Genomic DNA, 278,417 nt, shown 5'->3' with positions numbered 1-278,417 from the left:
CACGGTTGCTTTAGGATTGATCCTGTTGGTGGGCCCATTGGGCTATTTCTCGCTCCAGCCAGTGCACCACGACTGGTATATCAACGGCCGTGGTATGTGCTATCCTTTCTGTGGGATGGTGCATATAAAAGATCCTTTGCTGCTAATCGAAAAGAGTAGCCTATGAAGTGGCGACAGCAGGTTTCCTCTCTCAATATCTGTGTGGTCCTCAACCATATGTTCGATGCCATATAACCGTAAATAAAATGTGTTGAGTGCATTGTTAAATAAAACATTTCCTTGCTTCCTTCTCTGAGAAAGTGCATATAAAAGAGCTCTTGCTACTAAAATGGTGGGTTTCCTCTAAGACTATATGTAGTAATTATCAACCTTTTGACATCCAGTAGATAAAGATTCATAAACCGATGTGCTCTAGTGATGTTGCTTAAACAAAACAAACCGTTTATGTCCTGTTATATTCCACACCTACATTCTTATATACTTGTATTTCTAATGTTATTTTTCTTTTATTGTACTTACTTCTGTTTGCTTAACCTTTTTTGTTTTCAGACAATAAAAGAGCGCTATATGTGGGTTTGCAACTTCTCAGGGAAGCATTCTGTGGAGTTTGTGATAATGTTGCAGAACCCATCGCCACATAAACACTTTGAAATCTCCACCATCAAGTTATGGAATTACAACAAAAGTCTCAATGTAAGTCGATTTGATTTCACACTTTCTGCTCACCATTCTTGCTTGTGTGTTCAAATTAGCAGAATTATAATAACAATGAACATTCATATTTGGTACACGTAATTGTAAACTTGGTTTGTATTACTTAAAGTGGCAGATTGCTTATTCGATCTATGGTTGTAACTAGTAGATTACTTTATCAGATTTGTATTTGAATAAATTCATGAATGAATGAATGAATGAATAAATTAACTAATTAATTAATTAATTAATTAAAAATTAATTAATGTTTATTGACACCCCAATCAATCAATCAATAAAATATTTACATGCTCCTATACCACGAAGGTTTCGAGCATGTCTATCCCAGGTTCGGCCACCGGATGCCAGTAGTCCAACCTGGGACAGAACAATTACTGGGGCAATTTTGATATTTAACCAAACAGGGAAAAAGGACTTTACAATAAATAATTTTGTGCGTTATTTTCCCAAACAATATTTAATATACAGCAAACAACTAACAATTTGTAACGCAAATTTAGATCGGGCAGTCCTAAATATAAATATATTTTAAAATAATTTTTTAAATATATTAATTAGCCCTCAAAATAGAGGTGGCAGGTGACTAAGAGGTTAGGCTTCAGCCACAAAAAAAGGTTTTTTTTAATAGGAAATATGTTTTACTTAAGGGCACCCATCGTATTGGGGACTTCGGTGTGGCCGAAACCGGGGAAGGCTCCGGGGGGGGGGGGGGCAGTCCCCCGGACAAACCTAACACCCCTTACGGCCAAAACCGCCTACGCCTACCGCCCTAACCATCTTCCGGTGGAGTATCCCCCACCCACCCAGCACCCCCCCCCGGCCAACCCAACCGTCGTGCCCTCCAGTCTCGGTGCCCCCATCCTTAGGGGCACCCATCGTATTGGGGACTTCGGTGTGGCCGAAACCGGGGAAGGTTCCGGGGGGGGGGGGGCAGTCCCCCGGACAAACCTAACAACTCTTACGACCAAAACCGCCTACGCCTACCGCCCTAACCATCTTCCGGTGGAGTATCCCCCACCCACCCAGCACCCCCGCCGGCCAACCCAACCGTCGTGCCCTCCAGTCTCGGTGCCCCCCATCAAAATTAGGCCCAAGGGCCAACGATTCTACCAGAGAAGGAAAAAACAAAAATAATAATAATAATAATAATAATAATAATAAAAAAAACAAAAATAATAATAATAATAATAAATAAAAATAAATTTAAAAAAAAAAGTATTTAAATAGGGAAAATTAAGCGTCTGGTGAGTCTGGCAATATAAAAACGTATCCTGGCGATTCCAAGTCCAGGGGCGCCTCTCCATAATCCTGGAGAAACAGAACGTTATGCCATTCATCAGACGCTGGCACCACTTTAATTTAGAAACCTAGCGCATACAAGTATGGTATAGAACCATGTTGCATACCCTAGGATAGGAGCAGCGACCGCCCTATTAAATTCCTATTTCCTATTATAAAAAGAGGTTAAAAACATAAATAACTTATCATAAAAAAACACATATTTAAAAGAGCACGCTGGTAACCTATTTAATTTAAAAAATAAACACCAAAATAAAAATTGAAACGATTTATACAATATATTTGACCGGCGAGAAGGGGGGTTGTTACTACCAGATAACGCACCCCCAACTATCAGCTCGGAGTAATAAAACATTCATCCATCACCAACCATACATAATAATATAGACATTATAAAAATAGTTATATATAAATGTATATACAGTTTAAAATTCGGTACATGTTTAAAATAAAATGAAACGCCTACTCCAAAGCCTGCCAGGCGCGACAAAGACACGGAGGATTCCGAGAAGTGGAGAGAAGGGGCGGTCAACGTCCTTCGAAATCCCTAAGGGAGAAGAGGCAACTAAAGTTTAAAGAGCAGTACTGACACGCCCAAGAGCAACCATCGAAAGGAAAAGAGCAGCACCATACACGTCCAGCATGGCAGCAGGCGGCCGTCTTCGCACCAATCTAACAATGCCTTAGCGGCGGCCGCCCCCCACCCCTACCAGCGATAGGCGCTGCCCAATCTATATTAAACATTTATATATATATTTTAGTTTGATAAACAAAGGCGACCACTAACCTGTCGATTGTCATTTTATGTTCTTTAGATGGGTTTAATACATTAAATGCATTAAACTTTATATTGTTTACATTAAAGAAATTTACCAATTTACTTCTGAATTTAGTATATTTAGACACCCCAGCATGAAAAATACATTGACTAAATTGGTATTTGATTCAGTTTTGCATTAATAGTTATGTAATTACTAGTAGATAAATTACATGAATGTCGTTTGGATTACATTCTCATGATAAATTAGAAATATATAAAATAATAAAATATTTTCAACTTTTAAATTTAAAATGCTCAACATTTCACTGACAGTGCAGGCTTCTTATGGAGTAAGGGTGGAGCGTAGCCCAGTGGTAAAGTGCTCCTCTGATACACAGTCGATCTAGGATCGATCCTCGGCGGTGGGCCGATTCGGCTATTTCTTGTTCCTGCAAGTGCACCGTGACTGTAGTATGTGCTATCCTATCTGTGGGATGGTTCATATAAAAGATCCCTTGCTATTAATGCAGGGTTTTTTTTCTAAGACTTTATGTCAAAATTACAACATGTGCTCTAGAGGGAACATTAAACGAAACAAACTTTAACACTATTGTATTAAATAAAATACTGCATATGGATACCCCCAAATATATATATATATATATATATATATACAACTGCTGTAAAGTAGCTGATACAAGATTTATCTTCTGTTGATAAATTACGTTGTGATTTTTACAGGAACTTGATATTGGTGCCAAACATGTTCGGATATTTGTCGGAGGTGAGCTTGTGTTTGATGGAGACATTGAGAAAGGTTGTGGAAATCAAGTGTTTGACTACTGTTCTGTGATAAACGTCTCAGGGAAAGACCGGAGAACTCTGTCAAAGGGACACCACTCTAGTGACATGTCTCCTACAAACGGTCCGGACAGTGCGCGCAGTATGAGTCGCTCGTCCCAGTCGTCGGCATCATCATCGGGCTCGCACCCGTCGTCGGCCCGACAGAGACGGCGCCAGGAGAAGGGCGGCCACATTAGAAGTGAAACCAGGACGATGGATCATTCGACTAATGGAAATACGCCGCGACCGACGCATGGGTCCGACCGATCAGAATCTAGTCCAGAGAATCAAGAGTATCAAGGTGAGTTGGCTTTAATATATGTCTCATCTTAACGATGTTCAAAGATGAGGTATTAGTACAGTGAAACCCCTCTATACCAGACATCCGAGGGATCACGAAAAATGTCCGGTTTTAAGAGGTATCAGGTTTAAAGAGGTTAAGTTCTTTACTGATTATTAAAAAGGGTTTTGAGGGAGTTCCGGTTTACAGAGGGTCCGGTTTTGAGAGGTTTCACTGTATTTACATTTGTGATGATGGTGGCATTGACATTTAGTTTTATTTCTCACAGACTTTAACTAAAGTGTAAACCACATTGTTAACAAATATAATAAATTACTGTTAGATCCCCCCCCCCCCCCCCCCTCCCCACATTTTGTCCAGACAGAAATGGTAAAGAAACCATTACAGTGACATAGATTCCACATACTAGAACGTAACCATGTCACCTACTTCTTTGAGATCTCCTAGGACAAAAAGCATGTACTTTTTTGCCATTTGTTTTTTTATGAAATACTCTTAAAGAGGGGTGGAAGCCGCCGATGTATGTGATGTAATTAATATGGTGTCATGTTGATTGCTTTATACCATAATGCATATCATGACATTGTTAGATTATATCACATCCTTCCACCCCCTTGAAAATGAAACGAATGAACGAAATTTTAATGACATTTTAACACAAAAATACACATCATCTAAGTTAACTTTTCTGTCTAGGAGACTAGGAGCCAGATGGTACCTATAGCAATTTTTTTATATAGTAACTGTTAGTATGAAATATTTTAGTTGCCAAATGAACAAAATAGTGGTATATGCCAATTGGTTGCAACGCAGAAGGCTGCCTATTGGATGTTAAACAAAGGTAACTATAGAAGTATTGACTCAGACTTCCGATGAGTTCATATTGCACTGCTCTTTGGTTTTCAAACCCATAACTCATGATATTGCACTTTCCCAGTGGAAATCGGGGAATCCCCTTAGCATTGACCAATAGGTTTGCTCAGCAGCTTTTGGAAATTGTAGCATTTTACAAATGACATTGTTTCATATATATGAATTAATAGTGCAGTTATGCTTGTGCTTACTAATTTCATAGTGCTCAGTTGCTGCTAAATAGGCCTTGTTTTGTAATTATGTTCTTTATTATTAAATTATTCAAGTAATAAAACAATTATAGCACAGTGTTGAGCCCAATATGATGTTTTATGTAGCTTCGGTTAATATATATATTGTTTTGCTGCATAAAACATCATAATCAGTCGCATCACAGTGCCATAAGTGCTTAATATTATTACCATCCCTCCTCCAGTGAAAAATTACATGTTTTTTGTCCTTTTTAGTCCTCTACTGGTCCAACCAGAGGGGACTATAATTTTCATGTCCGTCCGTCTGTCCCACATAGGTTTTTCCAAATGTGTTTTGCAGAAGGCTTTGAGATATTCAGCTGAAATTGTGTGTATAGTTTCACCATGTACTGTTACAGATCAGGTTTGACTTTCATGACGATTTACCCATTTTTGATGGAGTTATGACCCTTGAACTTAGGAGATGTGAAAATGTGTTTTCCAGACTTTTTTTTAGAAGACCTTTAGATATTGAGCTGAAATTTTGTGTATAGGTTTATCGCGTACTGTTACAGATCATGTTTAACTTTCATGGCGATTTACCCATTTTTAACAAAGTTATGGGGCTTGAACTTTAGAGATGTGAAAATTAGTTTTTCGGATTTTTGCAATGCCTGGAGATATCAATATAGTTATGGCCCTTGAATTTAGAAGATACGAAAAATTGTTGGGCCCGGTAGGATACATGTAATGCTTTAGCAGTATTCTCAAAATGCTTGTTGAAACTTGAGAGTAACACAAATAAAAGCTTATGCTTTGTCTTAACTGAAATGTTGATCTTGCTTGAGTCTTCTTCTTCTTCTTCTGCGATCCCGGCCATGTTAGATGGGTAGTCCGGTATTGTGGACGAAGTCCACAGTCAGCCTTAGCGACGTCGCCGGTCCCCACAGCTTCTCCCTTAGGTTCACTGCACTGGGCCACATTTGCTGTCGCAGAGTGTCGAAGGTGGGACAGGATTGGATAATGTGGACTGGTGTCTGTGGACCAGTGCCGCATGGGCACTCGCTGTGTGAGAGATTTTCAGCCTGAAGAGATGCAAGAGGAGCTGACAATGTCCTGTTCTCAGCCTGAAGATGGTGACCTGTTGTGACCTGTTCAGCTGGTACATGCCATTCCCTTCAGGCCCTATCTGCAGACGCTGCCTCCACATGTTTTTTTAGAAGGGTCTTGACTTCACCATATGACATCTGGTGGGCAGTTTGCTCCTGTTTGCTGCCCAGCTTGGAGAGAGTGTCAGCTTTTTCATTTTCCATAATACCACAGTGGGAGGGGATCCACTGTAACACCAGTTTTGTTTTGGAGCCCAGTGTTTGGAGTTCCCTTCTGGTATCCTGGAGGATCTGGTCTATCTGTGTGGACTGAAGACTATGGAGAAGGGCTCGGCAATCAGTGAAGAAGACTGTATGAGAAAACAGGTCATCTCTTCCATTCAGGATCTGAGCAGTATGAAGTACGGCACAGGTTTCAGCTCTGAAGTTGGTGGAGAACTGACCAGTGGCGACAGACTTGGTGTCAGAGCTGCCATCAGGACTGTATGTAGACATCACCTCCCCCATTTCGCACAGCATTTTCTGCAGAGCCATCTGTATAGTCTCGAGTCCAGGTGGTGGGTGGGTAGTCCCTGTCCAGCATTTCAAGGGACAGGGATTTCAGTTCTACTGCTGCGTGGTCTTCTTTTGCTCCAACTCATGAACATCAAGGATGACAGGTGGGATATCGACTGACCATTCCTCATAGTCTTGGAGCACTTCCTGTTGTTGGTTTTTGAGCGGGAGATGTTCACCATGTTTTTTCTGAAGAGCCTTAATCAGGTGATTTGGACTGCCATTTGATGCGGTTCTTGGTCAGAGACTGGAGCTTGGAGTGCAGTGGGTGAGATGGAAGCCTCTTAATCTTTTCACTTTGTCTCAGGAGCTTCTCGTCTCTTCTCACTTTGAGTGAGAGTAGGCCCGCCATCTTCTTCATTGTAGCTATGGGGGTAGTCTTCATGCCACCTGTGATGAATCGGAAGCTGGCATTCTGCGACTTGTCCAAATGGTCTGTGTTGCTTCAGTCAATATAGGGCAATTCCACTAAAAATTATACCTCTGGAGTCAAAAAATTTCCCTCTGTTATGCTTTTATTTTTCACATAGAATTATTTGTTAATAATCAATAAACCATAAAATACTCAGGTTTTCATCCAAAACTATGTCATGTGATCTGGTGGCCATCTTTAATTTATGCTATTTCCTCCTAAGAATAGAACCCAAATTGCACTGAAATCTTTTTTCAAAAATGTCATTAAAATTTGATGAATATGATAAAGTTGTGCCATGGTTACACAACATTGCCACATAATAATCTAAGTGGGCACACCAAGAATTAAAATTCATTGGTAACTGACATAACTTCTCCAGTCAGTAACTGACACAACACATTGACACATACATTATTTTCCACTGTTACATTTCTTGGAGTCATAATGTAAGATTGTGAAATGTGTTAATTCCAAAACTAGAGCGAGTGCTATAAAAAAATTTAACAATAAGTTTCAGAATTTTCGTGACATCTGTGTAAAACTATAGAAAAAATAGTTTTCAAGAACTGCAAATACTGTCACTCCTTAGAAGTTAATCTAAAGATGTCTATTTCACTAAAATAAAATAATCATGACTCATTTAACACTGTTTTTAAATAGATACATGTATGTAGATGATAGCAGTTTCACAAGCATCAATGCATATACCCTTATACTTCAAGATATATATTGTATAGCTTTTGACATCAGATGCACATAGAATTTGTTTCATTAGATATATTGTGTTGCTTGTGATGTCAGAGGTAGACATTGTTTTATTAGCTTAGATTAATATATGTACAGCACCGTTTATTGTAAACAGTATCTATAATGTTCAATAATAATTACCGGTAACACAAATTTAGAATTGCAGCTTCATACATGTAGTGGCAAGACACTTATTTTGCTATTTTTACATTTGTTTATGACAAATAGCTACACATTAGATGATTTCATACATAATCTTTCATAATTAACTCAGAAAAATCAATCAATTTTACTCCGTACAGCCACAGTGGTTTCCCATGAATTCTTGGCTAAAATTGTAAAGTACATAAACAGTTTGCATCAGTTATTCAACAAAACAGCCAATCCTTTATCATTATGGGATTGCAACTCAAATTCAAAATGTGATTTCATGCAATTAACTGTTGGTCACCTTAAATTAATTTTGTAATGATGTAATTATTTTTTACCTGTAAATGAAGTTATTTGGTTGTAATATTTCATGGGCATGCAATTTAATTCAAGAATAATCTTTATATTTCAAAAGATAAATAAAATAATAATAATAATTTTTGGAAATGTATTATGCAATGAGATTTCCCCTTTAATAGTTCTAAATAGCAAATGTCCTTTCATTTGATAAATTGGTTACTACTCCTGAAAATATCTCAAGTTGCTGATGTTTTTAGTAGAATATCTCCCAAGACAATGAAGGAGAATCAAGCAAATTTGAACGAAGACAAAAAGAGGTTGGAGAGGGAAAAGAACAGAGAATAGTGAAAAATTTAGCAAGATAAAGTGAAATCAAACAAGAAAAAAAATGAGACAGTACAGCATGCTGAGAATAAAACCCCCCCAGATTTTAAAGAAAGTTTATGGATTATTTACAATATCTGCCTTATTCCCATCGATTTCTTACGAAACATTTGGTTCGGTTCAGTCATTTGGTAATGTCATAAGAAAGTGAATGCAGTATATATACTTGAAAATTGCCCCCAAAAAATAAATCATTACACTTTCAATCATAAGCTGTTGTCTCATTGATGAGGCATGTGTGCAGAATGCAGAAAATTTTGAAGGGAGTAGGGGTTTAGACTGGCTGGCATCGAGGGTGCAACTGCCCAAGTTACTGGTGGGGAGGGTGGGGGGGGAATTGTGAGAACTTGATGTCCTAAAATGCAATTTCTTGCATTCTACGAGTAAAATTCATCATGACAAATGCATGTATATGCATATTAAAATAATAATAATAATTTGCTTTATGCAGGGATAGGGTTGGGAAATGGGGGGGGGGGGGGGTTGACCCTGAACATGCCCCTATTGTAAGTTTATTTAATTCCCTTTTCAGATTTACATATTTCTTACAATTTAGATGAACCAGTTGCCAAAGACAAATGTTTTATTTTCAAAAAATATTTTTATTAGTTTTTATGCTTCGCAAATGTTGCATCAGTTACTTTTAGTGTTACGTCGGTTACCCATTAATAAAAAAGTTAATAAAAAATTCACTGTAGAAAACTTATTTCTCTTAATTATCTTGATCATAGATTACCTGTGCACTACACATTTCTGTATATACTTGAAAACTTGATGTTTCAGATTCAGAGAATTTTAGCAAGTTTGAAGACATGTCAAATACAAGTTACTTTTTTTGTTGCGTCAGTTACCCACACTTCCTTTGTGATTATAGTTGCACTGAGATTGTATGCAATGAAATTTTCTTTTGACATGTCTTTGTCACAACATATTTATTTCATTCAAAAACGCTCTTAAGAATTTTATTGAATACTTTAAAAAAAAATAAAAATAATCAAGACGTTAAAAAATGTCTGAATGTTGCGTCAGTTACCGTGGAATTGCCCTATATTGTTTGTTCAATGTGACTGACTGGTCCTAGCCAAATTATCATGATTTTTATCTCGGTTGAGTTGATATGATTGGGTCGATATTATGTTTGTATCAATATCATATTTTAGGGTCCAACTTAAACTTTTATTTGGAAAAATGTCTGTATATGTCAGTATTAATAATATTTGTTTAAAATATTTTTGCCGTAACGTAATGGTAACTAACCATAAAAACGATTGAAGTTATTTAAAACATTGAACAAGGTATTAAATAATCTGATTGAACTTAAAAGAATATGCTAGAATAATTGATGTCTGGTAAAAGTAAAAAAAAGTTTGTTTAAAAGTTTAATTTTTAATTTTGTTTTTAAATGTTTGAAATCCAATAGCCGATGATTAATTAATCAATGTCCTCTAGTGGTGTCGTTAAACAAAATAAACTTTTCTTTATTAAGCAGTGTAAGACAGTACCTACACACACTACATGTAGCCTTAAATCATGACCATGTTTACTGCACCACTGGAAAAGAAAAGAAAGAAATATTTGTTTAAATGACACCCCGTCACATTTTAAAGTATATGGCTATACTATAGTACATGTACTGTATATCTAACATACAGAGGGACGAGACGTAGCCCAGTGGTAACATGCTCGCCTGGTGCGCTGTCAGTCTAGGATCCATGCCCATTGGGCTATTTCTCAATGTTCCAGCCAGTGCACCATGACTGGTATATCCACAGGCCATGGTATGTGCTATCCTGTCTGTGGGATGGTGCATATAAAAGATCCCATGCTACTCAACCCTTGCAAATAAGAAAATATCCACGGAAAAATAAACATGTCATTAAAAAAACTACCTGAAAATAGTCCCACGGTAAAAAGTTGCCATGGAGAATTAAAATCTCCACGGCATTGCTGATTGCTGTGAGCAATTGCAGGACTTGCTACTAATGGAAAAATGAAGTGGGTTTCCTCTCTAAGACTGTATGTCAAAATTGCCAAATGTTTGATATCCAATATAGATGATGATTAATAAATCAGTGTGCTCTAGTGGTGTTTCTTGGTGCCTGATTTTGACAGAGCTCTCTTAAGCTTCCTTAAAGTTAAACAACATTGCATTGTCCGTGCAAGTCTGTTTGCATTGCACTGCGAGGTTACAAACTTGTGAGAGTTTATTCAATTAGGTCTTTGGTCAAGAGTTAGAGAAGAAACCTGCTGCCACCACATAGGCTACTCATAGGTAAAAGAGCTCCAAGCACATATGTCCAGGGCACAAACTGTTACAGGTACATTTGCACCATAATATATTCTTTAGATTTCCTGGCAAGCGGTCAAAGTGTGCTTCTATAGGTAAGGTATACGAAAGGAGAGAGATTGAAAAAAAAGAGAAGCATTGAATCTTTAATCTGTGGTTTATCATACATGCACCCTATTATATATACACAGGCTTTTGTGTGTTATTCAACTCTCGAGACTGGGGTCAACTTTCTTTTTGCCACTAATGCCAGCACATTACTCTGATACAATGACAGCGTATTCCATACAATTACTGTTACACTGCACATGTGCATACCCTGGGCTGTAGTTACAGACATGCTGGTTGTAACTTTCATTCATTTCGTTTAGTATCACTCTTTTAATAGCTGCTGTAATGTGTTGTTTGCATGTCATTACACACACAGGCAGCACTCGGCTGTTTGTTTACACTGCACTTCCATGGTGATCTGTTTTGGGGTCAGATGGGAAAATCAATACAAGAGCAGTAAAACATTTTGTTCTTTTTTCCGTTCGGAAGTGGAACTTACTTTTGTGTCTGTGAAGACAGTGGAAGCTGGAATTACTGGTGCAGAGTCAGATGATGCATTCTTAAATATCATTATGGTCATGGCATAGCTTGTGGTGGTTGTTACGCATGGCTGCATTCATTCATTATTAAAGCATGGAATACTGGAGACTTGATGTGATCTATTTTCATACACAACACCTGAATGGTTGTTTTGTTCCTGTTCCTAAACATCTTCCAGGTGTTTTGTTTTGTTTACCTTGACCTGGCCAGAGGAAGTCTATGAGTTGAAATGGATTTATGGGATAAGTTAACTATTGTTTTGAAATTGAATTCATTAATATGGTGCTATACTTTGCAAGTGGTCTTGCTGGATAGCCCGATTTACTTTGAAGGAAGATATATCTGATACCAGTATTTGACAGTTGAATGCTTAGTGGTGCAACCTAAGGTAAACAATACATATTTATTTTCATCCCACTTACATGGAATGTTAATTTTTGCATTGGTCATATTAAACATGAATTGGTCATATTAAACTGATATATTTTACTATCTGTACATGGCTGGGCTCACTGTAGCTTTTGTTTTAAATTTAAGACATTTTGGCTAAAAAGTTCAAACTTTTTTTAGCCAAACTAAAAATGTTTTAGCCACAATGATCGCAACAAATACTGAATACTATTATTTAAAGTGTGCTTATAAAAGGAAGTTAAAGGTACAAATATTATTTACCAGGCTTCAAAAAAACACATGGAATTATTTGGGGGTGTCACAGAAAGTCTGTGCAAAGAACATTTGTTGAATGTTGTTTTTGGTCCCCTTACTTTTCCCCACAACCTTTTTTATTTTTAATTAGCAGCTTACTGTTACATAAGACCTCGACTGGTACATCAAAGGCCGTGGTATGTGCTATCCTGTCTGTGGGATGGTGCATATAAAAGTTCCCTTGCTGCTAATCAAAAAGAGTAGCCCATGAAGTGGCGACATCAGGTTTCCTCCCTCAGTATCTGTGTGGTCCATATGGCGTCAACCATATGGTTGACGACCATACAGATATAACCGTAAATAAAATGTGTTGAGTGCATCATTAAATAAACCATTTCCTTCCTTCCATAGGCCTAACATATTACGTATTTTGAAGGATATTAATTTTTAACAACTTAAAGTCCTTCCCACTATGGAATTTATTATAGGTTATTTATTTCTGAGCCAATTGTTTTCTAAATGGCACATATCAGTCTGGTCAGAAGTCAAATCATAGTGCTGTTAGTAACCTGTTGATTGGTGAAAATTTCAGACGGATGGATGACTACTGGTAGTACCCAGTAAATGTGCTTTGTGTTATTGAGTGGCAATTCAAATTTGTGTTGGTTAGTTGTTGTAGCCGCACTCGCAGTACCAGGACAAACAGTCTGATTATCACATGACAGATAGGTGCATTCAGTTCCGTGTTTCATTTATGGATTAGTTACTCCAGGTCTTTTAAGGTTTGGCAGTAATGACTGTACTTTATGTAAATTGTACATTTTATTGTTGTTGTTTTTTGTTACCAGTTGTTAGTTTTATTTAAAACATGTCATCTTGTTGACATTCAGCAACTTCAAACAAAATATGTTTGGAATTAAACCCAAGGCACCATACCGCCAATTCATTATAACGCTAAAATTACATTGGTACATTAGTGGGCGTTAAATCAAGGTTATACTCTAGTTAACCCTTATTCCTTTTTCATTTCAGCCAAAAAGCGATTTTAATGCACAGTTTTCAATAATTTGTATAAAACTAAATTTGCCTTTATTGGAAATGAAAATATATGTCATGTCATTTTCTGGTATTTGACTACAACTTGGCAAACAAAGATTTGTGTTGTCTGGTTTTAACTATACTTTATTCTAACGTTAGCTTTTAAGTAAATATTTTCTCTCTTACTCTTACAGATAATTTTAAAATGCCAGAGAAAGAGAGGGTTCAAAGACTCCAAGGAAAGCAAATCGCTTGGCTGCCCGTCTGCATGCAGGAACCTCAGAAACTGATACCTCCAAGAGGTAAATATCTTCTATAGCACAGAATCATATCAGTTGTTATTTTATTTAAGAACCTGTACAAGTTTAGTAAAAATACTTGGGAGAATGTTAATGAAAGCACTGACAAGCCTTACTTATTTTATTAATCTCGTACCAGTCTAACCAAACGAGACAATGGGCTGAATTTACGGAGCCTGGTTTTTAAAAAAAGCAGGTTTTTAAGTATTGTAAATGTTTGTAGTCACACGTGTCTTAGACATAAACAGGCTTTGTGAATCTGTCCATTTGAGGACAGGCAGTGTATCCATAAAAGAGAAAACACCTCAATTTTTTCTAGTTTTGTCTGCATAGATTTACAGATCAAGTTTGACTTTCACTAGAGTTGTTCGCCCTTGGTGGACTCTTGTTTTCCTCCAGTCCCAAAAAGTCTTCAACGACAAGTAGTACATCAAAGGCCATGGTATGTACTGTCCTGTCTGGGAAAGTGCATATAAAAGATACCTTTTTGTTAGTAGTTTTTGTGGCAGTGGGCTTCCTCTCCTTGATCAAGATTCAAAATAACCACATGTATGTTAACACTCCAAATAGCTGGAGTTTAAAATGTTTTGAGGTGTCATTAATAAACAAATATTCCTTTCCTTGCTGTTTTAGCTCAGAGATTAAGACTTCAGTGTCCCAAGAAAAGACCCCCATGAAGTCTCCAAGGATGCCGACCAATCAAACACCTGTCAAGTCAAACCGTGAGAAAGCTGATACAGCCGTGAGCAGCTCGCCATCATTAGCCAGAAACTCGCCATCGCTCGCCAGAGACTCGCCTCTTCACGACAATCAGGAGCAAGATGACAAGTCCATGATGCAAAAGCTGAAAGATATGAAACAAAAGTAAGAGTTGAACATTATTTTAACGTAATTAGCCCGTTTTATGAAGCATTCTTAGCGCTAAGATCACCTTAAGTGCATACCTACCTTATACACTTACGGTGATCTTAGAGCTAAGAATTGCTTCGAAAAAATGGGGCCCTGCTGATTGTTTTTCTGCATTCATTATGTTGATGTTTTACACACATTATTTCTGTATTCAGGCCTCTGACGGGCGACACGTAGCCCAGTGGTAAAGGGCTTGCTTGATGCGTGATTGTTTTGGGATCAATCCCGTCAGTGGGCCCATTGGGCTATTTCTCGCTCCAGCCACTGCACCACGACTGGTACATCAAATGCTGTGGTATGTGCTATCCTGTCTATGGGATGGTGCATATAAAGGATCCCTTGCTGCTAATTGAAAAGAGTAGCCCATGAAGTGGCGACAGTGGGTTTCCTCTCTCAATATCTGTGGTCTTTATCCATATGTCCAACGCAATATAACCGTAAATAAAATGTGTTGAGTGAATCGTTAAATAACCCATTTCCTTCCTTCAGGCCTTTGAGAATTGAAAATCCGTGTAACTCATTCATGGGTTATGCAAAAAACATTTCAGGTAACCCATTTCATTTAGCACATGACCCATATTCTAAATTTAACGTGTAAATAAAAAGTGAGCTACACAGAACTACACATGCATGGGAAATGTGCAGTGTTTGAATGAAATGATCGTTCACACAATTTTCAGAGGCCTGTTATATTAAAGTCTTACTGAAATGTGTTTTCTCAATTAATCATGTTTATTTGAACTTTATTTAAGGTAGTATGTGCTTTTGAAGCTATTTATCATTTAAAGGGACATTCCTGAGTTTGCTGCAATTTTTTAAGATGTTATCGACTAACAGACTTTTTAACGATTGTAATTACATAACAAATATATTTTTCTGCATAAAATATTAGTGACTGTATATTAAACATGTTTCTGATCGTTCTAATATTTGTACTAGGTTAAATTTATTTTATTTCCTAAAAATGTTTTAAAAATTTACGTACGAAATTATTTGAAGACAAAATCCAATTCATACAAATATTGAGATGACCAGAAACACATTGAATATACAGACACTGATATTTTAAACAAGAAAATATATTTAATATGTAAGTTTAATCGTAGAAATATTTTATTAGTCAGAAATATCTTACAATGCAGCAATCTCAGGAATGTCCTTTTAAATGAGTTTTATCTCTGTGTTAAAATGTTGCCGCAGACTTAATGTTCATTTTATAGAAAACAAAATAAAAAATATTAGATTTTTATATTTTATATTGATTTCAATGATAAAAATAACAGTAAATGATATTTATTTTATTGCAGAGAACCTCAAAGAAAGAAAGATATTCCAACATGGCTGAAATCAGTTGAAATCTCAGGTAATAAACATAATATAGATCTGTTCTGAAAAACATTCTGCTTGGCATAAAGTATTTTATTCTTAGTTTACAGTGGTATGTTCTAGATAGATGAGCGAGCATATTGTAATTTGTAGTTAATTCTTGTTCTTTTTTTCTTTTCTTTGTTTGGGGCGGAGTTGTTATACACATACACAAAAAGATGTACTGTCTATAAAATAAATAAATAACTAAAAGACTGAATCAAATTTACACCATTTAAAAAAAAGAAAAAAAGAAAATTACTATACAATCATACAAAAATAAATGAATTGTTAATTAATATCTAAATGTAAATAACTGACTTAATACCAGCTTGTTTGGAAAATAATGATTAAAAAAAAAGAAGAAGATTTTTTATAGTTTATAATTAAATTGATTAATTAAATCATCAAGTGTATATATTATGTAACATATTGACTGGCTTTATCATCAAGTGTATATAACATTTTGACTGGCTTGTTTGTTGTTGTTTTTTTGTTTTCATACAGACAATATTTCACAGTCCAGAAGTGTTGTGTCATCATCACCAGACTCTAGCCGTACTGACAGCCGTGGCAAGAGCAGGCAAGATGATCTTGACCTTGCTAATATGGTAGTTGAGGAGCTGGAAGCATGGCCTCAGGCTGGGTAGATTGTCTGTTTAACCTAGAGTGGTGTGATGTCTTAGATTGAATTCCCCAACTCACGTACCCTGCACTCCCCTCCATAGAGTGCCTTCTTGTGGCAGGCATCCTGCTGAAATGTTGCTTTATGTCTTGCAGTAGCCACTGTTATTCGTTAATATAATATGTTTCTTAGAATCAACCATCTTTCGTGTACACCATATTTAATACATTGAATGGTTAAAGACGGCCCAACATAAATCAGATCTAGGTCTCAGTTTTAAAGTGAATCCTCCCAAATTAACTGCCCAGTTTCTCTTTCAAATATGTTGTTGGTAGGTTTTGTTATGGGGTTTTTTAGGGGTTTTTGTTTACACAATTATACAATGTGATGTATTTTCATTAAAAGAATAAAGACCAAACTCAAAAATATTTTAATAATAATCATAATCGATTCTCATACAAAAAAGAAAAGAAAAGAGAAACAGCTAAAAATATTTTGTTTGATATTGAAGTTTAAATTTCCAAAGTTTATGCCATGGACTTCATCAGGGCTTCTAGATTATGGTAGCCCCACTCCCATGGCTAGTGATATTCAATGTTGGGCTAGTAAATAACTACTATTGTCATGCCCAACTTTTAGTGAATTTTTTAGTCAAATGTTGCAGTTAAGTCTGTTTTGTAGATATGAATATCCTGACCCCACCCTCAATGTTATTGTTTTTAAGCTCTATCTCCCTCTTTAGGTAACATCCAATTATTACTATTATTTTGTAAAATTGTACTAACTTAAAGTAAAGTAGGGCTAGTCAATTTTTAATTGTGGCTTGTAAATTTTTAAAATCACTGATCCCATGTTCCAATGATTGATTATAAAAAACAGTTGATCAGTTCGGCTCTACTGATGTGATGATTGAATATAAAAAATCTGTTGGTGATTGTCGCGGAAAATGTTATCTGTAAATGTTTTTACAGTTTACGTGATTGAATTGCTGTAATACACTATATGCAGATACTGAATAGGTATAAAAGGTAAATAAAGTATTTATACGGTCTCTCCTGGTTAACGTGACAATATTTAAAGTTTGTTTTGTTTAACAACACCACTAGAGCACATTGATTTATTAATCATCAGCTAGTTTTGACATGTAGTCTTAGAGAGGAAGCCTGCTATACTTTTCCGTTAGTAGCAAGGGATCTTTTATATGCACCATCCCACAGTCAGGATAGCATGTACTGTAATGGCCTTTGATATACCAGTTGTGGTGCACTGGTTAGAACAAGAAATGGGGCCCACCGACACTGGGATACGTCCCACTATCTACTTGACAATAGGTATATGGTTCTAATAATACAAATCCTTATTAAGTTCATGTAATTCTAACTGACTGTATAATCGAAAGTCAATTGGTTGGTGCAAACTGATTGTAACCAATGGATGATGATGAAATTCCCACCGATTCCCAACACTAGTAACAACCTGGGGCCTAATTCACAAAGGTCATTTAGGCTCTGCTAGACAACAAAGCATCCTCTTTGTAAGTCTTTTAGCATTGCACTACGAGATCGCAAAGTTGCGACAGTTTAGTAAATTAGGCCCCTGGTACATAAAGCAGTCAAACCTTTGTTATTTAGACGTTACTACAAATATATTTATTGCTTGACTCCTTTGAAATTATTTTGTAATAGGCCATTATAGCATAATAATCTTACAATCTCATTATTCTTGGAGTGTGACCAACAGTCAAGTTCTTGGGGTGAGCTTTATCTCTGAACTTTAACATAACAAGACATTTAAAAGTGTGATCTAAAATTTCTAATGACTTAAGATTTGAAAAACATATATGCATTTTTTGGTGTTATATCAAAGGTAAGAATTAATTAATGACAGTGCCCCCACCCCCACCAACCCATGAAAACACATCACCACCATTAACATTTTGTTGTTTGATGTTAGTGCATAATTAACCGAGTTTCACGAAATGTGTCATGGTCACAGGATTGGTTTGAATTGCATGCTTCCAGCTCACTGTAATATGTTACTAACCATAATGTTTGTCATCAAAGGGCTTTTCATGGATTTGTGTTCTTTTTGTATATCAGGTGGATACAGTTACGTTCAGTCAAGTATATTACATTAAATTTTATCTTTTTAAAACTGTTATTTTCTCTATTAACCCAATTACTTACAAAAATTTATTACGTTCACATTTGTGTGTCACATTTTTCTCGTTTTATTTTGTTTTAAAACTACAATTTATGCAAAATAATATTTTGACTGTTAATAATGTTTCCATGTTGCTGAGCATTGAATACATCATAATCATAATAAAGGAGAAACTGTGCTGATAGCCTTCAGATAAAACTTGGTTTAAGCTAAACAAATTAATTTAAAATGTGTAGCAAAATTGAGTTTGTCAGAGCCATATCTGGGGAAAAAGCTAAAAAAAAAAAAAAAATTGTAGTTTTTTAAAGTTAAGCTTTCAGTTGGATTAATTTAAAAAAAAATTTAAGCCAAATTCTACTTTATTTTATATTTAGTGTTTGAATAAGTTGAAGTTTTTTTAGCTCTAGATAACATGTTTTATAGTTGAATGAATATTCTTGACTCTTTATAAACATATTAGAAATTTATATCTATTTGTAGTACTTGATATTTATTAAAGTAATGTAAATATTACAGAATGTTTTGACTTTATTTTTTATTTTTAGAATGAATAATGATCTACTTGAACCAAGTCCAAGATCTGATATGGGTAATGTTTATTAAATTGTCTTTTTCTAAATGTTGAAGTTATATCAAATTTACCTACCATATATTTTGACCTTTTAGTTGACCATTACTGAAAGTTGAGTCCCTAATTTCAAGCCTTGAAAAGATTTTTTTTATTAGCCCATTTAGAAGCTGACCCATTGAAAATGGTGTATAAAAATTAATTAAAACTACTTCTTGTTTTCAAAAATGAGCATCTTGATTGGCTGTGTGAAATTTTTTCTACCCAAACTGATTTAATGCAAAAAAAGAAAAGATAAAGAAAAAGTGAAGTTACTGTAGTAAAAATAACATTTGAGCATAGATGTTGGACACAGTTCAACAAGAAATACTCACACTGTTATTTCTAAAAAATACTAATAGTTTTTATATAATTTACTGATCCCCTCCTCCAATGACCAGATATTAAATACTATTTGGATTAAAATATTCGTCTTAAAGCAAAGATATACAGTTAAAATAAAAGTGATTATTAAATTAATTTCTCTTGTAACCATTTCAAAAGTTCATTTATTATGAATATATTCTTTCCATTTTAGTTTAATGTTTATGCATGTTAAGAGTTTTAAATAGCGCTAAGCACTATTAGTAAAACATGTTTGTAAAAGCCATCTTGGCGAATTGAAAAAAAAGTAGTATTTAAATGTAGGTTGACTTCAGTTAATTTTCTTAAACAGCCATTGGATAGAACACTGAGTGAGGTTTGTGGTATCATACAGCAATATCCTAAGTATGTTGGAGATTGATTGAGACATCCGATTGGCTGCTCCATAGCCATGACCTAGAGACTAAAGCCAAACTGTCCAATGAAATTAATATAACTGAAACTGATTACTGTCTATGACATATAAGATGACTGTAAGTTTATACATATATGTTTAGCCTTTCTCTCATTACATATGTTTTGAAACAACTTGATGATATCTAATGGCCAGTCATGTGGCTTTCTCTATATCTGGAAAACATATGTCAATTGTTAGATTTATTTTTTCTCACAGGAGAAGAGTTGGATGAGATAACTCCAATGCAGAAGATTCAGAAGAAGCGCTCACAGTGGAAGAAGACTCACGAGAATCTCGAAGAAGAGTGGGGTGGTCTGAACTACTTCAACAAACAGCAGAAGGGCAGGTTGTCTGTCGACATGGAAGGTTAGCGTCACTACTTTTCTCAAACTTTTCTTTTCTCACTACTGTCCTGAGTTTGCTGTCATTGTAAAACATTTCTGTCTAACAAAGAAAGAAAGAAAGAAAGAAATGTTTTATTTAACGACACACTCAACACATTTTATTTACAGTTATATGACGTCAGTTCTGTCTGATGGGGCCATTTTAACAAGTAAAATTTGACATGAATTTTTTTTTTCTTGTTTAGAGTACCACCGTCTGTATATTCGGTGTGTTTCTAGTTGTTCTAATGTTTGTAGTAACTCAAACTTCATTTTACTTCCAAATGTATATTTTGTTTTGTACGTACAAAATTATTAGGAGGTAAAATCTCTGCTTCTAGAAATATTGAGGCGATGAAAAACACTTTGTATATACAAATACTGATATTCTTAACATGAAAATGCATTTCATATTATGTAATTTTAGTCATTAGAAATGGAATGATTGTTAGAAATATGTTACAGTATCAGCAAACTCAGTAGTTTGAAATGCGCTATGGTGTTGTGAAAATATTCAGTTTCTTTTTTTCCATTCTTTACAGATAGCATTTGTTTTGAGCTGCCAAAAAAAATATAGACTACCAGAAACACACTTTATCTTCCAAAATTGATATTCTAAACCAAATATAGTATATATTTTTATCTATTAAAACAACTTTAGTATGCAGAAATATATTTCAGTAATTTAGAACTCAGACCAGTGATTTTAATGCAGGAAACCCTGTTAATATTGCAGATTGCGACTTTGATGAATATCTTAAAGACATGGAGACACCAGTGGATCCATCAGAGCCTGATGTAAAAGATGATCGTTGGACTGATGAGTGAGTAACATACACAGTCTTTTTTTTTTTTACCTTCATTCTTGTGCATCGGCCTCAGTGGCGCAGTGGTTAAGCCATCGGACTACAGGCTGGTAGGTACAGGGTTCGCAGCCCGGTACAGGCTCCAACCCAGAGCGAGTTCTTAAGGGCTCATTGGGTAGGTTTAAGACCATCACACCCTCTTCTCTCTCACTAACCACTAACATCTAACTCACTGGCCTGGACAAACAACCCAGATAGCTGAGGTGTATGCCCAGGACAGCGTGCTTGAACCTAAATTGGATATAAGCACGAAAATAAGTTGAAATGAAAATCATTCTTGTGCTTATATCCAATTAACACTATCATGCACACTATCATAGACTCACATTTCATCTCTCAAGTCAGTGGGTAAATGTTAAGTTGTTAATTGGTGTATTGGTCTAACACCTGCCATTGTGCAATTAAAACTCACTCTGGGTGGGAGCAAATACAGGGATGTGAACCCAGTATCTACCAGCATTAATCACTACACCACCAAGGCTGGTAATAACACAGTTTAGAAATATATTGTATTTGCCGAAAGGCATGTGGTTCAAAATATCTTCGTACTTTCTAATAATTTCACAATGGGACAAAAATGGAAACTTGTGAATATGCTATGTCTACTTATAACACCAATGTAGATTTATTCTTATATAAGTACTAGAGTCTGACTTATGATTAACTTGAACTTTTTCAACCAGTCTGTTTAGTCTGTCTGTCTATGTTTGTTTGTCTCTCTGTCTGTTGACCGGCCTCGGTGGTGGTAGGCCATCGGTCTACAGGCTGGTAGGTACTGGGTTCGGATCCCAGTCAAGGCATGGAATTTTTAATCCAGATACCGACTCCAAACCCTGAGTGAGTGCTCCGCAAGGCTCAATGGGTAGGTGTAAACCACTTGCACCGACCAGTGATCCATAACTGGTTCAACAAAGGCCATGGTTTGTGCTATCCTGCCTGTGGGAAGCGCAAATAAAAGATCCCTTGCTGCTAATCGGAAGAGTAGCCCATGTAATGGCGACAGCGGGTTTCCTCTCAAAATCTGTGTGGTCCATAACCATATGTCTGACGCCATATAACTGTAAATAAAATGTGTAGAGTGCATCGTTAAATAAAACATTTCTTTCTTTCTTTTTCTCTGTCTGTTGGTTCCTCATATAAATAGGAATCACAATTAGGAACTTGTTTTGTAAATGGGTGTGTCGCCTGTCCCATATATTGTTCAAATCGTGAATGTTTTCAGTGATGATGAGTTTGTGATACCGGAGCTGCCCAGTGGTAAGGAGTTAGTAATCAACATCGTGACGACGTGGGGAGACCGTCACTACGTCGGCCTCACAGGAGTCGATATCTTCTCCAGCTCCGGAGAGGCCGTTCCCGTCAAAAAGGTTAGAGTTTAATTTAATGTTGTTGTTTTAAAAAAAAAATATTGGTGTAGTCATAGAGGATACTCCCCTCGTGTCTTGTGATATCATAATTTATCTTACGAGTTGATAAAAGTATGAAATCCGAGGCTTGCTGAGGATTTTTTTTACTTTTGTCAACGAGTGCTGATAAATTATGTTATCACAAGACACGAGGGGGATATTCTTTTTATCGTCCATTATCATTCTTTTCATTAGCGACAATTGTAAACAATGTCAGTAATGTGGGTTGAATGTCACTATGTTGGGCAGCAGTAGACTCGTCAACTAGCAGAACGACAGTGGCATGATGTCACTACTGATATGTTTAGCGCTGAAACATACACAGTGACGTAACAAAAGCAGGAGATATCGCAAATTATAGTGCCAGCAATATCTCCTACAAAAGCCTTTAATGGATGATAAATACATGTACATGGTGATAGGTTTTCTGTTTTAGCACACTGGATAACAGTTCCATTGATTCAAAATCAGTTCAAGTTTTTAATAATGTTGATATTGTCAAATAAATTGGGGCCTAATTTAGAAAGTCCTCCTAGAGCCCTCCTTAAGCAATAACACACAGTCTTTACAAGTCTTTTTGCATTGCACTACAAGATCACAAAGTTGTGAAAGTTTAGTGAATTAAAGTAAAGTTTGTTTTATTTAACGACGCCACTAGAGCACATTGATTTTTTTATCTTATCATCGGCTATTGGACGTCAAACATATGGTCATTCTGACACTTTTTTTTAGAGGAAATCCGCTGTCACCACATAGGCTACTCTTTTACGACAGGCAGCAAGGGATCTTTTATTTGCGCTTCCCACAGGCAGGATAGCACAAACCATGGCCTTTGTTGAACCAGTTATGGATCACTGATTGGTGTAAGTGGTTTACACTTACCCATTGAGCCTTGCGGAGCACTCACTCAGGGTTTGGAGTCGGTATCTGGATTAAAAATCCCATGCCTCGACTGGGATCCGAACCCAGTACCTACCAGCCTGTAGACCAATGGCCTAACCACGACAACACTGAGGCCGGTCCATTTAGTGAATTAGGTCTGGTATAAGCAGATGATTTAATAGGATCTATTTCTAAATGTACTTACAGAAATTGACTTACTACACATATGGTTAAAAATATGTTGATCTAATATTAACAAGTTATGCCCCACTAGAATGTTAAGTGGGATATAATACTTCAACAGCAGATGACTTGACCATTACAACCTTACTGCAGTGTCAGTCAAACTAGTTCTGTGATAAAAATAAAAATCGATTATGGGCAATAAATAGGATATTAAACTCACTACCATTTCATATTATGTTTAAGTCCAATGTGAAATAATTTTCATTGTCCCTTGCTAAAGCTCGTGACAATTGAAAATTATTTCATGCAGGACATTTAATATCCTATAAATCCTAAGCAAGAAATTAAGCATTTATTAATGTTAAAATTTTATAAAGCAAAGCTCTGCACCAAAGAAAGAAAAAGAAAAAAAAAATCATGTTAAGACCATGCATACATCAGAACTGTCTTCCCTTACCAACAAGAACCGTCACTTCCATGCTGTCTATTTTGTCCTCCGAACTTCGTCAAATATACGTCCCAGAATGCAAGTTTCAAGCAGAAGTTCTGCACACAGTGTATTTAGAGGACTACGTATCTATCAGACCTCGTTGTGAAAACAAATTGAGGAGAGTGATTAATTGCTCCCCTAACTTATGGGGATCAGTTTCAGATGTTACCATATTGATACCATTATATAAAAGAGTATGTTAAAAATTACTCTCCTTGAACTAGTCTCAGGGGATTGATTGGGAGCGAGAGAGATATCTCCTCTTAAATGTCGAGGTCTGATCTATGCACACATGGTTGACCAATAGGTATTTTATGTTTATTTTCTGCAGATAATAGCAAAGCCTTTGGACATCAACGAGCTGCCAGAGTACAACAAGGATCCGCGAGTGGTATCGAACATCATAGACGGTGTGAACCGGACGCGCGACGATGTTCACATGTGGCTGGCCCCATTCACGCCCGGAGGCAACCACTACGTCTTCATGTCGTTTGACAAACCTCACAAGATAGCCATGATCAGGTTTTGGGTAGGGCACAGTTTCTTTTACGTGTTTAATCATTGTAGATATATATATAGTTTTCACATTTATGTGTAAGGCAGAAACAGGCTTTGTTAAATTCAGCATTGAAAGTTCAAAACTTTAGCAAAGTGTTTAGTCTTCAGCTACATGCTGTTTGAAATGGCAAGTCTTTATTAAAGTTTAATAAGCATAGGGCTTGTTCTGAATTGCCAAATCTTTTTCATCCAGTAGCCAAAGATTGATTTAATCAGTGCGATTTAATAGTGTTGTTTAACAACATAAACTTTGTTCTTGCTTGAGCTGTTAGTTCGTTAAGACAGTATCCAGACATTACTGTGGGAACAGTCAAGTAAGGGAGGTAACTCTAAGTTTGTCAATAAAATTAAAGTGGCAAATAAGTAGGAAATCTGTACATATTTTTGTCTCTTTTTTAGTTTTTGGAGGTCTTGATTTTTAAAAATGCTATTTATTAAAAAAAAGTTATTCATGTAATTATTTAATCTGTTGTGCTAGAATTACAACAAGTCTCGTATCCACTCATACCGCGGTGCCAAAGATGTGGTGGTCACTTTGGACGGCAAACAGATCTTCAAAGGAGAGATAGCCAGAGCCTGTGGAGGGATTGAAGGGGGAACAGAGGCTTTTGGAGATGTGAGTGCTTGTCTTAAAAATAGTTTTAATTTACGCCATCCATTTAAAAAATAAATTGTTTTCTGTACATTCTAGTAAAAGATGTATCCATCAGCTTAGGAACAGTTACAAATGTGGTACAGAATTGGCTATTAGCAGTACATACGTTTTTGTTTACACATCAGCACAGTGAACATTTTAATTGTTATTATGACAGTAATACATAAATAATAGATTATTTGGAAAAGTTAATATAGAAAAGCACCTGTTAGTAATCATAAAGATGAGTTAACTGAAGGAAGTAGTTTCTGTTTTCATACTGTAAAAAAGGATTAATTTTCCAACGTGTTTTTTTTGTGTGTGAATTCATACGTACCTTAGAGCATATTAACAACTTGGAACTTTCACAAATAACAAACATTGCCGTAAGCACACTCCAACCTGGAAAATAATACATACATATACATTTTGTGATGTCTTGAGCGCAAATGACATGACATTTATAAGCACCCACTTTGCCCCGGTTTACACTAAACTGAACTATACTGAACAAAAAAAGAAACTTCCGATTTGTACATATAGTATTTGTTGTGTTAAAGAATTCATTGTGTGATGAAATTATATAGGTAGTATTAGCCTTGAGCTGTATTATCAGGATTCATGAATTTTATCGATTATTTTTGCACTGTTAATCGTCGACAACATGAAAGTCAGTTTGCACATCATGCATGGTTCGACACGCATTTGCGCAATCGATTCCAAACTGCCACTGCTACTGCTGCTAACACACCTGGACATCATAATAACCGAATCAGTGGGCAAACTGTTTGTAATCGTCTGCGGGAGAATGGTTTACATGCACGACTTCCTTACGTCGGATGTGTTTTAACGCAACGTCATCGTCTAAATCGTCTTAATTGGCACGTGATGCTGGAATACCGTTCTTTTTTCGGATGAATCCAGATTTTCTTTACAACGTGGTGATGGCAGGGTACGCGTCTACCGTAGGAGAAATGAACGCTATGCTGACTGTTGTCTTCTTGAACGAGATCGTTTCGGGGGTGGGGGTTCTGTCATGGTCTGGGCAGCCATTGCCCATGGTTATCGTTCACCACTAGTCGTCATTGATGGCAATTTAAATGCTCAACGTTACCGCGATGACATTCTCGCTCATCACGTCATTCCTCTGTTCCATAACAACGCCAACATCTCGATTTTTCAGCATGATAATGCCACCTCTCATACAGCTAGAGACATTGTAAATTTTCTAAGGACAAATAACATTGATTTCATTGATGACTGGCCCGCTAAAAGTCCTGATCTCAACCCCATCGAGCATGTCTGGGATAGTCTGGACAGACGATTGAGGCATCGTCCCAACCCACCCGCTAACGTCAACGAACTTCGTGAAGCGCTCATTCAGGAATGGAACAATATTCCACAGGCAGAAATCAACACTTTAGTCAATTCTATGCGCCTGCAATGCACTGCAGTGGTCGATTCAAGAGGTGGTCATACCCGTTATTAAGTGTGTGTGTGTATGTTTTTTGTAACCCCTACCACACTTGGTCAAAATTTCTCCCAGTTTCTATTAACCTATGGCCATGATTTTTGCACCAAACGATGCATCATGGAACACTCTTTAAATGCATATATAACAATTATTCCCCCGGTTTGTTTTCATCAAGTTATGTTCAAGCAAAGTTAGCGGAAGTTTCTTATTTTGTTCAGTATATATCTTTCGGTTATTTGTTATTTTTACTTACAAGTCATTTAATAAATTATGTCCTGTGTGTGTAATGTATGTTTGTTTTTCAGACCATCTTGTTTACAATGGATGAAAACATCTTGGAGCTGGTGTCTAAAAATGATGAGGCGTTTGAAGGAGACCTCTTTAGCAGTGAAGAGGAAGACATTGAGAGACCCAGCACAGCCGACAATGACAGCGATGTTCGTAGCTTTAATAATTATACGTCAATGAATGAATTAATTAATGTTTAGCATGAATAATACATCGGCTATTGCATGACACCAACAAAACTTTTAATTGTTGTTTGTCTTTAATTCCTGTTTGCCTTGAAGTAAAAAAAAATAATAAAAGAAATAATTTAAAGTGTTTCGCAAAGCACAAAAATTAGCTATATTTATGTGAAATATTAACAAACATTGGTCAGTATGTAAATAAAACAACAAGTGATATTAACCAATAGTAAAGAATGTCATCTGCTCATGTAGCTTCAAATTATATTTTCTTGATTAGTTTTTCTTTACTAACCTCTAAATTTGATTATTATTTGGAGATCCACTGCACATATAAATACGATAAAAAAATATATTAAGAAAATATACTTTCAAACTCCATGAGCAGATGACATCCTGTTCTGTACTTGATTATTTTTATTTTATGACCAATTTTTGTGCAAATTACAAATAAAACTTAAACATTTTTGTTATTTTCGAAACATTTTCCTTTTATTTTTACATCAAGCCAGATTGGAATTATTGACAAAAAACGCTTTAAAAATGTGCAGGTTTGAGGTATAGCAAAACTGTGTGCTTGATTACTTCAGGCATCTGGGTAGGATGTATCCCAGTGGTAAAGCCTTCACTTGGCGCACACTCGGTCTGGGATCGATCCCCATCAGTGGTTATTTCTTGTTTCAGCCAGTGCACCACGACTGGTATATCAAAGGCTGTGGTATCTGCTATTCTGTCTGCGGGATGGTGAATATAAAAGATCCCTTGCTACTAACGGAAAAATATAGTGTTTCCTCTCTTAGACTATATGTCAATATTATCAAATATTTGATATCCAGTAGCTGATGTTTAATAAATCAGTGTGCTCTAGTGGTGTTGTTAAACAAAACAAACTTCATCTTCAGCCATGTTCACATGATACCGAAACAATTTTATATTTTTATTTTTATTTCTTGAAGGATGTCATTGTTTCAAGGGATGTGATTTTACAGCCATTTATTATTAATTTGTGTACAAGTACTTTTTATTGTATTGTTACATTTCGCATAAACATTACATACATCTGATTCAGCATTAACAGGCTTTAGTTGTTGTTTTTTTAACCTTGAAAAATTGTCTTGCAGGACCGACCCTTCACTAGAGCAGCTGGGGTTCCTCAGAAACCGGTTCCAGTCACGCCACGGCCTGGAACAAGTATCACAACATACGCTGGTGATGTTCTTGTTTACAAAGCAAGATGTAAGTTAAAATCACAGTACAGCCAGGATGCTATATAACCGTAATTAAAATATGTTGAGTGTGTTGTTAAATAAACATTCCTTCCTTCAGTATACCCAGACAGAGTAATTACAATATTCATAGTGGATGTTCTTGTTTATAAAGCAGTGAAACCCCATCAACGGACCCATTGGTTTTTTCCCATGCCAGTCCCATGACTGATACATCAAAGGTTGTGGTATGTTTGTTCCTGTGAGAACGTGTTTTCAAAAGATCCTTTAGTACTAATGGGAAAATGTTGCATGTTTTCCCTCTAGTCAGAATTACCAAATGTTTGACATCAAATAGCTGATGATTAATTAATCAGTGTACACAAGTGATGTTATTAAACAAACTGTTTTGGTTTTGTTTACTAGGCATGGGGTAAGTTACAACGATGAGGTACAAATGCTATGACATTTGCTGAAGCGATGTTTGTACATGAAACAAAATCATTTACAACCAGACCGTGACCTAGTACGAGTATTACAACATATGCAGGATATGTTGTAAAGAATATTTTAAGTGAGGTTAGCTAATGATAGATTATCGATTAAAAATGGAGAAGCAAATAAGATGGAAACAGCACTGAGTTTGCAGCAGTTTGACTGAAGAGTTAATATAAAGATCTGTACTTTCCTTGGAGAATTTCTCTCCTTTTAGAGTTGGTAAAAGATACATGTATTTTTTATTTTAATGTTAATGTATTTTATTTTCTTAATCACCAGTGTTGTGTGTATTTCCACAGCAATAGAGTTGAACTTCACTGCGACATGGGGAGATCTTCACTACCTTGGTTTGACAGGGCTTGAGATTGTAGGCAAGGATGGCGACGCACTACCGCTCAACATGAAAATGATCTCGGCCAAACCACGCGACCTGCACAGTTTACCTGGTCATGAGAAGGATGACAGAACACTTGACAAGTAAGTTAAAACAAAAATTACAGGGTTCTAGGTAGCTCATTAGTCGAGGACTTGCCTGAGCAGTGGTTTCTGCAGGATGTTTCTAGGCAGTGAGTGCAGTGTTGAACAAGGGCATCCACAGTACTCCAAAGTAAACTAGCATGCGTTATATAGCTGATAAATTTTTATACGCCCATTTTTGGTGGGTCATATTATGGTATGGTGTTGTCCTGATGTCTGTCTGTTAACTTTTTCTTGTCCGGACCATATCTTGCATACAGATGCATACAGGACCATCAAACTTCACATGTAGGAACAACTTGGGATGGCGGTGTGTTGCGTACTTTTCACGGTCTACTGCACATAACAGTAAATCCTTATCCAGATCATATCTTGCATACAGATGCATACAGACCATCAAGCTTCACATGTAGGAACAATTTTATGGTGGTTGGTCCAAATCAAACTGTTTATCCATCCCATTACAAACATTTCACATAATTAGACTTGAATCATTCCTGTAGCATATTCATTAATATAGATATGGTTTTCCATCAAACTCCTGATGGGCGTATCATGGACCTCAATGGTACTCTTGTTATTTATGCTGGGATGTCATTAAAAAAAAAATCATGTATTATATAAAAGCAGTCTTCTTCCAGAAACACCCAGCTAACCAAGATATTATATCTTCCCAACTAAAAATAAATAAATCAACATTTTTAAGAGTGTAATTGTATGAAATCCAGGTCAGTCTCTTTAGTGAACTGTGTCTTGTTATTTCTTGTAGGTTGATAAATGGCAGAAGTGATTATTCTCTCTTCTGTGTTTAAAAAAAGAGAAACATTTGCAGTCACTTCAAATTCAGAACAATTTCTTTTGTGCACCGTGTCTTGTTGTGTCCTGTAGGTTGATAGATGGGACGAACATCATGAACTCTGATGAGCACATGTTGCTGTTTCCGTTCACCACAATCTCTATAATGAACTGTGTCTTGTTGTGTCCTGTAGGTTGATAGATGGGACAAACATCACAAACTCTGACGAGCACATGTGGCTGGTTCCGTTCACCACAATCTCTATAATGAACTGTGCCTTGTTGTTTCCTGTAGGTTGATAGATGGGACAAACATCACAAACGCTGACGAGCACATGTGGCTGGTTCCGTTCACCACAATCTCTGTAATGAACTGTCTCTTGTGTCCTGTAGGTTGATAGATGGGACAAACATCACAAATGCTGACGAGCACATGTGGCTGGTTCCGTTCACCACAATCTCTGTAATGAACTGTGTCTTGTTGTGTCCTGTAGGTTGATAGATGGGACGAACATCACAAACGCTGACGAGCACATGTGGCTGGTTCCGTTCACCACAATCTCTGTAATGAACTGTGTCTTGTTGTGTCCTGTAGGTTGATAGATGGGACGAACATCACAAACGCTGACGAGCACATGTGGCTGGTTCCGTTCAACGAGGGAAACGACCACACGGTCACTGTGAGCTTCACCCAGCAGGTCCTGCTGTCCGGACTCAGAGTCTGGAACTACAACAAGAGTCCAGAAGACACTTACAGAGGGGTGAGATTCAAATACTGTCAGACTGGCAGAAAATATGTACACGGGGGTGAGATTGAATTAATATTAAAATTAGAAGAAAAAAAGAAAAGTGTAGCAGAAAATACTTAAGGGTATGAGTTTAAAAACAGTCATAAGTGCTTGACATACTGTCAAAAGTGGCATAAACTACAGAGGGGTGACCTTGAAATGTTGTCAGAATGTGCAGGCCTTGACCTTAACGTTTTTCAGTGGTAGCCCACCGGGATACCATGTTTTAAAATCTGGTAGCCCTCAGTAAAAATTGGTAGCCCCACAATTTTAATAAATTTGAAAAAGAGTTAAAAAAAGGCAAAATCATTTACTTTTATTTAAACATTGTTTTAGGTGGGGTTTTTTTAGATGTTTAAGCATCTTGTTCATTGCTGAGTAACTGGATGAGCAAAACAAATCTAGTAGCCCAGCGGACTACTGGGTTTAGACATCTGGTAACCCGAGCAACAAATGGATAGCCAAAACACCCTGGGGTACCGCTATGGTCGAGCTCTGAAATGGCACAAAAATAGTTACATAGGGGTGAGGATGAAATTCTATAATAACATGGTACAAGATATTTACATGGGGTGAAGTTGAAATTTTGTCAAAACATGGCAGAATATACAGAGGGATTAGCTTGAATTATTGCATATTGTCGGAACTGTACTATATTAATGAGGGAACATTTCAACAAAATTGTTCATTCTTGACATTTGTTTATGGAGCATTTAATAATATTAATGAAATGTTTTTTTGGAGAACAAAGGGGGAGGGGTTGAATTTGAATTAGCAGAAAATACTTATGGGTGAGCTTGAAATATTGAAAAATTTTCAAATATACTATTTTTATTCTGGCATGTTTTAATAAAAAAAATTATGGAACTTTTAATAAATTAAAAATAATAATAAACATTGTAAAAAAGAGAGGTATCTGTGTGAAGGTTGTAAACAAAAAATATGTTTTTCATTGATAACCACATTTTATTATTTTCTTTCAGGCTCGAATACTTCATGTTAAGATTGATGGCCGCCAAGTGTCTCCATCAGAAGGATATCTTGTGAGGAAGGGTACCGGAAACTGTCATTTTGATTTTGCACAAGAAATCAACTTCCAGACATACCAGGCTCCCCAGAATAGTTACCCAGTTTCGTAAGTATTTTTATTATCCACATAGTTCAAGATATTCAGGGAAATATAACCAGTATGACCCACGTGTGTCATAATGATTTCACGTGCACATCGAATGATGTAATTTTGTGAAGCAACGTCATAACTTAATGTGGCTTCGCCAGCGTAAACGCTTATCAAAATGACGTCGTTTCATTGTTTCTTTTTAGTTACATTTGTCACGTTTTGACATGGTCCTAGCTTGTTATTCATGAAAATAATATTTTGGATAATGTGGATAATAAAGAAATTAAAACATGTGTAAATCGTACTGATTTTACAAAACTCGTGTCAGGATTCATGTATTAGCCTCGCTCTCGCTGACACTTATTTCATAAAATCAGTATGACACACACGCGAGTGTAATAATCTCTATGAAGTTGAAGTCTAAGGAAACGTGTAACCTAAATTCTTCAAGATTTAAAATTTTTAAAAATGTTTTTTAAAGTATTGAGTTAAAATTTAGTATAAACACATTGCTCAGAATAGTTTATTCAGCTTTGTTAGTAACCAAAATCCAAAATTGAATAATTTTTTTACTAGATGTGTTAAAGATTTCTGAATGAATTGTAATGTTGTTGGTTTTTTATATGGTAAAATAAAATGTTGAATGTGGTAATGTTTCTGTTACAGTAATCTTGATTTCGGATCAGTATTGTAGGTTCTGCTTTTGTTTTCAGTATGCCTGGTGAGGCTGGGTTAGAATACGAAGTCGTACAGATGCCATGTGGATGTATCCTTTGTAACATACCATAGTTAGTAGTGAATGAATAGCAGTTTGTTTGTTAACACTACAGCTATTTGTGGCTATCACATGATTTTTCTGACCCTTTGGTCCAGTGAATGAGTGAAAATCTTACTACAATCACACAGGCTTCTCACAATACAGCAGCAAGTTATTTTTTTGTACGTACTTTCCCATAGACAGGACAGTACATACCGAATGTGGGTTACTGGTTGGAACGGGGAAGAACCCAACTATCAATGATGATTAATCCTACAACCCATAGTAGGGCTAGCTCTAGCACTCGCCAAATTCACAACTGCGAATTTCAAAAACAATTGGCGAAATAATTTTATTAAATAATTGATATTTTGTTAGAAAATAACTAGGTATCTGCAGTTTTTGAAGTTTGATTGATAATTTGGCTAACTTTTCTGTGGACTCGGAGAGCTAGCCCTGCATAGCACCTTGGGTGAACTTGGCTACATCCCATCTCTGAAGTTTAATGGATTAAAACAAAAACAGTGTTTAATTAGTAAGTGAGTGACTTCTTAACCATTGTATTTTATACCCAGCCTGTAAATTTAATTGTCTTTCTTCCTTAACATTTAAGTCATTTATCAGCTACAGTTATTTTCCACGTGGGGAGACCAGTATTATATTGGTTTGAATGGACTGGAGTTTTACGATTCATGTTTCAATCGTATTCAGTTAATGGACAATAGTAAGTCTCTATTGTACTTTTAGAACTTTCACAGTTTCTTTCTGATGTTTGTTATTTTGGGTATAATATCCCTAACTCTTTTCTTTTTTGCTATCTGGTTGAACGAATATGCTTACGACAAATTTAGCTTGGGTATATTTAATTCTGAGTTGAACTCATTTCACTTAAATAAACCACACTATGCAAATGCAACATGACTAAGGGAAAAATATCTTTTATGAATTCAGCCCTATATTTTATTACAAACATATAAATGTAACTGATAGTCCTTCCCACAGGGAACGCCTTTTTTCATACTATGGAATTTATTTATTTATATTTTTTATTTATTTTTTAAGCCAATTGTTTTCTAAATTGCACACAAGAATAGTATTTTTTTTGTTCTTTCCAAAACATATTTACTTTTCTTCTTATGTCAAAACAAACTTAAATTATTTACAAAAAACATTTTCGTAGGAGGGTGGGATGAACTATAGAACTGTCAATTGTTGCACTAGAAAAAAAATTCTGTTAACATTTCATCTAGTTATTTTTATTATGGATATTTATTTTTTCTTAGATATCACTGCATATCCTGACAGTGTGAATGTGTTGGAAAATGTGCAGAATGACGTGCGAACTCCGGATAAACTAATTGACGGAGAGAACAGTACGATGGATGGAAGACACATGTGGCTGGCTCCAATCTTACCAGGAATAGTGAGTTACTCTACCTAAACACTCCTATATTAGCAGCATTTTTAAAATTTCATTTTAACTTATTTTCGTGTTTATATCTAATTACTGGTTCAAGCACGCTGTCCCGGGCACACACCTCAGCTATCTGGGCTGTCTGTCCAAGACAGTTTGTTAGTTGTTAATTGTTAGTGAAAGAGAAGATGATGTAGTGGTCAACCCATTGAGTTGTTAAAACTCACTCTGGGTGCGATTCCGTCTCGGGCTGTGAACCATGTACCTACCAGACGTATGTCAGATGGCTTAACCACAACACCACTGAGGCCGGTATTAGCAGCAATAGCTAACTTCTGTTCATATATGTGTAGTTGAGGTGGGCAGGGCAGATAGCTCAGTTTTAGTTTTATGCATTCTGGGTGGATCTTGATGGTTCTTGTACACAAACCATTTATACCAGCTTAGCCTTTTAAAATTATAACAAATGTCAAGAAAAATATTTGTTGCAAAGTAAACAATTTGATGACTTCTTATACATAATATTATTAATCATTGTAAATAATTCCTTAAGATGTGTTCTGTTTAAATATTTCTTTTATTGAATTGATGTAATTTGTGACAATCAGTGACTTCTTTTCACAGATGAATCGTGTATATGTAATATTTGACCAGCCAACCAGCATTTCAATGATAAAAGTGTGGAACTACAGCAAATCACCAGCTCGGGGGACTAAAGATTTTGCAGTAAGTTGTCAATTCTACACATTGTTAAATTATATTTGATGGGTTTTTTTCATTAGTGCTTCGTTTTCAAAATATAGATTTTTTGGAGGTTTTATAAAAAGTACAATTGTAATCAAGATATTTTGTTTTTGTTTTTTGGGGCTTTTTCAAAAAAATGTTTTTGTCCCAGATCACAAATCATAGCAATGTTAAATCTCAAGAAATTATTTACTGGTTATTCATAAACACTATGAGATGATTTGCACAATGATAGAAAATCAAACATGTCCATCAAGTAAAAGACAAATGTTCTGCCAAATAAAATATTTTGTTTTTAATTAGGGTAATATTTTCCGTGCAAGAATCTTATCAAGGTTTTTTTATATTTTAACACGAACCAAAGGAACAACACTCATTTTTATGTGTTAAAATTTGAATAATATAGTTTTATGTCACATAGATTAGACAGTAAGCTAAAGGATATCGAAGAATCACTTGCAACAGTAAGAAAATTACTACCTTTTTTTTCTTTTTTTTAAATTTAAATTGTAAACCTTTCTTGAATATTGTTTTGTTTTACTGTTAATGATCAACATGTATTCTATTTGGTTAAATAATTTCTAAAACATGCTTGAGACTGCAGTTTCAATGTTTGGCATTTGTTATCGATGTCTTTTTTTTCTCCAACAGTTATTGGTTGATGACCTACTCATATATAATGGCTGCCTCAAAATGGTGACCCAAGGGGCGCGAGGAATCTTGCCCACCTGCGAGGGATCCCAACCATACCATACTGTGCTGTTCACAAACAACAAGGAAATACTCAAGAGAGAGAAAACTACCATCATCAGGTATTTCACAGGCATACAATTCGGACTGGATTTCAATCTGGGTATTAACAGTAAACCATAAACTTTTAAATTAATGGGGCTGTATCAGGGTTGTATAATGACAAAAATTAGTTCTTAAATTTTGTTTTGAAAGGTTTAGATTATTACTTGAAAAAAATGTCTTTCAAACAAAATAAAACTCTTTTATTTAATAGCAGAAATAAATAATTATAGGATGACTGACAATATGTCTTTGATGTCAGCTATTACATACGTTTTCCACCCTTAAATCCTTGATGTTGAAGAACCAAGTGCTGTTTGATAGATTTTTGTTTCTTTCTTTTTTTTTGTTACTCAGAATTCTCGAGGAACCCACTGTTGACGCCATGTAACAGCACATTACAATTTCGAAATTCATGAGTTAATTATGCAAAGGTTATGTAGAGGATAGATTATTTTGTAGTTATTTATCACTAAACTGACAAAGTTATTACTCTACTTAGTCAGTGCAGAAACATACATTTTTCATTTTTGCAAAACCAGTTGCCTCTGAATCATAATTTTAAAATAACACCACACATTGCAATATGTTGAAAGCATTATTTCATTCTGAACAATATCTGATTAAACAAATACAACTTTATTTAAAACTTTGTTTTGATACCCGACAATATGAAAAATTTAGTGGATGTATAAATTGTATTTTTAAATAATGATCATAGTATGTATACTCGTTTAGTAGATGCATGTATTGTTATTGTTTTACGTCTGTTTTTGCAGTAACCAACCACAGGACCAGGATGTACAGCTGTTAAATGACAAGAAGATTGTCACAAAATACTCCGATCCCAAAACAGCTCAGTCGGGGAAACCTGCCAATCAGGGTACGTACTGCAAGTTATTTATCTCACTTATATTGAAGTTTCAACTTTATTTGTTTAACGACACTGCTAGAGCACATTAATTTATTAATCATCAGCTATTGGATGTCAAGCATTTGGTAATTTTTACATATAGTCTTAGAGAGGAAACCCGCTACATTTTTTCATCAGTAGTAAGGGATGCAGTGGCAGTGGCAATGAAGGTTACAGCTTTTACGTTTAGTACAATGTTCCAAGTTTAGCGTTTAACTATATTGCTGACAAACTACAAGTCCTGGATTAATGAAACTTGGTTTATGGATGTTCATCACAATGCATTTGTAAAAATAAAAAATAAAAAATTTAATGGAATATCTTTTACTTGAATTTTTCTTTAAAATAAATTTTATATTTGTTAAAAATAAATTATATGCAACTATCAGTGGAAATCTGTAATCATTTGGTAAGTTCCTGATTAAGTTCATATTAAAAGTAACATGAATTAAATAATATTATGTATTTCTTTTGCAGCTCTTCGTCCCAAAACCAGTGTTTCTGTGAAGAAAAGATGATCCATGCATCCTGGTTTATGATCCATGCATCCTGGTTTCCAATCCATTCATCTCATCACGCAGCATTCAATTGAAATCCATTGTTAAAAAAATCATTTTAAAGTTGCTTTGCTACTTTGATTACAGATAATGATAAAGCAAAAATAATATGTTGCCAGTCACAAATATCGGTCAGTGTTAAGTGGCCGGTTTACATGGCCATACCTAGCCTAAAGTGAAAAAGGAAGACAGTATTCAACAGAAATCAGTTACAGTATAGAGGATCTTCTTGATCTACAGAAAAAGATAACCTTTTTGTATTTTGTGTGTGAGAGCAACTGTCCTCCCTCTTGCCCCCTCCCCACTAGGTACGGCCTGGGTTTATTCAGTCTAGGATGATGGTGAATACAAAATATCCTTGTAATGTGTTGTGAAATATGCCAGTAGCAATGGTGAAAACATAACATTTTAAATTCCAGTGATGTTTGTAAGTTTTGCATCTATCAAGTAAAACCATTCGTGAAGTACAGTCATACCAGCTCAGGTTGTTTTCTTTATGAATTTTGGAAATCTGTGGTTTCTTATCTAAATTAAAATAAGCATTCTGTTTAACCATTGTGCCATTACAATTCATCAGATGAAGACTTGCTGTGCTAGCACTGCATACCAGCTGTGTGGTGGCAGCGTGTTGACCGTATAATGTTGATAACGTAAAACCACCACACTGACTTCTCTCTGACCAGACAGATGTGTGCCCAGGACAGCATGCTTGAACTATAAAAATGAAAATAAATTAAAATGAAATGGAGTGAGGTTTTACTTCACTAGCTTAAATGTGTAATGGTTAAGCTATCTGACTAAAGACTGGAAAGTACTGGGTATGCACCCCAGTACTGGCTCCCACCCAGAGTGAGTTAACAATTAGTGGACAGATGTAAGGCCACTACACTGACTTCTCTTTCAATAACCATTAACAAGTAACCATTAACCACTGTTCTGGACAGACAGCCCAGATAGCTGAGGTGTGTGGTCATGACAGCCTCCTTGAATTTTAATTGAACATAAGCACAAAAAAAAGAAATATGAAGAAACCTGAAAAAGTACTAAAACTGGCTTTGTTATATCTACTGATGGCACGACTTCAGATCCAGATCAGGATCTTCACCATCACCATCCGTCTGACGAGGACTACGATGATGATGATGACGTCTCATGTTAAAATGAAATTGGAGTGAAAACAAATTTACTGTTGACACACTGCTTTTGTGTGTCATGGATATGCACGTTTCTCTAGAATGTGACTAATTGTGGTCTCTGTACAATCTGGTTAAAGATGGATCTTAAACTACCGGTAATAAAGAGAAAGCATTGTGGATTTCAAGATCTGGTTAGGGATTTTCGAAGTTATCTTAGCGTTATCATAAAACCATTGTAGGCTATGACATCAATACAGTAGACACAATAGTGACGTCATAGTTTACAATTGTTTTACGATTTTGTAGTGCTAATGTAGCTTCAACATATGGACCCTGGGCCTGTGCTTATTAAACTTTATAAGAGTCCAGACTCAATCTCTAATGACGTCACACACATACAATTTGTATGGAGTTGTCATGACATTAGTGTCTCAGACTCCGTTAGAGTCTCGTGTCTAGACCCTAAAACGTTTTATAAGCACCAGGCCTGGTGTCTAATTAAGAAAGCTGTTTGAAGTAACATCGCATTATCCTTACAAGTCTTTTTGCATTGCGCTATGGGATCGCAAAGTTGCTACAGTTGAGTGAATTAGGTACTGGTTTTAATGAGGTTTGTTGTTTGAGTTGTTGAAAATGTGAACTATATCAATTGTCAGTAATGTTATTTTGTGATGAGAAGTTGTACATTGTATATAGCTAGACTGTGATACGTTGGAGTAACAAAAGTTTATTGTGGCTATATCATAATACATGGACAAAATTATGGTCTCAACTGTTTTGGATTTTTTTCTAAAATAATAGAAGAAATGTTATTTTGTGTGCACAAAATAAAACCCACATTAATGTATTGTGTTCAAATGGATTAAAGTCATAATAGCTATTTTTAGCACATTAAAAAAAGGGACTGAAGCTGAAAGTAATTTATATACAATGAATATAATTATGTTGTATATCAAGTGTTATTTTTTTATGTCAGCAGTATATGTGGATGTTTAAATGAATACTGGGACGGAGACAAAAGAATATTCTTTTGGACAGAAGGATATTCTAATTGTTATAATTAAGACTATTCCATAAATTATTACATGAAGTGAAGGTTGGGGGGAGGGGGTGGCGTGAAAGGTACCACAGTTGTACAAAATATATTATACAGTCGGCCTCTGGTCAGACCAAAGTTACAAAATTGATGCAGCAATTCGAGGTTGGATTTGGGGTTTTTTCTTCTCATTTCTGTCTTTTTTCTTTTTTTTCTAATGTCCTCCTCATTTGCCTTGATCCCTCCTCATTGGCCATGGTGTCCCTCCATTGACCTTGGTACCTTAAATGTTTTCCATCACATTTTCCATATAGCAAAGGTAACTTTAATGACTGACCCAAATGACCTCGTTTGGAACCAAAATGTGTATCAGCATTATTTCTGGTATAGATGGCGCTATTGTAGCTACCGTGGAAATTTGAATTTTTTTTTAGATGTTGATGTGTAGGATTAAAATCGACACACGCACTGACCTCCGACCAGCAATGTATTTTGTGTGGCCTTACTGTAAATTGGGGAAAAAAATAAAGACATAAATTTACTGTTGTTCATAACCACCCTCACGTCATGAAATGTATATGCATGCATTACAGATACATTTGTACCAATGGTTGTGTAAATTATGGTTGTGAAATTTACACGTGAACATGCAATAAGGTGCTTTTCTTTTCATTTTTTGATTCAAATAGAATCATATATTGTGAGCGATGAGTATATTTTTTAAAATTACCTTTCCCCGGATGACTATAAGTCGGAATAACCACGTTTGACATCCAATGGTCTATAATAATCAATATGCTCCAGTGGTGTCATTAAATAAAACAAACTTTTTGACCAGTTGTGGTGCACTGGTTGGAACAAGAAACCCAAAAAACAATTAGCCGAATGGATCCACCGAGGTGGTTTGATCCTGTAACACAAGCACCTAAAGCGAGCACTCAACCGACTTGAGATAAATCCCGACACACACACGTCTCGAGAGCAAACTTGCCACATTTTCTATTATATCTTTTGTATGCCCAGTGGTAATGTGCTTGCTTGATGTGTAGTCAGTTTGGGATTGATCTCCTTCGGTGGGCCCATTGGGCTATTTCTTGTTCCAGCCAGTGCAACACGACTGGAAAATCAAAGGCTGAGTATGTGCTATCCTGTCTAGGATGGTACATATAAAAGATCCCTTTCATTTTTTGATTCAAATAGAATCATATATTGTGAGCGATGAGTATATTTTTTAAAATTACCTTTCCCCTTGTGATCAATTCTGGAATAGTAGTCCTACTTATTATTTTACTGTTATGAGGTCACTAATTTTTTCGGGTTAGTGAAAAACTTGGTGAGACTTTTTCATGGTTACAGCTCTATAGTCTGAAGGTTCAACACTAACCATAACCCTAACCCTAGGTTCAGTAGTCTGAAGGTTCAGTAGTCCAAAAGTCCAAAATTAAAATGGATGTGTATATTTGTAGGCTATATGAGACAGTAAATAAAATAATATAAATCCTTTGCCTCCTTTATTAGGCCAACATTTATCTACATTTTGTTACTTGTAGTAAGCCCCACCAAAACAAACCAAAATATCATACTCTTGGCACCAATATTGATGGTTATATATATATATATATATATATATATATATATATATATATATATATATATATATATATATTATAAAAAAAGTAGTTTTAATGTCCAGCTTTTATATTTTATGTACCATTGTGTCTTTTTAAAGTTTATGTTGTTAATATTCTGTTAATCATGTATTTACAACAAAACAAAAAAACACTGACAAAAATCCAGGGGCCTAATTCACAAAGCTCTCTTAGGCTCTGCTAGACAACAAAGCATCCTCTTTGCAAGTCTTTTAGCATTGCACTGCGAGATCGCAAAGTTGCAAGAGTTTAGTGAATTAGGCCCCTGATCCATACATGTAGATCATCCAGATTATATTTTTTACTTAACTTCACTGATTAATTCAATCCTTATTTATTCATTTAATATGTTCCTGCTAGGAAATCCCAGTCAGATAACTTTACATTCATGTTAAAATTTGAAATTTGTTTTCATGATACAATGTACATAAATTACCAAAATACAGGGCTTCTAGATTATGGTAGCCCCCACTCCCATGGCTAGTGACATTCAATTTTGGGCTAGTAAATAACTACTTTTTCCATGCCCGACGGCTAGTGCATATTTTTTTGGTTAAATGTTGCAGTTAAGATTTTATAAATATGAATATCCTGCTCCCACCCCAACCCCCTAATGTTAGTGTTTTTAAGCTCTGTCTCCCTCTTTAGGTGACATATCTGATCATTACTATTATTTAGTACAATTGTATTAACTTGGAAGTAAAGTAGGGCTGGTGACTTTTTAATCATTGGCTAGTAAATGTTTTAAATCGCTGATCCCATGGCTAGTGGATTTTATAAAAATCCTAGAAGCCCTGCAAAATATGTGTAAGTAATATGCATAATAAACAATGCTTATCATTTTGTCAGATTTTCAGCATGGTTCAATAACTGTTGAGTTAAATGGAGAGTTACTAGCTGTCTAAAAAGTTTTGTCTAGTGAATTATGTATGATAGTTGCTGTGATAAAACAGTCATTTCTACAAGATAAGCTAAAAAAATCCAGGGCTGGTAGATTTGGTAAAACCTGCAAAAATCCGAGCCATATAAATGTGCATTTAATTTAAAGATTGAACCCTGTCTTGGATAGAACTCTCTGTCAAAGGCAGATGTTGTGTCCATAACAGGCGTGCTTGAACAATTCTCTGATGAAAGCATGCCAAAAATTACCCACATCCACCAAGATTGAACTAATATTTTGTGCCCATTAGAACCAAATTATATATTACACAGACTGAATGAGGTTATAGTAATGGTGTATTTAATATGAAATAGAAACATACGTGTATGAATGTTATTTAGGCGGGAGGAGGGCTTATATTTATTGTATATTATGGATGATATATTATTGATATTACACAGCTGTATGTATGACAAACCCTTTCACTTAAGTGAGTAAATATAACATATCAGCATTTATTATTATTATATCAAGGGGCTTCACAAATTAAATATGTTAGTGAATACCACCTCCTCCCCCCCCCCCCATCCCAATTTGAACCTGTTTGGAACAGCCCATTGACTGAATGTAAATGATATATTTTATGTATGTTAGATGAATAGACATCAAAACTTGAAGATTATAACACTATTACGTAATGTTTCTTTTTTGTTGTATTATACATTTGTGTAATATAGCTAACAATGCTGGGCTGAATCATGTTCGCCCAATAGATCGTTAAATAATCAATCAAAAGAATTGTTGACAGTAAGCATTTAAAGATCTGTTTCTATTATCATTCATTATAATCGTATTTATTCAAATTCATATCACTGCATTATATAAATGTCATGACGAAATCCATTTTATTTATTGACAGCCCATTTATAAAATAGCCGTATTTGTGTTTTTGAAAGATCCAATAGTGACTGAGTTCAAATGCATGGAAATTCATGTATGACATTGACACAGTGGCCGTTAGATACCCCAGTATCATTTATCTCTAGTTATTAAGTTGTATTTAATGCAAGGATCAGACTGCCTGTCATGACTTCTACAATGGTCCAATTGCTAGTCTGAGCGATCTTACAACTTCTTCGATGGCCGTCGTATCTGATTAAAAATTTAAAATGAATAGGGCTAGACGTTTGCTGTTAGTTAGTCTGAGTACACATTACAGTTAAATACGACACCCAGTTGTTAGTCCGAGTGCATTCACAACTCAAGTGGACCATCGTAGAAGTCATAACATCAGAAAGTTGGTAAAGTGTCTGCAGGCAGTTGGCAGTTTGAGCCTAACATAACAAGCAAAATAAAAGTGAATATGTTTTAAAATAAGTTTCAAGGTAAATGGTTTTTTCTAACGGACATCGAGTACAATAATCCATTTCTTAGTGAAGTTTTATGTATCTTCAAAAACAAGGTTTTGCAAAAAAAGAAATGTCTTTTTCTGTTATTTACGGTACTTATCATGTTAATGTGAATCACCATTAGACATGTGCATTTAGTGTTAATTTTACTGAACATTTCAGATTTGACATGTAGGTCATCGCCATGAAGCAGCCAATCGGATGTCTATAAAACTATCTTATGTGTTAAAATAAATGGGTGTTTAAGATAACAAGATATTACTATGTACCAAGAAATTTTGATGTTTCATATTTAAACTATTTTGTTGTAAAGACACTTTAAGTTTACAATTACATCCAGTATGGGTAGGATACTTGTTTTTAGCCAATTATTTGGAAGTATTGTCAAATATCGGCATGGTTTTATCTTCCCCGACTGCTTATTTTTCTTAAATCATGCATTTCCTTTTGGAAACACTACACTTTTACACAGAGTATCAACCAAAAACTCATATCTGATCCGTCCCTATTGCTGTAGAAATTATTAGGATATAATAATAAAGAAAACCACTTGTAAGTTTGCCTTTTTAATCATTGCTCTACGTGTCATCTCAACCATATGTTCTTTGCTGAAAGCTATAGATCTAATTTTGTTTTAAATTAAAAAAAATTAAGCTGTAAAATTAAAACAAGTTATTTACGTTTTAGTTTTTATAAGTATAATTATAGTTTTCGGAAGTAAATAAAATCCTTACGTGCAGTATACTTTGTTTAATCAAATTTTATTAATCAGTATATTTAAAAATGCTTGCATTATTTTAGCTATTTTAGTTTTAATTAAAAAAAATTGTTACTTGTTACACTTGTATGAAGTGAATAATGTGCTTATGCATGGCTGAAAATGTAATTTGTCTTTCCATACACTGATAAATCAAAATTTAAGTAGTAGTCAGATATATATAGATTAGTATAAAAACACTTGATAAAGTAATGAACTTAATAAATAAATAAAAATTGCAGACAGTAGTTATACCAATAACATTACATTTTGGGGGGTGAATAAATTGGGTACAATAAACCATAATTATTTTTTTTTAAATTCAAAAATTTATGTGTGAGAAATAGTAGCCTTCTTGTATGGTTTTTAGCTGCTGTGCCTTGATTAAATGTACAAGTAGCACATGGCTCAAATATAGTGAAACAAGTCTCACATGTTGGCCTTTATAGAACACACATGATCTAAAGCTCAGCACTACTTGCTTTTGTAACAATGCTTATTGTTGATGCATACTATCATTTGTGATATGTATCAAAGTATGAAATATAATAAAAACTTTTTATACTACACACTTTTATTATTATTATTTTTAATCTGTTCTTTCATATTTTGTTTACTATTATTTTCAAGTTGCGCTGCATGTTCACAGCATTATTAAATTGATGACGTGTCGCATGCCATCATGTTACGAAAGTGTTAACGTTACCACTAGTACATTACTTAATTTATCAATTACCAGCTACTGGATGTCAAACATTTGACAGTTCTGACACGTCTTGAGTTTGTTTTATTCAACAACACCACTAGAGCACATTGATTGATTGATTAATTAATCATCAGATATTGGATGTGAAACATAGTCATCAGGGGAAACCCGCTACATATTTTCTTGTGCAGCAAGAGATCTTTTTATATGCATTTTCCCAGACAGGAAAGCACATACTATGGCCTTTGACCAGACAGGAAAGCACATACTATGGCCTTTGACCAGTTGTGCTCGCTTGAGGTCCTCGTGTTGTAGGATCAAACCACCTCGGTGGACCCATTCAACTGATTGGGGGTTTTCTCGTTCCAACCAGTGCATCACAACTGGACAAAGGCTGTGGTATGTGCTTTCCTGTCTGTGGGAAAGTGCATAAAAAGATTCCTTTATGCATTAAGAAAAATGTAGCAGGTTTCCCCGGATGACTATAAGTCGGAATAACCACGTTTGACATCCAATGGTCTATAATAATCAATATGCTCCAGTGGTGTCATTAAATAAAACAAACTTTTTGACCAGTTGTGGTGCACTGGTTGGAACAAGAAACCAAAAAAACAATTAGCCGAATGGATCCACCGAGGTGGTTTGATCCTGTAACACAAGCACCTAAAGCGAGCACTCAACCGACTTGAGATAAATCCCGACACACACACGTCTCAAGAGCAAACTTGCCACATTTTCTATTATATCTTTTGTATGCCCAGTGGTAATGTGCTTGCTTGATGTGTAGTCAGTTTGGGATTGATCTCCTTCGGTGGGCCCATTGGGCTATTTCTTGTTCCAGCCAGTGCAACACGACTGGAATATCAAAGGCTGAGTATGTGCTATCCTGTCTAGGATGGTACATATAAAAGATCCCTTGCTGCTAATCGAAAAGAGTAGACTATATGTCAAATTACCAAATGTTTGACATCCAATAGCTGACAATTACTTAATCAATGCGCTCTACTGGTGTCGTTAAATAAAACAAACTTTAACATAGCCATAAATCTGAAGAAAAAAACAGCACTGTTCATGTTTTTCCAATGCTAGCTTTTTAAAATGTGTGACTGCCTCAACTACATGTAGGTCAAATGCTGTGGAACCCTGCCATTTAATATTTAGTCTTTGTCATGGGCGATAACAAGTCCCAAGTTCAGCCAGTTCGCAAACTATTTGATTGGTTCCCGATGTGATCATTTTGTTTAAGGTGAAGCGCATAAACCAGTCTAGTGGACGTTTTTCCACTAGGTCTGGCTGAGGGGCAGGACGTAGTTTGATGTGCGGTCAGTCTAGGACCGGTCCTCGTTGAATTATTTCTCGTTCCAACAGTGCTGTAACAAAGGCTGTGGTATGTACTATCAAATCTGGGATGGTGCATATAAAAGATGCCTTGCTGCTAATCGAAAAAGAGAAGCCCATGAAGTAACGACAGCGGGTTTCCTCTCTCAATGTGTGTGGTCCTTAACCATATAACCGTAAATGAAATGTGTTGAGCGAGTCATTAAATAAATTTCCTTAATTTCCATGGGTCTGGCTAAACGCACCGAAGGTTAGCTGTAGATCACGCTCCTGAAATAATGCAAGGCAATCAATTTTCCATTCTTGTAAAGCTTTCCAGGCGAGTGTGGAGAGTGGGAGTGATCACTCACCTTTCCTGTGCAGAAAAAAACTGAAGTTACGAGCAAGTGGAGGGTGGAGAAGAAACCCAGATGAAAATTATTTTCACTTTCATGGTTAGCAGAAAATTTCACCAAATTATCTATTAAACTTAAAAAATAACAAAAACCCAGTTATTAGTCCCCCTACCAGTTCATTCAGAGGGGACTATAGGTTTCATCTGTCCTTCTGTCAGTCTGTCCCACATAGTTTCTGGATCATTTCTTTAGAATGCCTAGAGATACTTATCTGAAATTTTGTGTACAACTTTATCATGTACTGTTACAGATCAAGTTTGAATTTCATGACAATTTATCAATTTGGTACAGAGTTATGGCCCTTGAACTTATGAGATATGAAAATTTATTTTCCACTTTTGTTTTGCAATGCCTAAAAATTGAGATGAAATTTTGTATATAGTTTTATCATGTACGGTTACAGATTTAACTTTCATGTTGATTTACCAACTTTTCACAGAGGTATAGCCCATATATTTAGGAGATAAGAAAACTTCGAGCCCGGTAGGGGACATGTATTGCTTTAGTAGTACTCTCAAAATGCTTGTTTGCTTACAAAATATCAATCGTTACATGAAATTTGTTTTCCAGATTAAAATAAAATTTTCCAGTTCTTTAAAATTGGTGAGTAGCAGAAATATGTCCTCTACTGCCCTTCACACCGAGATAAAAACAACATTGGACAAAACACCGATGAATCTTGAAAACTAGGGCTTTACCGAGTTTTTCCTTCAAAGAACAGAAAACGTTTGTTTTGTTTAATGACACAACTAAAGCACATTGGTTAATCATCGGCTATTGCATGTTAAACATTTAACGCAAGGGATCACAGACAGGGAAGCACATAACATGGCCTTGGACCAGTTGTGGTGCACTGGTTATAACGAGAAAACCCCCAATCAGTTCAAGGGATCCATCGAGGTGGTTCGATCCTGCAACACAATCACCTCAATCAAGCTTCAAAGAACAGAGATGGAACCGTTTCAGAGTTTCATAAAAATTCTAGAAAACTTAAGTGTGTGTGTGTGTGTAATATCTGTATAATAGCAAAAATGAATCCATAAAAAAAGTGGACCTAATACGGTGGTATTTTTACCATGGGGTATATACACCAGCCACTCATTCAAACCCTTTTCCCCATGAATATAAACAACTAAACACAAAATTCTTGATGTATTCGCCTCATTTAATTTAATGACTTTTCAGAATATAGTGTGGCAACAAACACACTGCAACACGCCAGAATATTTACATGTGATTTCTTCAGTAACGCTAAAATAATGAGCAAAGCTGGAATTTGCTTTCAATTTGTACATCTGCAGTCTAAATATCTGATTTTAAAACTCTGCACAAAGCTACCATTATGTTCATGAAGGTTTTTTGCACACAACATGAATAAAACTAAAATGAAGAATCATATTTTCCCAGGAAAGATGCCGTTTTCCCTCTGTTCGTCCCAATGTTCAATCTGTCAAGAAAAAAAGAAGAAAAACAATTCCAGTGATTTTAAACAAAGCATGCTATTAGCAAAATGATGTGAGGCTGTTTAATTGATGACTACTAGGTATCGCAAACATTTGGTCCAGAGAAAAAAACCAGAAAGTAACTTTCACCGCTCCAGTGGGCCACGAAGACTGGTATGGAATAATTCTTAGTGACCCTAGTTTATAAAATGTATGACATATTTTTTCACTATTAAAGCCATTTTTTATTCATTTAAATTATAAGTACTTACATTTTAGTATTTAGAATATAAATTTTCATATCCACCCTAACGCTGCCATCCACTCAGCGTTCACTGTGCATGATTTTGGCAGAAGGTGTTTGGAAAAGCCATACCAGGAGTGCACAAATCGGTTGTCCGGGTGCCCGGGACAACCAAAATATGTTGCAGGCAACCATTCTTTGTCAAACCATAAAACCATAAAACAAATAAAATGAAAAACAAAACTTCATGACACTCGGACAGTCACGGGCAATTCAAAAGTATCAGCACTGACAACTTGACTGACAGGCGATATAAATATCCACCTAATGCTGCCATCCACTCAGCGTCCACTGTGCATGATTTTGGCAGGTGGTATTTGGAAAAGCCATATGCCAGATACTTCATCCCCAAACTAGCTGGTTCCTACCAATTCTCGGTACAAAATATTTCCTATTTACCCTAAAAACCTTGCTCACACATCCCAATACCGACGACTTGTGCCTACCGAGTGTGAATCTTTTAGACATCATCTGGCAAGCTTTACTTCAAAACAAGTTCTGCATTTTGTAAAACGTGTTTTTCATGTTTTAAGTTCTTTGTATTATCATGAATTAAATTGTATTTTTGTTAAATGGTTTAGTAATATCGTCAATATAAAATTTGTATTTAAATTTTGATGGCAAAATAATCCAGATAGAGACAAACTAGTAGTACTAAGTAGAGTCGTTTACATGAGACAAAATGTTTGGCATCACTGAAAATATGGATCAGGCCTGCTACTCGTGATTGTCACGTGTACACTGTTTTACAGAGTATTCCCACGCTTTCTCACTCTAAGGAGCCATTCAACAATTAAGCAATTCCTGCGACATTTTGCGTCACTGGAATTTTATGCGTTATTGAATGGTGGTGTTTGTTTGTTAAGAATTATGTGTCCTTTTAAACACAATATTTTGTAATATTACTTGTTTAATTTGTTCAATCTCATACACAGAGGTTAAGCAGTCGTTAAAAATTTGCGCTGAATAATGTTGGCTAAAGTACGTCACAATCTTTGGGAATGGATGATGCAGCCGTTGAAACGAGTATTACATAATTTTAGAGTTTGTTTGCGCCCTTTTTTGGCGGGGGTGAAGTCTTAAGTAATAATATTTTAAATTTCAATTTCATTTTAATTATAGTTCAAAAATTATTTTCATAAAACTTTTGTGAAATATCTGTGCACCCCTGTTCATATCAATGAATTATTCCGTAATTTAAACTATTTTTTTTTTCAATTTGATTTTTTATATTTGGTCCACGGTTCAATTTATACACAATACTTTCCACAAGTATGCCAACTATCACGCATGCATCACACCCTAAATTTAAGCAAAACCTTTGTCATTTAGTTTTTTTGCTTTTTCGTAACCTACAGTTATGGCATGGCAACACTGAGGCAAATTGGTTAAGGTAGGTAGGTAGGCATTGTATAAACTTTTTTAAAGACAAATATCTTATATTAAGATATATGTAGCATGAAAGCAAGGTTTTTTCAAAAGTTTAGTTATATTTAATATAATATTACAAAATATATATACATGATGTTAAATATGGCCGTGAGATTAATAATATATCTATGTGATTTAAGGCAAAATAATGACACCATGAAAAACAGTATTTAAATGGAAAATTTTTATATCTATGTCCAACTTGAATCAACAATAAAATAAAGTTTAAACCAGTTAACGTTACAATACACACCAAGAAAACAGATTGTTATATGAATAAGCAATGTTTTCAACTGTAGGTCCTACAAAATTTGCCAAATATTTTTTTTTTTACAAAAAATCATAGTGACGTTTGTTTGTATTATTTTTATCATGAACGCGAAATGATAAACATGAAAAATATTTTTTATCATATCAGTGGAAACCCCCCCCACCCAAATTGTATATATTTTACATAATGAAATAAATAATATTAAAAAAGAGAGAAAAGTTATGAATTTTAATTCCCATATATGTATAAAAAGTACGAGTATTTAGTACTGTGTCCTGAAAATTAATTTAAAAAAATGGCACCGTTGAAGCATTTGACAGTCTGAGGTAGCACATGTTTATACAAAGAGATTAATAATGTCATCGCTGACTGGATGAAATTTGACCTATACTGGCTCTTGAGATAACCAGTACATGTAGCTGTTTTGCTCACTCCTACTTGTTAACAAAAAAGGTGGAAACCTTTTGTTAATTTTAAAATCCTTTATAATTATTGGATACACTATATTGAACAGTGAACAATAAATACATTAATAGATTATTTCAGTATATTTTATGCTATTTCAAGCAGTCTGTATTGCTTCGGACTAGGACACTCAACCCGACAGAGCTCCGTACATAGGCGTGACATGTGTTGATTGTAAGCAGTTGCAAACCCTGGGTCCTTTGTTTTAATTAAGAGTGTAATACTGTGATGGCTCTCTCACCAAGAGTGGTGTTATTGTTAACGTCCGTTTTATCTCTTGACCGGCTCAGCGACTTTGACAAATGTCTAGCCTAGTGGCAGTGGATCGACACTACTGCATACCTGTCAACTCTTGCATGAGTCTCACGCATTTGTAACAAACATCACGCTTTCACGCAACATTACTATAATCTCATGCTTTTTCTAAAAATAAACATTTTATAATCGTGGTTTATATTTTAGAGCTGAATGGAATTATATGCTGATTATGCAGGGTCTCTGAATTCGTTACTATATTAATAATAATACAGTATATCGACAGTTATACTCGTGGGTTACCAATTTTAAACCGTATTAATTAGCCTAGTAAAACTTGCATTTCGCTCGATTTCCATGTTGGATTACTTTTCAGAAGTCCCTGGAATAATTTCTACCTAAGAATTACCAATGACAGCTCTGCTACTGTAATTTCAGTGACTGGCGAGATATACTTAGGCAGATATAGATGAAAACACCATATAATGACCATATGTTACTATTTATTTATTATTTTAATCATGCACGAGATACCGATATCTGGGCAGGCTGGTCCACTTGACGGATAGGCTTGTTTAGAAATGGAGAGGTGTCTTGAACCGACACGAATGACAAAAGTGGGCTCGTTTTAAAAATCATTTTGGTCTCAGAGATCAAGATCGGTAGCAAAAAAAGGGCTTTTTAATGCTACGAACATATTCTTTGTATAAATTTCTACTTAATAAATCAATCAGTTTTACTAGGCCAATCAGCAACATCAGGGCTGTTCGGAAGACCGATTGGTAGACTGGTTTATTCCAGATCGCCACACTATTCGGAATCCATACCTTTAGAGAAAAAGGCAGAAAACCAATCTACGATTGTTGACGGTGAAGAGGGAAAAAGTTCTATTTCTCTGGTGTTAACAACATTTGTGCCTTCCAAAATACGATCTGACACCAAATACGCGAAATTACGCTTTTCTTTCGGAATTTCGAACAAGACAATCGTAAATTCGTAATGATTGGCATCTCTGCATGAGTCAAAGGTTACTACTTTTTTTTTCATTATTTCAGAAAATAATAAGAAATAGGTAAAAAAAATATATATATATATATATATATATATATATATATCGTTAAAAGTGTATGTTTATCTCTACATGACAGGCTTGTTTCGTGAGAGAGTTGGATTGCTCTCACTCATCAGATGTAGATTTAATTACACCGTCAACGTATATATATATATATATATATAAATGAACCTGGAAGCTTACCCAAGCATTTGGACAAAGCGATTTGTAAACTCGCTTGAAGTAATCACATGGAGTGTAATCTTCACCCTTTATTTTATGACACCTATGGAAATCCACATAATTCTGCCAACAATTCCTGAAAGACAGGAAAAACTAAAATCAAGGACAAACTAATCTAAAATATAATGAATCTAAGAATGTAAAGAGGAGACTACTTAATAATGACCTTTTAGCACCAAGGCTAGATCTGACACTCACCAAAAACCAAATATGAATATTAAAAATAATTGGCAAATTTTATTTTAATGTGGCAAAACTATTTTATGCAATAATTTTGACAGTTGAACATTAAAAAATAACTGTGTTTGCATTTTTAAAACACATTTCTTATTAGCAACACTCATTCTTCAATGGAAATCCAATTCCCATAAATTTTCTGTAAATGAAAATAATGCTTTCCTGCCATTTTCAAACGGAGGAGCTTGGGGCACCATAAAATGGGAAACTGGTTATCCTTGTTTAGCTGTAAATATAGTGGTTTTCTTACTACCTTGGACTCTTTATCCAAAAAATTAACATCATTTCTGTAAGTACATTGTACATGCATCTATGTACATGTTTGAATCCACAGCAACAAAATGAGTTGAAAACACTACTTACCTCGTTTGGTTCTGGTTGGGAAATCGAGCATCAAAGGGGGCAGTCTTCAGCTCCATTTCTTTGTCAGACATAATAGCTGCTGACATAGTACCACTGAAAAACAAAAAAATAATATAATTATATGCAGACCTGTAGGAATGATATGTGAAGTATTGGGTGTTGAGGGGCAAATTGGGCATGTCCACTGAGGGGCAAATGTAGATCCTGAAATTGCGATATGAAATATTTGAAATAGCAAGCCATATAAAGCCCTAATAACACATGTCTGTGTACCTATTCGGTTACTGATCCGAGTTAAAGGCATCTTAGAATGAGATCAACTCACTAACATGCGTCTGTCTTGTACATACCCACTTAAACCTGGTTAGTCCCTCAAATACTGTTTTTAATTGCGAGATCAAATATTTGACATATTACTTTTTGCGGCAATCATTACAGAGTAACAGGCATCTTGACTGAGATCAAACATTAGAATACACCTGGTTAGTGAGATTACAACTGTATTTGCCAACTAAAAGTTGCAGGGAACTTGAACAGTGAAGACAAAGAAACAGTTGACCGCAATATTTGAGTGCTAAAACCCATCCATGTGCGATGGTTTGTGTAGGCTTTTGACATGGTGGCCAAAGAACCTGCGATCGTCACACGTGGCTGGCAGCTTGCTGGACTATTGGACAATTAATCTGTCTCGTCCTACAGTTGTGCTCCAGTTCTGTTTTATAAATATATTAGAATTTTAATATATTTTTGGTTTTTTTAATAACACAAATTTGTATTAATATTATGATTGCATTAATTTCAGGATCTACAGTAGTTTGTGAACTTTTACTGGCTGAACTTCGGGTAGCTATCCCCCCCCCCCCACCCCAAGTAGTTACTGCCAATAGTATCATTACATACATGTACAAACACAAAACAAGCATTTATTTGCAATGAATGAGCCAAAGTAGCAAGTGCTGTAAAATATTGTAGGATGTGGAAAAATAAAGCAGAGCAGCAAAACTTAATACAGGCATCGAAATAAGCATTGTGTCTGGCAACCCATTTACAGCAGTGTGCTCGCTGCTCCATTTAAGGAGGGCGGCCCGCCCTGCTATTCCATTTTGCCGCCCTCCTTTATTTTTGTGTGCCTCTCTTTATTTTCCGGCACCTATCTCCGCTATTTCCAAATGCACACTTTTTCCACACAAAAAACAACGATCAGTCTGCACACTGGACATCAAAGGAAACAAGCTGCGATGTGTACGAAAAAGCAACTGACGACGCATTTACGATAGTTACCGTAACGTAATTTTAACAGCCTCTATTTTGTCCCATATTTGTATGCTTAATAGACACAATAAAAGTTATATATTTTATTTGAGCAATGAATTTTTTTTTTACGGATTCGACAATCTCCGATTGAAATAATCTCACTTATTTGGCGCCAAATTTGTCACGTGATCAGAACGGTCATTCTGTCTTTTGTTTCCACTAACTATCGTCTGATATTTTGTCCTTAGTTACAGATATAATTCGTTGTAACTGATGATTTTTACTTTCTGTCATTTCTGTCATTCTGTTTATTCAGCAGTTCTTTATAAAATATTGTAAACTTTTCATTTTGGGGAGATAAAAACAACAGAAGTGGTAGTGTTTATCATTAAAATAATTTATCTTGAGTACCAAATAATATATACACCGCCTTTACAAAAACGAAACTACTTTTTATCAGATGGCGATAATATTTTATCACAGCGACCGATTCATTCGATGAAGATGGAAATCAACATAAAATGTATCCGACATAAAGGGATCACTTCACAAACATCTTTATTGTTTTTTCGTATATCTTGAAATCTTTATTAAAAATAATATTAAAACTTTCATCAATTCAGCAAAACCGGAACTGCCTGTGAATGTCAGACCGATATCATCTTCGGTTCAATTAAAAGACGAGTCTGCTTGTATTTCGTATTTATAAACTTTTTGTAGGCAAAATAAGGAATATGTCTTTTCACAGTCTACCAACACACAACAATATGGTAACCAAACGACACCCCCACCCTTTTTTTTTCCTTTCGTTTATTGGTTGTTTTTGTTTTTGAAGGGTGTGGTGCCGAGCGGCCACCCATCTTTAATTTTCACCCAGCGAGAACACTGTACAGGTTACCATAAAATATAGCCGAGTAACCCATAGGTTACCACAACTATATGAAAGTTAGAATTGAATTCCTGTTATCGGTACGACTTAACGAAATCTGGAAGTAAATTTATCTAGTGGGCACTGCTTAAACGCAGATTGCTGAAATTGCTTTGCAATTGCACAAGTACGCACAAACATCGGTGCAATTTCGTACTAGAAAATGAAATGCGGAAGTAAATTCTTCTAGTGGATGCTGCATAAATACGGAATGACTATTATTGATGCAATTCCTTACCAGAAAATGAAACGCAGAAGTCCGGAATGCATTGCCTGGTTTACATTCGGAAACTAAACTACCGTTGTTCACATTTTTGTCGAGAACGAAAGACTGTTCTCAACTTTTCTTACATGTGGTAACCTCCCGGTAACCTGAACGACCATTCTCGACTTATTTCAATGCCTGTTAATAGTGGAGTGGAGCAGCCCATCCCGCTTAAATGAGGCAGAATGAAAACTGACAACAGTAATAAAATTCACAACTTTAATAAATAATCTAATAACTTTTACATATATCAAGACTATACCATTATCAATAGCATTTCTGGAAGTAGAGACAAATATTTTTTAAACGCGGCTTTGTGACAAACAGTTGGTTGTATTTGACAAAAGGTCAAGAAGCACTGTTTATTGGAAATTTGATAGCCGGCAATTTTTTGCTGAGTTCCGCTAATTAATGACATCCCTGATCACACTATGAAACAGGCGATATTTGGTTCATCTCAGCTCATAAAAGAAGGAATTACATTATATTTGCTGCCCCCTTTTACGCTCTGCTCTCTTAATTTTTCCAATCCTTATTAAATTTTATGTATTTGCCAACTGTTCAAGTCTTTAAATACTATAGTGGGATTTACAGTGGTCAACCAAAAATGACCAATAAAATACAATAGCAGCATGTATGGAAACACAACACTGACAAAAGCTTGTTGATTATACCTGGATTCAAAAGCTTATTGCTACATAATTTAACCAGTACAGTGCTGTCCGGTGTATCGGCGCACCTAAGCATTCAAGGACCATTTTCTATGTGAACACTGTGAAATACTTAATAAAATGTGTCTCTCACCAATGAAGCTGTGCATAATCTGAAATACACTACAAATTGGTTTATGTCTGTAGTAAATAAACATTTTAAAATGGTGCATAAATATAGGCACCCCCTTGTATCCGAAACGATTTGTATGTCCGGTGATTCAGCGCAGTAGATGTGGATTGTTGACCCTGCAATTTATAGACCGCCCATGACCTCACTTTTAGCCCTAAACGCTACACTATTGTCCCAGAATTATTTTAGTACTTTTTGTTTTGTCTTGTTAAAAATATTACTATGAAAATGAACGATTACACATGACCCATCTCATGATCAGTTTCGGAATTATTTTCTTGAGTGGCACAATACTTCAGATGCATAAATGCTCATTATCATGCATGGCTAAGATGCCTACATGGATTTTATTTTTCTCGGGTAGATTGTGCACACACTGGATCTTATTTCGCTTTTATTTTTTATAACAATGTGACAATTGTGAACTGAAATGACTGTCAATTAAGGTGTAAAACTTTCGTTTTATTTGCATTTGTCTGTGTTTTCCTTTTCAATTTAAATAAAAATAACCGAACAAAAATAATTACATAATTTATACTGTTTACTATAATTTTAAAAATGCGGGAAAGGTGTTTTAGACTGGTTTTAACGTTCTTAATATCAATAAGGCTGACCTACTTCGCGTTTATATACACGAAAACAGGTGAATGATTTATTTTTAAATTATGATATAATTATTGATAATTCTAATATTTTTTTTAATTGCACCCTTAAAGGAAACATGACACGAGACCATATTATAGCTCATTTTAAAAGAAAAATGATATAAAAATAATATACAAATAACTTTATAACAATAAAATACGTGTAGTTAACTTAAAATGAAGAAATTGCGCTAACCAGTATCAAAGTACGATTTATGCATATTTCTTCGTGAGCGTTCGGAAAAAAAGGGAAGTGACGTCAGAGCCGCTGTACTCTTCCATTGTTGTTAACTGTTTATATATGGAGTAAGGGGCTTACGATCTTTTCAGTCCAACAGTGCCGTACTGCGCGGCCTTCGGGTGTAAAAATAAACAGTTTAAACGATCGGGATTGTCTTTTTATGGTTTTCCAAAGGATTGTATCCGAAGAAAGACGCGTGTATTTTATCGCAAAAGAAAAGATTGGACACCAACACCGCATAGTACTTTGGTGTCCGCCTAATTACAGCCCGGAGCCCGAACGTTACCCGGAGACAAAAACAGTACTCGGTTGCGAATGCTGAGGTGTACATTGTACATATTTGGCACAAAGATACACCTCAGCATGATGTATTTATATATGTTAAAACAAAAATGTAGAATTTTTTATTTATTTATTTTTTTGGAAAAAAAAAAGATTTTTCATGTTAGGGCTGTAGGCCTACATAACAAAATCTGTATTCACCGTCCGAAGAAGGAAACGTCAATAAGTAATTAAATATGGCATATACAAACATGGGATTTGGCATGAGGATACATCTCAGTACGATGTATTTAAATATGTTTTTAAAAAACGTGTAGAAAACAATAATAATTTTAAATAATGTTTTTAATCTTCGGGCAGAATACGTTACAAAAACGTTCCTCATCGCCCGAAGCCCCAAAGCAACACGAAGTTCACTACAAAAAACCCCACTACTGTCGGTGTCGAAATAACTATTATGTTTCATCCACGGGCTGACTTGAGAATCGGAGTGTTGTTTTAGTTAATTGATCCTTTCTTTCCGTGGTTCCTGATTGCCAGGTGTATATTGCAGGGTATCGACCAGGTAAGTGATTACCACGGTCTAGACATGCGTACAAAATACGTGCCAGTTTTTTTAAGATTACAGGGTATTGTGGCGTAACCTGTCGCGACTATAGTACAATGTTAATGGACATTATTAGCCGCCCTGCTTCATTACTGTAAATAATGCTGTAAAACCCTTGATTAAGTAGACTTTCCCATCTAAAATTACAAAACTGACCAATTACGTAGTACCAAAGAAAAGAAAATTATCACTTGGGTATCGTGAGTGGTCGTTTTTACTCTAACGCACCCTACCAATAGGCCTAATAATATGCTACTTTTTTTTTATGAGAGAAAAATACTATAACCCCATTTCGTTCTATTGATGCAAATAGAAATATATTTAGTTTAAAAGTTGATTATACTCTCAAGTCATTTATGTTGTTTTACAAGCCAGGTTAATGAAAGTAAAGCGCCTTGTCGTAAATTAGAGCGTTTGTTTACACTGTGCATACAGATTTCATTATGTACAGCCCGAACATAAAAAATGCGATATTTTCTAAAAAAAAAAAAAACCAAATTTTTTTGTCCTACATTTATATTTTTTACATATTTAAATACATCATATCGAGGTGTATCTTTATGCTAAATATGAACAGTATACACCTCGGCATTAGCATCCGAGTTTTGGTTTTGTCTCCGGGTTACTTTCGGGCTCCGGGCTGTAAATTGGTCGACCGGTCTGGTCTGGCACCATCAGTTTCTCCACCCTCCGACTCGCTATCCGTTTTTTCTTCAGTATCACTGTTGTAAGTAAATGTGTGTCTTTCTTCATTTACTAACAGCTCATATTGATACGGCAAAACGTTTTGCGAACGAACACTCATTGTTTTGGTAAGCTGTGCAAGTCTTAGATTCTTTATGAGTGGTACGGACTAATGCTTTTAAGTGTAAGGCTTCAGATCAAGCGACGCGTCTCTGACGTCAGGGACCTCGTGATTGCCCTGCTCATTAAAGATCGGCAATTTCCGCTAAGAGCTCGTATCTGGGGTTCTTTTATGGAGATATTTTAAGTAATTAATTTTTTATATTTGTTTTTTTTTAGGTGATTCAATTTATAATTAATTGTACATGGTTGGTGCCAAATATGGTTTACGTGACATGTTTCCTTTAACAAATATATTGATACTTGATTAACCATTTAAAAAAGGAATTGAACTTTAATTCGTTAAAAACACAGAGAAGATGACAACTCCTAAGCGTACATAAGCAAAATACCAAGTGCGCCGAATCACTGCACGCGCCGATACACCGGACACGGTAGCCCGAGTACTCTGACTGTAAGAGAGCTAGACGGACATTTGGACATAAAACACGCTCTCATTACAGTCAGAGACCAACCTATGTCTTTTTTTGGCAATTCCTGACTACCAAACGGTAGGCAACGAGTCCCGCTCTAATACCACAACAATCCTATGTTTGACGTCAAATACCTTTACATCAATCATTTTCGAGTTAAGTGATACAAAAAAATCCACATATTAATCACTAATACACATACTACAGAAAGAAACCCGACAGCACCCACATTCAGCTACGCTTCGTGACACTCTGTCGCAACAATTACAAAGCTCGGCGATCTATTTCGAGACTGGGCGATTCCGCCTTGTGCAGCAGTTACAGGGGTCGTCTCATAAGAGGAGGCAGTATGTAGCACATACTTTTGCCGTATCCTGTCGATAACACCCCAAATGTATCCTTCAAATTCAAAATGGAATCAATAATGTGTAATTGTTTTGGTTTAATGACGTAATGAAATCCAAATTCATCCAAAACGGCATTAGCCAACTCTTCCATGTTGTAACTTCGCTTGATATGAGACGGCCCCTGTAACTGCTGCACAAGGCGGAATCGCCCAGTGCGCGATCACGTGGTCTACCTCTCGAAATAGATCGCCGAGCTTTGCAATTGTTGCGACGGAGTGTCACGAAGCGTAGCTAAATGTGGGTGCTGTCGGGTTTCTTTCTGTAGTAAGTGTATTAGTGATTAATATGTGGATTTTTTTGTATCACTTAACTCGAAAATGATTGATGTAAAGGTATTTGATGTCAAACATAGGATTGTTGTGGTATTAGAGCGGGACTCGTTGCCTACCGTTTGGTAGTCAGGAATTGCCAAAAAAAGACATAGGCTGGTCTCTGACTGTAATGAGAGCGTATTTATGTCCAAATGTCCGTCTAGCTCTCTTACAGTCAGAGTACTCGGGCTACGGACACGGTTGTATCTTTGCTAACTTCTATTATGGCATACAGAGTTTGTTTGATACAGACAATACAAATTATATTTTATTTTAGAAATGAAAACATATTTTGTTATTTATTTAGGTCCCAAGATCATTGATTTAATGATTGTGTAAATATGAAGGTGAGTGCAATAAAAGATGAGTGCAATAAAACGTGAAAGGGCAACGGACTACCAAGTTGACTACGAAGTGCTGGTAAATGCCAATATGTTTTGATCCAGAATTATAAAGCCATCCCACCCCCTCCCTACTCCACCGTGCCTAATTAGTGATTACAATTAATTGATGCATCATGCTACGATCGTTTAATAAAAGGGTCTCTGTACCAGTTTTCGGCAATATTTGTACCGAATGTGCAATCATTGAAGTACGTGCACAATGGCACGTTCTTAAGTTACTTAAAAATAAAAGCAGAAAACGATTTTAATCAATTAAATGACAACGATTAATGAAAGACCAAGTAAAAAATTCGGAGGGGAAATCGAACATGTCATTGTGCAAACCACAAATACTTACAAAACAAATGACCTTCACAAACAACTTACTGCAAAAATATGTACCCCAGCAAGACGGAAGTTGACTACAAAGAGAAGATAACTCTAGTGTAAAGGTTATGTTGGACCTGAGGGGGGTTAATTGTTCTATTATTATTATTTATTTGTTTTTAATTGATTTTGTTTTACATTTCTGCAACTGAGAGGTTTAAATGTAAATATATATCAAGTAATGGAACGGTTTGATTTATAACTGTTTAAAAAAAAGAAAAAAAGAAAAGAAATGCCGTTTTAATAACTGCAAATATCTGCCTAGGTTATACCTCCCTTGTTTCATACAATTCATAAATAAATAAAAAAATAAATTGATTATACAGTTTACTCTTCTTTTGTAGACATGTGTTAATATTTCGTGGCATTCCTTTTGTGTCATTGCCTTAAGTGTTCTTTTGACATGGCAGAAGGGGCTGCTCGTAAGTTATATCGCTAGTTGGGACGTTCCTATTCTAAATAACTTTGTAAGCACCGATTTCATTTCGGATTATACACAGCTTGTAGCTTGCATTAAAGTTTTAATTTAGACTAAAGTTTAACTGTTTAAATAGGAAAATTCACATTTAGTAGGTTTCTTCTCTAAGACTATATATATAGGCCCTATGTCAGCCGATGATGAATAAATCAGTGTGCTCTAGTGTTGTTGTTAAACAAAACAAACTAAGCTAATTACAAAAAATCCTGATACTCGTTTCGTAAAGTCAGTACGACACACAAGCTCATACAATAATCTTTCCATACTTTTGGCTGCTGTACAACCAATACTGTTTGAGGCATCATAGTTGGTCTTACATTTTATTTTAAAGGGACATTCCTGAGTTTGGTGCAATTTTTAAGATGTTATCGACTAACAGAGAATTTTTTAACGATTTTAATTACATATCAACTATATTTTTCTGCATAAAATATTAGTGGCTGTATATTAAACGTATTTCTGATCGTTCTAATATTTGTACCAGGTTAAATTTCATTTTATTTCCTAAAATATTGGTTTTTTGTACGTACAAAATTATTTGAAGACAAAATTCAGTTTGGGCTTCTTATAAATATGAAGACAACGAGAAACACATTGAATATTTATTCTATTTCCGACACTACTTTTAGAGCACATTGCTTTTTTATCTTATCATCGGCTATTGGACGTCCGACATATGGTCATTCTGACAGGTTTTTTTTTTTAGAGGAAACCCACTGTCGCCATATAGGCTACTCTTTTACGACAGGCAGCAAAGGATCTTTTATTTGCGCTTCCCACAGACAGGATAGCACAAACCATGGCCTTTGTTGAACCAATTATGGATCACTGGTCGGTGCAAGTAGTTTACACCTACCCATTGAGCCTTGCGGAGCACTCACTCAGGGTTTGGAGTCGGTATCTGGATTAAAAATCCCATGCCTCGACTGGGATCCGAACCCAGTACCTACCAGCCTGTAGACCGATGGCCTAACCATGATGCCACTGAGGCCGGTAGGGTTAAGAAGATCATACAGTAATGATAAGAGTAATTAATTTTGTCAAAACATTTGGGTATATGGGAGCCATACCTGTTTTACCCTCTGGCAGAAACCCTGACATTTGGGGTAAATTAAGCATAGAAATCCCAGAAACAATTTGAATTTCATCACTTCAAAATCCAGCCTGGAATCATAGGAATTATTATGCAATGTCTTGCCCCCTATTAACTTCGCTTGTCACAGTCTAGATGGGCCCCATCCCCAGTTACATGCGCCTACGAGTTGTGGGGGTTTAGTTTTATAATTGCAGTTTTGGAAATTGTAACATTATAAAGTTTAGTGAATTAGAGTTGGAAATCAGAATTTCATCATCGATTATCGGTTATAATTGGTTTGCACCAACTGATTAACATTTAATTGCACAATAGGTTAGAATTTTATGAACATGTAACAAGGATTTATATAATAAGTACCTTTTGCTGTGTTCACCATTATTTAGACTAGGGGCCTAATTCACTAAACTCTTGCAACTTTGCGATCTCACAGTGCAATGCTAAAAGACTTGCAAAGAGGATGCTTTGTTGTCTAACAGAGCCTAAGAGACTTTTGTGAATTAGGCCCCAGGACTACAAATGAATAACTTTAATATCCTTTATCCTTATGTAGCCTACGCAAAAAAAGATCACCTCCAGTATATTCACATCAATACCATCATGTAAACTGGAGGAACAATTAGTCAATATTTAACCACACAATTGATTATGGATTTCTATCATCGATCATTCCATTGGTAGAAGCAAACCAATAAATTTTCAATTATGATCGATCACTCCTTTGAATTTAATAATTGGTCAAATCGGTTTAATACCATTATGTTACATGTTAAGGGGTAATGAGCTTTCGGTTCCGTGAATCTGCTGACAAGCTACTGGAAACTGTTGTTTCCGTGAAATCCAGAAGCTGTATGCCACCATACTTATTTTAGACTAGGTACTGCCATGTACATGTATGTCATTCTGTTTATGGTGTTTTGTTATCATTTATTAAAATATTAATCACTTGTGTTATGTGAGTTTCATATAAAGTACAATTAATATAATTATATTTGTAATGTTCATCAAATTTAATTTAAAAAAATTGTTTTAATGCTATGTGCATGTTGATATTTTTTTTTTACAATTTTTTTTTTTCTTTCTTTCAGATGGACCCCAAGACAGAAAGCTTTGAAAAAATAAATAAAAGGAACTAAGGGTTTTAATCAAGATGGCAGCATCCAGAAGTTCTATGTTTGCATACTGTGCGACCAGTCTGGGCTTTACTTTGCTCTCAGGTACTTTCTCGTTCTACTACGTTAAAGTCTTTCTTAACGAGTACCACATTGACGAGAAATGGTTCCATTTTGCTCAGCTTCTCTATCTCGTCTGGAATGCCATCAACGATCCTCTGTTTGCTTACTGTCAGGACACGCAGCAGTCGAAATTTACACGGACTCGTCGACACATCATCCTATACACCGCCCCACTCTTTTCCTTGTCGTACCTGCTGGCCTGGTTTCCATGGCAGTCACAGGGCATCGTAACAGGTCTTCACCTCATTGTGGCGCTGTGTCTCTACGACACAATGTTTACATTTATCGGGCTGGCCATGTGTTGCCTCTTCACCGAGATTGCCATTAGTCAGAGAGACCGGGTCTTGCTGACGCGGTATTCACACATTGTAAGTCTGCCGGGATCATTCAGTGTTACGATCTGTGAGTTTTTTTCCGACAGTCTGAAAAACTTTCAGGGTTTTCAGATAACAACGGTGATCATTGCCATTTTGGCATGTGCACTTATGTTATGGACGGGAATGTACGCGCACACACATTACGACATTCAGCAGATGGCGACAAAAGAAAGCTGTGTTCAGGTCAAACACCAGAAAGCTCATTCTTCCATCTTGAAATTGACGTGGAATATATTGTCGAACCAAAACTTTCTCGCATTTGTCATCACGAACTTCTGTCAGGAATTTCACAGAGCTTTTTTGTCTAGCTTTATGGCCATAATTTGTGACCAGCTTGTTGCAGAGAGTGAGGTTCCACTACATATTCGAAGTGTATTCTATGGATCTCTCCATGTGGTTTCATCAGTGAGTAAGAGTTTTCTGGATGTATACATTCTGTTTAAACAAAACATTATGAGTAGGGAGGGGGCATTCGTCAAGAGTTATGTAGCCTACCATTTGCAGGGCACAGTATTTCATTTTCAAGAACTGTAGATCTGATCACATGAAGGTACACAAATTTAAATTCACATTTTTCATTTGATATCTTATTTTACTTCAACTAAATTAACTTACATGTACAGTATCAGCTGGAAATATAGCAGGCCTCTGAGTATTGAAAATTTGCGAAAATGATTTATGGGTTACGCAAAAGCAAATTCAGGTAAACCATTTAATTTTTAAACTATACTTACGCAGGCGACGCATGAACAAAACTATCGCTATCACAAAATTCAGGTAAACCATTGAATTTTTAAACTATACTTACACAGGCGACGCATGAACAAAACTATCGCTATCACAAAATTCAGGTAAACCATTGAATTTTTAAACTATACTTACACAAGCGACACATGAACAAAACTATCGCTATCACAATTTTCTGAGACCAGTACTGTCATTAAAATAAAAGTTCAATGCATTTTTGAGTTAAATGAGTATAGGTTATACAAATATAATTTACATAACCGAACAACTAGTTACCTATATAAAAAACTACCTATATATATTTTTTTTTATTTGACGACTATGAATGCATGCATCAATTATGGAGTGTCATCTAAGTACGTTTGCTTAAATGTCAATAAACCTAGTGCTGTGACCTCGATTAATTTACATCTAATTTGAAAAGTTATCAAATTCTTAAAGTATGTGATCTGAAAAATATCACATACTTTGATTGCACTGAAAATGTAAGATATTATATAATATATATACACATACACACACCTACACACACACACACACACACATGAACTTAATATTACTTAATTTCCTGTACATTCAAGATTTTGAAATATTGTCTCCTAAATTAGCTGGTTCATTCTTATTAATAATTTTATTGTATTTATGAATACATGTAGCAAGAATAGTCAATATTATTCCAGTTAGTATTAGCAAGCACACACAATAAAAACAGTGCATGCATTTGGTTTATTTTAATATATAGGTTTACTGTGTTACCAGGGAATATTTTGTTCAGTATCACATCACAGTTTACGATGCACACTTTAGAGATTATTTCACAATTTAATACATTAAATAGTAGTTGCTAATCAATTTTTAATGATCAGAAAATGTTGCTAATCAATTTCTTTAATTTGTTTTTATTCCAGCTTGTTGTGATTTTCGTATCGACAACTCTGGTGAGGAAATTTGGCTATTTCACTGTAATCCGAAGTAACTTTATCTGGAAGATCGTCTCCAGTCTCAGTATATACTATATTGGAAGAAGACACCCATGGATTCTGATGGTCTATTTCCTAGTGGAAAGGTAATGCTAAGAGTCAAGAAATGGTGGAAGTTTCAAAATCGGTCATCCGTTATAATCTGTTAGCACAAACTGATCTCCTTTTTAGTTATACAATCAGAATTATATGAACTTAAAAAAAGGTTTTGAGTTATTATGACCATGCCGTGTTCATCAGAATAGACTCTACAAAATTTTCTTTTAATGCCTTTTGTTTATCTGTTTCATTATGCATACATAAAAGCAAAACTCAGACCCCAATATATTATGTCAAGTCCATCATCTAAATTGTAAGAAAAATTAGTTTACATTTCCTGTGACAATAGATTATAATAAAATTTTCTTTGCATCTATACACTTTACGGCAATCTGATTGGTCCAGAGGTGCTTACTTTTTTTCGTTCATATCTCAATGAACCGAAAAAATTTAAGCCATGCCTACTACCCCTCCCCCCACTGACTCGCATTACTTTTGTGCAACAAGCCAGATTATTCAGGCAACCATATTTAGATATTTTGAAGAAAACACACGTGAAAAAATCAATAAAAAAAAATCATGACATGAGACTCGGTCGGTGGCCAAAGAAATCATGTAGGAAACTTCACGCCTGTAACTTACTTGTAAGCGATGTTCTACAGCTGTTGGTGAAATTTAAACAGTTCCACCAACAGCATAAATGTTAGACACATTCCCTTCATTCACTTTCATAAAATATAAACTAAACACGACAATTCCTTCCAATATAACTAAATGATCTGTAAAAATGCACAGCAGCTAGAGGAAATGGCATCATTTATCAAAATTACATCGTTTACAAAAAAAAACCCCTGATTTAAATAATAGTGAATGAAAATTTGCATTCTTATGTGACATAAGTATCAATGAAGTTTACATAAACAATACTACAAGCATATTTAAAGCTAAACAAAATAAATTCAGTTATGTATTGTTAAAGTATGCATATAAATTTAATTATAAGATTTGACTGCAAACAATTTGCACACTTTTGTATGGACTCTAAGCAGAGTCATACAGTGTGCACATCGTTTTTTCAGTTCATACTTGCATGAACCAAAATATAATTGCAGTCAATTCTTAAATGGATATTTATAATCAATCATCGGTAGAACCCAACCTATCAATTTTCAATTGTAATCAATCATTAGAAATCGAACATAAAAAAAGAGAAAGAAATGTTTAATTAATGATGCACTCAACACATTTTATTTACGGTTATATGGCATCAGATATATGGTTAAAGACCACACAGATATTGAGAGAGGAAACCCGCTGCGCCACTTCAAGGTCTGCTTTTTTCGTTTAGCAGCAAGGGATCTTTTATGTGCATCATCCCACAGACAGGATAACACATACCACGGCCTTTGATATAGCAGTCGTGGTGCACTGGCAGGAGCAAGAAATAGCCCAATGGGCCCACTGACGGGGATTGATCCCAGACCAACCGCACATCAAGTGAATGTTTTTCCACTGGGCTACATCCCTCCCCCGATTATTACTTACCATTACTAATGAAAGCATACATTTCTAACATATAAACATCAGCTTAAATAGAATGTCATGAATAAATGATACATTAAAATATTTAATTTGTTGTTTCAAAACAAATGTGTATAGAGCAATCTTCAATAAAACTATATAAAAAAAAAGATTATTAAATGTTTTTTTAAATTTATAGAGCTCTGTAAATAAGAATAAGAATCAGATAATTTCTTATTATCTAGAAAGCAACAACAAACAGTGGGAATTAGAATAAGAATAACCGAACCCTTCCAATTAGAAAATGTGGTGTGGAACAATGTGGTGTGTGTACCATTTGGAACATGTATAAGATATTTTCCCACTTAATTTGCCATCTACATGATTTCAATGTTGTTTGTTCCAGTGCCTATGTGAACAGTACCTTTTCACTGTTTAATATGCCACTGTCTGATGTTGCCGATGCAGACATGCTGAAACATAATCGCCAGTAAGTATTTTATATCATAAGTTTATATTATCTGTTTTTATCATCAATATGGGCACATTACATTAAGATATTGAACAGAAACAACATAGAATTACACTAAATTATCTCCCCTTAATTTAACTAGTTGCATACTGTTTATATTTGAGAAAACCAGACTCAGTGGTGTCATGGTTACGCCATCAGTCATAAGGTTGGTAGGTACAGGGTTCGCAGCCCGATACCGGCTCCAACCCAGAACAAGTTTTAACGACTCAATGGGTAGGTGTAAGACCACTACACCGTCATCTTCTTCTCTCTCGCTAATAACTAACAACTAACCCACTGTTCTGGACATACAGCCCAGATAGCTGAGGTGTGTGCCCAAAACAGCATGCTTGAACCTTAATTGGACATAAGGACACAAATAAATTGAAATGAAATATTTGTGACATTTGGAGCACCTCAGAAGATTGCAGATTTTACAATACTTAATCTTTTCTATAATATGAAGATAAATACATTATGGGTTTACTTTTATTGCTTCAATTATTGTTTACACAGCAGTTGCCATTTCATTTTATGTTCAAGTAAAAAGACAAAATAGAAAACATTTTTCCCCCTAACAATTTATTTTAATAGTTTTTAGTATTGGCTGAACTGCATTTTCTAGGATTTTATTTTTAAAAAATGGAGAAAGTAAATGGCTAAGTAAAAAATATCTGGTTTTAAGTGGTATCTGGCTTACACAGGGTCCAGTTTTGAGGGTTTTCACTGTGCATAGTGTTGGGAGGCAGTTCTGTTATAGATAAGCAGCCTTCTCGGGCTTCTAGAATTTTGATGAAATCCACTAACCATGGGATCAGTGAGTTTCAAAATTTACTAGCCACAATTAAAAATTCACCAGCCCTACTTTACTTTAAGTTAATACAATTTTACCAAATAGTAATAATAATCAGATATGTCACTTAAAGAGGGAGATAGAGCTTAAAAACATTAACACTGGGGGTTGGGGTGGGGGCAGTATATTCATAATTACAAAATAGACTTAGCTGCAACATTTGAGAAATAGTTTTCACTAGCTGTCGGCATGGCAGTAATAGTTATTTACTAGCCCAACATTAAATATCACTAGCCATGGGAGAGGGGCTACCATAATCTAGAAGCACTGATTCTGCTTTCCAAACATAATAAAACCTGCACGCTTGCTTAAAACAGACCACTATGTTGTTATTATTACACACTCTTCTTGTCAATTCATTTATAAGTGTCCATCCATATTGAAAAAACCCACAATAAAAACTCCCAAACCTAACCCACTAAAATGTTGAGTTGTTTCTCTGCTCTGTTTTAGACATCCTTTAACGTCGATGGTGTATGGAACAAACGCCTTGGTTGTGAAGCCGTCCCAGTCCCTGTCACCCATGCTGATTGTGGCCATCATAAACCGGTACGGTTACGAGAGTTTCCGCAAGAAGACCATCAGTGCCTCCGAGCTGGAGGTTCTGAAGGATGGGATGTTCCTGATCGTTTGGTGTCTGCCGCTCGTTGTCGGAACACTGCAGCTGATATCGTGGTCCTTTTACAACCTCAGAAATCAGTTCAAGTCCACTGACATCACGGTTGAGATAGAACCTATATAAAACAAATTTTACTCTCCTACCGGTCCAACCAGAGGGGACAATAGCTTTTTTGGTGTCATGTCTGTCTGTCCGTCTGTCCATTTATCTTTCTGTTTGTATGTATTTCTGTCTCTACCACATATACCTTTCCTGAAATTTGATATATAACTTTAACATGTATGGTGACAGATCATCTAAAAATTTCATAGGGATTTACCCATTTTTATATGCCGATCTATGGGTCGTATTATGGTATGTCATTGTCCGTCCATACATACGTACGACTGTCTGTTAACTTTTTCTTGTCTGGACCATATCTTGCATACAGGTGCATACAGGACCATCAAACCTCAAGGAACAACTTGGGATGTTGGTGTGTTACGTGCTATTACTAGGTCACGGTGACCTACTTTTCACAGTCTACTGCACATAGCAGTAAATCCTTGTCCAGACCACATCTTGCATACAGATGCATACAGGACCATCAAACCTCACATGTAGGAACAACTTCGGATGGTGGGTGGTCCAAAACAAACTGTTCATCCATCCCATTGCAAACATTCACATAATTAGAATTGAATCATACCCGTAACATATGCATTATTATATAGATATGGTTTTCCATCAAACTCCTGATGGGCATATCATGTACCTCATTGGTACTCTTGTTGACAGAGTTACAGCCAGATCAAGTTTGACTTTAAATGGGAATTTAATCAGGTCCGGTCAGGTCATACATTTTAACGTGCACAATCAGAACAATCTGTTGTAGCACACGCCTGTCATTGGCACAGGTATTGTCTTTTGCCTGCTCTTCCGTCTAGGGCAGGAAAGGGGTTAGGGGGTCGGGGTGGGAGAGGGGGGTCAACCACACTGGCATGTTCAAGGGAGCACAAGCAGCCTGACCAGGGTCGGTAGCGGGCGAGGGTTGGTTTTGGTGCTATTGAATTTGCAAATGTCCTGTAGGATCGAAGTCAAATAGAAAATGTTGCGTAATTTCTTGAAGGTAAGTTTGATGCATAATTTAGAACGGTTCATCGAATTGAAGTGGAGCTAATTGGTTGCTTTGACTTAGTTGATCAAAATGTAGCTCCTAATTTATTCAAGGGACACAATGGAATTTATACATATTTCACAGTTGTGTCCCTTGAATAAGAGATTGGAAAATTCGTGGTGCCTGGTAGAGACATGAAGGGCCGAATTTACAAAGCCTGTGTTAGACTTGCACACGTAACTACGTACATTTACAATGCTTAAACACCTGTGTTTAACAAAAATAGGTTTCATAAATTCGGCCGGTATTGGTTTAACAGAACTCTCGGAGTGCTTGCTTGTTTTTTTGTTATCAAATCTTGAATGTCTTTTAAATATTTTATTGTCCCCAGCTAATTTTGACGATGTCAGGGTTGGGGTGCCCTGATTCATCACGTCACAGAAGATGAATTAAATTATACATGTTAAATACTAGGAGTACATACACATTGTGGCAGTATGCTAATAATAGTAATAGTAATACTTATACAAATAATGTAGATGGTGATATTTAATACTAATGCATATGTACATGTAAATAGCAATATTAATAACACATTATAAATGGCTAGATAATAGAACTATATTTAAATAGGCTGGTTGATGTAATGGGGACATAAAATAAATACATGTATATAAGTTTAGAAAGGACTGTTAAAAAGAAAAGCTATAGTAGTAATTATAGTGATAAGTAATAATGTCAAAATTCATGTCAAGCATTCGCTTGATAATTGTTTTTATTTTTTTTCAATCAAATTACTTTCTTGACTAAAACGTCGTTTTCATGGTGCCCAGATTGTATCATACTCTTCATATCTAAAGTTGTATCTTTGACGCTTATAAAAGGCAATTTATAATAGTTTCCCCATTCTTTTGAGTCAAAAGCAAAACCTTGGTTTTTACATCTTATTTGTGATGTTGGTGTAATAATTTCGTGATTTAATAATTTATACATGTCTTTAATACCTGTTTGACTTTTAAGAATAATATTAAATTTTACCGGAAATACAGGATTATTTAGCAATTTAAAGTGGCCATTTCTAACATTGTCTGCTTTATTTATAAATGCCTTAATGCTGTTTATAAGCGATGAATATTCTAAAAAGTGTGAGTTTATGTTATATATATATTTTAATTTCTCAAATGTAAAGCAATTTCTATCTTCATCAAGAAGATCGTTTATAAATATTATTCCCTTTTCTAAATTATTTTTATAACAGAATGGTTTTGTATTTATTGTTATATTGCTGTTATACCAGATATTTGAGCTTAAAATGTCTTCTATTTTTTCCAAAATAAATTTTTGTTGAATTAACTCCCAAAACATGCTTTTTAATTTCTTTCTTTTTATATTCAAGTAATAATCTTCATTTATTGCAAGGTCTCTATTGGATAAATTAGTAGTAGCTTCAAACAGTTTAGGCCATTTTGGGTTACCTAAAAATAATCTCCTAAGCCATGATGATAAAAAATGTTGAATGTTAATAATTATCTTGTTCGTTTTACAACCTCAAAGTACATTGATGTTATGGTTGAGACTGAAACTGTCTAAATTATGTTTTGAGTGAGATCAAATCTTGTTGGGTTGATAATTATCATGTTTATTTTACAAGCTCAGGAATCGGTTCAAGTTCACTGATATGATGGCTGCATAATTTTTATATTAATCTTGAGTATTTTTAAATATCTTGTTAATTTTACCTCAGAAATGGAATCACAGTTATCTTACCAGCACATTTTGAATGTTTCTCTAAGGGTAGCTAACTCTGTATCATATTTATAATATGGTATATTTTGGAGGTGATTAAATTAAAGTTGCATGATGTATATTTTGGAGGTGATTAAATTAAAGTTGTATGTATATTTTGGAGGTGATTAAATTAATGTTGTATGTATATTTTGGAGGTAATTAAATTAAAGTTGCATGATGTATATTTTGGAGGTGATTAAATTAAAGTTGCATGATGTATATTTTGGAGGTGATTAAATTAAAGTTGCATGATGTATATTTTGGAGGTGATTAAATTAAAGTTGCATGATGTATATTTTGGAGGTGATTAAATTAAAGTTGCATGATGTATATTTTGGAGGTGATTAAATTAAAGCTGCATGTATATTTTGGAGGTAATTAAATTAAAGTTGTATGTATATTTTGGAGGTAATTAAATTAAAGTTGTATGTATATTTTGGAGGTAATGAAAGTTGAGGGCCAGATCAAGTGGTATTGGAGGGATATTTTAACTACTTTTACACATAATCTTGTTCATACTGAATTAATTTTTTACCGTAACAGCTTATTTTGGATTTGTTTTGTAGATGATAAGTTCATTAACACTGCTGCATAAAAATATTTAATGCAACTGTTTTAAATGTCATAAATGGGTTTTAAAATTCGGTAACGGAGAGACATAAAATGCACATCACATAAAATGACTTGTTTTTTTAAAAATATATTTGCTGTGCTAGACATTCAATACTGGAACTAGTATAACATAAATCAAGGTAACATTTGTATACAACAATAATATAAATTTTAAATACATCACTCATTAATTATATTTTTAATAAAAATAAATTCATGGTAATGGAGGGACACATTGAAAAAAGTAACGGAGGAACACATTTTGTGGCATTGCATTTTTATTCTTATATAAACCCATTACAGATGGATTTATATATCAATAAATAGACGGTATAAGTATAGTTTAATATAGGTGGTTCATTGATATTTTGTTTTGGATGAACTAAACTGTATATTTGGATGAACTAAACTCTGTATATTTGGATGAACTAAACACTATATATCCAAGTATATGTGCATTGCCAAATTTGCTTACAAGATCAAATGGTAATGGAAAGACATTTTAGTTACTTTTATGCATAAAAATGTTTACTTTTGGATTGGTATTGTAGCTGATGGGTTCCTTTACTCTGTTGAATAAAAATATTTAATGGAACTCTGTTTGAATTGTCATAAATGGGCTTTTAAAATTGGGTAGCAATGAAGTTTGCTGTCTTCTGGAGGTCATTGACAGGTCCCCAGAGTTGCAGCCATGATATTGAGATGGGATAAGGTGGTGGTGTCAGTTGCCATCTCCAGAACAAACCCAAGTAAAAAATAAAAAGAGAGAAAAAAAATATATATACTGGATACACAGAAGAAAATAAGATGTATCGAGTAGTATGCTGAGGATATTTTGTTAAGTATTGCATCACGTTTCACTATGCAAATTTCCAAGATTGTCACACAATTTTCAAATAAAAATTGTGGAAATAAGATGTTTGCAGGTATAGCATCTGCTGCAATCGGCTTAAAACAGACCACTGTGTTGTTACTGTGACAGACTCTACTTGTTAATTCTTGTTATTTCAGTATTCAAATATTCAAGTATTCAGTATTCAAACATTATTTTTTTACAAAACAGAAATTGAACCTATATATTTATATATTTGTTATAACATTTTGTTAAGTATCACATCACATTTCACTATAGAAATTTCAAAGATTGTCACATAATTGTTCAAATTATTAGCAACCGTCACTAATAAAAATTTTGGAAACAAAATGTTCGCTGTATGCTGCAATCAGCTTTAAACAGACCACTATGTTGTTACTATGACAGACTCTATTTGTTAATTCTTGTTATTTCAGTATTCAAATATTGCATGTCAGCTATGTACCAAAATCTTCAGGTAGAAATAGTGGACCAGTAGTAAACATTATTTATTGACAAAACAGAAATTGAACTTACATTTTTATGGTAGTACTAAACCAAATATCTTCCGGCTGGGTCAAAGTTCGAGGTGCACCCAACTTTTGATAGAGAAGTGAACACAAGTCCTGTGATTGGTGACAAATGTGAGTGTGTTGATTGTAAAAAGAAATAGTTTCATCTGGGCAAAAAATGTATGCAATTTTATTTCATCTAGTACCACTGTGTCAAGTAGCCTTGTTCTTGAAACATGTATAGGGTACCTGTAAAAAAACAATACTCTAATTATGAGCAGCTTGACCCTCAATTTTTTCTGATTTATTTTGAGTGTGAGGGGTGGTAGTATTTATATCTGTGGCGTTTATGTCGATTGATACGCTGCAGGTAGGAGTTTTAGCCACATATGTTCTATTGTCATCTATGGGATTTGATTTGGTAGTATACACCCTTATATACATGTATTTGTTATATATTTTTCATTGTATGTTGCCTTGATCTGAGGACCTTAATGCCATTTGCTTTCTTTACCAGGGTGTCATGATTAACAAATTGTATTTACTATAGAGAATGCATACGTTCTATGTAATTCTTAAAATATATACTCTTCCAAAAAAGAAACGCAAAAGGGTACAAATGGGTTATAACTCCGATTTTATGTTTCCTACCGGTTCATGGTTTGTGAATATAAGGTCATTGCATGTCCCAAACACATTCCCACGGTTACATTCGATAAAACGCAGCTACTGTACAATAAAGTTCCAAAATGTGAATATTCGCAAAAACGCAGCCACGTGCAAACCATGTCACCACTGCACGTGCGTTGTCTGCACGTGCAACATGAACACCGACAGTATAAAAGTGCAGGGTGTTCGCTTGCCTGGCCTCTGTATTTGGCCGACAGTTGACAATCCAGGACATGTGGTTCAGTGACGAGTCCCGATTTCTGCTCCGACGTCATGATGGAAGATGTCGCGTGTATAGGCGTCGTGGTGAACGTTATGCGGCAAACTGCGTGCAGGAAGTGGACAGATTCGGCGGGGGTAGTGTCATGGTGTGGGCAGCCATCTCACACACTGGCAGAACTGACCTGGTCCACGTGCAGGGCAACCTGAATGCACAGGGCTACATTGACCAGATCCTCCGGCCACACATCGTTCCAGTTATGGCCAACGCCAACGCAGTGTTCCAACATGACAACGCCAGGCCTCACACAGCACTTCTCACAACGGCTTTCCTACAGAACAACAACATTAATGTCCTTCCTTGGCCATCGATATCACCGGATTTGAACCCAATTGAGCATCTATGGGACGAGTTGGACCGACGCCTCCGACAGCGACAACCACAGCCCCAGACCCTGCCCGAGCTGGCAGCAGCCTTGCAGGCCGAGTGGGCCACCATCCCCCGGGACGTCATCCGTACTCTGGTTGCTTCAATGGGCAGGCAGTGCCAGGCAGTTGTCAACACACGCGGAGGCCACACCCGGTATTGACTCCAGATGACCTTGACCTTGGTGGTGTGTCCTATCACTTACTCACAATGGACTAGAGTGAATTGTGAACAATCCTGCAACATTTGGTAATTATCGGACTCACCATTCAATAATTAAATCAATTCTCCAAATGTTACGACAATGTGGTTTTGCGTTTCTTCTTTTGAAGAGTATATATTTTATTAAACTTTTTTTCTTTTTTTTTTATGAGAAACTTATATTTGATAATACATGACTGTACAATTGAAGTCTTTCTCAATATATTTTAATCTCAAAGTTAGGTGCTTATATTTTGTTAAATATTATTTAATGTTTGTCTTCTTAGTATGTTTACATCTTTCACTTTGTTACATATTTGATACAATTGTTATGCATGTACTTGGGAACATTATTACATGATTTTCATGCTAAAGTTTGTTTTGGGGTTAAAAGTTTACCATGGCAATGACAGCGAGTGCCGTGGTTGCTCTCCTTACTTGCCATTGAGCACCGAAAATTGGATGTTGTCGATGGCAAGAAATATGCTGTGGTGCCCTGCTTCATTTACTAGCATGGTCTTCCCATACATTCCATATTGTACATGTATATGTTGAAAATTGTACAGTTATCATTGGTCATATGATTGACATCCAATAGTCGATGATTAATAAATCAATGTGCTCTAGTGGTGTCGTTAAACAAAACAAACTTTTTGGGGGGTAACGTAATAAAAGGCACCTACAGTAAAACCTGTCTAAACCGGACTCTGAACAAACGGAATCCTGTCAAAGCTGGGCAAGTTTCATGGTCCCAAATTTTCTAAATTCTAAAACACGACCTTTTAAACACCTGACCCTGTCTAAATTGAATAAATATTAGATCCCCAGGATGATCCAGTTTAAACAGGTTTCACTGTATATCCAACAGACTGCATAATCTGAGCCCATGGCACCAGGGTAAAATAATTTTTGTTTGAGAAAGTATGTTGCCTTCGTGCCCCTCTTTAGAAGGAAAAGTTTACCTATGTGCCTCTCTAACTTGCCTTGGTGCCCTAATTTCTGTTATCAAACTGAAGGTAACACTTACTGTGTCCTTCCCTCCCAAAACTCCTGTTGTTTATTTGATAATATGACAGTAATTTTAATAAATAAAGCATGCATAATTAATCTGATTTAAGTGATATTATGTATAAGATCATCTGTTATGTCTTGTATTGCTGTAAGTGACATATTTGTTTATTTGTTTGTTTGTTTATTTGTTTGTTTGTTTACTATAGCCAAGCTATATAACTGTTTCCTAACTTTAATAAGTCTAAAATATGTGATACAGACTACTTTAGTCTTTTAAATACTATTAGAATAGCTTTTCAATGAAGTAGTCTTTAAAGAAATTGTAATAAGTTAAAACAATGTTTGTTTCATATATATATATGTGATATGCTAGTATATGAATGAATATATATATATACATGTACATGTATATATATATATCAATATAAAAACAGCAAACATGACCAGGTCATCTTGTGTTAATTTTTTTGTAAAAACAAATAATACTACTACTAAAAAAAATATTGTTTTCTTTTTCTTTTGTAAGGCATTAAAAAAAATTGGCTGTTTCCAAGAACCCACTTTTCTAAATTCTAAAACAAGACAGATTTCACTGTATTTTTTTTTTTTTTTTTTTTTTTTAATATGTACATGTAGGTGAAAATAGTAAAAAATGTAGTAAAACAAGAAAAAAAGTAATAATAAAAACCAACTAACTATACCTAATTGTTTTGGCACATTCCTGTAAACACAATTCAAAAAACCTCATTTTTAGGCCTAAATTATAATGGAATTGAGAGAGAAATGATGGAGCAGTCACCAGTATAACAAGTAAAATATTAAATATATGGGATATATCAGGGCTTCTGCCTGAATACATAACTAAAACAACATATTAGGAAATACTGAAGTTAAAAGGGAAGTATATCAGAGAAAAATCTTAAATTTTTTAAAATTAAATTCTAAGCTGGAAAAAGGAAGAAATATTTTGTTTAAGCCGTTTTGTGTAAAAATATATGATTATTTTGGTAATATCGGGCAGATAAAAGTTACATTTATTTTCAATAATGTTTGTACAGAAATGATTACTTAAGCAGATTTACAAATATTCTTAATATGTATTGTCCACTTGGTATTTGCTGAAAAGGTTGAACCTAAATGTTTATGAGTTTCTGATGTGTTTGTAGAAAGTACCACACTACCGTAGTTGTATCTGATTGAAAGATACAAGCCTTTCTTTTAACCATTTATGATGCTTTAACACTGAGCTTTAGCCTGCCATCTAAAGCATACCGGTAATAACAACACCTGGGGTGGGATCTAGCTCAGTCTGTGGATTCATTCCAACCAGTGCACCACAACTGGTCAAAAGTTATGGTTTGTGCTTTCCTGTCTGTGGGAAAGTGCATATAAAAGATCCCTTGCTGCATTAGGGAAAATGTAGCAGGTTTCCTCTGAGTTAGAATTACCAAATGTTTGACATCCAATAGCTGATGATTAACTAATCAATGTGTTCTAGTGGTGTCGTTAAACAAAACATTTTTTTTTTTTTTAACAAGTTTATTACCCCAGAAACAAATATGATAGTGTCAGGGATGGGGCCCTGATATCACTACCTTACAGTCATGTTATAAAATATGAATAATATTGAGCAGTACTATTATACATGGATATACATATATTAATGCATAAACATTCTATAAATGGGGTCAACAATGGAAACTTGAAATAAAAGAAATATGAGTTAAAGAATGGAAGAAAGGAAAACAGAGAAAACGAAAGGACAAAATGGAGTAAACTTAGAGATAGACACTGTTAACTTTCTTATAGAACAGATCTTTATTAAATTTTTCATTTCCATGATTTTTTTTTTCTAAATTTATATTTTATAATTTGTTTCATATCAATTGAAAATTTTACTCCTAACATTTCAAAATTGTCTGAACCCCATTCTAATTTCCATCTTGTATGATGATAAACATCTTTTGAGTGTTTTTTACTACCTATCCATACGATTTGTGATTTCGAATAGTTGAACATTAGCATATGAGTCTAAGATTTTCAAGGTATTCTTGAGGGATTTGGGAGATCCATCTAAAATGAATGTTGTGTCATCAGCATATTGAGATGTGAGAACTTCCTCTCCACCTATTTTTAAACCGTTTATTTTGTCAGAGTTTCTACTTAATATTGAGAGGATTTCTACACATATAATAAAACTATATGTCGAGAGATGATCACCTTGTCTACATCTAATTTGAAACTTTCAGATAAAAATCCATTCTGAAATACACTTTAGGTTGAACAAACCAAACTAACAAACTTTTAACTGTCTCCTTTCACCACAAAACAGAACTGTTATGTTTGTTTTCTTTTTGTTTCTTTGGCTTGTATGTTGTTTGTTTGGGGGGTGGATGAGGGGATTTTCAAGGTATTCTTGAGGGATTTGGGAGATCCATCTAAAATGAATGTTGTGTCATCAGCATATTGAGATGTGAGAACTTCCTCTCCACCTATTTTTAAACCGTTTATTTTGTCAGAGTTTCTACTTAATATTGAGAGGATTTCTACACATATAATAAAACTATATGGCGAGAGATGATCACCTTGTCTACATCTAATTTGAAACTTTCAGATAAAAATCCATTCTGAAATACACTTTAGGTTGAACAAACCAAACTAACAAACTTTTAACTGTCTCCTTTCACCACAAAACAGAACTGTTATGTTTGTTTTCTTTTTGTTTCTTTGGCTTGTATGTTGTTTGTTTGGGGGGTGGATGAGGGGAGGGGGGGGGTAGTTACAAATTGTTCAGGAAAGAAATTTTTGTCCAGGGATACCTCATTAGCTACAAACTACTATATATGTTGTGAAAGTTTCTGTTTCAATCAGCATAATACATCACTGTTGTTTGGGTAATAATACACATGCATTTCATAACTCAAGGGATGAAAATACTCCAGTTTTTTTCCCACCTTTTACAAAGTAAAAAGGCGAAATATAGATAGTACTTTTCTAGTGGCAGCTGTGGCAGAATCATCAACTTTTGCATTAAATTGTAATGCTAAAATGTCTTCTTTAGGTTCTACGTGTAAGTCAATGAAATGTGGTTTATATAGTTGCACCTGTGAATGTTCATGCTTGAGTGGGGTGGGGGTTGACAACCAAAATCCCTCTACACACCTGTAGTTATACATGTGTAATAATATGTATATTCAGTGTTGCTCTATAGTAATGGTTTTGTTGTTAATTGTTATTGTTAATTATATACTGCATTATGCAACTTAGACCCATTGGGTTATTTCTCGTTCCAGCCAGTGCTCCACAACTGGTGTAACAAAGGCTGTGGATGGTGCATATAAAAGGTCCTTGCTGCTAATCGAAAAGAGTAGCTCATGAAGTGGCGACAGCAGGTTTCCTTTCAATATCTGTGTGGTCCTTGACCATATGTCTGATGCCATATAACCGTAATTAAAATTAGCCCTACCAGTTAATAAACTATTACTTATGGATCTAACAGCACCCCGTTGGAGCTCAGGTCCAGTTGACCTTTCATTTGACCATTCATTTGACCAATCAAAACTTTACTTGCAGAATCGTGTCAGTGATTTGAAAAGAATTTGAAGACATTCGGAATTATGCTAAGGGTATACGAAATGATTCAGGTGAATTATGAAGTATGCCAGAAATTTAATTTCAGTATAAAATTTTAATATTGAAGTTTCATTTCAAGACGGGGTAAAAAAAAACTGTGATAGTATAGCCATAAAATCTGTTTATTCTAGTACACAATCCAGAGTTTATTATTGCACTCCCCCCACCCCCTTGTTTTTTAAATGTTGAAATAGGCCAACAAGTTCACCTATTGCTTAAGCAGCAATCTAATTAAATTGGAGTTTGGCTATATGAACGACTGTCATAACAGCTGAGGACTGTGTATATAAAGTTAATGCAAAATGGTTACGATTATTATTTAATCCTATTGCCATAGAAATGAATCAACATTCGGCCATACAGTGTTAAAATAACTATTATTATGTTAAACACCAGTAATTTAAAATGTACTTAGCCTCAAACTTTCTTTTCATACAATCTAAAAAATCCACCTATAAAATAAATAATATGGTAGTATATTTAGGACACAGACTTTTTTCTTACTTTTAAAGATACTGAACTTTGACTCATATTATCGAAATTGTGACTTGTTTTGTTGAGTACGTAACTTATTATTTTGAAATGTCGGTATATTGTCTCAAGATTTCAACTTATAATGCCAAGCTCTCAACTTAATTGTTATCATGACTATATGCCACTGAAGGTACGTAGGCATTGACAAGAGATAAGTATAGCATTCAACAATATAATTTGAGGGCTCAAGATAATGGATCCAGCCCTCAACATCAATATAATAAGTCGAGATCTCAGCATAAGGCCCACTTTCCATTAAGGTGATCTGCGCGTGGAAATGTGCATTTTCATATCTACATGTTCATAATTTGACGTCATCAAAGTACATTTTAGTCACAAGAAAACATTAATCAACTTTTTTTTCTGCACATGCTGAATGCACACTCGGCTTATTATCTTGAGCTCTGAACTTGTTATCTTCAGTGTGTTACTGATTATCTCAAGCGCTCGACTTATTATCTTGACTTTTATTATCTCTAGCGTTTGACTGAGTGCTCAGCTTATTATGTTAAAGTCTTGACTTATTATCTCGAGTGCTCAATTTGTTATCGCCAGTGCTCGACTTACTATCTTGAGCTATCGACTTCTGCATCAGTACTGTACAGCCAAAAAGAGAAAAAGACATACATGTTGACGAGAGTTGATAAGCTGAACGCTTAACATAATACATTGATAGCTTGAGATAATAAGTTGAGAGCTCAAGATCATAAGCTACATTTTTCCATTAGTAGCAAGGGATCTTTTATATGCACACTCTCACAGACAGGAAAACAAATATCACTGCCTTTGACCAGTTGTGGTGGACTGGTTGGAACAAGGAAAATAGCCAGTCAGTTGAATGGATCCACCAAGTTGGTTTGATCTTGCGATGCAAGCACCTCAGGCGAGCACTCAACCAACTGAGCTAAACCCTGTCCACGCTCAGTCAAAAAGAGAATTGCAAAAGATAAAGACATACTTGATGATGAGAGTTAAAATGTTGAGCACTCAACATAATAAATAAACAGCTCGAGATACTTTTTTCAGTAGCAGCAAGGGATCATTTATGTGCACTTTGCTAGGCTTTTGATATACCAGTCATGGGAAACTGGTTAGGACATTAAAAAACATTCAGAAAATGATCCTGCTCCTTTGAGATAACAAGTCGAAATCAAGATAATAAATCGAGAGTTTGAGATATAAGTGTATGTCCCATAAATACCACCGTAGTTATTGGTAGTATGAGGGTGTGTGGTTTAGAGTGGTTTGACTATATATATATATATATATATATATCTATGTATGTATGTATGTATGTATGTATGTATGTATGTATGTATGTATGTATGTATGTATGTATGTATGTATGTATGTATGTATGTATGTATGTATGTATGTATGTATGTATGTATGTATGTATGTATGTATGTATGTATGTATGTATGTATGTATGTATGTATGTATGTATGTATGTATGTATGTATGTATGTATGTATATATATATATATATAGATACAGTCAAACCCCTATAAACCACACACCCTCGGACCAAGTAAAATGTCTGGTTTAAGACATATCTAGTTTAGAGATGTTAAATTCTGTACTGATTTAAAAAACAGACCATGATAAATGTCCAGTTATGGGGGAATTCCAGTTACAGAAGGTCCGGTTTTGAAAGGTTTCACTATATATATATATAGTAGTTTTGTATCACATGTAATCAGTGCACCACAACTGGTTAAAGGCCATGGTGGTATGTGCTATCCTGTCTGGGAAAGTGCATGTATAAAAGATCCCTTGTTGCATTAGAAAAAAATGTAGCATTTTTCCTCTGATAACTATGTGTCAGAATTACCACATTTGACATCCAATAGCTGATGATGAATTAATCAATGTGTTTTAGTGGTATCGTTAAACAAAAAAAACAAAAAATTGTATCTCATCAGACCGATCTCGCCAATGCATTAAAGCATGTTTTATTTTAGAAAATAAATAATTTGTAATGTAAAATTGAAGATTGATTTAGTTCTTTAAAAAATAAATTATAAACACCTGGAGTTATATATATTGCATTTGAGCAGTCGCCTAACCTGGCCCATACGTATTGGTATGGTTCACTACGGCAGCCGCATAAATAGTCTCGCCCGATAATTTTAGAATTTGTATGCTCCCAGATAACATTATAAAAGGTGAAGTATGATTGGTCGATATTTAAATTATTATTTACAGACGAAATGTCACCTGGACATGGGATGATGGGAGTCCATGCAATGCTGTTAGATCTACTGGTAGACCAGTAGAGCTAATTTCATTTAGAATGAACTGGTGCTAGCTATTTTTTACATTCTGTATATCCGTATCTATTTACAGTGTAAGTGCTTATTTCTGTTAATATTTTTGTGAGTAAATTTAGATTTTGATGAAACCACAAGAACAATTAGTTTAATATAATTAGTACTAGTGAGTTCGAGCATCATCATGTGTATATGGAAGAAAGACAAATCAGGTACTGCCTGTCATCATCATCATCCCCCAGTGTGATCATGTAGTTGATTCCATCCTTACAAGACTGAGTACAAGTTCAGTCAACAAACGCTTCACTAACGTTCGTAAACTATTTGATTGGTTCCCGGAGTGGTAATTTGGTTTACCAGTGCTGTGTAGCATAAAATCTTGTCTAGCGGACGTTACCGACAAACGGTTGATTGAACTTACCCCTGGTATATACAATCGAGGTTCAAGCATGCTGTCCCAGACAAGAACCTCGATTGTCTTGTCAGTCTGTTAGGTGTTAATGGCTAATGTGAGAGAAATTAGTGTAGTAGTCTTACACTTTCAAGACACGATACAACTCCTGGAATTATAGAAATGTCTATAGAAATTTGCTGTGGAAAAAAAAGAATCAAATGTAGTTCACAGTAATGAAAAGTGCCGTGGAGAATTAAAAATTGGTAATATCGTAGAGATTGCCATGGGCAACTGCAGGGGTTGCACAATATTTCACGTGAACCATTGTTATTTTCGTTTGTCAGATACATCACTTTAAATAATTCATACCAACTGCCAGTCGGGGTTATGTGGTGAACTGTTACATTTATATCTGAGTTAAAAAAAACCTTCAAAATCATCAGAATATAGCCTATCCTCATAATTTATAAAATTAACTTTAAAAAAAATTCCTGATGATGCCCAGTGGCATGAGATGAAATCTGGGTTACCAGGCACCATGTTTTATTTAACTCTTTAGCATATATCCTGGGTGGACAGCCCCGATGGGTACTCAGAGCAGCATCGTTAACTGTTATTATGTGTGGGAGGCATGTGTGATAACGATCCCTTAATGACATAACACTGATGTGTTATATTGTTACGTGAAAGCATAGGCATATGGGCTCCCATTTGTGTAAGGAGGCAGGCTGATTTATTGCCTGAATTGAACAAAAGTGCCTGAATTTGGATTACAATGTTTATTCATATTAGCATTACTGCCAAACAGCTATAATATAGGGTTGCAAACGAAACGCCACACATTTTTACATGGATTACAACTAATATTATGGGTAGAATGATGAAAATACATGTTGAAAAGTTTTCAGACCCAGCTCATTTTGCTCAAATTTCTCTATTGTTTTTGCTTAAATTTAAGGATTTTCTCCAAGACTGGGGAGGGAGGGCATTTGCCCCCCCCCCCCCCCCCCCCCCCCGCCCCCTGTCTCATACGCTTATGGGTGAAAGTCTGTAAACGGCAGCAATACTACATGTGTAATTGTAATTGTTTATTGTGAATGAAATACTAACCAGTATAGAAATGTTTGTTCCAATTATAATATATATTATTTGTATATGTGTGTGCGTGGATCAGGCTAAAATGGTACCACTTCCAAAATAGAACCGTTTTTGTTAGCGAAAACAGAACCAAATTGCTATAAAAGCACCTCAATGTTATGGTGAAAATGGAACCTTTTTTGGCAAAAATGCAACCTCTTTTTTTTTATTGCCAATAATACAGAAAGTTAGCAGTATAACAAATTATGGTATTTTATCAGTGGTACACAGTAGTTCTTGCTGGATTCATGTCGGTATCTCTGTTTCTCCAAACAGTATCCTTATGGCACTTTAATGGTTGACTCCAGAATTGTGTGGGGGCGGGACGTAGCCCAGTGGTAAAGCACTTGCTTGATGTGTGGTCAGTTTGGGATCGTTCCCCGCCAGTGGGCCCATTGGGTTATTTCTTGCTCCAGCCAATTCACCACAACTGATACATCAAAGGCCGTGTTATGAGCTACCCTGTCTATGGGATGGTGCATATAATAGATCCCTTGCTGCTAATCGAAAAGAGTAGCCCATGAAGTGGCAACAGCGGGTTTCTTCTCTCAATATATGTGTCCTTGAACTTTGGAGATACAAAAATTTGTTTTCCAGATTTTTGGGGTGGTTTTGTTTTTGCAATACCTGAAGATATTGAGATGAAATTTTGTATATAGCTTTATCGTGTTGTCTGCTGTTACAGATCAAGGTTAACAAACTTGTGTATTGAAACATGTCTGTATGCAACCTTTAGGAGATTGATAAAAAAAAAAGTGAAGCTTTTTAGCAATTTATGCTTTTTGGCAAATGCTAGAAATTGAGAAACATTATTATTGAGCATATCATAATTCACAACTTGTAATGATTCTGGTTCCGTTTTAGCCATACATTTTTAAATATTTGGTGCCATTTCAGCCAACACTAGGTTCTGTTTTGTCCATAGATTTTGGTGCCGTTTTGGCCAACACTAGGTTCTGTTTTGTCCATAGACTTTGGTGCCGTTTTAGCCAACACTAGGTTCCGTTTTGTCCATAGATTTTGGTGCTGTTTTGGCCAACACTAGGTTCCGTTTTGTCCATAGACTTTGGTGCTGTTTTAGCCAACACTAGGTTCCGTTTTGTCCATAGACTTTGGTGCTGTTTTAGCCAACAATAGGTTCCATTTTGTCCAGTTTGGTTCTGTTTTCACTTGGTGCCATTTTCACTATAACCCTGTGTGTGTTGGTGCTGTTTTACCACGTAGATTAAACTCTGTATGTGCAGAGTTTTCTCACTTATTACTTTTGTGCATTCCACATTTTAATATATTTTTTATTCACTTACAGGGATTGGAAATAAATACTGCAGTACATGTAATAAAGTAATAACCTTACATGCAACTTTTGTTGTTTTTTAATGTGACAGCATGATACATGGTTAACATTAATTGAGGTGTTCAATATGGAATTTAAATATAAGACTTGCAGAACTCGGTGATAACCATATATTGTTCAAGTCATTCATAAATATACTGAGAGAATGAAATAAGGGCACAGTACAGGGTTCGCAGCTCGGTACTGGCTCCCACCCAAAGCAAGTTTTAACGACTCAATGGGTAGGTGTAAAGCCACTACACCCTCTTTCTCTCTCACTAACCACTAACGGTTAACAACTAAACCACTGTCCTGGAGGTGTGTGCCCAGGACAGTGTGCTTGAACCGTAATTGGATATAATGAATGAATTAGTATTGTGGGCCAGATTTTAGTCACTGTTAGTGTCATAATGTGATAAAGAATAAAGATGTATGGTGGGACCCATTGTCAGTAATGTGGTATTGAATATCAGTAATACAGGACATTTTCTGATGCTGTGGATGAAGGTTTTACTTGCAGTCACTCTTTCTTGTGGGGTGTCTGGATATATAACTCGTGGTAAAGTGTCCACCTGATGCACGGTCAGTTTGAGATCGATTCCCATCGGTGGGTCCATTGGTCTATTTCTCCTTCCAGCCATGCACCACAACTGGTATAGAAAAAGCCGTGGTATGAGCTATCCCATCTGTGGGATGGTGCATATAAAAGGTCCCTTGCTACTAATGGGGAAAAATGTAGTGGGTTTCCTCTCTAAGACTATATGTCAAAATTACCAAATGTTTGACATCCAATAGCCATCAATATGCTCTAGTGGTGTTGTTAAACAAAACTCCATAATTCACTTAATAATATTACCCCCCCCCCTAAAAATTAAAAAAATAATAAATAAATAAAATAAAATGCATGTCAAGTATCCATGAAAACAAAAGCCAATACTTCAGACACAATTTATTATTCATAGATACCATACTAGCATCCATCAAAACCTAGCATCCATCAAAACAGCAGCCAGAATTTCACAGACAATTAATTATGTATAAATACAGTGTGAAACATATGTAGGCAATAACTGGAATATACAATGCCTGTAACCTGTTAGTCACCCTCTGTTATATTTTCAGATAAAAGTAATTTGTTTCTAGCTGTAAATAAAAGTACATGTACATATACAAGTATCAAATTTGGTTGTAACTTTTTATGGGCACATAATTAAAAGTAGGCTATTGGGTCCCACAATATCGCTGCAATCTCCATATATTTGTAATATTTAAGCCATTTGAATACATTACATTCCTCCATTTACAATCTCCTTTTTGCCCCATCTGGATCATTCAGTTTACTGCAAATAATTTTATAATTATTTTTAAATGTATTATAAAGCTTGCTGCAGACCTCACCATTTAAAGGGAATGATATCTGGAGTGGGTGTCACAATCTCTTTTGGGGTTCACAGCATGGGGGGTGGGGGGGGGGGGGGAGGGAACACAAGTAATTTTTACCTTTATAGGACAAACAAAAAGTACATTTTCGTCCTTGAGTGATGGGTGAGGGGCACATTTCATTCATTTCAACTTATTTTCATGCTTATATCCAATTAAAGTTCAAGCATGATGTCATGGGCACACACATCAGCTACCTGGGCTGTCTGTCCAGGACAGTGGGTTAGTGGTTAGTGAGAGAGAAGAGGGTGTAGTGGCCTTACCTACCCAATGAGTCATTAAAATTCGCTCTGGGTGGGAGCTGGTATTGGGCTGTGAACCCTGTACCTACCAGCCATATGTGCAATGGCTTAACCATGACACCACCGAGGCCGGTACAGGCCCTCCAACTCTTACAGGTCTGGAGCTATCACTAACTTCCCTTCAATCCCCTGAGACTAGTTCAAAGTGAGTAATTTTTAGCTCCCCTTACCATGTGAATTCATATGGTATCAAAATCTTAAATGGCTCCCTATAATTAGGGAAGTGATTAATCACTCCCCTCGGTTTTTATCTCTGGTATGACGTTTGTCAGTGGAGCTTTTCTGATACCAATTTGTCTGGTGTCTGTCCATTTGTGTGTTTGTTAATGTTTCCTTTAAAATTTATCTTCTGCAATTTTGATTTAATTGTTTTGAAACTTGGTACAATGATCCTCCACAAACTACAAACTAATAGAGAGATATTTAGAAAATTTGAATGTTTTAATTTCAAGTAAATGATTTTAAAATATAAATTGAAATTTTTAAAATCTATCTTTTTCTAGAGTTTTTATCGGATTGTTCTAAAACTTGGCATTGTGATTCTCTGGGGCAGGTTCACAAAATAGTAGAGAGATATTTAGAAAATTTTGAATTTATGAATTTGTTTTTTAATTTAAATATTTTAAATAGAAATTGAACATTTAATTCTAACTTCTCCTACAGTTTTAATTGCATAGTTCTGAAACTTGGTATAAGTATTTTCATGGGCAGTCTTCACAAACTAATGGAGAGATATTTTAGATTTTAAATTTTTTTATCAAATTTTAAAAGTTTAAATAGAATATAAGGTTAATCTTCTAGTGTTTTGATTGGATAGTTCTGAAACTTGCTACTATGATTCTCTGAGGCTGTGATGAATCTTCACATACAGATAGAGAGAGATTTTTGAATTTATACATTTTTATTAAATTTAAAAAAAAAAAAAAACATAGGTGAAATTGAAAATTAAATAGTGAAGCTCTACAGGCAGATAGCACTCTTGTTTTCATGTTGAGGTCTGCGTGTGTACAGCAGTGAGCCAAGTCATAATTAAAAATTACATCAGTTTGAAGGAAATGTTTTATTTAACGACAAACTCAACACATTGTATTTACGGTTATATGGTGTTGGACCTATGGGAAAGGATCACATAGATATTGAGAGAGGAAACTCGCTGTCGCCACTTTGTGGGCTACTCTTTTTCTATTAGCAACATGGGATCTTTTATATGCACCATCCCACAGACAGGATAGTACATACCATGGCCTTTGTTACACCATTTGTGGAGTACTGGTTGGAATGAGAAACAGCCCAATGGGTCCACCGACAGGGATCGATCCTGGACTGACCACGCATCAAGCAAATGCTTTACCATTAGGCTACATCCCGCCCCTTCATCAGTTTGAATGACTGCTTTAGTTTTAAAATGATTGGCCCAACAGGATTTCCACATAAAATTAAATTAAATAAATTTATTTTTACCGACACCTCAGCACATTTTAAACTATGGTTGTTTGATATCTAACATTGGTCATTTCAGTATTTGGTGTAGAGAATGAAAAATGAAACCCACTGCCACAATATAGCCTATACTAGACTACTACTGAATGGCAGCAAGGGATCTTTTATATATACTCTTCCATAGTTGTAATCGGAAAGAGTAGCCCATGTAGTGGCGACAGCGGGTTTCCTCTCAAAATCTGTGTGGTTCTTAACCATGTCTGACACCATATAACCGTAAACATTTCTTTCTTTCCATAGTTGTATGACATTATGTGTATGGCCTGCAGAAAATTTGACATATATATATACCGGTGTGTCTGACCTGGCCTTCTGCACACAGTTATTGTCCAACTCTTTACTCAAATACAGTTTTACATTAATATAATTATGTGAAGTCTACAGAAGCAACAGATAATAACACTTTTGACAGTGTAATGTTAAAAATGATTACAGGCATGCAGGTTTTTTTTTTTTACACCAGGAGGCATTCCTTTGTTTTGCAGGAGCATGTGTAGGAAGTTTAGCAGGGGGTGTCTAGACTGTTTATGAAAAATATATTGAGAAAAAATAAAATATGCTTGAGCAAGGAGGGGTTTCGACGCTTGAAAGCCTCCCTTGCACATGCACCTGTTTTACAGCTGTAAATTTCTTTTATAAAAGATTAATATTAGGAATGGAAAGGAATATTTAAAATATAGCAATGATTATCTGGCAACTCGATGGTTGCATTGTAATTTCCCCAACTCCCAACTTACAATGGGTGCGCTCAGATTAACAACTAATAGGTTATACGACGAGAATAGAGTTGTAAGAGCGCTCAGACTAGAAAGTGAACAGTCGTAGAAGTTGTGACAGCTGAAGGTTGTCAGACCTGTTCTAGCAGTTGGTAGTATGAACCTAGCATTGAACGCACCAGATCTCACCTGTTAAGTTGGTGGGGGGGGGGGGGGGGGGGCAATGATTAGGGTCATTAGTAAGCAAGACACAAAGACGTTTTATTTGTTATGCGATTTCTTGGCATAATTACTCATTTACAGACAGAGATTTTATTTTCTCTTTTGAAGCATTACTATTTAGATGAGCTACTGTTGGATCTGAATCATGTATTTTTAGCATTGACCACCATCTTTGAACACTGAAACTGTTAGCCCTGTGTTGCAGTTGTACATTGCTACATTGTTACATTACAATAGTGTTATATTGCTACATTGTTACATTGTTAAATCTGTACATTGCATGTGTTACATTTCAATATTGCTACATTGTAACATTGCTACATCCAGGGCTGTAGCTAGCTGGAGGGGGAGGGGCAAGGGTGGCAGTTGCCCCCCCCCCCCAGAAACAAATCCGGAAAAAATTATAGAAACTTAAAGAAAATTCTCTTCTTAACCGTTTAAGGAGTTTTAGACTATTAACTACTCAGTTCCCCCACCCCCCACCCCCCAAAAACATCCTAGCTACAGCCCTTACATTGTTATATCTGTACATTGCTACATTGTTACATTGTTATATCTGTACATTGCTACATTGTTATACCTGTACATTGCTACATCCTTAAATTGCTACATTGTTATACCTGTACATTGCTACATTGTTGCATTGCTACATTGTTATACCTGTACATTGCTACATTGTTACATTGCTACATTGTTATATCTGTACATTGCTACATTGTTACATTGTTATACCTGTACATTGCTACATGTTAAATTGCTACCTTCTTACATTGCTACATTGTTACATTGCAATATTGTTTCTTGCTACATTGTTAATTGGATATAAGCACGAACATAAGTTGAAATGAATGAATGAATGAATAGGTTTGATTTTATTCCTGGCGTCTTCATGAACATTATAGGCTAAGCTAGTAGCCTATGCATAGGCGTATATTAGCACGCTTCTTTATATTTCTGAGTATCTAGAATTAATTTTTGATATCAATCAATGAAATTCTTATTATAGATTTACTGATTATGTAACAAATAGAACGCAGCCCTAGCTATCACTTCAGCTTTCGTAAGAATGACAGACATGACTTACGGGTGTCCTAAGGGTTACTAACATTGAGTAATATACTCATTAACAAGTCCAGTCAATTGCTTAGAATGGCAATTTATTGAATTTACTAATGGATTTGTAACTACATTTCCATAATTTTTAATGCCATCATAATTTTTCATGTAGTTACGTCAGAAAGCACTATAACGTGATGGTTTAGATGACGTTATATAATGGACAGGTATGTTGCTTTGATGTTTTTGATTTTTTTTTAAATGTAAAGAGAAACGAAAAGATCTTTGTGTTACAGTGTTAGACAGTATGATTAATCATTATTTTGTTAACCGGGAGATTTCGTTAGTATTTGACAAATACAAATATTATTTAGTTTGATGTTTTCTTCTGTTGCCAAGACTGTTTTGTTTAATTGCCAAGACTTTTGAATCAAATCTCGCAATGATATTACAGCCACAGGTACCCCCAACCAACGTAACTATACAGTACTCTGTTGGGGGTGGGTGGAGAGTGTAGGCCTACATGTGGTTACAACACCCTCTTTAAAAAGATACGAAACCTGCGGTAGCCACAAGTGACAATTAAAAAATATATTATACTTTTGTTTTATTTTTTAATTATTAAAAAAATTAGTATTAGTTTTTTTAAAGTTTTTAATTATTATTATTATTATTATTATTTGTTGTTGTTTTTAGGTTTTTGTCTTATTTTTCTTCTGTTTATATTTGAATTATAACAATAAAGTATTTTATTATTAATTACATATTATATTGTTAACTCTGATTATTTATTTATTTTATGGAGACCTATAATTTGTATTTAAAAATAAATACATTGCCATTTATAATCGATTTCATAAGTTTTACTTGTCCAAACAACCTAAATAATATACATAAACAAATAAGCTTAATTTTATTCACCAAGGGAGACAACTGGTCACTAGAGTTATTTAGCGGAAGAAGTAAGGCGATACAGTGGCTTTCCCAAGACAAATTCTTGAGATCCAGTTTGGTTTTCGGACGCTCTACGTAACGCAACAGGCTGCACGTACACAAAATGACAACGTGTGCAGTTTCCTTCTGTCGTTAACATTGTCACGACATAAAAACTGACTCTTTGTGTAGCTAGAACTTTGCAAGTTTATCAAAAACACAACCAGTTCACAACTTTTTTTTGTAGACTGTTTACGATTTTGCGAATCATGATCATGGACATCTTCCAAAGTTTTTTTCCCATCGTTTGGATGATGACGATTGCTAGGGCCGAAATATTTACATCTGTTGCCCATCTAGAAAATGCATTGTATGCTGAAAGAGACATTGCCCGGACACTGAAGAATTATATTCAGAGAGAAGAGGAGAAACTGGAAAAACTAAAAAGGTGATTCATTTATTTAATTAATGTTGATCATAATGGTAGAAACTACTAGAATAGTTTTTTTTCAATGTCGTAAAATAGCTTGGTAGTTGGGGGTGAGGCAGTACAAAATACATCAAGGCATTGTCATGTGTAATATAGTGTATTTGCCAGCTAAAAAACAGGCTTTAACACTTTCAAAATATTAAAAAGGAAGGGCAGATGATAGTTTATCCAAGGGGGGGGGGGGGGGAGTGACCTGTGAAATCCAGCAAGTTAATATAACAGTATTTAACCATACTTCATAGTGATCTAAAATATGTTTAGATGAGATACGAGATCATTGTTTAAATACAAGTAAAAGATGTCCATGTTTTAATAAAAAGAAATTAGAAAAAGGTACATGTGTACCTGTCATCACAAAGTGGTTAAACTGACTGGACTTGCATGACATTCCTCCTGTCCTGGACAGAGGAGCCGGCTATTGTGCCCAGGACAGGCGTGTGCTACAACAGCTTGCTCTGAATGTGCACGTAAAGCCCTATGACCTGACCTGACCTGATGATATTCCCCATAGATCCAATCCTTGAAAACAGGCGTGTGCACAATAATTTTAGCATGAAGAGTGTCTAGACTAGCAAGTGAAGTTTATAGGGGGGTTGAGTGATGCTTTCCCGGAAAGTTTATTGAAAAAAAAGAAAATTGGGAGCAGGGAGGGTTTTTTGATCCCCCAAAACCTCCCCCAGCACAGGCGTCTGGAAAAGTATATATTTAAACAAAGCTGGTGGGGAGGGCAACTAGGTACGGCCCATAATTTCATATTATTTTTTTGGCTCAACACTTTTTTAAATAAAAGAAAGAAGCAAAACAGAATTTTGGTTTAACAATATTTAAAACTGTAACAGCTATTCAGACATGTCAAAATACGCTGACAGCTATAACATTTCAGTGACTGTTAAATTTACCGTATTTCGGAAGATGTTTATGATAACCTCCTTTTTAAAATAAATAGCCACCTATTCAGTAGTAATTGGATACGGTTAGGTTTTGCCTCCTCCCCCCCACCCCCCACCCCTCAACTTTAAGCCCAAAAGATTCTCTTTGTTTTTATTATTCCAGGGCTAGCTCTGGGTGAACACAAAGTTTCGCCAGATTATCTATTAAATTTCAAAACTGGCACAAAACCAGGTATTTTATAATAAAATGTATTAAAATTACTTCGCCAACTCAAAATAAAATTCGCCAGTTGTTTTAAAAATTTGCAATTGGTGAATTTGGTTGACTGCCAGAGCTAACCCTCATTATTCACATAATTTAAGATATACAGGAAAATATATCCATTATGACACATGTGACATAATGATTTCATGTACACAACAAATGATGTAATTTTTGGAAGTGACGTCATAACTTAACTTGGCTCTAGGTAATCACTTTTAAAAATTATGTCATTTTGTTGTCTCCATCTAGTTATGTTTGAAATGTATTGACATGGTCCTAGTTATTATTAAAAATAATAATATGGATAATGTGGATAATAAAGAAATTATTATACTCGCGTGTGAATCATACTGATATTACAAAACTTGTGTCAGGATTCATGTATTCATGCTCTTGCTTGGGAAATACAAGAATCCCGACATTTATTTCATAGTATAATAATATTAGTCAATAGCTGATGTCCATTAAAATAAATAGTTTATGCAATATTTTCCATAGAAAAATGTGCTCTACTAACAAGAAATGGGGTAACTGTCAGTATTAACCTTTTGAGTTGGTCTGATGTGCAGATAAATTTGTATTTTATATGTACATTTATACCTTTTATGTCATTTGAAAAAAACAACCTATACAAATTTATTGGATGAAAATTATTGTTAAATATGATTACTTAAAGGTAAATGTAACAATTCTGCTACATCCAATTTCCCTGTAAACTGAATTTAAAACAATAAAATGTTTGATTAAAAAAAAAAGTCATGGTTGGCAATATTAGATGTAAATTTATACATATGTACCTACATTCGGGGGGGGGGGGGGGGGGGGGCGCAGGCTTTGGCTCAGTCGGTTGAGTGCTTTCTTTGAGGTGATCAAACAACCTCAGTGGATCCATTCATCCATGGCCTTGTAATTCAGTTTTCATGGCTTAAACTCTAGCTATAGTTACCATCATTATTTTTGTTATGCTTGGCCTTGTAATTCAGTTTTCATGGTCCGGCCTCGGTGGCGTCGTGGCAGGCCATCGGTCTACAGGCTGGTAGGTACTGGGTTCGGATCCCAGTCGAGGCATGGGATTTTTAATCGAGATACCGACTCCAAACCCTGAGTGGGTGCTCTGCAAGGCTCAATGGGTAGGTGTAAACCACTTGCACCGACCAGTGATCCATAACTGGTTTAACAAAGGCCATGGTTTGTGCTATCCTGCCTGTGGGAAGCGCAAATAAAAGATCCCTTGCTGCCAATCAGAAGAGTAGCCTATGTAGTGGCGACAGCGGGTTTCCTCTCAAAATCTGTGTGGTCCTTAACCATATGTCTGACGCCATATAACCGTAAATAAAATGTGTTGAGTGCGTCGTTAAATAAAACACTTCTTTCTTTCTTTCAGTTTTCATGGCTTATACTCGCTATAGTTACCATTATTATTTTTGTTATGCTTGGCCTTGTAATTCAGTTTTCATGGCTTGCTATAGTTACCATCATTATTTTTGTTATGCTTGGCCTTGTAATGCGGTTTTCATGGCTTCTACACCAGCTATAGTTTATTTAGTTTCCATCATTATTTTTTTTCCTGAATGGCCTAAAGGATCTAAACTGATTGATGTTAATTGGGACTGCACGAAGGGTTGTCTTTGATGACATGTCGTATAATCAGTTCCACAGCATCCTGTCTCAGTTTCAAGATTGATGAGAAAGAATGCTGGTGGGCACTTAACAGGAAATTAGTCGTTAGGCTGCCGGTGTCGCTAACAACACAACAGTTATGACACTGTTGTAAATGATCGGTTTGATGAATTGTTCATTAATAAACTGAGTAACCTTAAATATACAAGACATAATTAATTTCCTTATGTGCAGTTACGTGTGTAGGTGTATTGTGTGAATAATACATGTACGTAAAACTGACAAGTCTGTATTTGTGTGGAAGTTGTGAATTGAAATGGTTGTGGTAATTAATTTAAGGCCATTAATTTTATTTGAAATGTTAGTAAATACTGTATTTCCAATAACAAGGAGTCCAGACCTATATGTAGATACATGGGGTGGGGAATGAGGCCCCACCCCCCCAAAAACACAGCAAAAGAGCAATTTAAAGAAATTAAGACATGCAAAAACTTTTTTAAAAATTAATATATATTATTTATTTAAGAAATATGTTTGTTCAGTTTCCATAAAGTAGCATACTGTACATGTAAATAGTAATTTTGTAGTATAAACCACACATATAATTAATTTTTAGTTATTATTTTTTAAAATGAAATATTTTACTTTTTTTTTCAAAATTGTGTAGTAATCCCTAGAACTTGCACAACAAAACATGATGTGTTTCTGTGCAAAAATACTCCCTGTTTCTACGTACGATTGTTCGGGAAAATTAACTTCAATAATTACAAATGGATATCGCTCAATTTGAAAAAAAAAGAAGAGAATAATAAATATATATACAGTGAAACCCCTCTAAACTGGACACCCTCGGGACCAAGTAAAAAGTCCGGTTATAAGAGGTATCCGGTTTAGAGAGGTTCTCTTCTGTACAGATATTTAAAAATGGACTGTGAAAAACGTCCAGTTTTGAGGGATTTCCGGTTTACAGAGGGTCCGGTTTTGAGAGGTTTGACTGTATGTATATATATATATATATATATATATATATATATATATATATATATATATATACACACACATACACATACACATACACATACACATACACATACACATACACATACACATACACATACACATACATACATACACACACACACACACATATACACACATACATACACATATGGCCTCGGTCAATATCAATTTCTTCGGTCCATAAAATATGATATTGCCCGAAATGTGGTCAATAATTGTTTTATTACATAATGTCATCCATAAGACTCGTACATTCCTGCTTTGTTTATCAAAATTTCAAAATTGAAATACACCAACTCTTATAATTTCCAGCAATGCGTTAAAACTGATGGGATATAGTGACGTCACATAATCCTATGACGTTGTATAAATGCGGAAATAAACAGTGGAAATGTTACCAAGACAAAAAATCTAATTCGAGACATTATAACCAGCAAGAGTGCCAAAATCATATTAGTAGCAAAATAAAACACAACATGTGATAAATCTGAACATACATTTATACTGAACAGTTACCGATTACCTTCAAATGCATTTTTATTTGAAACATAAAATCCTGAAAGTTCCGATTCCAACTGCATTTTGATGTATCATGTACGTTTCTAAATCTGCGATATATTCCATACACAATTTGATGACTACCGACCTTGTTTTTGTCGTATTTGCGGAATTAAACTCGGTATGATGTTATCTTTTTGCTGAAGGACAGCAAAGCGTTTTGTCACAAGTTTGTGCTTGTTTACATTGGAATTAGCAGTTGACGGTGCATTACGTTACCTACTCATTTATTGGATATAATTTTGTCTCATTTTTATTTTCATTGCTCAGGGCAATATCACTTTTGATGGACCAGTGAGTCCGTCTCAGGGCAATACCACTATTTAGGGATGGCCATGTGACTGGTTTTTGACCAATAAGAATACATATATATTTTGATTATGTAATATATATATATATATTTTAAATTTATAAATATATGTACATATAACTAATACAGGGCTTCTAGAATTTTTTTTAAATGCACTAGCCATGGGATCAGTGATTTAAAAATTTACTAGCCATGATTAAATATTCACTAGTCCGACTTTACTTTAAGTTGATACAATTTTACTAAATAATAGTAATAATCAGAAATGTCACCTAAAGAGGGAGATAGATCTTAAAAACACTAACATTGGGTGTTGGGGTGGGGGCAGGATATTCATATTTACAAAATAGACGTAACTGCAACATTTGACAGTTTTGTTTTTTTACTAGCCGTTGGGCATGGCAATAGTAGTTATTTACTAGCACAACATTGAATATCGCTAGCCATGGGGAGTGGGACTACCATAATCTAGAAGCCCTGTCTGGCATGGCAATAGTAGTTATTTACTAGCCCAACATTGAATATCACTAGCCATGGGAGTTGGGCTACCATAATCTAGAAGCCCTGTAATCATAATGTGTATGAGGAAGAAAGGAAATGTTTTATTTAACGACACACTCAACACATTTTATTTATGGTTATATGGCATCAGACATATGGTTAAAGACCACACAGATATTGAGAGAGGAAACCCGCTGTTGCCACTTCATGGGCTACTCTTTTCGATAAGCAGCAAGGGATCTTTTATATGCACTATTCTAAAGACATGGTAGCACATACCATGGCCTGTGATATACCAGTCGTGGTGCACTGGCTGGACTGAGAAATAGCCCAATGGGGCCACCAATGAGGATCGAGTGAGCGCTGTACCATAGCCTAGACATAGACATAGCCTAGACATAGACATAGCCTAGACATAGACATAGCCTAGACATAGACATAGCCTAGTGGTAAGACACTTACCTGATTTCCCATTTACCATAGTTTGACACCCAATAGCTGATGTATTTTTCGTGCTGCATTATTTTATAAAATATTTTCCTTCAGAGACAATGTAAGTCAAGCTGTATACCTTGGCTGTTCTAGTATTTTGTCTTCTCCCCTGTATTAAAATGAGATTTAATGTGTATAATTTAATTTATAAAGAAATGTTAAGCGTTATTTGAGTTATCGGTTTAAAACTTTTTAACATGTTTGTATATGAATTTTAACTTTATTCATTATGAAGTTACATGCCAAGTCATCGGTTTCCTTTTGAAACAGACGGTCTATATATGAAGAACACGTGGTTATTATTCAAGGTCTATAATTAACGAGCTACTCTCGATTCAAAACCTATACTAGCTCGACCATTTACCTTTCGACCGACCGTTCAAAATTGCGCCAAAATTACTCAACAAAAATTGCACACACTTTTCTCTTTGGCATTAACGGCTCCACTCAAAATTCCATAGCACCACCACCACCACTCCCACCCGCCTGCCACCGATTCAATCGGGCTGCTGGTGCTTCCTTGCACCTCCCAGTGCAGGCGGTCCCTCCTACCTCCCCCCCCCCCCCACACTTTTCCTGTTGGGGCCGGCCAAGGCCGGCTCCTGTGTCCATGACAGGCGTGCGCTACAACAGCTTGTTCTGAATGTGCACGTAAAACCCTATGACCTGACCTGACCTCACCTGACCTATTATTCAACAAAGAACATTCTATTTTTGAATTTGGCTGTGCAGTTAACTTTGAATGTGAAAATTGGAAGGCTAGTTGAATTTGGGAAGGGCCAGTAATATTTTTCTTCAACTGGCCCTGCTGGTGACCATGGTTTTCATGTTAATTTTCAATCCTGTACATCCATGGTGTTTATGGCAATTGATACGCTGCAGGTAGGAGTTTTAGTCACATATGTTACTATTGTCATCTATGGAATTTGATTTGGTAGTATACACCCTGGTGATATTAATAAAAATGTTATAGCCACTAACGCTATGTAGAAACATATAGCTAATTAATTGTGGTCACTGTGGCAAGCTGTCAGTGAATGTGTGTACTCTTAGCAGTGTGGGGTCTTGGAATACGTTTATGCACTGTTTAAGAAGTGTGTGGGTTTGAAACAAATGTTATTACTCTTTATTTGGAAAGTTCTGGGCCAATTTGGCTGAAAAAAAGTACATATACACAGTGTTCGAGATTAACGGTATCCCTATATCCCGGGGATACCAGAATTTAATTTTGGATACCAGACTTCAAGAACCCAGTATTTTGAAATGTTAGTATCCAACTGGGATACTGCCCAAAATTTTAAATCTCGAACACTGATACATGTAGGTTATGCACCTCAGTGTATATGTGTGTGTGCGTGCGTGCGTGCATTCAGGTGCATATACTGAAATGTGCAGGGGTCTAGATATTGATAAACACAGTTTATAGGAGTGTTGGGTCAAGCTCCCCCTGGAAAATATATTAGAAAATACAACCCCCCCCCCCTCTCTCTCTCTCTCTCTCTCTCTCTCTCTCTCTCTCTCTCTCTCTCTCTCTCTCTCTCTGCCTCTCTCTGCCTCTCTCTCCCTGTCTCTCTCTGTTTCTGTCTCTGTGTGTGTGTGTGTGTGTGTGTGTGTTCAGGCGCATGTACAGGAATGTGCAGATGTGAAAAAGAAATTCGGTAATTTTGCAGTCATTTTGTCCGACACTAGGTACAGTCACTAGAATGCCATCATGTTTGCTATTAATAGACCCAATTCAGTCTGAAAGAAGCTATATACAAGTGTCGAACTACGATTGGCTTGGAATAGCGGTGAGAGAGATTTTCATGACAGCTTTATATAATAATCTAAGAAACTATCCATAATGGTTCTGTGACGTGCTTCAAACATGAATTGCAGATGATATGGAAACTAGTGCCAAATGAATGCCTTAAAAGATTATCAGTGATGTTGTTTTTGCTTTTACAGCATTGCAGATGACATGGAAACTCATAGTGCCAATGCTTTAAAAATTATCATTGATGTGTTTTTTGTTTTCACAGCATTACAGATGACATGAAAACTCATAGTGCCAATGCCTTAAAAGATTATCAGTGATGTTGTTTTTGTTTTCACAGCATTGCAGATGACATGGAAACTCATAGTGCCAATGCTTTAAAGGACCCTGTTCGCTACCTGGCCAACCCGATTGGTGCGTTTTTGTTCATTAAACGTTTCACTCTCGACTGGGATCGTGATGTCGCCACGATACTCAAAGATGATAAGATGCATCAAGGTAATCTTTAAATGAAGTTTGTAGGTCAACTTATTTTGCACTAAAACCATTTATCATTTTACTGTTATAATCAAAGGTGCTCTGATGCATCAAGGTAATCTTTAAATGAAGTTTGTAGATCAACTTAATTAGCATAACCCAATTTATCTTTTTACTGTTATAACATGTCTGTGTTGTGAATCAATTGCAGAGTCATTAATAGTTTTTTTTTATATTCAGTTGGTTACGGTAGTTATTAAAAAATGTATTTAATTACTTCATATGAATTCATAGTTAAACATAAAATACAAAATATTCCATAATATTATACTTGCAAATTCAGTCATAGAAAACACTGATGAATAAATATTTTACTCTTTATCCTACCAATGTACAAATATTGCGGTATGTACTGCTCTGTCTGCAAAAGTACATAAAAGATATGTTGCTGCTCCATTATACCATTATACCATCTCTTGTATATGTACATGTATCTGTATGTAACACTGATGAACTAAATGTTCAAAATTAATAAATGAATTGAATTGAATTGAATTTCAAGGAGTACCTCTGTGGCTTTAACACATTTTTCTTTTAACAGACTGACCTGAAATCACATTGTCCATTCTCTTGACACCTGCATGTTATACAGGGCTTCTAGATTATGGTAGCCCCACTCCCATGGCTAGTGATATTCAATGTTGGGCTAGTAAATAACTAATATTTCCATGCCCGATGGCTAGTGATTTGTTTTTTTGGGTCAAATGCTGCATTTAAGTATTTTGCAAGTATAAATATCCTGCCTCCACCCCTATCACCCAATCTTAGTGTTTAATCTCTATCTTCCTCTTTAGGTAGCATATCCGATTATTACTGTTAGTAAGATTGTATTAAGTAAAGTAGGGCTAGTGAATTTTTAATTGTGGCTAGTAAATTGTTAAAATCGCTGATCCCATGGCTAGTGGATGTTGTAAAAATTCTAGAAGCCCTGTTGTACTAATAATTACTGATAGGTACTTAGGTGTCATTAAACTAACACTCCCAGCTTTCTCTTTGTGTTTCATTTTTAATGTATCCGTGGAAGTAAAGCTGGATTGGTACTTAGGTGTCATTAAACTAACACTCCCAGCTTTCTCTTTGTGTTTCATTTTTAATGTATCCGTGGAAGTAAAGCTGGATTGGTACTTAGGTGTCATTAAACTAACACTCCCAGCTTTCTCTTTGTGTTTCATTTTTAATGTATCCGTGGAAGTAAAGCTGGATTGGTACTTAGGTGTCATTAAACTAACACTCCCAGCTTTCTCTTTGTGTTTCATTTTTAATGTATCCGTGGAAGTAAAGCTGGATTGCTACTTAGGTGTCATTAAACTAACACTCCCAGCTTTCTCTTTGTGTTTCATTTTTAATGTATCCGTGGAAGTAAAGCTGGATTGCTACTTAGGTGTCATTAAACTAACACTCCCAGCTTTCTCTTTGTGTTTCATTTTAATGTATCCGTGGAAGTAAAGCTGGATTGCTACTTAGGTGTCATTAAACTAACACTCCCAGCTTTCTCTTTGTGTTTCATTTTTAATGTATCCGTGGAAGTAAAGCTGGATTGGTACTTAGGTGTCATTAAACTAACACTCCCAGCTTTCTCTTTGTGTTTCATTTTTAATGTATCCGTGGAAGTAAAGCTGGATTGGTACTTAGGTGTCATTAAACTAACACTCCCAGCTTTCTCTTTGTGTTTCATTTTTAATGTATCCGTGGAAGTAAAGCTGGATTGCTACTTAGGTGTCATTAAACTAACACTCCCAGCTTTCTCTTTGTGTTTCATTTTTAATGTATCCGTGGAAGTAAAGCTGGATTGGTGGTGGGACGTAGCCCAATGGTAAAGCACTTGGAATCGATGCCCGTTGGTGGACCATTTTTACTATATCTCAATCCAGCCAGTGCATCATGACTTGTTTATCAAAGATCGTGGTATGTGCTGTGCTGCCTGTGGAATGGCGCATATAAAAGATCCTTTGCTACTAATAGAAAGATGTAGCAGGTTTCCTCTCTATGACTATATATATATATATATATATATATATATAGTGACGCTGAGTGTGTGTGTATATATATATGTATATATATGTGTATATATATATATATACTCAATACTCAATACTTAAAAAATATATAACGGTTTTTTTTGTTGGTTTTTTTGATTGTTCATTTATTATTTAAAAATACTTCTTAAGATATCAACTTCAATTTGTAAGATACTAAAGGATATTTCAACACACTGGCATTTATTTTTAAGATCATATATATACAGGTATATATATATATATATATATATATATATATAAAGTAACAAATGTTTGACATCTAATAGCCAATGATTAATAAATCTGTGTGCTCTAGTGATGTCATTAAACAAAAGCAAACATCTGTTTTTAAAAGCTAGATTATGCAGTTCCTGACTTTAAAATGTCAAGGACAAGCGATTTCCATATTACAGGTACATGACTTGTGTAATTAAGATTGAAAAAGTGCGTACATGGAGATCTGGCAGTGACGTGTGTGTAAATATTTGTCAGAATTGTTCATTACTCCGCCAGTCTCGTACAGCCTCCCTTAAGTCGTCATGCAGTTTTACCTTTGTGTTGTGCGCTCAAACCTTCCTTTAAAATGTCAGTCGTAAATACAGTGAAACCCTTTTAAACCGGACACCCTCAGGACCAAGTAAAATGTCCGGTTTTAAGAGGTATCTGGTTTTGAGAGGTTACGTTCTGTATCAATTTTTAAAAAAGGACCATTAAAAATATCTAGTTTTGGGGGAATTCCGGTTTACAGTGGGTCCGGTTTTGAGAAATTTCACTGTATGTAGACATAGCTGTTAATTACACTACACTTGACATATGTTTACATCAGGACTGTCTTAGAAGGAACACGTTTTTAAAGTTACAGTTAAAAAGTGTAATGTTCCTTATAAATACATGAAGATATATGAGAGAGAAAAAATCAGGTGACATAATATGTATGTTACATGTATTACACGGATGTAGGAAGGGGCCGAAAAGTGGGATGGGGGGGGGGGGGGGGCACACATATATAAATGTGTAATATGTATAAATATATACTCTTCAAAAGAAGAAACGCAAAACCACATTGTCGTAACATTTGGAGAATTGATTTAATTATTGAATGGTGAGTCCGATAATTACCAAATGTTGCAGGATTGTTCACAATTCACTCTAGTCCATTGTGAGTAAGTGATAGGACACACCACCAAGGTCAAGGTCATCTGGAGTCAATACCGGGTGTGGCCTCCGCGTGTGTTGACAACTGCCTGGCACCGCCTGCCCCATTGAAGCAACCAGAGTACGGATGACGTCCCGGGGGATGGTGGCCCACTCGGCCTGCAAGGCTGCTGCCAGCTCGGGCAGGGTCTGGGGCTGTGGTTGTCGCTGTCGGAGGCGTCGGTCCAACTCGTCCCATAGATGCTCAATTGGGTTCAAATCCGGTGATATCGATGGCCAAGGAAAGACATTAATGTTGTTGTTCTGTAGGAAAGCCGTTGTGAGACGTGCTGTGTGAGGCCTGGCGTTGTCATGTTGGAACACTGCGTTGGCGTTGGCTATAACTGGAACGATGTGTGGCCGGAGGATCTGGTCAATGTAGCCCTGTGCATTCAGGTTGCCCTGCACGTGGACCAGGTCAGTTCTGCCAGTGTGTGAGATGGCTGCCCACACCATGACACTACCCCCGCCGAATCTGTCCACTTCTTGCACGCAGTTTGCCGCATAACGTTCACCACGACGCCTATACACGCGACATCTTCCATCATGACGTCGGAGCAGAAATCGGGACTGTCACTGAACCACACCTGTCTCCATCGCAGTTGAGGCCATTGTCGATGAATCTGGCACCACTGCAGTCGGAGTCGACGGTGTTGTGGTGTTAAGATGACACCTCGAACTGGACGTTTGGCACGAATTCCTACCTCACGTAGGCGGTTCCGTACGGTCTGGTCGGATATCCTGCGCAAACCTGGTATTGCTGCGGCTGTGGAGGTGGCAGTAGTCAATCGTTCCCGAAGGTGGCGTACCCGGATGTAGCGGTCCTGCCCGGGGGTAGTGACCGTGGTCGACCGGATCTAGGGAGGTCACGTGTTGATCCATGTTGCTGGTAACGGTCCCACAGTCTGGAGATGGTGCTTGGGGACACATGGAATGCCCTGGCAACGGCCGTTCTGGATTCGCCTGCGTCTAGTCGGCCGATGGCATTGTTTCTCTGCGGTTCACTGAGACGTGGCATGTCCTGGATTGTCAACTGTCGGCCAGATACAGAGGCCAGGCAAGCGAACACCCTGCACTTTTATACTGTCGGTGTTCATGTTGCACGTGCAGACAACGCACGTGCAGTGGTGACATGGTTTGCACGTGGCTGCGTTTTTGCGAATATTCACATTTTGGAACTTTATTGTACAGTAGCTGCGTTTTATCGAATGTAACCGTGGGAATGTGTTTGGGACATGCAATGACCTTATATTCACAAAGCATGAACCGGTAGGAAACATAAAATCGGAGTTATAACCCATTTGTACCCTTTTGCGTTTCTTTTTTTGAAGAGTATATAAAAAAAATATCACTAGTGCTGCAAAGTGGTGGGGCCCATGCCCCTCTTGCCTCCCACTCCCCCCCCCCTCCCCCCACTTCCTATGCCAGTGTAATATATGCAGAATTCTGCCCATACAATTAAGTATTGCTGATCTGGCAGCCCCTTTAAGGTTCTGGGAGTCATTGACTGTACACCTGGTTTTGTACGTACAGGTAAACCTACGGCCAAACAACAGTTCATAAAACTACAAACAGTACAACTAATATAGTTTGAAATATACATATTTCTTTTTCTTTCATCCCTACACCAATCCATTTTCTGTCATGATATTATTTTCTGCATGAAATAGATGACAAACACACAGGTATAACTGTAGTCATAAACATAAACTTACAATGTTTATGAAATTGACTACTAACTGGTAAGTACTGTCATCCTTCACTAACTATTTCAGTGTAATAAACTTTGTTTATTTCAGTTTGTATGTGTATTAAGTTTGTTATATATATATATGCATTTTCACCCCTGATAAATTTCACGGTTTAACCCTGAATATTGACTGATGGAGTATATTTTAAAATTCATAATACTATATACATGTACATACATATGTAGGTCCTTGTCTGAGGTGTGACGGATTGTAGGATCAATCTCACTTACTGGACTCATTGCTTTATTTCCCATTCCAACCAATTTCCCATTTCAACTGGTACTCTATGGGGTGTGCTGGTATGTGCTTTGCTTTGTGAATATGTTTAAATACAAAACATCACTTGCTTATATGGCAGTGACATGTTTTACTTTATTACTATGTACAAGTGCTTGACTCCAGATAGCAGGGCTAGCTCGAGCTGGGACTTGACAAAGGAGACAATTGTGAATTTTGAAAACAATTGGCAAATTTTAGTTTATTCCAGTAAAATAATTTCATATAATGCAGGGCTCACCCTGTTCACTGTCAAATTAGTCAATTGCTAATTTTATACAGAGTGGCTACAACATTCTCCTTAAATTAACTACATTTTAATAATTTTATACAGAGTGGCTACAACATTCTCCTTAAATTAACCACATTTTAATAATTTTATACAGAGTGGCTACAACATTCTCCTTAAATTAACCACATTTTAATAATTTTATACAGAGTGGCTACAACATTCTCCTTAAATTAACCACATTTTAATAATTTTCAAGGAAATACTCTAGATGTTAAAAAATTGGCTTTAGTTTCTCCATGTGCCTACCAGAGCTCCGCATCTAACACATCAAATGGTGTAGGTGTGCGTGTGTGTAGGTGTATGGGTGTGGGTGTGGGTGGGTGTGTGTGTGTGTATGTGTGGGTGTGTGTGTGTAGGCCTCTAGGAATTGAAAATTCAGTTTTTCTTATGGTAATCTGTTGAAACCTTGTAAATGATGTCCTAAATTTAATGAGTGAATGAAAAAAGGGCTACACAAAACTTGACTTAACAAATGCAACTATCATTCTCAGAATATTCAGAAGATTGTACCTATACCAGCCTCAACTCTTGATGGTTCAATCACAACACCACCAAGTTGGTCTTGTAGCATTTTATAGAAGTGACACTGTGTGTTTGTTAGTGATGATCGGTTATGATCAAAAATTGATTGGTATGGGTCTACCGATGTGCTGATTGATTATAACAATCCATGAACGATTATAACAATCCATAATCAGTTGTGTGGGAAAATGTTGACTGTAATTGATCCTCCAGTTTAGAGAATGGAATTGATGTACATATGTTGGGATTGATGTTCCTTTGCATGTGTACAGAAAGAAAAAAGATATTAAATAATTACAATGTATTAATTAAAAATATAATTAGCCATTTGTAGGGTCTGACTTCAGGTGAACACATCAGTAGGTGCATGGTCCTTATGATTAAAATGTTTTTTATGTTCTAATAATTGTAACTGATGCCGACAAATTATGACTAATGGTTGATTATGAAATTTCAATTGATTGCCAACACTAGTGTCTTGTATGTGTTTTCAGTTCTTCTGAGTGAAGTAGAAAACTCCCGTCAGAGTCTTCCTAATTATGAAGATTTAGCGGGCGTGGCTGCAGCATTCATGCGACTTCAGGACACGTACCAGCTAGACACGACACGTCTGGCGGAGGGAGACATCCACGGGCGACAGATATCGGCACTAACAGGTACAACATCCAGAATTTAACTATGTAATAATTTTTAAAATTACTGTTTACAACATTTAGTATTTGGCTAATAAAATATTCCTTAATTTAACCATAATTTTCAAGAAAATCTGAAAATTGGCTAACCAAAGTTTGTTCTGGTGTGAGCACTGTTCTAGAATTCATTATTAACTGCTTAAGATGCAGTTGACTGTAACATCTATTTACCTCAGTGGTCTGTTCCTTTCAGCCAGTAAACAGCGTTTCATGTCGCAGTTTTAATATGTAGTAAAAGTGTATTTAATCATTACATGACATTGTACACATAATTGTTTAATTATATATATATATATATCTGTGGGATTAAAAGAGTAAAAAGCAAGATAAAGGAAGAAATGCATTTTTAATGATGATGATGATTAGTGGCTGGGAAAAAATACAAGCTTGGTTTTTTGTAATGCACTGATTAGTAAAAATTGATCATCACACTTAGTGTTATTCATTTGATGAATTCTACATATTTGTTGATTCATTTACAATGTATATGTATATATGTATATGAAGATAGGTTTTGCATACAGATACATAATTTATAAAATAATTATGCAGTATTTATTTCCATTTGCATGTTTTATGCATGCACTGTTTTTATTATGTGTGCTTGCTAATACTAACTAATATTATTTATTATTCTTGCTACATGTATTCATAAATGCAATAAAATTGATTATTCTTGTTACATCTTTGGCGTAGGAAGGTGCCAAAAAGTTGGGGGGGGGGGGCACACCCACATACATATATAAATACATATATAAAAACCATCACTGCTGCTATGACATGTACATGTATTCATAAATGCAATAAAATGATTTTTATACACAATAATAAAAATTATTCATCACTAGGCTTGAAAATAAAAGGGAACTAAATAGTTTTTTCGGGTTGCCCGGTATCACTCCAGTTCTGTTTGTAGTAAAGGCGAACCTATTAGCTATGAGTATTGTTTTCCAACCTAAGTGACTAGTGCATAGAGGGAGGGATGCACTGTTGTGGAGGGGGCTGTGCTTGCTACCGGTATGTCTTTTGTATGTGTTAAAAAATTTAACAGTTATTTTGACAAATGCAAGATAAATTTGTATTTCTTTTTTACTTGAATTATAAGACTTAATTGTTGAAATTGACAGTGTTTTATTGACTTTCAACAAGAAAGGTTTTTTTTCTTAGTTTAAATAAATATTTATCATTCATAGTCAAATATTTTTTAAAATCTTTATGGGATACTAGCACATTTTGTTTATCATAAGTAATGCTTGACTTAGAAAATGTAGAGGAAACTACCATTCAAATATTGTGAAAAACAAACTTACACATGTAATGCTGAATATTCATTTGACAATAAACAATTATACATGTAACCTAAAGTTTATACAACTTGCCTGCTAATTGCTAATTTGACTACTCACGTAATGAAGGTTTACACCACCCATCTATTTGTGAATATGTGATGTTCAACTATATTCCATCATGTCCTTTCTTCATGAAACAAAATGCAGACATACATTTTACACACTAGGCATACGAAACCTAAGTACAGTTCACTGCATCATTCCTTCACCTTTAAATGAAATGGTTTATGTTTTTCTCCCAACTGCGCCACCCACCTCCACAACCACTACCGCTACCAATGTTTTTGGAACCTCCCCCTCCCAATGTGCATGTGCATCAGAAATGTTTCAATTTTTTTGTTTTGTTGTGTTGTTTTTAAAACAAGCTTGCTAAGTTTCTCAAATACAGGGCTCACCATGTACATTGCTAAATTAACCAATTGCTAAGTTTTATACTGAGTGGCTACAACTTTTAGTCTTAGACTAATAAAAATGTCCGTAAATTAGCCACATTTTAATAATTAAAAAACCCACAACTTTATACAAATGTTTCTGGTAAAATATTAAAGGCTTTTGCAACACTTTATGATAAAATTTCTAGATTTTTGTGTAGTTTTCTTATGCGAATAACTGATATATATTTATAAAGCTATTCAATTATGCAATATAATTTGTATAGGTTTAATGCTGAACGGTTCTGTGCAACAGAATAATATGCAAATAACCAATTTATACAATTAACTGATGTGCAATTAAGTGGATTCAACTGTATATATATAAAAATTGGCTAAAAGTAAATATGTTCTAGTGTGAGCCTTGTAATGATGGTAGCATGTTGTTTTTCCTATCTCAGCATGGCCCCCATGTTCCCTCTGTTGCTTTACTTACAGCGGAGTCGTGTTTCGAGCTCGCCCGACTGTCGTATGTTGACGGCGACTACCGACACACTATCATGTGGATGGAACGGACCCTCGACAGACTAGACCGCAACCAGTCGGACTATAAGGCGAAAAAACTTGAAATTCTCGATTATATGGCCTTCTCTATGTTTAAGGTTGGTTGGCGAGGATTGCAGATTTTTGTACATGTAGTCTTTGATTGCATCTTGTTAATTGTGTGTTTTGACATTGTTGTGTGTGTGTTTCGTCTACATTTAAGAGCCATTCACAAAGGGTACGTTGTTTTGGCTGGGTACCATCTCTTAAAAGTGTACGTCACAAATGTCAAATAGGTGAAAGATTTTTTGTTTTGTTTTAAAGCATATGCTGACATTACTAACCCCCAGCATAAAGTTTGTGTGCTCATTAACATACTTTTATTTGTGAATGACCTTCTTACATGTTTGAAATTTCAATACTTTTTGTCTTGCCGTGACAAAGTCAAATGGGGATTTTATATATATATATATATATATATATATGTATATGTATATGCATATGTATATGTAGGTATTACTTTTTTGTGACATTGATGATATCAACTTTTGTGTTTAGTTCCAACATTAATTTTTCATGTTTATACTTGGTGAACCATTACTTTCTAAACTTGAAAGTTACAAAATTGAGGATCACTAGAGCTTCATTCAGTATGCAGATGTACATTTGATTAATTTAGGTAACCAACCAATCAGTTACCTAGGTGAAAATAACATGAACTGAGATCTGGTTACCTAAGATTTTTAAATATGTCTCCTGGTTTAAAAGACATTGAGCCGGTCTTGGTTCGTTTCCAGTAGCTGGGCCGGTCTTGGTTCGTTTCCAGTAGCTGGGCCGGTCTTGGTTCGTTTCCAGTAGCTGGGCCGGTCTTGGTTCGCTTCCAGTAACTTGGCCGGTCTTGGTTCGCTTCCAGTACATACTCGAGTCCAGAGTTGGTTTTAATGACTACACCAACTTCTGTCTCTCACTCGAGCTATGTATTCATCAACAACTAACCATCCACTTCTGTTTTGGACAGACCACTCAGATAGTTGAGGTGTATGTCCAGGACAGTGTTTGAATTTTAAATTGGATATACATGTAAAAGAAGAAATTTAATTTAAAATTAAATTTAAAAGCTTAAAAGTCATCGAACACATCGAAGTAACATTTCATGTCATGTTAACATTATTATTAATAATAATATTAAATTCTTTATTTTAAGAGCGAGGGTAAACTCTGTTAGCATTATTTAGCTAATCTCCCCTGAGGCTCTCTTAAAAATAACAATAACAACAAAAAACAACAATGATTATGTGTTCAAGGACATGTTTATATATGTTACGAGCATGATATATAATCTACAAATTACTGTCTGCTATTTTCTAATTTAGCATCCTTATGAAGGTATGAAATCTATATTATGTGAAAGTCAATACTTACCACTGCTACTGCTTATGCAGCCCACTAACCCACCCCACCCCACCCTCAACCTCAACCTCAACCTCAACTCCATAAACATGAATTGGATGTTCCTGCATTTTCCTCTCCTTGCATTCCCTGTTGCATCATGGACCTGGTTCTTGCAAGTGCATGACATCGTGTCGGCGTTGTTAGATTGGTGGAAGGATCGACAGTCAGTTCTGACTCCTCATTATCTCTGCTCGTTCGTTCCTTCCCAGCTGAAGACTGTTTCCAGCTGGGTCGGTTTGCGTACAATGCCCGCGACTACTACCACACGTATATTTGGATGCAGGCTGCCCTTCAGAAGGAGCACGGCGAAGAAAACAAAACCATTTCTCGCTTTGAGCTGCTCGATTACTCTGCGTATGCCACAGCGATGGTAAGACATCATCACCCCTTCCCAGCATTTACAACATGTTTGATTTTCCTTGTGCTTTCAACCCCTGCAATTATGAAAATGTCAACGGCAAAAACTGGGGAAAAAACAAAACAAATATAGTCCACAGCAAAAAAAAAAAAAGTGTTGTGGAAGATTAAAAGCACGACAACAATCTCCATAGCATTGCCGGTTGCAGGGTTTGGGTTTACAGCTTCTGTACTCTGTACTGTATAAAACATAATTTCCACTTGGATATACATATACTGGTATTACAAAAATACAGGCATCCGAGAACTGAATTGGCTGTAGCTATATGGATGCAATATTATATACAGAATTATTTTAAACCATGTACTAGGCATGTACTTCATAAAACATAGTTTCTTTTTGGATGTACATGTATTATGAACATCCAAGTATTGAATTGGCTATATCTTATTTGGATGTGATATTATATATATACAGAATTATTTTAAACCATGTACTAGGCATTTACTTCATAAAACATAATTTCTGTTTTTATGTACATGTGTTACAAACATCCAAGTATTGAATTGGCTGTATCTTTGTGGATGTGATATTAGATATACAACATTATTTTAAATCATTATGTATTCCCTGGAATAATTTTGTCAACCTTACTTAATAAACCTACATAACATTGTTATTTCCTATAATTTATAACAGTCCCCATCCCTTTGTTATTTAAATCTTCTGCATTCTGTACTTTATGAAATATAATCTCCATTCAGATGTACACATACATGTACCTCACAGTTTAAGTGGGGCTATCACTCTTGCTCTCCATCACTCCCCTGAGACTAACTCAAGGAGAGTGATTTTTAGCTCACCTTAGCATGTGAATTCACATGGTATTAGTATGTTAAAATCATTAGTGTTTTTCCATAATCTTAGTTAGGGGAGCAATTAATCATTCCCCTCTATTATTGTTTTCCACATTGATGTCTGATGTACATGTATTACAACCATCCTAGTATTGAAATGGTGGTATCTTTGTGATTGTCATATCTAAGATATCTACAGTGAAACCCATCTGAACCGGACACCCTTGGGACCAAGACAAATGTCCAGTTTTAAGAGGGATCCGGTTTACAGAGGTTAAGTTCTGTCCTGGTTTTTTAAAAAGGGACTGTTTAATGTCTGGTTTACAGAGGGTACGGTCTTGATAGGTTTCACTGTATATAGAACATTATTTTAAACCTTGTAGTTAGCACACTTGGTAGATATATAAAATTGTGTATTCCCTGGAATAATTTTGTGTTAACCGTAATCAATAAACCTACATACGGTAACCTAAGATTGTAATTGGGGGGGGGGGGGGGGGGGGGGGGGGGGGGGGGGGGTATTGAAAGAGAGTGAGAGTGAGAGGGGTGTTTTAACTACAAGATTTTAAGGGGAATTTACATTACTTCTGTAGACCTTTAATTTGCCATTGGCTTGCTGGATGTATTGTGAAAAAAAAAAAGTTTCCTCGTGACCTTTATTTTCATGGATGGTTGCACCACCACCAACTAGGCAATCCTTAATTTAACAGGTTTTTGTCAAAGACTTTCTGAATTTGCTTAATGAATGTTTAGTACATTTTGCAACTATTGTGAAAAAAGAAGTTGGATATATTTTTGTTTAAAATTGTTATAGTGATTTATTTTTTAAAATTGCTCTTTCAGCAAGGGAATCTCAGACATGCTTTGTCAATGACAAATGAACTGTTAATAATTGGTGAGTGTTTTATAACTTATAAGGCTAGCTCTAGCACTAGCCAAATGAACTGTTAATAATGGGTGAGTGTTGTATTGTTTATAACTTACAAGGCTAGCTCAAGCAATAGCCAAATGAACTGTTAATAATGGGTGAGTGTTGTATTGTTTATAACTTACAAGGCTAGCTCTAGCACTAGCCAAATGAACTGTTAATAATGGGTGAGTGTTGTATTGTTTATAACTTACAAGGCTAGCTCTAGCACTAGCCAAATGAACGGTTAATAATGGGTGAGTGTTGTATTGTTTATAACTTACAAGGCTAGCTCTAGCACTAGCCAAATGAACTGTTAATAATGGGTGAGTGTTGTATTGTTTATAACTTACAAGGCTAGCTCAAGCAATAGCCAAATGAACTGTTAATAATGGGTGAGTGTTGTATTGTTTATAACTTACAGGGCTAGCTCTAGCACTAGCCAAATGAACGGTTAATAATGGGTGAGTGTTATATTGTTTATAACTTACAAGGCTAGATCTCGCACTAGCCAAATGAACTGTTAATAATGGGTGAGTGTTGTATTGTTTATAACTTACAAGGGTAGCTCAAGCAATAGCCAAATGAACTGTTAATAATGGGTGAGTGTTGTATTGTTTATAACTTACAGGGCTAGCTCTAGCACTAGCCAAATGAACGGTTAATAATGGGTGAGTGTTATATTGTTTATAACTTACAAGGCTAGATCTCGCACTAGCCAAATGAACTGTTAATAATGGGTGAGTGTTGTATTGTTTATAACTTACAAGGGTAGCTCAAGCAATAGCCAAATGAACTGTTAATAATGGGTGAGTGTTGTATTGTTTATAACTTACAGGGCTAGCTCTGGCAAATGAACTGTTAATAATGGGTGAGTGTTGTATTGTTTATAACTTACAAGGCTAGCTCTAGCACTAGCCAAATGAACTGTTAATAATGGGTGAGTGTTGTATTGTTTATAACTTACAAGGCTAGATCTCGCACTAGCCAAATGAACTGTTAATAATGGGTGAGTGTTGTATTGTTTATAACTTACAAGGCTAGCTCTAGCAGTAGCCAAATGAACTGTTAATAATGGGTGAGTGTTGTATTGTTTATAACTTACAAGGCTAGCTCTAGCACTAGCCAAATGAACTGTTAATAATGGGTGAGTGTTGTATTGTTTATAACTTACAAGGCTAGCTCTAGCAGTAGCCAAATGAACTGTTAATAATGGGTGAGTGTTGTATTGTTTATAACTTACAAGGCTAGCTCTAGCAGTAGCCAAATGAACTGTTAATAATGGGTGAGTGTTGTATTGTTTATAACTTCAAGGCTAGATCTCGCACTAGCCAAATGAACTGTTAATAATGGGTGAGTGTTATATTGTTTATAACTTACAAGGCTAGCTCTAGCAGTAGCCAAATGAACTGTTAATAATGGGTGAGTGTTGTATTGTTTATAACTTACAAGGCTAGATCTCGCACTAGCCAAATGAACTGTTAATAATGGGTGAGTGTTGTATTGTTTATAACTTACAAGGCTAGCTCAAGCAGTAGCCAAATGAACTGTTAATAATGGATGAGTGTTGTATTGTTTATAACTTACAAGGCTAGATCTCGCACTAGCCAAATGAACTGTTAATAATGGGTGAGTGTTGTATTGTTTATAACTTACAAGGCTAGCTCTGGCAAATGAACTGTTAATAATGGGTGAGTGTTGTATTGTTTATAACTTACAAGGCTAGCTCTAGCAGTAGCCAAATGAACTGTTAACAATGGGTGAGTGTTGTATTGTTTATAACTTACAAGGCTAGATCTCGCACTAGCCAAATGAACTGTTAATAATGGGTGAGTGTTGTATTGTTTATAACTTACAAGGCTAGCTCTGGCAAATGAACTGTTAATAATGGGTGAGTGTTGTATTGTTTATAACTTACAGGGCTAGCTCTGGCAAATGAACTGTTAATAATGGGTGAGTGTTGTATTGTTTATAACTTACAAGGCTAGCTCTAGCACTAGCCAAATGAACTGTTAATAATGGGTGAGTGTTGTATTGTTTATAACTTACAAGGCTAGCTCTAGCACTAGCCAAATGAACTGTTAATAATGGGTGAGTGTTGTATTGTTTATAACTTACAGGGCTAGCTCTGGCAAATGAACTGTTAATAATGGGTGAGTGTTGTATTGTTTATAACTTACAAGGCTAGCTCTGGCAAATGAACTGTTAATAATGGGTGAGTGTTGTATTGTTTATAACTTACAGGGCTAGCTCTGGCAAATGAACTGTTAATAATGGGTGAGTGTTGTATTGTTTATAACTTACAAGGCTAGCTCTAGCACTAGCCAAATGAACTGTTAATAATGGGTGAGTGTTGTATTGTTTATAACTTACAAGGCTAGCTCTGGCAAATGAACTGTTAATAATGGGTGAGTGTTGTATTGTTTATAACTTACAAGGCTAGCTCTAGCACTAGCCAAATGAACTGTTAATAATGGGTGAGTGTTGTATTGTTTATAACTTACAAGGCTAGCTCTGGCAAATGAACTGTTAATAATGGGTGAGTGTTGTATTGTTTATAACTTACAAGGCTAGCTCTAGCAGTAGCCAAATGAACTGTTAATAATGGGTGAGTGTTGTATTGTTTATAACTTACAAGGCTAGCTCTAGCACTAGCCAAATGAACTGTTAATAATGGGTGAGTGTTGTATTGTTTATAACTTACAAGGCTAGATCTCGCACTAGCCAAATGAACTGTTAATAATGGGTGAGTGTTGTATTGTTTATAACTTACAAGGCTAGCTCTAGCACTAGCCAAATGAACTGTTAATAATGGGTGAGTGTTGTATTGTTTATAACTTACAAGGCTAGCTCTAGCACTAGCCAAATGAACTGTTAATAATGGGTGAGTGTTGTATTGTTTATAACTTACAAGGCTAGCTCTAGCACTAGCCAAATGAACTGTTAATAATGGGTGAGTGTTGTATTGTTTATAACTTACAAGGCTAGCTCTAGCACTAGCCAAATGAACTGTTAATAATGGGTGAGTGTTGTATTGTTTATAACTTACAAGGCTAGATCTCGCACTAGCCAAATGAACTGTTAATAATGGGTGAGTGTTGTATTGTTTATAACTTACAAGGCTAGATCTCGCACTAGCCAAATGAACTGTTAATAATGGGTGAGTGTTGTATTGTTTATAACTTACAGGGCTAGCTCTAGCACTAGCCAAATTCACCAATTGTGAATTTTAAAAGCAATTGGCAAATTTTAATTTAATTTGGCTAAATAATTTCATGAAATAATTGATAGTTTGTTAGAAAATAACTGCGTTTTTGCAATTTTGTGAATTTTAAAAGCAATTGGCAAATTTGATTTAATTTGGCGATGTAATTTCATGAAATAATTGATAGTTTGTTAGAAAATATTTTTTGCATTTTGAAAGTTTAATAGATATTTTGGCAAAAGTTTCTGTTGACCCAGAGCTAGCCCTGTCTTATGATGTATACTCAATACAATTTGTTCTGTTCAAGATGTACAGTTTGTTTTAAAAAGCTATGATTGGGCAATCCTTTAAAAAAAAAAAAAGGATAACAAAGAAGCTTTTCATCAATTTATAATTATTTCTTTAAAACTGTTAATCTATGCAAGTGCAACTAAATACTGAGACTGATTTATGAAGACAGCAGATAGCTCTTTCTCACACACCCGTGTAAGGGATGACCCGTGGTCGATCAGTCATCAATATCATCTCAACACGTTGAAGATCAATTCATTTATTGCTTTAAGCTACAAGCTTATCAGATCACTTCTGACACTTGTCACTGGCTTCTCCATAGTCATGATCCAGTCACCAGAGACATATCATCCAATGATATAAACTAATTACAAAATCTTATTAAATGAATGCCAAATATTTTGTTTGAAGATGTATTTATTTAAAATTTAAAAATCTACTTAAATATTGTTCATTGTCTATACCATATGTCCACAATGTATAACATGGTATCTACAATGTATAACACTGTGTCCACAATGTATAACACTGTGCCTGAAGTATCTAGCAGACCTCTTTTTGTGTGTGCTACTTTTCCTCTTTGACAGGGGTGGGATGTAGCTCAGTGTTAAAGAGTGCAATGGGTTGCAATATCATAGGTCATGGGGCATTCCTAGATTTTTCTCATTCCAACCTGTGTCTAATGAGTGGTACATGGTAGGCTGTAGTGTTTGTTATACTGTATGATTCCTTGCTGCCTTTGAAGAGTAGCCTGTATGGTGGTAGTGTTTGGTTATCTTTCTTCTTCATCCCCACTCTCTACCTCTCTCTCTACCTCTACCTCTCTCTCTCTCTCTCTCTCTCTCTCTCTCTCTCTCTCTCCCTGTGTCTCTGTATCTCTCCCTGTGTCTGTCTCTCTCTCTCTCTCTCTCTCTCTCTCTCTCTCTCTCTCTCTCTCTCTCTCTTTCTCTCTCTCACCATCCATTTATTTTCTTTCCATTCACTAATTCAGCCTTTATTTCCCTATTAAAACACTGTACACTGACTATATCATTTTCAATATCTAACAGACCCAAGTCACGAACGAGCACAGAACAACAAGCGCTATTACGAACAAATGATTGTTGAAGAGGAGAAAAAGTTTGGTAACCGAGGTGATATTGGTGAGACGCCCATTAAGAACGAGCCCGATGTAGATGAGTACAGACAGTCTGCAGAGTTCCGACATTATGAGGCGCTGTGTCGTGGTGAAGAAGTACTGGTATGAACTAATCATCATCCTAAGTCAGTCCAATTAAAATTAGCTCCACTGGTTAATTACTATTACCTGTGGATCTAACAGCACCCCGTTGGAGCTCATGTCCAAAATATATAAAAATTTGTTTCAAGACGAACAAAATATATAAAATTTGTTTCAAGACGGAAAAAACCCTGTGATGGTATAGTCATAAAATCCGTTTACACTAGTTACAATCCAGAGTTTATTACTGCACTTTTCTCCCTGTTTTTTAATGTTGAAATAGACCAACAAGTTCGCCTGTTGCATAAATAGTCTCACCTGATATTTTTAGAATTTGTATGCTCCTGAATAATGCTATAAGAGGCGAAGTGTAATTGGTCGATATTTAAATTGTTATTTATAGATGAAATGTCACCTGCACATGGGAGCCCACGCAATGCTGTTAGATCTACTGGTAGACCAGTAAAGCTAATTTTAATCAGATTGCATCCTAAGTATACCTTGTACCAGCCCAAGTGTTCTGCCGTTCAAGAGCTAGACAGACATTCGAACAGTTATGATCGCTCCCTCAGTCAGGGATAACTCTATAGCGATGGGTAGGACATAGCCCAGTGGTAAACCACTCGCTTGATGCACCATCAGTTTGAGATTGATCCCCATTGGGCTATTTCTCGTTCCAGTCAGTGCACCATAACTGGTATATCAAAGGCCGTGGTATGTGCTATCATGTCTGTTGGATGATGGTGCATATAAAAGATCCCTTGCTAGTAATGGGAAAATGTAGCGGGTTTCCTTTCTTGAGACTATATGTCAAAATTACCAAATGTTTGACATCCAATAGCCAATGATTAATAAATCAATGTGTTCTAGTGGTGTCGTTAAAAAACCCACCCAGCCCACTATAACGAAAACATGGAATTTCTACCAACCACCGGGTAGGCAAAGATTGTCGCTCTACTTCAACAATAATTATAGGATATTAAACAAGCTTCCATTTCATATGTGTGACGATGAAAATTATTTCACGAGGGACATAAACATGATACGAAATGGTAGCGAGTTTAATATCCTATTTATTACCCATAATCGATCTTAATTTATATCATTCATCTCATTTCGCTAACGTTCCTGTAAGGTTGTAGTGTGCTAATTGATGACGTCATCGTGTGATGTCAAAAGTCACTAGAATGCCAAGTGGGACATATCACTTTGATATGTACCAAGATATTTGTAACCATATGGGTAATAATCCTATGTTTATCATTAAATATCTTTACAGAGATCATTTACCAGATTTTTTATAACAAATATTTTACATACTGACACACACATTACAGGAAGAAACCCGTCAGCACCTACGTATTTAACTGGAACATTGTTGAAAGACGGTACTGTCAGGGTTTTTTCTGTAGTATGTGTATTAGTGCTTACTATGTGAAATATTGTGAAAGGCAGTACTGTCAGGGGGTTTTCTGTGGTATGTGTATTAATGGTTACTATGTAAAATATTGTGAAAGGCAGTACTGTCGGGGGGTTTTCTGTGGTATGTGTATTAGTACTTACTATGTGAAATATTGTGAAAGGCAGTACTGTCAGGGTTTTTTCTGTGGTATGTGTATTAGTGGTTACTATGTAAAATATTGTGAAAGGCAGTACTGTCGGGGGGTTTTCTGTGGTATGTGTATTAGTACTTACTATGTGAAATATTGTGAAAGGCAGTACTGTCAGGGTTTTTTCTGTGGTATGTGTATTAGTGGTTACTATGTAAAATATTGTGAAAGGCGGTACTGTCAGGGTTTTTCCCTGTAGTATGTGTATTAGTGGTTACTATGTAAAATATTGTGAAAGGCGGTACTGTCAGGGTTTTTCCCTGTAGTATGTGTATTAGTGGTTACTATGTAAAATATTGTGAAAGGCGGTACTGTCAGGGTTTTTCCCTGTAGTATGTGTATTAGTGGTTACTATGTGAAATATTGTGAAAGGCGGTACTGTCAGGGTTTTTCCCTGTAGTATGTGTATTAGTGCTTACTATGCAAAATATTTGTTATTGACAAACTTGAAAAGTATCAAAGTAATGGTATTTAATATCAGTATCAAACATAGGGTTATTGTTGTATTAGAGAGGAAATCTTTGCCTACCAGGTGGTAGGCAGAAATTCTGTGTTTTCATTATAGTTATCTCTGAATAAGAGCAATTATAATCCTTTAAATGTCCGTCTAACTCTCAACAGGCAGAGTACTCGGACTAACCCTGTACCAGCCTCCACTAAATGTGGTTTATGTCAGTTAGTTCACTTTGGTGGATTGACATAAAAAGGAAAGGAAAATGTGTTTAAAATTATATTTTCTTTATTAGTTTATCCTACAAAACTCTGTACAGTAAAGTACTCATATAATGAACCAGATGGGACCATGATAGTTTGTAACAGCAGTAGTTTGTTGTACACATTTGCATAAGTTAGTTATTAATGTATAGGGAGATAAAACGGGACTTTGCGATCAGTTTGTTCTATGCAGTAGTTCGTTCTAAGCATGTTCATTATAAGTGTACTTTACTGTATTTCATTATTCATATATTAATGTGTATCTATGCAGAATTTAAAAAAAAAAGAGAAAATATAAAGAAAAAAGAAAGAAATGTTTTATTTAATGACACACTCAACACATTTTATTTACGGTTATATGGCGTCAGACATATGGTTAAGGACCACACTGATACTGAGAGAGGAAACCCGCTTTCGCCACTTCATGGGCTACTCTTTTCAATTAGCAGCAAGGGATCCATTATATGCACCATCCCATAGACAGGGTAGTACATATCACGGCCTTTGATATACCAGTCGTGGTGCACTGGCTGGAATGAGAAATAGCCCAATGGGCCCACCGACTGGGATCGATCCCACACCAACCGTGCATCGAGTGAGCGCTGTACCACTGGGCTACGTCCCGCCTGAGAGATAAATATAATTTCAAATTCCATGATCTATGTGTCAGTATTGCTGTTTTATTTCGTTATAATACATAATGTACACAGGAAAACCACTAATTCTCGAATAACAGTTTTTATCCATATCCATGGCATGGGTTTGGCTCTGTACTATATGGAAAGAAAGTTTGTTTTGTTTAACGACACCACTAGAGCAAATTGATTTATATATCAGACATTTGATAATTCAGACATATAGTCTTAGAGGAAATCCACTACATTTTCCAGTTAGCAGCAAGGGGAAATGGGGAAATGTTTTATTTAACGATGCACTAAACACATTTTATTTACGGTTATATGGCGTCAGACTTATGGTTAAGGACTACACAGATATTAAGGGAGGAAACCCGTCATCGCCACTTCATGGGCTAATCTTTTCTATTAGCAGCAAGGGATCTTTTATATGCACCATCAGATAGACAGGATAGCACATACCATAGCCTTTGATGTACCAGTTGTGGTGCAATGGCTGGAGCAAGAAATAGTTAGCAGAAAGGGATCTTTTATATGCACTTTCCCTCCCACAGACAGAACAGTATATACCACAGCCTTTGGTATACCAACCGTGGGGCACTGGTTGGGATAGGACGAAACTACTATACAGAGCAGTATGTAACTCTGTGTTAGAGGGTTTGGCTGAGGTGTGATGCATCATAGGTTCAATCCTGGTAAACCAACGATTGTTTTTTTTTTTTCAATCCCAACCAATATTCCTTGACTGTTATACTAAAAACTGTGGTATGTACTGTCCTGTTTGAGGGATGGTGCATACAAAATAGAATCCCTTGCTATTATTCAGTAGTGTTTCCTCATTTATAAATAAAATAACAATATGTTAGCCACCAACTAGCTGTAGTTTAAAATATCCTGTACACCACTGTAATTGAAGAAAGTATTCCTTTCTTTTCCATTATTGGATGGTGTGGATTTGTAATCATTTTAACCTCAGGTTTGTCTGTGTAATCTAACTTCACCATTTACTCTCAAAGAAACATTCCTTTCTTTTCCTTACTAATTAAATATTAGATTTCCTCACTGGGATGGTGTAAACTAATTATGGCTGTTTGGCATGTGCAATAGTCAGGATGATATAGCGCATTTTCTGTAACATCAAAAGTCGTGAATAAATAGATAGCCTCAAGATGTTATTGCACTCTATGATCTGTTATTTAACTCATTGCTTGTGGTGCAAAAGGCCACGAACCACACTTGCTACTGGCAAAACCTTTTTTTTAAATTTAAAAACAGAGTTTAATTTACATAGGTTTCAGTAATGTTATTTATTAGTATGATAATGAGAAGATAGGTAGTTTTGATTTTAATTTGGAATGGGAAAAAAGGGCTTCCACCTATCAACAAATCCTGCTGCTACTTGCTACTGGTATCACACTTGCTACTGGCAAAACCTTTTTTTAAATTTAAAAACAGTTTAATTTACGTAGGTGTCAGTGATGTCATTTATTAGTATGATAATGGGAAGTTTTGATTTTGATTTGGAATGGGAAAAAAGGGCTTCCACCTATCAACAACTCCTGCTGACAGGCACACATCACACTTGCTACTGGCAAAACCTTTTTTAAAATTTAAAAACAGAGTTTAATTTACGTAGGTTTCTGTGATGTCATTTATTAGAATGATAATGGGAAGTTTTGATTTTAATTTGGAATGGGAAAAAAGGGCTTCCACCTAACAACAAATCCTGCTGACAGGCACACATCAACTGGGCAGGATTTCATGCTGGCGGCAAGCAGACAGTTGATAATGATTTTTGAAATAGATAAGCTAATTACCTCTCGAATCAACTTGTTTTCATGTGTATCATTTATTTCATGGTTATCACTTACACATGCACTAGGCATTCATTATGTTTCAAAGTAGGAGGCTGAATTGAGCGAGTACAGTGCCCCACAAAAATTATGTGATGAAGTCGTTAAACAGAGTTGTTTTTCAGACCTACGTACACTTATTATCCATATAGTTCAAGATATTCAGTGAAATATAGCTAGTATGACCCATGTATGTCATAATGATTTCACATGCACCACGAATGACGTAATTTTGTGAAGCAATGCCATAACTTAATGTGGCTTCCCCAGTGTAAAGGCTTATAAAAAATGACATCGTCTCTTTTTAGTTACGTATCAAATGTTTTGACATGGTCCTAACTTGTTATTCATAAAAATAACATTTTGGATAATGTGGATAATAAAGAAATTATTACACTCATGTGTGAATCATACTGATTTTACGAAAATCGAGTCAGGATTTATGTATTACCCGAGTGAGAGCTCATTTTGTAAAATCAGTATTACACACAAGCTCGTATAATAATCTCTATATATGTATTGTTGAAATTTAAGGCCGGATTCTCAAACACCTGTGTTTTTGACTTACACGTGTAACTACATGTATTTACAATTCTTAAACACCTGTGTTTAAGAAAAACAGGCTTCCAAAATTCAATCCTTAATGTTTTATTATTTATTTGTTTGTTGCTACAGGAGGTGCAGGATCAGCATCGATTAAGATGTCGTTACTATAACAACAACAAACACCCAATGCTGCTGATTGGTCCCGTGAAAGAGGAGGACGTGCACATTTCTCCGAAGATTGTCATGTATTATGACGTCCTTAGTGACAGTGAGATTGAAGTCATCAAATCACTGGCCATGCCTAAGGTACTTCTTAACATCCTGACTGGTTATCTCCAAAGTAGTTATTACTAGGTTTAAGGTAGGTATTAACATCCTCTCTGTTTAGTTCCAAGATAGTTATTAACATCCTCTCTAGGTCCAAGGTAGTTATTAACATCCTCTTTAGGTCCAAGGTAGTTATTAACATCCTCCCTATAGGTCCAAGATAGTTATTAACATCATCTTTAAGTCCAAGATAGGTATTAACATCCTCTCTAGGTCCAAGGTAGTTATTAACATCCTCTTTAGGCCCAAAGTAGTTATTAACATCCTCTCTAGGTCCAAGATAGTTATTAACATCCTCTTTAGGTCCAAGGTAGTTATTAACAACCTCTGTTTAGGCCCAAGGTAGTTATTAACATCCTCTCTAGGTCCAAGATAGTTATTAACATCCTCTCTAGGTCCAAGGTAGTTATTAACATCCTTTCTAGGTCCGACCGGCCTTGGTGGCGTCGTGGTTAGGCTATCGGTCAACAGGCTGGTAGATACTGGGTTTGGATCCCAGTCGAGGCATGGGATTTTTAATCCAGATACCGACTCCAAACCCTGAGTGAGTGCTCCGCAAGGCTCAATGGGTAGGTGTAGGTCAAAGATAGTTATTAACATCCTCTTTAGGTCAGAGGTAGTTATTAACATCCTCTCTATAGGTCCAAGATAGTTATTAACATCCTCTAGGTCCGAGGTAGTTATTAACATCCTCTCTAGGTCCAAGATAGTAATTAACATCCTCTCTGGGTCCAAGATAGTTACTGACATCCTCTTTAGATCCAAGGTAATTATTAATATCCTCTCTAGGTCCAAAGTAGTTATTAACATCCTCTTTAGGTCCAAGGTAGTTATTAACATCCTCTCTGTTTAGGCCCAAGGTAGTTATTAACATCCTCTCTAGGTCCAAGGTAGTTATTAACATCCTCTTTAGGCCCAAGGTAGTTATTAACATCCTCTCTGTTTAGGTCCACGGTAGTTATTAACATCCTCTTTAGGGCCGAGGTAGTTATTAACATCCTCTCTATAGGTCCAAGATAGTTATTAACATCCTATCTAGGTCCAAGGTAGTTATTAACATCCTCTCTAGGTCCAAGGTAGTTATTAACATCCTCTCTGTTTAGATCCAGTGTAGTTATTAACATCCTCTCTAGGTCCAAGATAATTATTAACATCCTCTCGAGGTCCAAGATAGTTACTAACATCCTCTTTAGGTCCAATATAGTTATTAACATCCTCACTGGGTCCATGGCAGTTATTAACATCATCTCTAGGTCCAAGTTAGTTATTAACATCCTCTTTAGATCCAAGGTAGTTATTAACATCCTCTAGATCCAAGGAAGTTATTAACATCCTCTAGATCCAAGGTAGTTATTAACATCCTCTCTAGGTCCATGGTAGTTACTTACATCTTCTTTAGGTCCAGGGTATTTATTAACATCCTCTTTAGATCCAAGTTAGTTATTAACATCCTCTCTAGGTCCATGGTAGTTATTAACATCCTCTTTAGATCCAAGGTAGTTATTAACATCCTCTCTAGGTCCATGGTAGTTATTAACATCCTCTTTAGATCCAAGGTAGTTATTAACATCCTCTCTAGGTCCATGGTAGTTACTAACATCTTCTTTAGGTCCGAGGCATTTATTAACATCCTCTTTAGATCCAAGGTAGTTATTAACATCCTCTAGATCCACAGTAGTTATTAACATCCTCTAGATCCACGGTAGTTATTAACATCCTCTCTAGGTCCAAGGTAGTTATTAATATTCTCTCTAGGTCCAAAGTAGTTATTAACATCCTCTTTAGGTCCAAGGTAGTTATTAACATCCTCTCTGTTTAGGCCCTAGGTAGTTATTAACATTCTCTCTAGGTCCAATGTAGTTATTAACATCCTCTTTAGGCCCAAGGTAGTTATTAACATCCTCTCTGTTTAGATCCAAGGTAGTTATTAACATCCTCTTTAGGTCCGAGGTAGTTATTAACATCCTCTCTATAGGTCCAAGATAGTTATTAACATCCTATCTAGGTCTGAGGTAGTTATTAACATCCTCTCTAGGTCCAAGGTAGTTATTAACATCCTCTCTGTTTAGGTCCAATGTAGTTATTAACATCCTCTTTAGGTCAGAGGTAGTTATTAACATCCTCTCTATAGGTCCAAGATAGTTATTAACATCCTCTCTGGGTCCAAGATAGTTACTGACATCCTCTTTAGGTCCAAGGTAATTATTAATATCCTCTCTAGGTCCAAAGTAGTTATTAACATCCTCTTTAGGTCCAAGGTAGTTATTAACATCCTCTCTGTTTAGGCCCAAGGTAGTTATTAACATCCTCTCTAGGTCCAAGGTAGTTATTAACATCCTCTCTAGGTCCAAGGTAGTTATTAACATCCTCTCTGTTTAGATCCAATGTAGTTATTAACATCCACTTTAGGTCAGAGGTAGTTATTAATATCCTCTAGGTCCGAGGTAGTTATTAACATCATCTCTAGGTCCAATGTAGTTATTAACATCCTCTCTAGGTCCAAGGTAGTTATTAACATCCTCTCTAGGTCCAAGATAATTATTAACATCCTCTCAGGGTCCAAGATAGTTACTAACATCCTCTTTAGGTCCAATGTAGTTATTAACATCCTCTTTAGGTCCTAGGTAGTTATTAACATCCACTTTAGGTCAGAGGTAGTTATTAATATCCTCTAGGTCCGAGGTAGTTATTAACATCATCTCTAGGTCCAATGTAGTTATTAACATCCTCTCTAGGTCCAAGATAGTTATTAACATCCTCTCTAGGTCCAAGATAATTATTAACATCCTCTCAGGGTCCAAGATAGTTACTAACATCCTCTTTAGGTCCAATGTAGTTATTAACATCCTCCTTAGGTCCTAGGTAGTTATTAACATCCTCTGTAGGTCCAAGGTACTTGTTACGGAGTCTGGAACAAAAGTATGGAATTTTGAAAATGGAAAAAGTATAGAAAAATACCTTTTTTGCAAGTTAATTTGGAAAAAGTATGGAAATTTGTCTTTAGGACTCGTGTAGAAAATTTCGTTTGCGTGAAACCAGCGGAATCTGATGACGTTTTCCGATCTCGGCACTAATGTACATTTGGGAAATCGAGACTAACAATTGCCAACATTTACCGAAGATTTGAAATACGCGCTTGTGCAATGCATATGACAAAAAGATTGTCCATTTTGTCAACTTTTCGGAAATATGAGTCTTGAAAAATATTTATTTGTCTTGGAAAAAGTCTGGAAAAGATCTGGAATCTTTTTGTTTCCAAGGTGTATGAACCCTGTTGTGCACATCCTCACTGTTTAGGTCTATGGTAATTATTCTAGTGCATTCAATTAGTAGAAATGTGCTTGAAAGCCGTGCTGGAAAAACCATCTACTAGCACACGTCCCCTAGATGGTAATGTGCCCTTTTGATTGGTTAATAATTAGTCTAACTCTCTACCCACAATTATTTTAGGCTATGTAATGTTCTGGTGCCATATTCATAAACATATTAGTCAACATTTATTACTTGTCTATATTATGAAAAGTACATAGATAAAATTAATATCATACATTGACTTTAATATGATTATGAACATGAAGCCTATGGTTTATCTTTAAATTGACATAACATTTTTTATAGAACATGATTTTTTCTAGGGGGTTTTACTCTTTTTTGGACTTTTTTCTTCTTTTTAATTTTTTTTTTTTCAAGGATGATAAAAGGTAGTAGTGGTTAGGTACATATTTATCCACTCCCACCCCTCCACATGGTATGATTGGACAAATGAGAGTATTTAGGTAGGTAGGTAGGTAGGTAACTACATGTAGTTTAACATGCTCATTTAAAACTAGGGTTTTGAGTATTTAAGTTTTTTTTTGCTTTGTTTTTCAGTTAATGAGAGCAACTATTCAGAACTCCAAGACAGGAGAGTTGGAAACAGCATCTTATAGAGTTAGCAAAAGGTAAATTTATTAAAAATGTCATTAATAAAAAATATATTAAACATTTGTATCACAAAATGATTTCTAAAATTGGGAAACACAACCATCCAAATGTCAGTGGCTTTTTATTCCAAGTCTTTTGTTTCTTTTATGTGGCGGAATTAGCTCAGTCAGTTGAGTGCTTGCCTAAGGTGCTTGTGTTGCCTGATCGAACCTGTTTTATAAGCATTAAATATTTGTCTTGCATGGAGAAAGCTGAATTACTGTGTTTCCTTTGTTGATTGCAAGTTCTGTTGGTTTTAGTGCCTGGCTAATGACGTCAGATCACCCCATGATTGACAAAATCTGCAAGCGGATTGAAGCCATTTCAGGCCTGACATTAGACACAGCAGAATATTTACAGGTAAGTCTGTCCATAATCAGGGTTTTAGGTCAATCAAAATATTTTGACCATCAAAATTAAAGAATGTAGATTATACCAACCACAGACCTCACTGAGGAGAAAAACTGAGGAGAGATTAAAATATCTCCCTAACATAGATTATGTGGATGCATTTAAGATATCATATTTTATGCCCGTCTATGATGGGACGTATTATGGTATGGTGTTGTCCGTCCATCCGTCTGTCTGTACATTTATCGTAACTTTTTCTCGTCCTGACCATATCTTGCATACAGGACCATCAAACCTCACATGTAGGAACAACTTGGGATGGTGGTGTGTCGCATACTATTACTAGGTTACTGTGACCTGCTTTTCACGGTCTACTGCACGTAATATTAAATCCTTGTCTGGACCATATCTTGCATACAGGACCATCAAACCTCACATGTAGGAACAACTTGGTATGGTGGTATGTCACTGTGATACAAATAAATAAAATAATGTCTATATTCACATAATTAGAATTGAATCATACCTGTAACATATTCATTAATATGTATGGTTTTCCATCAAAGTCCTGATGAGTGTATCATGTACCTCACTGGTACTGTTGTTGAGCAGTGGTATCTAAATCCTTGTGCAGTACTATGTGTTGAAAATTCACATGCTATGGGGAGCTAAAAATTACTCAATTTGTCTCAGTATGTTTTAGTGGTTATTAAAAAAACCAACCCCAAAACCCCCCACTTTAAATGTAACAAAAAATAGATACAAGATTGCAGTTTTAACAAATATTAATTTTGTATCTACATTTTATATACAACACTTTAAATTACTTTAAATTTACTTTGAATTACAACACTTTAAATTAATAGTACCATCTCAATGGTTTGGTGTTGAAATTTGAAATATGTAACTTTGTTTCAAGTTTAACCTCTAGATACATTGAAAGATTGTCAGTGTTTTTAAATCTGTAACGTTGTTGCAAGCTAGACCTCTAGATACATTGAAAGATTGTCAGTGTTTTTAAATCTGTAACCTTGTTGCAAGCTAGACCTCTAGATACATTGAAAGATTGTCAGTGTTTTTAAATCTGTAACCTTGTTTCAAGCTAGACCTCTAGATACATTGAAAGATTATAAGTGTTTTTAAATCTGTAACTTTGTTGCAAGCTAGACCTCTAGATACATTGAAAGATCGTCAGTGTTTTTAAATCTGTAACGTTGTTGCAAGCTAGACCTCTAGATACATTGAAAGATTGTCAGTGTTTTTAAATCTGTAACCTTGTTTCAAGCTAGACCTCTAGATACATTGAAAGATTATAAGTGTTTTTAAATCTGTAACTTTGTTGCAAGCTAGACCTCTAGATACATTGAAAGATCGTCAGTGTTTTTAAATCTGTAACTTTGTTTCAAGCTAGACCTCTAGATACATTGAAAGATCGTCAGTGTTTTTAAATCTGTAACCTTGTTTCAAGCTAGACCTCTAGATACATTGAAAGATCGTCAGTGTTTTTAAATCTGTAACTTTGTTGCAAGCTAGACCTCTAGATACATTGAAAGATCGTCAGTGTTTTTAAATCTGTAACTTTGTTTCAAGCTAGACCTCTAGATACATTGAAAGATCGTCAGTGTTTTTAAATCTGTAACCTTGTTTCAAGCTAGACCTCTAGATACATTGAAAGATCGTCAGTGTTTTTAAATCTGTAACCTTGTTTCAAGCTAGACCTCTAGATACATTGAAAGATCGTCAGTGTTTTTAAATCTGTAACATTGTTTCAAGCTAGACCTCTAGATACATTGAAAGATCGTCAGTGTTTTTAAATCTGAAACTTTGTTTCAAGCTAGACCTCTAGATACATTGAAAGATCGTCAAGTGTTTTTAAATCTGAAACTTTGTTTCAAGCTAGACCTCTAGATACATTGAAAGATCGTCAGTGTTGGGGAAAATCTAAACCTTAATTGTTTTATGTCTGTGATGGGAATATGGTTTTCATTTTAAACTACTGTAAGAGATGAGTTATTGCTATAAACAAAATTAGATATTTGTGTGCGAAAAAATGTGTATAATTAAATAATATATAATTTGTTTCAGGTGGCAAACTATGGAATTGGTGGACACTATGAGCCTCACTATGACTTTGCCAGGGTGAGAACATCTCTTCTTTGTTTTGTTTTTAACCATGTTTACAATGGATAGTTTTAACACAAAATTCATCTCTGATGTAGAGAACATTACAGAAAGAGGTTTTTCTAAGATAATTAATTTCACAGTCATTCATCGCATTAGTAAAAGCCCATCCAACCATTGGGCTATTTCTTGTTATAGCCAGTGCACCACAACTGGAATATCAAAAGTCTGTGGTATGTACTATCCTGTCTGTGGGATGGTGCATATAAAAGATCCCTTGCTACTAATGAAAAATTTTATCGGGTTTCGTCTCTAAGACTCTATGTCAAAATTTCCAAATGTGTGACATCCAATAGCTGATGATTAATAAATCATTGTGCTCTAGTGGTGTGACTAAACAAAACAAACTAACTTGTTGTTTACACAGGACATTTTAATACAGTATTTATCCCTGATGTAGGGAATATTACAGAGACATTCTTCTAAGATAATTAATTTCATAGTCAGTCATCACATTAGTAACGCCCACCCAAACAATTTTAGCTTGTAGCTGAATTTTCAGAACTTAAAATTAATTTTAATTAGGTCAGTTCCAAAATTGATTATGTACGGTGGTGGATGGGATTATTATTTTTGTCTGGTGAATTTGCTACAGTATGTTTTTGCAATGCATACTTGGTTTTAACAATGTTCTGTGGTTGATTTGTATGCAAGAAAAAATTACCTCCTGCCCCCACCCCCACCAGTGTTGTCAGTTGTAGAACACTCCTTAAACAATGTTTACCTTGTTTTTAAAAGAACGGTGGGTAAAACCCTCAATAGATTCAGGTTTTCTCCTACTCCAGGGTGAGACGTAGCCCAGTGGTAAAACGCTCGCTTGATGGACGGTCAGTCGGTCTAGGATCGATCCCCGTAACTGCTATTTCTTGTTCCAGCCAGTGCACCATGACTGGTATATCAAAGACTGTGGTATGTGCTATCATGTCTGTGGGATTGTGATATAAAGGATCCCTTGCTACTAATTGAAAAATGTAGCGGATTTACACTCTAAGACTGTCAAAATTACCCAATGTTTGACATCCAGTAGCCGATGATTAATAAATCAATGTGCTCTAGTGGTGTCATTAAACAAAAGAAACAAACTTCACCTACTCCAACCAGTGTCCCAAGACTTGTACATCAAAGGTTGTGGTGTGTATTGTCCTGTCTATAGACAAATGCATATGAAAGATCCATTGCTAGCTTCTGTAGGAAATAAGTAAAGGTTAGATATCAAATAGACATATTTATAAATATGTTGAGGTGTTCTTAGTCAAATATTTTGTTCCTTTCCTTTCAGAAAGAAGAAAAAGATGCATTCAAGTCTTTAGGAACAGGGAACAGAATCGCCACTTGGTTAAACTATGTAAGTGGTAATAATTCACAGGGTGGTTCACAATTCACTAAAGTTTCTAAATTCTAAAATGTCAGTTAGTAGTTGCTAATCAGTTTTCAAAATAACCCTTAGAAATATGAGAGTGTGAGTGAGAGAGTGTGAGTGTGAGTGTGAGTGTGAGTGTGAGAGTGAGAGTGAGAGTGAGAGTGAGAGTGAGAGTGAGAGTGAGAGTGAGAGAGAGAGAGAGAGAGAGAGAGAGAAAATGTGCGAGCGAGTGTGCGCGAGCAAACAACTGCATAGAATGAACTGATTGTCAAATCCTGTTTTATCTCCCTGTACATTAATAATCAACTTATGCAAATGAGTACAACGAACTACTGCTATAATGAACTAACTACCATGGTCCCTTCCGGTTGGTTATAAGAGTACTTTACTGTATATATTCTTATTGAATCCAGTCTACCTTCATGTAGAATTTTAACCACAGGTTTCTTATTTAAATTATTATGTACAGATGCTGTTAGACAAATTTAGTTATCAGTCCACACTTGAAAATCAGTCGCCTGCATGCTTATCTGAAAAACACTGTGTAACAAATTTTAAATTTTGATGATTATTTTTTTGACTTTCAGATGACTGACGTAGAATTAGGGGGTGCCACTGTTTTCCCATACATTGGCGTGAAAGTGTTTCCTAAAAAGGTATTGTGTTCTAGATTTGCAGGAGGTGGGGTAGGGTGGGGAGACAACAGATGTTGTAAAAAGATAACTGGGGCAATATTTGATAGAGGCACGGGGGCTCAAATAAGTCAAAACCTTTTGTTCACCATGTATTTATTATTTATCTGTTAAAAGTAATGAGCCAGTTTTCACGACTGACATATCAAAGGCTGTGGTATGTACTACCCTGTCTGTGGGATGGTGCATATAAAAGATCCCTTGCTGCTAATTGAAAAGAGTAGCCCATGAAGTTTCCTCTCTCAGTATCTATGTGGTCCTTAACCATACATCTGATGCCATATAACAGTAAATAAAATGTGATGAGTGCGTCATTAAATAAAAACATTTCCTTCCTTCCTGATCCAGTTTGGTCTGCTGAACCAAAGTGTGGTCTACACCATGTTTTGTGCGTTGTTGGTGATGTAACAGGACAATGTATTGCTGGTGATCACTAATTAGTCGTAACTCAGGGATGTTTCGGGATGTCACTTGTTTTCAAATGATTTTGTAGGTGTTCTAGTATGATATAGGCATTTTGTAAACTTAGGCACCCTAAATACAGAAGACCTTTAGTACTAACTGTTGGTAACATCTCCGCAGACACTGTATAGTGCTCTGATGAACATCAATAAACACCATAATGTCTAGCAATAATATTTTTTGCCATTCCAACTTCAAGCATACCAATTGCTAAAAGACGTTCATATTCTGAGAGGCATGACATCACGTTGTCAACAATTAGATACCATTTCTGAGTAATGAAATGCCATAGAATTGTTTTGTCGTCCATTGATAAGAAAAATTATGTCAAACAGGAGCACTCGACCCGAAATGCACATATGGCAAGTTGTACGCAAGACGTGCATATAGCACATGCAAATGGCGAACACCTGGAATATCGAAGGGAATGGTTACACAATAATGTTTTGACATTTGTATGACTAGATTCCAAGTAAAAGCAATTCTGTATACATTCATTTGCTGCACAGGAACTTTTTTCCGCCAGTATATATATTAATAGCATTAATTAACATATGATATATGACATTTAATCAACGCTAGCTCTGGCACTCGCCAAATTCGGCAATTGCAAATTTTGAAAGCAGTTGGCAAATTTTATTTTCGTTTGACGAAATAATTTGATGTAATAATTGACATTTAAAAAAAAAACCCTGTCGATTTCTGCAATTTTTTGAAGTTTAATAAACGATTTGGCGAAATATTTTGCTCACCCAGAGCTAGCCCTGTTTAATGTACATACATGTATGATATATGACATTTAATGTACATACATGTATGATATATGACATTTAATGTACATATGATATATGACAGAAAGTTACCACACATCTGATATCTAGGACTACATTTACAAAGCTTTTTCTTCTTAAATGTGAGTGTTGAAGCACTAAATATATATAGTTACATGAGTGTAAGAGAAAAACAAGCTTTGTAACTTCAGTCCGTAATGTTTTAAGTCTGTGATAGGGAAATTCTGCTAGACCAAATGGGGCTTGGGAGATTTTGCTCTCTTCATTTTGAATACTACATGTGTGATTGATCTTGTTTTATTTCCTGGCAGGGTGCTGCAGCGTTCTGGCATAACTTGTACCGGAACGGTGAAGGAATATATGACACACGCCATGCAGCTTGTCCCGTTCTCATCGGCACCAAGTGGGTATCGAACAAGTGGATTCACGAGAGAGGGCAGGAGTTCAGGAGGCCGTGTTCAACAAATCCAGAAGAATAATGTTTCAGTTATAATGTTTCAGATGTCCTTGTTTGTGATACGTTACTAATGGAAGTGTGTGTGTGTGTGTGGTTTTATGTAGGGTTTAAGCTGTCATTTGCCAAATTGACAAATGTGATTTAAAGTTGAATTTGATGAATATATGTCATTACCAATTCACCAAAAAGCTAATTAAAAACTCTTGTCGTTTTTATGAGTATTATAGCTATAAAAAAAATAACTATTTAGCTAAATGTTAAATGAATTTGCCTACAGATTTTCCGATCAAATTTGCCATTCCTATTCATTTTTGGCATCCAGCTTAAACCCTATTATGTTATATAACTGGTCTAACCTGTTTCAGTGAAATTACATTTTTAACAAGTGACAGATGCATTATTGGGGAAAATGTGTGTATGTGAAATGAAGAACCCGTAAATAGCTTGAACAAAATGAAGTTTAACACGCGAGGTAAAGTGAATCAAATGATCTGTTTGTTTTCTTGGCATTCATGTTGAACTTTCTATTTTTGTTGTTGTACTACTTTCATGCTCTTAAAAATATTTTTTTGTAGCATGTCTTTCCTAGTTGTTATCATTATCATAAACAAGTAATGCTAAAACTACACTGTTCAAAATAAGTTCAGGATGTTGAATTGAAATGTGACTAAGCAGTGTTTTTGCCAGAAAGAAATTTTTGGGTATGGTGCTATGAAATTGAATATTTACAATGTGTGTGCTGAATGCAACTGCAGTCAATAGGGGGGTATCAAAGGCATCCCCCCAAAAGAAAATGGGTTAGGTTTAGGGTTTGGATTAAAACAATCATACAGTAATGATAAAGAGTAATTTTACCCTCTGGCAGAAACCCTGTTACGTATGGAATGAAAGGTACCGGCAGCAGCAAAAACCACAGCACATTAATCTTAGTATCATAGCCAGCCTTGATCCCAGACCTATACCCCATCGAACACATGTGGGGCATCATCAGAAGATATCTCCCTTAATGGCATCCCAGAAAACTGACAGAGCTGAGGGCTGCCCCACAAAAGGTATTGGATGGCAGGACTCACTCTGTCCATTCCCATATTAGGCAATTGTTAATTTGTATACAAAGTGACTACAACATTTGGTATTTAGGTGATAAAAATGTCTTTAAATTGGCCACTTTTGAACAATTGTTTTAGAAAATACTCTACATATGTGAAAATTGACTAAAACAAAATTTGTTTCAGTGTGGGCCCTGGAATAAGATCCCTAAATTGGCACTGGATGTTTAATCCAGAGAATACCACAAGGGATTCACGCATGTTCAATTCTGGTAGTTACCTCTTTTATAAATTAATTGTGTAGAATTTCACAACATCTCCCCTCTATATCCTGACATAAACATTTACCGGTAATGTGACTATTTCTGTTTTGACACTGCTACAATCAATTTAAATACTACACTGTTCTTGGTGTCTTGTTGTGGTTGAATATCCGTTCTTATTTTTAACAGTATATTTTCTGTAGTATATTCATTCTCTGAAACTGTTTCAGCACAAATATAACAAATATAAACATAACGTTTTTGAAGCCTCATTTGAATTAATTGTAAAACCATAAAACACCACGTTTTATATATTAACTTTTTTCCATCTTTTTTTTTTTCATTATGCATTAACATCTAACTACATTCGTTTAGATTTCTTGTTGAAATGGTCAATGATTGTTTTTTTTGTTTTTTTAAGCATAATATTTTGCAATAAACGTTAAATAAAGGAGCATTACTGGGTATTAAAATTGCACTACGCACATTTATTTACTTCTTTGTTTTTGTTGACTACTGTATATTATTCTGTTAACAAATCTTAATAATGTGATTTATTATAATATTCATAGATCTCATTGCTTATGAAGCAATTGACTGGTCAGTTACCTTCATTGGTCTCACATATCCTCTCCTCTGAGTTATCTCCCCTTTGTTTTGACTTAGTTTCTTCAGACATGTTCTGTGTTGTGACCATCATCTGTACTTCATGCACCTCAGAACTTCATTTTGGTTGGTTTTCTTGTTTCATTTATTGTATACAAACCTAAGTCTGAAACATCAACTTGATAATCATTTAGCATCTTGAGCCAAGTTTGTGTAAGGTGACAGACATGTATTTTTTTTAATGCATTTAAGTCTTGATAATTAAATTTCTGTAACATTCATTAAGCCTACAATTTAAACCCATCCCGTTGGTCTAGCGATAACAACACCAGTTTGTTAATTTTTCAATGAACATAAAAATAATGTCATATCTGATGATGTCAGTATATATTGGTACTTTATCATATTAAGCGTTATTGGTTAGAACTCCCCGAAATAAATCAAAATTAACATGCACTTTTAGTGTTAATATTAATCTTCAAATTTAATTTTAGGAATTGTTTGTTATTTCTTGTTCATTCATCAGGGTATGAACAAAAAGGTTATGGGCAAACTTGTGTGTGAACAAAGTCATCGCCATTTCACACAGTTGCAGACAACATTTATGTGGACATGGGTTACACAAAGAGAAAACTGGTTACCTGAATTTATTTTTCTATAATCCATAAATGTATTATGCATATTTTCAATTCTCGTGGGTCTGATAAATACCTTTAATAAATTTGGCTCTCTGTGTCCATTTTGTTCCTGTTGTTTTCTCATAGTTTGTGTGAATGAGATAATGTGGGGTGAACAATGATCTGAATGTAATGTAGAGGTATGCGGTTACGGAAACTGATGAGATTTGTTGGATATATTCTCATTTTTAATGCTATACAGGGCTAGCTCTGGAACTCGCCAAATTCGCCCATTGCAAATTTTAAAAACAATTGGCAAATTTTATTTTAATTTGGTGAAATAATTTCAAGTATTAATTGATATTTTGTTATAAAATAACTGGGTTTCTGTAAGTTTAGTAGATAATTTGGTGAAACAATTTCAAGTATTAACTGATATTTTGTTATAAAATAACTGGGTTTCTGTAAATTTAATAGATAATTGGGCGAAATTTTCTGTTGATCCAGAGCTATCCCTGCTATACATGTACATGCAATATTGTTCTTTCATTTATACCACTATACATGTTCCTGCAATATTTTAAATGGTTTAATGCTTCCATGGCAAAGCAATATTATTGTATAGTTAAATAATCCATGTTTCAATTAAAATTACTAGTAGTCCCAGCTTAAATTGTTTTATCCACATGTGTCAAACTTTTTATATTATTGGTTTCAATAGTTATAAAATTACACTACATTTTGCATAGTATTATACATGTATGCAAGGGTGTGATTTTTTAGCTATGGCATGATTTTAAGCTTGTGTTTGCATCAAATAATTTAAACAAAGTCCATTGCTTGTGATCTGAAATACAGCAAAATTACTTCGGAGTTTGGTATAAAGTTTATAGATTTTAAAAGATATTTCAGCTTTTTATTTTTCAAATGGCTCTCTCATTCTTGCATGAGCATTTGTTGTGTCAATTGTTATGTTAGTTTACAAAATGTTTTTTTAATTTTCCAGTTTCATCTTCATTGTGCTTTTATTCAAGCTGAAAAAAATCAACATCTGACATAAAAAAGTTGTCTTTTGATTTGCAATCAAGTATCCATAACAAAACATTACTTTGGAGGTTTGTTAACAAAAGTGGATGGTATAACCATTTTTCATTGCTGCTTTGTGAATGATGGGAATTCAAGTAATGTTGTTGTTGTTGGGGGGTTTTGAAGTCTGATTTATTAAAGAGTTTGCTTTTCAATAATCAAGTTTTTGGATTTTTTAAAAATTATATTTAGGACTGGCTATATATTTTTATGAAAATACCTATATTGATAATGTATGTTGGGGAGCATGCAGCCTTTACAGAATGTACAATGTTTGTCGTTTATATTTAAAACTAAATCTGTTGATCAGTATATTGACTTTTCGTACACAATAATGTATATATCAATATATTCCATACTAAACAGTTATTTTTAAAATAGATATTATATTTAATTAATATTCATAATATTTTGAGTGTTAACTTTTTATGTTTAACCACCATTAAAATGATATTCTTTAAAACAATTCCAAAATCAGCTAATTTTTCAGCTGTATGATGAATTTTCATGTATGTTTCGTTTTTGGTGCATCAAATTTTAATAAATACCACAAGATTTATTCAACTTCAAAATGGCAACATTCATTTAAAAAAAAAATGTTTTAAACCTATTGATGATACAAAACAATTCCAAAATCAGCTAATTTTTCAGCTGTATGATGAATTTTCATGTATGTTTCGTTTTTGGTGCATCAAATTTTAATAAATACCACAAGATTTATTCAACTTCAAAATGGCAACATTCATTTAAAAAAAAAATGTTTTAAACCTATTGATGATACTTTCAATACTCAATTTTGTTTATTTTATGGGGGATGGGGTGGGGGGAAAGGTCTTTTGGATGATACCAAGTATATGGTAATTATATATATATATACAGTGAAACCTCTCAAAACCAGACCCTCCTGGTAAATTGGAATTCCCTCAAAACCGGACGTTTTTCGTGGTACCTTTTTAAATAGGGGCAGAAGAGAACCTCTCTAAACTGGATTCCTCTTAAAACTGGACTTTTTACTTGGTCCCGAGGGTGTCCAGTTAGAGGAGTTTCACTGTATTACCTTCACTGTTGATGTATCATGTATGTTATTTTGTATTTGTATTTCGTAAGGTGCTAAAGTGAATTTTTATACACCTGTATATTGTTCTCGACATTTTGTGGAGATAAATATTTTGATTATCCTTGAGTTTCAGCTTTAATATCTGGACACAACTGCATAATCAAATTAAACTTTTAGTTGTAAAGATTCTTTGTTTTGTTTTTTCTTTATTTCTAGTAAATGTTCAAAATGTTTATTCAGTGTTCAGAAACTGCCCAAAGTTTGCTACCACTGTGAAAGTATATCTGACTAATGGTAGTACTAGACCATATTACTTCCTGCTGGGTCAAAGTTCGAGATGCACCCAACTTTTGATAGATCAGTTAATACCACAGTCTGGTGATTGGTAATAAATGTGAGTGTGTTGGTTGTAAAAAAACAGAAGAGTTTCATCTGGGCAACAAAATGTATGCAATATTATTTCATCTAGTACCACTATGTTAAGTAGCCTTGTGCTTGAAATGTGTATGGGGTGTCTGTAAAAAAGGTACTCAGATTTGTGCAGAATTAGGGTAGTCTTAGACGCTACCCGTTCTCTCAAATGAGTAGCTGGACCCCCATTTTTTTTCTGATTCACTTTAAGGGATGCAGGGGTGGTAGTATTTATATCCGTGGTGGATATGTCAACTGATACGCTGCAGGTAGGAGTTTTAGCCACATGCATGCATGTTACTATTGTTGTCTATGGGATTTGATATGGTGGTATATCAGGGGTGCACAGATGTGAAATTGTGATAGTTGCCCAGTGGGCAACCAGTAGTTGAAGTTTGGTTGCCCAACATCATCTCTTGGTTGCCCACATATTTCATAAAAAGTTTTAAGAATATAATTTTGAACTGTCATTAAAATGAAACTGAAATTTAAAATGTTTTTATTATTATCATTACTTATCAGTTTAGTTTTATTTCTTTTTTAACATTATTTATCTACAGCTCATCTTCGCTTAGGCTGAAAAAAAGTTTGTTTTCTTTAACGACACCACTGGAGCACATTGATTAATTAATCATCGGCTATTGGATAACTCGTAGTCATCAGAGGAAACCCGCTACATTTTTTCTTATGCAGCAAAGGATCTTTTATATGCACTTTCCCACAGACAGGAAGGCACATACCACAGCCTTTGTCCGGTTGTTGTGCAGTGGTTGGAACGAGAAAATCCCCAATCAGCTGAATGGATCCACAGAGGTGGTTCGATCTCGCTTGGGCTGTCACAGTCATAATACTTTGATGATACCGGGGCTCATAATGAAAATGTTTTAGCCAAAATTGTTTTGTGTAGTACTGTATAGAGTATTTACATGTATATATGAATATGAAAATGCATCTTTTTCAGCTAATTATGTACAAACTGGAATACATCTGAATAACAAAATTATCCCCGATCAAAATCAAAGACAGCAATGGGGGTATATTAAGCTATAGGGGCAGTTAATATATTACTTTGATTTTTCAGTGGGTGAGGGGAGATAATGCAGAGTTGGAAGCAAATGCCCTCTGCAAACACACCCCAAATTCTAAGGCCTATGGCAGTAATAAAAATCTGAGAGCCAATACTCTTCTTCTTTTTTTAAACGGTGCTAATTATTTCTGTAAAATAGCAATCTTTATTTTGGTTTGAACTGCTTTTAATCCTATTTTAAAGTAACCCATCTATTCCACGCCCCAACAATTTCATAATTTGCGCCATTTTGTTGATATCCGTATCGTGTTAAATGCTTGTTGATTTCAGCTTATAAAATACGTAGCCAAAGAATGGTGACTTCACGTTATGACAACTATCCATTTACGTCAAAAGTTTTTGATTAAAAAGATAATGACTTCAAATTTACGGTCTTTTTTAAATCTAGCTAACTTTTGAGATGTCGCCTGACAGTAAACAAATTTATATAATATTTTATCTAACAAATATCATGGTTATTTTTAACTAATTGTATTCAGTGTATGTTAACCGCAATTTGTATAAATACTGCATGCTCCTTTCTCGCGATCACAAAATGAATGAGTGCAAAATTAACAAAGACAACGGAAATAAACAAACGAAACAGCAATTAAGTATTCATTGATGCGAACAACTATTTGGTGATGTGGTTTTGGGGTTTTTTTCTCTCACAAATTTACATCAAGATTTACTTGCGTGTAATCGTATTGTTTAATGTCCGCAACAGTCTCGGCTGACTGTCAAGCGTGACCTATATGCACACTGAGAACAGCCAACGAACGTTTTCCTAACGTTCGCGAACTATGTTTTTGGTTCCCGACGTGGACATTGGGTTTAACGTGAAGCGCATAAACCAGTTTAGCAGACGTTTTTGTTTTGCTCGGTCTAGGTGAACTCGACCCTAGCCTACTCGTCTTTGTCCCTGAACTAGCATGTGTATTGAAACTCACACGCAATTTCGGTCCGTTTTTATTACTTTGGCTCAAAGATTTTACAAAGTTTAAATAACACGCTACAGATTTCTCAGACTTTTCTTTCATACATGTTGCCGTTAAAATTAATAACTGGGATTATTAAAATAAGCAAACATTGTTATGCTGAATTCTCGTTACCAGTCACGAGATCCCTGTTAATATTTGGTATTATTATTATATGTTAGGTGTCGGATAGATTACTCTATTAATTCATATATATGTACATATGAAGAATGCGAGAATACCGTTGCAGTGAAACATCGGTGAAAAAGAAAAGAACTGTTGTTAATGACGAGAATACATGTGGTTCCAAGATGGCGGCAAGCCGTTTCTATAGAAGTACACCACAGAAAACGCCAATCAGTTCTGATTTACATGGGAGTGGACTGCCGACATCTCCAAAACATTGTACTACAGGAAACAATGTTATTATCAGCGAGCTGCTTTGTTTTGTAATAAACAAAATGGATGTATTACCGCATGATACCATTGTAAAATTGTGTTCTGATGTTTTTACAGATCACGAAGTTGAGGATGCTAAGACAATCTTATTTGACCTTTGCTATAATACGGAAAGTTGTGGACGTATGATAAAACGAAAGGGTGTTTGAAAAGAAAAAGAATAACATTCATGATATTTTGAATTTGCTGCATAACACTGAACCAGATGATGTACCATGCTTCGCTGCGAAAGATCTGAATAAACTGCCGCCAATTCTTTACAATCACATGGACATGGCCATTATTTTGAAGGAACTTGAAATAATGAAAGGCAGTATTGCCTCTTTGCAAACAGCCCAGATGGCCACTGCTGAGATATGTCGAAGTACATTCCAGAATAAAAAAGATTGTGCATGTTCAGTGGGGTTGGCTGTCGATGTAAGCCAAGCATATGATGAAGATACTGATATTGTGAGTACTTCACCCGTGAACGATTTTGTACACGACACTGGTTTAGAGGCGGAAACAGTCACACCACTGAAAAGGAAGATGGTGAACTAGATGACAGCATAACACATGCAAAACAGCTGATACGAAATTGCAAAACCCCTAATAGGCAATCGAGCCCAGTACGACCAGATGAGCCTTTATCTCATGTTACTAGGGAGATGTCTCAACACACAGGGACTGGACGCACTTTTGCTGATATGGCTGCTGGATTGGCATCTAATGGCATGGAGTTGAATAGAGAAAAGAAAACAAGAAAAGCTGTTCCGCACAGAAGTGGTGTTGATTCAGAGGGATTTAAGTTTGTTGGTCCGAAGCGAAAAAAGCCGGTAGTAATAGGAACCGCACAGTCATCGGCACTGTGGGGAGTCAAATATACACCGGTACCCGTTTTCGTAGCCAGATTAGCGCCGGGAACTAAGGGTCGGACATACTTGATTACGTAAGGTCAGTGCTGGGGATTGATGTCTGGTGTGAAAAACTACGATATGACACCTATTCGTCGTTTAAAATCCGTGACTCCAAAAACATCGATAAACTAATGAGTCCTAACGTGTGGCCAGAAGAAGTTTTAGTTCGAAAGTTTTATGTGATACGACATTAGCAAATATTATGAAAGAAGAAATTAAGATATGCTCATACAACTGTCGGTCTCTTAAAACATCGGCGCCAGATATTCGTGAATTATGTGATGCTAATGATATATGTTTGTTGCAGGAACACTGGTTAGCAGACTATGATTTGTCATAACTCTCTTACATACACGATGCTTTTTATGCTCGAGGGGTATCTGCTATGGATACTAGCAGTAATCTACTAGCCGGACGTATGTTGGAGTGGCTATTTTATGGAGAAAGACACTAGGCAGTTTAGTTAATGTGTGTACATATGACGATAGTAGAATAATAGGATTAGAATTAAATTGTGCATCATTGAAAGTACTTATCTTGTGTGTTTACTTACCGACTGATTCGCCTGAAAATTGGGAGGATTATGTCTCGTACCTTGGAAAATTGCATGCCATATCAGAGGAATCCAACACTCCAAATGTGTACATAGTCGGTGATTGGAATGCAAATATTAAGCGGCAGTCAAGATTTGGTGCTGAATTATATAATATGTGTTCCGAACATGGTTATATATTATCGGATGCTGTTCTTTTAGGTACAGATACCTACACATATATTAGTGAGGCGCATGCGACAACGTCATGGCTAGACCACTGTTTGGCTACTACAGTTGCACACAATGCAATAACTAATATGAATATACTACATGACATTGCGCCATGGGATCATCTGCCATTACAATTCACCATCAGTGTGAACGGTTTGACCAAATGCAATTTAGCTAAAAATCACATACTGCCAAGAACGTCTGTAAACTGGTCAAAAGTTACTGCTGATGATATAAAAACGTATAGAGCTGAGTCAGATATTTCCTTGTCTCAAATCTATATTCCTAATGATGCAATTTCTTGTAAAACTCCAAACTGCAATATATCTGGTCATCTACATGCTATTGATAGTTTATATAATGAAATTGTTAATGCATTAAAATTGGTATCTCAACATTTGATTAAAGGTAATAGTGACAATCACAAAAATGTGCGTGTGTGGAATAACTACGTAAAACAGATCTGCATCTCATTGCTCGAGAGGCTTACTTGTTATGGCGAGACAATGGTAAACCTAGAACAGGACTTATATGTGAAAATATGAACAAAACACGTAGGCAGTTTAAATACGCTCTTAGAATGTGTCAAAATGAGAACGATAGAATGAAGGCGCTTGCTATAGCACAACATTTGACCGACATGAACTTTCGTGAATTTTGGAAAAATATTTCTACAGAAAATAATAAACGAACTCTATTGGCAACAACTGTGGATGGTGTGACCGGGGAAGAGAATATTGCAGGTTTGTTTAAAGAACATTATAAAGAACTTCTAAATTCTGTGACGGGTCAGCATCATCGAGCATATGTTGAAGAGTATATTGCTAATGATTCAAGTTATGTTGCTGAAATGAACTTAAATCCCAATGAGGTAATGGAGTTTGTTTTTAAACTTAGCAGTGGGAAATTAGCAGGGAATGACGGCCTCTCAGCGGAACACCTCCAATATGCGTCCAAGAGATTATTCGTTCTATTGTCAGTTTGTTTCAGTGCCATGCTTGTACACGGGCATGTATCTAGTAGTATGACAGATGTTATTCTTGTTCCTATTGTGAAAAACAAAACCGGAGACATAACAGATAAAGGCAATTACCGTCCAATTGCATTAGCAACTGTGATATCAAAAGTTATGGAACATGTACTGTTATCACGAACAGACCTGAGTACATCGGACTATCAGTTTGGTTTTAAAAGTGGGACATCCACCGATATGTGTTTATTTGCTTTTAAGGAAGTTATTAACTTTTACATTTCACAAGGTAGTCCTGTGTATGTTTGCTTTTTGGATGCGAAAAAAGCCTTTCACTGGACGTTATATATGACACTTTTGAAAAAAGGCGTGCCTACTTTTGTAGTTCGCTTTCTCAAAGCATGGTATTTAACCCAATTGTTTAGTGTAAAATAGGGTGCATATATTTCCTGTAAGTTTAATGTCACAAATGGCGTCCGTCAAGGTGGGGTAATGTCACCCTTATTATTTAATATATATATTGATGACCTTAACCTACAGTTGTCAAAATGTGCAGTTGGGTGTAATGTTGGTGGGGTGTTTCTAAATAACTTCAGTTTTGCTGATGATATGTCACTTCTTTGCCCATCTATTTTTGCATTAAGAATTTTTTTTAACGATTTGCGAGAAATTTGCAGAAGATATTATATATAATACAATGAAAACTGTTTGTATGTGTATTGAGCCAGAAACTCTGAAGTTGATCAATGTGCCTTCGATATATTTGTGTGATGATGTACTGAAATTTGTTGACAACTATAAATATCTAGGTCATATTATATGCAAAAACATGAAAGACGATAAAGATATTAAACGACAGTATAGAGCCCTTTGTGTACGTGCAAACATGTTGTTGCGGCGATTTGCAAAATGTTCAGAATCTGTTAAAATACAATTATTTGTGAGTTATTGTAGTAATTTGTACGCGGGTGCATTATGGGTGAAATTTACACAGGATACCATGAAGGATCTTAACATATGTTATAATAATGCATACCGATGGATGATCGGACAACGACAACCATACAGTGCCAGCAAGATGTTTGTCAGTCATCGAGTAAAAAGCTTTGGCGCTTTACTTCGCTCAACAGCATATTCGCTGAAGAGCAGAATCGAAACAACTTCAACCGACCTACTTGCCCACCTGCGGTGTACAACTGTGTACGTCAAATCTGTATGTGTAAATCGCTGGCACAAGCTGCTGTATATTATGTAATCAGTTTTGTATGTGATGTTTATATATGTTCTATGGATCTTTGATCTGAAATAAAAATCTATTATTATTATTATTATGTAACCGCGATTGTTCACATCGGAGGATAGAAAATTACTTAGCCAAATTTTTAGCTCAGACTGGATGGTTGTTGGTGTAGTTTGTGGCCGTTCACATGTTTTGTGCCCTTTGCGGCGTTTGCCAATAGCCACCGTTCTGAAACGTATCTCTCTGCATTGAACTCGTCAAAATCATGCACGGTGGACACCGAGTGGATGGCAGCGTTAGGGTGGATATTTATATCGCCTGTTAGTCAAGTTATCAGTTTCGATACTTTTGAATTGCTCGTGACTGTCCGAGTGTCGTGAAGTTTTGTTTTTCATTTTACTTGTTTTATGATTTTTTTTGATTGCCCATCGGGCAACTGTTGACAAAGAATGGTTGCCCGCAACATATTTTGGTTGTTCCGGTGCGCGCGGACAACCGATTTGTGCACCCCTGTATATACTCTATAAGAGTATTTTTAAATTATTGTTTGGCCATTCTTGCCATTTACATTACACACAGAATGTAATACTTTACATCACACACAGAATGTAATACTTGAATGTAATAACAGAATGTAATGGCAAATGATGTTAAAACATGGACCTGGGTTTTTCTCTTCCCAACCAATGGCTTACAAAAAATATATAAAAGATCTCTTTTTGCTAATGAAACACTAATGGGTTTTCTCTAAGACTGTCAGAATTATGAAATATTTGACATACAATAGCTGATGACTACAGTGCTGTCCGTTGTATCGGCGCACCTAAGCATTCAAGGACCATTTTCTATGTGAAAACTGTGAAATACTTAATAAAATGTGTCTTTCACCAATGAAGCAGTGCATAATCTAAAATACACTACAAATTGTTTTGTCTGTAGTAAATAAACATTTTAAAATGGTGCATAAATATAGGCACCCCCTTGTATCCAAAACGATTTGCATGTCCGGTGATTCGGCGCAGATGTGGATCGTTGACCTTGCTATTTATAGACCGCCCATGACCTCACTTTTAGCCCATAAACGCTACACTGTTGTCCCAGAATTATTTTAGTACTTTTTTGTTTTGTCTTGTTAAAAATATTACTATGAAAATGAACGATCACACATGACCCATCTCATGATCAATTTCGGACTCGTTTTCTTGAGTGGCACAGTACTGCAGATGCATACATGTTCATTGTTATGCATGGCTATTAGCCTATTTAAGATGCCTACATGGATTTTATTTTTCTCGGGTAGATTATGCCCACACGTGGATCTTATTTCGCTTTTATTTTTTTATAACAATGTGACAATTGTGAATTGGAATGACTATCAATTAAGGTGTAAAAGTTTCGTTTTGTTTGCATTTGTCTGTGTTTTCCTTTTCAGTTTAAATAAAAATAATCGAACAAAAATAATTGGTTTACTATAATTTAAAAAATGTGGGAAAGGTGTTTTTAGACTGGTTTTAACATTCTTAATATCAATAAGGCTGACCTAGTTCGCGTTTATAGACATGAAAACAGGTGAATTATTTATTTTGAAATTATGATATAATTATTGATAATTCATTTTTTTTTTTATTACACCCGTAACAATAAATGTTGATAGGCCTACTTGATTAACCACTGAAAAAGGAATTGAACTTTAATACGTTAAAAACCCCGACAACATGACAACTTCCTAAGCATACTTAAGCAAAATACCAAGTGCGACGAATCACCGGACACGGTTGTAATAAATCAATGTGCTGTAGTGGTGTTGTTCAACAAAATCGTGTTTGTAGACCGTGTTACAATAACCATCATTAGACACCACATAGCTGTGGATTCAAATGCACTGAACAACCATTATTCCTTTACTTTTGGTTCAGTATGCACAATAATCGTTGGCCATTAAGCTTCCAGCACATGGTAATGTGAGAATGAAAAAAAAAGTTTGTTTTGTTTAACGACACCTCTAGAGCACATTGATTACTGTCCGAACCAAAATGTTAACAACTACAAAAAAAGTACTCTCCTACCTTTAATTACCGTTATATTTCCCCCAAATTTTGTCCACACACGTTATGAAAAAACAATTACAGTGACACAGATTCCACATATGAGACTGTAACGATGTCGCCAGTATCGACTTTGCTGAGATAGCATAGGGCAAAATACATGCAGTTTTCTGCCGTCTGCCATTTTGGTTTTTTATGGAATATTCTTCAAGAGGGGTGAAAGCCTACAAAGTATGTGACATAATTAATATAAAATCAATGCTCTTTAGTGGTATATTTAAAGAAACAAAAAATAATTTAAAAAATTAATATGACGTCATCAGGTTTGTTTTTATATCATAACATGTTATGACGTTGCTAGATTAAATCATATCCTTTCACCCCTCTTGGAGAATATTCCATAAAAAGTCAAAATGGCAGCCGGCACAAAATTACATGCTTTTTGCCCTGAGCGATCTCGGCGAAGTCGATATTGGTGACATGGTTATCATTTAGTATGTGGAATCTGTGTCATTGAAATGGTTTTTCCTAGATTTCTGTCTATACCAGTTGTGGTGCACTGGCTAGAACGAGAAATAGCCCAATGGGTCCACCGTCGAGGATCGATCCTAGACCGACCGCGCATCAGGCGGGCACTTTACCACTGGGCTATGTCCCGCCCCTATGAGAGAAAAAAGAAAAGAACACAAAACAAAAAGAGTTTAAAACTTGTCCAGAGCTCTTTTAATACGAAACTATCATCCTGCTGAACAGCATGTGTCCGTCTGCAACATCAGGCATCTATGATGCCACCTATCCAGGTGAGAAACGTGGTAACCCTTGCATAGATTCCTGGATAGCCAGCTCTAGCACAGCCATTTCCCCAGCTCACAATACCTGTGGAGAGAATCCATTCTTTACTCAACATCACTGGCTAGTGTCAAAGTTAAACGTTCATGTTTTGTCCAGAAACCAATTATTGCGTATTCTAACTGGACGCAAAGCTATGTGAGCGATTATTTTAGAAATCATTAATTTCAATCGTCGCATCCTAACTGCACGCGTACGATGCAACATATTTATCTGTCGCGCCTTACGCGTGCGGTTAGTATACGGCGATTGAAAACAATGATTTCTAAAATAATTGCACGCGTCTGGTTAGGATACAGCTTAACTGGATGCGAGTGATTATTTTAGAAATCATTGACTTCAATCGCTGTATCCTAACCACACGCATGTAGCGCGGTAGATAAATATAACGCATCGCACGCAACCAGTTAGGATGCGGCGATTGAAATCAATGATTTCTACAATAATCGCTCGCGTCTGGTTAGGGTACAGCTTTAGAGGGTGGGTGACCTAAGGTGAGCAGGTGATTTTCAGCAATTTAAAAGAAATTCACAACATCTGTAGAATATTTGCTTTTTCATTTCTACTCTTTCTTTCTGTCTTTTTTTTTTTTTCTTTCTTTCTTTCTTGTTTGTTTTTTGTTGTTAAATTGTTACATAATTAAGTTTTGTTTCTGGATTAAAAAAAGAAAATATTCTTATATTCTTGTAAAAATGTTTGTAATTGTGAAATGCCCCCAACTAATAGCTGCAAGTGAAATATTCTGCTGTTTTACCAGTAAAATGTACTTGTGTTAACTACAAATTAACGTATTGGCTTCCTCAGTAATTCTGTTCTATACTCTTGTAGATATGTGGGTCATAATGAGAGTTCCCAATAAACGGAAAACAATTTTTTTAATTCATAATAATGAAATTATTTTATTGTAATTTTTTTTATGAGCATGTTGGTCAATGTTTAAAAATTGAAAAAAAAATTTGGTTACTTTGTAAACTTATTGCAGCCTCTTTAATACTGAAATGTCCCCAAAATCTGATAAATTACCATAAAGTTCATTCCTTCCACCCCTGTTTTCATGATCCGCTTGGAATAAAGGTCCACCACTGTCGCCCTGGAAGGTAAGAAGATAAACATTAACAAGAATATAACTGGCGAATACTACATGAGTGGTCATTAGATATACCATTTATCCTACGTGTGGTTTCAAAATATTTTGAATGAGCAACTGTGAGTTGAAGATACACACATCTCTTGCACACATATGCATGCACGTATATGCTCTCAAACACACGCGCGCACACACACACACACACACACACAGACAGACCCACGCACACACACACACACACAGACCCACGCACATGCACACACACAGACCCCCCCCCCCCCCCACACACACACACACATTATGTCCAAATAAAAACAAGAAAAGAGTACCTGACATGAGTCAACTCCGCCCGACAGAACTCCAGCACAGATCATTGTGCTTGCCTTGTATTCATTACCATAGGCCTTCGTGCACTCATTGTCCTCAAGTATGGGCTTCTCGGCAACCTGTAGAATGCTGGGCGTGCTTCCTGGAATGAATAAAACAGGACATTCTGTAACTAAAGGTATCTTACCAGGGTCGGGATCTAGCTTAGCACTGGCGTAGAAAGCGGGCAGGAAGGGGGGGGGGGGGGGGAGGGCGGCAAGGAAAACATGTGCCCCCACTTTTCTTGCTACAGTAGCAGCAACAATGGTTCATATATATATATGTGTGTGTGTGTGTATGTGTGTGTGTATATATGTGTGTGTGTGTGTGCGTGCGCGCGCGCCTCACTTTTTGGCACCTTTCTACGCCACCGTTAAGTCAGTAGAGTGCTCGCCCGAGGTGCATTGTTCTCTAGTATGGGCTTTTCAAGTAGCTTTCTAGAATGAATAAAGAAGAGGACATTCTGTAACTAAAGGTATCTTATTAGTGTCAGGATCTAGCTTAGTCAGTAGAGCGCTTGTCTGAGGTTCTTCAGTCGAAGAATCAAGTCCCCTTGGTGGACCAATTCACTGATTTTTTCCAGTACCCCATAACTTGTATATCGAAGGCCATTGTCTGTGCTGTCCTGTCTGTGGAACAATGTATATAAAAGACCCTTTGCTGCATATGGGGAAATGTAGCAGGTTTTTTTTTAAGACTATATGTTAATATTACAGTATATTTGACATCCAATAGTCAACGATTAAATAATGTGTTTTAGTGGTGTCATTAAACAAAACTAACTGTTATTAGGAAATGAAATTTTGTTTTAAAGAAAACCAGCTTATTGTAAATTACAGCTACTTGGTTCTGACTTGTGGTTGTTATTTTGACACGTATGTGTGTGTGTGTGTGTGAGAGAGAGAGAGAGAGAGAGAGAGAGAGAGAGAGAGAGAGAGAGAGAGAGAGAGAGAGAGAGAGAGAGAGGTGGTGTATGGGGGCAGGAGAGGGATAGAGAGGGAGGAGTGGAGAAAGAGAGATTGGGAGATTCTTAACAAAAATTTTATCATAAAGAGTTTTTCAGTGCAACAAAATTCATTTACCTCCCTCCGTTGTTGTGCCCCAACCAGACACTTTTACAATCGTTCCCACGTCCGGGTCTGACACGGGCAGACATATTGGTTTGATTCCTCTCAGCGAGGTGTTGACGGCCTGCTTCGACACGTCCAGTTCCAGGACGACGGCGTCGTTTTCCAGGGTGTTCGTGTCGTAGTTGGGGTGCACGTCCACCTTGGTGTACGAGAACTCCTGTACCTCGGGCTCACTCGCGTCCTTGTTGTACACTCCGAGTCGGGCGGAAAACCGGTTTAGTGGATAGCCGCTTTAAACAGGAAAAGAGAGAATATTTTTTTATTATACACGCACACGCACGCACACACACACATACACACACACACACACACACACAAACACGTATATATATATATATGTGTGTGTATGTATGTATGTATGTATGTATGTATGTACTGATATATGAATATCTATATATTGTATGTATGTCGAGGATGACGATTACATACATAGATATTAACACACTGGCATAGGCAATAATTAAATCCTTTCTGGCATCAAAAATTGTCCCAACCGTTGCTGGGACTCGAACCTATGGCACCGAATCGCCAGCAAATTGCAGATTTTCCCACGATACCTTCTGAGCTATTGAGGCCAGCATAAAAAGGATGCTATTTAATTCAGCCATATGCATGGGGCCTACAAGTTACGCGGTCGATCCCGCTTACGTGCATGAAACAGTGGGCAGACCTGGCATGTATGTATGTATGTATGTATGTATGTAGGGGCGGAACGTAGCCCAATGGTAAAGCGCTCGGTTGATGCGCGGTCGGTTTGGGATCGATCCCCGTCGGTGGGCCCATTAGGCTATTTCTCGTTTCAGCCAGTGCACCACGACTGATATATCAAAGGCCGTGATATGTGCTATTCTGTCTGTGTGATGATGGTGCATATGGGGGACCCCTTGCTGCGTTGGGAAAATGTGGCGGGTTTCCTCTGAAGACTACGTGTCAGAATTACCAAATGTTTGCCCATATATAATATTGCCCATATATAATACAGTGGCGTAGGAAGGTGCCAAAAAGTGTGTGTGTGGGGGGCATACTTTTAGATTTACACACTTTTACACTATTATAAAGCAAATACACACACACACACACACACACACACACACACACACACACACACACACACACACGCAGGCACACGTACATGTATATATAACACAACCAGGACCAGATGATAGATGATACTATATCAAGTATAATGACACGTTTTATAAACTGATTCCCTTACATTCCGCATGTCATTCCAATAAAATAATGCTTAAAAAAAAAAATATATATATCAAACCAACATACGCACAAAAACATATGGAAGCAATATTTCATCCTGTGTGTTGAGTTAATAAATATACAGACATTATGATTATGATTATGATATATGTGTGTGTTCTTAAAAATAAATGTCAGTGTGTCACTTTAGTATCTTACAAATTGAAGTTGATATCTTAAGAAGTAATTTTAAATAATAAATGAACAATCAAAGAAAGAAAAAACAAAAGTAATCTTTTACACACACGCACACACACACACACACACACACACACACACACACACACACACACACACACATATATATATATCCACCCAATCATACTCTAACTGACATTAAAGTGCCTCGCGACTTCTCGTTGACTGTGCTCAACCTGTATCCGACCTGCTCCATTGCCCTTCTCAACATTAGTCAAAACACGACGCGCACGCCCACTCACACACACACACACACACACACACACACACACACACACACACACACACACAGAGTGAAACCCAACCTAACGACAACCCCGGTTCTAAAACCACCCTGCTATAAATCGTTATCGTTATATTTTTAACATGCTCGTATACCACTAAGGTTTCGATCATGTCCACCCCGGGTTCGACCTCTGGAGGCCAGGGGCCCAATCCGGGGCAGAAATTACTTAGGTCAATTTTGAAATTAAGCCAATGGAGGTATGGGGGCTTTAAAATTATTTTTTTGATGCGCCATTTCTAATAAAAAAAATAAAATAATAATAATAATAATTTTAATTATACTTTTTGATCGCCATTTTTGATAGGGCATTTCTAAACTTAAAGAATATATATGCCATACAGAGCTCTCTAAGTTTCTGCTATAAAGATTAATATTTTAGTCAGACCCAATAGTTGGTTTTAATACATTTTTACCCACAAAATGCGACGACAGAATTTAGCTGACATGTAACACAAGCGACAAACCATAAATAATGCGGTAAAATATTGTCTAATTAAATTGTCCTCGCCATGGTGTTTAAATTAATATGTTTCCCAAACAATAGACGATAAATAGAGTTATGTTTATGTAGCTGATAAAACAAAGGTATTTTCGTATTAGCAAACAATTGAGCTACAAATTAACATGTTATGGTTAATTTGTGGAATGTGACCCAAACGTCACACGTTTTTATTACCTTTGGGCAGTGGGCACCCTATCACGTCGGGGGGAGGGGAGGGGAGGGGAGGGGAGGGGTTGCTAATATTTTTTGTGTCACAATTAAGCTTGACAATTGATTATTATTGCAGTTCCATGCCAATAAACCGTCATCACCTATTTATTTTATCAGCTGAGGCATTGTTGACGACATTCGGGAAGGAGGGTGGGACGTAAAATACGCAATCAATATTTACAAACAATCATCATTCTGAATATTCGTAATTCGATATAAGAACCATCCCACTATTAAGACCAGTTTTAATAAGCTCCGCATATATACATACATACATACATACATACATACATACACACACACACACACACACATATAGAGATATTCATACATCAATACATACTAGCCAGTGCCAGGTCTGCCCACTGTTTCGTGCACATAAGCGGGATCGACCGCGTAGATGGTAGGCCCCATGCATGTGGTTGAGTTAAAGAGCATCCTTTTTATGGATGCCTCGATAGCTCAGAGCGCATCGTGGTTAGTCTCGCAATTTGCGGGCGATTCGGTGCCACAGGTTCAAGTCCCAGCAACGGCATGGGACAATTTGTGAGGCCAGAAAGGATTTAATTATCCCCTGTGCCAGTGCGTTAATATCTATGCATGTAATAGTCAACCTCGACATACATACAATATATAGATATTAATACATCAATACATACATACATACATACATACATACTACATTTCATTGACCATGACAATTTGTCTTAACAAAACTCGTTCGACATCAACTTTGCTCACCGTAACATTGTAATGACTGGTATATGCATCAGGTTATTCCGTTATACCTATAATATTATCAAAAAGAGTTGCCATATCAAATAGCAACAAAAGAGTTAATGCCTATCAAAAATAATCGATTTTTATATACACCGTCATAGATGGCTTAAGAATGCACAAACAAAAAACACACCACCTTTAACACAAACATAAAATACACCACCTTGAACACACACCACCTTGAACACAAACATCAAATACGCCACCTTGAACACAAACATAAATACGCCACCTTGAACACAAACATAAAATACACCACCTTAAACGCAGACATAAAATACACCACCTTGAACACACACTACCTTGAACACAAACATAAAATACACCACCTTGAACACAGACATAAAATACACCACCTTGAACACAAACATAAAATACACCACGTTGAACATAAACATAAAATATACCACCTTGAACACAAACATAAAATATACCACCTTGAACACAAACATTACCCAGTCGGCGAAATTTATTTTAAAAGCTGCGTTGAATAGCATGATTTCAAAGGATGCATGACTTCACTCCTTGTGGAATAGCTACTTGTGGAAGTGATCTAAAGCTTCGGGTTTTTTTTCACTAGTCAATGTCTGTACCATCTAAATGTAGCCTTTCTGGTGAATTATGAGCATCGAAGTCTTCAGGTTTAATAGGCTTAAATGTTTCAGACAGAATTTTGATATCTGTTGCAACCCTTGATATTATAGCTTTATCAAATGGATTCCTGGCGAATGGTGAAAAATGGATTTCAGTTTGTGTGATTAAAATTAGCTATATAATGACATACAGATTAATACAGAGAAACATTTTTTTTTTTTTAGAAAATTACCTCTCTACTAAAACTTATTTTCTGACCTTAAACTACTCTGCAAAACAGATCTAGATACATACACCTATTATAAAAGCATGGTTACGTTTGGTGCCCTCGGATAGTAGCCTACCAGTTGGTCAAATTTAAGGTCTCAGCTCACGGAATAAATGGGTTCACCGGCGGGGATGTTTTTGGGAAAAGTGCATATAAAACATATCTTGCTGCTAATGAAAAAAAATGCATACTACTCAAAACAAGTTATGGGTCAATAGTTTATTGGACCGAATTTGTTATATTACTGTATATAAATGTCGTATAATGTTTTCTTTAATTACAAAACATATTGATGTAAACGGATCTTAAACAAAATGTGTTAAAAATATGGTGGTCAATTTGATAGCCTTCGTTAACAATCAACATATTGAAAAACAAAAGTCACACAAGCGAGGCTGAGTTTAGTAGCGAGTATAAGCACCTCTTGCGTTGAGAAATGCATCACAACGACATCGCATGCTGTTGACCGACCGCTGGAAGAAAGCCTGTGGTATTGCTTGTCATTCTTTCACCCGGTCGGCGATAAACTCTTATACTAGCATCGTTGAACTGTAGTGCGAATCGAGACTCATCAGTAAACACAACTCTATTCCACTGTTGACGTGTCCAGCGACGATGACGTCTACGCCAGTCACGATGAGCGACTCGATGGCGTGGCAGGAGGGAAGGTCGAACTGCTTGACGTCGACTACGCAAGTTTTGTTATGTACCGATCATGGCGATTTGTGGTTGATCTTGGTCGGCCAGAACGGGGACGTGTTTGAAGCAAATTAGTGGTTTGAAAACGCTGCCATAATCGCCCAATGACACTTTAACTAACATAACGCCTCTGTGCAACATTTCTTTGTGAATTTCCATCGTGAAGCCAGTCAAGAGGCCTACCTCTGTCTTCTAAAATCATGTTCCTGTGAGGCATAATGAATTTCCAACTTGTACCAAACTAATGTGTTGACCGTATTTTGAGTGAAAATTACGCACATGCAACAACAATTGCAAGTGTAATTCAAGTTTAGAAAAATTAACCACCTACACAAATGATATTGCTGCGTGTATTCGATACGAAATGGGGGATATTTTCGCGTTATTGTTGTTAATTTTATCAGGACCACCGGCGCCACAAATATAAACATCAAGGGTTGTTTTCTGCATTCACTTATTAGTCACAGACATCGTATTCAGTGTCACAACAGTTAAAATTCTATTGCGTTCGGTATACTGGTACTATGGCGAAATGCATTTACATATGAAATATATTTACTGACCCTTAACTTGTTTGGAGTAATATATCATGCTACTGTGTCACAGCGATCACGTGCTTCATATCCAATAGCCAATGATTAATAAATCAGTGTGCTCCAGTGATGATGTTGAGCAAAATACACTTTTCCATTTAATGTAATTAGAGAATAACTAACGAGCTACGAGGAATTACGGATTATCTGTCCCGAGTGAATTAATGTTTTACAGCATTAATTCACGAGGGACAGATAATCCGTAATTCCTCGTAGTGAGTTGGTTATTCTCTTTATTACCCATTGTCAATCTTTAACGATTTTAAAAGTATATTTACGTTCTCGCTGCTGTAACAACTAACAAGCTCTACCAGCCATAACAATATATTCATACGCGCCGTTACCGGTGCACACACAACAGTATTCACCAAAGAATAGTCCCAAAAAAACCCAGTCAAAATAATAAAATAAAAACATTTTTAAACATTTGTACATATATTTTGATTTTTAATTCCGTAAATGTTCGTATCGTAAAAAAATATTTGAAGTTCGTAGTAATAGTTTGACCGATGAATGGAATCATGAATGAACAAAACGTAGTCCCGGCAGTATGTAATTGCCAATCAAATCTCGTCTTTTTAAAGCCAGCCAATCACCGACTGTAGAAGCAATCTGCACACTGTGCAGAGATCGAAAAAATATTACCCCGTATATTTGAGCCCATATGGGTAATAATCAAGAATACAACATGTTTAATAAAGATAATTATAAAGATTCTTACTCAAAACAGTGGGCAGCACTGATAACAAAGAATTTCCCAGTTTTGCCTTGGACCAAAGCGCCGCCGCAATCATGATTTCCGTTGTACAATGACTGAACCTAGAAAACAAAAGGCACAAAACCAACAAATAAATAAATAAAAGGAGTCATCTTATAACAAACAAGTAAACAAGCAAACAAATGAGTAATTATACACACACTATGTAAGACGCCCCCACGTCGCACGTCCCACTGGCTGAATCCTAGATGTACTATCTAATCACCAAAATAAAGGAAGGAAGGAAGGAAATGTTTTGTTTTACGACGCACTCAACACAATTTATTTACGGTTATATGGCGTCAGACATATGGTTAAGGACCACACAGATATATAGAGAGGAAACCCGCTGTCGCCACTTCATGGGCTACTCTTTTCAATTAGCAGCAAGGGATCTTTTATATGCACCATCCCATAGACAGGATAGCACACACCACGCTGGCTGGAGCGAGAAATAGCCCAATACGGCCACTGACGGGGATCGATCCTAACCGACCGCGCATCAAGCGAGCGCTTTACCACTGGGCTACGTCCCGCCCCCTCACCAAAATAAAATGCTTATTGTATTGTGCTTCTTGTGCGTCCTTTGGTCTAATTCTATTCAAGTAACACTGGCCAGGCCCATATGAATCGGGAGGGGAGGGGCTGTGCCCCCAACCTACTTGAGGACGAAAATGTATAGGTTTTCAGCAAACTCTTAAATTAAAAAATATGTTAGAGACTGTGCATCCATATTTAGAGATTGAGCCCCTCCCCCTCAATATCGTCTAACTATTGTCTATATACATGTATATACAAATGCACACACACACACACACACACACACACACACACACACACACACACACACACACATATAGTCAAAAGCTAAAGGTGTTTGGTCCTCTTGTAACGTCTATGTATGTATTGATGTATGAATATCTATATATTGTTTGTATGTCGAGGTTGACGATTACATACATAGATATTAACACACTGGCGCAGAGGATAATTAAATCCTTTCTGGCACCGAATTGCCCGCAAATTGCAGACTTGCCACGATACCTTCTGAGCTATTGTGTGTGTGTGTGTGTGTGTGTATGGCCGACTGCATAAAGCACCCTCAAACAAAAACTACACAAGTTCGATCTCGAGTATATTCTTTAATCCATGATTATAACATGTATATATGATATAGAGAGTTGGCCCCAAACGTCTCTTTTCAGATATTCTCTCTCTCTCTGTGAACTATCTTTCACCACAGTCACTCTGATAACATCACACATATCTGACCAATATTGGCAGACCATTACTGTCCTGGGTTCCTTAAGACAGCCCCAGTGACAGTGTTTACTATATATTAATGTCCCAAGTGATAAAGAGAAATAAACCTCGGACGCCTTAGTGGTGTTTATGCATGTTTGGTATAATAAAAGATTATGCTGGGTGCTTTAGTTGAATCCCTCACATATGTATGTATATAATATTTTAGTTTTCATAAGTAATTGTGAGAAAAGTTATTTATGAGTGTAGAATTACGTACAGTTTTTACAGCCCTCTACATTGCAACCGATTTGGTCGCATACGCTACCATGTTTTTTACTTGGCGACTAAAACATTTCATACTATCTATATAAGAATACAAGTAGGATCCCCCATCTGGCTCCTAGATGGAACAGTTAAAGGCATATTGTCACAGACCACTGACATATTTAATGGTCTAACAAAGTATTACCTGAACAAACATTATTTGATTTGTCCCTAAATGTACTTCATTCAACCATCTTCATAACCACCATCTTCATAACCACCATACTCCATTTATTAATGATATTTTGTACAAATAATTGAATTATGGCAATGGTCCATAATTCAAAAACTAAAATTGACAAGAGGGTGACATGGATTTCATTCCATCATGGTTCAGTTAAAGTGATGCGATAGCTAGATTTGTTTTCCAACAATTAATGTAATTTTTATTTATTATCCATTTTTAGAGACATACGGTCCTTAAATCCGTGCCAGTATGTCTTTAACGTAGAGGGCTGTGTAACAAATGGTGTAACAAATGTTTTCAACACAGCCCATTAAGAAACTTTCTAAAAATCTTATTTGGTGACGTGTGAAAAAAAAAGTAAAGTTTGTTTTATTTAACGACGCCACTAGAGCACATTGATTTTTTATCTTATCATCGGCTATTGGACGTCAAACATATGGTCATTCTAACACTGTTTTTTAGAGGAAACCCGCTGTCGCCACATAGGCTACTCTTTTACGATAGGCAGCAAGAGATCTTTTATTTGCGCTTCCCACAGACAGGATAGCACAAACCATGGCCTTTGTTGAACCAGTTTTGGATCACTGGTCGGTGCAAGTGGTTTACACCTACCCATTGAGCCTTGCGGAGCACTCACTCAGGGTTTGGAGTCGATATCTAGATTAAAAATCCCATGCCTCGACTGGGATCCGAACCCAGTACCTACCAGCCTGTAGACCGATGGCCGGTACGTGTGAAAAATACATGTGTTCATGATCAGGTGAAGTTTACTGAATTATCACACGTCCAGATTCCAGACCATTAAATAAAGTTAACGTTTGTTTTGTTTAACGACACCACTAGAGCACAATGATTTATTAATAATCGGCTATTGGATGTCAAACATTTGTAATTCTGACACAACTGTCTATTACGGAAAACCGCTACATTTTTCTTTTGGCAGCAAAGAATCTTTGACATGCACCTTCTCATAGACAAGACATTACATACCACAACCTTCAATATACCAGCCGTGGGGCACTGATTGGAACGAGAAAAACCCAATCAGAGGGAAAGACTATTAAATAGGATGCATTTTAAAATATACTTACAAAAAGCCAACATCACCAAAGGTCATGCGCGCTACACAGTCACACTGTTTTGAAACATTAGGACGATCAAGAATACAAAACTAGGATGTAGAGATTAATGTTCTATAGTCTGTCCCATCATTCTATAAACATGTTTTTTTTTTATATAAATAATTTCAGTTTGGTTTCACTTGAGAAGAAAAGTAAACGTGTTTTAGAAATAACAAAAAAACAAAACAAAAAACAAAAACAAAAAACAAACCCAAACAAACAAACAACAACAATAAAATAACAACACTATTTTTTTGTGCAATTTACAAATCAATCCGCTCAGAAGTACAGAACTTGTAGTAAGTTCCATAGTATGAAAAAAGGCGTTCCCTGTGTGATGGAAGTAGAAAACAATCGGCTCAGAAATAAATAACTTGTAGTAAATTCCATAGTATGAAAAAAGGCGTTCCCTGTGTGATGGAAGTAGAAAACAATCGGCTCAGAAATAAATAACTTGTAGTAAATTCCATAGTATGAAAAAAGGCGTTCCCTGTGGGATGGAAGTAGAAAACAATCGGCTCAGAAATAAATAACTTGTAGTAAATTCCATAGTATGAAAAAAGGCGTTCCCTGTGTGACTGCCTATACGCAATAAACAGTAAGATTCATCTAGAGGTACAGTATGTGGGTGGCTTTTTTTTAAGAGCACGATATTATAATTAAGGTGAGGCGAAATTTAAACCCAGGGGCGGGTGCAGACGTTTCCTTATTTTACTTTCATCTTTTAAAAAAAAGAAAAAAGAAAATGGCACCTACAGTTGTTCAAAGTACACTAACATGCAATTTATGTAGAAAGTCCAGGGTTCAGACTTACTAACTAACTAACTAACTAACTAAATAAAATAAATGAAATAGCAAAATAATAAAACAAAATAAATAAATAAAATATTTAAAAAAAGAAGACAAAAAACCCTGTCTTCATCCGTTAAATACTGGAATTTCAGGTACTTACAAATCCGTGATTGGGGTTGCGCACCCCCTAGACCATCCCCCCACCCAATAGATCCGCGCCTTAAGGTCATAGCCATGGATTTACACCAGTGATGTTACCTGCCACGGGAACTCGTACTCTGCTGCGTTATCACCCCCAACAATGTGCTTGCCAGGGGAGCGGCGGCGATTCGAAGACGCGAGCCCACACTCCTCGGTTCCTACCCACTGTCGAGGCAGTCCGTGCGTCTGTACTGATTGAACGCCAGTCGAATGGTGGTGACCATGATTAGAATGGTGTGGCTTAGCAGAAGCTGCGAGTACAAAATGTACAGTGTACATACACAATTGTCATATCTTTATTTATTTTTATTATTTATTAATTTTATTTATTTGTTTAATTAATTAATTAATTAATTTTAATTACATTGTCATCGTTATTATTATTAACTTTTTTTGTTTAATTAATTAATTAATTAATTTCTTTTAATTACATTGTCACCGTTATTATTATTATTATTTGTTTAGTTTTTTTGTTTAATTAATTAATAAATTAATTTATTTTAATTACATTGTCACCGTTACTTAAAGTATAGGATATCATCCCCACTCCATCCCCCACCAAACATATTTATCTAAATTCTTGTAAACTAAAGAAACGATTACAGTTAACATTTCCCCACACATAACGATCGATTATAGTTATATAACCGGTCATCACATAATCGACCATTGCAACGTCAGTATCAAAATTAGTTCCTTAACTTCCGAGACTGGATCGGCCTCGGTGGCGTCGTGGCAGGCCATCGGTCTACTGGCTGGTAGGTACTGGGTTCGGATCCCAGTCGAGGCATGGGGTTTTTAATCCAGATACCGACTCCAAACCCTGAGTGAGTGCTCGGCAAGGCTCAATGGGTAGGTGTACACCACTTGCACCGACCAGTGATACATAACTGGTTCAACAAAGGCCATGGTTTGTGCAATCCTGCCTGTGGGAAGCGCAAATAAAAGATCCCTTGCTGCCTGTCGTAAAAGAGTAGCCTATGTGGCGACAGCGGGTTTCCTCTCAAAATCTGTGTGGTCCTTAACCATATGTCTGACGCCATATAACCGTAAATAAAATGTGTTGAGTGCGTCGTTAAATAAAACATTTCTTTCTTTTCCCGAGACTGGGGCGAGACGTGGTAAAGCGCTCGCTTGATGCGCGGTCGGTTTGGGATCGATTCCAGTCAGTGGGCCCATTGAGATATTTCTCGCTCCAGCCAGTGCACCACGACTGGTACATCAAATGCCGTGGTATGTATTATCCTGTCTATGGGATGGTGCATATAAAAGATCCCTTGCTGCTAATCGAAACGAGTAGCCCATGAAGTGGCGACAGCGGGTTTCCTCCCTCAATATCTATGTGGTCCATAACCATATGTCCGACGCCATATAACGTAAATAAAATGTGTTGAGTGCGTTGTTACATAAACCATTTCCGTCCTTCCTTCCCATGACTACTTAGGAAAAAAGCTTTTCCTTAAAGATACTATGGTTTTCGGCCATCATGGACTCCTAGTTGAATATTTCAAAGTGCTAAGTGCAAAACCAGAAAGTTTAATAATAATATTGTGGGTACCGAAATCTAAGGTTGAGTGCTCTACCGTCCAGGGTGTATTAACCAAACCTGGCTGACTAGTGCGTTAAAACTTTGCGCACGCTAGTATACAAGAAGTAGTGTATGTGCGTGCGTGTTAATGTGCGTGTATGTATGTATGTGCGTCCGTGTGTACGTGTTCGTGTGCGTGTTTGCGTGTGTATGCGTACGTGTTTCCAGTCACGATTGTTTACGGACATTACTATCAGTATGGTTCTATAATTTATACATCAAGGTTTTCTGTGCCATCAACCCAGGGCCGTACCCTAATCAAAATTATAAGGAGGGGGGGGGGGGGGGAGGTACTACTTTTTATAAACAAATGAAACATTATATAAATTAAACCCTGGGATGTGTATACTATTTTCTGGAGTAAGAAATAAAAAGTGAGATTCTCAAGGGGGCAACTGCCCCCCCCCCCCCCCCCGCCGCCCCCCCCCACCCCACCATAACATAAACTATGATTTTCGTGAGATCGTTATAAAACATAAACTATGATTTTCGTGAGATCGTTATAAAACATAAACTATGATTTTCGTGAGATTGTCTATTTCGAACCATATGGTGAATAAAAATACGAAATGTGGCATGGTGAAATATCATCGATAACATGCTGAGTCTTCGCGTGAGATGAAGTTATGTAAAGTTAATTTATACAGTTACTGTGCATAAATTGATATTTTGCTGTGTTCACAACCAGTTCCATTCAGTGGCATATATATTTATGATAATGCTAATAAAGAGCCTTTAAACCATTTTTAAAGTCACTGACTCTAGGTTCCAAATGGAAGTACTTATATGTATCTATCATGTTTCACATGAAGTGCATTTGAAGCTATTAAAAACACGAGGATAACCAGGGAATGTATCTTTAATAACCAAAGATATTTTATACTACCTAATAATTAGGCTCAGTGCCTTTAAAAGACAATAACTGCGTGATTTTGATAATCGCGTATGGCAACAATTTATATTGCCTTATGGCAAATTTATTTATTTATTTGTTTATTTTTATTTTTATATTCAGTTTTAAAAATTATTTTTTAACTGTCCAGAAGAAAATAATACACTATAGCCCTGTTTAATTGTTTAGACCCTAAGGTTTTTGCATATGTTACGTTTACTTGCTATTCAGTCCTTAGCATGGAAAGAAACCCAAACCTGACAGGTTTTATATACAATTCATCATCTAAAATGCACGAAGTTGACTTACTTTCATTTTACAAAACTAAGGCTATTTGCATAACAAAAACATAGTGTGTTTCAAACTAATGTTCTTTTCCACCTTCATTGCGGAATATATTGTACTATAACCTATATTTAAGAAACAATTTGGAAAGTCAATGAACAATTCAGGCGCGGATTCAGGCGGGGAGTCCAGGTGACACGCCACCCCCCCCCCCCCCCCCCCCCCGTCTATTTTTGTCAAACAATATGTTACAGAATACACAAAAAATTATAACTTACCCCATCTACCTGTTCAGAAGCAACAACGGGTTGTGGGACCCCGCTATTAAAAAAAACTTCTGGATCCGCGCCTACTAGGCCATTAATGTAATATACTGATACAAAAATAAATATGTTTGGGTGCTATTGGGGATAAAACACTGTAAAGTAACTATGAGATAGGTTGATACATTATGACTGTTAGGTTGTATGTCCATGAATAATATATAATATTTATTATTTACTAATGCACGGGAAAGTGTTCATCTGGAGGCCACGTTCCCTTTTAGTGAGGGGGTTGGGGTGAGGTCTTAATCTCGTGATGTTCATTGTGACATATTGCACACACACGTGGCCTGAATATTGTATACCTGCGATTGGTGGAGGCATGGTCCTCTGCCCAACCCCACACCCACCTCTGGCTTCGTATGTAGGTGTATTTTATATGGTTTGATATTGATTATCCGTGTTTTGTAATACACGTTTATATTTGTTCAATTGATAGGTTGTTTGATAGTGACTGATAATGAATGCCATGGGGATAACTTGTTTTCAGTGTTAAAGAGTTAATAAATGTATTAAACGTTATATGCTTGGTGGGTAGGGAGAAGCAACTTAATCACTCGACGAACTCATTTCTCCATCACTGACTTCGTTGAGGGAAACTATCATAGGTGATATTTTATTTCTTATAAAACTATTTTACTTTCTGAAATCTTCTTCGATCTTTATTACATGTTTAACGGCGTCAGAGAAGTTTGTAGCTGTGCCAGAGTTCAAACCAAGTGCCAGTTCTTTCCTTACCGTGGCCATTTTACCATCATTATGACGAGCTATGTGCCCTTTTACTTGACTCCAAATCAGTTCTACTGGATTCAGTTCCGAATAACTTGGCGGCCGTCTTAGGCATAAGTGTTCATGGCGTTCGGCAATATCACCAGCAACAAACTGCGATGCACATTTGTTACTTTTTACAAGGTCATAAAGAACTGGTTTTGTCATGCTATTACCAAAAGGTATTTTTCTGGTTCTTAGCCACGACTGTATGTCGTCCTTCTTGGCGTTAAGTGTAGGACATCGTGTTATGTCAGTTATTTTGTTGTGATAGCTTGCATTATCCATGACGATGACTGAAGGCTCTGGTCAAGAAGGCTTAAGTTGTTTTTTCAAACCATTTAACAAAAATATTATGATTCATCTCTCTATGATAGTCTCCGTCTGGTTTTTTAGCTTCAAATACCAAGTTGCAACCATCTATCAGTCCATATTAATTACAGCCAGCATGGCAAATAATACGTTGGTTTCCCTTCCCAGTCATCGAACAGTTTAGTAACTCGATGATTAGCGTCTAATTTAGGCAGGTGATTGGCGGTGCTTGTGCCCGGATGGATATCTGTTCAGCGCTGGGATGTGGTATGGTTAACGTTCACTCACGTCTATCTTGATATACTATTAAATACCCTTGATCTCGTAAACTGGATATTTCATGGAAATAGAAGAGTCTCCTATCTGATATATTGGCGTCCTCAAAAACCACTTTCCCAGTTGCAGAAATATGTTGATATTTAAAATCGAGGTCGTGAAGTGTTCTACGTAATGTTGATGTCGATATGTTGATTCCGCATTCCTCCCTCAAAGCCTAATTAATCTTATGTAATGTAGGTACTTCGCCCTCTCTATAAAATCGGTGTACTCGTCGTCTAATAACATCTTTATCAAACAAATCAATGAGTTTTCGGTCAGGTTCTTCAACAATGCATTATGTGCTCGGATTGGTAGCGTTTATACTTTTTTTTATACTTCTTTTCACTGTTGAAACCGAAACTGGCCTAAGTGCAGCGGCAACTCGTTCGACAATTCGATAAGCGGAATATCTAGGTCTACCACGCTGACATTCGTCTTCAAAATAATCAAAAACGTTCTAATACAGGATTTACATCAACTGAAATGCTTTTCGATTTAAGCTGAGATTACTTTTGTTCGGTTGCATTTGCGGCTCCGTTTGCGGTGCGGTGCGGTTTAATCAAGCCAGCTTGTTCCAGGTGAGAGTGATTCCATTAGTGCGGTCCGTTTGCGTTTAGTCTCCGAAACCGCATGCGCTTATTTCAATCGCTCCGTGGGGCGATTCATCCGTTTCGCCGTGCGATAATTTTAGGGGAATCCCATGTGTAATTTCCCCCCACATGTAGATTAGCACCAAAAGGCTGTATAAACGCATACTTTGCCGTCAAATGGATTCACTCAAAACGTATTGTAAACGCAACCGCAAACGGAGTCGTAAACGCAGCCGCAAACGCAACCGGACAAAAGGAATCTCAGCTTTACCCATATTTTACTCAAATAACAATAATGTATGTGTCACGGGGATTCTATAATTCCCGTAACTGAATAAAACACGATTATCAAAATATCTCTCCTAACTGTATATATATTAGATCTCTCTGTAACAGGCTGTTAAACCCTAGTATGGCTCGTCTCTAGGTATGATCAGAGATACGATCTTATATAAAGTATATGTAATATAGCACGTTTAGTTCACTAGAAACACAACAAAACACAATACACTTTGGAATCTGTATTAACCTACGCTGACAAATGTACAGCCGTAGTAGTTAATTAATAACAACAATAATAACAACCCAGAACTGATCACTTAATTAGTTAATCTCTAGGTGTCTAGTTACACAATATGCGAATCACTTCACCGTGACACAACACCCACACGTGTTATAATTGAGAAACGCTTCTAGGAGAAGTTAATTAATAAAGGAATTACCACTCTATTCCTAACTGGTTAATTTTTAATTAACCCTTACTACTCGTTCAGTAACGTGTGATAATTGAGAAACGCTTCTTGGGGAACTTAATTAATAAAGGAATTACAGCTCTATTCCTAACGGGTTAATTTTTAATTAACCCTAACTACTCATTCAGTAATCTTGTAACACAGAATTAATACTGGTACCTATCACAATAAAGACAATAACCTACAGTTTACCTAGGTCTTCTAGGATGACTGGCTAAGCTTTATATTACCAAATACTCATATAATGTTAGAACAAAAAGTCTACGATTTACTTCGTCAGATGACCGAAGACACTGTCTAAAGAATATTGGTATAATACAGTATTAAAATATTTAAAGTCACATCAATCACATCAAGGTTATACACAGAGCAGAAATAAAATATTTACCAGTCCAAACGGACTACGTTCCCGGGAAGCTTCCTTTTTCGTTCTCCTCATAACTCTAAAAAACTAGCTATTTATTAAAAAAATCAGAAATTCGCCTGGGGGTACAAGGCGGTACCTCCCCCTATCATCTGATTTTCCACCGCGACCAAGCGGTATTATTTCTCTCTGATCGTCAGACTTACTGACGCCATCGTCGCCAAATCACGGTTGTAAAAACCGCACTCGCAGAGGTATTACGTAACTACTTGCCACATGGCCTCCGCACCTGGCTAAGGGTGTGTATTAGGCGTACCGATCGAGGACCGTCGCGCAGAAGTATTACGTAACAAGTGCACACGACCTTCTAAAACAATAAATATCGCCACAGGCGAAAACAAATTAAGAGCATGTACCGTCACACACCCCCACCTCAAAAAGGATATTTCCTCTACTCTAGGAATAGGGAAATATACTACATTAAAACAAAAGGTGCGTTAACCGACGCATACGGGCATTTATAACACATGTAATAATAAGGTGACTACCAGTAATCACACTGAGTCTCTGAGTCCCTGGTATACAAAATAAAATATATATAAACAAAACAGAAATCAAGAATGTCAACACATTATCATAACGTTCAACTTCGGGACAGGGCATCAGCGGTTACATTGGATGTGCCCTTGATATGTCCAATGGTAATTGGGTATTCTTGCAGAGGAAGACTCCATCTCAAAACTCTCTGGTTGGAGGCTTTCATTAGGATGGTCCAGTCCGTCTTCGTCTTCTTGGAACAGCACAGCTCCAGCACCCACGTCACTGGCACCCACAGCTAGATTGAACGGCATTCGGTAGTCTGGTGCTGCCATCACGGGAGACGAGTAGCGCCTCTGCTTGAGACGGTTGAATGACTTCTCGCATTCATCTGACCACTGGGACTTCGTTTCCTTCTTTTTCAGTGGCGCACGTTTTCCAGGTTTTCTCCGATAGGCATGCTGTCGAATCGGTGTAGCGTTGGGTTCCAAGCGCACATCCTGGCTTAAGGTGTTGGTACCCGTTGGAAGGTTCTGACAAAGGGAAACATTGTCTTGTTTCAACGTAGTCAACTTTGCTCGCTGGGGGCTCAAGTCTGCTAGAATCTGGCTGTTGGCCAACTTGACCTCTGCAGTCTTGACGTCATGACAGGAAATTGAGTGTCTCTCAATTTGGACCGGTCTCTCTGGAACTATCGGCAGTCTGTCAAAATAACCTTTTAACAAATTGATGTGACAATACCTACTTTTCCTAACCCTATCAGGAGTGTTTATCACATACCCTGTCTCATTAACCCGTTTGTGCACAACATAGGGCCCGAAATACCTGTTCTGCACAGAACCCCGTTTAATGGAAAGGTACAGCAGCACCTTATCCCCTGGTTTAAATTCCTGACTCTTAGCCTTCCTATCAAACACTGATTTTATTTTGCTCTGAGCATGGCTCAGTTGCTTCCTAGCTAGTTCGGTCGCCGGCAACCTCCTATCCCTAACTCTTTTATTCATCAATACTCTCTCAGTTAACAATGTAGTGCGAACTGCCAACAATTTTGGATCAGCCCCCTGCTCTAGAATTAACTCTTGTCTATTACAAGGTAAATCCCCTCTATCAAACACAACTGGTTCAATTCCCCTCTGCGGGAGATCAACAGGTTCCACCACATTTAATTTGTCAGCTGACTTATCTACCATTTTACTGATAACCTCATCCACTCCAATTTCATGGCTCACACACGTATCAGACAAATCACAAATATCCTCTAGGTCCCGTGCTAACCTACTGGCCATAGCCCTAGTCTTTACACACGCAGGATAACTAATCTCATCAACCTCACACTCTTTTATGGGTAAAGGGCTGTCTTTCATTAACAATTGGTCACATTTCGGCTGACAACACTGACTAGTCAAATCATTACCCAACAAAACTCCTATGTTTTCAACAGGCTAGTCCTTCACAACACCCATAATGACTGGTCCCGTCACAAACTTCGAACACAAGAAAACCTTATGTAACCTGACAACCATATTTTCTCCAGTAACCGAGGTTAAAGCCAAACTGCGTCCTATGTCTGAATTTTCAATACCAGCTAAACACTCTTGCGTGATAAGACTCTGACTACACCCGGTATCTCTATAGACTGATATTGCCTTAGGACTCAATTCTTGTTTGACATCACAAACCATACCAGTGGACACATACGGGTTTACTTTCTCTGCCAAGGGGCTAATCATTAACTCTCTCGCTAACGGAGCTGACCTCACTAAACCGACCACGTGCGCATTATCGCGTTTCCTTTTAAAACAGTCCCCGACAAGATGGTTATCCTTTTTACAGTAACTGCAATGTGGACGAAAGGTTCGTGCATTGGCTGATAATGCAGGCCTATCCTTACTTTGCCCACCAGGAGCATTCCTTGCCTGACTAGCTGACCAACTAGATGACTCTCCCCGATAGCTACTTTCCCGGGAAAATCCTGGCTGAAATTTCTTCTTATCACCCTGTTGTAAAGAGCTACCCTGTACTGCCTGAGCTTTGTGTATTAACACGTAATCATCTGCCACTATGCCTGTCTCCTCTATCTTTTTGACATCACGATCCTCTAAATGAATACGTAAGCTAACTGGTAATCCATTTTTAATGTCCTGTAAGATCAACAACTCCCGTAACTCGGTATATGACTCTACCTGATGAGAAATCACCCATTTATCAAACATCCCTGCCTTCTTAACCACAAACTCACTATAAGACTGACCCTGCGTTTTTCTCAACTCGCTATACCGTAAACGATAATCCTCAGGTCGTAATTCATAAGCCCTCAACACTGCAGCCTTAACTAGGTCGTACTGACTTGCTCGCTCATCACTCATTGAATTATAAGCTATACTAGCCTTCCCCTTAAACTTAGACACGGCTAACAATGTCCACTTAGACTGCGGCCAATTTAGCTGCTTAGCGGCCCGTTCAAAAAGTTGAAAGAACATATCTACCTCCTGGTCATCAAATACCGGCACTGATCTATAAGCCTCCGACATGTTAAACCCATTTCCGGCTTCTCGTCTGACTTCTTCAGTATTCAACTTTAACTCATGTTCCACTTTTAATTTTTCTAACTGGAATTCTCTATCCCTATGTCTATCTTCTCTATCCCTCTCTTCTCTCTCTCTCTCTCTCTCTCTCTCTCTCTCTCTCTCTCTCTCTCTCCTCTCTCTCTCTTCTCTCTCTCTCTCTCTCTCTCTCTCCTCTCTCTCTCTCTCTCTCCTCTCTCTCTCTCTCTCTCTCTCTCTCTCCTCTCTCTCTCTCTCTCTCTCTCTCCTCTCTCTCTCTCTCTCTCTCTCTATCTAATGCACGTTCTTCTCTCTTTCGTACTCAAGTTTTTTAAAAGCTAATTGTTGTTCCACACTTAACTCATTTATCTCTATCTCTGGAACAATCTCACTGTCTTCCATAACAGGCCTATCACCAAAAACTTCCTGGATAATAATTGTCTTTATATCACCTAAGGTTTTAGCTGATGTTAAATCAATTTCTTGCTCACCCGCGATTTCAACTAACTCGGCCTTACGTGCTCGCTTAATCTCCAACTACACTGAGCGTAGGCCTATCCAGCAAATTCTTATCCATGTTTAGATATGACGCACTTAATATTAATTAATTTTCTAGTGAACAACGTTGCTACTTCTAGTTAATTTGTAAAATTAATTTATAAAGCCCCCATTTACAAACAATACTTTTTTTAATATGCCTGTCCCGTTTCAGATCCGGGACGAGCGCCCCAATTTTCTACTCCTGTCACGGGGATTCTATAATTCCCGTAACTGAATAAAACACGATTATCAAAATATCTCTCCTAACTGTATATATATTAGATCTCTCTGTAACAGGCTGTTAAACCCTAGTATGGCTCGTCTCTAGGTATGATCAGAGATACGATCTTATATAAAGTATATGTAATATAGCACGTTTAGTTCACTAGAAACACAACAAAACACAATACACTTTGGAATCTGTATTAACCTACGCTGACAAATGTACAGCCGTAGTAGTTAATTAATAACAACAATAATAACAACCCAGAACTGATCACTTAATTAGTTAATCTCTAGGTGTCTAGTTACACAATATGCGAATCACTTCACCGTGACACAACACCCACACGTGTGATAATTGAGAAACGCTTCTAGGAGAAGTTAATTAATAAAGGAATTACCACTCTATTCCTAACTGGTTAATTTTTAATTAACCCTTACTACTCGTTCAGTAACGTGTGATAATTGAGAAACGCTTCTTGGGGAACTTAATTAATAAAGGAATTACAGCTCTATTCCTAACGGGTTAATTTTTAATTAACCCTAACTACTCATTCAGTAACCTTGTAACACAGAATTAATACTGGTACCTATCACAATAAAGACAATAACCTACAGTTTACCTAGGTCTTTTAGGATGACTGGCTAAGCTTTATATTACCAAATACTCATATAATGTTAGAACAAAAAGTCTACGATTTACTTCGTCAGATGACCGAATACACTGTCTAAAGAATATTGGTATAATACAGTATTAAAATATTTAAAGTCACATCAATCACATCAAGGTTATACACAGAGCAGAAATAAAATATTTACCAGTCCAAACGGACTACGTTCCCGGGAAGCTTCCTTTTTCGTTCTCCTCATAACTCTAAAAAACTAGCTATTTATTATAAAAATCAGAAATTCGCCTTGAGGTACAAGGCGGTACCTCCCCCTATCATCTGATATTTCCACCGCGACCAAGCGGTATTATTTCTCTCTGATCGTCAGACTTACTGACGCCATCGTCGCCAAATCACGGTTGTAAAAACCGCACTCGCAGAGGTATTACGTAACTACTCGCCACATGGCCTCCGCATCTGGCTAAGGGTGTGTATTAGGCGTACCGATCGAGGACCGTCGCGCAGAAGTATTACGTAACAAGTGCACACGACCTTCTAAAACAATAAATATCGCCACAGGCGAAAACAAATTAAGAGCATGTACCGTCACAGTATGGAATGTCCATTAGTACATTTTCTATGAACTTATACACCCTTCTATACATGTATTTCACGTGGTTTACACAATGCTACAACAGAACGTGCAATCATAGACTATACTTCGAAAATAATATGTTATTGACCATCCACTTGATATGTACAAGCAATGTTATCGTATTTTGGACATTCAGGGCCGTGTCCAGGGGATGGGCAAGTGGTGGAATTCCCGAAAAAGTCTGAACAATAGCTTTTTGGTTTACAAAATTGGTTTGCGCATTACAAAAGTACATCCCCCCTCCAAGCACCACCATAAATACTATATATTTGACCACAAGGGATCCCAATTAAAAGAGAAAAAAAATGTTGCCTACCAGACCTAATACTGTGGACTCTGTAACACCCCGACCTTGTGTAAGCTGATTTGTGTTTGTTTCTACACCCCAGTTGTGTTAGGATAGGTACGATATGTAAATATAAAATTTATAAAATAAATTTCAAATAAATAATGTATTGGCAAAATTGATTCAATATACTGCATGGTACATGCCATCGATGCATGTATTTGTACGTATATGTTTAAAGAAAAGGTTAGACAAAGCTGGTACACATTTTGCATTCCAAAACATTCATAACCTTGATTCAATGATACAGGCTATAATGGCCTTCACGTAGCCTCGTATCCGAATTTTTTGTTATGAAAATAGCCTTAGTTATTTATAGGAGAAAGAACCTTCATTCGAAACATACAGATATTTTTGTAAAATGGAAATAAGTCAACCTTGTGCATTTTAGATGATGAATTGTATATAAAACCTGGTCGGGTTTGGGTTTGTTTTTATGCAAATGTATAGAAAACGAGGATTGAATAGGAATTAAACGTAACATTTGCAAAAAACTTAGGGTCTAAACAACTGAACAGGACTAAAATATATGCTTGTGGCTTTTGTTTGGTAAATACAGTCCTTGAACTCGATCTTATATTAATGACTTAAAAGCGACGTTTGTATCCAATTATAAGATTTATCATTTCGAAAACAAAAAACGTAGGCCTACCCAAAACAACCACAGCAAAAATAGCCAACAGTCTCATCATGGCTAAGTGTCTTCGGACTCTGTGGGCTGCGAACTGTGTTATCTGGGTTTGTCCGCATTAAAGAAGGCTTGTCTTATCTGTGTCATACGTTATCTTTCAGTACACGCAGGCTACATACGTACACACATATGTATGTATCTAGAACACGTAAAAGTAATGTCATAATAACTAAATTATAATTGATTAAAGACCTGTTGCAAAGACAAAGCCCTTTTATTTTGGGGTGGTTTTTCTGTTGGTTTTAATTTTCAGTGTGAGGGAGAGGGTGGGTCTTGGGTTTTCTCTATTGCTTTTTATTTTGTTGTTTATTTGTTTTGTTTTTGTTTCTTTTTAAATTACCATTATTGGTAATGCTAGTTAGAACGTCCGCTTGCGGTCAATTGGACATGGACAGAGTATCAATGTAGTCATTACCATTTTAGAGAACCACCCTCTAGGTTGCATAATGACCAAAGTATTTAATAATTTGTTTTGTTTAACGACACCACTAGAGCACATTGATTAATTATTCATCAACTATTGGATGTCAAACAGTTGGTAATTCTGACACGTAGTCATCAGAAGAAACGCGCTACATTTTCCCTAATGCAGCAACGTTTTTTATATGCACTTTCCCATAGACAGGAAAACACATACCACGGCCTTTGACCAGTTGGAATGAGTAAAAATCCAATCAGTTGAATGGATCCATCAAGGTGGTTCCATCCAGCGTCACAAGCACATCACGCGAGCACTCAGCCGACTGAATTAAATTCCGCCCCCCCCCCCCCACCCTAAAGTAATTTTTCTCGTGAAATGTGAAGATTATACCTTGCATTACGTGCCCACAAATAATTACGTTAAAATAATTCCACAATAACCAAATCATCAATATTCAGTATGGTCCCATGTACCAATAGATAATGGATGACGTGGAAGACAACCTTCAAACCTACGAAAACAAAAGTAGGGCAATATGGAACGCTCTTTGGAAAAACAGGCAAGACTTAGTGGATCTTTTCGAACGATATATTGTTTTAAAATGCAGTTATTTCCCGTAGCTCGCTCCCACTTGTTATCTGACACGTGTAACTGATTAAGATATGACATTTCATGGCAGGTCTTACCGGTGGTTTTGTATATCTTTGTCAGAAAATAAATTTTATTATTCAATAACATAAAACCGCTACTTCCTTATGTGGGTGATTCTCCAACTAGGGGTCAAATTGCTGTCCAAACTATTGTGGACTCTACAGATTTAATACTGTATGCATTACCCAGTGTTCCTTGATCATTTATGAAACTTGTTTTTATACATAAATTTTTTTAATATAAACATCTCCAGAATAGATACTGAACATAATCTCTTTTAAAATTGTTATCCCTAACATCTGAGGGGCTTCCTATTTACCTGTCCTAATGCATGGTATCCGGTAAAAACTAGTATTTTAAGTAATTATAACTAGTTCCTTGGGCTCATTGCAGGTTTTAGTGGTGAGAACAGATTTTGAAATTCATGTTTTGAAACTTTCATTCACGTTGTACCAATACTTCTATAATAGAGGCTCTTCGAAGGTCTGTCCTAAATGTTCATCAACTCCGTTACATCAAGCTGTTGCTGCCGTTTATTGTATAACATTTATAATTAGTGAAATATCTTGAAATATCAGTGAAATAAAAGAGTTATCAGTCACTCACTGACGATAACACATTTTAGAGTGAACATTTCACTATTTCACTCTAAAATGTGTTATCGTCACTGTAGAAAGTGTTATCTTCACTGTAAGAAAGCCGGAACTATTTTGCTGCTGGCATTTTAAAAATAAAGGTAAATTACCAAAAGTTATATAATAAATAGAAAATTTCATGAAGTTTGCAATCATATCACACTCATCGCGCAAGCGCGACTCGTGAGATATGATTGCAAACTTCACTCGATGAGATATAAATCATATTTGACAAAACACATGAAATATCCTCTGTTTATTACTGATTTATAAGGGTAATCCAAGAACTAATCACACGCTTTATTTCATATGAAATCAATTTCAAAATGGACGACCCTGCTTGTGGAAAAATAGTTTAGCAATTGGTGAAACAATTGGAAAAACATATTAGTGACTATTCATTCATCAACTCTGTTACATTAATTAAGACATGAATAACTATAGAAACTAATCAACAATAATAATAATAACTGAAAGGGATCGTATGTTATTTGTTTAAACCACCTTTATTTCAATTTCATTGTGTGTCATGTAACCACTGCTAGCACAATAAGACAAGAATGGTCAACTCCGTTACAGTCAACTCATAGTTCGTCATACATAGTCCAAGAGCTAGGGGTGTGTTTATTTAACCGAACAGGTCCAAAAGATCTCAGGGTATTTTAAATATTCTGATACATATAGTTTATGGAATAGGGTTTCTTAGTTGCCAAATCAATTCCGATTTTGAACTCTGCGCCATGAAGAAATTAGGGGTAGGGATAACTAAAATGTCTATAGTTCAGTCAATATACAAGATAGAATAGAAAATGACCCCTTATATTAACGCTATTAGTCTCTACTATCTATTCGTGAAATGTAAATATTTTAATTAGGTCAGCAGAGGTCAAATGGTCACCATTTTGGACACGCGCTTAAAATCTAGGCCATTGTTTTGCCAACCTCTCTCTCATTTCTGTAAAATGTGGTTTATTAAATCTTTTAAACTATTTTTGATCTTTTAAACTATTTTTTTATATTTCTGTGTACACGGAAAAGGAAAACAACAGATTTAGTTAACTAGTTCCGACATATCCCATATAATGGCATGATTTTCATATAACAGTTTGTCAGAATATCCAATATTTAAGAGTAGGGGAAACATAATGGAACATAACTCTGAAAGCTTTAACGGTTTGATTATATATTACCACTCAAACTGAGGTAATAACACGAGGTAATCATTGATCTGCATTTCTATATGGACTGTTGATTAATTAGATCACTAGAGGTCAAAAGGTCACAGTGTTTTACCGACGCTTAAAATCGATCCATTTTCTTCGGTCAGGCTTCTCTCTTATTTTTATAAAATGTTATTTATCACGTTTTTTAAACAGTTTTTGTATACTTCTGCGCAAATAGAAGAGGAAAACAAAATTTTTAGTCAAATGGTTCCGCCTTAAATATATAATGGCACGATTTTTGTGATATGGCGGTTTATCGTAATTTCAGACATTTAAAGGTAGTGGAAACATAATGCCTCATAACTCTGAAAGGTTTAATGGTATGATTATATATTACCACTCGAACTGAAGATAGTAGCATGAAGTACTATTTAATGTCCATTTCTACATGGTTGGATGATTAATGAGGTCACCAGAGGTAAAAAGGTCACCATTTGGTTTTACCGACGCCTAAAATTTGAGCCATTTTCTTTGGTCAAACTTCTCTCTGATTTCTATAAAATCTGGTTATGAAGTCTTTTGAACCGTTTTTATATACTTCTAGGCAAATGAAAAAGGTAAAAAACCAGGTTTAGTTAACTGGTTGCGACATAAAAATATATAATGGCACGAGTTTTGTGATATGGAGGTTTGTCATTATTTCCGATATTCAGGGGAAACATAATCCCAGATAAATCTAAAAGGTTTAATGATAGGATTATATATTACCAAACAAATTGAAGCTAATAGCATGACGTAATAATTGATGTGTACTGCTACATGTACGGGGCGGGACGTCGGTGGCCCCTAGTTCTCCTTCCATCCAGTGCTCCACAACTGGTATAATAAAGTCCGTGGTATGTACTATCCTGTCTGTGGGATGTGCATATAAAAGATCCCTTGCTACTAATTGAAAAGAGTAGCCCATAAAGTGGCGACAGCGGGTTTCCTCTCTCTATATATGTGCGGTCCTTAACCATATGTCTGATGCCATATAACCGTAAATAAAATGTATTGAGTGCGTCGTTAAATGAAACATTTCTTTCTTTACATGTACATGATCAATTATATCAAAAGGTCATATAAATTAGTAAAACCTTGAAATGTATGGACTGAACATCTTGGTTCAAATAGCTTCCACGATATAACGTTTCTGAAAAATAGAGTTTCTTTTTCATAAACTTCATTGCTAAAAATGGGAATGCGAAGGGACAAGAATCCATTGCATTATCCATGTTGATGGTAAAACATCCATTTCCAGGAGCATCTCGGTCACCAAAGAAACCACTTTTACACTCTGAAGTGGACAAATTAACAGGTCCAAGTAGTACATGTTTGTTCTGCAGTAAAGGGTCCAGGAACAAATGCCATTATTGATATTTTGGGGCATCACTTGCCCTGTGGAAAGGCAGTAAAGATTCTCATGTCATCAAAACGATTCCTGGTTTGTTTGTATTCAGACTAACAACTTTCAAGATCTGTTTTGACTTGTTATGATTTCTGCCCTCTTTCGCCTCCTTATGCGAATCATTATCCTTCAACAGACTGTATACTTGGATGGGTGCTGTCCATGTTCAGAACGTCCAATGCAATCGTGTCAGGCACCTGCAGGGCTTTAGATTACACCAATGCTGAGGCGATAAAGGGTGCGGCGCGCCCAATATAAATAAGCCCAATATAAGTACAAACATGATAACCCCAAAACAATTCACCACAAAAACAATGGAATGCTCACCTGTATATGTACAACTCTTTAACAGCTACTAATAACATTACTTCACTAAAAAGACCTTGGTGTGCTCAAAACAGACAAAAAGCCTGTTGTTTCAAAATTAGCTAGAATTTAAAACCCTGAACCTGACATAGGTGGGTCTGTCAGTAGCAAAGAACACTAGGCACATCCTTTCAATAGTGTGTTTGAGGAGGTTAACATCATTGGTTCTGTCTGCTCTGCTGAAAAGCAATTAGAGTTCTATCATATCAATGTAAATCATCCAAAACTCTCCTGTTCTCCCATGGGTAGCTCACCCTGACTTCTTGTAGTAATCAGCATACACTGAACAATTCTTTAATGGTCACCTGTCTGCTCAGTAGACTCTAGAACACTTAGCATAGTATTTTCATGTAACTGACTTACTGATATTAACATGATATTCAGCATTGAACCTAACCAGTAAATAAGCACAGCGTCGCGTTAAAGCGACTACCCTGAGTTTGCTGTTATTGTAACATATTTACAACTGACAGATCCTTTTTCATGACTACATATAATTGAGAGAGAGAGAGAGAGAGAGAGAGAGAGAGAGAGAGAGAGAGAGAGAGAGAGAGAGAGAGAGAGAGAGAGAGAGACGAGACTTTGCTCGAGCTGGGGGTGGGCAGTGGGGGTTCGGGGTCGATCCGAGGTGTGTGTATATTTATCGTGTCCATGTAAAACTGAGTTTTTTTCACGTTCCAACCAGTGCAGCACAAATGATCAAAGGCCGTGGTATGTGTTTTCCAGTCTGTAGAAAAGTGCATGTAAAAGATCCCTTGCTCCTAATAGAAAAATATAGCGGGTTTCCTCTGATGACTGAGTCATACTTCCCACTGTTTGACATCCATTAGCCGATGATTAATTAATCAATGTGCTCTAGTGGTGTCGTTAAACAAAACAAACTTTACTATGTAAAACTGAATATAACATATTTGTGAGACACGCCCACGATAAGATATTATCGACACATATGTTTTTTCTGTAGGCACTTCAACATGTGGTATTCTCAAGATCCACTCTCGTCAGTCGAAAACAGATTTCGTTTAAAGATTACGGCACATGACACGTTTTTGTAGTACATTACGTTTCGTAGATAGCTTACTACCTCTCGATAAAGTACTTTTAAATATATATATATATATATATATATCTGTACTTGTATGCATATGCATCGCTTTTGACTTATGTGCCCTCAACTCTAAAATGTCTACTTCCACTTTGGCAGTCTGGGGCATAGACAGAGAGTAAAAAACAAGACGCCGAGGAAAACCCAGACCTGTAACATAAATATCAGTGTCATGGGAAAAATAAAATAAATCTGGGGAAATTCCAGACGAGACAAGCGCCCCGACTGCCTCATGCTAGCTACGCCATTGGCAGTAGTATTTATTTCATAAGACCAATTATTCATATTTAAAACAAACCTTAAAAACAGTAGAATAAGAGAGAGAGAGAGAGAGAGAGAGAGAGAGAGAGAGAGAGAGAGAGAGAGAGAGAGAGAGAGAGAGAGAGAGAGAGAGACAGAGAGAGAGAGAGAGAGAGAGAGAGAGAGAGAGAGAGAGAGAGAGAGAGCGAGAGGGCGAGACAGAGAGAGACAGAAAGAGAGAGGGGAGACGGGGGGAGAGAGAGAGAGAGAGAGAGAGAGAGAGAGAGAGAGAGAGAGAGAGAGAGAGAGATGTGGAGGGAGTAAGAGTTGACATGAAATTGGTGTGTGTGCGCGTGTCTGTGGGTATGCGTGTCTGTGCGCGTGTGTATGTGTGCGTGTGTGCGTGCGTGTGGAATAATAGTTTCACCAATGGTTATAAATTAAGAACGACTGATTTAAAAAAAAAAAAAAAATTACGATAATCAGAATACAAATGTGTGTATATCTTTAACTATTGAATGGTACATCATTTTAAAAGCATTCTGGAACGTTTAAAATTTAGCCTTTTTAAAAATCATTTTAATATTGAGGTGGGCCCAAGCACCTTCCGTGTTTCAACGGCTCTGAAAGACCACTAGTTTTTCCCCGTTCCAAACAGTGGTCCACAACTGGCATGTCAAAGATTTTCTCCATTTGTTGAAAATTGAATATAAAAATACTTTTTGCTGCTTATCAAATACAATGGACTCGACACTAACGATGTTTGTTTTGTTTAATGACACCACTAGAGCACATTAATCATCGGCTATTGGATATCAAACATTTGGTTATTTTGACGAACAGTTTACCACTGGGCTACATCCCGCCCCTAGAATGGAGTCTGCCTCACTCTCTAGCGTCTATATTTTCACAGACCAAGTCGCATATTAAACAACTATTCCTTTACTTTAAGGCTATGTTGGCAGAGTTAAACTATCCTGTTGGTGGGTTTGAAAATATTGCATTCAGTGACATCCAAGCATATTCCATACCTTGGGTGTTTTCCCCACCATGATGTGTACCACATTAATTTACCACTATTTGTGGATGCAGTGGTGCAGTTCAGATGCTTATTTTCTAGTGAAGTTCTTATCATATGCCGATTAAAGTCTTTCAAAACACAGGGTCGTTGCAATAAATGAGTTTTAAGGTAATTATTTATTGGAAATGAGAGACTCTGATTATGCATGTATCTTCAAGAGTAGTGTTTTTATTTAGTATTTGTTTTAAATATAATACATTGCATTTGTATACAACTTTGCATAACACTGATGCTTCCTGAGGTGTACATTAAATCAGGTTGCACTGTAGGAACAACACTTTCAATTATGTTGTCACATCATATCAGAACACAAAAGATCCTGATAGTCATGAAAACACCCAATTGGACACTTTTTGAAAAATATTTTTTTTTAGTATAGGTTGCATAGTACCAAAGAAGAGAGTTCCGTGTCAGAGTTCGACGTGCACCGTCAAATATTTACGGAGTGAAAGCAACTGTGGGTGTGATTGGTAGTAATATGTGACATTGATTATTGTGGAAATACTATTATCCATTGACAATAAATAAATACACTTTTAATTGTTATACAGTTGTTATGCAGTATATACCAGAGGTTGAAACTAATGCGGGGTACCCCCAAAAATGGAACTGCAATTTTCAGCAAAAATGACGGTTGCTATTAAAAACATTAATTAAATCTCTTAAATGATACGTGACCCCCCATTTTCTTGCAGGTAGATTAGATGCGAGGTGCCACACTTTCTATTGCTGTACTTCCTGGGTGTGTTGAAATGCTGCTTATATCAGTTTTATTAGTAAACGTTAACATTATCGGCAATAGGAATTGATTTCGTCTATTAGAATCTGCAGACGCCGCTTACATGGTATTTATATCATGCGCCTTTGGAGGGTCTTTGAACCGTACATGCTCTTTATTGTATTTATGCTTTCTATGGTTTAAAACAAATGACAGTTTCTGTAGCTCATGTACCGGCAGCGGGTCTCTTCTCTTTTTTTCTCGACCAAATGTAGAAATATTAATAACCATATGTTAGGTAACAAGTAGCCGTAGTTTAAAAACAATTGCTGATGTGTTATTAAACAGTTATTACTTTCGTTTTCGTTTCCTTTCATATATAACGTATACACCACGTTTTTCACACTAGAAAGTCGGGACCCTAGGCGGTGAATGTAATTACGGTACCTGTCTTGGATTTCCATAAAATGTTGTTTATAAATAGCTGCATCTGTGCGACCTTTCTTCAGATGTACAAGGGCGAATGCAATTTTGGGTGGTTTGATACACCAAGGTGGTTAAAACAAAAAAATGAAGGCGTTTCCAAAATGTCGGTTAAATCAATGTTGAAAACTGATAAAAACTACTTAATACGAAGACCAAATGTTCGGATGGCATTCGGCCTCGAATCAAACAACTTTATATATTTGTTATCAAACACCGCATTATATGTAGGATGTTTTGGCAAAGATTTAATCTTGATAGCATACTGAAGAAAAAGCTTTGCACGTCTAGCACATAAACTAGGTTCGTGTGCATCAACGCACAAGCACTCCACAGATGTTCTAAATGTACCAAGACAAAGCCTAAGTCCCTGGTTGTGTATAGGATCTTAGAAATGCGAAAGTCATTCAGGTTATCCCCGGTAGGTTCTCGTTTGAACCTCTTGAGGACCCTGTTTCGTTCTTTGATTGCATCTTTACACGTATCATTAAACCATGGTTTACTGAAACGTTTCGATACTGCCGAAGTCTTAGGAATAGTTTCATCTGCAATATCCTTTAAAATGGAAGTGAACAAAGACATGGAATTATCAGCATCAGCTATGGCAGATTGTTGCAGACGAGTGCTGCACAGATGCTGAAACTGATCCCAATCTGCCTTCCCCAGCTTCCACCACTGGACCCTTTCAACAGATGGTGATCTATCATTCTCCAAAATAATCGGAAGGTGATTACTACCACAAGGGTCTGGACCTACTTTCCAGGAAAAAATCAACAAAAAGTGATGGACGACAAACTGTTAAATCAATGGAAGTCAAAGAACCACTTGCAGAATGAAAATATGTATGACTTTTATCATTAAATAAAACTAAGTAAGTTTCGAGAATTACGTCTTCCAATTGTTAAGAATAAATGGTTGTGGGAGCTGATCAGTGAGATCCTGAAAATCTCTAGGACTAAAGTTGTAATTATTCAATGGAGGTAAATAAACCGAACATAGAATTACAGCTTGATGAGCTGTGACCTGTACAGCCACAGTTTGTAGTTTAGTGTTTAATACAACTATACTTTGAGGAATGTTTCAATTAACAAGAACGGAAACACCTCCAGAGGCTCTATTTTCAGTTTCATGGAATTTACTATAGAGGTTAAATCTTCTAATGATAACATTGTCAGTGTTCTTCAGTAGTGTTTCCTGAAGAGGATTATACGTTTGTATTAGAAGACCTAATTCAAAACAGCATAGGATTCCCCAGCTACAATAGGTGTCGTGGTCTCAACAATCTTCCTGGCTTCGGTAAAAGACAGATGTTTTTCGACTTTAACTTGCCGCACCTGTTTTTCTAGCTTCCATTTTGGATATTCGCGAGAGTATGCAAAATTATTACCCATGCAGTTGATACAAACCATGTCAGCCTGGCATGTCTTACTGTCATGGTCAAATAGACCACATCGTGCACATGTCAGCCTGCCACATGTATTTTGTCCATGTCCATATTTGTGGCACTTAAAGCACCGCAAAGGATTGAGAATAAAAGGTGCAACAGATATTTTCAAGTACCCAGCCTTAATGGAGTCTGGAAGGACAGGCATATTAAATGTCAGAATTAAAGTTTTCATCGGAACTAATTCGTTGTTCCGACGAACCTTTATCCGTTTGTGAAGAAAGATTTTCACAAATCTCCTCTTCACTAACTTCCAACTCTCTTGCTCTAATAACACCCTTCGATGAATTGAGTGATGACTGTGCACGTACTTTGATTTTTATATTGCACAAAACCTTTGATTTCAGAAGGCATTTAGAAGGACTCTCTGCTGAGCATTCTACCAGCAATGGCCCATTTCGAAGCTTTTTGACGCTTTTAAGCTCGCCGGCTAAGCACTCGGGTCCCTTTTGTACAGTAACAGGTGATACATGTTTCAAGTCTCCGTCATCTGAAGAATCGATGACGAGGAACTTTGGCCATGCTTGAGAAGATATGACTTTCGATTTCTTCAAGCTTGATGTAGTCATGGACTCCTCATAAGATGACGAAGAGTCCGAAACATCGGTGTGGACCCTTTTCCGGGTCCCATCTAACATTGTTTTGTTGGTTTTATTTTTACACATATTTAAGGTCATTTGATTCATCAACCATGCCCCCACCCACCATGGAGTCCAACAAGGGGACACGACGCTGCGGATAACCATCAGGAAATCATGCCAGGGATACATTGTTGATATACTTGGGCAATAAAACCCCCCACAATAAATCACCCAACTGACCCTAGCCACCGCCCCAAGAGCAACAAATACAAATGGTATTGTAAACAACGTTTATTCTTGGCAATATAAACAAAGAAAAGTTTGTCTGCTCTTGAGCTTGACATGAGCAGCCAGTTGATCAGGTCAGGCCTCCTTAGCCATCCAGGCCAAAGTGGTGTGTTGTCAGAAGTCATACCCGCAGATATGCCCCAACACAACCACCAGGATCCCATCATCCAGTTTTACTGGTCGTACCTCACGGCTAACAAGGTGCCCATAAAGGAAATTATACTGTATTTGCCATTCTTAGAGAGAATGTTACACCCCTGCACCACGATGAGGTTACAGTACGCGCAGGTTTCTTTTTTCAAAACAAGTTTTTCATATATAATTTTTGTTTGTGTGAACGTAGGGGGAAAAAAGAAAACAGTTTTGGCAAAAAGAGGTAACATTCTGTGAAATTAAATAAAATTCTATATATACTACTCAAAAGAATTTAAGGGTCAAAAATGTATAACCAAATAAGTTTCAGAGTGTATTAGATTGATGATGTAAACTACACCAAAAATTTAATTTATTGTTCCATATTTACAAAAAAACACAAATAAACGTCACTGTATACAAGAAAGTCACATGACATGCTGTCAAAGTTGAAGGTTGTCAAACATGGATTTTACACATTAGAACATTCGTTTAATAGTGTGTGAATCCACCCCTGGCGCGAATACACTCGACACATCGTTGCCTCATGCTGTTGATCAGACGTCTGAAGAACTCTTGGGGAATGGCCTGCCACTCTGCCATAAGAAGTTGACCCAGATCATGAAGGTTGGCCGGAGGGGCATGGTTATCCCGAACTCTCCTGCCTAATTCGTCCCAGGCGTGCTCTATTGGGACCAAGTCAGGCGAATATGCTGGCCAATCCATCCTGGCGATACCTTGTTGTCTGAGAAAGTCCGTTACCACCCTGGCGCGGTGGGGTCTGGCATTGTCATCCTGCAGAACTGCCCCGCCGCCAATTTGCTGAAGGCCTGGGAGAACCAACGGCCGGATAATCTCATTCAGATAGCGGATTCCATTCAGATTGCCATCCACCAGATAGAGGGGGGTCCTGTGGTGGATAGAGATGCCGCCCCACACCATGACGCTGCCACCACCGAACCGGTGACGTTGTCTAACGTTAACGTCAGCGAAGCGCTCCCCAGGACGTCTGTAGACACGAACCCGACCGTCGTTGAACTGGAGACTAAACCTGGACTCATCAGTGAACATCACTCGACCCCACTGAACACGTTGCCACCGCAGATGAAGCGTGCACCAGTGACGTCTGGCCGTTCTGTGACGTGGTAGGAGTGGTGGTCGAACAGCCTGGCGACGGCAGCGTAGATTATTGGCTCTCAGACGATTGCGTATGGTTTGATCAGACACTCGAGTTCCAGTCGCAGTCCGCAGATTGTCACGTAATCGGCGTGCAGTGGTTGTGCGTTGATGTAGAGCCATATTGGTGATGTAGCGGTCCTCTCTATTTGTAGTGCTTCGGGGTCTTCCCGAACGTGGACGATTTCGAACAGAATTCGTTGCTTGGTACCGTTGCCACAGTCGGCCAACGACACTGACTGACACCAAGTCTCAGAGCAACATTTCTTTGCGTATTGCCATCCTGAAGCCAAGCAATAGCCCTTCCTCGATCTTCGATAGTCAGTTGACGTCGTACCATTGTCGAATTTGGAGTGTGCACCGTACACGAACGCAAGCTCCAATTATACGGAAATTCAGCATTGGGAACATGGAATACACATGCAAAGCGTGCAAATGAAGCGCTTTGTGAAAAAGCAAGTTATGGGCACTTAGCAGAAATTCCGCTTTCGCCCTAATTTACGTGCAAATGTAAGCATGTTTTCGCCATTAGAACTAGTCGACAGTGTCAATGACAGTGGATTTTAATTCATTTATGGGTTGCTTAGTCCCACTTTCGTCAAAATGGAACAATACCATGCGTGACATTATGGTCTAGCTAATATAATTGACATTCAGAAAATAATGTCGAAAATATCGTCTGACCCTTAAATTCTTTTGAGTAGTATATATGTATATAAAAAATGTATGATTTAAGAAGACTGTGGTTTACTTCCTTGTTAGTCCTAAAATGGACGGCAATCACAGGACTGTCATTTCGTATTCAATAAAATATCACATATCTTGGTGTAATTTTATCCTAAAAACATCGACCTAGTGACTGTAACATTAGTATTTGTATAAACATGTTTATGTTGGTCTTGCATGTCAATGTTTCAAGATAGGTAGGGCCTAGATGTCCAACATGTTAGAATTAAGACATTATTGTACACGAGTGTAAGCATCACAGGGGATAACCGCATGCGGTTAACAGTAGTTACTCGCATCCAATATGGCGGAGGACGCACTTGAAGAGTATTAATCAATGTGAATTTCCGTATTTCTAAGCATTACATTCACATTTTGATAGAGCGTATCGGCAGTTGCTTTAGTATGAATATATTCTGAATCAATGAACTAAGGATAAGTTGTGTCATTCGGCTGATAATGAAAACACAAAGTTAGGCATGATGAAGGTAACTTCGAAGTGGTGATGTAGGTAACTCTCTAGTCAGCTTCTGATGAGATGTGGGTATCTGACAAAAGGGATGCGGGTAACTGCAATGATGAGCGTAACTGTAGGATGAGAGTATCTGCAGTATATATCTCTTCATAACTAATGGTCGCCATATGCGTCTAGAAACAATTAGTAAAAAACATTATTCTTATGTTTTTTCCTTCATTTTCTTTTTCAGATTATTACATGTGCTATTTGTGCGATACATCCTCCGCCTGAGCCAATACTATTTTAACACACCCCATCAAAATGTACACTGGGGCCATTCAAATATTACGTAACGCTCGAGGGTGTTGATGGGTGTAGCGCCAAACGTTATGTGGGTTACAAGGGGGAAAATAACGTCAAGTCGTGGCTACTTTATTTAGCTATTTATCAATGAAACTTTGCATTCCTACGCAACACATCTATCAATGAAGTTTATACAAACAATATTATAAATATATTCACGACTAAACAAAATTATTAAAATATATATTTTGTTAAATTATGCTGCTAACATTAATTATACAGCAAGTATGTTTTCGATTTAACAATATGAATCGAAAGAACCATGTGCACACTTTTCGCATAACATCTATGCGGAGTTGTACTGTGTGGCACCTCTCGAAAGACGTATTTTCATATGTGAAGAGACAATAAATATCACGTGTGTGTATCTGTTCCACCGCCATGTAATAAAGGGGGGAGGGAGGGTGTCTAATTTTGATATACTAGCGTTACGTAATATTATTATTATTTTTTTTTTGGGGGGGGGGGGGGGGGGCGGGCGAGTGTTGCCTTTGTTTTAATAACAAACATTAGGGCACTAAAGCAACTTCGAGGGGTACCAAGGCAAACATTTCCTTCAAAAGAGTGGCACGAAGGCAACTTACTTTTTATCAAGTTTCTCAGAAAGAAAAAAAATTCATTTCACCTTATGATCTTGGACTCTAGCCAATGCAGTTCGTTGGATACGGACAGTGGGGTGATCAGTGGCGTAGCCAGGGGTGCCCAGAGGGCTTGGATGCCAGATGCCCCCCCCCCCAATACAAAATCCTGCCTACGCCACTGGATACGGATGCCTTGATATATGTGTGGTTGTCATGCATTTGTACTGAATGGACAGTAGCTCGAATGTCTTCTGGTCGCAGCCCGCGGTCACGACCAACACGCGCTCTGCAAGTACACAGCTAATAACTACACAAATGGCAATGGCAAAACTAAGTTTAGTTGAAGCATTCATATCTAAAGACGTTGGACATTTGGCTGCTGACGAGCTAAGCTCTAGCGTGTTTTGTTTTGATTTTGGTTGTTTTTTGTGGGGGGTTTTGCTGTTGTTTTTTGTTTTGTTTTGTTTTGTTTTTTATTCTCCCTTGCCAGGGCATTTTGATGTCCAACAACAAAATACAAAAGTGAATGGAATGCGTGCGTGCGTGCGTGATTCAGTAAATATTGGGAGTATATTTTAATTTTAACTTTTGTATAATCTAACATTAAATTTTCGTTTGGGGTAATTGTCCTTTCATCTTTCAGAGTTTGGGTAATATGTCGGACTATTTCAATCTTGAAAGTTAATACAAGAAGACTATAAAAATATAAAGCTATATTATAGTATGACTTTACCGTCGAGTCTTTTCGTCTTATATTCAAAGTAAAGTAATCAATCACACAATTTTGAATGGGTGTTCGAGGTGCGCCAACTCCTCAATAGGTGGCGTTACGCAACAACAGGGTCCCAAGTGACACTATGAAAAACAAGGAAGTAAACGACTTTGCGTCTATAACAGTTTGTAAAAAGTTCTATAAATAATGCCTTCTTCGTGTTTTTGTGTTCCTCAATACCACGGAAGAAGGAAACTTTCCAAGTGACAAGATATTGTAAAACAAAAGACGGATTGTTGCTATGAGATAAGACAAATGACACTTGAAAGTCGACCGTCAGTGTTAATTGTTTGTTTTTACAGACTGCATATATTCTGTGACAGAAGATTATAAAACATGCAAGTCCTACTGAATTTTTATTTTACTATTTTCTCCTGTAGATTCTGTTAGAATATAATTTAGGTAATGCTAAAATATAAAATATTAATAACACGATGATATGGATTTTTTCTTTTTGCTTAAAGGCACACTATCTCTAAAACTGGTATTATCAGTTTGCATGTGCTATTTTTTCACCACTTTTACATTATTTACGTCTAGCCTACTTGTCAATTATAAGTACACATTTAATTAATCAATCCTACACTTAATCTTTTGTTCAGATTTATGCATAATCCCGCTCACTTCTGTTTTTACCCCAAACCTAAGACGTACAGCTGACCGGTGCCTCGCAGCGAGCCGGGCGTTAGAGTAATGCGGTCTTTGACGCTAACTTAATCCATTACACACTACATGTCTTTTGGAGTCCGGTCTCCTTTAACTAGTTCGCCATGTTTGACAGACAGGCCAATTTATGACATTAGTATCAGTACATACAGAAATGTGGGAATAATGTCCCTCCCTCCCCCATCCTACACCCCGACCCCAGCCCCACCTACAATGAAATTTTTAATGGAAAATAATGTTATTTGTACTGTTTGTTTTTAAGAACATTATTCAGCACTCCAATGAAGCTGGTTTTAAAGCAAAATTGCTCTAACGATTTATGGTGAAATTTTAGTGATTCATACACCTATTCCCTTTATGGCCCGTGGATCAACATTTTGTTGGGTGACCTATGATTTGTTTTTCACATTCCAGTAATATAAGGATATCTTTATAATATGTGAAAATTTCAAGGTCTAATGACTTTTACAATTTTGACCGAATAGTACTATTTGCCCTTAAATTTGGATAAACTCTAACAGTAATTAAAGATAGGAGAGTAATTTATCGTAGCTGTTAACAATAATTTCGTTCGGACTTTAGTTACTGACGCCCTGATTAGAAGCTTAACATCTACTATATGGAATAATGTGTAGAGATATTTTAAACCAACATCTTCTTTTCTTTCTTATTGCAGGTATAACCAGCTGGGGTTACAGGTGCGCGGAGTCGCGCTGGCCCGGAATTTACACGGATGTTACAGTCTATACTCACTGGATTCGTCAAAGCATAACCAACCTCGGTTATCTGGATTATTGCCTTTAAACCTACAAACAGTACTGTGAATAAGTCAGCACCTGCGCCGATGACAGGCGTGCGCTACAACAGCATGCTCTGAATGTGCGAGTTAAGATGCATGACCTGACCTGACCTGACCTGCTGTGCATAAATGAATAAAACACTTCTCTCACAAAACTGCGTTAAAGTATGGTTGTCGTTACGAAAGTCTTCGCTAACATTATCAGGGCCGTACCCTCCGGGGGGGGGGGGGGGGGGGGGGGGGGCAGCTGCCCCCCCCTGAGAATGTTGTCCTTTTTTTTTTTTTAATATATCTCCAGTAATAGCATAGAAATGTTTAATCTTTATAGTATGTTAAAAATTATTTATAAAATTTAGTGCCCCCCTCCCCCCATAGATTTTGGTCAGGATACGGCCCTGATTATGCAACATTTTAAGCAAAATTTCCTTTGTTTGATACCCAAAACCATATATATATATATATATATATCTATATATATATATATATATACTCTTCAAAAGAAGAAACGCAAAACCACATTGTCGTAACATTTGGAGAATTGATTTAATTATTGAATGGTGAGTCAGATAATTACCAAATGTTGCAGGATTGTTCACAATTCACTCTAGTCCATTGTGAGTAAGTGATAGGACACACCACCAAGGTCAAGGTCATCTGGAGTCAATACCGGGTGTGGCCTCCGCGTGTGTTGACAACTGCCTGGCACCGCCTGCCCATTGAAGCAACCAGAGTACGGATGACGTCCCGGGGATGGTGGCCCACTCGGCCTGCAAGGCTGCTGCCAGCTCGGGCAGGGTCTGGGGCTGTGGTTGTCGCTGTCGGAGGCGTCGGTCCAACTCGTCCCATAGATGCTCAATTGGGTTCAAATCCGGTGATATCGATGGCCAAGGAAGGACATTAATGTTGTTGTTCTGTAGGAAAGCCGTTGTGAGACGTGCTGTGTGAGGCCTGGCGTTGTCATGTTGGAACACTGCGTTGGCGTTGGCCATAACTGGAACGATGTGTGGCCGGAGGATCTGGTCAATGTAGCCCTGTGCATTCAGGTTGCCCTGCACGTGGACCAGGTCAGTTCTGCCAGTGTGTGAGATGGCTGCCCACACCATGACACTACCCCCGCCGAATCTGTCCACTTCCTGCACGCAGTTTGCCGCATAACGTTCACCACGACGCCTATACACGCGACATCTTCCATCATGACGTCGGAGCAGAAATCGGGACTCGTCACTGAACCACACCTGTCTCCATCGCAGTTGAGGCCATTGTCGATGAATCTGGCACCACTGCAGTCGGAGTCGACGGTGTTGTGGTGTTAAGATGACACCTCGAACTGGACGTCTGGCACGAATTCCTACCTCACGTAGGCGGTTCCGTACGGTCTGGTCGGATATCCTGCGCAAACCTGGTATTGCTGCGGCTGTGGAGGTGGCAGTAGTCAATCGTTCCCGAAGGTGGCGTACCCGGATGTAGCGGTCCTGCCCGGGGGTAGTGACCCGTGGTCGACCGGATCTAGGGAGGTCACGTGTTGATCCATGTTGCTGGTAACGGTCCCACAGTCTGGAGATGGTGCTTGGGGACACATGGAATGCCCTGGCAACGGCCGTTCTGGATTCGCCTGCGTCTAGTCGGCCGATGGCATTGTTTCTCTGCGGTTCACTGAGACGTGGCATGTCCTGGATTGTCAACTGTCGGCCAGATACAGAGGCCAGGCAAGCGAACACCCTGCACTTTTATACTGTCGGTGTTCATGTTGCACGTGCAGACAACGCACGTGCAGTGGTGACATGGTTTGCACGTGGCTGCGTTTTTGCGAATATGCACATTTTGGAACTTTATTGTACAGTAGCTGCGTTTTATCGAATGTAACCGTGGGAATGTGTTTGGGACATGCAATGACCTTATATTCACAAAGCATGAACCGGTAGGAAACATAAAATCGGAGTTATAACCCATTTGTACCCTTTTGCGTTTCTTTTTTTGAAGAGTATATATATATATATATATATATATATATATATATATGTCCCTCGGGATGGAATAGCCTTATCTATAGGCCTACCTCACAACGGTGATAGATTCTATTATTCTATCCTGGTATGTAAGACATTGTTGTTTATGTTTCCCCATATGCCGTTGCCTAACGACCTTAGTGTAGTACAATTCTGTTTTGTTCTGTTAAATAAAACATTATTTCCTTCCTATCGAATTAGGCCACGGCCCACAAAAGTGTCATAATAGTTTAACAAAATGATAACCATTTACTGATGGTCAATGGCTGACCAACTTTTACAATACTGATTAATGCCACAACCAGAAGATACGCGTGTGATGCTTTCCTTGCTGTCTAATAGCAGTATGATACTCTTGGTAAACACAGAAGTTCATTGCACCTTTAAAATTCTTCATGAATGTCACTAACTGTTATGCACTTGCTGTGAATAAAATCTTGTCTTCTCATAAAGTGGTCGGTTCTGTTTGAGTGTTACAACAATGGATTGGTATAAATCAGACGAGAGCCTTGTGTATGGAATTTAGTTTTATTTACATGAAATTAGCGGGTGGGCCTTAACCCAGGCATGCATTTAAAGCTGAGTATATCGAAAATACCGCGCGATATCGGTATTGGTATTGGTGTCAATAACCGAATACCGTACCGATACCGAGGTAAATCACTCAAAAAATGCGGATACCGAACCTCAAATTTCAATGCCACCCAGCTCTAGAAACAATGACACTGGACTAACAAGAAACTGAGTTGTCAATGAGCACAACCCAAGCCGAGAAAACCAGAGAAAGCAAGAAGAAGAAGAAGAAGAAAAAAGCCCTGCACAAGCATACCCTGACAGAATAAAACTAGCCTACGTGAACAGTGTTTTAAAATAGTATGTGTGTACTCAATGAAGTTTAAAACACCCGGTTACAAAGACAGTAGTAATAATTACAGGTAGACCACAAACGTGAAACGTGGGATTGGCATGTCGTTACCACATCTGGTTTTTCCCACACGTTGTCGCAGTTCAAAACAATGGACTATGCCATTAACATCTTCGTGTTAGCGGTGGTCGGTGAGTTAAGCTTAATTTGTTTTTTAATTTATAACGTCTGAGTTGTACGCAGTACGTTACCGGCCACAGTCGTTTAATGGTTACAAGGTTAAGGCCGGCAGGTACTGGGTTCGCCTCTCAATACAGGCTACTCAATATTGAAGGAAATGTTTTATTTAACGACGCACTCAACATATTTTATTTACGGTTATATGGCATCAGACATATGGTTAAGGGCCACACAGATATTGAGAGAGGAAACCCGCTGTCGCCACTTCATGGACTACTCTTTTTCGATTAGCAGCAAGGGATCTTTTATATGCACCATCCCACAGACAAAATAACACATACCACGGCCTTTGATATACCAGTCGTGCTGTACTAGCTGGAACGAGGAAAAGCCCAACGGGGATCGATCCCAGACCGACCGTACATCAACCAAGCGCTGTACCACTGAGCAACAACAATAACGTTTAACGTATATTGAGAGACGTCTTAAGCAACCGTTCTATACTTTCTCACAACTAACTACTAACTGCATGTCCTGTCCACATAGAAAACCCTAATATCTGTATATGTCCATGACAGCGTGCTTGAACTTTTCTTGGATATCAAGTTATTTAAACAAAATATAGTTGATAGCTTATACATTACGCTAGTTGAATAATTTCATTTTCATTTAAACTTATTTTCGTGCTTATATCCAATTAAGGTTCAAGCACGCTGTCCTGGGCACACGCCTCAGCTATCTGGGCTGTCTGTCCAGGACAGTGGGTTAGTTGTTAGTGGTAGAAAAGAGTGTAGTAGCCTTACACCTACCCACTGAGTCGTTAAAACTCGCTCTGGTTTGGAGCCGGTACCGGGCTACGAACCCTGTACCTACCAGCCTTATGTCCGATAGCTTAACCACGACACCACAGCGTTAGTTGAATCAACTTAGTGTTAAATCAAGCCTGTAACATATTACACTAGTGCGTATACGCCACTGTCCGACGTTTTCCATTAAAGGGGCAGTGTCGGCCGTTAGCGGATTGTAGCGGGTCGTAACTTAGTAGTAGAGCACTCCACTGCGATGCCACGAGTCGTAAAATCGATCGTCCCAGCCCAACCAGTGAACTATGACTGATATATCAGGTATACCAAAAGCCGTGGTAAAAAGTGGAGCCTACGGCGTCATTTGTTTGCGCGTGTGCAGGAATTTTAGTCTGCATGTTTTAAACGCAAACATGCATGCAGTGTAACTCTAATGTTTAAATCGTGCATAGCCAAATATCACCAACAACAAAATTACAGGAAAAGAGTACATTGTTTTGAACCTTGTATGTTTCTCACATCCATCACATATAATTAAGATCTCGAAATGGTTTCATGGAGGTTATGTTTTGTACACGAATACCCCAAACTCTATATGTAACAAACATGTAACGCATTTTTTACTACATCATAAGTTATATTTATATAATATTGATAAAATATCATATTTACTCAATTTCGCAATTACTACCAATATTATAATTATACTATGTTTGCTCCTGTAAATCGTGTCCTACCATTGAATGCATGTCCTCATATGCCGTAGAATACGGCCTGAATGTAATACATTCTTGTCTTGTCTTCTACCATCCCAACCAGTGCACTATGATTGATATATCAGGTATACCAAAAGCCACGGTAAAACGTGGAGTCTACGACGTCCTTTGGTTGCGCGTGTGCAGGAATTGTAGTGGGGTGTGGGGGTCTCGACTGTGTCGAGTGAAGTGTAGGGTGGTGGTGGTGGTGGTGGTGTGTGTGTGTGTGTGTGTGTGTAAGTGTGTGTGTGGTTTCGAGTTATGCTTCCCCGGAAAATATATTGATAAAAAGAAGAAACTTTGCTTGAGCTGGGGTGAGCAGTGGGGGTTCGACCCCGAATCCTTCACACACCCCATAAACACGCGCTTGAGTTGTAGGTGTATCTCTCGTGACCATATTAAACTGAATAATATATATATATATATATATATATATATCAAATATTTATGAGACATACGCACGATAAGATATTATCAACATATATGTTTCTTCCTTTTGTCAGCTGGAGTAACGAGCACAGGTACTTCAACATGTGGTGTTCCCAAGATCCAGCCCACACAAACTCGCATTGTTGGCGGACACGAGGCCAGGTCAGGATCCTTGCCGTGGATGGTGAGCAGTATAGTTCTTCGGCTGTTTCCGTCAATAGAAAACGAGATTTCTTTTAAAGATTACAACACATGACATTTTAGGAAAGAGTTCGACCCATACCCCTGTATTCCAAAGGCTCTAAAGACTTACCCTAACTCTAAAACTAACCCTAACAAGTCAAAGGTGGATACGGGTCGAACGCATGCAAACGTGAAAAGTGAAAACGAGAGAGAGAGAGAGAGAGAGAGAGAGAGAGAGAGAGAGAGAGAGAGAGAGAGAGAGAGAGAGAGACGCATACATATATATATATATATATATATATATATATATATATATATATACTACTCAAAAGAATTTAAGGGTCAGACGATATTTTCGACATTATTTTCTGAATGTCAGTTATATTAGCTAGACCATAATGTCACGCATGGTATTGTTCCATTTTGACGAAAGTGGGTCTAAGCAACCCATAAATGAATTAAAATCCACTGTCATTGACACTGTCGACTAGTTCTAATGGCGAAAACATGCTTACATTTGCACGTAAATTAGGGCGAAAGTGAAAGGTCTGCTAAGTGCCCATAACTTGCTTTTTCACAAAGCGCTTCATTTGCACGCTTTGCATGTGTATTCCATGTTCCCAATGCTGAATTTCCGTATAATTGGAGCTTGCGTTCGTGTACGGTGCACACTCCAAATTCGACAATAGTACGACGTCAACTGACTATCGAAGATCGAGGAAGGGCTATTGCTTGGCTTCAGGATGGCAATACGCAAAGAAATGTTGCTCTGAGACTTGGTGTCAGTCAGAGTGTCGTTGGCCGACTGTGGCAACGGTACCAAGCAACGAATTCTGTTCGAAATCGTCCACGTTCGGGAAGACCCCGAAGCACTACAAATAGAGAGGACCGCTACATCACCAATATGGCTCTACGTCAACGCACAACCACTGCACGCCGATTACGTGACAATCTGCGGACTGCGACTGGAACTCGAGTGTCTGATCAAACCATACGCAATCGTCTGAGAGCCAATAATCTACGCTGCCGTCGCCAGGCTGTTCGACCACCACTCCTACCACGTCACAGAACGGCCAGACGTCACTGGTGCACACTTCATCTGCGGTGGCAACGTGTTCAGTGGGGTCGAGTGATGTTCACTGATGAGTCCAGGTTTAGTCTCCAGTTCAACGACTGTCGGGTTCGTGTCTACAGACGTCCTGGGGAGCGCTTCGCTGACGTTAACGTTAGACAACGTCACCGGTTCGGTGGTGGCAGCGTCATGGTGTGGGGCGGCATCTCTATCCACCACAGGACCCCTCTCTATGTGGTGGATGGCAATCTGAATGGAATCCGCTATCTGAATGAGATTATCCGGCCGTTGGTTCTCCCAGGCCTTCAGCAGATTGGCGGCGGGGCAGTTCTGCAGGATGACTTGGCCCCAATAGAGAACGCCTGGGACGAATTAGGCAGGAGAGTTCGGGATAACCATGCCCCTCCGGCCAACCTTCATGATCTGAGTCAACTTCTTATGGCAGAGTGGCAGGCCATTCCCCAAGAGTTCTTCAGACGTCTGATCAACAGCATGAGGCAACGATGTGTCGAGTGTATTCGCGCCAGGGGTGGATTCACACACTATTAAACGAATGTTCTAATGTGTAAAATCCATGTTTGACAACCTTCAACTTTGACAGCATGTCATGTGACTTTCTTGTATACAGTGACGTTTATTTGTGTTTTTTTGTAAATATGGAACAATAAATTAAATTTTTGGTGTAGTTTACATCATCAATCTGATACACTCTGAAACTTATTTGGTTATAAATTTTTGACCCTTAAATTCTTTTGAGTAGTATATATGAAGAGTTCAGGCGCAAAACGCGATATAAACTATTTGTTTTGTTTTTTGAGTTAAAGCCATTATTGTATGTCAGTAAGGGCTAATCGTAGGCCAGATGATTTGCCGCAAAACGCGATTGATTCTTATGAAATTGTATTGGGTAAATCCCGTTTTGTTGTTTGTTTTTTAATCAAAACGCGATATACGCCAATTAAAAAAATCACTTTTACTGAAAATGAAAAATGGATATATCGAGTTTTGCGCCTAAACTCTTCATATATATATATATATACACACACACACACACACACACACACACACACACACACACACAGTGACGCACACACACGCACGCACACACACACGTTTGTATGACAGTTTGGTGAATGAGTAACAGGAGAATCGACAAAAAAATTGGGGGAGTGAAATGCTAGTTTCATCGAAGATCATAAATTAAGAACGACCAATTAAACAAAAATATTATGATTATGAGAATGTAAAAATTGAACTTTTGAAATCATTTTGGAACATTTGAAATTGAGCTTTTCTTTCATTTTAATGCTGAAATGGGCAATATTGTGGTAAACGTCCCAACCCCAAGCACCTCCCAGGTTTCGACGGCTCTGAGAAACCACTATTTTTTTTCCCATTCCAGTGGTACATAAAATATTTTCTGCATTTGTAGAAAACTGAATATAAAACTACTTTTTGCTACTAATCAAACATAATGAAGTCTCCCTCACTCTCTATGTCTATATTTTCACAGACCAAAGTCGCATATTAAACAACTATTCCTTTACTTTCAGGCCATGTTGGCAGAGTTAAACTATCCTGTCTGTGGGGGCGCTGTTATCAGTGATCACGTGATTCTCACCGCTGCACATTGCTTTGAAACGTAAGGCATTTGTTCCCTCATTCTGATTAAAGTGACAACCCTGAGTTTAGAAAGAAAGAAAGACATGTTTTATGTAACGACGCACTCAACACATTTTATTGACGGTTATATGGCGTCAGACATATTGTTAAGGACCACACAGATATTGAGAGAGGAAACCCGCAGTCGCCACTTCATGGGTTACTCTTTCCGATTAGCAGCAAGGGATCTTTTATATGCACCATCCGACAGACAGGATAGTTTATACCACGGCCTTTGATATACCAGTCGTAGTGCACTGGCTGGAACGAGAAATATTATAAAATGTTTCTGACCAATAGAGTCTTTTTGATGACATAACATACAAATTAAATACATTTTCTTATTTAGAATATCAGTGTCTGTATTTACAAGGTGTTTGCTGTCCTATTGCTTGTAGTAGCCCAAACCGGATTTTACCTCCCGATAATTTCGTACGTACAAAAACAAATATATATCACGAATTAAAGTAAAACCTGAGTGCTACAAACATTAGTATACGACCGCAAACACATTCGATATACAGACACTGGTATTCTAAACAAGAAAATGCATTTAGTATGAAATGGCAGTCGCCAACAAGGCTCTGTTATCGCAAACATCTTACAATGGTTGTAAACTGTCCCTTTAAATGTCAGTTCAATTTCAATTATTTATTACCGTAAACATTTGCTTATTGGTACAAACAATATACATGTATAATCAATCGTGACAGAAGTATGGCTAGTGAAGAATATAAATAGACAAATGGAGCATAATATACTCTTTAAAAGAAGAAACGCAAAACCACATTGTCGTAACATTTGGAGAATTGATTTAATTATTGAATGGTGAGTCCGATAATTACCTAATGTTGCAGGATTGTTCACAATTCACTCTAGTCCATTGTGAGTAAGTGATAGGACACACCACCAAGGTCAAGGTCATCTGGAGTCAATACCGGGTGTGGCCTCCGCGTGTGTTGACAACTGCCTGGCACCGCCTGCCCATTGAAGCAACCAGAGTACGGATGACGTCCCGGGGGATGGTGGCCCACTCGGCCTGCAAGGCTGCTGCCAGCTCGGGCAGGGTCTGGGGCTGTGGTTGTCGCTGTCGGAGGCGTCGGTCCAACTCGTCCCATAGATGCTCAATTGGGTTCAAATCCGGTGATATCGATGGCCAAGGAAGGACATTAATGTTGTTGTTCTGTAGGAAAGCCGTTGTGAGACGTGCTGTGTGAGGCCTGGCGTTGTCATGTTGGAACACTGCGTTGGCGTTGGCCATAACTGGAACGATGTGTGGCCGGAGGATCTGGTCAATGTAGCCCTGTGCATTCAGGTTGCCCTGCACGTGGACCAGGTCAGTTCTGCCAGTGTGTGAGATGGCTGCCCACACCATGACACTACCCCCGCCGAATCTGTCCACTTCCTGCACGCAGTTTGCCGCATAACGTTCACCACGACGCCTATACACGCGACATCTTCCATCATGACGTCGGAGCAGAAATCGGGACTCGTCACTGAACCACACCTGTCTCCATCGCAGTTGAGGCCATTGTCGATGAATCTGGCACCACTGCAGTCGGAGTCGACGGTGTTGTGGTGTTAAGATGACACCTCGAACTGGACGTCTGGCACGAATTCTTACCTCACGTAGGCGGTTCCGTACGGTCTGGTCGGATATCCTGCGCAAACCTGGTATTGCTGCGGCTGTGGAGGTGGCAGTAGTCAATCGTTCCCGAAGGTGGCGTACCCGGATGTAGCGGTCCTGCCCGGGGGTAGTGACCCGTGGTCGACCGGATCTAGGGAGGTCACGTGTTGATCCATGTTGCTGGTAACGGTCCCACAGTCTGGAGATGGTGCTTGGGGACACATGGAATGCCCTGGCAACGGCCGTTCTGGATTCGCCTGCGTCTAGTCGGCCGTTGGCATTGTTTCTCTGCGGTTCACTGAGACGTGGCATGTCCTGGATTGTCAACTGTCGGCCAGATACAGAGGCCAGGCAAGCGAACACCCTGCACTTTTATACTGTCGGTGTTCATGTTGCACGTGCAGACAACGCACGTGCAGTGATGACATGATTTGCACGTGGCTGCGTTTTTGCGAATATTCACATTTTGAAACTTTATTTTACAGTAGCTGCGTTTTATCGAATGTAACCGTGGGAATGTGTTTGGGACATGCAATGACCTTATATTCACAAAGCATGAACCGGTAGGAAACATAAAATCGGAGTTATAACCCATTTATACCCTTTTGCGTTTCTTTTTTTGAAGAGTATATATTAATAAATTATCAAATTACAAACTTTCTGCACTTAAAGGCTTTGACCAAATAACTATTACTGGTAGACTAGTAGAGCTGATTTAAATCAGATTGTTGTTCCCTATGGTTTTAAGTAAAGCAATTCAGTGGGTGTTAAAAAACTTCCATATGCAGCTAAAACGTAACTTAAATCACCTCATTAAAATACAAATGTCTAGATCATCTAGTCCCACCGACTTTTAACCCGATTTATGTAAAAATGTGAACTTAACCGGACCGAACTCGTCTTGTCGCCTGTACTAGTATATGGACTGATAGACTAGTTGACTAGTTTAAAGAATTTTTTCTTTCTCGAAAAATGGCGCAACAAAATGTCCGCCAACATCGTTAAGAGCGTTTTGGAAATAAATCCACCACTCCAAAATTCCCCCACTCCCCACATGATAACATTATCTATAAAACATGGTATTTAAATCTTGCGCCTTTAAATTGTCTTTGAACCGTAGATGCTCTTTATTGCATTTAGGGTTTAGACTATGGTTTAAAACAAATGAGAGTACCGGTAGTATAAGACCTATATAGAACATGACCTACTTTCGTGACCATATTTTGAGCAGACGTGACCTACGTCTGCCTCATTGTCTAGCCTTGTCTAGGCTTACTGTCGATTTTCCTCTATGGACACCGGTCGGTATTTTATTCGTCTCAACCAGTATCTCAAGATCGATGCCTGACGGGCGGTGGTACGTACTGTTCTGTCTATGGGGAAGAGCAAAGATCACCCCCTTACTGTTTTATCGGTAGGAGTAGCCTAATACCGGCAGCGGGTTTCCTCTCGACCAAGTATACAAATGTCAACACCGGTATCTATATTTTAAACAACAAATACCCATAGTTTAAAACAAATTGCTACGGTGTTATTAAACACTTATTACTTTCGTTTTCGTTTCCTTTCGTATATAACGTATACACCACGTGTTTCAGTCCAGAAAGTCGGGACCCAAGGCGGTGGACGGTAGTGTTGGGGAAGCACCACGTCGATCGCTATGACGTCACACAGAGAAGCTATCACGTGCGTCGCATCGTGATGCACGAGAACTACAACAACCACACCGTGAGGAACGACGTGGCCTTGGTTGTGCTGTGGGAAAGAATCCGCTACTCTGACTACATCTCGCCAATCTGTTTGCCAAAACTGAACAGGAACATGGTGGTCGGGAAATCATGCCTTATCGCAGGATGGGGAGACACATTAGGTTAATAATATATACACATTATACATACATATACATACATGTAGATTATTGCATGAGTGGGAGTGCAATACGGAATTTATGAAACGTGTTTCATAAATTTCGTATTGCACTCCTACTTATGCTATAATTTATTTATTACCCACAATCTGTGATTTATAACAAACGTTAAATATGATTGTAATCGCTTCACAATCGATGTTAATAACATTCAACGATCCCCCACCCACACCCCTAAAAATAAAATGTATTTAAAATATATTCATAAGGAAAGCAATACGGTAGACACACCAGACATAAATCAATAATTAATATTAATTACATTATCTCCCCTCCCCCAACACACACACACACATACACGTTATCAACAGTTCTGGATACTTTAAGTCTTGATAGATTTAATATAAAGCTAAAAACCTTTACTGAATTCGACAACACTTTAATGGAGACGGGATGTAATTCAGTGGTATAGGCACTCACCTGAAATATGGTACGCACGACTGGTACATCAAATGCCGTGGCAATTATAAGATATTAAACGAACTTCCATTTTGTATCATGTTTATGTCCCGAGTGAAATAATTTTCAGGTGTCACGAACTTTAGCGAGTGAGAATAAAAGAATAATAAAATAAATTTCACATCAGACATAAACATAGTATGGAATGGTAGCGAGTTTAATGTCCTATTTATTACCCATAATCGATCTTAATTTATATCACTCAACTCGTTTGGTTGGCGTTCCGGTAAGGTTGTATGCTGTGCGCCAATCGATGACGCTGTCGTGTGTTACGTCCCACTTGGCGTTCTAGTGGGGCGTATCACTTTGACATGTATAAAGATATTTGTTTAACCATGTAGCTGCAGCTGGTTGCCCACCTCTCGCAAATGTCAAGATAACAATATGTTAGACACCAAATATCCATAGTTTAAAATGTGCTGCTCATTTACACATTTTCTCTTTGGCATAATACTTTGCTCCATTCCAAATTCAATAGCACCATCACCCCCGCCTCCGCCTGCTACCTTGCACCTGCCAATGCAGGCGGTCCCTCCTCTCCCCCTCTCCCACCTTTCCTGTCCTCGACGGAGGAGCGGCAGAGGCCAGCTCTTATGCCCAGGACAGGCGTGCGCTACAACAGCTTGCTCTGAATGTGCACGTAAAGCCCTATGACCTGACCTGACCTGACAGGGTTTGGGTTTTTAAAAAATTCATTCATGTATTCCTTTTTTTTATTTTTGTTCGTGACTTTATATATCTAACCGATTATACAAGAAGGAACAAGACACTGAAATAATATGCTTTAGAATGTAAATGTATTGCATAAAGTATTTCGCGACACTTAAAGCAAAATAAAAGCACAATTAAAAACAAATACAAGATATAAACTATAGGTAGCACTAAACCAAATAACTTCCGGCTTGGTCAAAGTTCGAGGTGCATTGAACTTTTGATGAGAAGTTAACACTACAAGTCCTGTCACTGGTTATAAATGTGAGTGTGTTGGTTCTAAACAAATTAGTCTCATCTAGGCTAAAAATGTATGCAATTTTATTTTATCTAGTACCACTGTGTCAAGTAGCCTTGTGCTTGGATCATGTATGGGGTACCTGGCAAAAAAAAGTATTGATATTTTGTGCGAAACATCTGGTTATATCGAAAATGAGCCACGAAAAGTACCATTTTCTGCAGTTAATACTTTGAGGTAGGGGTTGTAGTACTGATATTTATGGGTCATAGTTTGGTTGATATATTGCATATAGTTTTTTTTAAACACAAACGTTAACATGGTCGCCTATGGGATTTTATTTGGTATAGTCTTACTTATAGTCAGTGACTTAGGCCTGATCCTCACAATACGAGTGTCTCGTAAGAGAATAGCCGAGTGTATGACGAGACAATATTACGGATTTCATCGGTTGCTATGTAGTCGGTTAAATTATCGGATGATGCACTCGTATTGTGTAGAGGCGCCTTAAATAATTTGACTGGAGCCAACACAAAAAGGTTTGTAGGCTTGCAGTTGTGTCACAGATACAACGTACAATTATGCACTGACATCAGTCACTGTATAATTTGGATACATTTAGTACAACTTTAGAATTGTCAACCAGCCGCTTGATACATCCATAATTCAGAATAAAATTATATAGTTTTGGGCCGTATGGTGCTCAATGACTCAACATATATGATACTCGGCCGGTTAGAATTTGTTTCGCCAGTTCCGTACCCTGATGTTGAAGCTACAAGCCTACATGCAGAGGTTAACTGAAATGCAAAATTTAAAAATAAAAGTAGACCAGATGTGTCTACTTGTCAAAACATTCGTTTATTAAGTCTGTGCAGTGTAATATCTTCCTTCTATTTTCTTTTAAGTCTTAAAGGGACAGATCCTAGTTTCAACACTTGATAATTAACACTCAGTTTAGTTAATCTACAAACCTGTAACACATTTGGATACAGTTACAATTGAGTGAAACGTGAGTCTGTGACTTTGAAATGGTAAACTACTAAGGGAGAGACCTTAATATAGGCATCGCCTGTTGGTCAATCCCAAACGTTAAACGTTAATAAATATTGTTTAAAAAACCCCAACTCGACTCCATAACTGTTACTTCTCAGACGCATGTGAGTTTTTAAAAATATGAGAAATGAATTTTGTAATATTAAAAACATCATGACCAAACACACTTCGAATGTATGAAAACTGATAATCTAAACCATAAAATCTAAGTAAAGTATGATTTCAGTTATCAAAAACGGCTATAATAGTAAACAATATGCCTTAGTGGTTAAAACCTAGGGTATGACCCTTTAAGTATTTCAAGTGGGCCAATTTTATCTCTGAATAACTCACTGAATTTTTTTTTTTTTTTTTTTTTTTGTTCATTGTATTTTAACATTTTTATTTAGGAACCTCTAAAGGAACTGTTTTAAATCAAGTGAATGTCCCTATCATCGGCGACCACGTTTGTTCTCAGCCAACATGGTATGGTAACCAGTTTTTACCAATGACGACATTTTGTGCTGGTTACAAAAATGGAGGGAAGGACGCATGCGCAGTAAGAACATTTTAAATACAAAAAATCTTCATATTACATTAATACTTTGGTGGTGGTGAGGGTATGAGAAGTGAAAAGGTACAGTGAAAATAAACTTGAAAGTTTTGCTAAGACACATTAACATTCAGTGCCCCACGACTGGTATATCAAAGGCCGTCGTATATGCTGTCCTAGCTGTCTATGGGAAAATTAATATAAAAGATCCCTTGCTGCTAATGGAACCGTGTTTGACATCAAATAGCCGATGATAAATAAATCAATGTGCTCTAGTAGTGTCGTAAAACAAAACCAACTTTTAACATTAATAAAGGGTTTTCTTCAACTAGACAAAAAGGGCACTTATAAACTAAAAAAGGGCACATTTTCTCGTGTTTCCGGAGATTCGGGGGGGGGGGGGGCACCCCAATCTAATTATAGCTACATGTATGTACAGCAATAGGTGTTGTTAAACAAACTTTCCTCTACTCTTGACAGGGTGACAGTGGCAGTCCATTAGCGTGCAGTGTTGACGGAAAATGGTATGTCCATGGTAAGTACACATTATATGTATACCTTATTACAAGATGATGCGGCTTCGTTCTGTTACGCCAGTCTTCGGAGAGTGGCAGATCTCATGAAGGATGCTATCATCTTACGTCGTGCCTGTATTGACCATACATATTTGGCCACAGATCTGGAAATATATCCGCGCAAGTAGTCCGCTGTTTGACTGTGATTAATCCATGTCAGGCAGCTTTGGAGTGGCAGCTATTAAGACTGCAATTGACAGATGAGAGCATGTAGTTAGCAGACATGTTTAACTTGTTAACATTGAAGAATGTTTTGTGTGGCAATTCCGGCCCTTGCAACTGACGTGCATTTTGTGTAAAAAGGGTGTACTCCGACCAGATTTAGTGGATGTGTTTGTTTAAATCAGTATCCTAGGAAAAAGAACTGGACAACAAGGGTTGTACTTTTCAGTGTATGTTGCCCCCAGGCAGGCAGTGGTGGATAAGAAAGTATATTAATATAGTGCTGTAGTCACTAACGCTATATGGAAACATATAGCGTAAATAATTGTGGTCATTTGACACATTTTTAGGGGCGGGACGTAGCCCAGTGGTAAAGTGCTCGCTTGATGCGCGGTCGGTTTGCGATCGATCCCTGTTGGTCGGTTCATTAGACTATTTCTTGTTCCAGCCAGTGCACCACGACTGGTATATCAAAAGCCGTGGTATGTGCTATCCTGTACGTGGGATGGTGCATATAAAAGACCCCTTGCTACTAATGGAAAAATGTAGCGGGTTTCTTCTCTATGACTGTCAAAATGACCATATGTTTGACATCCAATAGCCGTTGATTAACAAATCTAGCTCTAGTGGTGTCGTTAAACAAAACACCTTTTGGACATATTTTTGTTTTGTTTTGAGGAAGGACCCTCCTCAGTGTGAACACTGTTAGTGTACACACTGACTGTACGCCGCATTTCGGTGGAGTGTAATCATCTGGATCCGCCACTTCTTTCGTTTGACTCAATAGCCGATGTGTATTTTTGTGCTGGGGTGTCGTTAAACATTCATGAATCAATGTGCCGAGATATTTTAAACCAGTGTCTTCAGATGATCTTTTCTTTCTTATTGCAGGTATAGCCAGCTGGGGTTACGGTTGTGCAGAGCCGCGCTGGCCCGGAATTTACACGGATGTTACAGTCTATACCCACTGGATTCGTCAAAGCATAGCCAACCTCGGCTATCCGTCGTGTTCCGGTTATTGCATTTAAACCCGCGAACAGCGTTGTACATAAATTAATAAAACATTTCCCACACAACACTGCGTTAAAGTTGGATGTTAAACAGGCATGCATTTCAATGGAAAACATCACATAATACATATCGAGACCGCCATAAAATATTTCACAAACAACAGATCGTCACAAAACATTTCCAACACAACATTGTTATAGGTTAGAAAGCTTAAAGCCGCACACCCTAGTTCCATCCAGCGAAAATAAATTATAATTTGGTTAATCTACAAACCTGTAACACACTTAGATCACGTTTTTATCAAATGGAGTGAAAAAGCAGGTTTTATATCGATAAATACCATAGGAATCCCCATGTCCCAATTGCTTGAAATAATTTTGAAAGTTAGTATTCTGATGTCACCGGTAGATGTCGCTCGAAGCACAACAATGTCTACGTCACGACAAATTTCACAGACTTGGGGTGCGTTTCTTTCACCTCTCCTGAACATGTTCCAACTGTTCTGTCCTGGTTGTATCCCCTCTCCAGATATCGTAAGACTTAGCAAAATTATTGGTTTTAAGGGTTTGTAACGTTTTATATTGAGACACTTACTTGTCTGAACTTTATTGTTACTGAAAATGTTAACGAACTGTGAAGAAAAATCTCACAAATGAACAACACCAAATCGGATGTTGATTGCGCGAACCGTGCACGAGAAAACAAACCGAACCAAAATGATAACGGTCACGTGATATACCAACGTCTGTGACATTGAAATGGAAATATCCCCTCTAAAAATAGATTAGACCTTGTCTGCTCAACGGTTTTTTCTCAGACGTGCGTGCGATTTATGAAATACGAAAAATGCATTTTGTGGTATTACAAAAACCAGGATTACCAAAAAACACTTCAGGTGAATGGAAATGTATATTCTAAATAATAAACGGTAAGTAAAGTGCAATTTTATTTGTTAAAAAATGGGTTTAATAGCGAAAAACAACGCCGTAATGGTTAACAACTAGCCGTAACTAGGGTGTGTCCCTTTAAGACGTTTCTTCAGAAATAAGAACGGGCGGAGCGAAGCGTAGCTCATTCTTCAATCTAATTAAAATTAGCTCCACTATTACATGTGGATCTAACAGCAGTCAGTTGGAGCTAATGTCCACCAATCAAAACCTTACTTGCAGAATCCTGCCAGTGATTTAAAAATAATTTGAAAACATTCCGAATTATCCTGAGGGTATACGACATGTTTCGTGTGAATTACGAATGCCTTAAAACATGTTTTATTTTATAAAATAAATAATTTGTAATGTAAAACTGAAGACTGATTTAGTTGGTTTTTTCTTTTAATAAATAAATAATTTGTAATGTAAAATTGAAGACTGATAACCCACCCCGTACGTATTGATATGGTTCGCTGTACTGCGGTCACTAAAATAGACTCGCCCGATATTTTTAGAATTTGTATGCTCCCAAATAACGTTATAAAAGGCGAAGTGTGATTTGTCAATATTTAAATTATTATTTACAGACGAAATGTTGCCTGGACATTGGAGACTACGCAGTGTTGTTAGCAATCTGATTAAAATTAGTTCTACTGGTCTAAATAAGGCATTCGTAATTCACATGAAACATGTTGTAGGCCCTATACCCTCAGGATAATTCGGAATGTTTTCAAATTATTTTCAAATCACTGGCATGATTCTGCAAGTAAGGTTTTGATTGGTGGACATGAGCTCCAACTGGCTGCTGTTAGATCCACATGTAATAGTGGAGCTAATTTTAATTAGATTGCTCATTCTTATTTCTGAAGAAACGTCTTAAGCCTTCTAACCGATTTAGACGGCATGTCATAGGTTCATTACTTGATATGGGCGGGGAAAGCGTCACTGCGTGTTCGCACCAGTTGTTTTGACGTCATTCGTACAGCTCTTGGCGATGATTTCTGTCGAAATAATTTTGGTCACGTGACTTGTTATTAATACGGCTTTTTTGCTGTCTTCACGATTAAGACGATCGAAATGCTGATATGCGATTGGCTGAATTGGAGAGAAACCGAGGAAATGCCGTCTAATACATATTATCAAGACCACCACAAAATATTCCCCACAACATTTTTGGAACTGCACATGCTATGTTGAACATACATGTATGTATTTCAGTCGATTTACAACATTGCATACATATATGTAATATAAATAATGAAGGCTATACTACTAAAGGAAAGGAATATTTGTTTAACGACAATCTAGGATTAATCCTCGTCGGTGCATTGGACTATGATTCGTTCCAGCCAATGCTATAACAAAGGCCATGGTATGTACTATCTTGTCTGTGCGATGGTGCATATAAAATAGCCCTTGCTTCTAATAAAACCGAGTACCCAGCAGCCACAGGTGTTGCGGGGGTTGGTTTCTTCTCTGATTACCAATGTAATCATATGCCCGCCGCCATATAGCCGTAAATAAAAATGTCTTGACACTGTTGGATGTATCGTTACAAAAGTCTTTTTTTTATTTCTTAATTCTTTCTTTCTAAAGTGGTAGCAGTACACAATTAACTCCCTTGTGTACCCTAGTTCATATGTTGTTTTTGCATAGATTCATGTTTGAAGGGCAATTATTTGGAATATAAAGTAAATTCTTAAGCTTACAATAGCCAAGAGTTATTAAACAAACAATTTTTTTTTATTACATTTGTTTTTTTTCACCAGGAGTGCAAACGGTTTAGGTACAATGAGGCTTGATATTCATGGACTGAGTTTTACTTGTGGCAAAAGTGGGGCACGATCAATTTGGGTAATTTTCAAACAAGCTTATTTTTGGGAAAAATTTACTAGTTAAATTAACCTTTATTCAAAAGAGGATTTTTGTAAGGTTTGATAAGCAAAGTTTCCATAAATATATACGCCATATCCTCCAACTCCCGCCTGGGTGTGGTTTGTAGGTTATAGGTGTGGACATTGTCAAAAACGCACCCAAAATCATACAGTTTAAGGACACATTTTGGAATGTAAATTTTTTTTTACCTGAAAATATTTAAAGGAGTCTTTTATAAATATGACTCTGTTATTAACTTCCGTGAGACTAAAAGTATCTTTAAAGGGAGGGTCAACTCAAATATGAGCCTCGTGTTTTGGAAAGATGCATACCCGGACGACCAACACATAATGAGACTTTAAGAAATGAAAACCGCGTAATTTTAGAGTTAATAAAACAAAAATGTGATTATTCCTGCTAACTGGGGGTAAAAACGACCACTCACGATACCCAAGTAATTATTTTCTTTTCTTTAGGACTAGGCCTACGTAATTGGTCAGTTTTGTGATTTTAGATGGGAAAGGCTACTTAATTAAGGGTTTCACTGAATTATTTACAGAAATAAAGCAGGACGGCTGATAATGTCCATTATCATTTTAGGGGTGGCCGCGCGGCTACCCCACAATACTCTGTGATCTTTATAAAACGTGCACGTATTTTTTTTGGTGTTTAGACACCTTGACTTGGTGACTGTCTAAAATATACACCTGCCAATCAGGAACCACAGATACAGGCCACGGAGAGAAAAGACCAATTAACTAAGAAAACACTCCGATTATCATTTCAATACGTGTGGTAATGTAGGAACAAAACATAATACAATTATTTCGACACTTTGACAATGCTGGTTTATTTTGTATTGAAAAATAATATATACTTAGGCTATTACAGAATCTTGCATCCGCAGATAAGGTATGTTTTGTTTCTTCAGTTCTAAGACTAATTTCACTGGGATGGTACAAAATGGCTGCGTCAGTTATATATAATACGTCTAGCCGTCACATTTAACCGTTTTATGAATTAACTATACGATTATACTTGTTGATATTAAGCAATAATGTGATTTATATATCGTTGAATATGCATACCAAGCCAAATACCTTAATTGTCCCTTCCTTTAAATCTTTATTTTTAAACCACAGGTAGGCATTTAGGATGCCAGGGGCTTGTATGCATAATTCTTAGCTGAAGATTCACAAATAACTGTGGTCTTCTACCAAGTATTCAGATATAGGCACGTAGGAACCGGAGGAGAGAGAAAGCCTCAGCCTGTGTCCTCCACCCCCATCCACAAACTCGAGGACAAAAATGTACATACTTTTTTGTCTTACGTGCACTTATAAAAATCTTGCTTGTGCCCCTCACCCCCTCCCACTAGAGATTGTTCCCTCCTCCCCACTCTAGATATCATTCCTTCGGGCCTGGTTCAAGCTTCTAAGAAAGCCACTTCGAGAACATACATTGATCAGAACGAGCGACGCGGCCACGTGTCTAAGGGACATAACTCTATTGATAGCGTCTCGTTCTCGTAGTGAAGGACATTTGTAGTGGTAAACAAGATGGCGACCGTAGACCAAAATTCCAATGCTGTTTTGCAAGGAATCGCAAGACATTTGAACTGCTTAACGGAAGAAAACCGAAACATAAGAAAGAAAGCCGTAGAAGGTCTTCGAACTGAAACTATTGATAGAACACCGCCGTTGGACCCCGAAAGTCTGCATTTGGTATTTTCCGAAATTCTGAAACCTCTCCTTAAACTTTTATCGGATCCGGTAGAAAAATGCAGGGAGCTTTCCGTTTCCATGATATCGGATTTCTTAAAACACGTTCAAAAACCAGACGAGCATTTACCCTATATAATTCCTGTCCTGTGCCAAAGACTTGGACAGCAGGAAATAGTTGAGACGTCCGAAGAAGTCCGTTTATCCAGTGTCAATTTGCTGTATCAAATCATGGAATTTTCTGGAAAGAAACTTGCTGTTTATTTAGATGACATAATTAGAATCCTACAAAGAACATTAATTGATCCTTATCCAGAGGTTAAAAAGCAAAGCTGCCATTGTTCATCACGTTTAGCGAAAACAATTCCTGAGTATTTTCATGCTCAAACAGATTCACTTGTAAAACCATTGTTAATGACAATTACCCATCAACATTCTAAAGTTCGAGCATTAGTTATTGAGACACTTGGTAAGTATTTTATGTCTAGAGATATTTCTGAGTAATTATCTAGAATAAATATTTACATTAAAAATGCAGTTAAAACTAATTAAATGTACATCATAGATTCATACATACGTAACAGTGTGTAATTTAACAAGAATGTATTATTCGTCCATTATAGTTGACGGTGGTACTGGAACTCTGATATAAACAAGTTAATTTATTTAGATAATTTATATATTTTGAATCTTTTACTTTCTGTTGATCAACTGCAGTAACTGGCATCTAGATCATCATAATGTATAATGTTTCAAAACTAAACTTAAACAAAAAAAATTGAATTCATTTCAGGTGATATTCTGCAGTTTGGCAATGGGAAATACGTTGATGATGTCATATCCCATTTTGCTCAACGTCTGTTTGACCGGACTCCAATGGTGAGAAAAGCTGTGACTAAAGTCGTTGGCAACTGGCTTCTAGACTTGCCGGACCGTTATTCATTTCATCACAAATTAATTCCTCTTCTGCTGACCAGTATAACGGATGAACAGCCAGAAATCAGCGACCTGGCAGATACCCTGTGGCATGATATTGGTATGAACAGATTAAAGTTAATTAACACTACACTTTTTTTTTTTTATAACAGAGAATATTTATAGATTTTTTGGAAACTTAAAATATGTCTGAGGATGCATTAAATTTTCTGTTTTCAATATGGAATTTGTTTTAAAATACTGCTATTAGTATTATTAACATTAAACAGCTAATTTTCTGATATACATGTATGTCCTATATTTTAATTTAGGAATAAAGTATCTAGCTTATTTACCCACTATTAATATGTGTTGGATTTTATTTTAGGAATGAAGTATGAAGGCGAGAATGAAAGTGATTTAAAAGACAAAATGGATTTTGCTGCTGCAGACCCAAGCCACTATCCCCAAAACGGTAAATGCATGTTGCTGTTGCCTATCACACATTTGTTTTCAGAAATTTCCAAATTAAATATTTTTGTTTATTTCTGTTTGTACCAGGTAAACCATAGAATACAAAATGCCTTGAGAGAGTGAGAGAGACAGACAGAGAGAGAGAGAGTGGATAATTTGTAATTTAATATTCTAGTTTTGGCAATGTTTAAAGAAGACATATACACAGACCTCTCAGTTTTTAAATGAGGCAAGGTAGAGCACCCGCTTAAGATGCAGATGGACTGATCCATCTTGATGGGGTGAAGCATTACCACCCACAAGAGGTTTCAGCTGAGCAAAAGGTTACATGTGGCTTTTTGCCCAGCTGATAGCTCTTGTGTGTGAGCGATTTTTACCTTACATGGTGGTGAGAAAAACATCTTTCGTGCATGCATGGTAAAAATACTCAGTATACGCTATCAGAAAAGCTGAATTTACCAACTGACCAGTGAAAACACAAATAATTGTGACAGTCGCAAGCAAATTAGCTCAGCACTTAGCCCATTGTGTATGGTGAAATTACCATGAGCTGATACAGAGATAGCTTTCATGTGCAGTAGGCTTTAAAGTTAATTTCATCCTAACTATTGCCTCAGTACTGGTATGTACATCAGAGATTATGGTTTATGATTAATTTATACTTTGTTGCCCCAAGCAACTTTAATAGAATCACACTGGAAATGTGTTTAACAATCTGTTGTTAATTTATAATACAGTGAAACCAACCTAAACCGGACACGCTCGGGACCAAGTAAAAAGTCCGGTTTTAAGGGGTATCTAGTTTAGAGAGGTTCTCTTTTGTACTGATATTTAAAAGGGGAGGGTGAGAAATGTCCAGTTTTGGGAGAATTATGGTTTACAGAGGGTCCTGTTTTGAAAGGTTTCACTGTACCAGGATAATCACAAAATTAATTTTGAGTGCTGCACTTTGTACATTTAAATACTGAATGACATACTTTTAGTTAATAATTAGTTAATAGCATTTCACTTGGTTTGCTCAGAATTAATTTCCTACTTTGCTATTTTGCATACACATTAGCAGGCTGATAAAACCTTCATGTTCTGTCTAATTTCTATGCTTATATGTTTTTGTGTTTAGTTAAAAGACCTGATCTTGGCAGTCATATGTTAGTCATGCACATTTTTTTTACAATTTTTGTTTGTTTTGTTTTGTTTGATTTTTGGTCTACTGTGAAATGTGTAATGATCGCTGAAACTTGCTTAGCAAATCACAACGCGATACTGAACAAAATGTTCCCTGTATTACATAATCAGGCTCATCATCATCTTCTCATTAAATTCTATTTTTGTACGTTTTTTAATTGAAAGCCCTTATCTTGGCTGTTGAACATTAGTCATAAAAAAATATAGCTTTTGGGGGTATTTTACATGCATTTTATAACATTCATCTTTAAAAATCTTTTTATATCTGTTTTGTTTTTCAGTTGAAAGGCCTAATCTGGGCTGTCGTACGTTAGTGATGCGACACCTGTCTAAAATCCTGCCTGGTCTGCTGCGTGACATCGGCGACTGGGTGGTGGAGACGCGTGTGAAGTCTGCCGCGCTGCTGTACACATTGCTACTGAACGCTGAGGACTACGTCACTCAGCACATGGAGAAACTCACATCCAGCATGTACAAGGCCTGCATGGACGAAGACAAGAGAGTCGTTACAGACGTACGTACCAGTGTTTTAAAGCTGCAACTTAAAAAGTGCAATCTCAAAATGTGTGTGTGGGGTGGGAATTATATAATATATTTATTAAGAAAAAAACCCCAATGCTATAAGTGACATATTTCACTATTGTTACATATCCTTGTAGGGCTCAATGTTTCACACAAACCGTTGTTCAGTTCGCGTGTTTGTTACACATCTGTAAATTCACACAGACTGGCAGTCAGTTTTGTGGGAAACGGTTACATTCTAAAATTAAAAGTAAATATTTCAGAATCATCAGATCTTTATTCGCTATACAAATATATTTTTTGTAAACCACGTAGCTTTGTAAACCACGTAGCTGTGTAAACCAGATTTCCGTTTAAACCAGATTGGTGCATAAACCAGATTTCTGTGTTTACAAACCAGATTTTTGAATAAACGACCATGATCTTAGTCCAATTCAGTGGCAGTTTATAAAACATTGTGTCAGTCCTATATTAATCGGGTTCAAATTAGACTTAGACTTTATCTTTATTAATTTACTGTGTTTGATTTGTAAGTAGACTGGCCCAGCTTGTTTTAACATTGAGAGTTTATTTTAATCAGGTCCGCCGTGCAGCTGAACTGATAGGTTACTTCGTCCAACCGGAGGTTTGGTGTAAACTGGTGCTGACCAACGTACGACAGACGCAGTGTTCCGGTTCACTGATGGTCCTAGCCAGCGTGGTGCGGGGATCAGAGCGTCACGCTTTGAAAGACTACATCAGTCAGATCTGTAACGTTATAGCCTCACCCGAGATCTGTCAGTCAATCCAGGTAAAGATATAGTCTTCTGCAGAGGTGGTCATTTGAACACTTTAATTACAGTGGTTCTTATGTAATATTACTAGCTACTTAAAAATTAGTGAAAAAACCTAAGTTTAGAAATGTATTGTATGACAATTTGCATTTTCTACAATGATATTGCTTCATTATAAGTTCAGATGGATAAATGGATGTCTAATGACTAGGGTTTTTGCCAGAGGTTACAGAGGGTAAAATTACGTAACATATTTGATATTTTTAATAATGTTTTGAAAGATTATAGTGAAAGAACTGCTGTTTAATATTTGACTAACTGCATGAAATGCAGTGTTTAAAATCAAACATTTCAAACCCATAAGACCTAATAGGGGCACTTATGGCCAGTTTTGGCTTTATTATGTTACCTCAAATTATTTTCTGACAAAAAGCCTGATGACATCCCAGCATAAAGAAAATTGGCCATTATTTATAATATTTAAAAACACACAACATTATTAACACTACATCCAGTTCTCCACAATTGGTACATCAAAGGCTATGGTATGTACTGTAGTGCCAAAATGTAAGTGCACATAAAAAAAATCCCCTTGTTGTTTTATTGGTCTTATATGATGACAGCAGGTTTCCTCTCTTGACCGAAGAGTCGAACTAGACGTGTCAGATAACAAATAGCTGCTGTTTAAGATGTAGTGACAGATATGTTAAACCAACATTCCTTTCCTTTTTTCCCAGACTGATGTACATCTACAGCTGCTTGCGTGTATCGATGCCATTCTCGACGTTCTGCAGGAAGACTCTGTGATTATCAGTCAGGATTTGTTCACCGTTCTCCTCACGGTGTTATCCCAGTCACAGGAACCCGCTGTCAAACAACAGGTAGCACTATTTGTCGGTTAGACTTAATCGGTGTGTGTAGTTTGGATAATATCACCATGTTTTGTATCATTAACGTTTTTTTTGTCTGTACAGAAAATGTTATCAACGTCCCAAAGGATTTTTATTTATGCATGAGTACATTGTGTGTATGTGCAGTCTAAACTATTTTTTGTATTGATTAATGAAATATTTACTCGGTCAAGAGTTGTCATTGCATCCTTTTTATCTCGCAAGCCCGGATTGTCTCAAGGCAAGATTCCAGCAATGAGCTACCTTTCAATTAACTAAGTCAAATCAACAAATAGCTCCATTCACCAACCGTCCTAAATTATGTGTCAAATTATCTTCAAGAAATTACCCAACCCCTCGCCCGCTACTGACCCTGTTCTGGCTGCTTGTGCTTCCTTGCACATGCCGGCGTGGGCGACCCCCTCTCCCATCCACCCCCAACCCTTTCCTATCTTGGACAGAGGAGCTGTCGAAAGTCGACAACTGCGCTAATTTGTACTTCTTATACAATTTTGTACTTCTTATGCACACTTTTGTACTTATTATACACACATTTGTTTTTATACACACATTTGTACTTTTTATACACACATATGTACTTCTTAAACACCCATTTGTACTTTTTATACACACATTTGTACTTCTTAAACACCCATTTGTACTTTTTATACACACATATGTACTTCTTAAACACCCATTTGTACTTTTTATACACATATAGTAGTTTAGGAAATTCATCCCTTCTTGTTATTTATTTATTGTACAGTTCTCTGCAAGTAATACACATAATTATAATTTTTTTGTTTACTGTAAGTCCATGATTACCTCAGCTGTGTGTCCAGGGCAGAGGTTAATGATGAGTAGTTAGTGAGACACACGTCTGTGTAATGGCCTTACACCTGCCCAATGAGCCATTATAATTTACCCTGCATGCAAGCTGGTACCAGGATGTGAATCTAGCACCTACCGGCATCTAAACCCAATAACTAGGCCAGTCTTAATTAATCACTTCTTGTTGGCAGGTGAACGGTCTCCAGTTGAAGTTGGGTCAGACGGAGTGTTTGGAGTCAGTGGCCGAGGTGTATAGTAGACATTCGGCTGCTCTCATTGAATCCTATCAACACTGCTTTGGAATGTGGACTGTTCATTCTGTAGAGAGACAGATTTTTGATGTACTGTTGATCGAAGCAGGTTGGTTTTCTTTTCATACTGCTGAAATGAAGACATTAACTTCATCCTATTGCAGGTTTCCTATGGGTCATATAAATTCTAGAAAGTCGTGGAATTTGCAAAGATCATTTATCAGATCTGGAAAGTCAGAATTTTTATTTGGCACATGAAAAGTTATAGCAAATAAAAATTGCTTTAAATTTATATTTAAAAAACATTTCTCTTTTAATTTTAAAAATTTGTTATGTTTTTTGTACACAACACTACAGTATATATTCATATTTTAATAGTCATTTTCTATTAGTACTAAGTACATATAGGGTTAAAACTGTACTGTACTTTTGCTATGTTCTAAATAAATCATGACAAACAAAGTGAAATTTAACAAATTTATCACCATCACATCTGGTATAGGCAATAACTTTAAATTTGTAATATTGTGTCAACTCTCTTAGGATCCATTCTAAACTGGGCACCTATGACTTTAAATTACTGTTAAATGTCAGTAATTTAATAATAACATTAATCAGATTATTATTACTTGTTTTAAATCCCAGAAAGAAAAAAAAATTGACAAGTTAATTACTCTATTTGTTTCTTTATTAACCCGTTCTTGAAGCTGGATATTTTTAAGGAATTTTATGAAATCCATAGAAGAAAAAAAAAGAAGAAGGTTGCAGCTCTTTAATTTAGTGTTACAAAGTAATTTCGCTGTTTACACAGGACCGGTCGTGGGTGAACTACTTGACTACATCATCCCGATGCTGGTTACGAACCTCAACCCCGACAAGGACCCGGAGATGAGACTGAAGTTCTTCGCACTGCTCTCACGCTTGATGGTGAACGCCGCCAGCACGCTAGACTCAAAGCAGAGGTTTGGCGATTTCGCCGTGATGGTGATCAGAGACATGGTCATCCCGAACTGTGAGTGGCGGGCGGGCCGGACGGCCGGGGCAATACGCACCACAGCCGTGTCCTGCTGCTGGGCCCTGCTGCAGAGCGGAGTTCTCACACGAGAAAAGGTTGGTTGTGTTTTTAAAGCTGATCAGACATACCAGTAGACTTGTATGTATTGTGCTAAATGTATATTCAGTTCCAAAAGAAACTTTACTTGTTTTAGAATGCCATTCATTCATTCATTTTTTAATTTCTTCAAATAGTGCTTCACATTTATACTTTTGTGTGCGTGTTTATAAAGATAGGTAGGTAGGTAGATACCTGGGTTGTTGTTTTCTTGCTCATGCATATATTTTTTTCAATGTTTATCCATACGTCCATTTTAATGCATCTATCCATCCAATCATTTATCCGCTAACATGTCATTCCACCCATCCAAATCTACCCATCCATTCTGTAATTCCATCCATCCATCTTTCCTGTCATTCCATCCATCCATCTGTCCAAACCTATTCAGCCAGCCAGCCAGCCAAAAACCCAGCCACCCAAACCCAGCCATTCATCAATGGACCGCCTGCTTGTTTCAGCTGGAGCCTGTGGTCGAGGAGCTGCTCACTCAGATCATCAGTACGATGCAGGACGACTACAACAAGACGACGCGACTCGTCAGCTGTCGTGTCATGACTCGCATCTTCGACCTCATGGGCTCCTCCCTCTCGCGGGACCGGCTACACAACATCTACCCCGAGCTGCTGAAACGCCTTGATGACAGCAGTGACGAGATCCGGGTGACGGTCACCAAGACGTTTCTGGGTTACTTCAGCTGCTTCGAGTCTGGTTACGAGCCGGACCTGTACCGCGCCCACCTGGAGGCGATATACAGAGGTCTGCTGGTTCACCTCGATGACCCCGAGCCAAACATACAGGAGGCCATGTTAGGTCAGTGTGAATAAGGAATCTTTTGTGGGGGGTTTACTACCATGAAAGAGCATGTCCTGTTTTGTTTTGTGATTTTGAGGGCCATTGACAATTATTAACATTTTAATGAGGGTACAAACAATATGCTGGGAAAAAAAAAAAAATTGTTGATGTAGCTAACCAATGCAAAAGATACATTTAGAACAAAAAAAAGAAAAGTTTACGGATGGATCCATTGATAAAATTATTATAACCAGCTATTTTTAGAGTCTGAACAGTGAAACCCTTCTTAATTGGACACCCTAAGGACCAAGTAAAAATTCCAGTTTTAAAAGGTATCTGGTTTAAAGGTGGGGGGGGGGGGGGGGGGGGGGGGATCATGAAAAACATCTGGTTTTGAGGGAATTCTGTGTCCAGATTAGAGGGGCTTCAATGTATGTTATGTTTCTTCCTAACTGTAGGAAATGTTTTAGAGGCGAATTTTATGTTCTAAACAAAACAAGAAATAGTTATATATTTTTAATTCCTGAATATCCACTTAAATATTTGTTAGAAGACTGTTGTTTACAGATATCAATGACTATTTTAAGCCAGCATGTGTGCTATTGATACTAATCTTTTTTTTCATCTGAAAATCTTTTTCATTGTAATTTTCCATTTTAAGAGATATGGGGTAGGATGTAACTAAGTTTTAGAATGTTTGTTTTTGTGTGATGTGTCATAATATTGATCACCCTCAATGGACTGACAAGTGTTTTCCTGTCACAAACGCTGCCTCACATCTGTTTATCAAATGCTGTAGACACTGCCTCACATCTGTTTATCAAATGCTGTAGACACTGCCTCACATCTGTTTATCCGATGCTGTAGACATTGCCTCACATCTGTTTATCAAATGCTGTAGACAGTAGTATATGCTGTCATCTCTTTGAGAAGTGCATATAAAATTTCCCTAACAGATATTTAGTAAAAGAACCTGTATGGTGGCAACAGGTTATCTGTCAGACTGTCAAAACCAATCTCAAAATAACAATACATTACCACATTAAACATGCTTTCCTTTCCTTTTTTTCAGAGGTCCTTAAATATGCTGGTGAGTTGGTCCCATCCATGCTGAAAAATGAGGTTGAGGCTGTTAAACACAAACACCGAACACAGCGGTACTGCGAGCAGCTGCTACAACACTTGAATCAAATCAACACGGCTCAGTGATGGAGTTATCTTGGTCATTCAGTGTTTACCGTCTATTACTGAACTTCACGAAACCATCAACATTAAACATAATGACAGACTTGTCTAGAAAACATTTTTCTTCAGACATAATTTTGTAATACATCAAGCCTCTTACTGTGTATGTGTGTGGATTTATGTGTTTTTGAAGTCTTAACACCATTCTGGCATCTATTGTTAAAACTGCAATCTCAAGTATATTTTACATAATATTTAAGGATTTAGAATAGATTATCTAGTTTAGTTTTAATCTTATGATGCACCATTTTCCATTTAATTTGACATCTGTCTTAAAAAATACATTGTATTATAACAAGGAAAGAAGGAAATGTTTATTTAATGACACATGCAACACATTTTATTTACGGTTATATGGCGTCAGACATATGGTTACGGACCATACAGATATTGAGGGAGGAAACCCGCTGTCACCACTTCATGCGCTACTCTTTTTCGATTAGCAGCAAGTGATCTTTTATATGCACCATCCTACAGACAGGGTAGTACATACCACAGCCTTTGATATGCCAGTCATAGTGCACTGGCTGGAATGAGAAATAGTCCAATGGGCCCACCGTCGGGGAGTGATCCCAGACGGACATTGCATAAAGCAAGCACTTTACCACTATAACAAGAGTAAGCATCCCATTTATTTTCAATACAAAGTTATAAAAAATTAAGTAATCAGTTAGAGTAAATAGTTGTGTGAAGGAGCAGCTCTAAAAACCAAATACTGGGAAACAGCTAGAGACCTGAGGAGGACTGTGTGATTCATGGATATCAGGACTAAGACTTTTAATGCAACTGTCGAACGCAGAAGAAGAAGACTAAAGATTTACAAACATACTTTCTGAATTTTAGCTCCAAAACAAACCTGAGTGAGGACTGTTTCAGAATTGATCAAATCGTTGAGAGGGGGGGATCAGGTTTTTTGTCTACCTGCCTGCCACAAAACAAAACTTTATTTAAATCATGTATGCAAAGAAAACCCCCATTGCAGCAGACACACCAATCGGTTTTAGTATTGATCACAAAGAGTTATGTTGATATAGACTATTAAACAATCTTTATTAAACCAGGCAATGCCATGTTAATCTTTCCTGCAGTTATCAATATTTTCACGAGTATACCTCATTCCTACCTCCAAAAGTGTTCATATATATATTTTTCTGATAGTCACACCCCACCTAATGGCCACCCCAATTTATAGACAAATATTTTAAAGACCACAATATTTCCATGTTGTTTTATAGTAAACAATACTATGATAGTAAGACTGCTATTACAGATCACAACCAATAAAGTCGGACCCAATGGTCATTACATTTTGACCCCACAAATATGCAGATTTACAGTCATTGCCTTTTCATGTAGACTAGTTGAGATAACATGTAACAAACAATCATCATTGGAAATTCAGTATTAGGACCACCCACTTTTAATGTAAATTACAGTCATAATAGCAGTTTAACTATATTTTTATCCTCTAACATAGTGTGTATGCTTGTGAGAATGTTAATTACAAACAGTCCCTAACAAGTCTACTCGATGACAGTTCTTCATCTGAAACCCGCTATTTAGATTAGGCTTTTGATGTAAAAATCTACAAGTAAGATATTAAATGTGGTTAAAATGCATGGAAGGTTTTTGAAAGTGTTGTTATTTCATAATTTTATCATTCCATAATGGTACGTGTATGTTTCCTCTCATTCTCGTGTTAAGAATTATTCCTGGATCCAGTGACAAATTCACCAATGTACTTGTGTGTAGATGGGTCTAGATTGAAGTGTTCTAAAACAAAAACTAAAAAGTCAATTTCTTGATGAACTTGTTGTTTCATTGAAAATGAGTATGGTACCCAAAGAATCTGGTAAATTTATTCAAACCAACAGGAGACCAAATTAACCATTAGAATGTAAGTTGATCCATATACATTACGTTGTGTATTAACATCCTACATTATTAACTTTTATTAACATTTTGTTGATATTGAAAACTGTTAATGTTTAATAGTGTAATGTAATAATGTATACATGTTGTCATTGTAACATTCTTCAAAGTAATAATATATTCTTCATTGTGAATTACTGCAAAAATAATTGTACACTTGTGTGTAATCAGTAAAGTATTTTAATTTATCAGTGTTTCTCTTTTCTTCTTGTGTGTTGCCCTGCGTTCCAACATTTATGCTCAGCTATGGTCATCTAACTGACATTCGACTTTTTATATCAGATTTATGAAAAATTTTATGCCCAAGTCATATATAACTTTTCTAAACATTAATGATTTAAATACATGCATATGACAAACGTTCAGTGATAACCTTTCATAAATGAAAATGACACTTGTGCTGTTGAATTAATTCAACACACTACCAGATCTAGAGTTTCTGTTACATGCAAGATGTCTGAAGGTTTGACCTCACTGATATTCTAAAGAATAAGTTAGGATTTTGTTAATAATCTAACAACAATCTTTATCTGGGGCATTGTGTAAACAAAAGTACAACAAAACAAAATTAATTTTCATTCAGAGATGACTAAATTGCTAAACACATTGGCCATTTGAAGCACTTTTTAATGCCTTTTTTTTTTTAAATTTCATCGCCTACAATGTACAGCACTAAATTGCACTGAAAATGCATTTGAGCATCTTTATTGGAAACATTTCCAGGGAGTATGCCCTAAAATAGATATACAGTTCCCTTCGGGAGCCTGGCTCATTTGCCTTTAGCAAACTCTCAACTTGCCCTTTTTTTAATTTAGTGACCCCTCCTTTACAAAATCCTGGATCTTCCTCTGAAACCATCATTGGGCATAAACCTCGGTGGATTCCAGGATCCTTGATTGTTCTGGATCTTCCTCTGAAACCATCATTGGGCATAAACCTCGGTGGATTCCAGGATCCTTGATTGTTCTGGATGCATCATTCTTGCTGGGGTGGGATGTAGCTGTGATAAAAGAGTTCACAACCGAGAATGCATAGGGTAGACGCTAGTGCTGGAATAAGGGTCCAAATGTGTTGGCCCTGCGAAATGTGAGATATGTGGCAGCAGCACGTTTCTTCTCTTATTTTTGTCCAAATAATACAATTGCCATATGATCTTGGGCATCTTAAAGCCGATGATTAAATAATGAGCTAGGGTGATCACGGTACTCATCCCATTACCACACTGTCCAATACTTTGGTCTAAATTCAATTTCACTTTCTTGCTTGAAATTTTTTATTCCCTCGACTAATCATGCACAATTTGTTATTTAAAAGAAATGTATTTACAATTGCCTACACATTGGTCTAGCAATCCACATACCAAAATTCTGAAATCTTGCCTGAACTAAACGCTCATTTCCGTGATCATTTGAAAATTGTTTACGATTCACTACAATATTTTTCTAAAGGTACTTAGAAAAACTCAATATCAAGATTCTAGCATGTGACAAATGATCACATCATGGCACCATGTTGAGCTTATATAGACAATGAGACGGTCGAGAACACCCCAGAGTCTGTGCTTATAAAACTTTCAGAGTCCAGATTCAATATTTAATGACGTCACACACATACAATTTGTATGGCATTGTCATGACATTAGTGTCTCAGACTCTATTAGAGTCTCGAGTCTAGACTTTAAAAAATGTATAAGCACCAGCCCTGATGAATTATAATATGTACCTTTAAATTTGTCTTTCCTTCTTTTTTCAAGACTAATGCTATTGGTTTAAATAAGCACCAACAAAATAGGAACAACTTTTTATGTTTTTAAGGTTTTATTATGTATTTGAAAAGTAAGCAGTAAAATCTATTTTACTATAATTCATACATAATTTAATATAAAATTATAATCTGTATATGAACCACTGTAGTGTTTCAAAGAAAGATCTACCAACATTGTGATGACAACAGAATCTTTCTTATTAAGGTCAAAGATGTTTACATAGAGAATAACACATCATAGGCATCGAAAGATGCCAGCAACTGGAGCAAGAAAATTGTATCCTATACAATATCACAGTACAGTTAACTTGCAGTATGGTACATAGAAAACAGGTAAGTACCTTACGGTTATAAACGACCACAGCTAAACATTCTGTACATATGCTGAAAATACATGTACATGAAGCATTCACAACACCAAATTGGCAATTTGTCACGTCACTGACAAGACATGTTTAAATAGTCGATTTTATGTAAAATAACAGGTATATGAACTATTTGTAATCAATAAAAATAAATTACTAAATTTTAAAAAGTAAATAAATATTAAGTATAATTACTAAAAGCATGTGTAAGAATCAACAATTTAAAATGAGAATTGGTTTCTTCACACAATTATCAACATTTTCATCAGTGTACCAGTTGTGTTCTGTGGTGTATGTGTGTATTTGGTGTGGTGGTACGTGTGTGTTGTGTGTCGTGTAGACCTATATGAGTATGGTGTGTTTGAGTGTGATGTGTAAACGTTGTGTGTCTGAGTGTGTGTGTGTGTGTCTGCATGTTTGAGTGAACCGAAAATGATGATAAAAAATTCTTTACAAAATCAACATTTTTGATGAATGATTTTTGGAAGGGAAGGGTAAAATAATTGTGTAAAATTAACCCAAAATGTTGATTTAAAAAATCTTTTCATAAAATCAACATTTTTGATGAAAATGTTTTGGAAGTTCAATTGTACAATTGTTATGAAACATATTGTACAATTGTACACTCATAAATATGTTCATAATTACAAACGACCCTAAAAAAAACCCTCATAATAAATATACTATAAAAGACATATTGCAAAATAGTTAAAGTATCACATCTCACAATATTGCATATATTGTACATTTGGTATTCAAAACATCGTATGGTCAAGTATCACAGTAATCTGTTTTACCCCAAATACTAGAAACAGTAATATACTATTTTCAAACTTCACAATGTGTGCAACGTTTACAATAATTGTAGAATAATGTGAAACTAGCTGAGGCATCTACGTTGAACACAAACAATATAAATTACAAATTCTTTCAAATATCACCACAATTTGACCCTGTGCTTTTAAACCTTTAATGTCTACACATCCAAATATCACCACAATTTGGCCGTGCTTTTAAACCTTTAATGTCTACACATCCAAATATCACCACAATTTGACCCTGTGCTTTTAAACCTTTAGGCCACACACCACTATTTGTCATGTTGTTATGGTATTTGTTGTAACAGCTTAATATAGTCCGGTTTAGGAAATAGTTCCTCATAAAAAAAACCCCACAAAATTCTGATATGCTTTTTGTAATCGTTTTTTGATTACAGGTAGGTTGACCTCTGAAGTATTTAAAGAACCCATTGGTTTGAAGTTACTTGTTGTATGTATTACTAACTGATAACAACTGTGCAAGTGGTATAATGTTTACTTGTATAACAGCAACGCAATGCAGTGCTCAGGCATGAGGGCTGTTAACTGCACAATTTTGTGGTTGACCTATGTTGATTTTTTACACTGTACTTGCCAGTTGAGAGCACTCCCTAGAATTAGTAGTCACATGACCCTCTCGACAGTGTTGTATTTTTCTCAGAATATATTCTCACATAGAAACTATTATACTGCATGGAGTAATTAATAGTGGTGTGTCACCTTTAAAGTCTACACTCAAGACTATAATACAGTCCTGCCAATCCAAACAGCATGTACATGTAGTTAAGCCTGGAGATCCATAGATAGTCTGGAGTCTGGACTTCACAGTTTTAAGTAGATCCAGTAGCATGTGTTTAATCTGCATATTACAGGCTGCAAACACAACAGCAGAAATTCTGCTTTACAGATTTCGTTGATTGTAATTACACATACAGTTAATATTTTCACTAATAACACAGTCGAGTAACATATTTTGACTCCTGAAATAAAAGCGAGCATAACATATTTAACATTTGGTAAATATATTACAGTTGTAAGCATAAGCTTAATAAATTTAATATTCATAATAGTACTGAAAAATAAATGTATCTAACAAAAAAATTAACAAAAATAGTTACACTAATAAAATTGTTTTATGTAACACAATTAAAGTTAGTTGGCCATGTACATTTTACAACAGCTAAATAAATGAAAAAATCCATGGTTGTCATATATATGGTATGTATCAGATTCTATATAATATCAGTCACAAAACAACTTCAATTCTCAAAGTTATAAGTTGTATATAATTATATATCACTGACAGTAACTATGTTCTCGTCAAAAGAATGTCATTAAAATCCAGTTGTCACAAGTCTATTTGTAAAAATATTACCTAAAAGACCAACAAAATATGGGTATCTACATTTGTTGCATAAAGCACCGTTTAATTCTGACATGTAGCTTTCATTACATATATACAAAATGAGATCCATAGGCTGTCCACTTCACAATATGTACTGACACAAGCAAGAATGTCAAAGCTGTTAACAGGATCTTCAATCTTTTGTCTTTGCAGATCTCTATTTTGTGAATCTCATATAAAACAGTCTGTCAGTTTTCATTTCCTCTTATGTTCTCTCACTTTGCTCGGCCAACCAAGAAAGGCGTTGATGGCACTGTAATATAATCATATTTATACTCAAATAGTTTTGAAAACAAAACAAGAAAAACAGTACACAGTAAATGTGAATCAACAGCATATTGAATACATCGAGGATTTGTCATGTGTGGTATTTAATATAGAAAATATCAATTGAGTCTATGATAATGAGTATTTATCTCAACAAATACAAATAACGTTTTAATTTGATATTGAGTAAATCATAGTTCTAAAGTCGCATCCATGGGTAATATGACATCATCACGATTACACGTAGTTCAAATGTAGTTGATGTCATGCACTTTAACTAGGTGTTAACAAAATGTTACACTCAGATACACACTTTTTGCTGGCTTGTAAACAAATGCCCCAGTGACAGCAAAACATTATTAACTGGGTTAATAATGGTAAATACATGTATCTAATAGGTTTATGACATGGATATTATGGGTAAGTTAAAGAATAAATGCATGTAGAATTTAACTTTCTTCAACATATTTCTTTCTCAGGTAGAATAATGTTGAATCTTCATACATGTAGTAACTGAATCTGATAAAAGCTTTTCTCATAATAATATTTACCTTTCTCAGTTGTGCAAATCTTTTCTTTTTCTGCATTCATTGCCTTGGCCTTGTATAATGCCCTGCAATTACATAAATGTAAGAATCTTTTAATTAATCAACCTAATACTTTAAGTTATTACATTTTATTACTAATTTAAAATTAATGCTAGTTTTCACATCATACCTGGTTATTTCATATTTTTTCACTCTGTCAGTGTTCTAGAATAGCAATAAATACACATGAATTCACTGAATATGAATATGTGGTACATATGTTGAAAAATATTTAATTTTAAACACACAAAACTCCAAACATATATAACCTAAAAAGAACATATGGATATTCTATACCATCTGAATGAATGAATGAATGAATGTTTAACGGTATCCCAGCACAAAAGTACACATCGGCTATTGGGTGTCACAAATGGCTATACCATCTGAAGACCACTTACTAAATATTAATGCTTCATTAAAAAACGTTGAAATATTTTACAAAACATAGGTATCAGAAAAACAAAATATTTAATATTGAGTGTGTGATCTTTCTGACTTAAAAATAATGACCAATTATACAGTACACAAAGTCCTACCTAAATGTTCTTGCTTGTGCCAAATATTTTCTTGCTTGTGTTATCTCAGCCCCAAGTCCGCGCAAGTCATCACCATCAAACTGTGGTAGATGTGGATACTGAAAAAGAAACATTTCAAATAACAATATAAATCAAAAACCATATTTTCTTCATTTTCCCATGGAAATATGTCCAGGGCTGGAAATAGCGGGCTATGTTTTACTTCCTATTTCAAGTCCTGATACATCACTGAATAATTTAACAAGTTAATTTCTTACTCACTTCATATTCATGAGATTCTTGAAATATTCTAAGATTGAAATATGACATATAAATACAATGCAGATAACTGATACTACAACTAAAATGAAGTGTACCTCAGCGTCTTGAAAACCTTCTGACAAGAGTTTGTGTGTGAACATGTGAGCATCGAAATCACCATGACAACGATGATAGCGGCCACCAGTTTCTTTGGCTAAGAGGTGCAAGAAGTTGTTGGCTGTGCTGTAAAATATCAAACAAAAAACCAACTCAATACAAAACAAAATATTAGACACTAATTAACATCTGTTGTGAAGCTTAAACAGTCAAATGATTGTAGCAATTCAAAGTAATTTTACTTTATTTACTAATACGGTGCAAACCCTCTAAACTGGACACCCATGGGACCAAGTAAAAAGTTTTGGTTTTAAAAGGTATATGGTTTAGAAAGGTTGCTCTGTATTGATATTTAAAAAGGGAACATGAAAACAGTCTGGTTTTGAGTGAATTCTAGTTTATTAATGATCCAGTTTTGAGGGGTTTCAATGTATATACTTTTTCTTATGTATGGAATTATTGAGAGATAAATTCCAACTTGATCTGCTACAAACATTAGGATATCCAGAACCACTTTTTATAAATAGACAGTGATATTCAAAACAAGAAAATGTAATTAATATCATGTATAATGTTTGTCATTAAAAACACTCTTAAGACTTTTAGTCAGAATTGTATTGAAATGGCAGCCAACTGAGAACAGTCTTGTTAATTAGATTTACAAACAACTTGCTTAATGGTGTAACTCAAGTGGTCAGTCTGAGCTAGACGGACATTTGGATGTCAGAGATAACTGTATAGTGAAAACATGGAATGGCTGCCTAATGTTCTGGTTAAATATGTAGGTGCTGACGAGTTTCTTCCTATAGTATGTGTATTGGTGATTGATATGTCAAATATTTGTTATCGACGAACTAAAAACATGTAATGGTATTTAATGTCAAACATAGGGTTATTGTTGTATTAGAGCAGAAATCTTTGCTTACTCAGTGGTAGGCAAAGTAAAGTTTGTTTTATTTAACGACGCCACTAGAGCACATTGATTTTTTGTCTTATCATCGGCTATTGGACGTCAAACATATGGTCATTCTGACACTGTTTTTTAGAGGAAACACGCTGTTACCACATATGCTACTCTTTTATAACAGGCAGCAAGGGATCTTTTATTTGTGCTTCCCACAGGCAAGATAGCACAAACCATGGCCTTTGTTGAACCAGTTATGGATCACTGGTCGGTGCAAGTGGTTTACACCTACCCATTGAGCCTTGCGGAGCACTCACTCAGGGTTTGGAGTCTGTATCTGGATTAAAAATCCCATGCCTCGACTGGGATCCGAACCCAGTACCTACCAGCCTGTAGACCGATGGCCTAACCACGACGCCACCGAGGCCGGTCAACTCAGTGGTAGGCAGCAATGTGTGTATTCACCATACAATTATCTCTGACTAAGAGAGCGATCATAATCGTCCTAAATTTATGTCTAACTGTTAAACAGAGTACTCGAGCTACCCACTTGTCTGAGCAGTTGAACGAGATGGTGTTGACGGGCACGGTGCGGTCGATGTTCATCTTGGCCACCTCTCGCAGGATGAGTGACGTGCTCGTGTCAGGTTTTCCGTCAGTCAACAGGTAGATCCCATCCACGTCCGGGTCAGAGAATGCCATCTAAAAGAGAACGAAAGGAATGTTCGTTTAATGATACCTAAACCTATTCTAAAGTAAAGCTATTAAATGTCTAACAAATGTTTATTTTCACACTTGGTTTATAGAAAGAGATTGAGAGAGAGAGAGATTGAGAGAGAGAGAGAGAGAGAGAGAGAGAGAGAGAGAGAGAGAGAGAGAGAGAGAGAGAGAGAGAGAGAGAGAGAGAGAGAGGGGGGGAGGGAGAGAGAGGGGGAGGGGAGAGAGAGGGGGAGGGAGAGAGAGAGAGGGAGAGGAGGGGCAGAGGAAACCAACTGCCTACTGAAAAAGATATCAGGGATCTTTTATATCTACTTTCTTATAGACATGACAGTCTATACCATAGCCATTAATACATCAGTCATGGTGTGAATAAGGATTCCTTTTTTTTTTAAAGTTACAGTCCTTCCCTAGAAAATTCGGCATCAGATCCTGCATAAATATTATATTACTGTATAATTTCCATGGTTTACAGAACACATATTACACTGACCTGTAGGGCTTCCAGGGTGCACGTGTTTCCACTAGCAACAAACTTAGATGACCAAGCAATGGCGTTGTGACAGTTTTCTTCTGTTGGTGGCTGGATTCCACTCCGCCAGTTCTCACAAGCACCGGAGAACCGAATCAGATTAAAACTGCAGTGTGAAAACATTAAATATTTACCTAACGTTTATAAGAAAGCAGTCGAGCTAACAAAAATATTATTAAAACAGCCAAGTCATATAAACTCATACCTCCTGCATAACATGTATTATTTTTACTACTGAATGTATATCAGGTCAATATTGAAATAACGAAAAAATCTGATTAATAATATATTTAAATACTTGATATACACTCTGTAGAATGGTATGTAATTCTAATTAAAAAATAGGTAATTAGAATATTGCCTACATGGAAACAATAAAAAAAATTATTTGCTAAATTCCTTCAAATATTAAAGTGCCTCCTGAATCCAGTATGAATGCATTATGGTGGACTTTCGAATATTGTAGGTTAGGGGTGACTATTACGGTCAGTTTTATTGTTGCAATAGTATTGCGATAGATAAAATACTATTGTGATAGTATTGCAATACTATCGTGGATTCTTAAATCGCTTGATAACAGTAATAAGAATAGATATTTCGCAAAACTATTGTGTGTGTGTATGTGTGTGTGTGTGCATGTGTACATATGTATGTATGTTTATGTTTGTATGTATGTCTGTGTTTATTTGTAATGTGTATGTTGAATGTGTGTGTCGATGCATTGTATCGTACGCACTATCGCAATATATCGATAGTTCGATGTATTGTTACACCACTATTGTAGGTGGCCTTTTGAACTTACTCAACCTGCCTAGAAAAATTCTGCATCCATCCAATGGGGACATTTGTTTTCAAAATCTTATTAGTGATATTTCTAGTAATTTGTAAATTGATTAACAACTACTGTTTAATGTTTTAAAACTGTGTAGTGATCTCTGAAATTTGCGATGCAAATTGAGACACAATACTGAAGGAAGGAAGGAAATGTTTTATTTAACGATGCACTGAACAAAATGTTGCCCGATTCATAGGATTTGACACTAATATTTACGTACTTAATCTTCATTCGATTCAGTTGTTCCCAGATAAGAGCGGCCAACTCTTTCTTGAGTTCCTTCATGTAGACGTCCATAGATCCCGATGTGTCGATAAGAAATATACAATTCTTCTGGATCACTGTTCCGAACACTCGCCGACTTCCTGTATAAACAGAGGAACAGAGGTGTTAAACAAATGTTATTAAATAATTATTGCAGTCAGACTTCTGCAGGAACAAACCCAGAGATGTGATACCATTCATTCAAAAAATAAATGCTGAAATGATCTTTATGCTTGACATACATCCGACGATTAAATTCGACACAACTGTGGAGTCAGCAATGGTTGGACAAACTTCAATTCTTAGAGGCTTGCAGATGATAGTCTCAGTTGTCTATAATATTACTTTGACCTATTTATATTCTTACTATATTAATAAAGATTTTAAACATTGAGAAGTGATGCTGCACTGACCACTCAAAAGCCACTGCAATCTCTTGAGGTATCTCCTCAGAACTCTCTCCACCTGATTCTCATACTCCTCCAGCTCGTGGGGCAGAAGTTGGAGATGTTTCAGGGTGCCCTTGATGTTGATGCTGGGGAAAATGTCACAGTATCTGTACAAAGAAAAAATGATAAACTAAGGTAAAATTTAAAAAAAAAAAAAAACAACTTGATTGATTGATTTTGATTAACAGTATTTTCATGCTTATATCCAATTAAGGTTCAAGCACGCTGCCCTGGGCACATGACCTCAGTTATCTAGACTGTCTGTCCAGGACAGTGGGTTAGTTGTTAGTTGTTAGTGAGAGACAAGTTGGTGTAGTGGCCTTATACCTACCCATTAAGTTGATAAACTTGCTACGGGTAGGAGCCAGTATGGGGATGTGAACCCTGTACCTATCAGTCATAAGTCTGAACCACTGAGGCAGGTAGCAACAATTTACATTCAACTTTCTAAATAATGATTGATGTCAGTGTGACCATCTGGTTTCAGAGGTACAGTTTACATTATGTAACACAATAAGACTTGGATTATTTGTCCGGTATTCAGTTTAGAGTGGTAAACATATATGTTAAAAATGCTTAAATCATGTCACTGGTTGTTGGAGTCATTCGGAACATGTTGGCATTAATGGATTTTTCGAAGAGGTCAAAGTGTATAGATACAATCATTAAGCTTGCTTGGGTCTACTTATAGACAAGATGGAACTTTCTCCTTTCCTGGGCAAATGTGATAGCATACTCGTGACTGTTCAGTTACTTGATATGGTCTAAAAACTAAACAAAATATGCATTTTTAAACAAATACGTGTAGCATCCAATTGATTCATTCAGCACAAAAGTACTGCATTTTGCACTGGACAAAATGATTGCCAATATTAAGTTTATGATTGTCAAAGCCTGACAAATGACCAATTTGTACTAGATACTTATTCCCAGGCTTGAAAGCAGTATATTATTAAACTTGAGTAACTCACTTGGCAGATACATTCTTGTGCAGTGATTTGACTTTCTTCCCAACGTGCTTGCAATCAGGCCCTGACACTAGCTTAGTCAAGTCCAACTTCAGTTTTGACAATCCAAACAGACGAAGCCACTGAAAATGGAATACATTCTTACTGTTAACATGGTAGAAATATTGGGCTAAATTTAGGAAGCCTGTTTTTCTTAAACACAGGTGTTTAAGCATTGTAAAATTATGTAGTTAAATGCATGCAAGACCAACTCCAGTTAATTTCAATATATTTAATCATCTAAAAGATAGTAATAATTACAGTTAACAAATTCCATGGCAATCAATTATGGATTTCACAATTCAGGCCCATGTGAATCCCATGTAAGAGTGCTGTGATGCACACCCCTCCCCCAAACTTCAAAGTAATATTGAGTTATTAATGAATGACAGACTTAATTAATAAAAAAATTTAGTGAGGGAAATATATTACCTTGGTCGGCTGCATATTACAGGGGATGACTACCAATATATATATATATATATATATATATATATATATATATATATATATATATATATATATTAGTGTACTTTAGAATAATGTAGGTGTCCCATTTTAAAGCCCCTGTAATCAAGCATCACATAAATGAAACAAAGTGATCAATGCTTTTTTAAAAATTATTATAATCAATGATTAAAACACCATTAATACACAAAGATAATAAACTCTTCTATCAGTTACATAATGTCAGATCAGACAAATGTTGTCCACTTCTCAAAATGAAAACAAAGCCAATATCCTACCTCTTTACTTGTGATTGAATCCTCCTGCTCTGGAATGTTGGGCTGACCAATGCTTTTCCTCACAACCTTTGTGTTCTGATATTTAGTGTACACTGACCCTGCAAAACAAAGAGAATCTATTGTAAGTGGCTACTGGAGATAGGGAAATCCCAACCTGAGAGATACAACTGATTGTATTTTACTAGGCATACACACATTTTTATAATTTCAGAGTTCTTACACAGGGCTCACCCTGGATCAAAAATACCTGTAGCCAAAATATTAGCCAAATGGAATTTTTATTAGCCATATTGAAAATGCTTTAGCCAAATTTGTTTTACGCAGTACTGTATAGAGTATTTATATATGAATATGAAAATGTATCTTTTTCCAGCTAATTGTGTACAAACTGGAATAAATAGGAATAACAAAACCTCAATGGGGGTAGGGGCAGTTAATATATTACTTCGTTTTTCAGGTGGGGTGGGGATGGGGTTATGAATTATCTTCAGTTTGAAGCCAGTACCCCATACACCCACACCCACTTCTAAGGCCTTTGACATTAAATTAACAAACATACAGAAATATGGGGGTGGGTGGATGTTTATGGAGGGTATTATTTTGTTTTTTCTTCCTTTTTTCCCAAATAAAAATTTGAGACCTTTTTTTTAATTATTGAGCTCATTATTTCTTTAAATAGCAATCTTTATGTTAGTTTGAATTCTTTCTGTTTTTTTAAGTGACCCATCAATTCCCCACCCCAAACAATTTCATAATTTGTGCCATGATGTTGCCGTTGATTTCAGCGTCATGTTAAATGCTTGTTGTGATTTCTGCTTGCAAAATACCTCGGCTAAGAATGCCGACTTCACAGTATACTCCATTTATTCAAACCCTCCAATAATAATAACAAAAAAAACGTTAATAAAATTAAAATTTACGTTTTTTTTTTAATCCAGCAAATTTATTAAATGTCACCTCACAGTGTTACAAATTTATATCTAAAATTATCTAACAAATATGATTATTGTAAATTAATTTTATTCAGTGTACATTTAACTGCAATTTGTATAAATATTGCATGTTCATTTCCCGCGATCGCGATCTGCATGCATGCTCTCGACCATGGGTACGAAATTAACAAAGACAAAGGAATAAACAAAAACTGCAGTTAGGTATTCATTGATGCAAACAACTATTGTTTTTCTACAAATTTACATCAAGATTTACTTTTACGTAATCGTATTGTTTAATGTCCGCAACGATGTCTCTTGACACGCGGGTGTCAGCTGACTCTGAAGCGTGACGTATATTCGCACCGAGAGCTGTCTTCAGTTCAACCAATGAACGTTCTTCCTAACGTTCGCGAACAATTTGATTGGTGTTCGTCTTGTCCATTTGGTTTAACGTGAAGCGCACAAACCAGTCTTGCGAACGTTTTGTTTTCGCTTGGTCTTGCTAAATTCAGCCCTTGAGATAGCCTACAAGTATTTCGGCCCTGAACTAGCATGTGTATTCAAATTGACATGCATTGTCGGTCTGTTTTTATTACTTTGGTTCAAAGATTTTACAAAGTAAAAATAACAAGTTACGGATCTTCCAGACATTGCTGTGATACATGTTGAATGCATGCCGTTAAAATTAATAACCATGATTATTAAAATAAGCAAATATTATAAGGCCTACGCTGAATTCTGCATGCATGACACCATTTCTCGTTACCGGTCGCGAGATCGCTATTACGCTAATTGAATACGTGGTATTATTATTATGCTTGAGGTGTCTGATAGATTATGTAACCGTTTGTTCACATCAGAAGACAGAAAATGGCTTAGCCAAAATTTTAGCCACTTGCAAATTTTATTAGCCATTTTCTTTTTAAATTAGCCAATGGCTAATTTGGCTACCGACAGCGCGAGCCCTGTCTTACATACCGTATTCTACCAGCTTAAAGAATACGCAAACACTGTGCTGAATTTACGAAATGTTATCCCTTAGTCCCTTTCCTGAAAGCTGTGTATATTAAATACTTTACAATAAACGTTGCCTATGTAGTGGCAGCAGTGGGTTTCCTCTCTTATTATCTCTGTCATCCTGGGGGGTGGGGTGTAGCCCAGTGGTACAGCTCTCGCTCGATGTGTGGTCGGTCTGGGATTGATCCCCGTCGGTGGCCCATTAGGTTATTTCTCGTTCCAGCCAGTGCACCACAACTGGTAAATCAAAGGCCGTGATATGTACTACACTGTCTGTGGGATGGTGCATATAAAAGATCCCTTGCTGCTAATCAAAAAGAGCAGCCCATGAAGTGGCGACAGCAGGTTTCCTCTCTCAATAGCTGTATGATCTTTAACCATGTCTGACGCTATATAACCGTAAATAAAATGTGTTGAGTGTGTCGTTAAATAAAACATTTCCTTCCTTCCTTCCATATAACCATAAATAAAATGTGCTGAGTGCGTTGTTAAATAAAACATTTCTTTCTTTCTTTCTTTCTTTCTTTCTTTCTGTCATCCTGAACCACATGTGTGACACCATATCACCATAAATAAAATGTACCGAGTGCTTCAATAAATAAAAATATCTTTCTTTACTTCACATTGGTTTAGTACTGGTACTGATATACAAACACATCACCTAAAGGTTCATTGCTATCAAATGAATCGGCCCGGTAGTGTAGTGATTAATCCATTGGAGTATTAGGTTCGTATCCCATTAATGGGGTCCTCCCAAAGCAAGTTTTAACTATTCACTGGGGAGGTGTAAAGCTACTACACTGACTTCTCTCTCGCTAACCACAAAAAATAAACTACTAACCCACTGTCCTGGATAACCAGCCTCGGTAGCATTGTGGTTAAGCCATCTGACTACAGGCTGGTAGGTACAGGGTTCGCAGGCCAGTACCGGCTCCAACCCACTGTCCTGGACAACCAGCCTCGGTATCATCGTGGTTACGCCATCTGACTACAGGCTGGTAGGTACAGGGTTCGCAGGCCGGTACCGGCTCCAACCCACTGTCCTGGACAACCAGCCTCGGTAGCATTGTGGTTAAGCCCTCTTACTACAGGCTGGTAGGTACAGGGTTCGCAGGCCGGTACCGGCTCCAACCCACTGTCCTGGATAACCAGCCTCGGTAGCATCGTGGTTAAGCCATCTGACTACAGGCTGGTAGGTACAGGGTTCGCAGGCCAGTACCGGCTCCAACCCACTGTCCTGGACATCCAGCCTCGGTAGCATCGTGGTTAAGCCATCTGACTACAGGCTGGTAGGTACAGGGTTCGCAGGCCAGTACCGGCTCCAACCCAGAGCGAGTTCTTAAGGGCTCAATGGGTAGGTGTAAGGCCACTACACCCTCTTCTCTTTCATTAACCACTAACCACTAACCAACTAACAGCTAACCCACTGTCCTGGACAGACAGCCCAGATAGTTGAGGTGTATGCCCAGGACCGCGTGCACGAAAATAAGTTAAAATGAAAATGAAATGTCCTGGATAGCTGATGTGTGTGCCCCGAATAGTGTGCTTCAACCTAAGTTGGATACAAGCCTGAAACTAAGTTAAAATGAAATGAATGCTATCAAATATGTACAGATAACTTAAACATATATCTAGTTTATCATCCATTAAAGGCTTTTGCTGGCACTATAATTTGCGATATCTCCTACGATATTCTCCTAGGAGATATCGCTTCTTATAATCTTGATTGGTTAAATTTTAATCACATGACATTATTTTGTTTTATCACAGTGTATGTTTCAGCGCTAAACCTATCATTAGTGACATCACACCCCTGTCATTCTGCTAGTTAACGAGTCTACCACTGTCAAATATAGTGACATTCAACCCACATTACTGACATTGTTTACAATTGTCGCAAATGAAAAGTATGATAATGGATGATAAAAAGAATACCCCCTCATGTCTTGTGATATCATAATTTATCAGCACTTGTTGATAAAAATATAAAGATCCTCGGCAAGACACTATCCTCTATTTATCATACCTGTTTCTTGTTTTTTGTCCAGGAAGAAATGCGAGCAGGAGATCTTTTTGCTTGGTATACTCCTAACACGCTGCATGGGATCTTTTCTCTCTCTGGACGATGAAGGTCTTTCTTTGGCAGAAGTAGGTCGCTCTTTATTTGGAGCTAAATAAAAATGGTACGAGATAACAATAACTCAAACTCACAATTGAATCTTTTTTTCTCAAAATGAAAAGACACAAAGTATTTTTCATGAATTATATGATTATTATAAGGAAGATATGGCCCAGACAAGAATTTCCTTTAATGTGCCATAATGCATGAAAAGTAGGTCACAGTGACCTATAGTCTGTCCCATACTCCTACAAAAAATGTCTTTTGAAAATCATTTCTGTTTGGTTTGACGTAAGAAGAAAAGTAAGTGTTTTGGAAATAACAAAAAAATACAATTTTTGTGTGGAATTAGAAAACAATTGTCTCAGAAATAAATAAATAGCTTGGAGTAAATTCCATAGTATGAAAAAAGGCGTTCCCTGTGGGAAGGACTATAGTTATGGTATGCAACATACCACCATCCCATGTTGTACTTGCATGTACACCTGCATAGGAAGGTGCCAAAAAGTGTGTGTGTGTGTGTGTGTGTGTGTGTGGGCCACACATACATACATTCAAATATATTAAAAACATCGCTGTATAAATATATAAAAAATATTGATGTCCCCCCCCCCCACTTCCTATGCCAGTGATGCATGATTTGATGATCCTATAGGAATTAATACGGAAGATATGCTCCGGAAACGTAAAGTGTATGGACGGATGGATCAGTACATGGATGGATAACACAATACCATAATACAGGCAAATAAAAAACATATGTCCATGAAAGTGAAAATCTTACGTTTTGGGAAGAGCTTCGAGTCTCTGACCCTTGATGCACTGGATGGTCTCCATGTGATTCCTCGACTGTTGGCCAGCTGTTCGGTCAGGCTATCAACCTCGTCATCGTACCTCTGCGACTGTCGTGATGTCGCTTGTCGTGATGATGGCGGCAGAGATTTCATCTGGGATGATTCTGGTGATGGCAGCGAGCGTATTTCTTCTTGAAACATGGTTTGCTGAAACACAGAAATAATTACCCATATGGTTAAAATTATCTTGGTTCATATCAATGTGTTAATTCCCACTAGAACGTCAAGTGGGACGTAACACTTCGACGTCATATGATGACATCATTGATTGGGGCACTACAACCGAACTGGAATGTCAACCAAACCAGATCTGTGATATAAAATTACATCGATTATGGGTAATAAACATGATATTGAACTCACTACCATTCCGTATCATGTTTATGTCACTCGTGAAATAATTTTCATTGTCACTCACTAAAGCTTGTAACAACTGAAAATTATTTCATGAGGGATATAAACCTGATACAAAATGGTAGCTCGTTTAATATCCTATAATTATGATTTAATTTTGCCATGACTGAATTAAAGGTGCATAGTCATAACTGTAAATGACACAATTTGCTATTTTTACATGAAATTTTATTTAAATAACTACAACTCAAGCAATCCCACACATAATTATAATGGTAGAATATTGTGGTCATATTGTGACAGCTAATTTGATAATAAATTTGATGGTTTTACCAACAAAGAAAATCATAATATATTGGGATGTGAATCGCAGTTCATTTCCTAAATAGTGGTCAGCTAAACATGGTAACTCCCCAGGAATGATCGCTGTAAATTCTGGACATCTGGCCACAAATGTGCATAAGTAAGTGCAACTTTATTGATTTTTGGTGTAATTTAAACATTAATGATAAAATATAATACAAATAATCAGTAAAACATACAAAAATAATATTTATCCTTTCACAATATGTGATGTATTTATAAACTTTTAAAGTTAAAATATGCGAATAAAAGTTATAAAACTTAACCCCCTCAACATATGAAAACTCACAAATCTATTTCTGTACTTCTTCTTGACATTGTCAATGAGCAGAGCGACCTTCCTGGAGAAGTTGAGCGCCTTGTCGACTTCCGTGTTGACAAACTGGATGTCGTCGCTCTCAATGATACCTGAAACACAGACGATCACTCAGTCCTTTCACGTTCCACATCAACAAACGCGAGATATAGCTCAGTGATAGAGCATTCATCTGACTCCAAATAGCCAGCTTAAAATGTGTTGAAACACCCGCCTCGGTGGTGTAGTGGTTAAGCTATCAGACATAAGCACGGCTCACCTTGCCCATTGCCAAATTGGCTAATTGATAATTTCTATACAAAGTGGCTACAACATTTAATTGTTGGCTAATAAAATTTTATATAAATTTAATTTAGTCCTTTTTTTTCATCATGATCATGAAAATATTTAAATATTAAAAAAATTGGCTAAAACTAAATTCTTTCCAGCGTGAGCCCTGCATAAGGCTGGTAGGTACCGAGTTCCCCTCCCGGTTTCGGCTCCCACCCAGAGTGAGTTTAACGACTCAGTGGGTAGGTGTACGGTCACAACATCAACGTCTCTCTCACTAAACACAAACCTTCTGTCCTGGACACAGACCAGATAGCAGAGGTGTGTGTCCATGACAGCATACTTGAACCTAATTGCATATTAGCACGAAAATAGCTATATATGAATGAAATGTGCTGAGATGTCAAACAAACATTCCTTACCTTTCATTGTCCTGACACATACTGATAAAGCCCAATTTTTTTTAAATTATTTTTCAGTAAACCCCATACAATGATTTCAAATTATAATGGGTTATGGACACTCCTGAAATTGGCTGAATGCTTGGTTCAAACTAGCTGATGAGTCAAACAAATTATGTTGCCACAATGGTGTTTAAGCCAACGAGATTCTATTGTATTTTTTAAACAAATTTTTACCAGTTTAAGTAAACCCCATGTAATGATTTCATATTATAATGGGTTATGGACACTCCTGAAATTGGCCGAATGCTTGGTTCGAACTAGCTGTTGAATAAAAAAAATGATGTTACCACAATGGTGTTTAAGACAACCACATTCTATAATGGTATTTTAAAAAAAAAAAAATTACCAGTTTCTCTGAACCAGTGAAATCGTCCGCCACTGCTGTGTGCCATATTCCTCAAACAGTCAGACGTCCGCGTGATGTTGGCATAGCGACCAGGAATAGCACCATCCCCGTCGTAGTCGTCAACGTTAAACAGTATAGAGTGCAGTTTGACTGGCCGGCCCGAACTGGCCTCCTCAATGAAGGATATCGCCACGTCTTGGGGCTGGTCTGGCACTCCACTCGTAAACAAGTACACACCTTGGACATCTAGATGGAAAGTGACACAGAAAATTATTAATACAAGAATTAAAGTACTGCTGTCATAGTGCAATAAGCATTTGGAGAGTACTGCTAAAGCAGCATTCTCACTATGCGATTAGTCGTACCGACTTGTCGCATGTGATTTGTCGTCGCTTGTGTGGAAAGACGTTACATCATAAGGTTTGATGACGTCAAACAAAGCTCATCAGCTTAAAACTATTTTGTGGGAAATGTACATGTAAGTGCATACAAATTTCCACTGAAATAAAGGAAACATGAATGTAGATAATTTACTGATGGTATTACATGTATGTAACAAAACAATTATTGACCACATCTGGACAATTATGGGCCCATGAAATCCGGACATTTTTACATGTTTATTAGCAAATGAAAAAACTAAACTTTTGTACTTTAATGTGATTTGACTGGCTGAGAGCTTATGATTTTTCATGAGAAATAGAACATGTTCTAATCGGTACGATTCCGGCACAACTTGTTGTATAAGACTAAAGTCATTCTGATTTAGGTCTTTTCAAAGTACGATTTGATTGCATGCGACAAGTCGGTACGACTAACCGCGTAATGAGAACGCCCTTTAAAGCAATACATGTCCCCTACCGGGGCCAACAAATTTCCGTATCTTCTAAATTCAAAGGCCATAACTGTTGTGAAAAATAGGTAAATAGCCATGAAAGTCAAACTTGATCTGTAACAGAACATGAAAGTCAAACTTGATCTGTAACAGAACATGAAAGTCAAACTTGATCTGTAACAGAACATGAAAGTCAAACTTGATCTGTAACAGAACATGAAAGTCAAACTTGATCTGTAACAGAACATGAAAGTCAAACTTGATCTGTGACAGAACATGAAAGTCAAACTTGATCTGTAACAGAACATGAAAGTCAAACTTGATCTGTAACAGAACATGAAAGTCAAAGTTGATCTGTAACAGAACATGAACACAAAATGTCAGCTCACTATCGTCAGGCATTACAAAAGAAAGTCTAGAAAACAAGGTTTCGTATCTTCTAGATAAAAGGTCATAACTCTGTCAACAATGGGTAAATTGCCTTCAAACTCACCTGATTTGTAACAGTACACAATAAAGCTATACTCAAAAGTGCAGCTCAATATCTCAAGGCATTGTGAAAATATATGTGGGACAGATGAACGGACAGAGAGACAGACAGACAGAAGGACAGAGGTGAACCCTAGTTCCATCCAGTTGGACCGGAAGGGGACTAATAATACACATTATGCAATTATTCAAACATTATTTGAAAAACCAAGTAAAAATCTCTAAATATTCAATCTATAATTATTATGATCATATATATATATATGTTAATTACCAAATTTTTCATGAGATCAAAAATCTAAATTATGATGCCGCACAAATGTAATCATCAGTGTTAGCTGGAACTGTTTTATTCCACAATCACTAAGGCACTGCACTTACAAACCACAAAGCACGTACCACAACTATACAAGCTTCACCACGTATCAGTTGTGGGGACTTGAGGTTGATCGATCCTATGACCCATCACACCTCAGAAGATCGCTCTACCACTGAGCAAAATCTCACCCAAAAACGAAACAGAAAGAAAAGAATGAAAGAAAGAAAAAAGAAAGAGAAAAAAGAAAGAAAGAAAAGAATGAAAGCAAAAAGAAGAAAGAAATTGTCATGCTGCTAAATCATTACAGTAAGCAGCCTGTGTCTGAGTTTTCTTACGTATTTTATGTTTCACTTCCTCCTCGTTTTCTACAGCCATGCGGAAAGCTGACAGAAAGTTGCGACTTCCACTGCACTGAAGTCCAAGAACCCATCTGCAAAACAAAACAACTCAAATAACATGTCTTGTATTCAACAGCTGTTACCAAAATAGTAATGTTTTGTTATTAGAATAAACAACACATTAACTATCAATAGAGCCAAGAAAATTCTTAATTCAGCTGAAAAACATATTTATTCACTGATACCAACACACACTGTATTAGATGATAACAGGTGCAAGCAGGTTACTTAACAGAGGTACACTTAAATACACACTGTATTAGCTTATTTGAAAGAATAGTAAGGTAACCTCATGAAACAGGTGACTACTTAATAGAGGTGCATTAAATAGTAAGGTACGTAGCAAACATAATACAAGAAGTGGCAATCAAGGTTTATTGTATTAAAAAAAAAACCTTGTACACTTACTTCCAGGCATCTTGCAGATTTTGTGGGGTTGGTCGCACCATTGTGGGTCTCCAACTCTTGGCAATGCTGCCAAACCTAGATATAAAAAAAAAGAGTGCAACTTCACAATGATAAAAAATATAGCATTAAATATAAGAGATACAATTTGTTAAGTGATTAAATTTAAATGCTAAAATAACATATATTTTATTTCTGTGACAAAAAAATATTTTAGGCTGTTTAAAAGACAGGAAGAGAAATAAAAATGGAACGTATATTATTTTAATAATAAATCTTCATATCCATCAAAAAACTACAATCAAGATAAAAATGTTAAAACGATAACCCTTATTAAAAAATTCCCCATTCATAATAATTATTTGTACAAGAAACTTAATAAAAAATATTTTAGTAGAACAATTTCTGAAAAAAGAAGAAATCTTACGCAATCAGGTTGAAGTAGTCTTTGTTTGCGATCTGTTGTTCCATGAGTAGACGAAGAGAATGCTGGATATGAACAAGGTAGTTGACGTTCGATACCGACGTGTCAATCAGAACCACAATACTGTAAGAAACAAATACACAGTTATCTTTAAGTTAGTATATGATGGAAAAAGATTAAAAAAAGAAAAAAGAAAAAAAATGTACTGCTGTTGTCACAATTACTGTAGCAGCAAGAGTTCTTTTATATGCACTTTCCATGAGACAGAACACCTTTAAGCTAAGTTAGCTCCTACAGCCTTTGATGTATTACATCAGTTGTGGAACCATGGTCATAACAAGAATTAACTCACTGAATATTGCACATACTATTAGGTGTTGGAAGATGTCAGCAACTAGGGTGTGAAGTGCAGTTATAGAATATTAATTTAGCCTTACAACTGAGGGGAATGTATAATCTTCAGAGTTGAGAAGGCCAATGCCCTGCCCCCTTTCCCCATCTATGTTCCAATTTGGAGTAACATTTTAAATTACAAAGTGTGTTACACTTCACTCCAGGCAGATGATCCACTACTGAGCTGAATACTACTGCCAGATAGAAAGTTAAAGTTTGTTTTGTTTTACGACACCACTAGAGCACATTGATATATTAAGCATCAGCTATTAGATGTCAAACATTTTGCAATTCTGATATAGTCTTAAAGAGGAAACCTGATACATTGTTCCATTAGTAGCAAGGGATTTTTTATAAGCCATCCCAGACAGGACAGCACATACCATGGCCTTTGATATATACCAGTTGTGATGCATTGGTGGAGACGAGAAATACACAATGGGCCCAAAGACGGGGATCGATCCTGGACCGACCGCACATCAGGCAAGCACTTTACCACTGGGCTGTTCCGCCCGCCAGATAAAAAAAGACAGCCGATTGTGAAGCAGTCGTCAACTTACTTCTTCTCACAGATGGTTCCGAAGATCCTCCTGCTGCCCGAGGCCAGCCAGTCAATGCGTCTCTCGTACAGCCCGACCACCTCCTTCAGCTGCTTCTGGTACTCAAACAGCTGGGTCATATCCACGTGGATGTTCTTCACTGACCCGTCATGCCACGTGAACTGAACCATAGCTTTCTGAATTCAAAATAAACAATGTGAACTGAACCATAGCTTTGTCAATTCAAAATAAACGTGAACTGAACCATATCTTCCTGAATTCAAAATAAACGTTAACTGAACCATGGCTTTCTGAATTCAAAATAAACAACGTTAACTGAACCATGGCTTTCTGAATTCAAAATAAACAATGTGAACTGAACCATAGCTTTGTGAATTCAAAATAACAACATTAACTGAAACATTGCTTTCTGAATTCAAAATAAACATAACTGAACCAATATTGCTTTCTGAATTCAAAGCAAACATGCAAACTGGATCATAGCTTTCTGAATTCAAAGTAAACATACAAAATGTAAACTGAACCATAACTCTGAATTCAAAGTACTATAATAAAAATATACACTGAATGGTAGCTTCCTGGTTTCAAAGAAAACATACAAATGTAAATTAAACCATAGCTTTCTGGTAGGTACTAGGGTCAAATCTTAGTACTGTTCCAACCCACTAACTGCTGTATTGGATAGACAGCCCAGTTCAAAGAAGAAAAAATGTTTGCACTTTAATTAGATATCAGCATGAAAAATAACTTTAAAAAAAAATGAAACTAGCCTTGGTGGTGTAACGGTTCAGCCATCAGTGTTAAAGATGATAGATACTGGGTTTGTGTCCCGTGAAAATGACAAAACAAATGTCTTAAAATTATACTGATGGTCAAACAGCTGCTTTCTATTCTCATATAGTTACCTCGTGCACTTGAGATTGTACGGCCTTCTTGATGATGGGAATAAATTCTTCTCTGTAGGAGTACGCATTTGGCGACAGTACTTGATACAAGTCTAATCTCTTTGCTGAAATTTAACACAAGCAAAAACATTATAACAAAAATCTCATAGAATACACTCACTTTTACAGATGTAAAATTAGTTTTCTAAATAATCATTAACTAAACAAAATTGGCATATATTATATGGATGCATGGACATTTTGATTTAAATACAGTTACAGCTTTTACAATGATTACAATATTATTACAAGATAAATGAACAAGTCAGCTTCCTTACTACAACCAGTATAAATGTTATTTCCAATTACCTACAAGCAATACATTTTACAAACGGTACAATTGCAGAATAATATCACAATAGTATTTATAAGATAAACAGAAGTCAATATCAGCCAGATGAACAGAAGTTGATATTGGCAAAGAATTGATTTATTAAATCAATTTTTGTTTTAACTCTTGCAGTTTTGTTGTACAACAATCTGTTAACAATAATTGTCTTTGTTTTATTTATACTGCACCTGAGTGTCTCTTACAAGATTAAAACTGTTACTTCTATTAACATTAATATAATTATTAATTTTGTTCTTCTCATTATGGTTATTACTGAGAGAACAACAATGTCATATGTAAATTTACACTAATACCGTGATGGGAACAAACCTTTTAGCCCATGCTGACACAGCCAATCAACCGACGATCGTGGCTGGAACTTGGGTGTGTCGATCCGTAACGGCAGCTCGTGGCCGGGAGGGCGGGGGAGGAAGCGAGACTGAGGTAATTTGGACACCTCCGTGGTGATCTGGAGATAATTACATGTAATACAGCACTGATATAATAAATAATACAGAAAGCTAAAGTTTACTACATTATTACAGACAATACAGAATGCAACAGCTGTACTACATTATTATAACAAACAATACTAAAGACTACTGTACAGATGTACTACTTAAGAGATAACCATATGGAGTTTTTAGATTGCGTGTGTTATTGCAGGGCTCAAAATGCAGTGTTAGTACATGCACTGGTGCATGCTAATTTTTGCGTGTGCGTGTAACTTTTAAAACTGGGTGCACGCGGTGCATGCTAATATTTTTCAAGTACTGTGTATTGCGTATACTAGTATCCTGTTGTCTACCAGATTCAGACTCAAGTTGTTGAATTTTGCGTATGCATTTCGTAATCTGTTTGCCACATGAAAACGATAACTTTTATCTTATGGGCGCATCCATTTTGTATCCCATAATCCTACTTACAACAATGGCACCCTTTCGGTCATTTCTGTGAAATATATTTGCGAAAATTATCTGGCAATATCTCGGTTATATCCGTGAACGGTATTAGGGAAGGTGGTCGAGACCGACTTTGGGGTATCCACACGCATAACACAGTTGTTGTCGTCACTGACAAATTGAACTCCACCAGATCTGTGATCAATACAAAGTACCGTAACTGCCTTGAACATTTTCGACCTCAGATATGGGCACTTGATCAGATGATTGCGAACGTGCAGGTGTCGTTACTCGCGTAGTTGACTCGAAGTCAGCCAGTGATTAATTCAATCGAATTCTGTATGCTAATTTATATTATACCAACAGATCTTATCGAGTTAAAAAAGTTGATAACTTGCTTAATACAAAACACAAATATTCGTACGTTTTTGTAATAGGCCTATTATAGATTTGTGTAAGGCGTTTACGTTGGGTGAAATTTTCAAATTTGATCAAGAATCAGTAATAAACGCAGTTGTATAACGTTTCGGTACTGTTAATAAATAAATATAGGTATTGCCGAATAATTCCGATTTACCTTATTTTTGGTGCATGCAGAATTTTAATGGTGCATGTAACTTTTTTTTCAGCATGCACCTGGTGCATGTAGATTTTTTTTTAAATTTCTAGCCCTGTATTGTCTATTTGATCCCACAAATAACTGAGGTCAAAAAAAACATGGGCATCAAAAGACATTCTGCGCTAAACAATAAATGTCCATTGTATATCGTTTTTCTATGGAACTGACTGTATATTTGGTATATCTTGAAAAAAAATACCTGGCTACAATCTAACTGTAGACCCTTGAATCATCAACTTCACCTGTTCCAATTGCTAATAACGTCACTTTCTAAAGACGTCATTAGCTTTCCGAGTGTGATTTTCATTTCATCCCGGAAAAAGAATGTAATTAACCAATCACAATACAGAACACACTCGCCATCAGTTTACAATTTATTATAAATACGGAAAACTACAATAAGTCTTGTACTACATTTTTATAAACAATACAGAAGGCTACAGCTGTACTAAATGTACATAATGTTTAACAAAGTTACAGTAACAATAACAATGCATAACAATAAAGAACGCTATAGTTGTACTATATTGTTATAAACAATAACGAATGAACACTTGTACTGCATTATTAAACATTACAGAATACAACATTTGTTGTATGTGCAAATTTTAAATTCATGTAATAAAATAAAATAAACATTTTAAAAATGCCCATTAATGATATATAAATTTAAAAATACCTATTTTTCTAATTTTCCTTTTGATGTCTTATATATCACAATTCTCCAATATATGATGGCTTTTGGAACAGTGCTGACATGATTAACTTTTATCATTGCAAAATAAGTTTCTTGCAACACAACACAACACAACAACAACTAATTTTCCTCCTTTTTATGGATTAATGCCTGAATAATCTATCATTATTGTACAAACGTTTAAGAGATATAGGCGTTAAAAAACTCAAATAATGAACAAGTAAATACCCCTTCACCACAAAAAGGTAACACATAACAGAGATTAATTCTAGTGTGCACACCTCGTTCATGATGTTAATTATGGCACTGCCCATCAGGCCTCGTCGCATCTCCTTTATCTTGTTGATCACATCTTGAGCTTTTTGGATTTCTTTCAACAATAAACTGATGTCTGTTCCTGTGTATATCTGCTCCTGTTAGCGAAACAATGGAATATTTACTGAAACAATCACATTATGGAGAGAGAGAGAGAGAGAGAGAGAGAGAGAGAGAGAGAGAGAGAGAGAGAGAGAGAGAGAGAGAGAGAGAGAGAGAGAGAGAGAGAGAGAGAGAGAGAGAGACACACACACAGAGTGAGACAGAGAGAGACAGATAAAAAAAGAGAGAGAGAGAGAGAGAGAGAGAGAGAGAGAGAGAGAGAGAGAGAGAGAGAGAGAGAGAGAGAGAGAGAGAGAGAGAGAGAGAGAGAGAGAGAGAGACAGACAGAGCAAGCGAGAGAGACAGAGACACACAGACAGACAAACAGAGACAGAAAGGGGAGAAGGGGACGGACAGACAGGCAGCATATAGTGACCTATTATTGCAGCAACCAATTGATAACTCAGGCCCATAGCAGGGGGTGGGCAGGGGGGCCTGCCCCACCCCCGTCCAATAATTTTGGCTTAAAACATTCCTACCTTGGCCTCGGTGGTGTAGTGGTTAAGCCATTGGATTTGAGTCTGGTAGGTACTGGGTTCGTATTCCACCTGAGGCATTGGGGGATTTTTCATGCCAGTTCCGGCTCCAACCCAGAGTGAATGCACCGCTAGGCTCAATGGGTAGGTGTAAGGCCACATACACCAAGTTTCACCCACATCACGGGTGTGATTATGGGTATATCTTGCGAGTGTATGACCCTACATGGGGGATGATTACCCGGCATGCACTGCAGGTTCCGTGTACCCTGGTCTCAGGTGATACCGAGATAGCTCAACTGACAGCAAGCATGGAGCACAGCCCTGTCGAGTAGTCACATACTAAAATGGAAATTCTGCGGCATCACCATTCATCTCATCATCATGCATGTTTGTAATGTCCAAAAAAGAAAGAAAAGGTTTTGTCTCCGTGTTAAAAAAACAAACAAAAAACCCCATTCCTACCTCACAGCTAGCAGCATAGCAGTGATATCGCCCTGTAGAAGCATCAGACAAGTTCCGCAGTGTTACCTACAAAGTAATTTAAAACACGAATCTTTAAACAGATGCATATCCGCACATATAACTGGAAATTATGATGAACTTTTTAAAATTAAAAACGACTTTTTAAATAATAAAAGACTTTTGTTTATTGCTACTCTAGTGCAGTTTTATGATTTATTAAATGAAATAGGTTATAATATTTATAAGTCCCATTTCACAAATATGATGTACTAAACATCTATCCTATAATAAATTTTAAAAAAGAATTTTTTTGACGAACGTTTATACAAATGAACAAACTACATTTTATTTATTATAATAATACTTAAAACAGATCTTTTTAAACTGTAATTTAATAAACAAATAAGTGTCCACTCTAACCCATTTTTTTTAACAATGTATTTTGAAAAGTTTGTTTTATTTAACGACCCAATAGAGCACACTGATTAATTAATCATCGCTATTGCATGTCAAAGATTTGGTAACTCTGATATAGTCTTCACAGGAAACACACTTAATTTTTTCAATATATTAAAATGTTATTTTTCAAGATATCTTTTATATGCACTTTCCAGACAGGACAGCACATAACATAGCCTTTCATAGTCATGGGGCACTGGTTGGGACAGTGTATTTTGAAGTTGTTACCCACTCCCGCAGGCAAACATTTTGTAAAAACAGAACAAAGGATGCTCACTGATTAATTTGTTTTATGTGACCGTATCATGTCATGAAGTAACGACGATAACTAATTGACTCACATTTGTCAACTGGTTGCTGCAATCATAGGCCACTGCATGAAGTGGAACATCTTTTCCAACTCCCATCTGATGGACATAGTCACACAGGATGTCTGTCGGCTGATCTGGCCTGAAAACAAACATCTCAAACGTTGTCTGACTGAATTTATTTGGATGCTTGTATCCAATTGAAGTTTACAGACCTCAGCTATCTGCTGGTGTCTGTCTAGTCATTAGTGGGCAGACGAACGGACAGACGGATGAACAGACAGACAGACGAATGAATGAACAGACAGACAGGACAGACAGACAGACAGGATGGAGATGAAACCTATATTCCCATCCGGTTGGAGCAGTAGGGGACTAATAATGGAACTGATTTAAGCATTTCTCAGAATACTTACGCACTGCCCAGAACCAGCACAATGGTGTCCACATCCTTGACCTTCATCAGATGCTTCATGGCCTTGAGAAGGTTACAGCCACCTCGAGGTTGCAGTCTCATCACCCATTCCTTGGCCTCATCAGTGCTAAACACAAATTTACATCACATTCTAATACATGTATAAACTGAGATAATACAGACAGCAGAAAACGTACTGCACTTTAAAATTTCACACAGTGCATGTACATCAATGTTATACAAAATTAATATTCCTTTTTAAGTATAGTAAAATTATTTCTTTTAAATATTTCAATGAATCATAGTCCAAAAACTATTTAATTTTAAAAACCTTTTAGTCTATATAATAATAATATTATGTTTTATACAATATATGTTTTACCTATTTAAAAGTATACACTGTTATAAAATCACAACATTTTCCACATATTTTTGTTTGTTAATCTCATAAAATATCCTGCCTACATATGACAATGTATAGTCTCCATATGCAGTCAGACACGTATTCGTATGTTCTCTTTATAAACAGGTGGCTATTTAACCAATTTGTCAGTATACTTCCAAATGACATATATCGGACTGTTACCCAAAATCGTGGTTAGAAACACAAGGGCTGGGTTGTAGAGTAGGACAGAAAAAGAAGTTGAAACATAGGAGTTGCTAGATTCGGAGGGAAAGATATGAAAATAAAACAAGGAAAAGGGCAGTAGGATAATAATTAACAACTCAAAAACCAAAAAACTCTAAACCTTTGATAAGCACAATACTAAACAAGGAAAATATTTTCCAAATTTCAATCAGCGACAGGGTTAATCAATTAAAAATAATAATTTATTGTCTATTAATCTCTGAAATTTACCGGATACAAATAATAACTAGTTATTGACATAGGATATGGACTTAAAATTATCATGTACAGGCTGAATGGGAAATTTCCCATTCTTACATTCACAGGATAAGGGAGATATCCTACATCATTAACAAGTTATTCTCCATTTATCCTATAACTTACCCATAACATCCATGTCATAAACCCATGTGATATTTTAGTGTATTAACCTGTGTAATAATGGTATGCAAATTTACAGGCCGACCAACTTTCCCGAATTTTCAGAAAAATCCAGAATTTTCAGAAAAATCCAGAATTTTCATCACGTACTTGGAATTCCGGAATTGATGCCAAATATCCGGAATTTTTTTCAAATTCACTCGAATTGTTTTTTTAACCAACTAATTGTTATTACATTCTACATTCTTAGAATTAAATATCTTTATCACTCATTTCAACCTGAGCTCTGTTTTGTCTAGTTTTGTGCCATTATCAAGGCCGTGGGCATGTCTATTATCAACAGCCGACCAATGAAAATGTCGAGTAAACTGAAGCCATATATGAAAATTTTCTTTCTTATTTTTTATACTAAAATAGTTTATGTATTCATTTTAAAGATATTTTAAATATCATAGACGTATGTTCCTGCGGGGCAGGCATCGGTTCTATGGCGATTTATGCAGTTTTGCTACCGTGGATGAAAGCATCAATATACAACAGAAGAATGCTACGTTCGTACAGACAAAAAAATAACCCCAAAAAACCCCTGAACCGACAGTTATCTTCTTTCCATTGGCTTTCACATGCAACATGTGACTAAATAATATTTGGCCACCACTAATCTATTGTATGAAGCATCCATGACATTAATACACCTACCGATATTATTTTATTCAAGTAAGTTAAATAATAAAGCGACTTTTTTCTGTACACTGTCTCCCCAAAAGTGTTACTGTAATAGTAATGTGAGCGTAATGTAAAATGGCAGCCAGTGTTAATGTGGGTAGCAGACGTTTCGTCCCCGAACCAGTTCGCCACAAATCAGTTCGACCCCATTACATGCATACATGTATGGTGAAATAGTACATATGTGGCAATGTACATGTACCTACATAAAAATAACATTGGTCCCAAGTTTGGTTGTCACTTTATTGCTAATCTGTGGTGGGAGTCTTAAACTGTAATAGAATATTTGCTAATAAAGTGGGGGTTTTTGTGTGAACTTGAGGATTTTTGGTGTGCGTGTGTGTGTGTGTGTGTGTGTGGGGGGGGGTTTGTGTCTTTTTATGAGGAAGTTCCAATTCACATATAAATAATGATCTACTCATTTGTATTATCATTTTGCAAATATTTTTGCACTGTTTAAAATTACTTTTATAAAAATGACATTTACGCGCACTTTAAATTATTGTTTTGAAAAGGGCGTTTGTGCGTAAAAACGAAAATATCAGAAAATTCCGGAAAAATATTTCCATTAGGTTTGTCGCCCTGAATTTAAAGGTATATATGCAAATTGCAAGGACTCTAGGTAATAATGTTTGCGGTCAATGGGTCATTTGTTTACAAACAAGACCTGTATACCATAAGATTTAGTAAAAATGTGTGATGTCAAAATAATTTGCGCTAATCGTGATGACGTCATATTACCGACTGAGACGATTTTAATACTGTGATCTACCTCGTCTAATTAATCAGTATTTGACTCAGCAGAGCCTCGACAAATATTGATTAATATAGACTCTGTTGATATTTTCCGTATTGAAAAAAACAGTAGTGACGAATCCTCTATTTAAACCTACATTCTGCAGTTGACGTCTCTTGTAACCGGCCACAAGGGCTCGGGTTCTGTTCCGAACTCCATCAGATACAGACCAGACTTCACAGACAGCTGTTCATCAAGCAGATGCTGAAAATAAACATTCAGTTAACAACTTTCAAAACTATAAACACAACATGTGAAAAACTGAGGGCAAGTCATGGACTGCTATAATGAATTAACTATCTGGGTTTACATGTACACTTTATGATAATATTAATGTACATATAGCAGAGTGATAAAGGAGAAGATGGCAGTTAACTCAAAAACATAATTTTATAAAGAGTAGAGAAGATGACTTGGGTCATCGTCATATTCTACAAGCTGAAAGCCAAGAGTTGCTTATTTTTTGAAAACATTCCAGAACTATATGATTGTACAGAAATTTGTCCAAAGGGCAAAATGGGTAAAACTCTGCACCCTCACATTTTCTGATGGTACAAACACTCAAAACTGTACAGTAACATTGTTTTTAACAAGAAGGGCAGGACTCAACCTGTACATTGCCAAATTAGCCAATTGCCAATTTAGTCTTTGGGTAACAACATTTTCTTTAAATTAACCACTCTTTAATAATTTTCAAGGAAATTCTCTACATATCACAGAATTGGCTAAACCAAAATTTGTTCCAGTGTGATCCCTGGAAGGGAGATATTTTAAAATGCTTTTATAGAAAGGCAGTTGTTAAACAAGATACAGTTACTATCGGAACCTGATTAAAACAAACGACAATACTCACAAGCAGAGACTCCTGAAATGCTGTCTGCCTCCCAAATCCCATGTTGGCATCCGATACATCAACACACAGAGCCACACGATCTCCCTTCAGGTGACCAAACATCTGAAACAATTACACAACATACTGTACTGGTTAAACACTTAATAATTCCATTAATACTTAACAGCTTAGCATATAGCACTTTTTGTTTTATAATAATTTCAACAGAAAATTTATTATTTGTTTTGCAAACACAATATAATGTCCACAAGATGAATGCTAGAAAATCTTTTTAGATTTTTTAACACATTTTAAATGCATGAATCATATTCTATTGTTTTCATACCCAGTGTTTCACTCAGGATTGAAGTTTACGGTGATGGGAGGAAGTATGTGAAGCATGCAATACATAACACCCAAAGCTATAACTGTGTTCAAAATAACAAAGTATAATACAAAGATACACAATTTTTACAAAACAAATAACTCTGTCCGATTCTAATACCCCCAGTTTAGTGCAACAAATGGGATGAATGGATGGAAAACCATAGAAACGGAACCAGTACAAGTAATGCTATATTTCGTTTGTGACATTAAAGACTTTTAAAAGTTTGGATGTTTTTGTGGCTTTTTTTTTGAGTGGGGGGGGGGGGGGGGGGGGGGGAGGAAGGAGTTGTTTAAAGATGATTATTTAATTATGGACAAAAAGAATAGTGTATGTTTTCAGACTTCTCTATCATTATGATACTAAAACAAAGGAAATTAGCTATTTTAGCTACTGCAATGCATTTTAACCCCCAAACTACTTTCAATGACATAAGTGATGCATTTCCTTTTGTACTGAAAATGTTCTATATTTTAATACTGACAAATGGATTCATCAATTAAATCGAGTGTCTGATTTCATTTTAAGAATAACAAGTTCATGGCTGTTAACAAAAGTAAAATGTTGTGACTGAAATTTCAAGGTACAGGGCATTCAAAATGGTAATGTTTTATATAACAATTGTAGTCCACTTTAAACATGTATTTCTCCCATCCCACACCCTGTTATTTTTTTTTTATTGGACAAAAACATTAATTTGATGGGTCCTGCAGTGAACCTATATTAATGGAAATAGTCCTATTAGGCTGACATTTGTTGGGGTGTTCTTTCATAAGCTACAGGCATTTTTTTAAAGTTTGCATTATTACCTGATATTATTTATTTAGGCTTGACCGCCAGCTAATGGACGGCAAATCAAATATTCAAATACATTTACATCGGGTGGCCCTTGTGTTATTGCAAATTCATTATGGGAGGGGGAGGGGGTCGTTAAAAATTGGGGTAAACGCCAATGTCTGATACTGCAATATGCTAATGTGGAATAGTCCTTTGTTGATCTTTGTGTCCATTTAACAATACGTAATGCAAAATCTTGCAGTTTTAATATCCCCACTCCCCTTGTAACGTTTTGTGACCGTGTCATATTTTACTTTGGGGTGTTTAGTAATACATATATGTTAACATAAAATGGCAACTACTGGTTGCATTTTACTTTATGAATTAACATTAAGTTGCACAATAACCACCCCCACCCCCCAATTACGTTTTGTCACACATCCCATAATTCCCACTCTCCTCAGTGCATGTTGCGTAGTTCTCGAATGACCCATTATTCAATTGTAAATAATAAAGAAGTAACATACCGCTGGTCAGTAAATGTTATATTTTACCGGATCAACTTTATTAAGTTTCAATATCTATAATACGCAATCTAATAATCTCCCAGCAGAACTATTACATTGTAACAGTGTTCAAACTCACACGTGCTGTTCATCACATGATGTGACATCGGGTACGGCCATTACTTCAAAGGGAGTGAGTAGCATATTTAAATTAAAGGGGTTTTTTCACTTAATTTACAACTACTGCAGTAATGTTTTGGTTTTTTTAATTACAAAAACCATACCAAAAATGATTTTAAAAAAATAAAATAAAATAATAAAATATTTGAAGAAAAAAAGTATGAAACATATGTACACACCTTTTTACAAAATAAGATCGTCTGCTTAAAATAGCACAGCAAATGACAGTGCAGGGTGCACATTAAGTCAATACTTTACTTTCTACGTCCGTTCGGACTATGTAAATAGCGGATTGGATGTGTTGCGATAGATCCCAAATATGTGTTAACGCAAATGGATGACAAAAAGTTGTATTCTTCTACCAAAACTGTATTATATCGGACAATGTAGGCATTATTACTAAAAACTACGACACAACAGACTGTATCAAAACAAGATACACCCAATTTGCACATCCAGGTCAGACTTGTTCGTCACGTGTTCGTAATCAATCGAAAAACCAAAACGAAACTTTTTCGATGTCAGTTTTTTTTAAATATACTATTAGCTAAATTTGTAAAAAAAATTATGAGTTTAAGTGTTCACGATGAGAGCAACTTTGGGAATCTTTATTGGGAAACCGTTGGGTCATAATTGGGAAAGGGTTTGATACTGGATTGGGAATTTACGTTAGGGGAATGGGGCCGTTCACCGGCCCCTAAATGTATGGTAGATTATGCCCATCTGATGGGTACCTAAAGGGGGGTCAGTGGGGCAAAGGAAACGGCCGAAGTGATCGGGTTGACATTACGGAAACCGAAAACGGCCTAAGTGATTCTCATTAAAAAAAAAAAAAAAAGACTGAAAAAATAATTTCCACAATTTCTCTGACGACGGAAATCCGTCTCACGACGGACAGTTAACAGCCATGCAAGTTTTCTTTTATTTAAGGTCATTATACCAAATTGTTCAACTTTTTTGTATTTGTATATATTAGTTTATATGTATTCCATCGTTTTAAATGACCGTACCCTTTTGCTGCCTTGCAACAGATACTTGATTCGTTTTGTGTACATCTCAATTGCACTGCAACAAATAAAACAGTCACAATTAAACCAGTGTTGAGAAAACAAGAAATAAAGTGCACAGAATATTGTTTTTTAGATAGAATATTGTAGTAATCTTGCACAGTGTAAAACCCATTGTAAATCATTTGCCACCTGAAACTGATCTAATTATAATTATAATATTATTCTGGCAACCAGTTTGGGTACCAACAAAATAATTAAGAAAAAAAAAAAGTTTTCCCCCCAGGATTTACATCTCACAAACAAAATACTGTTACGTTTCTGACATCCTTGTGCTAAGATTATAAAATATCCAAAATGTTTGTGATTGTTACATGTTACTCAGGTCGTAACTACCTACAGTTTTGATTGACAAATGCAGTATATTCAGTAAACCTACTGAATATCAATGAGTGACCCTGAATCCTAGATTGTCTAACGTAGTAACAATTGCTGTCAAAAATAGCAATGATGGATTTTTCACCTGTTAACTTGATTTTCCTTAAAATTCAGGAATGGCTCTATTCAATAATTATTTTCACAAATAAAATTATTTATGATCATCATGCCATTGCTTGCATTCATGGGGTGGTTTAACAAAAAGAAACTACAAGCCATTATACCATAAACCAATCACAAAAATATAAATTCTTTACATGTGAAAATTATTACATAATTTGTACCCAAATTTGAAGGAAAATCATCTTAACAAGCGAGAAATGATTGTGACTTTGTTAAACATCAGCTCATTTCTAAACAGTAAAAAGATATACAGAAGTATTTAATCTACAATTAGAACATCTAGGTGCATTTGAAAAAAAAAAGGCATGTATTGTTATTGGTTAATTACATTCTTTTTCCGGGATCAAATGAAAATAAAACCCGGAAAGCCAATGACGTCATTAGAATGTAATGTCATTATAATTAGAACAGACGAAGTTGAAGATTCAAGGGTCTACAGTTAGATTGTAGCCAGGTGTTTTTTTCAAGAAATACAAAATATACAGTTAGTTCCGTAGAAAAACGATTCAGTTTACAATGGACATAACCATATTGAGTTTTTAGATTTGCAAGTGTTATTGTCTATTTGATGCCCGCAAATGTTTCATTTTTGACCGAAGGCTAACACCTTCGGTCAAAAATGACATTTGCAGGATCAAACAGACAATAACACCCACAAATCTAAAAAAACCTCCATATTGTCATCTCCTAAATGAAAAAGCTGTTTTGTCGAATAAAAACAAAAAATGTCTTCAACTCACACATTAAGCTTGTACTCAAACTCATTGACATCGTAGGCTTCAAACTGAATTTGATGGTTTGCTTTCCCTGTTTGCTTATCAGGAGTCAGCCTAAAACAAGATAACATACATGTACAAAAGGATAATACATTATTTTCCTATTAGCAAACACACAAATAATAAATACTGGATAGCTTCACATAAAATATGTTTAAAAGACCCTAGAACACAACAAATGGACTATAACAGCTTTGATTTCAGAAATATTAGTGTCAAAAGCACAATAAGCCAACTTTTAAAAAGAAACAGAAGATAAAATAATTATGATTCACACCATTTCTTACCAAGGAACAACTTTATTGGTCATCGGTGACTACCTAATATAGGGATGTGAACCCTGATTTTAGGACATGTTGTCTGTTGGATAAGTCTGGTTTTTAGCCCAACAATTATAAAATTAGACAGGATGCAGATACTGGTTTGTTTTGCTTTCACTTTTGCTCTTTTCTTTTTAAAAAAGAAGTCAGGGCAACCCATTTCTTGTACTGGCAACTTTAATGTGCCTTCTTGATTGCCCTTAAGATTCCCCACACCCAGCATCCTTAAAACTGTTCCCTGCTTACAGTTTAATTATGACAGGAAATATAGCAACTGAGAAACAATAATAAAATTGACAAAGTAACTTTAAAAACTAATCATACTTTCCAAACTGCCCTTTCCCAATTTCCCCCCTAAATCCTTAAAACTGCCCCACTGCTTACATTAATTGAACTGATAAGAAAAAAGGCAATCGAAAAAAGATAAATTAAATTGACAAACAAAACATTAACAATTTGTCATACTTTCCAATCTACCCTTTGTTAATGGTTCCCCCCAAATCCTTAAAATTGTCCTCTTTGCCTTATATTAAACTATGATAGCCAAACAAAAATGGCAATCGAAAGTAGATTAAATGTCCTACTTTCCAATCTGTCCCTTGTCAATGAGGTCCTGTAGAGTGAGTTTGAGAAACTCTATGCTGTGTGTCTGCAACCATTCCTCTGAGTTCTGTTTGTCTGCATTCACAACAGTCAACGACTGCTCAACTCTCTGGAAAAACATACCACTGAAGTTTAACTAATTTTCTGACATCACCAGTGTTCATCAGTAGGCAGCTAATTTTCTGACATCACCAGTGTTCATCAGTAGGCAGCAGGTGGCAATATTTCAGTTATCACCCATTAGTGTGTACGAGTATGAGAGTGGTGTGTGTGTGTGTGTGTGTGTATGTGTGTGTATGTGTGTGTGTGTGTATGTATGTGTGTGATGTGTGTATGTATGTGTGTGTGTGTGTGAGTGATGTGTGTGTGTATCTGTGTGTGTATGTCTTTGTGTGTATGTGTGTGCCTGTGAGTGTATGTCTGTGAGTGTATGTCTGTGAGCATGTGTGTTTGTGAGCATGTGTGTGTATGTGAGCATGTGTGTATGTGTTTGTGTCTGTGAGCATGTCTGTGAGTGTGTGTATGAGAGTGTCTGTATATGTGTGTGTGTGTGTGTGTGTTTGAGTATGTGTATGTATGTATGTGTGTATGTGTGTGTGTGTATGTGTGTGTGTATGTGTATGTGTGTGTGTGTATGTGTGTGTGTGTGTGTGTGTGTGTGTGTGTGTGTGTGTGTGTGTGTATGTGTGTGTGTGTGTATGGTGTGCGTGTGTCTGTGTGCACGCGCACAAACCTGTGTGTATGTGTGAGAAAGAGTTTGCATGTGCATGTGCATGCACGTACATGTATGTGTATTTAAAATGCTAAATAATAACATTTACTATATGTACATGTACAGAAGTGATTCGAGGTTTCCAACTTTCACACTGTTATAATTTGTAATCTGGGACAACAAACATTTAAAACAAGACAGACCAAAAAACCCAACAAAAACCCCCCAAACCCAAAGGAGAAGAAAGTACCTAGAAAACCTTTCTATAATATACATACAAACAAGATAATCATACCAGGCTTAACTACAGGTAGGTTTATGAAATATGGTCAATTTTGAAAACTGTCCAAATCAAGCAAAACTACAGGCCTCCACAATGTATCTTTTATTGTTATTCCAATAATACAAAAAAAAGAAACCCAAAAACCCAGGTTATGCAGACCAATATCAGTTGTGCAAACAAAAAGATGTTATACAAATATTTTTGACATGCTTTTCAGGTTATCCAAATTTTGATTATTGTAAATCATGAAATTAATGCGAGCAAGAAATTAATGCGAAAAATGCGACGAACACATCGATGCAATAATTACTTGACACTTTTTATTTTTTACCAATAAAGTTAATAAGCATGAATATAGTATTAAAAATAATAATAATAACAACAAAACAACTGACTAGTTTACAGTATAAGGAGGTTTAAATGCCACAGACAAATACATCTGTTTTTAAAATTCAGTGCTCATATTTTCAAAGCTATCTTAGTACTACAAAATCGTCAGACCATTGCAGGGTGTGACGTCACTACAGCACATGCAATAGTGACGTCATACAGGCCTTTCCCCAGGATTCTTTTAAGGCGCTTACATTTTTAGCATCAGTAAAACACAAATCAAGCCAAAATAAGTGGGGTAGTGGGTTGAAAACGGTTAAGTGTTTGCCTTCAATCCAGCTAATCATGCTTCTTCCTAATGTTTGCAAACTATTTGATTGGTGTCCGTTGTGTCCATTTGGTTTAACTTGAAGCATACAAACCAGTGTTGCAAACGTTTTGTTTTCGCTCGGTCTGGCTGAACGCAGCCCTTGGGATAGCCTACATGTCTTTTGGCCCTGAACTGGCATGTGTATTCAAATTGACATGCATTGTTGGTTTGTTTTTATTACTTTGGTTCAAAGACTTTACAAAGTTAAAATAACAAGTTACAGATCTTCCAGACATTGTATCACTGTCACATTGCTGTCATACATGTCGAATACATACCGTTAAAATTAATAACCGTGATTATTAAAATAAGGAAACATCATAAGGCCTATGCTGTATTCTGGATAACACCATTTCTCGTTACCAGTTGCGAGGTTGCTATTACGCTAACTGAATATTTGATATTATTATTATGTTTGAGGTGTCGGATAGATTATGTAACCGTTTGTTCACATCAGAAGATAGAAAGAAATGTTTTATTTAATGATGCACTCAACACATTTTATTTACGGTTATATGGCGTCAAACATATGGTTACGGACCACACAGAGTTTGAGAGGAAACCCACTACATGGACTACTCTTTCCGATTAGCAGCAAGGGATCTTTTATTTGCGCTTCCCACAGGCAGGATAGCACAAACCATGGGTTTTGTTGAACCAGTTATGGATCACTGGTCGGTGCAAGTGGTTTACACCTACCCATTGAGCCTTGCGGAGCACTCCCTCAGGGTTTGGAGTCGGTATCTGGATTAAAAATCCCATACCTCGCCTGGGATCTGAACCCAGTAACTACCAGCCTGTAGACTGATGGCCTAACCACGACGCCGGTCACATCAGAAGATAGAAAATGGCTTAGCCAAAATTTTAGCCATTTTTTTTAAAAATAATTTTTAATTAGCCAATGGCTAATTTGGCTACAGACAGTGCGATCCCTGGATGTTTTCAGTGTGTGTGTATTTTGGGAAGGGGATGTTAGGATAGAAATGATTGATTGCCAACTTAACTGTACTTTTAAAAAGTGCTTCACCTATCGTTTATTCAGTTAAATGATACAGTTGATTCTGTCAATGGGCATCTTCTTTGATTGGCCTTGAAGCTTGATTGCTCGGCATGGGAATCCCATTACGCGTAAGCACCTTCCTGACGGATTAGCGGTCCCAGTAGATGTAAAATTACCAAACACCAATTGTGAGCAGACGACTGGTCCATTGTTAGGCATTTAGGAAGTGTTTTACCTGTCATAGTGATTAGGTGTGCTTGATATACTGGTACACAAGTTATTTGCAAAAGGTAGTCGACTTCCACGCTAGTACTTGTGATAATTGTTTTTCTAAAGCACTTCAAGTCATGGCGTAGCGGCAATTGATTTAAGGCGCTTCCACGCTGTCAAAGCGCTTACTTTACGGACCAAGGTGTGTCGGGCCGCTAAGCCTAGCGGCCCTGGGGAAACCCCTGAGTGACGTCATAGCTTACGGTGATTTTACAATTTCGTAGGCTAAGATTGCTTTGAAAATATGGACCCAGTCTGTAAAAAGACTTAACAATTGCTAATTTGGTTTTATCTGCATGTACCTGTAGATCCCTCGACTGGTTCACATGAGTGACTGTCAGAGGATGAGGAGGTCTAGCATTTTTCAGTTTCACATTCTTCCAGTTACGTTCTCTCTCCACATCAGAATCACTGAAAATATACAGATCGTCACGTTTAGACAAACTGCGACTGGACAAAATAATACATATCATATGTCATGATTATGATTCTGAAAATATAATTTTTTAATCAACACGATAAACTTTTTTTTTTAACCATGTTCCTTGAACACCTGTTTTATGATAATTTAATTACAACTTCTATAATATAAACGGGCCTCCAGATTTCATGGTAATGATTATTTCCAGTAGTGTTTTGGCAAAATCATGGAATCGAAAGTCTATTACCCATTATTATGTAACTTGATCCACCATTACCATGTTTACCAAAAAAATGGTTCATCACTATGAAATATGACAAATTCTTTGAAAACATTGTATTTGGTGACTCAGCTTATGCAATTCAGAAAACTGATTCACTCAAAACCAAACAGCAAGGCGAAATCCACCTTGCCCCAGTGGCACTTGTATTTTAAGTGCCTATTCTAATATCTTCTCAGAATAACATGCACTGGCAAAAAATGCTGATGTTCATCAATTTTAGTTCTGCTTTTACATCAAAACTTCCAAATGATGAAGCAACTTGTGAGGGCTGGTGATTTGGGAAAATGAATACTTAAACCCACATACTCATGACAACTCCCAGGTACTAATATTCACTGTATTTCTACACCCATCAAAACAAATACATGATACTTACACATAAAGTTCATCGTCGTCGTCATCATCACTTTCATCATCAGTGACTTTTTCACGATCACCATCTTTCACGTCAACATCATCTTCAGAATCTTTCTTCTCATCACTTTTCTCATCTCTAAGAGGAAATGTGAAAACAGTTTTCTATTAAAGTTCAATACACAAATCCAAGCCATTACAAGCTACCCTGTTTTAATTAATAACTGCCTAAACATAATAAAAGGTATTTTTATGCAGTTTGACTGTGCACTGATATAAGGCCTCCACGAGTACTCGAGTACACGGGCACAGGTCAAGTCCAGCAAGACTCGAGTCGGTTCACAAGACTCGAGTCGGTTCACAAGACTCGAGTCGGTTCACAAGACTCGAGTACCCGTGCAAGGAAGCCCACTCATTTAATTATATCTTTGCCACAGTTTTTATCATTTTGCCACATGCTTGCCACCAGTTACGTTATAGGGCTATGAGACATGGAGGGAAAACAAAGGTCGAATGTATGGAACGTGATGCAATGGCATGAATTAGCATCTATATTAGGCACTGGAATTAAGATGCACAATGCTATTTTTCTTTATTCCTTAGTCTCATCATCATCTAGTGTAAGTGTCGGGTACTCTGGTCCGGGTCGAGTTTGACCCTCGAGTCCAATATTTTGGACTTGTGGAGGCCCTACACTGATATAGTTTGCCAGTAGTGCCTTTATGTATAATCAGGATATTTGGAGTGAGGGGGCCCAGTCTCTAGTGTAGCCTAACATGTTCAGGGGGTGGGCACTCACGAACAATTTAATTGCAAGGCTTGAACTTAATGACGGCACTTGCCGTCGTTGTGATATAAATTGCTATAGGTCAGGGGTGTCACTGATGCCACTCTTGTGCTGCTGAATAAAAATTACTGCCGTTGCAGTAAAGCTCCCCAATGATTGCAAAATGTATACACCAAAATGTACATGCAATTCTGTACATTTGAAAAAGACTTCATACAGCAAAATAACCTTTGTCATGTTTATTTGCTTCTTTCAAAAACAAATTGTCATAGGGGACCTCAAAAGTGCCATCAGTGGGCTGTTTCATCCATGGCAGTTTAAAAAACAATTGCCATAAGTTATAAATTCTTAAGTTCAAATCCTAGATTTGTACGATCATCTTCTATGCACATTCAGTGAATGTTAGGCATGAAAACCAAAGTAGTGAGCAACTGCTATCACCCGTCTTCCTGAATATGCCTCTGATTTGGATGCTAAAAAAGCTAGGTTAAATGTAATTTTGTTTTTAAGTCATGTTCAGTATTATTATGTCATATCAAATCAGCAAATCTACAAAATCTGGCAAGTTGCCTGTTGATAGCTAATAAGTCTGACAGAGATAGATGAGTTGCACAAAGATAGCAAACTTGTTGGAAACATCCACCTGGCATAATTAACGTTACAGAGTGTTAGCCTCAACTGAATGCGTCCAAGAAAGAAAGAATTTTGTATTTAATGACACACTCAACACATTTTAATTTATGGTTATTTAGCATCAGACATATGGCAAAAAATCCTGGATTCATTCCTGTTTAGCAGGAAGCTGCCATTATGCAAATTTGAGACAGCACCTGTAATGACTACACTTATTTAAGACAAAAAAATGTGAACAGGAGATGGGATTTAACGAGGTGCTTTCAGTTAACTGGATGCCTTCTTAGCAGTTCAACTTCATTTCAATCAAACTATTTTGCCTGAAGAGTCATCAGCCATCGTTTTCTTCCAGTACTACTGCTAGACACCATTTACTGCATGTGGAAATCACAGATTTTGCACAGGTTACATACCACAGTAATTGATGACCCATGTTACATGACCACTTGTGTATGAAATGGCAGGTCAAGGGGGGATGTGCCATTCTATCTTTCAGAGTGCATAGCATAGATATGCCTGTGCCCCAAAACCCCACTTTCAATCATTTATATTTTTCAATATCTACTTGAATTCTGCATGCATTATCATTAGATAACATACACCCATTCTATTTATCTGAGAATCCAGTCATAGTACCAAAACAAAGTGTCCTGAGTGACCTTTTAAAACTAAAATCGGGTGGCAAAAACACTCCTCATATTTAGTGGAGTATTAATTTACTTAACACTCAGCTGATGCAAAATTATGAGATTGCATATTTTAATATTGCACAAATGTGATGTGACCAACTTAACCCGGGAACCCAGCGATCTCAATACCAGTCTATCTCACCAGAGCGATTTTGCCACGGACGAGATAGTCATAAATTTCATTTACTACTTGTAAAAGTCACTGTAAACTATACATGTAACTAGATGAGATTGTGGCTCTTTTAAATGTTTACTTTGCTAACACATTATTTTATAAATACATATTTTTTTTGTGTTGTTTGTTTTTATTTATTTTTAATTCCACCAGTCAGGTGAGGTCACCGACACATTTTTGCTCTGGGTGGTGGTTGAGGGGTTCGAGCAGCTGACAACTTGCTTAATTTGTACGTGTATGGATTTTGTTGGAAACTGCATTAATTAGTTATGGTATCACAGCAGAAACTGTAGGGATATCGTCTCGGTATGTATTATGACACGGTATGTATTTTGGAGCGCTATCTTTAAATAGCAATTGTGTGTCATCAAAGAAAAGAAATTTTTGTTGACGGAAGTATTTTTCATTGATAAAAATAATGCAATGTTTTCAATTTGCCAGTTTGCGGTAAGTATAAACAATTAAAAATGCCATGTAATTAAAAGTACTATTTTCCGTAAGGCGGAAAAATATTATACCGTAAATTGCATAGAATGAAAAAGATGTTTGCTGTGGGACGGACTATAAATATGTCACCTTTCGTCCAATACAAGCAAATATGCCTGAGACTATTATTATATCACCTGAAAAGGCTGAATCGTGAATGATTCTTTAATTTTTACAAGCGATTTGGAATGGATAATTTTCGGTTTCTCACAGAGAAAAATATTTTTTAAATTGTCGTTACGGTATACCCTGAATAATCTTTGCTCTCTTCTTGGTACAGACGTCTATTTGTTCCGAAAATATGACTATCCATAATTGTGAATTATTGTTTTATGTTTTAAATATTGTAAACCACTAATCGTATTCCATTTTGACAAGTTGTTTTCGTTGTTGCCATATCGCGGATAAGGTTCGCACAATCTTAATATCTGTTTTATGATTGGACAAAATATCTAACATCTACTGGTTTTACTGCAATACGGAAAACATTGTGAAAACCAGTCAACAAGCACCTGCGTTCAGGTTCTCTTGGATCATATCAATTTCCATTGCCGATAATGTTAACATTTTCTACATAAAATGTATGACCTGCAAGATATGAGGAAAATAATTTTTAATAATAATGATGTAGAATGGGTGAAGGGGTTGAGGTGTCGCATTGCATTTAAGATATTAATTAATTTATTTATTGACATGTATACAACACACACACACATAATGCACGTTGCAAGCATATAATAACACTATATTACTATATATGTAGGTACCAGTATCATTATCATCATTATTATTATTACATATCTGATGCAACCATTCTATGTGCGTATTATGTTGTCAAAGTATGATATTTTGTATGATTCACAGCTTTCTAGACGATTCGTCCTCTGGACATTTCGTCCACAGACGATTCGTCCACCGTACATTTCGTCCACCCACATCGGACATTTCGTCCACTCAATTACAGAATTTACTATATAACTATAAATAATTATTTCTTTGACAGTGTAGTTGATTATTATCATTATTAAGTGGTTTGCTTTATCAAAGAAATATAAATTACGACCACAAATCAATGACACTTTCAAAATATTTATTAACTGGCCGTGTCCATTTCGTCCACCGACGATTCGTTTGTACCCGATTTCCGTTCTTCCCATCCCCCCTCTCTCTCTCTCTCTCTCACACACACACACACAACTTGCATCTTCTTTTCGTAGGCAGATCAGACCAGATCAGATCAATTTGTTTTTCGTTGTAATTTGGCATTAAGAAAAGTAATAACTTTTCTGAGACCACCGACCCACTTCAATAGGTAAACTTCATATAATAGCAAGGTAACAATATTAATAATAACATTTTGAATAAACAAACAAACAAAGCAAAAAACCATGTCTTTTCATTTCAATTTAATTTAAATTATCAGTCATAACATATGACATTGCGTTTCAGCCTATGCTACAACAAATGTCCAATAGCTCGAAGAAGGTGTTTAGCAGAAATTTCACCATCATGGTATTGTGTCCATATTTGGAAAACTTCCCCCTGCCTCGTCCTCTGCTTGGATCTCTGTAGACGTCCAAGCCGTCCGTCGCTAACTCGCTCCATCGTCATTTTGACTAACTTCGCTTCGCGTAGAAGGAGGAACCAACAAGTAAAACTGGATTCCATCTCTGGTAGCCCTTGCGTTGATTCTCCGATGCCAGCCTTCTGTGTTGTTGTTAGTTCGAATCTGAATGTGAAAAAGCACACCATGTAGATATAATAATAAAAACTACTACTACTGCTACTACTACCACCACTACTAATAAAAATAACTAAATATATAACAAATTAGTCATGGACAACACAACAACAATACTAAACATGTACTTACTGGCAATCCAAAAATGGACCAATTCTCCACCTTCCATACGCTACTTCTGAACCATGTTCTTTTCATGTATGCAAGAACGTTCTCCACCTTTGGCGGGATTTCCGGAACAGCGCAAAGTCGCTCGAACTGCTCCTCAATATCCTCAGCTGGCAAATAAGGCAGAGACAGAACTTGTTTCAGGAATACGTATGTGCGTCCCTTGTCATGGTACGATTTTTCCAGTCCTTCTTGTCTGATCCTTTTGAAAACCGCCTGGGTCCAGTGAAATAAGCACCCCTAAAAAGAAAAACGTCAAACAAAAATGTGAAATATATATAAATAAAAACATTATAAAATTTAAAAAAATTTAAAATGTAAACAAATCGTAAAATGATGACAGTAAAATTATAATTATAATACTAAATAGTTAACATACTTTCAATTCAACATGTGGTAGTACGGCGCGTATCGCAGCCCAGGTAGCCGCTTCAAAATCAGACACGACACGTCTCACTTGTGGCTGTTGTTGCATTTTTTCTAGAAGACTGTTGAATACCTATGAATGAAAAATATTAATTAGTCAATATCGTGAGTGAATACTTAAAACACTAACATAACTTTGCAACAGATACGGTAAATAAATATCTTTAAATCTTTGTTGGTATATAAAGGCTTATGAATGTGACTCTCCCAGCGAAAATGTTAAATTTTTTTAAAACTTGCCCACATTGTATACGTGTTGTATTTTACCATGAATACATTAAAATAAATGTACAAAAGTATAAATACCAATACCAATATAACACTTACCCCTAAATAATCGATTGTTTGTCTTCGCGACATCAAAACAAACGCCAGTGGTACTTGGGTCATTGTCTCTCCCGATCTGACGAATGCATGGAGTCCAAACAGTTGCACAAAAGGAGGCGCCATGATTTTAAATGTTCCATCGACGTACCATGTTTTCGCCTGGGCCAGCTGATGAAGTTGAGCTGGCGTTGCAAAAATCAGATGCCGCTGTTCGTTGACACGGACTGACGCTTGGAAAAACGTTTCTGCATCCGAGTCTACCGAGCACAAGTACTCTACATCAACCTATAAATATTAAATACATTGTTCATAAGGTAGGAAAGAAGAAAGGAGTAGCACTAAACACATTATAACCATGGTTTATGAACCAATTGTGTAACTTTTTCAGGAGTTTCCTCAAGTCTAAATAGAACACGTGTAAGTTATACATAGGCCCCTACATCAAACTGCAGGTCTTTGGGATCATCGGGTCGGAATTTCTTTTGATGTCGATTGGCCTTCCTTGCCCAGCTATCAAACGTACACGAGTCAGACTGAATATTTTCAACCTGGTCGGCAGCAAGCTTCACACTTTCAACAATCTCCTTTGCTAGAGTTTTGACCTAAATGGAAGAAAACATGTTTTATGTAGTTACGCACAATAAAGACATTAAACAAATAACGTTACAAGTGCAGTATTTTAAATAAAACATCATTAACGAATTGCATAATGGGAATAAATGTACCTGTTTGTTTTCTTCGGTTCGATGTAGCAGTCCAGGTTTTGCTTGATGGTTGTGCTCCACTTTGCCTCGAGAAAAGATATTCCCATTTTGGTTAACTGTAGCTTTGCACCAGTTGTGGGTTCCTCTAACACTGCAAGTCCAGTTAATTCGGTCGCCATTCACTTTCTATAATACATGGTAGACACCGTGGTTAATTTATTTCAACACATACATAATATAAAAATTGTGTATTGTGTATTAATAAATAAAGATCACATACTAGTATAATTTATCTATTGTTTTATATTAATACATGCACATGTATTTACCTTTCTGGTATAGGCATAACCGATTGTTTCAATCAGCTTCGGTTTCCCTCTATCTGTTCCTTGGTCTACCACTACAAACTCCGGAGTGTAATTCTCCGTTTCACTAATCTCCATCGGCCTCGTTTCAACCAGTGACCTATAATATAAGAATACTTAGTGCACTACTTTTGTAAGTCTATATTTCATGTATAATACGATAAAATCTTCAACAAAACCCCCCCAAAAAAACAACCGCATACACCACCACCCCCACCAAAAAAAACCCACAAAAAAACCTAAACAAAACAATGACATACTTACTCTTCTTGTAATGCATATGAGGAGATATTTGGTCGAGTTGGCAAAACTGGCACCTCAGGCAACACAGCAGAAATGTCGATGGTCTGCGATGCATTGCATTCAAATGAAAGGCGTGTGCTCTCTGCTCTTGGTTCACCCGTTATGCTCGACTGATCAAGTTGAACAGCAAACGTTCCAACATCAATTTGTGACCTTGACGACGTGTTCTAAAATGTAAAATACACTTTAAATGAATAGAATTGCACAACAGGAAAAACCTCTGTAAGTCATTAAGTGTTCTGTCTAATGTAAAAACATGAAACATATAATAGCATCGATATACATAATGTCAAGCTGCATAAAGTATATAATATTTTAATATCGGTGTTAAAACAAAAAACAGGTATAACAATAAGACATACCTCGCTATGTGATTGTACCAGTGGTCGTGGTGGTTGAGGAGCAGAACTGGTGGTTGGCGGTGGAGGAGGCAGAGAAAATCCCGGCGGTGGTGGTAGAAGTGAAAAACCTGGTGGAGGTGGAAGACGAAGTACTGGCGTCGCTTGAGGAAGAGAAAAGCTAGGTGGTGGTGGTGACAGAGTATCAGATGTTGTGCAAACACAAATCTCACATTTCCAGTCGATTTCCGTCCCATTCTTTACTGCTGCTCTATATATATCTCGTGATATTCCTGTACATAAAAAAGATGGTGCGTAAATATATATTTTGAGGGCTCAGATTATAATGAGAAATTTTAGATAAATAATTACTAAAAGGCACATATAGTCATGGACGACGAAATGGCGACCGTATAACGCAATATATTACATCATAATTGATTTGAGGGAGTACGTAAATATAGTAAGAAGTTTGCGGTCAATATAGCATTTTACTATTGTTACAGTTACATTCTAATTCAACACTAGTTCTTTGTTCATATGAAAAATCTTATTTTATTTATATAGAAATAACAAATTTATAGCTTGTACCTAATTATATAGCTAAACAGAAATGTACTAAAGAAATGGAACGTTTTAATGGAAAGTGGAAAGACAAACAAATAAAATGACAAAGTTAACGTACCTGTACCACAGCGTCGATGTTGCCATTTAAAACAACCTTCACATTGCAATCCTTCTTGGCGTGGCTTTACGCTCCTTTTGCATGACAGACAAATATTACTCATTGTGAACAAATTCCGAACATTTTTACCTTATGGTATAGGCCTATTTATGCCCTTGCTTGTCTACTTGAGTCATGACGATAACAACTCATAATTAACGGTGCCATCTTTTACAATGAATTTGGTTTAAGTTTGTGAGCAGGAACAGGTAGAAACATCAAACATCAATGGATTAGTTTGATCAATTAACCCAAAACAACTTAATAGACTATCTAAATACGGGGCAGGCGGAGACATCAAAGGATCGGTCTTACTAATTTAGGGGCTTTACACCCCAACATGAACAGCAATTAAATATTGTATTATCTTCCTTAGTATGTGTTTGTAAAAGTAACAATGTAATTATATATGGCAGCCGTTAAGCCTCGTATTCCCTACCCACACCAACATCGTACTAGGACATCTAGGACTCTTGATTCAAATTTATTCACATTTAAGAATCCTAACAACATAATTGCGTCAACATTTTTATTTATCTTTTGGATTGGTATTAATTTATTTTCCTGAGTATATTGTTTTTATTTGGATACATTGCCTTGCCAAAGTCGAACGTTTGTGTCCACAACAAGCATGCTTGCACAATATTTTGTGAACATACATAAAGACATACATACCACCCTCGGGATATCAAACACAACGATTTAAAAAAAAAAAAATAAATATCTACCATATCAAATAAGTTATATATATATATATATATAATTTTTTGTTGTTGTTGTATTGGTGCCGTGCAAGGAATATATATTAAAAAAAACCTAGTGGACGAATTGTCCAAAGGTAATTTTTGCCTGTGGACGAAATGTACGTGGACGAAATGTACGGTGGACGAATCGTCTGTGGACGAAATGTCCAGAGGACGGATCGTCTGCATCCCGATTCACATATGAAATAAATTATTTTTACCGGTATAAATAAATAAATAAATAAAGTTCAAACTTTATTTATTTATTTTAATTAGAAATTTATTTTTGTCAGTAAAATTTTGGGGTACTTCAACCTCTATAGTGTAACCTATACTGCATATCAATTATATTATATATAATCGAAAGTATTAATTTTATTGGCAATGGATAAAATGGAGTATTTGCAGCAATAGTCAATACAGGGGCGAATCCGGGGTTCAAGCTCTAAGTTCTAAGGGGACAGGGAGGCAGGGGCCTGCCCCCTAAATACATATGTATACATTTGTATATACATACAGTGAAACCTCTCAAAACCGGACCCTCTGTAAACCGGAATTTCCTCATCACCGGACATTTTTCACGGTCTCTTTTTAATAATCAGTAAACAATTTAACCTCTATAAACTGGATACCTCTTACAACTGAACATTTTACGTGGTCCCAAGGGTGTCCGGTTTATTGGGGTTTCACATGTGTGTGTGTGTGTGTGTGTGTGTGTACATACACACACATACATACATACATACATACATACATATATATAGTTTTTTTACATTGGAGGGGGCGAGACATAGCCCAGTGGTAAAACGCTCGCTTGATGCGGGGTCGGTTTGGAATCGATCCCCGTCAGTGGGCCCATTGAGTTATTTCACGCTTCAGCCAGTGCAATCCGACTGGTACACCAAAGGCCGTGGTATGTGCTATCTTGTATATGGAATGGTGCATATAAAAGATCCCTTGCTGCTAATCGAAAAGAATAGCCCATGTGTTTATATTAAGATAATGAACGACAGTGTCGACAGCGGGTTTCCTCCCTCAATACCTGTGTGATCCTTAAGCATATGTCCGACGTCATATAACCGTAAATGAAATGTGTTGAGTGCGTCGTTAAATAAACCATTTTCTTCCTTCCATTTTTACGTTGGAGAATCAGAGGAATTCCTTCGCGAAACTGTGAGTTTCGGCCACATGTCATTGACACCCCCCCCCCCCCCCCCCCCATATGGAATTTTGTATTCGCCACTGTATGGTAGATAAATATAATGTATTTATTTCTTTATCGTGAAAAATAGATAATACTTTGGTCAGATGGGTATGTGTTATTCCGTAGAAAAATCTTGCAGCCGTCCTTATAATAAGAACTCAGCCAAAAGCTTTAGGGGCGGGACGTGGCCCAGTGTTAAAGCGTTCGCTTTATGCACAGTCGGTCTAGGATCGATCCCCGTCGGTGGACCCATTGGGCCATTTCTCGTTTCGGCCAGTGCTCCACAAAGGCCGTGGTATGTGCTGTCCTGTCTGTGGGATGTTGCATATAAAAGATCCCTTGCTGCTAATCGAAAAGAGTAGCCCATAAAGTGGCGACAGCGGGTTTCCTCTCTCAATATCTGTGTGGTCCTTAACCATATGTCTGACGCCATATAACCGTAAATAAAATGTGTTGAGTGCGTCGTTAAATAAAACATTACCTTCCTTCCAAAAGTTCTACTAGCTGCTTTTACTCCGTATTTCAACTTATTTTCGTGCTTATTTCCAATTAAGGTTCAAGCACTACTCCATATATATTTGATGGTGAACCTCAAACCTTAATTCCAAAATAACTAACTTAGGTCAACGCATCCTTCAATGGTATTACTGCCCCAACCAGTGTGCCACGAGTGGTAGTCTATATCAAAGGCCACGGTATATGTTCTGTGTTGTTTGTTTGTTAGAAATTGCTTTTAAAAGGACCGTAATCGAATAGACTACATGCCAGAATTACCAAATGTTTGACATTCAACAGGCGGTGGGGGCGGAACGCAGCACAGTCTAGTGGTAAAGCACTCGCGTGATGCTTGGTCAATCTGGGATCGATCCCCGTCGGTGGTGGGCCCATTGAGACATTTCTATATCTAGCCAGTGCACCACGACTGGTGCAAGGCTATCAAAGGCCGTGGTATGTGTAATCCTATCTGTGGGATGGTGCATATGAAAAACCTTGCTACTAATAGAAAATGAAGTGGTTTCCTCTCTAAGACTATAAGTCAGAACTGTTTGACAACCAATAGCCGATGACTAATAAATCAATGTGGTCTAATTGTTTCGACCACTTGAAACAATAAAATTCCACATGAAACAGTATTAGCTTCCATACTGTGCTGCCCCTTGGATTTTGTCCCATCCCAATCAGTTCCCTACGGTTGATATATAGAATTCTGTGGTATGTGCTGTCCTGTTTGTGGGAAGGTGCATATCGGGTAACTCCCTCCCAAAAAACGATAACCCAACTGGATATGAAACTGGTTAAACAGTATGAGGACTGTAATTTTAATATGTTACACTCATATGGACATTTGCCACATTTAGTGGGAATTATAGGGCCATCAAATATTGTAAAATTTGACCTACCTTTGTTTTCGAAATGGCAGTATTCAGGATAATGAACTAAAGGAGAAGAAATCACGTTGGAAGAAAGAACCCCCCCACCCCCCCAAAAAAAAAACCCCCACAACAACAACAAACTAATAACGTTTGAGGGCAGTCTACAAACAAGATGGTAGATACAATGATAATTTTTTCAGTTATAATTTTGCACAATGATATAACGCGTTTGAAGTAAAAAAAAGGGCCATGATATATGGTTCCAACTCCTGTCTACAGGAGGATTGCCACTTTGTAGTGTGTTTAGTTGTATTATTTTCGTTCTGACAGTAAGAGAGATAGACGGACATTTGAAGTTTTCACGCTCTTTAACTTGGAGGGCGGGGCGTAGCCCATTGGTAAAGCGCTGGCATGATGCGCGATTGGTTTAGAATCGATTCCTCGTCAATGGGCTCATTGGGCTATTTCTCGTTCCAGCCAATGCACCACAATGCACACGAAAGACCGTGGTAAGTGCTATCCAGTCTGTAGGATGGTGCATATAAAAGATCCCTTGCTACTAATGGAAAAAATGTATCGGGTTTCTTTTCTAAGACTATATGTCAAAATTACGCACCGTTTAACACCAAATAGCTGATGATTAATATATCAATATGATCTAGTGGTGTTGTTAAACAAAACAAACTTTAACTCTAGCTTGGATAGCGTGATAACTGTCCAAATGTCCGTCTAGCTCTCTTACCATCAGAGTACTCGGGTTAAATACCAGTTATCTCAAGATATTTGCAAGGCATTAACTTGCAATTGCTTCTTTTATATTAAAATGTAACACACATTTTATTGTTACAATTATAGTAATTGGTTGTTACAATTGGCTTTGCCAATATTACTAATTTAATCAGCCACAAAAAATGTCGCTCTCGTCAAAAATAGCTAGCACTACTATACGGTCAGACACATTTTGGTGTTTCAGATCACAGCTAATGTTCGTTCATTAATTTTGATGTATTAAATAATCACTGTTCGAGTACAATAGCTGGTATTCTTCTTTTGATTTGATTTTTCACATTTTGTTTTAAATAAACACTTTATTAACAGGAATATTGCGCACAATATAATAATGAATGAATGAATGTTAATGACACCCCAGCACCAAAATACATCGACGTGCTTGAATCTGAATTAGATATAAGCACGACAATAAGTTGAAAGGAACACATCGATTACTGGTTGTCAAAATAAGGTAACTGCAAAAATTAAGTAATGGTCAACATCAATATTAAAATTCAAGAAATAAATTAAAGTGCAAATTGCTGTGGAAAAACACAAAAACAAATTTATAATAAAATTCCGTAATTTTCAACACAAGTTCAGGATGGAATCGAAATGATTCCATCGCATGTCTCCTACCAAATATATCTTTCTAGTTTGCTTCAGATGATTGTACTCCACCAAAATGTGGCGCTCTGTCAGAGTACACCCACTGTGCTCATACAGAGGAGGAAGAATCCTTCCTCATAATAAATGAATGAGTCAAGAATGTATGATCGATGTAAGCACAGCACAAATACTATTTCATCCTTCCTGCACCGTCTATAGGAGGACTGCCACTCTCCAATGATGGCCATAACAGAATGAAGCGTTTTCGCAGCCGTTAGAGTGTCTTAGGAAATCTTAGTGTCAGTGATCTTAGGAAAACACCTTCATTTGAGGACAAAATATACCAAGATTCCACATTCCAAAGTGCTCGTTTTAAAATGTCAAATCAATCACAGGAACTCATGTATATAATAATAATTATGACGACGATAATGATGATGATAATAATAATAATAATAATAATTATTATTATTATATAAAAATATAATTATTGTCCCTTGTGAACTCTGAACCGCCACATATTATGATAGATGTTTATAGTTAAATTACAAACGCACATTTATTATAAAAAAAATTATTTGTAAATTATTTCTATTTAATAATACACACACATATATATATATGACCATCAATATATTCGTCCTTCCTCTCCACAGGCACATATGCGATGTCAAAACATACACTGGTCATGCTGTAATCCTACTATATTAAAACACTGATAAAAAGAACTCAATGAAAATAAGTAGTAAAATATGTATTTCCGATTATGTAAATATAAAGTCAACAATTGCATTATTATTAAAAAATTTCAAATTACTATATTGTTAAAAACAACAAATACACAACATTATGACCATCAATATATTCGTCCTTCCTCTCCACAGGCACATATGCGATGTCAAAACATACACTGGTCATGCTGTAATCCTACTATTAGATAATTATAAAACGGTTTACCAAAATAAATTAATTAAAAAAAGAATACATATAAATGAGTATAAAATATATAATGGCAGTCATTAGCAGGGCTTGAAACTTGTCAAAAAATATGGTGGCCCAAAATATAATGGATGTTGGCAAATTATGGTAAGTGAACCGCGAACAATATTTTAATGTGGAATACAAATATTAATAGTGGCTCATTTGTTATAGCTCAGAAGAAGATCGCCCACATAATATTAGGGCGACTAACGCCATTTTAAAAAATATTTAAGTCACCCAAACGGGACATTGGTCACATTTGCCGACCTGGCCACATGCCGTTTCGAGCCCTGCATTAGATAAAACGTATACTGTACTGTTGTCTAGAAGTTAACAAAACCCCCAAGCTGATGATTAGTTGAATTAAAACATCATTGATGAAAAATCAGAACCATTCTAGACAGAATATTGTTCCCTTGAAAATATCGGTCCATGAACGAATTATAGCCATTGTTGATTGTAGTTACTCACGACAAGTTTTACAGTTGGCAACCATCATCTTTACAATTGTTTCACAGACAAACCATAGGGTAGTAGTACATACACCTCTAACGATTAAAATACATGTGAAAAGATGATACATAGTACTTTAGTTACCAAGCATTCAGAATGTAGTGGGTGTATTCTTTGGTATTGGAAATGCACGATTAACTTTGTTAGTTGACTTCCAAAGCGTTAATTGCTGAATGCATACCACATGAGGAATTATCTCACATATCTCCGTGCATGATAATCACTGTTTATTTACTATTTACAGACAATTCAGCAAGATACACATAACCCATTCTCTGTTCAAATTCATCCAGGTCCATAATTGTGAAGGTCTCTGTATTTCTTCCCATATCAGTTTCGTCTTCAGAGTACAATCGGTTGTTACTGTCGCCGTCAAGCTGACTTTGAGTGGGTTTAAGAACGGATGCATTTTTATTTTGGCATTGTACTGGCATCTCTGAAAAAACTCAAACACGATTATGTAACAGAAACAGTAAAGATCTACCAACAGAACTAATAAGGAAATTCCAACTAGCGACTGGGTCAGCTCAAATCATTGCGTTTAACGTTCACATTCAGAACAAGCTGTTGTAGCGCACACCCGTCGTGGGTGTAAGTTCTTGCGTAAGAAAGCCCTTGCGCCCAAGACAGGAAAGGGGTGGGGAAGGACTTTAGCACTAAAGGAGCACTGAAGACCTAGCTACTGCCAGTATCAGCACTTTATACCAACACTACTACATACCTCTCCATCAAGTCAAGTTACGTCCCGGAGCTGTGGGCCACGGGCAGTTCAACTGTTACGGGTTCTAACTGGGTTATAATTGTATCCTTGTGTTAAGAACACACTCTATGTCGGCTCAAAATTTAACAGAAAAATCATTCTCCACGGAGAGGATTCGAACCATTTGTCCAGTACTCTACCAACTGAGATAATAAAGAAATTTCACTGGCTACTGCCAGTTGAAGCACTTTATACCAACTTTTTCAACCTTTTGTTTCGTGCTTATATCAAATTAAGGTTCAAGCACGCTGTCTTGGGCACACACCTCACCTATCTGGGCTGTCTGTCCAGGACAGAAGATTAGTGGTTAGTTGTTAGTGAGAGACAAGAGGGTGTAGTGGTCTTACACCTTCCCATTAAGTCGTTAAAACTCACTCTGAGTGGGAGCCGATACCGGGCTGCGAACTCTGTACCTTATGTCCGACGGGTTAACCGCGACACCACCGAGGCTTGTTTTATACCAACACTACTACATTTACGGTATATGTTGACGTCCAAAAGACACTTTATAAGGCTTGAACTTCTATAAAACCAACAAACGGTACGGTGGGATATGGAAGTATGATAAAGTTCAACAGATAAACGCCACAATGCACTTCGTGATACATGTTTTTGTAATGTGGTTCTTTTCGATTAGCGACAACATTTATTAAATTATTTAAATTTTATGTAAGTAAACTTTCTTTTGGACGTCGGTATAAATATGACAGTGAAATAGAATACTGGGACAAACAAGGAACTGAATAGCACCTCAGTATATTATTTGATTTGTGGCTATTACGAATAACAAAAGTAGGGAATGATTGTTACTCACACCCAACCACTTCAAATTTCGGCTGTATAGCATATAGCTGATCTGCTAATTTACATAGCAGGCCCGTAGGAACCGGGGTGGGGGAGACATGCGCCCCCACCCCACCCCCCCACCCTAACATATTGTGACAACTTGTACGTATATGGTTAATAGCTGATAGACAGCTATGTAGCATTATGTCGATTACTGTGTAACATATTGATGGCAGCTGTGTAACATATTGTTGACAACTGTGTAACATATGGTTGATTACTGTGTAACATATTGTTGACAACTGACAACTGTGTAACATATTGTTGATTACTGTGTAACATATTGTTGACAACTGTAACATATGGTTGATTACTGTGTAACATATTGTTGACAACTGTAACATATGGTTGATTACTGTGTAACATATTGTTGACAACTGTGTAACATATTGTTGACAACTGTGTAACATATTGTTGACAACTGTGTAACATATTGTTGATTACTGTGTAACATATTGTTGACAACTGTGTAACATATTGTTGACAACTGTAACATATGGTTGATTACTGTGTAACATATTGTTGACAACTGTGTAACATATTGGTTGATTACTGTGTAACATATTGTTGACAACTGTGTAACATATGGTTGATTACTGTGTAACATATGATTGATTACTGTAACATATGTTGACAACTGTGTAACATATTGTTGACAACTGTGTAACATATGGTTGATTACTGTGTAACATATTGTTGACAACTGTGTAACATATTGTTGACAACTGTGTAACATATTGTTGATTACTGTGTAACATATTGTTGACAACTGTGTAACATATGGTTGATTACTGTGTAACATATTGTTGACAACTGTGTAACATATGGTTGATTACTGTGTAACATATTGTTGACAACTGTGTAACATATTGTTGACAACTGTGTAACATATTGTTGACAACTGTGACATATGGTTGATTACTGTGTAACATATTGTTGACAACTGTAACATATGGTTGATTACTGTGTAACATATTGTTGACAACTGTG

The 278,417-nt window shown here is 36.6% G+C and overlaps 9 protein-coding genes across 12 annotated transcripts in view; 5 read left to right on the top strand and 4 right to left on the bottom strand.

The window, feature by feature from the left end:
- The window catches only part of LOC121379515 (katanin-interacting protein-like), a 44,868-nt gene extending 3,190 nt beyond the window's left edge, over positions 1 to 41,678 (top strand). Inside the window, exons 2-26 of the mRNA XM_041508159.1 lie at positions 550 to 693; positions 3,515 to 3,917; positions 13,376 to 13,483; positions 14,114 to 14,145; positions 14,178 to 14,344; positions 15,697 to 15,752; positions 16,262 to 16,337; positions 19,088 to 19,131; positions 20,147 to 20,296; positions 21,050 to 21,137; positions 22,402 to 22,546; positions 24,475 to 24,672; positions 25,180 to 25,317; positions 27,115 to 27,246; positions 28,398 to 28,512; positions 29,279 to 29,456; positions 30,847 to 31,012; positions 32,023 to 32,174; positions 32,873 to 32,925; positions 33,530 to 33,640; positions 34,200 to 34,339; positions 34,955 to 35,056; positions 35,726 to 35,886; positions 36,646 to 36,749; positions 37,257 to 41,678. Of these exons, the coding sequence (XP_041364093.1) occupies positions 550 to 693; positions 3,515 to 3,917; positions 13,376 to 13,483; positions 14,114 to 14,145; positions 14,178 to 14,344; positions 15,697 to 15,752; positions 16,262 to 16,337; positions 19,088 to 19,131; positions 20,147 to 20,296; positions 21,050 to 21,137; positions 22,402 to 22,546; positions 24,475 to 24,672; positions 25,180 to 25,317; positions 27,115 to 27,246; positions 28,398 to 28,512; positions 29,279 to 29,456; positions 30,847 to 31,012; positions 32,023 to 32,174; positions 32,873 to 32,925; positions 33,530 to 33,640; positions 34,200 to 34,339; positions 34,955 to 35,056; positions 35,726 to 35,886; positions 36,646 to 36,749; positions 37,257 to 37,297 (3,204 nt within the window). The 3' untranslated portion in view covers positions 37,298 to 41,678. The remainder of the gene's footprint in view (positions 1 to 549; positions 694 to 3,514; positions 3,918 to 13,375; positions 13,484 to 14,113; positions 14,146 to 14,177; positions 14,345 to 15,696; positions 15,753 to 16,261; positions 16,338 to 19,087; positions 19,132 to 20,146; positions 20,297 to 21,049; positions 21,138 to 22,401; positions 22,547 to 24,474; positions 24,673 to 25,179; positions 25,318 to 27,114; positions 27,247 to 28,397; positions 28,513 to 29,278; positions 29,457 to 30,846; positions 31,013 to 32,022; positions 32,175 to 32,872; positions 32,926 to 33,529; positions 33,641 to 34,199; positions 34,340 to 34,954; positions 35,057 to 35,725; positions 35,887 to 36,645; positions 36,750 to 37,256) is intronic.
- A 6,108-nt stretch (positions 41,679 to 47,786) lies between these two features.
- Positions 47,787 to 60,574, bottom strand: LOC121378827 (cytochrome c oxidase subunit 6B1-like). 2 transcript variants are annotated; one of them, XM_041507159.1, is made up of 4 exons: positions 60,505 to 60,574; positions 52,705 to 52,797; positions 52,066 to 52,180; positions 47,787 to 48,089 (listed from the first exon to the last, which is right to left on the bottom strand). In XM_041507159.1, the coding sequence occupies exons 2-4, from the start codon at positions 52,788 to 52,790 to the stop codon at positions 48,036 to 48,038; spliced, it is 255 nt and encodes an 84-aa protein (XP_041363093.1). In that variant the 5' UTR covers positions 52,791 to 52,797; positions 60,505 to 60,574; the 3' UTR covers positions 47,787 to 48,035. The 2 variants fall into 2 exon arrangements, with proteins under 2 accessions (XP_041363093.1, XP_041363094.1); XM_041507160.1 differs by having other exon boundaries at positions 60,534 to 60,566.
- Positions 60,575 to 60,853: 279 nt separating this feature from the next.
- LOC121380157 (transmembrane protein 180-like) lies at positions 60,854 to 69,500 on the top strand. Its single transcript, XM_041508951.1, has 5 exons — positions 60,854 to 60,955; positions 63,193 to 64,121; positions 65,372 to 65,529; positions 67,410 to 67,493; positions 68,824 to 69,500. The coding sequence occupies exons 2-5, from the start codon at positions 63,255 to 63,257 to the stop codon at positions 69,110 to 69,112; spliced, it is 1,398 nt and encodes a 465-aa protein (XP_041364885.1). The 5' UTR covers positions 60,854 to 60,955; positions 63,193 to 63,254; the 3' UTR covers positions 69,113 to 69,500.
- A 22,390-nt stretch (positions 69,501 to 91,890) lies between these two features.
- On the top strand, positions 91,891 to 138,390 carry LOC121378479 (prolyl 4-hydroxylase subunit alpha-1-like). 2 transcript variants are annotated; one of them, XM_041506668.1, is made up of 13 exons: positions 91,891 to 92,298; positions 100,093 to 100,250; positions 106,837 to 106,998; positions 110,959 to 111,119; positions 112,808 to 112,859; positions 117,417 to 117,607; positions 123,074 to 123,250; positions 127,142 to 127,212; positions 127,495 to 127,594; positions 129,671 to 129,724; positions 131,046 to 131,111; positions 131,714 to 131,782; positions 133,383 to 138,390. In XM_041506668.1, exons 1-13 carry the CDS (start codon positions 92,120 to 92,122, stop codon positions 133,548 to 133,550), a joined length of 1,608 nt encoding a protein of 535 aa, XP_041362602.1. In that variant the 5' UTR covers positions 91,891 to 92,119; the 3' UTR covers positions 133,551 to 138,390. The 2 variants fall into 2 exon arrangements, with proteins under 2 accessions (XP_041362602.1, XP_041362601.1); XM_041506667.1 differs by lacking the exon at positions 110,959 to 111,119 and adding an exon at positions 109,253 to 109,416.
- A 9,352-nt stretch (positions 138,391 to 147,742) lies between these two features.
- LOC121380143 (trypsin-like) lies at positions 147,743 to 172,855 on the bottom strand. The gene is made up of 7 exons (XM_041508929.1): positions 172,775 to 172,855; positions 160,537 to 160,730; positions 156,574 to 156,671; positions 150,421 to 150,698; positions 149,302 to 149,441; positions 148,909 to 148,975; positions 147,743 to 147,912 (listed from the first exon to the last, which is right to left on the bottom strand). The coding sequence occupies exons 1-7, from the start codon at positions 172,812 to 172,814 to the stop codon at positions 147,809 to 147,811; spliced, it is 921 nt and encodes a 306-aa protein (XP_041364863.1). The 5' UTR covers positions 172,815 to 172,855; the 3' UTR covers positions 147,743 to 147,808.
- A 19,244-nt stretch (positions 172,856 to 192,099) lies between these two features.
- Positions 192,100 to 205,426, top strand: LOC121378204 (prostasin-like). Its single transcript, XM_041506282.1, has 7 exons — positions 192,100 to 192,170; positions 194,221 to 194,330; positions 196,955 to 197,043; positions 200,289 to 200,560; positions 203,471 to 203,619; positions 204,094 to 204,148; positions 205,242 to 205,426. Exons 1-7 carry the CDS (start codon positions 192,131 to 192,133, stop codon positions 205,376 to 205,378), a joined length of 852 nt encoding a protein of 283 aa, XP_041362216.1. The 5' UTR covers positions 192,100 to 192,130; the 3' UTR covers positions 205,379 to 205,426.
- A 4,298-nt stretch (positions 205,427 to 209,724) lies between these two features.
- On the top strand, positions 209,725 to 219,276 carry LOC121378993 (dynein assembly factor 5, axonemal-like). The gene is made up of 10 exons (XM_041507426.1): positions 209,725 to 210,355; positions 210,680 to 210,922; positions 211,190 to 211,276; positions 212,742 to 212,974; positions 213,563 to 213,772; positions 214,493 to 214,636; positions 215,668 to 215,836; positions 216,539 to 216,837; positions 217,300 to 217,651; positions 218,706 to 219,276. The coding sequence occupies exons 1-10, from the start codon at positions 209,725 to 209,727 to the stop codon at positions 218,840 to 218,842; spliced, it is 2,505 nt and encodes an 834-aa protein (XP_041363360.1). The 3' UTR covers positions 218,843 to 219,276.
- Positions 219,277 to 222,608: 3,332 nt separating this feature from the next.
- On the bottom strand, positions 222,609 to 264,919 carry LOC121379153 (von Willebrand factor A domain-containing protein 3A-like). Its single transcript, XM_041507642.1, has 32 exons — positions 264,780 to 264,919; positions 261,784 to 261,900; positions 261,006 to 261,114; positions 257,720 to 257,847; positions 256,780 to 256,869; positions 255,482 to 255,536; positions 252,645 to 252,746; positions 251,889 to 251,995; positions 249,262 to 249,387; positions 248,879 to 248,987; positions 248,079 to 248,144; positions 247,002 to 247,133; positions 244,833 to 244,971; positions 244,133 to 244,236; positions 243,228 to 243,403; positions 242,278 to 242,397; positions 241,854 to 241,928; positions 241,383 to 241,477; positions 239,405 to 239,650; positions 238,298 to 238,416; positions 237,222 to 237,438; positions 236,345 to 236,488; positions 232,367 to 232,464; positions 231,585 to 231,703; positions 230,578 to 230,720; positions 230,121 to 230,265; positions 229,027 to 229,171; positions 228,367 to 228,518; positions 226,912 to 227,038; positions 226,556 to 226,653; positions 225,981 to 226,042; positions 222,609 to 225,415 (listed from the first exon to the last, which is right to left on the bottom strand). The coding sequence occupies exons 1-32, from the start codon at positions 264,842 to 264,844 to the stop codon at positions 225,378 to 225,380; spliced, it is 3,768 nt and encodes a 1,255-aa protein (XP_041363576.1). The 5' UTR covers positions 264,845 to 264,919; the 3' UTR covers positions 222,609 to 225,377.
- Positions 264,920 to 265,454: 535 nt separating this feature from the next.
- On the bottom strand, positions 265,455 to 269,317 carry LOC121379414. Of its 2 annotated transcripts, XM_041508023.1 has the most exons (9): positions 268,928 to 269,317; positions 268,527 to 268,732; positions 268,227 to 268,362; positions 267,919 to 268,083; positions 267,634 to 267,795; positions 267,194 to 267,478; positions 266,820 to 266,939; positions 266,405 to 266,680; positions 265,455 to 266,260 (listed from the first exon to the last, which is right to left on the bottom strand). In XM_041508023.1, exons 3-9 carry the CDS (start codon positions 268,338 to 268,340, stop codon positions 266,123 to 266,125), a joined length of 1,260 nt encoding a protein of 419 aa, XP_041363957.1. In that variant the 5' UTR covers positions 268,341 to 268,362; positions 268,527 to 268,732; positions 268,928 to 269,317; the 3' UTR covers positions 265,455 to 266,122. The 2 variants fall into 2 exon arrangements, with proteins under 2 accessions (XP_041363957.1, XP_041363958.1); XM_041508024.1 differs by lacking the exon at positions 267,634 to 267,795 and having other exon boundaries at positions 268,928 to 269,313.
- Between the last annotated feature and the right edge of the window lie 9,100 nt (positions 269,318 to 278,417).

Source organism: Gigantopelta aegis, chromosome 8, assembly GCF_016097555.1.
Source record: "Gigantopelta aegis isolate Gae_Host chromosome 8, Gae_host_genome, whole genome shotgun sequence".
Taxonomy (NCBI): Eukaryota; Metazoa; Mollusca; class Gastropoda; order Neomphalida; family Peltospiridae; genus Gigantopelta; species Gigantopelta aegis.
This window is presented reverse-complemented; position numbering and strand designations above follow the sequence as displayed.

Coding starts and splice junctions, on each gene's coding strand:
- LOC121378827 (XM_041507159.1), bottom strand. CDS start 52,790: ATGTCAGCAGCTATTATGTCTGACAAAGAAATGGAGCTGAAGACTGCC. Junction 52,181..52,704: donor CCCAACCAGAACCAAACGAG/GTAAGTAGTGTT, acceptor CCTGTCTTTCAG/GAATTGTTGGCAGAATTATG. Junction 48,090..52,065: donor CGCTTTGTCCAAATGCTTGG/GTAAGCTTCCAG, acceptor TTTTCTTGACAG/ATTGAACATTGGGACGAACA.
- LOC121380157 (XM_041508951.1), top strand. CDS start 63,255: ATGGCAGCATCCAGAAGTTCTATGTTTGCATACTGTGCGACCAGTCTG. Junction 64,122..65,371: donor CTCTCCATGTGGTTTCATCA/GTGAGTAAGAGT, acceptor TTTTTATTCCAG/CTTGTTGTGATTTTCGTATC. Junction 67,494..68,823: donor ATGCTGAAACATAATCGCCA/GTAAGTATTTTA, acceptor GCTCTGTTTTAG/ACATCCTTTAACGTCGATGG.
- LOC121378479 (XM_041506667.1), top strand. CDS start 92,120: ATGATCATGGACATCTTCCAAAGTTTTTTTCCCATCGTTTGGATGATG. Junction 127,213..127,494: donor TCTTATAGAGTTAGCAAAAG/GTAAATTTATTA, acceptor TGTTGGTTTTAG/TGCCTGGCTAATGACGTCAG. Junction 131,783..133,382: donor TGAAAGTGTTTCCTAAAAAG/GTATTGTGTTCT, acceptor ATTTCCTGGCAG/GGTGCTGCAGCGTTCTGGCA.
- LOC121380143 (XM_041508929.1), bottom strand. CDS start 172,814: ATGATGAGACTGTTGGCTATTTTTGCTGTGGTTGTTTTGG. Junction 149,442..150,420: donor GGGCACAACAACGGAGGGAG/GTAAATGAATTT, acceptor TATTCATTCCAG/GAAGCACGCCCAGCATTCTA. Junction 148,976..149,301: donor GCGGAGTTGACTCATGTCAG/GTACTCTTTTCT, acceptor CTTACCTTCCAG/GGCGACAGTGGTGGACCTTT.
- LOC121378204 (XM_041506282.1), top strand. CDS start 192,131: ATGGACTATGCCATTAACATCTTCGTGTTAGCGGTGGTCG. Junction 192,171..194,220: donor CTTCGTGTTAGCGGTGGTCG/GTGAGTTAAGCT, acceptor TCCTTTTGTCAG/CTGGAGTAACGAGCACAGGT. Junction 200,561..203,470: donor AGGATGGGGAGACACATTAG/GTTAATAATATA, acceptor ATTTTTATTTAG/GAACCTCTAAAGGAACTGTT.
- LOC121378993 (XM_041507426.1), top strand. CDS start 209,725: ATGGCGACCGTAGACCAAAATTCCAATGCTGTTTTGCAAGGAATCGCA. Junction 210,923..211,189: donor TACCCTGTGGCATGATATTG/GTATGAACAGAT, acceptor ATTTTATTTTAG/GAATGAAGTATGAAGGCGAG. Junction 213,773..214,492: donor AGATCTGTCAGTCAATCCAG/GTAAAGATATAG, acceptor CTTTTTTCCCAG/ACTGATGTACATCTACAGCT.
- LOC121379153 (XM_041507642.1), bottom strand. CDS start 264,844: ATGGATAGTCATATTTTCGGAACAAATAGACGTCTGTACCAAGAAGAG. Junction 248,145..248,878: donor GCAGCAACCAGTTGACAAAT/GTGAGTCAATTA, acceptor ATTACTTTGTAG/GTAACACTGCGGAACTTGTC. Junction 230,721..231,584: donor CACAAGAATGTATCTGCCAA/GTGAGTTACTCA, acceptor TTCTTTGTACAG/ATACTGTGACATTTTCCCCA.
- LOC121379414 (XM_041508023.1), bottom strand. CDS start 268,340: ATGGAGATTAGTGAAACGGAGAATTACACTCCGGAGTTTGTAGTGGTA. Junction 268,084..268,226: donor GTTATGCCTATACCAGAAAG/GTAAATACATGT, acceptor CATGTATTATAG/AAAGTGAATGGCGACCGAAT. Junction 267,796..267,918: donor GAACCGAAGAAAACAAACAG/GTACATTTATTC, acceptor TCTTCCATTTAG/GTCAAAACTCTAGCAAAGGA.